General features: G+C 40.2%; 3 protein-coding genes across 6 annotated transcripts; 2 read left to right on the forward strand and 1 right to left on the reverse strand.

Moving 5' to 3' along the window:
* Positions 1–676: 676 nt before the first annotated feature.
* On the reverse strand, positions 677–144,766 carry KIF16B (kinesin family member 16B). 4 transcript variants are annotated; one of them, XM_068395220.1, is made up of 27 exons: positions 144,663–144,766; positions 127,898–127,967; positions 126,776–126,889; positions 122,301–122,417; positions 117,980–118,077; positions 117,380–117,489; positions 116,609–116,751; positions 115,082–115,250; positions 114,759–114,890; positions 111,732–111,907; positions 109,774–109,839; positions 106,510–106,569; positions 78,553–78,672; positions 77,936–77,987; positions 76,531–76,668; positions 72,204–72,286; positions 71,917–72,005; positions 64,036–64,068; positions 63,639–63,692; positions 60,687–62,042; positions 57,089–57,259; positions 56,144–56,249; positions 55,557–55,607; positions 48,175–48,297; positions 40,902–40,991; positions 18,574–18,657; positions 677–2,206 (listed from the first exon to the last, which is right to left on the reverse strand). In XM_068395220.1, the coding sequence occupies exons 1-27, from the start codon at positions 144,707–144,709 to the stop codon at positions 2,048–2,050; spliced, it is 4,011 nt and encodes a 1,336-aa protein (XP_068251321.1). In that variant the 5' UTR covers positions 144,710–144,766; the 3' UTR covers positions 677–2,047. The 4 variants fall into 4 exon arrangements, with proteins under 4 accessions (XP_068251321.1, XP_068251336.1, XP_068251328.1 ...); XM_068395235.1 differs by lacking the exon at positions 64,036–64,068 and having other exon boundaries at positions 57,089–57,247; XM_068395227.1 differs by lacking the exon at positions 64,036–64,068.
* A 27,299-nt stretch (positions 144,767–172,065) lies between these two features.
* Positions 172,066–180,645, forward strand: SNRPB2 (small nuclear ribonucleoprotein polypeptide B2). Its single transcript, XM_068401536.1, has 7 exons — positions 172,066–172,136; positions 172,489–172,576; positions 174,997–175,169; positions 176,857–176,997; positions 178,028–178,081; positions 179,662–179,750; positions 180,274–180,645. Exons 2-7 carry the CDS (start codon positions 172,513–172,515, stop codon positions 180,431–180,433), a joined length of 681 nt encoding a protein of 226 aa, XP_068257637.1. The 5' UTR covers positions 172,066–172,136; positions 172,489–172,512; the 3' UTR covers positions 180,434–180,645.
* Positions 180,646–183,706: 3,061 nt separating this feature from the next.
* OTOR (otoraplin) lies at positions 183,707–187,877 on the forward strand. The gene is made up of 4 exons (XM_068414770.1): positions 183,707–183,830; positions 184,303–184,442; positions 185,022–185,132; positions 187,854–187,877. The coding sequence occupies exons 1-4, from the start codon at positions 183,707–183,709 to the stop codon at positions 187,875–187,877; spliced, it is 399 nt and encodes a 132-aa protein (XP_068270871.1).
* Positions 187,878–288,358: the final 100,481 nt, after the last annotated feature.

Consider the following 288,358-nt stretch of genomic DNA (forward strand, 5'->3'; position numbering starts at 1 on the left):
AGCAATACCATGCCCAGTTTCTGCCTCTGAAGTATACATGTGGGTCACAAGGGTAAATACAGCCAAGTGAAGTTACCCATATTCCATTAATGTGTGCAGCAACATCAAACTCCAGTAACTCAGCGCACCGTAGGAACCCAGCAAGCACCAAACCTCGACTTTCTGATTCGAGAAGCATGAGGAAAGCTAAATGGCGGGGTGAAGAAGGAAGGGAGGACACAGCCTCGTGGTCAGGAGGATGATACGTGCACAGAAAGGCCCTGGGAGAGATTGGAGAGGTGCAACACGAGCACATGGCATGGGTAAGGATCACGAGGTCAGGTCCCTGTGGGTGATGAAGCGCAGATGAAGTTAGCACTCCAGTGCAGAAGTGCATGAGGGAGACTGAGAACGGCTGGGACGCAGTGCAAAACCACTTTGGGAATCAACACGTTTGATTGGAATGCTTAGCTTAAAAACCTGGCTCCCAATTGAAGGTATTAAGACACCTGAGTCAGATATAGTCAGACATACCCAAAGGCATTAAAGTTTACCCCGCTGATAATAGGGCTCCAGTGGTTTAGAAATTTTACCCTAACTTTTGTTTTCACTGAAATGAATCGAAATAATAAAAATACTCTCAAAATTTAAATGAACCATTCTAGTAATTTTTTTTTTTTTTATTAAAAATGCTTATTGTAGCAGGCTAGACTCAGTAATAGAACCCAATTATCTTTATACATCATATTAAATGTAAAACATTACTGTTCCTATAATTTAGGTCACGAAATAAAAATGTCACCAGTGTTGTTATGTTAGGTTTTAATAATCATTTCCTACCATACGAAATAGTTTCAACTACCAAGACATACTGGCAGTCAGAGATGGCAACTCACAAATACTGCTTCACACTCCGAACAAAAGGCACACAAAACTTACCTTTCATTATGCGTTTTAATAACTGGAAGTAGTTCGATTCTCTTTTTTATACAACCAACTATACATTAACATGTACACACACTCAATTCCAGTCACAGTGCATATATATTTCTGGATCCGCAGCAATATAAAACGAGTTCTAACTGTATATAATATACATGTGCAAGTCTGAATGAGTCCTGAGTAGCTTTAAAATACTATTAGTCAAATCCTGTAAATTTAACCGATGCAAATAAAACTCAGGTTTTACAGTGTTATGCTATTGTGAAGAAGTTATTTTTCAAAAAAAGAAATACAGCACTTTGCATCAGCTTTACGCAGAGCTCTGAGCTCTGTACGGTGGCACAGTATTCACTTACAGTCTGGGTAATAAGAAAATCTGAAAAGATGCTGATCGCATTCTTCGGTAACTATTGCTTCCTCTGCTTCTTAATTAATGGCAAGTGATTCGTTTTGCTTCAAAACAACGGAGTGTGGAAGACTTATACAGGGTTTAAACTATATTCTTTCTGCTGCATATATTTTTGTAAACATTCAAGTTACCCCGGCCCTTTAATTTTTCTCAGGACAACTATACAATTATACAGTCAAATAGTTAAAATGCGTGTCTGGGAGAGAAAAAAAGAAACAACAGTGGAGTATGAGCACTACCTTAAACACCACAGTATGCTATAAGGAAACAAAAGAGGAAGTGTTCTTTAAGGAACAGCTTGGACAGAAACCGAAAGAAACCTTCTGTCAGCATGACACACAGCCACGGTAAACACGAGATGCTCCTGCACCACCAGAACAAATTGTCTGAGCAAACGGGAAGGAAGCACTCCCGCTAAGGAGCGGATCCAAACACTGCAAGAGAGTCAGAATCTTTGTACAGTATTAACAGAGCAACTTACACAAAAATGTCTGTATACCCCACGCCAGGAAAATGCAGGCACTAATATGAGAGCTGGTAAAGGACACAGGCTAGTGTTGGGGTGTAGCTGTCTTTAACTGGAGTTGTTTTGATGCAACTTTCCAGGTATGGAGGAAGAAGCCTTTTTTTTTTTTTTTCCTTCATTTCTCCTGCAGCACAAAAGCGAAGGCACGACTCTGACTGTGCTCCTCTGGCATAAGGGTCCCGGCCCAAAAGTTAGCTGGTCCCATGGCTGCTATAGTCAAAAACACCTTTCCTGAAGAAGGGTGAGAATTCGCAGATGGTGTGTTTTGACAGAGTTAGCCCCACTTTATCAATGTGCAGCGGAGACGATGGAGATTTCAGCATCGCAGAGAAAAAGCTCCTGAGGTATTTCTGTGGAACGAAATGCAAAATGTCATAAGGTTTAGTTGATCAAATTGATTATGACCACTTTGAAGAATTAAATGAACAGTGGTATAAAAAAAAGAAACAAGATCTCCATGGACTGTGAGAAGTCCTTTTAATAACCATCAGCATTTAAATCCATCCATAAAATATGTCTACTGAAATGTCTGTATTAAGCTCAGGAAAAGCAGAAAGGAAGAATTTTCCACTTTTTTCCCCTGCCAAGCTTAGTAACTGTTTTATTCTGTGCTCGTCTGATGCTTTCTGGTTTTATTCTGTAGTCATGCAATGCTTTCTGCTAATCATGACCTGCTAATACTGCCGTCTAGCATTACCAAACACTATAGCAGGTGCAACCTCAAATCCATTCTGCAGGAATTTCACTACATATGGACACAAAAGGCCTTCAGAAGTCTTTCCCTCATCAAGCCTCCACAATCCTTGCATCGACAAGGATTTGTTTTGATCAGGGCCATCTGCACAAAGATTGAACGACTTCTGTATTATCTCAGAACCCACCAGCATCTTTTCACTGAACTGCCATCTAAAATTTTTAAGTCTAACCCATGAGAAGCATTCCCCTTCCCAGAAGTTAATATTCACCAACGACTGTGCAACTTGCATCCATTTGTACCTAGAGAAATTGTGACAGATGTACATTAACACAAAGTTAGTTTTTTTACAAACCTGATGGGGTTTCATACGCATATTGGTTGAATTATTACAATCATTTAGCATGATTTAATAAGTCATATTTATAATTTTTGAGTGAAACACAGTAAGCAAAATGTTCCTCAGACAGGTGCTAAAAAAGTACCCGTTGTCACCCAAATAGTTGTAAGACAGATCTCATATGGAGCACAGGGATAAAATCCTTTGCTCTGCTATGGACTGACCACACAAAAAGATAACTCGAGAAATTATTCACTAATCTTGGATGCAGTGGGAAATATATCTGCAAGACAGAACAGCACAATCTCCTACTAAGACCACAAGGTTTAGTTATTTGAATGCAACAGCTTTTGTGTCATGACAGTGGCTCCATGTCTTGTAAGAAGTCTTAATTATTCACTCTCTTCTCAAGGAGAATTCCTCCGCAGTATAAAGACCTGTTACCTCTTTAAGTGCCTTGGAAACCAGCTCTATTAATATCACAGAAAGCAGGATAACAAAAAACAACCAAAAAAAAAGCAGCTGGCACATAAGCTATTCTCTTGGCAGGACTGGTGAATATTCTTTTTATTCAGATCTCCCACAGGTTGTATTAATGTTCATGAAAAAAAATTTCATTACAAAAATGCCTTCAAGATGAATTCCAACAGACTAAGAGGTAATTTAAAGTGAGCAACAGATGTCATATCAACATTTGTCATAATTAGGTTCACAAATAGGGCCCCTTAAAAAAAGTCCCAATCCAGTAATGCCTGAAGGATGAATATGGTAGAAAATCAAACATAAAACATGGCATCCTGTTAAGAGTTTTAGCACTGTGCTGAAAAGTTACTGCAGTAATTCCAGTTTATGGCTACCAAAGGCTCAAAGGTACCCAAATATCTCGCCGGAGACATTACAAGACCTATTGCATTCACCTTGGTACGTATGGCCACATAATCGACGGTCATGCCTCTCCTACAGAGCCATTATTCATTGTTTTGGCATGACAGCTCTAATGGCAGAGCAAAAAATCCCTCTGCTATAAGTATATACTTATCTGACGGGGAAACACTAGAAACAGCAGCTATACTTATTTTCCCAGATCTGCACACAGGAGTAATCACAGATTCTTTGAACATGAGAAAGATCCTTGGGAAAATGGCAACAAGCAGACCCTACCAGATTATGATGGAATTCAATTTGTATGAAAGTTTCCAGCCATATGGCTTGACATTATGTGCTCTTCAACAACCACCTCTGAGCAAATTAGCCCTCTTTTAAATCCCATATCTGCATTTGCCCTTGTTTGCAATGCTGATGTGTTAGCATAGCACAGAGCTGATGTGCCCTTGACACAAAGAAGCTGTTGCTTCAATGAAATAATGGCTGCTTTGCCCAGATATACCGGCTGGGAGTTAAGTCCCATAGTGAGGGCAACAGTGATCCATGGCAGAAGCTCACACCACAAGCATATGCCAATGGCTGTGGCTTAGGCAGTAAGGCGGAAGGTTGCTCTGTCCTGTTGGCTGTAATGTGGACAATGAAGTGGAAGAAAACAGTAGGAGAAAAGGAAGAGCACTCCTTACCAGTGCGTGGAAAGATGCTTCCCAAATTCAGGTGGCACTGGGAGAGGACAAGGGTCACAGCAAGCTGGGAGAGGGGCAGGAGCACATCAACACCAAGTGCCAGAGATGACCAAAAGAAAACTTTCTTGGAGATCCAGAAGGGACTCGGCATGGATTTTGTTGCAATCCAGGAAGCCACTGCAAACTGCTGGAGTGGGAGCAAGGCTAGATGAAAGGATCTCCTCTCTCAGGACTCAGTGGCCAGGGGGAGCATTGTTTTCAAAGCTTTCATATCACATCCATTACCAGCAGCAGATACGATTTTTCTCTGTTTACAGAATAACATTATTTGTGCTGATTTAAAACTAGGTGGGAAGCACTCTGTTATCTTTTGATGTGCTTCCTTAAAAAAAAAAATTTCTTACTAGACACTGGCAAGCTCAGGGTACCTTCATAGAAACACATCCAAATTTTATACAAGTCAGTGCTGTGACTTCTTACCAGCATTTCACTGATAGCATCTAAATCATTGCCCCTAGTATGCAAAACACTACATTATAGCAAACCTACTTTTGCTAGGTTTGCGTGATTACTTTGGAAAGAAAAAACTAGATAACTGCTACAAATATTGCAAAAGGCTTGGGTTTATTACTTTGCAGTTAGCCTTTGTTTGTTAGCCTTTCAAAATTCTAGCCATTTGTTCTGGATTATTTAGTCAGGTAATCAGTGTTCTTCCAAATGCACTTAGGAGTTTCATTTCACTAATAGTGTTCAGCTTGCAACATTGCTGGTTTGCTGGTAAAGATCCTAATTATAAATTTGTCAACATCTCAATGTGAGGGCACAGGACCCTGGCACTGTAACAGGGATGTAAAATGGGTAACTTACACACTGATCCTGTTGCTCAGTCTAAACACACATTCAGGAACGCCGGTTCAAAGAATGGAAATACTCTTGGCATATACAAAACTCTTAAAGACTGAAAGCCAGGTTAAAAAAAAAAATCTGAAATAGGAAAAGCAGTGGGTTTGCCCTCTTGGCACGCATTACAACCTTCATGGCCTTTAACTTGAAATTTATGACAGCCATACCTGCAAGTTTTAACTTTGTATTCTACAGAATCAATCGGGTTGGAAGAGACCTCTGGGATCATCGAGTCCAACCACTGCCCCTACACCACCCTGTCAACTAGACCATGGCACTAAGTGCCATGTCCAGTCTTTTCTTAAACACATCCAGAGATGGTGACTCCACCACCTCCCTGGGCAGCCCCTTCCAATGGCTAATGACCCTTTCTGAGAAGAAATGCTTCCTAATGTCCAACCTGAACCTCCCCTGGCAAAGTTTGAGGCTGTGTCCTCTTGTCCTATCACTAGTTGCCTGGGAGAAGAGGTCGATTCCCACTTCACTACAACCTCCCTTTAGGTAGTTGTAGACTGCAATAAGGTCACCTCTGAGCCTCCTCTTCTCCAGGCTAAACAACCCCAGCTCCCTCAGTTGTTCCTCATAGGTCAGACCCTCCAGACCCTTCACCACCTTGGTCGCCCTCCTCTGGACTCGCTCCAACACCTCAACATCTTTCTTGAAGTGCGGGGCCCACAACTGGACACAGTATTCAAGGTGCAACCTCACCAGTGCTGAGTACAGAGGGACGATCACTTCCCTAGACCAGCTGGCTACACTATTCCTAATAGAGGCCAGGATGCCACTGGCCTTCTTGGCCACCTGGGCACACTGCTGGCTCATGTTTAGCCGGCTGTCGATCAGCACCCCCAGGTCTCTTTCCGCCAGGCCGCTTTCTAACCACTCTTCCCCCAGCCTGTAGCTGTTGTGGCCGAAGTGTAAGACCTGGCACTTGTTCTTGTTGAAAACAAGTGTTTGCAAAGGAACTAAGACTGGAGAAAGTGTTGTGAGGCCCGAAGGTTCTTCTTTACTTACTAGTTTGAGAAGCTTTCCCTCCCTTTTAATTATGTGAATAGCAAAATGGCACCCATTTTAAAAGCTCATTAAAAATCATTTTAATAGGGTTCACCTTTATTAGCAGTAGGCCAGCGTTCATCTCATGCTCAATCCATCAGCACAGCAAAGTCATTCTAATGATTTTTGCACTACTTTGTGATGTGGGGACCTCGTAATTTTATACATTTTAATATAAATCCGTAACTTAATTTAAAGTTATTAAAAGTTATTACAATCCAAAAGCTTTCTGGAATGTGAAAGTGTTCTTATCATCCTTTCAATTGTGGCATATTAAAGAGGAATTCAGTTCAATGACATTGTTCTCACAATCCATTACAAACAGCGACAGCCTCAGAGACCAATAGCAGAGCTTAGCAAGAATCGGATTTTTCATTAAACTTTGGTGTGTTTAAAAACTCATCAACTCTGGTACTTTCAGAAAGTGAAGAAATTTTGAGCTTTCTCTCTCCAATTGCTGTTTCTAGCAACTTCCTCAAAAAAGTCAGCATTTTATATTTTTTCAATACAACACTGTACAATTAGCATAATAAATATCACCTGCTAATATTTGACAGAGCTGAAAGCACCACAAACTTTAATAAGATAAACCTCACAAGGCTTTGGGGATTTTTGAAACAATAGCTTCTTGTCTTTGAAACAATACCCCCCTTTCAACACCTACGCATCAATGTGACAGTCAAAAGCTTTACCACAAGGTCACAGAAGGTCACTGGTGGCAGAGGCAGGACTAATTAACTTGCTCATCTAAGTTCTAGCATTGGCTCCTCTCTCCCTTTAACATAGATGCTAGTTCCTCCCAGCACCCATCACATAATTATTCTGTTGACTAGTGTTAAGTGCAGCAAGCTTTAAATCAAATCTTGATTTGAATTATTCATAGAGCAAAGCATATGCAGGTATCAAACAGCTGTTTTCTATAGGATAGTAATCTGATTACAAAAAGAGACAGATTGAAGCATATTCCCTGACTCTGAAAAACCACATTGTGCTGCAATTAGATATTCGCAATGTAAGAGCTTCCCAAGGAAGACTCCAGCCCAAATCAAGAAGACAGGAACATGCTTCACTTCCAATCTGTGATAACAAAAAATAAGGTTCTGCTTAGAAGGCAATGCATGCAAAGGGAGCCTGCTGTAACGCAGAAATGGGAGTGCATCTCCTGCCTTTGTCTCCTAGAAAGAAATTGTTGGGCACATGCAAAGTAAAATGTGCATTTGGGGATCCTTTCCCAAATTAACCAAGTTTCTCTATTTTGGACCTTTCCATTGGTGTCTTGATGAGAAAAATAATTACTTCCAGGGTGGTTTTTAAAATACAAAACACTGCAGAAACACCAGAGATCATCACTAACTACAGTCTCGACTACAAAAAACAAAAGCCTGGCTTAAATGGCACTGACAGAAGATGGTGTCCCACAGAGACTTCAGGCTGGCAAAGGGTCCTGACTGGGGTAATGCCATATACAGAACCTGAAGAAAAGAGATTCAAACTTCTCATTGGATCTGCTTCTTCCATGGCTTGGTTTTCTTTTTTTCTTTGCTGGTAAAAGTCAGAGATAATTAACATGCTGGGGCTGGAGCCTGTGATACCACTAGGAGAGCACAGAAGACAGGAACCCTTAGGAAAAGGGCTGTAAACTAAGTCAGCTCTGCCTCATCTGGGACACAGACCACATCTCAAACACTGCACAGGACTGGATTATCTGAGTCAGGTGTGGAGGACAAGGAAAGCCACTAGCCAGAATATAAGAAGTTTCTTTATGAACTGATTCCCAAGAGATCAGGTTCTCTTATGCCAAACGCCCCAACATTACACAGCAAAGGGTATTCAAGCTGTCCAAACCGAGGTGTTTTATCCAAGCAGTGGTCCCAGCAGGCTGCTCCTGTGGTCTGCAAGGATAGCTCAGCCCTCCAGGTCACAATTTGGTTCACCACAGTTAAGCTTCTACTCTGTTTCTGCCACTCAAACCATTTCCCCTTCCCTTGGGGACCACCTGAGGCTAAACTGGCTAATTAGGAGTAATTGCCAGCATAATGCTCCGATAGCTCTCTGGAAGTAGTTTCAGATCCACTTCTGGATCTGATAAATATGAGCAAGCAGGGAAAGAATTGGCAGATAACAAGAATATAAAATAGGAGGTTGCATTGCTTTGGAGTACAGCAGCTCAAAAGGATGGGGGACTATACAGAGACTATGACTAAGATCTTCACCTCCAGCAATTCAAGATTCAGATCAGCTCTCCACTCACCATATATAACTAGCTCAGAAACATTTTGGTCTTCTGTGGGTTTTTGGTGGGTTTTTTTGGGTTTTTTTTTGGTTTGTTTGTTTGGTTGGGTTTTTTTAAATAAAGAAAACATGAGGCTTAAATTCTTTTCCCCAACACCTTGACACATATTGCAAGATATCATAGAGCAGATCTGAGTAAAATATGTAAGCAGGACAGTATGTGATATTCAATATCTCAAGTGATATTTCAGGCCCTTCAGGAAGCACCTAATGTCACCTCTGGATGCGTACACATTTATCTCCTGCACACACCCTTAGGTCATTACGTGCAGCTGTGATTTCATAGCGATGAGAAAAAGACTTACTGCCTGGGAGAATACCTTGTGTCTGAAGGATCTTACTTCTGTGAAAAATTTGGAGAGAAAGCTTCTAAAATTATGACATGATGTCCTAGGCCGCTATCTTTTGCGGAAAGACCAGGAGGGCTGGGTTCTCCTTACAAAAACTACAGTATTAGACACTGCCAGTTTGTGCAAAGCTTCCCTGAGGAGTCAGAGGTAACAAATGCCTCCAGAACACATCTGTCTCATAGGTACTTGAGACCTTGCTCTAGGCACACACAACTTGTGTGAGCACAGAGAGACTTCTCAAGAGAATAAAGACAGATTCACACGTGTTTGAAAATGACAAGTTACCACCACATTAGTGGTAATATTAAAGGGGGAGAGTTATTTGCTTCAGATTGGCAGACGTTAATTAGGCTCATGGCTGGATTAACTGGCTTCACATTACACAAGCCAAGAATAAAGGACTGACTCGTTTTAATCAAGCCTTTCCTGTTCACTTTGATTAGGCCTAATCAGAAGTGAGGCTGTTTACAGATAACACCTAGTAGGCACTGGGGAAAAAAAAAAAAAAAGAGTTAAATAAATAAATCAAGAACTTCCCAATCAGTATCACCTTTCCCTGTGTTTGCATGTCTTATACCTCTACATACAACCCCACCCCACACACCAAGGATTTCCATCCAAAACAAATCCAACATACAGATTCTACATATAATTCCACAGCTGCGCACAACCCCATCACCGGCTCTCCCGAAGCACACAGATATTAAACTTCCAGCTGTCTTATTGACAGACTTTGCCTGCACGAACATCCTCTTAGCAATGGAGGAAAGCAAGCCTGGCACCACAGGAACCAGTACTGCTAGGGATGCAGCAGCCAGGCACACCTTCAGGGGGAGCAGAGCATTTGCTGTAGGGTCCGGCTTTTCCTAAGAAACCAGGATTAACCGGTCTCCCTTAACAGAAATAATACAAGTAAGGCAAATTATGCTAGGCTAGGTGTTTTTAATTTACTAGCAAATATCTTGACAATTTGGCTGTGATACACATATGTAAACTCCTAACTTGTTAGACTGAACTTGTTTGCTAAGGAGCTAGATAGGAGGAGATGAGTTTGAAAGCTCCTACCAAAATGTAATGTAGCTCTTCTGTTAGTGAACAGATTTACACATATAGCTCCCAAATGTTAACATGGCTGTAAACACTGGATCATAAAAACAGAATTTTACTTTGATAGAAAAGAAGTCAGCCTTTGCTTTTGTTCGAGCCTCAAAACCGAACTGTGGAGACTTGTGTTCTTGCCACTGCAGTGGCACTAACTGCAGCAGTCTGTGTTGGTGGTGGACTTAACCCAAAGCAGAGAGAGAAGCAGCAATACCATAAACACCACTCCTTTGGGCATGTTTAGAGATACCCAAATGACTTTAGAACTAAGCGGGTGAGAATCAAGCACCTAAATTCCATTTTAAAAATCCAGCACTTACATTTTTAGCCCCTTGGGAAACTCTCCCCATGTTTTTTATGCACAGCGTAATGCAGATTCCTTGAATCAGAGTTAGTTTCCTCCACAGCTATACAGGTGAAAGCAGATTTTACCACTACATCTCCAGAAGTGTTTGAGTGCCACTAAAATTTAATTTTACCCAGGGTAGTACTGAAATTTACTTGAATTCATACACCTTTTTGAATATTTGTAATGTACAAGCATTCTGAGATGCCAGTTATGATTCAAGGTGAAATTGCTCTCCAAGGTTTTCAAAATCCAAACTATTCATTATAGCTATTTAGAGCGTTTTTCTGTGCAAGTCTAATGGCATAAGCACATTATGTTGAATTACTCTTATGCCACATCAATTGAATTAAGTTCTGAAGTCAGTCTACATCCCAAATTACAATCTTATTCTGCCTGAAATTCATTTAAAATCCACAGGACTTAATATTTCTTACAATGCCTGCATGCTAAAAGCTTATATTCATTGGCTTGAAGTAGCTCCAATGAAAATGGAATTGTAGGCTGGCAGGGGAAAAAAAAATGCAGCAAGGGCTATGATTTACAGGTGCTCTATCAGTGTAAGTCTTCTCTTGGAAGTGAATGGCTGTATTAAAAAAGATCAAGAGACCTTACTAGTGAAGGAAACCAATCTTTTCTCTGGAGCACAAGCCAAAACAAGTCCTGTCAAAATCTATTCCAGAAAGAACAACAGGATTGAATTCACTACAGATCCCTGGGCCAGCAGCGACAGCATGTTGTCTGCTGGAGTGGCCTTGGCAAACAGCTACCAAAGCACTTGACATGCATCACTCTCTACTTCCACTGATGACATCAGATGCTGGAGGATGACTGACACAGTTGCTTTGAAAAGGGATAGCACCGAGCTCAACTCCGTGTCCTTGGTTGAGTGCTCCCTTTATTCATCTGCTCACATCTGAATGTGGAAAGCCATCATTGGAGACAGATAAAGGTACACAACTTCAAAACTTGATTTGTAGGAGGACGCTGGGAAATTTATTCTGAACTGACAGCAAAACACATTAGGATGTGGAGCTAAGCTGGAGTTCAAAGAATGTTGTCACATTCTGAATTTACTAAATCATGATAAACATACCTCCTTATTTTCTGATACTCTGAAATCTCTAAAAATGAAAGAAAAAAAAGGCCTCTGAATTACACATCTTATTTAATTTTTGGTTGTAATGGAGATAAACATTTTATCACAAAAGATCCAATTTTTGAGGTAGCGATCTGAAGTTATACACTTAAAGAAAGCAACACCAAAATTACTGTAAAGGGGTATGTATATTATGTCAAGTTACCTCTAGCCAACTCTGCAAAACAGGGTTTCAGACCTGATCTTGAATAAGGCATTGAGTTTCAGCAAATGAGACCAAGAGGCTGCTGTTCCTTTTGCTTCCAGTAGCCTGTTGGACCAGAGCTTAAAATTAACTCATCCAGAAAATAACTCCAGGCTTTTGCTCCTTCTGAACGACCATCTTTCTCTTCTATTGCTATTATAAGAATAATGTCTTGCATTTGCTGTGGGCCTGGCTGAGAGTCTATAGTATTTAATCAAAGTAACATTTTATTGGTATGTGATCAACTGCTGATGTACGCAAAGTCCTAATTACTACTTATTTGTATCTAGTGACTGTAATCAATAAGTAAAATTAATTTTATTTATTCACTTTTTGAAGCCAACAGGGCTTCACACGAGAAGCAGCACCACACAAAAAAAAAGATGAAATGCTTCACTGCTGAGAGCTGCTACTACTCCTCTTTGAGAGCTGCTGTTTCAAAAAAAGAAAAGTCAGGTGCCTTGGGCAGCCCCAATGATGCACTGAAGGCTGGGAACCTGATGTGTGAAATTGCTCTCAGATGGCTAACTGCAAAGTCTTACTGTCTGCAGGCAAGGCAAGACTTCAGTGTTGTTGCTGAAAAGCAGTTATTTTTGTTCTTAAATTTTTTAAACAGTTACTAGAGCTTATGAAAGGCACTTGGTGCAGACTAACTATACCTAATCTACAAAACGATCCGTGACATGGTCTTCATATAATTGACATTCATAATATGGCCCAACCACACACGCTCTTCTCCTGTCTTTGTGGATGTGTCTATGCTCTTTCCTTTGGTGCTCCTGTTGCATCCCTGTTCCTCTAGTGGGAAATGAAAACCATCACTCCAAGACGCTGCATTCTGTAATTCAGACTACTGGTATGAAACAACCTTCTCTAGGATTATTAAACACTAACAGTCACAGCGGTTTGCTTTTGCACTAGCAGCCATATCTGGTGTGCATTCATGTCTCTAACAAAAGGAAAAGCTTCCTTTTATTTTTCAATGATTATCAAAAGTATTCTGAATGCTTTCTGAAGTCCATCTCACTGAGACGCTTCTAGGAACAGTATTTACAACTGCACTGTCTGAGGCAAACATTCAATCTGCAAGAGCCAGGCTGGTAAACAGCTGGCTTTAAAGCTCTTCTTAAAAAGCTTTGGTATTAGGGATGTTGTTGTAAGCTGATACTGGAGTCTAATAATTTCCTTTTCATAATCACTTTGAACTGACATATAGTCAGTAGCTTTGAAAGGTCTTTGTGACTGGAGACACAGTCAGGAAAAATCAAACAGAAATGGTAATTCTGACCCCACTTGACAGGTTTTTTGCAATAGAAACATCAATTCACCTGTAACTAGCATGAAGCAGGTTGTCTCCGTCAAACAGATTAAGGGATGGGGCTGTGAAACAAATGCCAGTGGGATGTACTCATGAAGTTCATATTGAATATTCAGATGATGAATCATCTAAAATATCGTTAAAGTGTTTCTGCCCTCATGAAGGGAAACCTCAAGAAATGAGGTCTCAGACTCAAACATTCTGTTTGCCCAATTTTTTCAATAAATATTTTGAGATTTTCTTTTCTCAGATGTTTCTTTTGCTGGTCAGCAAGGTGTTAATTCTGAAGCTAATAATATATTTAAATAACAAGAATGAATTCAAATTCAAGGAAAGGTGCTATTTCCATTATTTCATGCTTTCCTTAAGAACCAGATTCCTGGAGTCATGCAAAACCAGCAGAATCTCACTTTTAAAGGTGAAAGTCTGAGTGGTTAGAGCTTTAGAGCCCTACAAAAAACAACCCTAGAAATTATCATCTTCATGGGAGCTCAAGTGAGAACACAAACTAAAACCAAAACAAAGCATTTGGCTTCTAAGTTAAAGAATCTTATTTTGGAAGCTTAATTTTGACTGTAGGGAACAGCAATATTTCAGTCAGTTCAGTGTCTATGATGCTTTCCCCAGCCAGTTCTACAGATTCGAGAGCAAAATTGAATTATGCAGTTCATACAAGATTTATTTCTGCCTCTTGCATTAACACCTATCATTGAAAACCTCATCAGACGACACCAGGAAGTGAGGAGGTTAAGGACAATTGTATTATTAATTTTAAATAAATTGAGCGTGTCTATCTTTTAAAGAGGTCCAAAGTACCATGGAAAAAAAAGCAGAGACAATGCCAGGAAGATGTATGTGCTCCTACAAAACCTGAAGTAGGCTCACTTTAGCATACTGTTACAGGTTGACTTACTTCCATCCCCTGAGCTCTGTAAGTGGCAGCAAAAGGGAACACATGACTCCTACCAACCATTGAGCTGTCTGTCGGTGCATCCCCGATCTGGGATTTTGCTTCTTCCCCTTTGCTGCCCACAAACAAACCTGAGGAAATGCAGCAGTGGGAACAGGGATGGGAAACAGGGAACAGAGACAAGGAGACAGGCTGAGGCCGGGGGGAGTTTATGTTTTCCTTTAAAACAACAAACTGTTGGGATTTCGTCAGCGTAACCATTGTTTTTTCCTAAGTACACTGGTGACAGCAAGAGTGGAAAAGAAAGCCTAGTGGGTCCGTGACTGCAACGCTTCTGACCCAGGAGTCAAGAAACACAACTCAATCTGCTACGTCAGCTCAAACAGTTACTCCTGTCCAGTTTTTCTGGCTGCAGAATGGGAAAATGGGGCTAATAATAATCTTCATTACTACAATAAAGCACGAGTCCAAGAGAAGAAAAATAATCAGAGGAGTGACATGATACAGAAATGCAGCATCCAAAGAAGCTGAGATTTCAGGAAAACTTCATTTTACTGTCATCCACAGATCTAGCAACTCACCAAGGAATAAAAGATATTCTGCAGTTAAAACAGGAACAGATACATGATTCAGTGAATGTATCTCTTGTGACATGTGTTTCCTTTACAAAGTTTTTGCTTAAAAATAAAAAAAGGAATATACATCACCTGATTTCATTAAAAAGGGATCCTTCCTATACCCTTATCTACTGATTTCTAATTGCATGAAAAGATAGATACACACTAACTTCTGTTCATTAACTTTAATCAAAAGAATTCTTGGTTGTTTCATTTAAGGCGGATTTAATCAAGCAAGGTTGGCTCTGAAGTGAAATTACAGTCTTTAGACTGCGGAACAATTAATTTAGAGTTTTGCCCAGCAACAGGTCCCTGATGAAATACTACATTAATGGATTGCAATAGGGCATTTCAGATAGGTAATTTTAAATACTATTTAGGTGTTTTCTCTTAAGATGTATAGGCAAAATCTTTGTGCAAACTTGCATGTTAATGGAAATGCAAGATATCAGTCAAAATATTTGTATTATACGAACAAACACCAAAGCAGAAGTGTTTACATTGCAACTATGTATCATGCTAGAGATCAAAGACTTCTCAGGTTCATCTCACACAAAAATAGTACACATCATGTGCTTTCCTACCAACAAAGTACTGTGAAGCTTTTGGTTATTAACCATTCGTACCACCTAGGATCAATAAAAGAACTTAATGTTTTACATAAACTCTGCATTTATTGTGATTTTAAATCACAATCCTCATGACTTGGGGCTCTCTGGAGTCTTTTACTCCAAGTAGTTTCATCTCCATTATGATGAAATATGCCCACTTCTAATTTCAAGCTGAAATAAAGTAACTCTACATGACAATATTAGAACAAAGCAAACCCTACAGCCAGCCCTGCTGATTCTAATTGCCTTGAAAGGTACCACAAACCCCCTCTGCTCTCCTCAGCACTTCTGCTACTGTGGCAAGAACCCAAGAGGTGATGTGTAGGAAAAAACAAACTCTTCCCAAACTGTCCCACAAAGGATGTTTTGGACAAATCTTTTTATAATTAGGCACAAGGAAGATTTCCCTGACTAAAGCCAAAGTGAGTCAATTAAAATAACAGTTCAAATATCTGCATTAGAGCCAGCACTCAGACTGTTGCATGTTTAGTTAATTGGAAGAGTAGTTTTGCTCCTACAATGGCTCCCAGTCTGTCTGCTTCATTTTCCCAGATCAGACTGAGCACTGCAATTTAGTTTCGATATAAAGAAAAAGAACCTGCAAGGCCATTTCCATAAACAACTGCTAATTCCAACAAATACTCTAGTCAGGCTGTTTGACTGATACGACAGCTTAAGTTGCCTTATCTCTCAAACAGGTGTACATTGGAGTTTGAATGTTAATTTGTTATGTGCATACTTAAAAAAAATGTAAATTAAAAAAAGAAACTGCTGTTGCTCAGAGATGACCTGTGAAAAGCACTGGACTAGCCAAAGCTCTACTATCCCACTTCAATACAAAAAGTTCAGGAAAAACAACATGAACTCACAGCCTATTCAAGATGTATAAATACCTAATATAAAAACTGGAGGAGCAGAGTAATTTCTTTGCCATCCACCACTGGGATGACAGCTCTACTAATGATCTTACAATATCGAATATTTGTTCAGAAGACAGACTGATATTTGTCAGGCTGTCATCTATTTTTAGTCAATTAAGTCAGCTCAGATGTCGGATAAGAATATACATTTTTGTTGGCCTGGAAGCTGTGCTTTGCTTTTTCTGAAAATGCTGTATTAGCTCATTAGCTCTTGACTAACCACGTGGAACAATCAAACAAGCTTTCATACCACACTACAGCTATAACAACACATCACCTGCGAGGTTTTAAAGAGATTGCAAAGGGTTTTCAGCAAATCAAGGTACAGGGTCAGGTATGAAAGTCAACTATACAAGCCACGTTTCTGCTTGTTACCACCAAGGTCTAATGCCCTCACCTTCTACCCGATCGAATTCCCACATGAGAAACACACTATGGTCAAAAGGCCTAGAAACCACATCCCTTACAGAAGCAATCCATCCATTTACTACTTTCCAGTAAGCCCACTAAAGTGTGCTCAAGGCTCATACCAGATTGAAAGCCACGAGGCACTAACAGCCAGTATTTTAAATAGAACTGGTGCCTGTGCCATCTTCCTCTATCACACTTTCTCTGCCTGCCAAAAACTTTCCCAGTATAACTCAAGATGTGCTTTGAGCCTTCAAAGCATTACTTGACTTTGGAAACCATCACTACTTAGGTGGTTTCTCTCACTCTTCACCAAGGAGGCTGCAGCTATGTTAGCTGAAGCTCTCCAGCTGTTGGCAATGCCAGAGCAAACCACTGCAAAATAAATATATTCGGAAAAGAAAATACCATGATCAGAGATTCAGACATAGTGGGGTTTTGATCAGCTTGTTGCATCAAATTCCCCATGGCAAGGATGGTAGCATTTGCTTGGCTCCTTGTCATCTTTATCTAACTTTCCCTTACCCTTGTGGGATCTTCAGTTTCTCCAACACTGAGTGATTTGTCAGGATTTTTGAGTGGCATGGCCGAGTGTACTATCTGGCACATGACAAAACATTCATGTGAACAGTGGTCATGTTTTATTATTATGATGTTTGCAAAATATATAGGCAATAAAGTTTTAATGATTTAATTTAGTTAAAATAGATACAATTTAATTTTAAGCTAAGAAGTGGCTATATAGACAGCTATAAGTACTATATGACCATGATCAAAGCATTGCTATACACAGCAGTTTTAACATTTAGAAACATTATAATAAAATCTGTTAGTAAATCAATGAAAGGTTAGAAAGATTAAGGTATTAAATTTCTTACTGGTACAAAAATATGCAAATTGAGTACTAGACTGGAATGTGGCCATGCCTTTATGCCCTCTATAGAGGACATGAAACAAAAAAAAAAAATAGATTACATTTTGTGCTACATGTAAGACAGCCTCACATCAAAAGTCAATGGGAGGATGTTTTGTTGGTAGACCAAAGAAAAGGTGAACTACGTAGAGAAAAAAATCAAAACATGCAAGAACAGATTCCAGTTGGAAGCAATCTACTTTTATATTAATTTCTCTAAAGCTCTACTTAATACTACTTTATCTCTACAAAGAATATAATTCCTAATGACTTGCTTGATCAGGTAATCCCCATGTGGCTACAATACAGTTGCAGGGTGTATGGTTTAGTCTGTGTTCACACCTCCTCTTCTTTCTCAAAACCCCACCCTCCTGCCCCTGGGCTGCAATAACATATGCATTAACATAGAAATATTAAGACCTAATGCGTGATAGGAGTCAAAATTCTGCCATCCACACAACACTGCAGAAAAAGCAAAAAAAAAACCCAAACCCTCATAAACTCAGTAACATTGTCTACAATGAAATTAATTTTTAAAACTAATTGAAATAAAATATACATTCAGAAAGCTGGTTTACAAAATAAAGCTCAAGGTTGCCTAAATATTGCTTTGCTTCTGTCATGAGATACCTGTATATAATAACTATGATAAAATAGTAAATCTTCAGCTAACAAATTGCATTTAAAGTAGCAATATTTTTTTTTAATCTTGTCTTGCACAGAGACCATCTGTCTATAGTGAACACTTACCTCACCCACAACCTTTCCCCTTAAATAAATGTACCTCCTATGAATATCTCTAAAGAGAAGCATTTTTTCCTAGACTGGGATTAATTTTTTTTTTTTTAAGGCATGTTTCATTACTTTGCAATCTACTGCTGCCATCTCCTGTGTTAAATGAGGCAGCAAGTAACTCCGTACTTACAAGCAGGCTATTTAACTTCGACCATATGGGAATGGTTTCTGTTGGTCAAGCAGAGAGTACACCACCTAAATACACTGCAGAAGCCTGTTAAAAAGTTGGCATTACCTCTAAGTGACTCCGTCGTTCTGCAATTACTCGTTCATCCTTGTTTCCGAAGAGCTTCTTTGGAGGGAATTCTAAAGTGGCAAGCTGGAAGACATTAAAGGATGAATCGGTATCAGAAGTGACAAGCTCAAATGAGAAAATTCTCTTTGAACTATGAAGTAACTGGGAAGAAGAACATGCCAAATATTCATGAGCTCCACTATACACTATTAGCAAATATCACATTATACATTTCTAATGATGTTATTACGATCTGCTCTGTAGTACTGCTAAGATAACAACGCATTTTGTCGTAAGTGAGCAACAGAAAGCGAATTTAGGAATTAGACTGCCACCATTTGCCCACATAACATTACAAATTTGCAGCTAAGAAGACGGGAAGTAGGACTTCTTGAGCTGTAACTCAGCTGTAGCTCAGTCACATTCAAATGTGTGTCCACACTGGAAGCAGATAGCTTTAATTTCTGAAGAGAATCCACATGAACAGGCAAAATCCCACTTATCACACTGAAAATGCAAACAAGGCAGCAGCACAACTCCTCAAAACAACTATTCAGATCTGTCCTTTTAGGAGTTCTTCCACAGAGGTGTTCAAAGCTATCTACTAATTTCTTTTTCATCCTCTAGGAACTATGCCAAAGCTACACTGGTAAGCGAGAGAACGAGGGAACCATCTTCCTTTCTTGTACACCAACAAATAAAATCCTTGAACAAATTCCAGCCAGCTATATCTGGAAAACACACAAAAGGCTCAAGAGTTGGTAACAAATACCAATGAACTTGGTCTGCTAAGCCGCTGCTGCTGGGAACGATGCACAAGAAAGCAAGTCCTCTCCACGCAGTTTGTGTTTGCACTTGAAGGCACATCAAAACCAACTTCTTCCTAGCTCTCACTGTACGAGACAGAGATATGCAACCTCCCATTGGCATTACTTGTTGTTTTGCAGGTGAAAGCCCTGTGTGAAAATGCCTCTTGCATGAATTCCCCTTGCTATTTGATGATATTGAACTAATAAACAAGATACTTGACTTTTTAGTATATCAACACGTACAGGACTGTAGAGAATTTATCGCTGGTTACAAGGAGCAGCAATATACTGAATAAAATAAGGAGCTTCATTATTAACATTGAATGCAAACATCTTAAAAATACAGAGGAATTCTGCAATACAGATAATTTATTCCCATTCACTGGCTCAACTCCAACTTGGATAATTTTAAAGAAATGCCTAGACATCTTCAAATGAGAGATAGAAAGTTATGTGGGGCATCAGAAGAGACTGAAGAGATGTCTGCTCCACACCAGTCTCTCCAGCACGCCCCAATTATATTCCTCAAATTTCTCCAATCACATTCTTCTCAGTGTGCCTGCTTCTTCATTTTGGCAGGACAAGCAGTACACAACCAAACAGTATCCTAAAATTATGGCCTTGGGACTTATTTTCACTGCATCACTCACTCCTTAACATATACAGGACTGTAAGTGCTAATATTTTCAAGGACTTCAAAATCCCACCCCTGCAGAAATTGTATTTTATTAAACAGTACTGCATCATGTAACTGCCAGAAACAAGCAAGGTAAGACAACTACCACCACAATCCCATCCTGGCCCTAAGGAGATTATTTTTGTATTTGTTTACTAATAAATACTTCCATTATATAATTTTAAAATAGTGTCTGTTAAAAAAACAATTTGCACTAATAAAAAAAAGCTACTGCTACAGTGTCCTCAGACATACTATGTAGAGTCAAAGCAAGGTATTACAGTTAAAATTAGAAATGATTTCTTTATCTAAATTAAGTTTGATTTTAACAGGCATTTGGAGACTGATTCTACAAAATTTTGGGATGGGCAAGTTGTTTTCCATATCTGTTAGCTTTCTGGATACATCTTAGGAGAAAAACAGTTGTGTTTTTTAAAGCCATAAAGTTTTGTTAAACTCATTCAAACCAAAGTAGCTACTCACACAGTTTTAACATTTCTTAACTCCCAAATCACTACGATACACAAATCTTTGAAACCAACCCAACAAGAGTCCATTATTACAGTCATGAATTTAATACACAAGAGAAAGACCTGACAGTAAATTTGGCTCTGAAATGTTCAAAGCTGCAACATGTGCCTAAATGAAAATCATAATTTCATTGCTGGTCAAGACGTGGACCTGAATACTTTAGACTTAGGGAACTATACATAATAAAAACCTCCATCCAGATGAGAATGCTGATGTGCTGAACGATACTTGGCACACATATACACTTTACTTGTGTTTGTAATACGCTTGTGTGTACAGGATACATCTACGCATACATATAGGTAACTTGGAAGGATTTTGCATCCTCCAGAGTGTACGTTACAAAGGACCGATCACCTGCTGCAGTCACCATCTCTACGGGGCCAGATGCAGAAGGGGCACAACCTCGTGCCTCCTGGAACATTTCTGTGTCCCATTATTTCCCAAGGGTCCTCTGGTTCCTCCAAATGATTGGCAGATGTCCATCTCACAAATAAAAAAATGGAGACTATTTCTGTCACACAACAAATGACCACCCAACCACATGATAGAAAAACCTCCAGCCATAGATTTTATCATCATTTCAGCAACTCTTGGAAACACTGAATTATTCCAACACGTTCTACTCCACTACATGCCAAGAGTCTAATCCCGACTAAAATGAAAGAGACAGTCAAAACTCTCCAGGCTTGAGTTTTAGGCTGTCTGAATGCTCTCGCAGACATCACAGCACCCAGTTCACAGTCAGAAAATTATCTTTGCAACATGAGAACTAGAACCACTCATGCAGCAGTATTAATTATGCAGTCGTCTATGTGACTCTGTAATTTCACTGTAATACGAAGCTGGTCCACTGTAGTACATTTATATAAAAATACAACATTAATATATTTACCAGAGGTGGTGTGCTTATAGATACACACCATTGATCTCTATCAGTCTGACTTACAAAGTTACTCCTTCAGTGTGGAGAAAAATATGTTGGTGCAAGAGTCCCACAAACATGCAGAGTGATGATAAAATGTTCTCATCATAATTTTCGTTTATAAAAAGAAAACAAAAGCAGCCCAGTAACATGAATATATTGAAGTAATGATAAATGTTGCCATAATTTTCTGTAAAGATCCTCTGTCCTGATGTATCATTTGACATACAGACTCTCAGTGTAATTGTGTGTGATTCAGAAATGCAACAATTCAAGGGAATTTTGAAGTTTATTTAAAATACCATTTAAGACAAATTGCAGTAGCAAATATTTCAACAAACTCATTAAATTTTGTTATTAGTAGTGCTACAATGCCTTTAAGAAACTGCACAGTAACTTCAGATGAGATTACCACTGCTACAGGTTAATGCACACAGCACAGTATGTGGCTGAGCCACGTTTGTTCTGTCACTTAAATATGTAAGAGATCTGCAGGTGTAGATTTTGCATCGAGATGTTTGCCTTGGCTCAAACTATAAGAGAATTTCACACTATCCCGATTCAAGAGTATAAATTATTCTTTTAGAATTAAATGGCTGTGTACCCTCTGGCTCAAATTAATTCTTCAAGGGTCACACCCTGACTACGAGATGGACGTTTTGCGGCAATACAAGGCATAACAGTGGGACTCTACAGGTAGCAAGGTAAATTATTCTGCTTCCCTGAAATTTCTGAAGCACAGCCCTCCTCTCCCTGTCTCCCTTGCTGCAGTGGCAGGGAAAGCGTTTGGCAGTCAGTCTTTTTCGGCGGGGATGTTTTGTCATTTTTCAGGGCTGCTGATGAGGTGATACGTTTTCTGTCAGGGGAAATTAAGAGACATATTCCCCAGCCTGAGAGGAAGACAGAGCTCGAATGATTTCCTGAAAAGCTTCTGCATGTAGTGTGCAAGATTTCTAATTTTTATTTTGGCTGCAGAAACATTTCCTTACTATACATGATTATAGCATCACTGCAATACAAATTCTATTATATACATACACGTGTGCACACATATGCATACGCATACCACAGGAAGGCTGGGACTACTCTTAGACCGAAAATGCAAAGCCAGATAATATTTTAAAATAGTACGGAGACACCTCAAGACTTCATATCAGCACTCCTACTGTCTTTTAGACATTAAACTTTTTACAGTTAATGATGTTTATCCTATCTGGCAATCGTTGCTAGGCAGTAGCAGTCTTAGGGAGAGGCAAACAGTCATTTGCAATTTACTCCCTAATTTCTTTATGATAAATAAAGGCTGTGTTTTATTTCTGGGTCTTGTATTACTTGGAGGCATGTTATTTCTCTGCATCTCAGCAACCTTATCTGTAAGAAACGATACTTACCTACCATGATACAGTATTAGTGAGATTAGTATGATCAATTTTGGCCAGTACTAGGTCCATTCCTCAAGGGGAAGGTGCTTCATACCGAGCAAGTATTATTCTAGTAAATTTTTAACGGCTTAATGGATTCCTATACTTCTCTCACATTTCAAACAGGACGCTGGTTTTAACAAGGTTATCGGCAGGCGTTTAATGCTGGTAAGAGTAGATGACAGAACAGTAAGTGACTCTTTTTTTAGTCACCTATTTTATCTTATATGCAACTCTTTGACCTTAAGATTCACCTACTTCTGGAAACAGCATATACCTAACAACATCTGTATGGAAGCATACTCTTTTAAAGTGAAACAATACATCTGCATATCCTTCAACTACTGAGCCCCAGGAAGAGATGCAAATTTGGATACTGGCCTTTTGGAAGCCAAGAGAGTGCAAATGAAGGTTCCGATACCAGGGAAGGCTCTGCCTGGAACAGGGTGCACTCTCATCTCAGCACCTTCAGAAAATGAAACCATCAGCATTTGAAGGGTGTCCTTTAATTTCTATTATATTCCATTGGAGACTCTTCACTGACATTAACTGAAGTTTGCTGGGGACCTGCTGGATTTAATTCAGTTCAGGCATTTTATGGTACAGTGAAGCATAATGTGTTCATAAAAAGTCTTGCACAGTACTTTGCAGATATTTCAATATATAGTGGACCAAAGTAAAATACCACATAATACAGTCATGTAGGCTTGTCACTTCTGAAGCGTAAAATTGTTCGAAGTGTTATGCTCCCTAAACATTAAAAAAGTACCATTTTCCAACATCAAGCAAAAATCTACAGGATTGAAACATCTCATTATTTCTGGCGGCTAAACTCTATGTTTTAGTGCCTACAATATGGTAGAAGATTTTTTTTTTTTAAGAATAAAAACAGGGCAGACATTGATGGAAGCTGAGTCATCTTTAATCTTTCATCCTAAATTCTCTTTGTACTTCAATGTTTTGATATATTTAAATGGGGGGAAAAAGGGGGTAAAAAAAGAAAATTAAGGAAATGCTAACTATTAAATTAGTCAGTCTTCTTTAACTCTCATGTTACTTTTACAACTCTGAATTTTCTCATTTTTCAAAGGGCATGTCTGACTTTTGATCCTTTGTACCAGAAATCTCTGTCACAGACGAGAAAAATCAAAGAGAAGAATGTGGCACGGTTTTGCAGGCGGTGTGGCTGCACCTGACTTGATTTTGCAGTGAGTAATGAAAGAAAAAACTGTCCTACTTTTAGTTTTTGAAGTTTAAACAAAGTAACTTAAGCCTCAACTTCTCAAGATGTACTAAGACCTCCAGACTCTAAAGAAATCGGACAAAAGCTGTATTCTTAACTAGGAACTTGCACAAAATATTTAGGGATTTGACAACAAGGTATAAAAAAAAAAAGCTTAACTTTTTATTTTTACTAGTATTTTGTCTGAAATAAACCACCTATTCTACGCAATTTCATAGGAGAGCCTTAGGCAAAGGGAGAAAGTTAACACTTCATTAACAGATTAAGAGTAATTTATAAATTCTGCATAAAAAAAAAATCAAATCGAGATCAAAGATAAAATCACCTGAACATATACTATCCACTAAAAAAGAAACCAACAAAATAACTTTAAAAATTACCTAAGTCCCATTTTCAGGTGATATAGCTCAAACTATTTAAAGTTCAAATGATGTTTTCCCAAATATGAGTGAATAAAACTCTAAACTTATTCTCCTTTAAAAAAAAAAAACAAACCAACCAAAAAGCATAGTCCTCCATCATGTAAACTCTACAGTGCTTCCCCGATACGTATGCTATAGGTAAGTGATGCCCTCAGAGGACAGGAAGATTAAAGACAGTATTTACCATTATCAACTAATCAAGGAGAAAGAATATCCAGGGGATTATTTTCTGGATACTCAGGTTTGTCACCTACTTTTCCTCTTCAATCTCTAATATTCTCTCTTTACTTCTTTTTCCATCTCTTCCAACATGTTCTCTCCCACTTCCCAGCTTGTCTCTATTTTATTGCTATGCTTTCCCTACCCCCCTCCTTGACCTACCTAATTCTTTTCCTTACTCCATTGTCCATTTGCCATATCAAATTTCCTGTTTCCACACCATCATCCCTACTATCTGCCCGAAGGGGAGAGCAATCCGATATTCTCAGAGGCAGGATATCCAAACAACTAAGGATCAGCCAAAGCTCTGAGGTGGACTCATCAAACTTCTGATGCAGTGAACTCCTTGGAGAAGACTGAACAGCTTTTAAACAGCAACAAAAGCCACAATTTATTATAACAAACAAGGATAATTAACGTCCTAACCCAAAGAAAACTCACGTGACCAGGAAACAGAACTGGAAAAAGGTTGTACGCAACCTTCCTCCTATGCACAGGGTCCCTGCAGAGGAGTCCCCGCAGAAGGTCCCTGATACCAGCCTAACACAGTCAGTCTTTCACTGGCTTTGAGGGAAGTGAACTCTGCTCCAGCCCTCTGCTCCCCAGGTCTTTGCAGTGTTTCTAAGACCCGAGGAGCTGCTCTAGGCTCATCCTTGCTGTCTCTCAGCTCCTCCATTAGAGCTGCAGGCTTCCAGCTTTCTGTTGTTCTCTCTTCTCACTGCTACAGGCTGCAACGTCTGGATCTCACTCAAACATGCACAAGGGAACGAGCATCCCCCTCCTTCCTTGAGGAAGTCTAATCTGAAAAATCCTAAATAAATCAGTCAGCAACTATCTCCCTTCTGACAAATACCAGACAGACCTTATTGCAGCGTGATGTACTGGAGTTTTTTTTTTTTAGAGCAGCTTTTTTCTGGTACCTCCTGAACACAATTTATGCCACAACTTGGTTTCCTGTCCCTTTACAGCACAGCCTTTTCCCAAAGAGGAAGCTGTTTTGCCCCATGTGCACGAGGATACTCTTTTATTCCTGCTCTCCATCCTTTTTGCTCTGTGCCAAAGGTTTATCTGCCCACAGAACTGGTCTAACCTTTGCGTTTCCAGCTGGCGGGAGCAACTCCTGGTTTGCATGTTGCTTTTTGCCTGGCACCCAGTGCAGGCAGCCTGGTGAGCCAGGTCTACTTTATCCCCTCCAGAACCCATCCCATTGAGGCCAGAGTGTATTGGAGACCCTGCTAGGGTTAACCTGCCAGGCAAGCAATTCTGCTACTTCCCCACTGTACTTAGACTGGCTACAATTCCTTGCCTTTTTCCTACTTCTCTCTCTGGACCATCATCCATACATAAATAGGTACCTCCTCTACATCATTCCCCTGCAATACTGGCACTAAGACATACCAAGAAGCACAAGCACTTAAGTCTCCTCCCATAAATCTATGCAGTTCTGTTGAGAGTCCTCTCAAAGTCTGGATGCTGTGACTAACCCTCACGGATCATCTTCTCTGGATTCACCAATACACAAGAATCTTCTCAGAATGCACAGGTTCTCACAGCTCTGCTGTCTCTAATTCTGGGTAACTAACTTTTAAGATCTTCCTGACATGCTTGCCAGTTGCCTTCCTCAGACAGGCATAACTGTTTCTCCAAAGAACATTTCAACTCCATCTGTCACTGAAGAGGGACAAGGACACAAAAAAGAAATTCACCTCCTGTGAACCTCCCTGAAACCTCCCTCTGAGAATGCAAAACTACCAGGTAGGATTGCACACCAAAGATTTCTCTTTTGCATTTCACTAACTGTGCCTCCCTGTCTTCAAATCGTGCCCACCTGCCTATCAAACAATCATCTCTAATTATCAAAAAGGTTCGATAGTTCTCATATCCAACTTTCTCCTTTAAACAAGCAGGCTGACCTAGACTCATTATGCAATTTTAGAGCTATGGTGAGATGTGGAGGTCACTGTTTATCGCATTATTTTAACTCCATTTAGTCTGCCCCCTGCTACTGAGAAAAATCAAATTAACTGCAGCCAAAGAAGTTACCTTGCATTACAGGGGTGTTTTTCTTTTCCTTAAAGCAATTTCTAGACTAGTCGGAATAATAACGTACCGAAATAGAGCCATAAACGATGGTCAATGTAATATTTGACAAATTACTTCATTGTTTTGTTCATTATAAGCAGTATTTAAATACAGAGTAACTATAAAAATGAGCGATAGGATGTATCAAAGTTCATGCAAACCTTTCACAGTTCTATAAAATTATGCAGCTTTAGCATTTCAATCTCTCTTATGAAAATCGGAAACTAATATAGCCAGGGCATCTTTCTAAATATAAAACACTACCTGCATAGCTCAGGATTATCAAACAAGGAAAGATGGACAAAAATTGGCCCAAATGGCAAAGAAAATACATTAAGTTCTCTATGCAGGCTGTAGAAAGGCAGAATAAAGACAGTGCAGAAACAGCATGCACCAAGCCAAAGGATATAATTACCTTACATGTAAACCAGTCAAAAAGAAATAAAAAATAACGAAATATGATTCGTAGATGTATTTGGAAAATAAGCATGAAAAAATTGTAACGTGCCATGTCCTCGCAACCTTGATTTTGCTCCCTTGTTCGTCTATCCCTTGCCCCAAGATAGAATTCTCTAGGGTAAAAATACCAGTGCCGCGTGGCAGACCATGGTCTAAGACAAGGGTACATGCTGACCTAGAGAGTCTATGGACAAGTTCAACACATACTCTCTATGCTTTTAGCTCACAATTTTGCAAACTAAGCAGTTATTTTTTTCATGTAGTCTCAGGTCATGGCGCTTGGTTATTTTGTTAAAGAAATGGCAACAACTGCTGGGTTTGCAAGGTCATGTCTTCAAAGCTCAACACATTCATCAATCTGCATCAATGCGTGGCTCAAATCCCACTTCTCAAAAAGAAGGTAAAAAAGGAATTTTCTGGTGCTCTCTGTGAGGCTTATTTTCCTTTCAAAAATGACTTGGGATTTGATTCCTTATCTTCCCACTGGGATTTCTAGCAAGGTTAAGGAAGCATCCCTGCAATAGTACAAAGTGGGCCACGCAGCAGACACCATCTTCGCTGTGGCTATGTACAGCCTCACCCCACTCTGCACCACGTTCCTGCCAATGCCACGTTGGCTATCGGGCAATTTCAATTGCACACCAAGAAGTAACGATACCATTTGACTTAAGCAACAGCAATAGGTTCAGAGAGGAGAATTCACCGTAGCAGTTTTAACAGCTCTTCCCAAAAGGATTTGCTTGTTGCATACGAGCTCATCTCAGGGACATCTGGCAGCATTTATGAAACATTCCCATCTCATGTGGCCAACTGATGCCATAAATTTCAGTCACCCTTGCCTTTGAGAAATGCTAATAATGAAAACTCATCAACGAGCAGCGATAAATTCTACTGCTGACTAGGTGGATGCCTTTCTGACTACTCAAAATTAATGGCAGATCTTGGGGTCTTAAAGAACAGCTGTCACAGAGAAATACACCTGCAAACAAATATGCAGTATGCTCCTAAGTCTGATTTGTTATAGATACAAAGCAACAACTCTCAGGACAAATTGGACTGATTACAAGAAGTTATCCCGCCTTCTGCATCATTTAATATGACAAAACTAGAGAAAATGCAGTGCAAGTATGAAAATGGGAAGCTTAAAACGAACTACTTAGTAATTTACAGTCACATAGGTTATACATAAATTTTCACTTATGTCTAGTTTTACGGACATTATAGAACTAGCTGCTTTATCACAGGATTAAGAAGTAGTCGTAAACGTCATACAAATTGGGACTCTCCCCCACTATCAATGCTATCACTAAGTAAAGCTTAAAATGACAGATAACTCACTAAATGAAATAAACTTAACAGATACATTTTTCAGGAGTTTGCTTGGCAAAGGATTTTGAATCTCCAGGACAGAAAAATCAACTATGGGGACCAGAAAAATCACTGTTACTATCAGTTTCACGCGCAATCCCCTATTTAGTACTGCTCTTGAGATCCTACAGGCACGGTGGTGGGTGAGAATAGATATTTGTTTCCAAGTATAATAACATTTCTTGATCAAGCACTTGAAGATAAATGCTTAGCAAGCAAGACCCACGTATATACCTCATATACATGGAAAACTCAAAGACACACTTGATTAAAATGCCATGGTATTGAAGTCAAGATCATTATTCAGGGTGGGGGAGAAACAGGGACGTGGTTAACTATGACAAGTATTTGTGTTTGGATTATGTCAGTAATTTCACAATTACTGTCAGATGCTTTCTAGAATGCTATAATATTTCTGTCCCCAACGAACACTACATCACTGAGTCTGTGTATGAGTGATGCTGCCCCGCCTACAAAAGTTTTAGTAATCCAGGAAAGAACACTTTTTTTTTTTTTTTTTTTTTTTTTTACAGCATCCTTAACAATGAGTTATAGCACATAAGAGCCTTCAGGTAGAATCAGAATAGAAATTATGCTACTCTATATATGTAAATAAAACCCTGCAATACCACAGTTTGCAATTACTTTAACAACACTGGTACTATTCAAAAACTGAGCTCAATTTAAAATATATTATTTACCCCCTGATTTAAAAACAAAAAAAAATTCGAGTTAGAATTGAATGTACAATGAGTAATTTAAGGACTTAAAATACTGCTAAAGTGTTGCTGTATTTTTTTCCAAAACCAGACACAACAAGACTAGGACATGCAACGTTCAGATGCAGTTTGAAAGAAATTCAAAGTATTTCACAGAAAATACAGAGTGTACACTCATTGCCAACAGCACTGTACAACACAAATCATTAAAGTATCATTAATACCCAGCAGTACATAGAACTAAGTATAATAGAAAATAATAGATTAAATTCAGAAGAAACTGGCCAAACAGAATTGTAGCTTTGATTCTTTTTATCATTCACAGCATCATAACCATTTACAGACAGCCATGAACTAACTGAATATTTTAACACTGGTTCCCCAAGTTTTGCACCCATGGAAAGTGTCCTTTTTCATCTCCCTGGCACTCACATCACGGACATCCCTATAATAGATTTGGTTTTTCAGACTTGGCCAGACAGCTTGCCCCCCGCACTATTATTTCTGGCTTTGGTTCTGAAATACACCCTACAGTAAACTGGACAGCATCCTCCCCTTTCAGTCTTCTCCTCTTGGCATTTTCAATTCTATATCTGCAGCTCAATATTTTTCTTGAAAGCCACTGATTCTATATGTTTATTTTCATATTAAACCACAAGAGATTGTATTTTATTGATTTTTGTCATGCAGGGATGTCTAATAAATTTTACTGCTTGGGCTTTCTTGCTTTGGGCTCTGTGCTAGGATAGACAATTCTCCCTTGTAAGATGGAGCCTTCTGTATATTCTGTGTTGCAGAGACAGATGGTAAAAGACACTTCCAGATTTTTTTTTTTAAATGTATTTACATTACAGCAGTCAAGAAAATATCCTGAGTGTCTTACAGGAAGATCTCATTGTGAATACAAAACTAAAGGCTTTTAGAAACTCATTTAGAAACTATACTATCAGCTGCACAGGTCTAAGTAATTGGTTTTCTTCCTTTCTTGTGAAGTCAACCCATTTTTAATTAAGAAACCAAGTATTATTTTCACTGTATAGAGTCTGAAAGCTCATTAGCAGGAACATGATAAACTAATATTTATAAAAGACCCTTAGATAAAAACTGTCTCTTGTATATTGTAACAATACTACCCATAAGGCTGGGGGTGGGTGTGGGGTTTTTTTTGTTTGTTTTGGGTTTTTTTTAAGCAAATTCATCATTTAACCAACCTAACATATTAAAAAGTGGGATATTTACAACAGAACGCTGTAGTTACAATTAGTGGCTCTTGATGTTTCACTAGTAACTGGACTCTCTTGAATGGACCCTGCACCTGACTTATCACCTCACCTTGCCAGCTGATCCCTGACTGTCAACAGGAACAGTTACTATCACCGTCCTGGCCCTCCTCAGGTACTCTTGGACTGTGTCCTGGTCACCACAGTCCCCTGAGATCTGTGCTGCAGCCACCCTCAGCTCCCAGCTTGGCTTCCTTTGTGGAACAATCCTGACCTCGCTGCTCCCTGGCAACTGTGTAGGATCCCCCAGTGGGAAGTTCAGGGCAGGAGACTCACCTTGGATGCTGTGAAATAGCACATGAAGTCATTGACCCCTCTATAGTGAATGTAAATGAGGCCTACAGAGACAAGGAATCATGCTTCAATTTCACCTTTACACCCCAACAACTGTTGTCAGAGGCAGAAAACTCTTTTTCAGGAGCTTTTCTTTCTTGCAGACTACATCAATCTTATCTCAATGGCACCTCCACCAGTTAAGTCACCTGTATCTCAATCCTGTTTAGATAAGAAGTCACTTATTTGCTTAATACAGCAATGCCAAAATAAACAGTTAAATATTCTTACTGTACTGCAAAATCTGCAACCTGTATTTTCCTGTTCGTTCTCCCAGTGGTTCCAAATGAACATAGAGAGGACAACTCTGTAATACCCTGCTCAAAAGCTGCCATGTGAAGCTCAAGAGAAGCTTGATATAATCCTCCAGATTAGGCAGTGAATGAAGTTTATCATAACAGCTTCACATCTGCAGTTGTGTCAGTAACACCATCTATACATGTAAGGAAAAAATGCAACAGGCAGCACAGCTGGAACTAGACAGTTTTTGCTACTATCTACACTATTTGTCCAAAATTAACCTGGGTATTTTCACAAAAACTAGAGATACAGCTGGGTCATTGTATCCTAAATCAACCAAAACCAAAGGATTCTACTTGAAAAGTCTACTTAATCTAGCAGCATATCCCTGACCAACACAGTGAGAACAAATTGTTCTTCACAAAACCCTTAGAAGACAGTGAGACTGTCAATAACAGCTAATGATTAATGGAGCACAAGTCTTAAAGTCCTCCAAAGCAAGGCAATCATAAAAAAAAAAAAAAAAAAAAGAAAAGAAACAGCAAAAACTCCAATCCTCCTCTCTGCCTTTCACTAAGCCGAAAGAAAAGAGAGACACAGGGTTGCAGCCTAAGGCGTTCCCCAAGCCTACGGGCAGTCAGGAGCAGCTAAGAAACAGCTGAATCCCAGTGAGCACCTAAACCTCAAGTTACATTGTCCAGGAATTTTTCTTCTCAGAGGCATTCTAGTCTCACAGATAGCTGTTATCCATCTGAAACTATTTTACTGATAAAACAACATGCATTTTTTGATACCACTTATACATCTAGCAAACTCATAAGATAATTGAGTAGAGCCTTGAAAATCCGATTACCAAATAATCAAAGCAATTATTCTGTCAAATGGTTCATGAATTATGAGATGAAGGACTCACCCCACTCCAAATGCTTCTTTTTTTTTTCGATTTCTAAATTACTGACATGTAAGACTTTTGCACAGCACAATCAGTGAAACCTGACATTTGATGTCTGCCTGCCAGTTAATCTTGTCTCATGCTGTATTTATCAGAAGACCTATAAAGCTAATGGTAGTTTCCCAGAGAACTGTTTGGAAACTCACAGGTTTCATTAGCTACTCAGGACACACCAAAACACACAGGTCTCATCATCGGCCACAACACAGGAGGGAGGAAGTGGAAGAAGGAGAGAGAGAAAAACTGTCTTTCTGCAGAATTGCCCATACCAAGCCAAGAAAACTTTGCTGCACAAAACCAGCCCACAAAACAACAATAATCAGAAATTAATCCCAAAGACAGACTTTCTCAAGGCTCTTACACATTCAGATTCAGTTTTACAGTGAGAAATTCACACACTGAATTAATTCTCCCCACTAGAAACAGACTGGGAATTGTGTATTATGCTGGAAGCAAATACGCTGGGGGGGTTTGCTGTGTCTCAGATGCTCAAGTCCTGGTTAGCAACTATGAACTCAGAGGGACCACATGGAATAAACACACTTCCCCATAATCGAACTTGCACTGAACTACAATATGGTTAGCAGCGATGTTTTTCACACTTTACTTATGGGAACAAATTCTCCTGCTCATTTGTAGGCTTATGTAATGAGCAAAGTCCTAAAATTTCTTTGAAAACTATAAGCAGCCAAAAGTCTCGTGCTGCAGAAAGAAAGGGCAGATGAAGTATTTCGGGATCTTAAATCACTTCTGTAGCTAGTGGCAAACTAAAGCTGATATGGAAGTACTATATATATAAACCTGCAGGCTTTCAGATTGCTCTGAATATAATATAATTAGGAATGGGAGCTGGAAACATGTATGTGACAAAATATGCTTCCTGGGTGTGTACATCCTGGCTGTCAGAGGTGACAAGAATATGAATGTTAAAATTATCTATACCGTAATTACTGTAATTTGTACTGAATAAAGGTGAGGGTTATAATCACACGCTTGTATAATAGTATTATAAGGTTTACACACAGATATGGATTCTAAAAATTACTACTTGATTTTTCTTTCAATATTTATGGAAAGATACATCACTAAGACCAACAAAGTTCCAGGCTAGAAAGTAAAAATTAAGGTCTGCCTTTAGTTTAGGATTTATATTTCAAAAACTATTTTCTAAATGTTTTTCTATATACTTATAATTCTGCCAGAGGTATTATTTTAATACACATGATGGCATTTGCTATTTACAAGCACATCAATGTTGCAAACAACTTTAATTTCAATCTGTGCCCAAATGAACAGTTTCTGTAAAAAAAAAAAAAAAAGCTTTTAGACTGTTTATGCATTCTTGGTGTTTGTCCTAAGGTTGTCATATTCAATTTGTTACTCCTGTTATGTTTTTCCATTGTATAAAAACAAAACTACAGTACATATTCTTGATTATTTAAAAAAATACCAAAATTTGCTAGTTCATATCCAGAAACATCCTTCCAGTTCAGGCAGAACACATCAACAAGTTTATTTCTTCACTGGATCGAATTTTCAAACACAGAAACAGATCTTAAAAATATTGTCATAGACTATGCTCACTAAGGGTCATGGAGTTCCTAGAGGCTAAAAAAACCCCAAATGAATTAAGAACCCATATACAGAGAAACCTAAACTTTCTAAAATAATGAGATAGCATTTGTAGCAAGATTTGTACCACCATGTTCATTACTATATGCTACACCCTGCTCTCCCTAGCACATGTAACCCTTGATTTAAATTGCATCTTGGTCACAAGAGTTTCTAAACATCAATCTCAACAATCACTGAACTTGTGAATGTGATTAGGACTTTGGTCACCACAGGATCAAGGCTTTGACATAAGCACTGAAGGTTTCAGAACAAACTCGTTTTAAATGCAGTCTTAGAAGTTTTTAGTTACAGTTACTTACAGCTATAGTGCTTTACACTACTTACAAACGAACACTAGAAGCATCCAAATGTCCAAAGTTTGCATTTTAAATCTTAAACATTAATTAAATATACAGTTACTGGTGCCAGTAAATGAGAAAATCCAATGGTAAAACCAGCAGAGCTTCAGGCTGGCCAGCTCTGATGCAACAAGCTTTCGACTTCTGCTGCCAAAGCAGCTCCTAAGCTCCAGGAGCCCACTAGTTACACAGCAACTGGCTCGCCAGCCCTGCAAGCCAAGTACCTCAAAGTTATTGCTTCCTCATCCTTTTCAAAGTCATCCCAGGAGATTAACACAAACTTTACATTTAATGAAATGCTACAGCTGCACAGCTACAAACCAGAATCAGAGCAGCCAGACAGCTGAGATCCCAGCTGAAAAGCTGCCCTAAGTGCTCTGCACAAGTCTGCTGCCTTACTGCTCCCTTCTTAGTTTAATTTTTCTGTTCACATTCTTCCTTAGGAGGGAAAACTCTGCACCTCTGGTAACACTGTTAAAAATAATTTAATAATTACATAAATACACAGAAATTACCTAATTATCCTTGAGATTATTGGGCGGGGGGGGTATGTGTAAAAATCCCCAAACCCCCACCAACCACGTCTTAAAAGTTAGTCAAAAATTGCATTTCTCCGTCTCTGATCCTGTAGAGAATCTCTTCCAGAATCCAAGGATCCCCTCCTAAAATTAATGGCTTTGCCTCAAACTCATCCCTTCACCATTATCTGTGCCAGCATTTCGTGTTGAAGACTTCTTCCACGTATTACTGATCAAGAGCACCAGATGTATGGACCACTTTAAAAGAAAATGGAGATCCTTCCCAGAAGTCACCCAAAAGAGGAGTATGGGGGCAAAAGGAAAGGACAGTGAGGTCAGTCAGTGGTGGTTAAATGAACTGTTCACGCCTCTTCATTCATCATTACAGAGCTGAATTACTCCTAAACAGTGCTACTAGAAAAGAACCTAAAAAATCTTAAGAAAGGATTACAAAACTGCTGTCTTTTATATTTTCATAGCAAAAGTTGGTTGGTTGTGGGCAGTATGGATGGATGAAACAGGAACTGGCTTCACTGAGATAGAACACATTTCTTTGATCTCTAAGATACAAAACACTTCCAGTAGAAAACGGACAAACTACTTTGAGTTTTGAAAAATCTGAAATATTGAAAAATGTTTTTAAAATAAGCTTGCAACTATTATTCTGAATTCAATAGATATTCAAAAAAACATTCACATACTATTTCTGACAGACTTGAGAAATATTTTCTGCTCTTTCGAGTTTCATGCAACTCTTAAGGGTATGCAAAGCAAAGAGCAGCCTGTTAACTCCTCCAGTTGCCAAGAGCCTTGAGTTCACTCAAACAGAATGATACTCTGTCAACGAGATTTCTGATAAGCAGAGGATATTATCTTCAGAAATAAAAAGTAGGAAAATATGACTCTCATCGACACTACTGATGAGTCTTTCCTCCAGAATGCCAGCCAAAAAAAAAATGGAAACCAGACAGCATTTTTTTTCTAACGGTTATAAAATCCAATCTTTACTGTCCAATACTTAATGTACCTGAAAAACCCTGTCATCCAAGCAACAGTCTCTAATCCTAACCTTCAAGATACATGATATTGATGTGTTACTGCAATATATCGTGCACACTCATTTCCCTGGTGGGAACAGCAGACGGAGGTAGAGGCAGATCACCTGGTAACTTTGGCTTGAGGTTTAAGATTATGTAGATGTTCCTGCTGTTTCAGATATGGATATTATGCATCCATTCAGATGATAAAAACCAGACCAGTGGAAGGGGAAGCTGGCTCAATTACGACCTAAAATTCCTTAATAATTATAAACAGTCCTTTTGTGCTTTAGACTGTGAAAGATACAAATATGTATTTATATATAGAACTCATGTATCAAATACAAATACACAAATTACTACATTCTGTTATATAAGCCAGAAGTCGAGAGCTTTAGCACTCCTGCAGAAATCTTACACACACATGTCCTTATCTCCATAAATTAATCTATAAATGCAAGCATACTTTTTAGCTTCTCTTTGGCAGCTCTCTACGGATTTACTAATATTTTAAGTAGAGAATCACTATTAGTAATAAAAATGTCTCAATAGTAGGTGCTTCCCTTAACACCATGTAGAGATTTTTATGCACATGGAAAGAGGTTTCAAGAAAACTGACAGGCAACTCCATAGGCAAAGCCTACAGTGAAAGCCCCACAAAACCTGGCCTAGATACCTGGATGCAAGTAGAAATTAAGGACATCCACACCGATGAGGGACTTCATAAACTTTGGATTCAGGTAGGGAAAGACAAATAGACAATTGTTCCTCTGTTCTCCTTTGAAAGAGGGAAGAGACAAAAAAAAGCAGTAAGAAAAAGAGAGCACTGGCCATCACCACAGTGCATCACTCAAACTTGCTCAACTAAGAAGGGAGAGCGAGTTTTCCCTCAGAGCAAGACAGGGATCAGGAAGGGAAGGTTTTCTGCAGAAACCAGCACCCTGGTAATATTTCAAAACCATGAACTGATAGGAAAAGATGAAGAAGGAGGAAAAAAAAAAGAATCTTACTCTGAATGTTCTTACTTGTCTAGTAAAGAGCCTATTCGCTCCTGTTTCTGACTAATGACAAACAAAAAGTATATTCATTACAGAGCCTACTGCAAGTAATAGCCAAGTATGGTCTTAATTAAAATTCCAAAAATAAGAAGAGAGTCATTAACAACCTAGCAGCGTAAGAAAGATGAAGCTAGGCAAATGACAATCATGCAGCCCTAAAAAAAATAGGCACTGTTAAAATGCTGGTACTTATCTCCCTCTGGCACAATCTTGCCCTCCTCCAGCTTCTTCAGTCTTTCAAAATTTGCATGTAACACATTTCAATTAGATATCCAGTTGTCAGCAGCCACTTAATTACATTAGAAGAAATGTGCAGGTATATAAAATATATGGCATATTGTAAGACTGGAAGACATTAGACAGTTTCTGCTTCTGAAAAAGATACTTTTTTTTTTTTTTAAACCTTCCCAATAAATCAGCTTGCCAATACATCCCTTTGGGAATTCAGTGGCAGCAACATGAAATGCAAGATCAGCAAATTATTAAAATACTGATGTAGTACCTCAGAGCTGAGCAACTAATGAGCTGTAAAGTTCACTTCTAAAAGCGGGACACTCATACATTAAACACGTCCACGGTATTTTCGCTGTTCATTATAAATATTAATTTAGAGTTGGAAGGTGAACTATGCAAAATAAAATTCAACTCTGATGGATTCTGATAGCATTGCTTTTAAGGATCAAGTTTCTCTGGAATAATATACAGTAACTAAGGACGCAACTTTGCCAAGTTTGGTACTAAAATGCATTTAGCGTCATGATGAATCCCAAATTAGGTCAATGACAGATAAGCAGAAGCAGACAGATGATTTTCAATTTACCAGACCAACTGAACTCCTACTCACATTGCAAAAGTAATCCAAAATTACCATAAATTAAGGCTATTTTAAATACAGGTAAAAATATGGGAAGCCATTGATCATTAACATGTAACATCGATAATGAAATTCCTTCAGAGAAAACAAACACCAAATCTTTATTACACCGCACGATACCACGTGTTTCATCCATCACAACGTACTCATACCCTCTGATAAACAAGGACACAGTAGTTTGTAGAAATGCTGACGAGCAGAAGAAACCAACTCTGTGTTAGCTAGGTTTCTTCTGCCCGCAAACTTGCCATTTACTTGTGGTGCCCTAAGTCTCAAAGCAGAAGTGGACACAACACAACAGCCTGTACTGTGTAAAACAGAGAAGACAGCATCAGTGCTGCAAGGGTTTCCAAAACAGGTACTTAAGTGACAGTACCTATCTAAAAGCAGTAGATGACATGATCAAATGCTTATCTCGCTTCTCCTGAATTTTAGTGTGCTTTGTACTTAGCAAAGATACGCATACTTGAACCTCACTGATAATTTATTGAAGGTTGTTGTGAAGCAGAGGCTCAATAAAGGCTGGAAGAAAATGCTACTAAAGCTATACATTTATTGTTTCACAAAGTAACACGACTGAACATTTCTTTCAAGTCTATTAGAAGCCAAAACACATCACTATGCTTCTCCAAAAAGTATCATATTCTAGGGAAAGTTATACTGGCGAACTTGTAAGACTTGGTATTTGCCCCAACTTACAAAAATTGTTGAGAAGGGAACAGATAACCTAATAAAACACACTATAATGCGGTTCCTATGTGGAAATTAGAAATTTATTCATCTGCAGAGTTAAACCAATAATTCCATTAATGTACTAGATGTGAATCTCAGTGAGTTTACCTAAGACACAGACATACAGCAACACAGAAGTGTCAATAAGAAACACACTGGCACATTAAACTAGAGGATGTCTTGACCTTGCAAGCATGACCACAAGCAGAAGGAAGAAGCTAAAAAAAAAAAGGCAGCAAAAGAAAATTGCCTATATAAGATACCTATAAAGTGAGTGGTGTAGAGAACAGAAAATACAAATAAAATCCACTATTTTATTGAACTATTAATTACAACGCAAACAACTTTAGCTGGGAAGACTCCAAGATAAAGAAAACTATGTACCTTTGCTCTAGGCTGTTTTTTTTTCTCAGTTGTATGCTCTTGGGTGCTGGACTTTATTTTGACCTAGTAATAGCACTCCTGTGTTCTCACATTTCTTCAAAATAAACAAACAAGAAAAAAAACCCTCCCTCCTGTAACACCAAAAAAAGCCTGAATTTGTACACTGAGTCACAAATGCTTGATTCAAAAAGGTGACATTAACATGATGCAGCACACAGCATATTTTAATAGTGGCTTTAAGAACAATAGATTCCTCCTGAATCTGTTTTTACATACAAGAAAGAAGTTGATCTCCCTCTGACATAACTGTAAAAGCCAAACTCAATTGTTCCTCAATGTATTGTCAGGACAGACTCTGCAAAAGACTACTCAAACTTATTTTCCTAAATGGGGAAGATCAGTCTGCAAAGGGATTCAGGCAGCCCTTTTCTGTTTCAACTGGATGACTGCCTAGCTGTTTTTTCAAGACTTAGATGCAATTAGGATATTACTGTTGACAGACTTTTAACATCCAAGAGGAAATGGCAATTCACTCGAATCAAAAATATGATTCCTAAGTAATATTTTTAAAAGCGTCTGTCGACAGAGAACATTTCATTTTTCCATGCAAAACTCATTTTTCCTTTAAAAATTTTCCGACAATCAGAAAAGGATGACCTAGTTTTCTTTTTCTTTTCTCTCTCCCCTTTTTTTTTGTTTCAACTTTGTCTACATTTAGCCCACACCCAGGGCTAAACAATAAGCAGTTGTTCTATTACCCAAGACCCTTCCTCAGCTGAGAAGGGGAATTGGGAAAAGGAGGGAGACTCGTGGGTTGAAATTTAAACACATTTAATAAAGTAAGAAAATATCAATACTAATACAAAAGACACAAAAATAAACTTAGCTCATGGAATGGTGGCAAATCCCTCCAGGGATAGTAACCATTGAGGAGAGAGGAGAAGGAGAAAGAGGGAGAGGAGAGCAGAGCAAAGAGCCCCCCATCCCCTGCAAGCTTTCTCATTTATGATGAACCTGATGTTAATGTTATAGAATACACCTCGGGGCCAGCCTGGCTCAGCTGCCCTGGCTTTAACTGCTAATGGCCTTGATCACCATACCATGGCTGGCCACAAACTGAAACAAAATAGAACAGAAAAGTAATTCTGTAAATTTTATCCCTGCAAAACCAGGACAAACTTTTCCTTACATATTTGGTGCATGGTAGTTTCAATTTATAGTTTTCTTACTGTTTTGGAATGGGAATGATCTTAAGTCCCAGAATCTCCACAAAACATAGATCTATATATTTTACTCTTTAAAACTCAAGGTCCATCCATGCTCAATTAGTTTTTAGCATAAAGAATATGTCAATGAAGACCAAGAAAGCATTTGCACACTATTGCATCTTTCTCTTTCTTGAAGATATTAATGCTTTTTAATATATTGCCCATGGATATTATGACCCAGGCTTCTTTACTTGTGCTAACTCTCAAATCAGGATCACTTCCATTGCTTGAATGATTTATTTCTTCTAATATCCAAGGGAACAAGTAGAAAGGAAGCAAAATGTTAATAATTAAAAGTTAGATGAGGAAACCAAGAACTGTAATTCTACAAATGCTCACTCCAATGAACTAAAGCTCTGTTAGGCACAGCTCCTCATATCCTGAATGCCCAGAGTCTCCGAGGTGGTCAGAAAGATCAATTTTCCATTTTGCAGAAACCTGGAAGCCACTATTACAAAAGGGTATCTGTGGAACAACGCTCCTCTTTTCAGTGAGGAGTTGTCAGAATGACATGATCTGACTGCAAGTACCTTGCAATGAACAAAACAGCAGCCTCCAGGGAACGACACCAGTCAGCAGTAAAGAGAATTAATGGCTAGAGGCAACACACAGAGTCACAGTTTCACTGCAACATCCATCCTGCATCTAGCAGCCTTGGAGCTTTAAACTGCTGAAGGGCTTGCCAATCTTACTAGAAGCATATGGCTGAGAGGAATATTGGTTTTGAGTAAACACCTTTCAAAAAACTTATTTTCAAGTCTCTACCTCTGCTCTATTCTGCAAAAGAAGTTTTACCAAAACTTACCTCTGGGTATTTCAGTTTTAAAGTTTTATGCATTTGTCGAAAACGACTGTACCGCCTGAATACTGTCCATGTCTCATCCAGGACTGTTATCTATATCAGACAATATAAAAAGAAGAAACAGAAGTAAAACCACACAACGCACAACACTAAAACCTATGCAGTATACAAGGTTATCAGATTAAAACAGGCAATTCTTAGTTCCCTTAAATCCATAAGCTTTTATACATTTACTTAATTTTTCTTTCATCACAGTGACAGGACTGCATTTAATGAAGAGCACTGACTGCAAAGCAAAAAAACTGAACGCATTTATCCCTTATTCCAGAGTGGTTTGACAAGGCTGTAAACACATTAAAATATCCCAAATCATTCCTTGGTGCAGGTAGGCAGCTCTCAGCATTACAATCAGTGGGTGTCCCATTAATGAATGAATAACATCCAGCACAAGTGTACCGTAGCCTCTCTATACATTCACAGAAATGTATATGCTCCTATACACACATACACACAGATATAAACAATTAATAAATACACATTCCTCGGACACACAGAGTTCATTACCACATAGAATGGGATTCCAATTTGTAGGGTAAAAAATTATGTACACCAGCTTTCAGTAGAAGATATTCCTTTAAAACCCCTTGGTCTGCGTCATCAATATGTTGACGAACATCCCATTTATAGAGGAAGTTTCATTAAAATCAACAGAATTACTCCGGTGAATAAAGCGCGTAGCAACAGGAGTGAAGGTGCGGGGGCAAGCGAACCTTACTATCAGTTATTCGCAAAATCCTCACTGGAACTGAGAAACCAACAAAAATTTCAGGGAAAGAAAATTTTTCACTGTCTGAAATTAGGTGAAATGAAAGAAATTTGTAAGTGGGCCATATAAGTGCTGCGACTGGAGTCTTTGATTTTACAACTAAGTCCTTCTGTAGTGATCTCTGGTGATCCAAGGCTAACAAAAAGCAATGCTGCAGGGAGAGGTGGGCATTTTTCTACACCAACTACTAGAGCTGGAGAAAGCCAATTGGCATTGCTCAAACCTGAAGAGACTGTTGCTTTTTTAATCTAACAGGTCTAATATGCAATATTACCTCCGCCCAGCTATGATTTTGTGCACGAAGATCGAAAATAAGCATTTTCATAAAACACATTTCACAAAGACACGGGCTTTTTAACTTTAAAGTGACTCCTAAAATTAACAAGTAGTTCCCTCACTACTGAGCACATCAGAAAGTTACTGAGGTAAAGAAAGTTGCAATGCAGCTGGATAACCGAGTAGGACAAAAAGAAACCAAAGCATTAAAGCCAGAGGAAACCAGCATCCGAGCACCGCTGCTAACAACTGCTACCTCATGCTCACAACAAACTCATCTCTGGTCCACCCTTCTCCATCCTCGCTGCCTTTGCTGCTGTATACAGAACAGAGGAAGTATTTTGGAAACCAAAAATTATTGTGTCTTATGACATCAAGCACCAGGTTTTGGGGTTGTGGTTTGGTTTTTTTTTTTTTCCCCATTTTTACCTCTATTTTTAACTTTTCATTTTAAAAGATGTAAATAAACAAAACTGGCCTTCTCAAAACTTTTCACAAATATTAAAACATAGGTTCTTCTAGCACATCTCCACGATGCAAATTCATTATTTCTGATAAAATCCATCTTTCATGTCACCAGTAAGCTTGACTGCTACTAGGACTCCTGCATGATGGATTATATTCCCCTATATATTGTTAACAGTGACTCAAACTCTACAAACCAGGTGAATGGATTTAACATGCATAGGCAGGTTTAACTAAAAAAAAAAGTAACAATTCAGGAATATGCATGTTAAATTGATCTCAATTGACCAATTAACCATTTTGTTCTGAATAATTTAAGGTAAAAGGCTTTGTGATTTCAATGTGCAAGTAAACATTAGAGTGCAATGGATAACCATAAAATAAAGATGTTACTCATTCTTGCTTTCTTTTTGCTTTAATTTTGTATTTTAGTATTTCTGAGTTGTGAAATTTTGCTGTGATAATTTCATTTGTACATGAACTTTATTCAAAAGTGACCTCTCTTTCCCCTAGGGTTTTCACAGAGTCATGCCTTTAGGGTAGCAATCTAGCACAAAGCATCCAGGACTCTTCCAGCTACATAGCCTGGGGAAGAGCGGGTATGTCAGCTTGCCAATGAAGTTGTTAGCTGTGCAACTGACAGCTCTCCAGGTGACAAGGTGGTACCAAACTTACCCAAATTAAATTGCCTGCAGCTGATTATTTATTAGCTTTCTTACAAAGTTTAATAAACAACTTGTTAGAGATGGACAGGAAGGAAAACAGCAAAGCCATATATCTGTGCTGCCTAAGAACTGAAGGATTTTCTCTAGAGTGCTCCTTGGTGGCTTAGCTTGCCCTGACTTGGTCGCTGTCATCCTCTTCGTTTACTTTCCTAATTCTTGTAATGAGACTAGCAGGCAATGCATTGCAAAAATTTATTGTTGTCACTACCAATTCTGTTGGAAAACGAATTTCAAAGCTGAACAAAATCTTAACTGGTCCCCAAAGCTCAACAAAAATGTTCTTAGCATCAACAGGAGAATTACAGCACACCTGGCAATGCAATAGCATTTTCAGAACAGGGCCTTTTACTTCTACAGCTGATCCAACCAGTTTGGGCTGGGATTCTCTTCATCCATTTAAAAAAGCTGTATGACAGATTACATAGGCTCTGAATGTATGTGACTGAGATATATGCAGATCTTTTGAACAGTGGCAAGTAAAGCAAATTTGAAAAGCCCTTTACTTTTGATGTGTAAATTGCTAATATAGTAGTTAAAATATTTTCTTAATTAAAAAAATGTACAGTTGAGTAATTCTGTAAGACACATTTTCACATTCTTATCTGAGCACTTCTGTGATCCTAGACTTGCCTCAGAATTGGGACTTTTTTATTATTCAAGAACACCATTTCTTATGTAAAACTTATAAATTTGAAAGGAGATACTACAGTTCTGTCTCGTTAACTTTTCTTCTGCTTGATGACTGACAGAAAATAACCCAACAGACATTTTCAACTTATTTCACTGTAAAGCATGTCACAGAATTTGTTCCCCTTCTGACCCGTAGAAACAGAAGTAAAACCATAGAGGGGAAGAAAAAAAAAAAAAAAGTACTATTCCACCTGATTCTGATGCAATCAGAAAGAACAGAACATGCCCACCTTACTTATTTGGGCTGGTCAAAGTACCTGCAGTAATTGTGATAATTCATATTTCTCCAAATGGACCTTGCTGAAACTGTTCCCCACACTGTCTATGAATACAGCATCCGAAAAGCTAAAATTTGCAAGATATTAAGGGATTTATGCAAATCTATTTCTGGAAACTTTTTTTTATTAATTATTGAGGGTATTAAACCAATAGAGTTGAGGGAAGATTGGGCTTTTTCTTTTTTCTAATTTAGGTAGATATGGTGCATGCATCATTTTCTTGAAGAACTACGTATCAATGAGCACTGCCTCTGCTTTACTCCAATTATGCAACAGTTTGCTGAGCTCGGAAAGAAACTTTGACTAGAAACACGGACATTTTGGGCAGACCCACCACAGCATTTGGCTCAACAGAACTGTGACCAGACCTGGAGAACAGCACTGCTTTGGGGTGCACCTGCCTGGATCTTCTCCTACAGAGAACTCACCAAAGACAAACAAAAGTCTTTGAAACACAAGAAAAAGCCACTTTTGAAAGAATATCAAACTGGCTAAATAAAATGAGAGAACTCAGAACAACGAGGGAAAGCTGAATAAAAATGGGAAGGCTTATCTACAACTTCCTCTCTTGTCAGAGGATCCCCTGCAGGGCTGTGCTTGATTCCAGGCTTTGCTTCCATCACCTGCTCTCGGGAGACCCTGCGTGCCTTTATGTGAGCTGGTCCCTGCTGCCTCGCTGCTCCTTCTGCCATCCACAGGTACTGTCTACAGCCACAGGCACTGTCTGGAACAGACGCCAATGGTCTCATCGATGCAAAAGCTCTTCCCACACACTGTTTCTAGCACAGCCTTGTCTGAGTATTCTGCATATCACAACAACATGAAAGGAAAGGGAGAATACAAGAATAGTTTCTGGTACTGTAAATTCAGCTCTAACATAAATATGTTCAGACCTGATTAAGTTACTACTGTTTCATCATGTCTTTAAAGACAACATATAGAACTATCACTCAAATGGAAGTTTTTTTTGGAAATGTATGTATTCATACTGAATACTTCATAGCAGACCCACATAAACAGCTCCGTGACATCTCTTGCTGCAAAAGGAGAAGGAGCTATCTTAATTCTAATATTAAAGTATGGGTTTTGTTTCTATTTTGAACTTCCTCCAAAAGGTTCTCATGGGAGTCACTCAACATCTTAAAGAAGAATCTGTATCCAGTGGAAGAACCTGAGTGGACAGACCATCTTGCTGGCCCATTCCCAAACGTTATATATGTCTAGATGGACAAGATGCTGAACCTGCCCTAAAACAAAATATTTTTGGATAATGTGTTAGAGTTGAAAGACTTATGAACTGACCGTGATGCTGCCAAGAAAAGTGGAACTCACGCTCTCCCTCTTTTGGCACATAAAGGAAATAATCTTTAATATTGCATGTCACAAAAAGAAATTTATATATTTGTTAGATATAGAAATTTGTTACATTTGTTCCTCTATGCAGCAATATGCCAGGATTTAACTACTAACACAATGACTAGAAACATCTGCTGAAGAAAATACTTCTGAAATACCTAGGATTCAAAGGTTTACAATTCAATTCAATCATCCCTTGTCAGATTTCAAAGTGCTGTTACATGCAAATAGGTCAGCTACCCATTTCCCCAAGAGCAAAAGGAACCATGGTGAAGAAAGCTTATTTGGGAGCTGGCAAAGGAAATGAGATTAACAACACCCCAGCCCTTCCCCAAGACTGACACATACTCTGGTATGAGATAGCCTGAAAATAAACTTGAACAGAGTAAAGTAAGGCTGAAATAAGGAATTATTTCAACAACTGACATTGTATCCTGACCCATCAAGAAGGGATGAAATAAACAGGCACACACGTTCTCTCCTCCCTGCCCTGTCTTCCTGCTTTCCCGATTTTTAAGGCAAAAAAATCACTACACCATGTATTCTGATTTCCCATAGAACAAAAGTAACAGCAGCTGAAGATTAATACAGATCACATTAGAGCTGGGAGCTCTGCAGGAGAAAGGTTTAAAATAGAAAAGTTCGTGGATTGTAGCTTGGAGCCAAATCCTGACCACAGCAAAAGCAACCCACTGTGACATACAGAGACCTGGAGGCAAAGGAAAAAGCATAAACAGTTGATCGATTTGTGTAAGGGAATGACTAAGAAACATGCCAACAACAGCCAACTAAGGTCCATAGGAGCTTCAAAAAAAAATATTTAGTGCTCTAAGGAAGCTGACAGCAATGGAATACAATTATTAAAGTGATAGTCCATTCCCTGCCCCATATGTCATCCCTTTCTTTGCTTTGAACTTCATCAAAGCATCTATTTAAGCAGAAGTTTCTTTTAGAGGCAGCCTAGAAATGGCACAGGAGAGACAGAAAAAATGGTACTGCCAAGTACAACAGAAGAGAATAGCCATTCCACATACATCACTCTTCGCCAGAGCATCTGCTCATTCTATGCCATTACTGAGGGTAGGTTGCAAGCCTTGCTTCTCACAGAAACAAAATACAAGCAACAGAACTGCTGGAGCCTATTGTCACACGCATTTGTATCTCTCCTTGATATATCCTCCTGTTCTTTCCTGGTAACGAATCCCACCCCTTTCCAACATTTTTCTTCTATTACATTTCCTTCCAGGTAAGTCCAAGTCTTCCTGCAAATACTCTTTAACTGTCCCTTCATCCCATGGGTTTTGGGAATAAAGGGAAAATGCTTGGAAAAGAAATCCACCAACTTACGAAAAAGAGAAAATGCCTTTTTACTGTATTTACCTTCACTAACCATTACCCAGTTTAGTAAATCCCATGTGCTGAAAATAGTTGGTGGCTAGAACAGTCCTTGGGGAAGTTTTGTATGTGCTTACTCTTCTCTCAGCGTCTCTATGGCTCTGGGCTTTCGCTGACCCCAGGAAATTCAAAGTTCAAAAGGCAAAAGGAAGTATTCCAGCCACAAATTGTGCAACGTGTTTTGAGACCAAAATTTAATCAGCTCAAACAGAGCTAGGATTGCCGATGTTAACAAAAGCCTTTGTAAAAGAGAATGGGAGCATAGTTCAAAAATGGTCCTGCACACTGTGAGGGCAGCTCACTCCTCCAACTTACAGCAGCTAAAGAAGCATCTGGCAGTACATTCAGTGAAGAAGCTGCCAATTCTGTCTCTGATGCCATGTACATCAGTTATGCTACATGTCCACATGCACTGAGCGCACATTTCCAATTACACTTCACATCTTGCTTTGATAAAACACTGGATTAGTACCAGAGGAAACATAATGAATATGCATTTTTTCCAGCATTTCTGCACAGAAGCTCAACCGAGGAAGCCACTAGAATGGAGAGGAAGCAGATAACAGTTTGGAGACACCAGACCTCGGAAAAGCAGGGTGGGAAGAATCAGAACAACAAAGAGAGCCCAAAAGGAATCAAGCCTTTGCTGTGGATATGTGCAAAATACTTTAATTAAGCTTTCATTACTACAGGTAAATATTTCAAGTCTAATCATTTTCTATACCTGACACTCGCATCTCAATAAAGGGCTTTCTTACAACCAATATGCATTTAATCCTCACCTCTGCAACTGAATTATTTGATATTGGATCTGGAACTGCACACTCCAAGAGTCTGACCACCAGCCTCCTGTGTACTATCGATCCACTTGGAAAATACCTGTCTCTCTAGTGTCCTGTATTGTGCATGCCTTCTCACAACGCCTCTTATTTAGCAGTACTGAGGCTACTTAGACAACGGAAAGAGACAGAACCAAAAGTTGCACTTAATGGAATAAAAACTACATTTCATTGGGGTTAGTAAGGTGATTTCTTCAATCTGCAGATTTTCAGGTGCGTTTCAAGCTGCTGTTTTCATCTTTGCTACCTGTGATGCTGTCACAGTGAACACTGACAGCTGGACAGAGCAAACTAGGAACAATTTGGTTTTAAACAAAAGCCATTTTTCTATTATTATTGCTACTACAATGCTACTGTTGTACAAATGCAAGCAATATGTGTACAGAGACCCCAAACATTAAGGAGAAGCAACTGAAAAGCACTTACCTTTATTTCAAACTCATAGTGTTCATCCTTTCCCTGCCCACACAGGACATAGCGTGGAATACTAATTTTAATTGGGTCCTTTAGGTCGTCTGGATTTGCTCCCAGAGAACGACAGACCATCCGCTTTCATGTGCGTACCAAATGGGGAGAACAAAGGAAAACCAAAATCACTACATAAGGAAAAAAAGAAAAGAACTTCACTAAAAATGAGAAACTGTTCTTGGACAGAAGAGCAGGGAAAGAGAGCACGGAGGAGGCAGAAGTTATTTCAAAAATTAAGGAATTGCTTGAAAGCAAAGTGGATTGCCTTTTATAAGCAAGCCCCAGCATTTTCTTATGCATGAAAAAAATGAGGTGAAGTGTCTTCAAAAATATTGCTTATTCCTTGAAACGTCATTTTCAGCTTAGATATCAAAAACAAGGGCAAGCAAAAGACTTTTTATTAACCCTCTTTGAAAAAAATAAATATATGAATCAAGCCTTTGCAGTCAGCCATATTTTCTATATGTCTTTATCTTTATATAAAAAACCTGTTTACAATATCATGTAAAGCTGCAAGGGATTAAGGTAAATCAGAAATTGCCTAGATCTTAGACTTTTAAATCCGAAGACATAATTAAATAAGGTATAGATAACATTAATCGACTGTCAGAACACTTTCCTATTATTTTCTTTAAATCACATCTAATTAACAGAAAATTCAACTATCATAAATTTTCATGGTCTTGACAAAAAAGTCTAAAAAGGTATTTGCAGTGAGGGCACATTCCTCTGACTAACAGCCAGATGGAATCTGTAACTCTGAGGTTATGTCGAAAATAAAATATTCTCTCAACTGAAAAGATTAATGCTTTGCAGTGACCGTGTCCAAAAGCAGCATAAGCATTTACAGTGAATAAGTACAGAAACTGCCTTTTAGGAAGTCTTCCACTTGCTCGATTGAGCATATTTGGTCTGAAAAGCTCCATGAACTTGTACTTAAATAACAACACCACGACAAATATAAGTTAACAATAAAAAAGATTGAAAAATTATCACTTGGAAGTTATGACCATGTTATATATTTGTATTTAGTGATGCTATCCATCACTTAAACAGACACCATATCCTCAACATTCATTTTCAATCCCTTAGCAACTACCACAAGACATGTTGCTTGGTCAAAATTCTTCAGTCTTGACCAACACTATCCCCACATGTGAACATGGCTCATGCCTCTGCTCACTGACACTTGGTCCCTCTGCAGCAACTCTTGGTGACTCCCAGTACACGTGATACTGTGTAGGAGCTGGAGAGAAGTTTGAAACTCACTCTCTGCACGCTGTCTGTTACAGACAGCTTTTTGGCATCTTCACCTGGCTCTCGAAAGGGGAGGCTGTTATCACTAGCGAATTATAAATGCCAATGCCATTTCCCTTAATGTTAGCATTAAGAGTAGTGAAAAAGAAAATACAATGAAAATGAATTTTAGTTCCAATTAACTGACTTTATCTAGAAAGTGTTTTTCACAAACGTTTTTTTGGTGAAAATATAAAAAAGTTTGTTTTGAATGGAAAAATACTTTTAGTGACCTTTGTTTACACAATAAATATTTTCTCCTCTCCGTTTTGCCCTTCTTTCACTTCTCCCCACATTACTGGCTTTTCAACTAAAACTCATTTCTGGAGTGTAGAAATGTAAGCAATTCTTTCCTCGGGGGAAAGAGGAGTTTATTGCCTTGACAACAATATCATCTGTTTTAAAACAACAATAAAACCATAAAGTCACTCTTAAAGCCACCTCTGTCAACACGTAATTTATTGGTAGTCATTTTCAGGGAACTATTACAAACAGCTAATATTCAGAGAGGAAAATAATCTCAAACACAAAGTACTGTAAAACACATACCCTGATACATTAAGTAATGCTTTGATAGTCATAAACATCGATCATTACATTATGTTTCATTTACAGTAGAATAAAAGATATTGCTGTGAAGTCATTTTTTCATATAAGTGCAGAATATTCATCGAGTTAGATTTGAAAACAAACACAAAAGAGAAAAGCCATGTTATCTGGAACGCAACATGCGCAAACATTTAACTTTGGGGTATAACCTGAAAAGGAATTATTTGCAGAAATTGCTGTCATTTCATAGCCTTGGTTAAGACAGTTCTCCCAGACAGTGCCACTCAATGTTAACTTTTCAGAAATACCTGACTGCTGTCAACGAGGGAGCCACTCTTGAACTGGACAGAAACGCGGTTACGCTCCAACTCATAACTACTCTGTCTACTCCATGTTCTGAGAGGTATTTGTGTATACTTTTTGTTAAAAACAAAAACTATACCTCAGAAAAATGTGACACATTTTGTTTATCTTTGGACTTCCTTAAGGTAGTAGAAAGTTTTGTTACAATTAAAAAAAACCCTTAATTCTCTATCCAAACCAGCGTTCATCCTTCCAGACACAACTTCCCCATCCAATTCAAGTTATTTCTGTCTAAGACCCACGTGAATTACATTATCCTGTCTTAACATATGGTAAGAACAAATGGGAAATGTTCTTATAGTAGTAGAGAGACTGAAGTCTAACTCTGTCTACCATAAGATTGCACCTCTACTGGCAATATGCTTACAGAATTTAGAATTTCAGATCAAATACCACTGTTTTTTCTGCCAAGGACCATCTTCCTCAAACAAGGCAGATGGCACATTCAAGCAACAGGATTCAAAGGTATTTAGCACCCTTTAAAAGGCAAGAAGCAAAAGATGGGAGACAACAGCTTATTTATTATTCGAACACCTGACAGAGGTAACAGGTAAAGAATAACCTTGTACTAAGCTAAAGGGAAGCCTCAACTAATGGAAATCTTTTACTAATGTTCAATAGTTTCATTATTTCTTGGAATGTACTACTAAAGAGATTGTAAGAGATGCAATCTCACAGCATCCACAACCCCATTAGTAAGCAAGCAGAAGAAGAGAAAAGTCAAGCCAGCCACATCACGTGGAGAGAACTCTAGAGCTAAACTTACTCCATCCTTCAGGCAGTATCCCCAGTTGCTAACTATCCATTTAACAGCATGAGAAACACATACGCAGATCATAAACCCCAAAACGTTTGTCTTACCACAGGTATAGTAGCATGACCAAAGGTTGAAATGTTATTTAAAGCACAAAAAATGCCTGTTTACACCCTTTAACCAGGTTGATTTTCACATCCCATTTTCCTTATACACTCACATTAAGGGAATATAAAGACTTATTCTATTGTGGAGGACTACAAATTAACTATTTAGACAAAACAAATAGGAATGACTTAACAAAGCCATGCATTGCTTCCCTGCAAGAAAAGGACAGGAGGAGGAAATCTAAAGAGAGTATTGGATGTTCTCTGTTTTTTTTCTTGTTCTGTTTCACTGGTCCCATGTAGCCTCCACTCTCTTGGCTCTAGGCAAAAGGGGTAAATCCAGGGGAAGAGAGATCCATCAACCCAGGAGAAAAGGCAAATCCTTCAGTTCCTGGTAACTCAGCCAACATGCACAGAATAAGCTAAACACAACTCCTTTTGCACTTGTGACAAACTTTAATGCAGGAGTGCAATAATCCTTAACGCAAAACTCCAAAGCAGAAGAGAATTGTCAATGCTATTCTTCCCAAAATTGTAAGTATAAAAGCTATAAACATCCTTACTATTAATAGCATAGCGTGAATGGTACCATAGGAACCTAAAAAATCTTACAGTTCAGACAAAAAAAAAGTATTGCAGATGTGTTGCAATATTAAGATCAAGGGCATGAAATAAATGAGAAGCATGAAAAACAAAGATACTCAGAAAGATTAAGGAAAAGGCAATCAAGAAGGAACTGAGAAGACATTAATGAAGACAGATAGTAGATGGAGGGAGCCAGAAAACACAGCCAAAATGGAAATCAGAAGGCACAGCTGTAATTATAGTTTTGATCCACCTACCACATAAGATAGAAACAATTAATTTCCTCACTTTCCCAAGGAAATGTACATACAGCATATCAGAGACCCACAAAAAGCAAGCACTCAAGTAATAATGTTTTTTGCCAAGATGTGTGTGTGTACACACCTTACGGTATTCCCTTACAGGCTCAAAGGATTCTTTTGCTTATTGATATTAAGAAAAAAAAAAAAAAAGGATTTTATCAATATTCATTAGCCTCTTATTTTGAATGTATCTAAACATATTTGGATTTCAACACCTAGTCAGATGCATAATTAGCCAAATGGCTTCTTCACTTGAACTGAATGTTAATTTCCAGATTTCCGAAGGGATATGCAAACTGCTTTGAAGAATTGATGGGATGACTGTCAGTTGGGTATTTATTTCTTTTTCACAGTATTTGGAAAAACCAATTCCTGAATCAGATCCAACCTTACTTCTTCTAGAAAACACAATCTCAATTTTTGTGCAATTCTCTTTGTCTGGCAAAACTACACATCGGATATCACTCAAACTGTACAACTGAAGGCTGTCAAATTGTGATTGCTGGCATGAAGCATCCAAAAAGTTCAGTGAAGGATAAAAGACATTCTTTTCCCTTAAGAGACCTATATGAGTAGTTGTAAGAACAAGAGCTCTATACACAGTCTGCTTAGCACAGTCTACCTTCACTGAAGTATACAGCAGCACACGAATGTCACCTAATGAAGGTTTAGTACTTCCCATATTTTCATGGAGCAAGTAAACCAGATCAGCTAATTCAGTTCTAAATTTACAGGACAATCGTACTCCATTTGAAAACACTAAGTCATTTACTTCTGATGTCCAGTCAAGCGAAATCTGCATCAAATCTTCTTTGAGGAGCTGGTGATTTAAATAAACAGCATCATCCATTGTTGAAATCAAAATGCCCATTATGTCACAGCAAATTCTTTGAGTCAAGTGTTTGTTATAGGTAAACATCATGAGTAAACCCTCTTCAGCAGAACACAGAAGACTAATATTCTGTCCAGCAAAGCCAACTTGAATCTCCTTTATCGTGACAATGGGAACCTCATGAAATATTGCCAAGGAACTCTGGCAAACATCTTGTTCGACTGACGAAACAACATACAGAACAGAGCTCAACAAAAGCAAGCAAGCAGGTTCTGGATCAGGTTTTTTGCAATTGCCAACAGCGAGCCAATATATACCTTTCAACTCCTCCATTCTAATACAAATTTGAGGTAAGGCACAGGTCAAATATTCCAGCACTTTTTCCAGAGAACAGACCTGAAGCTTCAAAAAGACATCAGGAAAATGCATAAATTTCTGTCTTAACACAAGACTCTTTTCCAGCTCTTCATTTTGACAACAGCATGCAAATCCTCCAGAGAGCTTTCTTGCACAGGCATCAGAGGTTTCTGTGCTTACACACATCATGATAGCCTCTTGGACAGGGGATTCAGGCTGAACAACATTTTCAGTATGAGCTTTGACATCATCAGTAGTGTGGGACATGTCTTGATTCAAATCTGACTTGAAGAATACATTTACTTGCAAGTTTCTTATGAATGGCAGATTTTTTATTAATGATACCGCTTGTGCACATCTTTCGCTTCTGTCACACAAACTTCCCAACTCCTTAATTTGTTTAGAAACCACCGTACTATTGAGCAGCTGACTACTGGTATCTTTGTAAAGGCAGGAAAGCTTACTGAAAAGATACCCCAGACCATAGCTGTGCTCTTGGCTCACATCAAAATGAGAAGCCATTGACTTAAAAGAAATCAAATCAGAGGCTTTTTGTGTTGGAAGCTGAGAATTACTAGACTGGTCTTCGATTTTTGGGTGCACTGTCTTAAATGGGCTGTTTTCTTTAGAAGTTACTATTTCAGAATGCACACTAGACTGAGAAAAGAGAAGGCATGATATGCTCTTTAAGTCAGCCTGCTCATTAGCACCCATTAAGGATCCTACAGGAGACAGATGTTTCAAGTGGGAACAATCAGATTCAGTTCTTGAGCTGTCACAATTCAGAGAAGTAATTACTTTATCATCAAAATGATTGAAATTTTCAACCTTGCAGAGCGAATAAGCCACATTATTTAAGTCATGACTTCGTAAAGAAGTAGATAAAACATTCTGATAAGAAACATTCTTACTCTTTAAATTATTAATATTTTTAGAGTGAATTAAACTACTTTCAACATCACAACAAGAAGCAAAGCTCTCCTGTTCTGAATGACTCCTTTCATTCTCAAATGCCTTTTCTGATGTAAAAGGGGAGGAGATTCTTCCAGAACTAGAAAATAAATCCCACATCTCTTTATATTCCTTCTGTCTTTTACAGTCTCTTACTCCTGCGTTTTCTCCACACAACTCAGAAGCACAATCTTTAGACATAAATGGAAAGCCATAATGTGGCTGCCACTGTTGACTTTTCTGTTAAAAATTTCAAAAGAAGAAAATAGAAACGTCTTTATAAAAACCTTCTGATTTGAACATTTCTTAAATTGAGGATTGATTTTGATTAGGTTTGTACAATCATTCAAAACTGGTACAATCATTGCACAATCTCTCAAAATTAGAGAGAGAAAATCCAACAGAAGTGATTGAGGTCTGATTCAGGAATGGTTGATCTTCCTAGCCCACCACTGCGTTTCCTTTGTACAGTATCCATTTCACTTCATTTATATTTGTTTTACTCGAAAACCACAGGGAAGTCAAAGGGCAATGCAGAAATTTATAAGCCCTTTATTATTTTTCCACACATGCACACGAAAAAGTAATCCTATACTATCCAAGGTAGCGTAAAAAGTCCCACACAGTTAAGAAATAACAGTGTGAAAGTCCAAAAAAGTCCAAATTACAGGTGTTGCAGCCCTCCTAGTATTAACATTTAAATTTGTAAAGTATTTAGGATTTACTCACCAAGACAAGTAATTAACCATGGTTCAAGCAAAAGTTAAGCAACCAAATACTGTGGGAGGGGTCTAAGCCTCAGTTTAAAAATACATCTATGAATCCTTCACGACAGGCAAATTTGCCTGATGCTACTTGCTAACATTATAGACATCCTTACAGTAGTGAGTTCATTGTGAGTCAAAAATGTAAAGTGGTATTCTGAATTCAGACAATCTCTCCTCATTAAATGCTTTTATTCTCTAAAAATCAGGAAAGGGATACTGTTTCAAATTAAGAATCATGACAAAAAAAAGGAAGAAACATCCACAGTAACACCACACCTTTCAAGTAAGGAAAAAGCTACGCCCAATCTGAAAAAAATCACTTTAATTCCAGCTGGTAAAATATATTGCTGTCTCCATTAGCCATTAATCTTGCCGTGAATTCAAAGTTCTAATTATGCAGCTAAACATTAAGAAATTTAATTACAGGGCATGCCATAATTTAAGACAACCATTTCATTCTGACAAATTATGACCTACCTCATACTTCAGCTTGCGTTGAACAGTGCCATTATTAAGCCTCTCATTATCCTAAGAACAAAAAAGGTACAGGTGATTATTAAAAAGAATGCCTTTCTTGTGTAAGTTCATTTAAATGTATTTATAGGAAGAGACATTCTTTCTGATAGCCAAAAATAACTACTTTCTTATTGATATTTATTAAACCCCTGGCTTAGAAGCCACTCAATCCAGTCTTTGGATGAATCAGATCACCAGATTTTAAATGAGCATTTGTTTGCAAGTATAAGCAATTACTGTTCTTCTGGACAGAATTTTAACAATGTACTTTACAGATATAAAATGAAGATTTTTATTTTATCTCCAAACTTCCTATTGCCATTTACACTCTTCCCTGCACAAAAAATGGAATACAACATAAAACAGTCACTGGGAAAAAAAAAGACATGCAAAATCTAGAACTGATATCCCTGATGTGCTATTTACTTTTTTGGTAAATTAAAATTAAGTAAACATAGGAAAGCATGAAAATTATTGAACAACAAAACTAAATCAGTGGTTACACATGATGCACTGAAGGTCAGGATTTCCTACCCATCCCTGCTTACCTTTAAACTTTCTGTAGACCAGGATAGGCTAACATCATTATCCTCAGCTTTATGATGAATATTCTGGAGCCTTCTCTGCACTTCTTGTTCAATAAAAGCATTTATCCTTCAAGATACAGAAAAGTTAAAAAAAGTGTACTCTTAGATAAAAATCAAGACAGGCTAAAGGGCTCTTTGAAACACTTATAAACTCTTAAGTACTGCACAACTATCAATTGGCATGCTTAATGTTAGACCAGAGTTATCCCTTATTAAGGAACTTGGGACTTTTGAGCAGGTGTTCATTTAACAGGCAAAGGTTAACAGTTTGTTATCACAATTAGACAATTTAATGGACCACAGGTTAAGCCACTGCTATGCGTACAATGACATAGAAGTGGCATGGAGGGTAAGAGAGATGAAGAAGAAATAGAAGCCTGGGGTTGCATTTTTAGTTACTTAGTGGTTTGCTTTTATCACTTTTGCAATATCGGCAACTCAGACTACCAAAGGTTTGGTCTTCAAGCAGAAGGAATATTCCAAGAGTTGATGCTAACTACTGCATGTGTAAGAGTAAAAAGAACAGAGAGGAAATAGATTTGAAGTGATACCAGGCAGCTACCCTATTAAAACAGGCTTAAGAATTTCATTTACTTTGTTGTTTTAAGTGTATATAAAGCAATACCATACAGACAAGTAACTGTAAACATAAAAACAAGTTAAATACATTTAAGCCTACAGTTTCACAAACCTCTATTCTAAAACAAACTGCACGGGAGCAACAGATTAGCCTGTTGGTTATTTAAAGTAAAATAGAGCAAACTAATTTTATTTCCAGACTAGTCTTTAAGCTCAATTTCAGTACTTAATTACAACCCGACCCTGGCACGATCTTTCAAAATATTTCTTTTCTAAATCTATTGCTTGCATTCGTATCAAAATACTGCAGAAACGCACGTTACCTACCTATCATCGACTAGGGGAGCAGTGGGTGGCTGTGGCTTTGTTGGGCTGGTAGGGGAAGTGGTATGGGACAGTCTCTCTTCTAATGTTCCATGATTTCCTTTCTGACCACCATCACCCTCGTATATTTTTTGCTTCAGCTGCTGAATTTCCTGGTCCAGGCTATAAAGAGATCTTAAAATGTAATTGCTTTGTTTTAGAGTTGATTCCCATAGTTCTTATGGGAAGCACTGTACTTACACTGGGATACATGTACGTAAGTTTGTAGGTATTAACATTTATGAAGATATAAAAACTGCAACTGTTCTTGAAGTATACTTAGACAGGAAAACAGACAGCTCAAAACACATTACAACAGTATTAAGTTAAATAAAACAACTACAATAACTTCCAATGCAAAAGGTATCTAACTCAGCACATTAAGTACTAATTCATAAGCCATAACCTATCTATTAGGATCACTTGAATAAACTTTCCTTAATACAGAACTCTATCAATTACCTCAGTTACTACCTTCCAGTGTGAAGTAAATGAATAAACGGGGGAAAAAAAAATTAAAAACTCAAAATACAGCACTAATCCAAAAAAACAAAGACAACCTAAAACAATGATGTGGCAAAACATCTCCATAAAAAAAACTTTAAATTGTGTACTATACATATAAATCTTATTTTACAGTTATTCCTTCTGTCTGTATATATATTTTTGAAAATTTACTTACAAAATAAAGCATCTAGTATGTATTTTACATATACCTAATAAATCACCCTTTGAAATAGAAACCTCCTCACTTTCTTTAACAAATAAATTTCATACCAGCCAGATTTACGCACAGAATAGAATATGTAAAATTGGATATCATATTTTTGACTGAAAATGCCTGTGGCATCTAGTATAAAATAAGCAGCACTTCTTGCAATATTTATCACTTACTCAAATTAAACTACATTATAACAAAGTAATCTGCAGAACAACTTTTCACTTGTAATGCAGCTGAGATTAGATTAGTAACACAGTAATAATCTTCCCCATTTCCATTACAATTTTTGTCTCTAAAGGTAATTGTTTTTCTAGAGGATATTTGAAAATTAAAGAATAAAAGAAAAGTTCCTGCAAAAGCAGAAACTATGCGAAGTGGGGATTCTGCCACTTATCCTACAATTGCATATATCTAATTTAAAGTACAACGCTACAACTACTTTATTCCATCCTGGAGGTTAAACCAGAAAATTAAAGAGATGAAGAATGCTCAGGCTTAGGCTGGAGTAAAGCAGACTGAATTGTTACTTCATTTTTAGTGTACTTTTTGCAGCACTGCCAGAAACCACCCATTTCTTTTGATTAGCAGCAAAACAATCTTGCATCCTGAGGGAAACTGGATGGGAGATGGCTGATGGATATAGTGTTTGCATCTATGGAAAATCAATTTAACCACAAAAATCAGAATTACATTAAAGGAACAAAGCTTATCTATTGATTTGTAAACATCCTACTACCAAAAGATATCAATTCCTATAGCTGAAAACTAATCCACCTGTGTGATGCATCCAGGAGTAAGTACACTAAACTGCACCTTGCCACTTGCGAGCGACACATCCCGGTGTCACAAAGATGACTCTAAAATTGCTTTATCTTCATTCTATTGCCACAAACCTCTGCTAGAAAAAGACAAAATGTGTATGCATTATTCCAGTATAAGTTAACTTTAAATTTTCATTTTGGGGGTCATCCCTGCACATGAAAGAATTGAAGCTGTGATATTATTCAAACTGGAAAAAAAACATTTTATCCAGTTATGATGGACTTACACTCAGAGCATTTGAAATGAGTATTGCATTTACACGTTTTCAGAGAGTTAACACTGATCTGAACCAGAGCACATAATCACATAACAGTATCTAGAAAAACAATAAGCAACATATACAATTCATATGCTTACTATATAGCGCCCAAGACATTGCGTACTGTGAAGTGTAAACTCAAACACAAGAGCGGTAAGTAGCCTGAAACATTTAACATACTATCACGTATCTTAAGATTTTCTTCTGCCTCAACATTCATAAAAACATTCTGAATTGAATTATTCAGGCCCCTGGGAGACTCACTGAATCAAAGTTTTATTTAGTTTGTGCAAGAGGACTTTAAAGTAAACACCAAAAAAAAAACCCAAGAAAAAGGAAAAGAGACCTTTTCTATTCCTTGGTATCTTTTCCAAACATCAGTCTTGTAGCTGACAACGTATTTTTTTCACTTATCACACAATGCAGCAATCTCTTGAGGGCTAAGAAAGCTGTCTATTTTTGTGGAACCTCCAGTTGTTTATAGCTGACTTTAGTCAAGCGCGATGCTTAGTGTAGAAAATCAGATTTTATGTTGAAGAGAATAGCAGTATCCACAACGAAATGATAAACCAGTATCGAAAATGCTTAACTAAAATCCACACAATGTAACTCTGTTGAAAAAGTGACCTCTATACAGGGTGTAGAAAGGTACTATTATCTTTTGATAATGGTTTAAAAGGAAAAGGATACAGAAGAGCTCTTCAATTTGGCTATAGGCTGTTTCTTTTTTTAAGTGTTTTTTCTAATCAAGCATCTGTTTGAAGGGCTTATGAACAAACAGTCAGATAACTAGTGGAATATTAAAAACCCAAATGACAAATGCTACCTCAAGAAAAACAAACTTCTTTGTTTCACCAATAATCACAGGTTTTAAAGCTCTAGTATGAGCAAATCAGATATCACCTTCAAAAATGGCAGTTCTGCCCTTTTTCCATACTGCACAGATTAAATGTATTAATCCCAGTGGATTTTTGCTCAGGCGAAAAATAAAACAAAAGATTTCTTCCTCTCCTTCCACACAGAATGATCTTTCCTTACCCGAATCACTTTCTCTGAGCCTCCCATACTTAGGTTGAATGTTATGCTACCAGATACCATATCTATAACTGATTACATTGCTTCTGCACCTAAAAGGGTTTGTCATCACATCAGGCTGTATTAAAGCCTCTGTGTATTTTCCAATAAGCTTAAAAACCACCAAATTTTACATGGATATATGGCGAGTCTATTTTACTTAGCCCTGAAATCTATAACAAAAAATTAAACATTACACCTGTTTGCTTTGAATACAAGTGTTCAGTACATCATCAGCTGAGAGAGACAGTTGGCAGGCTACTGCAACTATCAGTCTCCAAGTCTTGAACAAACATCGAGCTTGTTACTAATAGAGAAACAAAATGTTATAAGTTAATATTTTAAGGGAAAAAAGTTGTTAGATGGTACACGTTTTTCTAAGGGCAGAACATAAGGTTGGCTGAGCTTTCTAAATATGTAAAACAATTTATTTAAGTACTGTGATGGCTAATGCAAATACTATACTGCTGAGGATGGCGTAAGTATCCAAACACAACAGAAATTAATGAGTGAGCAAGAATCCTTTCAAAAGCAATACAGAGTTTCAGTTCTGGATAAACGACTTGAAACTCATAAAGAAACTCAAATACTGGGACACAAGAAGTCGCTCTCTCAACATCTAAGGTATAAAATGATTCACTTTTTGTGCATAAGTTCTAATAAACAAAAGCTACCACAACACTTACCGCTCTCGGTCTTGTTCGAGGGCTTTCTGCTCAGCTTCTAGACTAGCCTGCAGACCTGCCTGTTCGCTGCAGCTGTTGTTCAAGGTGGCAAGCTTCTGTTTCTGCTCTTCAATTTCAAAGTCTATTGTCGAACGACGTTGCAAAGCAGAGTGCCTCCTTTCTAACTTAGCAACAGCTTGCTCCAGCGCCTCTCTCTGCTGTTTTTCCCTCGATTCAAGGATTTCTTTTTCCTTTTTCCGAACCTTTTCTTCCTGACGAGCTACATTGGCTGTGAATTCAAAGGTTTCTTGAAGCTGCTGCAGCTGATTAGTGCTAGCTCTATACTGGGCAAGCTGATCATCTTTTTCTTCTATTTCTTTCTCTATTTGATAGAGAGTATTATCTAACCCTAACAAGCCCCTATCAAGGACTTCAGAAGCTCTTTGTTTTTCTTCCAGCAGAGCTGGCAAATGATTACTCTTCAGGTACTCAAGCTGGCGTACTTTAGATTGGAGCCTGTACTCCGTTGGCTTTATCTTGTCAACTTCTTCAGCCTTGAGTACAGCGTCCACAAAGTTTTCATCATCTCTCTTGAGATTCACACGTTCTTCATGGGCAAATTTTAAGTGTTCCAGAGCTTTTTTTTCATCTGCTATTTCCTTTTCTAGGTGATCCATTTGTTGAACTAAATCTTTTTCCAAAATAGTCAACTGTTCCAGTTGTTTCCTTTTAAACTCTATGAAATCATGCTGTGCTTTTTCTAACTCTTCACGGTTTTCATCACCTTCAGATCGGGCTTCCTTAACTTTCAAAAGAGATTCTCTAATATCTTCAAGATCTCTTTTGTCTTCTTCAACTCTTTGTACATCCCCCCTCTTCAGGAGCTCTATCATGACCTGCTTCTCTCGAAGCTGTTCTTCTAGATGAGCCACCAGCATCACCTGCTCCCTTTCTTGTTCTTCAAGCCTCTTTTTTTCTGATTCCAGCTTAATATACTGTTCATCTTTTTCCTTTTTAAGTTTTTCTAGCTCACGGAAAATCTGCATCTTCTCTGCTTTTTCATTATGATTAAGTTCTTGTAGTCGCTGCAACTCCTCTTTGACCCGGGCAAAAATTTCTTCCTGCTGCTTTTTCTTTTGAAGCTCTATCTCCTGTTGTTCCCGTAATCTCTCTTCTTCAAATTTTTCTTTTTCAGCCAGCAAATCCTTTAACCTGCTCTCAATGTGAACACTTCTCCGTTTCAGACTCTCTTCCTGTTTTCGAATTTGCAGCTGTACTATTTCTGTTTCTTTGCGCTGTGACTCTACTTCTTGCTGCATTCTTACAAGTTCTGCTTTGTCAGATCTTTGTTTTTCTTCCATCTCTTCTATTTGTTTCCTACAGTAAAATATTTACATGCAATATTTCAAACTTTTCTTTTTTTCCAAAAGACAACCTATCCCTTAGAAGTTAAAAAGATCTGGACAAGGATTTTGCAGTATATATAATGGTTTCTTTTTTAAATAGTTTTGTTTTGCCACAAATTAAGATCTTACATTCTTTGAAGTGACTCAGTGTGAAAGACAAATGGCAAAGCTATTCATATAGTTTATTTCAACATAAAAAGTTTTGGATAAATGAAAATATAGGAATACATCTTATATAGCATTTACGTTAGTAGAAAATTAGCCTGTATTAGTTGTGTGAAATCCAATAAAAATACTGATAGAACACATCAGTGCACACAGTGAAGAGTAAATATATATATTTTTCATACATTCATACATTATACATACATTCTCATATACACAAACTTGTATAAAAGGACTTGATTAGAAATTTGCCTCACCAAATTTAGGCCAGCAGATGAATTAAAACAATGTCTTCTCTTTAGGTGAGCCCAACTGAATTACTGATAAACCGGATTATAAGATTAGGAATAGATGTACTTGAGAGAGACATTAAGACAAATTATTATGTCCCATGCAATCTCTCTTTTAAAGGTTCTAGGGAATTCCAGATGTGGACAAAGACATGAAGGTTACCATTATCCCCATAATACAATCATCTGAATACATGTAGAGGCAACCTGCAAGTCGGATGGTTATTTTGCAAGAAGTTAAAGTCAGATAAAGCACAAGCCAAGCAACTTGAGCGCAATCTGAATTCAAATCCTATCAACATAACAAAGAGGATAAATATCAGTGATTCTGTTGCATTATTTTCTGAATAACATCTTCTAATGCTTCAGAGTTTCGGGATTTTTCTGAGTTGACTTAACTTAGTCCAACTATATAAACAGCTCTGTCAAAATGGAGCAAGGAGTCTAAAGCTGAGATGGCAGAAAGTGTCTTTCAGTTTATGAATTTAATCAATGCTGTGATTTGCAACAAGGTGAGAGCTATTACTTCTAAAATCTTGGCAGGTATGATGTGCTAGAACAGTCAGCTCAGTTTGCCAGCCGACAACAATACTTTCTTTTGTACTTCAAACTGATTTCAAAATAATGCTCTGATAAGCATGATCGGTATGCCCATACCAGCACCACAGTTTTATTCAAGAGAAGCAGAGTTCATAACGTGAGTTTTTCCAATCGAGATTGAATCCAAAGGCAATTAAACAATAAAAAAGATCTGAATAAAAAAATGTAATTTGCTACCTTTTAAAATAATACCATGAAAATTTAGAGCAAGAGTAACATATTAGATTTGTATAATCTATCCTACTCGTACCTTTGTGTTTGGTATTTTCTTTGCTAAAGATCACAGTTAGCTACAATTCAGTTTGTCTATCTGTTACTAACCAATAAGAACGAACAGTTCAAGAAAATAACTAAAATCTTCATAGAAGACAAAACAAAATAAAATTGTTTATATCAGATACTCTGCTTGCTGAGTACCAACGTGATTCCAAATTCATGATTTAAATGAGTCCACAACATGTATATATGTTGTATATACAGATACACATAAAGACCACAGAGAATAATGTTACCTTTTACTTTCTAATTTTTCAAGCTCCTCTCGTTGTTGCCTCTCAAATTCTAGCCTGATTTTAAAAAAAAAAAAAAAGGTTATTTCCTGAATATCACAAAAAATAGGAAGATACAATGCAGTTCAGTGTCTGTTTAGAAGATTATAACAATGGTACAAATCAAAAACTTTTATGAAACTATTTCTACAATAACAGAAAATATATCCTTCATTAGGATTACAAATTAGATATCATGCTGTCTGATACAAGTACAAACAGAAAAGTAAATGAATTTCTGGGGGAAAAAAAACTATTTAAAAAGTGAAGTTAAACAAGACAGATAAATGATTAGCATAGTCTTTGCAAGTTAACTACATGCAGACATGGCAATCAATACATAGAAATTGAATTTCTCTACCTTAGACAGATCGGTCCTTTTACAGGGAAAAGACTGCCATGGGAGGCAGGGGGAGACAGAGCAATCAATTAAGAAAGGAATTGATAGAAAAAACATATTAGCGGTACAGCATATTTTAAAGTCAACAACAATTTGTTTTATTAGAGGTTAAATTGGTTAGATTCATAGAACATTCATCACATTACTACTCAAAAGTAAAATTTAAATAATTGTTCTTTCTAAACATGTTTTTCATATGCCAATGATAGCTAATCAATGCTCATCAACCTATGGTTTATTAACTTGGCCACTTCAGAAAAGGGAAAGAGATACAAAACTCTGCTACGGCATGCTCGTAGTTCTTCCTTTTCCTCCCAAGAAAAAAAAAACACCACACAAAACAAACGCAGGATTAAAAAACCTCAAATTCCTGGTAACATTCAAGAACAGAACACAATTCAAACTAATTTATCTAAAATATTTTGAGATTTTAATCTATTTAGTTTGATAAGATTCTGAATAATTACAGGAGAGTATTTTATGTCATTTTTAATATCAGCTCTTATTACAGTTTTACAGAACTGTAACTTCCTTCAAAGACTTACGTTTTTTAAGGAACTTTTTCAAAATAAAGTTTTTCTAGGCTTATTTAAAGCATAGAGAACCTATATATGGACTGAAATATTCAACCAAATACACAGTTATTTCAGGTCTGCTACAGCTTAATGAGTTTGCAGGTTAGCCAGATAGTTCATAAACACTGAAAAAATGCAAGACTGCATCACAAGTTAACTTCAAGTATGTGCAGTTTAAGATGTCACAACTGCAATTATATAGAAAGTTTTTTTAAAAATAAAGTACATCTAATATTTCTTTCTAAAATCATACAAATGTCTCTGACAAAAAGGAATTGTCCTCGGAAACATGCACAAAATATACCAATAATCTAACCTTTCTAAAGTAGTTTAAAAGAACTTTGATTCCTGCACACTCAAGAAGCAACTTTCTAACCACTGCAATACTGAAAAAAGACTAGTTTATCAAATTCAATATTTCCCTATTCCTCTCAAATTCATTTTAAAAAAATACCTTCTACAATGCCTAAGAGATTAGCAAATATAGATTTTTCTACACGACTCCAGACATTTGGAGCCTTCATGTAAATATCTCACCAAGAGCCCCTTCACATGTGTATTAAGATTATGTCTAGGACGGGCAGTTCTGGACACTATCTCAACATTACAGCACAAGGAGAGATGACAACAACTTAGTATTTTTATCATAATTTCTGTGGCAGCAACACAAAATCCACAACATTATGCAAAGAGAATAAAAAGCAATCTTAAGGGACCTTCAGAAAGCAAAAGCTTAATTTAATGTTTACCATGCACCTTCCCCCCACCCCCCTTTTTTTTTTTTAAAGCTATACCTCAAAAGCTCTTGCTTTGGCTATGGTCTACCTCTGTAATTCATAGCTCTTAGTTATCACTCCTTACGTAGGGCTTGGCTGACAAATGCCACTATATTTATCATTACTTCAGTCCAAAGTAATACAGTCGCTAGGGAATATAGCTCTGGTCTGTGGAAATGCAGACGTCTGTTGGGCGCTGTCAGATGTGGACCATCTTTGCTTAGACAGCTGGCAAAGATGATTTACAAGTATTCCCATGCTTGGTTAAGCCATAATGAAGTCAAATGTTTCAGATCAGCTAACATAATGTGCAAAAACCCAGAGCAAAAATCTTTTGATATTTTGACTGTCCTATAAAACACATAATTTGGCAAACATATTTTATATATGCATAAAAATGGTAACTAGCTTTTGATTGAGATCTGATACAAGGAAAATGAGCCATCATAGCAATCAGTCTCATATAAAAACAGGTCAGTGGTGAAAACTGTGCTTTTCTCTGAGGAAGTGTCTCTAATACCTTCAACAGTGGTGTCAGGACAATCAGTTTACACTGAAATGAAGCTGGTAGTGCTTAAAAGGTTGTTCAGGAAGGGAGAATGAACTGTGCAGAAGTGGTTCTTTCTTCAGTGAAATATTTCTCAAAGCCAAATATGGATCAACATCAACACCCCAATCAACAGCTTCCAAACGCTACACCTAACTGTTTTCAAAAAGCACATTTAATGCATTTTAGACAAGTAAATACTCCTGTGAAGAGGAGAGCTAACGCAGCCCGGTGTTTTGCTGCTACATAGATTCAGTAGTGCCTAAGAAGGTCTGAGCTCCACTGCAAGCTCTCCTACCATGGGGTTATGCACAATGCCTCTGTTCTCTATCAAAGGTGCTCACACTGCAGCATTTCTTTCTGCAGGGGTAATAATGACACCTGTTTTCCTTAGCTGGCTGCCCATTTTCTCAATATATTTAGGAATTCACCACTTTTGAAACCATTACCTCAGCAGTATTTTCCTCAAACTGGTCAGGAGTTCAAAGTTATTTCAGGACAGGAGAGCATCTGGGGAGGCAGGACAGGCTATCAATGACTGCAGAAACCTTGTTTCTTTAAGAAGCTAGTCAAAAAAAATCTCAGCATCACGAAAAAAAACACTGGCTATAACAAATCACTGCCAGTTTTACAAAGCACAGATGCAAGGCTGTTGTTTTCAGTTTAGTCTATCTATAATAAAAATCTTTTTCACATAACCTCTAGTCTCTTTATTAATGTGAGCACTATTGTGAATAGGAAAAAATATTAGCTTGAAATTAAAAAGAAAGAAACACACAGATATTAAAGACCAGAATCCACTCTTACTTCTTTTGTAAATCTACCACAAAGGAACTTAATCTGATCAGTATTGAATTAAATAGTCACCATTTTCCTGGAAAATGTGGCAAATCTAGTGATAAGAGCAGCGTAGATAAGCTGCAGAGAAAGGAAGTCAGTTCTACTAGCACAGTACTACAATAGCTTCATTTACACAGTACAAAAGTGCGATCTGGTACTACATCTATTAGGAAAGACTGAGCACTGTCAGGACTACAAAGATGTCACAATGCCACTCAGTAGCCCAATTTATGAGATTAATCTTAAACAAAAAAAAAAAAGCACAAAAAACAAAAACGCCCATGCTAAATCCATGACAAGACCAAGGTTTCTCATGAGTGGGTTTAGAGTCACAGTATAATGTAGCTTACAAAAGGTCCACAAATGAAATCTTCAGCATAGATCTATGTGCAAAATTCTATTTTATCCAAAGCTTATTATCTGAAGCAGTGTTGCATGACAACAGATTAAAGACAAAGACTGGGAACAAGCAGAACAAAGAATTTTGCATGTTAAGCCAAAATTTTATGCAACTATCTCCGCATACGGGAAATCAACAGCCAAACAAAAACCATGCACACAACAAAAGCCACACACAAAGACCACCCATCTGAAAACACAATTAAAGATAACACTGATTTTCACATGGGAAAGATACAGATACAGTAAGCAAGACCCATCATTTATCTGCTTTCACAACAACTGAAGGTAATACCCCACAGGCTCTTCTGCCATTGATTGCTAAAGATGCTAGATCTTACAAGCTGTTTATTGCAGCCTACAGAAATTGCAAGCTTAGCTGCCAGCCTTTAGGTTATCAATACTGAAACTGGAAGAAAAGGTGGTCTTGAAAGTGCTAAATTAACGATAGACAGAATGCTAGTAAGCTACAGAAGTTGCATAAAAAACCCCAGAGGGCCAGCTACTGAATCTAGGTCTACACTGTTGGTGGGCAGTATACCATTATGTTACGAGAAACTGATACTACAATCTCTTGTAATAAAGGGTCATACCAAAGGACCACATCCTACATTGTTCCTGATGGGAAAAAAAAAAAATCCAAACCACATTTAGTGTAGGACATTCTTCTCCATCTGCACTTTTCCAGGAAGCAAGATGCTTGCCCCCACCTAACGCCTTGGGTACAACTACCCTGCCTTTGACACCCAGAGATCAGATTTATTGAATGTTTTACCCAGGCTGAACACAATCACCACTCAGAAGAATAACCACTGCAGCACTCTACTTGCTAAGCAGCATTCCTAGCTGGAAGTACAGAGCTCAAGCATTCTGCAAGCCGTCCAACTCTTTACAAATACCACGTCATTGGCTTCAAATTGTTACTAAGGCCTAAATGCTTGGGCTCTGCTTTATTCAAAACATATTCTTTTCTTTAATTTGCATTTACCCCAGTCCCCTGTTCCCCTTAAAGTAACACTGTCTGCAGAATTACCTCTTTGGGACAAGCTCAACACATGATCAGAAAAACCCCAGTGCTGTCATGAAGGAGGAGATGGAAAGAAAACAGTGTTAGCATCAACATAAATAAATTTGAAATTGTCATGGAACCACAGTCTAAGCTGAAAAGCTGCTGTTGCCAAATTGCTTTCCATAAAGATGCATCAATTATGGAAGATGCTTTCTTCTACTGATTTGTGAGACCTAGGCTCAGTTAGACTGCAGTGCAAACTTCAAAGCCAACCTTGTCTTTGCAGCAGTCATAAAAGCAGTAAAACCAGTTATATTTCAGGGTTTTGTTTCATTTTTTGGGGGGTGTTTTGTTGGGGTTTTGTTTGTTTGTTTGTTTGGGTTTTTTTAAATTGCTGATCTATTAGGTCAACACCTACCTCTGCACTGTGTGTGCAACACACAGTATTATGTGGTATTATTAGGTATTATTAGGTACAGCATCTATTGTTTTAAACATAGGTAAAGCATCTAAAGATAGACCACAGAGACGGTCTCCCACAGCATCCTCGCAGCTAAACTGGGGAAGTGTGGTCTGGATGATCGGGTAGTGAGGTGGATTGTGAACTGGCTGAAGGAAAGAAGCCAGAGAGTAGTGGTCAGTGGGACAGAGTCCAGTTGGAGGTCTGTGTCTAGCGGAGTCCCTCAAGGGTTGGTTCTGGGACCAGTTCTATTCAATATATTCATTAATGACTTGGATGAGGGATTAGAGTGCGCTGTCAGCAAGTTCGCTGATGACACAAAACTGGGAGGAGTGGCTGACGCGCCGGAAGGCTGCGCAGCCATTCAGAGAGACCTGGACAGGCTGGAGAGTTGGGCGGGGAGAAATTTAATGAAATATAACAAGGGCAAGTGTAGAGTCCTGCATCTGGGCAAGAACAACCCCATGTATCAGTACAAGTTGGGGGCAGACCTGTTGGAGACCAGCGTAGGGGAAAGGGACCTGGGGATCCTAGTGGACAACAAGATGACCATGAGCCAGCAGTGTGCCCTTGTGGCCAAGAAGGCCAATGGCATCCTGGGGTGTATTAGAAGGGGTGTGGTCAGCAGGTCGAGAGAGGTTCTCCTCCCCCTCTACTCTGCCCTGGTGAGGCCGCATCTGGAATATTGTGTCCAGTTCTGGGCCCCTCAGTTCAAGAAGGACAGGGAACTGCTAGAGAGAGTCCAGCGCAGAGCCACGAAGATGATTAAGGGGGTGGAACATCTCCCTTATGAGGAGAGGCTGAGGGAGCTGGGTCTCTTTAGCTTAGAGAAGAGGAGACTGAGGGGTGACCTCATTAATGTTTATAAATATGTAAAGGGCAAGTGTCAAGAGGATGGAGCCAGGCTCTTCTCAGTGACATCCCTTGACAGGACAAGGGGCAATGGGTGCAAGCTGGAACACAGGAGGTTCCACTTAAATTTGAGGAAAAACTTCTTTACGGTGAGGGTGACTGAACACTGGAACAGGCTGCCCAGAGAGGTTGTGGAGTCTCCTTCTCTGGAGACATTCAAAACCCGCCTGGACGCGTTCCTGTGTGATATGGTCTAGGTAATCCTGCTCCGGCAGGGGGATTGGACTAGATGATCTTTCGAGGTCCCTTCCAATCCCTAACATTCTGTGATTCTGTGATTCTGTGATAGGGGTAAGAATTAAAATTATGAATACGCAACCATGAGCTTCCTTGCTTAAAAAAACATATATGCATAACAGTGACTATGGAAGAACCTCAGATAGGTTTTATTGCTCAACAAACAAGTGACAGACATGCAGACCTGCATTCCTCCTGTAAGGTGAGCATTAAGCATAATCCTTTCTTGTGTTTACAAATTAAGCAGGACAAAATATCTATTCCTGCAAGCCAGTTCACAAAGATTAATTGAATGCAGACTAACAGGAGAATATCAATAATTAACCCTACGCTCATAGTTTATAGTCTAGTAAAACACAGGCATGAAAGCGTTCAGGAATATGAAGAGTATTTCACCTCATCTTATCCTCTATTTCAACAGCAACAGTGCTCTCATAATCACACCCAAGAAAGGAAAATAAAAGTTACAAGAAGTGTTAGATGGGAAAAATGGTAGTGTTTCTAAAAATCGTTGCATACATTGAAAACTTAATTATATTATTGACAGTGCTTCATTTTCAGGAAAGCAAGGCGAGATGTTTGAAGAACTGATAAGGAAAAAAAGAGCTATATTCCACAAAATATATTAGGGGAAAAAAGAAGAATTTGCTGCAGTCTACTTCATCATAGAGACAATCAAGTAACTCTCCAGACTTTTGGGGGGGTTTTTGGGGGTTGTGTTTGGTTTGGGTTTTGTTTGTAGTTTTTTGGTTTGTTTTTTTTTTTTTTTTACTAAGGGTCATGGGGAAAAATCCTCTCTATAAGACGCAATCTGGCATTATGTGAAGTCCGTATGAACTCCTTGGGCACGGAATCATTCTTAACCCTACCTTCAACTGGGTCTTGCCCATGTCATTATATTTTGCTGCAAATCTGAAATACTAAAAACCAGAGGTAACAAAGAACAGCCAGGAACTTTCCCCAGCCCACAACAAATACAATACTAGCAACTGTCACTAGAAGTTTTTAGATCAAACTATCTGAAAAGCTATAATAAAATATACATATACTTTTTTGACCTTCTCTTTCATCTCTGACAAAAAGATGTAATTTATGAGCAACTAGCTCACTATCTCGAGATGTCTGTAGGTAGCTCAGTAGCAGAAGAGTAACAGTCACATTTGAAGCAGTGCTATTACACATATTCACTGTATTTAAGGCATTGTTTAACTTGAAGTTATTATTACCTGTCCAATCTTCCCAATTTCTAATGGATAAAGAGCAACCCCACAGTAGAACTCAGGAATAAAGCTGCACTATCCAAGCTTGTAATTCAATTTACAGCCAATTTTTCAAAAGCACACAGGTGATTAAAATGCCTCATCTCACACTCAATTCAAAACACAGGCACTAGCTATTGAAAAATAAAAAAAAAAAATCAGAACAGAACACCATCAATTCTCTGTGTCATTTTAAGAACACTGCTAAAAACATTAAAAACAGCTTCTCTACAATAAGCAGTCTATGTCACTGTAACTGGAGAATAAAACTGTTTTCCACATCCTAACTTGGCCACCTACTAGGAGGTATATAGATGAGAACATAAGACATTCATTTCCCAGCCTTTTTATGCTTGTATTGGTATTATACGAAATCGAGAAACCTTAATTTTCAGTTTACAATGCACTCTTCTCAAGAAAAATGGTTAACTTGTAATTCTGAAGAAAGCATAAACGTAAAATCTGCCACGTTATTATTGTGCTGAACTGCCTTGGTTATAATGCAAATGTTGTCTCCCAGACTCCAGTTACTACAGCGTTCTTTGTATTAGGTCTATCAGTTGCATTTAAGTAGAGAAGTCCCAGGTAAAAGGAAGTTTTAAGCAGGATGGAAAGTTCCTCAGTGTCCCCTCACCCCATTTGCTAGCATGGACTAGTTCAAATAACATTTCTGAAAAGTTCTGGCTTCATTCAGAAGCCCATTAATTAACAAGCATATACTATTAACCTGAGAACAAAGTATTTTCTGTTACTGCCATTTGGAACATTCAATCTACTAAAATGAAGAACGGGTGCAACTTTAAGAACCGCATATTAGAATATACTCACCCTGGATTATAAAGCATAACCGCTGACAGGTTCTCACAAGATTTTGAAAGATCTGTCATAGACAAGCTGAAGGAAGATAGCAGCCCACTCTAACAACAGACCATAAAGAGAAATGTATTAGACACTGATGTGCTTACAAACTCTTACTTTGTTTCACTTGATGAAATATTAACTAATGTATGTGAAGCAAATAAAAAAAAACTATTCTACAACAATCAAGGTAAGTCTATAACAGCAAAAAAATTGTGAAAAGGTTTAAATTTCCCCAAACGCTGACTGAATCTCACCTTCCTTTTTTCCCTTAGCTTAGCAGCTTCTTTGGGGTGGTTAAAGCGAAACATATTGGTTCTTCCAAGTAATATAACAGCACCTGATGAGAAAAACACACACCTTTCACTGACAACACAGTGTACCTGAAAATGCCAAGTAATTTTTCAGACACACAATACGTAAGCAAAGATTTACATTAAGCAAGAACAAAATGAAAATGCATTTTGACAATTCAAGTGTATAACAATGCATAGTCACAACTACGTTAACTGATGTGTACAGTTTATTCCTTCTTCTTCCTACTTAAAAAAATCCCAACCACACACAAACACATTCACACACACAAAGGTCAATCATCTTCATGCAGTTCAGTTAAACAATAAATATAGGTAGAGGAAGCAGTGGAAGCAGCTGCCCCAATTTGATCTACACACTCTTCAACAGTTCTACTTTGGAAGCCACCAGTATGTACAATATTACAGGAACATCCATAAATATGACTAAGAACTTGTCCATCCCCTACTGTTCGCAGTCAGGCTTGAATCTACCTACACTGAAAGCTCCAGATCTCCATAATTTGTACTCCCACTTATCTTTTTCTTCGCTATGTGGAACAACACTGAAGTTTATCATCACTCAAAACGGGATTATTAGACCTTTATACCCAATAGTTATTTTCTGAGGGAAGAACCTTGAATAATTCATATTGCTCAATGCACATCCATTATTGTATTTTGTATTTGATCAGTTAAGGTACGGGTCACAAATAATGATATTCTGGGCAAGTCTTATCATATTTTAAAGACAATGGCACCAGGATTAATACTTTCCTACTAAGAAGTATATTGTCAGTGATGTCTCCTTACTGTCATAACATGGAAGTCTTCCAAGTTAACCACCACAGAATCAAGCATTTATCTGTCGGTCGGTATGAAGCATTTTAAAAAAATAAAAAGGACTCTGTTACACTTACAGTATGAAAAAATTGCACTTAGCCTCTTCACTACAAACAAATTCTTACCATCTGAAAATGAAATGCTGTCCTTAATAAGGAATGCTCCTCTTAAAATTAGCTTAATTAGGAATGTCAACCCAAATAAAGTAATCCAGTCTTGGCAGATAAATGGCAAAAAGCACTACAGTCACAAAATCACTTCTTGCTGTCTACACACCACCTCAATTTTGAACCATGAACAGTTTACCTCAGTCTGATCTTAAAAAGAATTACCTTTCATAAATCTGTATGTAGGTTTGTATTGCAAAGTCATTTTGATACCACCTCTAATTTACATGATGACTTTTCCTTCGAGAAGTACGCTGGGCATACTTTTTATGTAAGCATATTAAAAGGGATCCCTGATGGTCATGACTGCTGTAGGGAAAGGGCTAAAACTGGTTTTAGTCTACCACTGCTTCATATGCTCACAGTTGTCCCAAACATTTATCTGTTCCACTCTTGCTGACTGCCTGGAAGGCAATTTTGTGACAGTGAGAATTTCTATGACATTCCTTCAGTTACTTTCAAATGAAGACAAAAATAATTAATTGTAAACATTTTTGACCACTTTACTAGGTGGAAGCAACTTAAATAAATTAATTACAATTTCAGAATGAATACAGTTATAGATATGTGTTCCTAACTTCATTAATTTAAAAGAAAACAGGAGAGAGAGGCTTAAGAGCAAGCACATGACAGCCAAACCCAGATGACAGATCACATGAACAGCTCCTAGGTTTATCTTTTAGTACTTCTCTGATCCTACAATCATTTTTGTATTATTCTATTATGAAGGAAAAAGTCTACTCTTAATTCCCACTTGACAGAACTTAGATAAACATCAACATCAAAGCCTCTTTAGGGAAAAAAAGGTCTGGAGTAACTGTGCAGTCAAATATTTTCTGAGCACCAGGTTCGATAGTCCATTGTTGTACAATGCAGCTCCCCATCGGAATGCATGCGTAAATGTCATCATAGAAACCTAAGTGGATTTGCTATGGGGTTTGCTTTCCATTTATTTACTTTAAGCAACAATTCTTCTTCTCCTTGAATGTTAAATGGCAAAGAAAAAAGGTTTGTCAAATACATTGATAGTACTAAGAACAACAACAACAAAAAATAAGCAAAAAAGTCTTTATCATTTGTGGAGCTGTGATCTCACAATTTAACTGGTTGACTCCAACACATAAATGACCAGAGAGCATGGGGGGGGGGTGGGGAGGGGGGAATATATATATATATGTAAGAAGAAAGCCTGTTGATTGTCATCAACAATCTCTGACCTACACAGAGCAATAATTTGGAGCTATGCAAACAAATGTATCTATAATTAAGATCTTACAAATTTCTAAAAGTAACTTTTTCATTTTTAAAAGGTTTTTTTTAATTAACTATAAAAAACAAGCAGTGGGAGGTTACGTTAAGCACAAGAGGGTTGGCAGTTCGGCCTAAAAAACTGAAAGTTTGGTTTAAGTTGAGGATAAATTTAAGGTAAAGGACAAACTCTGATTGTGATTACTAATTCAGTTACCTTTAGAAATCCTACCATATGTTCTTAAGAGTAAAAAATATTGTAGTAAGTTACATTTGCACAAAAAGGCCACATTAGCCAGAATTCACAAATGCTAGAAACAATCTGTAGGAGGAAGTGGTAATTAATTACTATGCCTCTTTTTTTTTTTCCAAACTCCATGACAGTCTAAAAATTTAACACATTTTCAAATGAACGGTTAGAAATGATGAACAGAAACATTTAAATATATCAGCAGTTAATCAGCGTTACCTAAAGCAGATATTTAAGGAGGCTGGCGCTTCATGCTGTGAGACTAAATGCTAACACAGCTATGACACATGGATTGTGCACAAGTTGTTAAACTAGTTATTTCACCACTTTTGCCCACCTGATGTCATAGCTGCCACCTTTCTCTCAGACTCAGTCTGGTTACACAGCCTACAGGTCAGCTTATGCAGCTGTTTTTCACAATTTAGTAACTCTAAGCAACCCTTTCCCCTTCTTTTGAGTTGCAAATTTCTTTAGACAGAAATTTGGGAGGGAAAAAGTCATGTTTCCACTCTTTACAGTACAAAAATCAAGTTGTTACATATGCCTGGAAGAGGGAAATAGCATCCAAACTCCTACTTTCATCTGAGGCACATCAAATCTTTACTGCCTTTGAAACGCAGTAGGATAAAGTAAAGATGAGTCATTGCAACTGTAGTTCTTATTGTTTACAGTGTTATTTGCCATTAATGTCAACGTTTCTACTGCTGACAATTTATCAATGGGATTTACCCAGATATAAGACAAAGGGGGTGGGGCTTTCTTGCCCCCCCCATCCCAGTATCTGTAACAGAAACAAGTGCATACATTGTCTCATTTTACATGAAGAAACAGACACTACAAAATCAACATCCCCTCTCTACACCAAAACTCCTCACTTTCTGAAAGCAGACTTTTGAAGCACTTGTTTGAGTTCAGAAAAGATGCAAGACTTTCCTTGTTCAACACTGCATTCTTCCTTTGTTAGAATAGGCTTATTCTGAAAGCTTCTCTCCAGGAATGTAAAGTGACATTGCTTTTCAGCAGCTGAGCTGTGTCACAGCCCCACTCCTGAACAGGTCTTCGGCTCATTGCTAAATGGGATGATATTCTGGGTGCTCCTGGAAGACAGGACATCCCAAACCTCTGCTGCAGCACTCACCAGCTAACTTGTTAGCTAGTCTTTTTCAGGCCAACACAATACACCTTTGTTTCCAGCTGTCCCAGCTGCTTTTTCATTTCCAGATTTTAAAGCTTTTATATTAAAATTATAATTCTTTAAACTTCCTCCATAAGTTTTAGCCTCCCCTTTTTTGTCATTTCCCTACATCTGCAGTGAACAGATAGATACTCCAGCTGAATCTCCTGCTATACAAGAGGATTTGGCAATAGTGCTAAGTAGGACCGGCCTGAAGCTCAGGGAGGGGGGGAGGAGGTGTTTCTGACGTTATTTTAGTCCTATAGAGACCAATATTCTTTTTCTTAATATCACAGCAACCTAAGCAATCTGCCATGGAGTTCACTTTATGAATACACTTTGAACGAAATCAAACAGTAACTATTAATTCATACTCAGGATTATGAAGTGGCTTAAATGAGTAAAGAAATCTCTCTCTTTTCACCACATGGCAACTCTGACAGAACAAAACCTCCACAGCTCTCCTGATCATTTTCAGCTGCAGATGAGAAGAAACTGAATTAAAATTAATTAAACAATAACACCTTTATAAACACACAGATTTTTCAGTGCTGTTGCCAGAAAGAAATAAAGATGCTGTATCAAAAATTACATTATGCTGGGTAATACCTTGGTTTAGGTGTGTGGCCTCTGTAATCTGAATACCATTCACAGAACACTGCGCCCCATTCAGTGGTATCAGATTCACAGTACCATTGAGATTTTCAAAGATGCAATGCTCACTTTCCAAATCAAGGCCATGAAGAACTAAATACAAAGAAATAAAATAACATAATTAGTCTCTTAACAACTAGCAAGATTAGCATGATGATATTTATTTATTAAGGACATATTGCAGTACATATTTGAGAGTATCTTTTCTCTTCATTCCAGACAATGTTGTTTTTTCCTTCCTTCATCACATCCTGCATGCCTTAAATATCGACTGTTTATTGTTTTATTGTAGTGGAAAGAGAAGTGTGCTGGGTTGCTTCAGGTTTTTTTGGTGTAATGTCCTTTCCTCCTATGTTTTAGCACCAGATTAGTAAATGCTTCTTTCCTTCTGATAGCAAACAAGAAAGTAAAATTTACATATTTGTAGAGACAAGGGTGTTTAGACCAGTTTCTGGGAAATAACGAAAGTTTCTTGACCTTAAAGCAACATGCTTAAATCCAAAAAGACAAGATATAATCTGTGATTGTAGACTAACAAGAATGGCTGAAATAGGGTTCTTATGTCCTATCATATTCAGGCTTTTTATCAATCAGTTATGCTGCTTCCTGTGGCCTTTTATCATCAGTTATACCACCTTCTGTCTCTTCTTCAACAAATGTATGATTATCCCTACCTGTAGTATTGTTTAAGACCACAACATAACTCAAGTTTGCTAGTTTCAGGAAATTTACATAGAAATTTTAATCCAGGAATCTTTTGATCCACAAAAATATATCAAACTAAGCTATTTTACTCTCAGTCTCTCATCTGAGAATTAAAGGATGCAGTTTATTTAATTAAACTGTCTTCAAGCAACATGTGACAGGGCAGTCCAGGTCTGGCAGTTAGTTGCTTTGTTAAGAAGTTAATAAGAAAAATCAGTAGAAGCCGCCTACCTACTTTTTACCAACTTCCAGAATTTCCTTCAACTCAAATCTAAAGTCCAAAGACTGCTTTAGGTATAAAAATACTGTCATTATACAAAGGTTAAGAGAATGACTGTGCAGTAATTGTGACAGGTGCTGTATTAAAAAGGATGGTATTTTTACAGGATGCTATTTCATGGGAAGCAAGAAATAAATTAGTAACAAGTATATGAATATGAATAAATTTTAAGCCCACAAGCTATTCTAGAAGTCGTGCTCTCTGAAGCAAATCCCACATAATTCAGCTCTCAGATTTTCTAAAGATTAAAATATGCAAGCACATACAGACAGCTAACTGAAAAAGAAAAAATATGAAGCTTTGTTCACATATTGGGATGTTAGAAGAATGAAAAAGAACTGAAGAAAGAATGTAAAAAAATGCCAAATTCCATACCAATATCCTGTTCTGTCACAGCATCTTCTCTGCCAACGTATGTTTGGCCCTCCTAATCAAGAGAGAAACATACATTATCTTCAGTTGAAGTCTCCCTCCCCCACAAAGATATAAGTCATCCTTCCACTTTCTCAGAGTAACCTGAATGAAATATATGTTTAAACATACATGAAAAAAAATCAGGTAGCATTTTTAGAATGCTTTCACAGTCATTATTATACAATATTATTATCAAATTCAAGTCTCAACTGTCCTGTGTAGAACCACCTTCGTAGTTTTGAGGCAATTAATCTAGATTTGGATTTCAAGTAAGCTTTACAATGAGATGAATAAAAAAAAAATATACATGGGTAGGAATACTAAACAGCTATGTCTGGTTAACCAGTTGACCCTCAGAATAAACCAAAACAGTAAATTAACAGATATTTTAATCGAATCAGTTGCAATGTCTTAAAAGCTTTTCTTACTATAGCAGAGAAATGTAACGAGTTTTTCTTACTATGGTGGAGAAACGTAATGAGCGCTATATTTAGATAGCAAATTAATACTACAATTTTTCTACCAAAAAAAAAAAATCACATGGCATATAAAGGCTATAGAAACAGATGTGTATTTACCTTCAAGTGGTACAAGATGATACCAGTACTAAGCAGATCATCATCAATGCCAATGAGATGAGGCAGTTCAGAATCTAACACAACACCTATCCCTTCTTTCCTCAGGGCCAAGGTTTGTTCCTGTAAAGGACAAAAGTCTATTTATTAGTATATGTAAGAAATAGTGCTCTTCCTTCGCTTTCTAAACCACATTTAATGTGACATTCTCTGTAATATCACCAAAAAAAAAAGCGGGTTTTTCTGTGTTTTTACATTTTCAATGCGACTGTTGTATTTCCATTGAGTGTTCCAAGCTTGCTGTTCAGGCTGTGAAGGTGTTATTTGAAAGGAACCAGACAAACAGCTGAATTATACCAGATAAAGAAGAACAATCAAGAACATAACAAAGCAATGTTGTCTAAAAGCAAGCTATGTACCACCCTGCATAATGGTAAGAATTTAAAACTCCTCAGAATTCAATACAGCTAAAGAAATAGAAAACTAAAAACTCTTTGGCAATCCTTTAAATAAATTGAACCTTGCACAATAAAAACGCCAGACATCTGAAAACTCAGTAAGTCTAAGCAGTTAAAACATCATCTAATGTAAGAGAAGCACTAAAAAGAGTAAATAAATTTAGGAAATGTTTGCAGCATATAGTTTCCATCCTTCAAAATTCCTTTGGGCAACATTGTACAGCCACCTGTAGGATGAAGCATCATTTACAAGAGGGAGACTTCAACCTTGGATAAAATATCATGTGACGTAGTACTGATCAGTCAGCCTATGCAATAAATGAGAAATTAATTATACCTTTGAAATAAGCTTTAGTATTTATAAAGTTTACTTTTTAAGTTGAAACAAATTCTATTGGCTTCTAGGTATGGAATATAACATCAACAGAGACACTGAATGCGTACACACACCGCCTTTCAAAATTAATGTGTTTTTATACGTAAAACAGCTAAGCCCTTATGAGGCAAGGAAGACTGACAAACCAGGAAGGAGAGGCAACGTCAGCAAGTATATTATAAGGCATATACTTTTCTCCTGGTGCTAGTAAATACAGAAGATAGCTTTTCTGACAGCAGCGTGACTACTCCTTTTCCAAGTCACCAGTATGCCTTCTCCAGAGCCAACCAAGACACTGTTCATAAGAAAAACAGTTAGATTGTTATATGTATTTTCCCAAGTACAGCAACTTGACAAATCTGAAAGAAGAAAACGGATGCAGTATCTCATTTCCCTGCACAGTACAAAATGTCATCAATATTGATACTGTTTAAAAAATCCTAAGGTATGGATACACCTGGGCAAGACGAGACGATGACACAACATACGCACGACACTCCAAAACAAAACCAGGAAATTCCACTCTGGTCATAGATAAATTAAAAAGTTCTCCAGCATTCAGGAAGAAAGAAAAATGCTGTGATTCATGTTGCCCTGCAGCTCTCTGACACTCAAAATGCACCCAGCTATTCCTCGATATTATAAAAGTGTCACCTCATAAAACCAAAAAATACAGCTTAAATCATCCTTCGAGTGAAAAAGTAATTTCAGTCAAAACTACCTATCACATATTAAATATTTATTGAGTGGCATCTACTGTTATACATAATTTATAATGTTCCCACATGACGAGGTTGAAGACTTAAAACACTGAGGACCAGTAGCCGTTTACACAACTGCTGGCACCTTCGGCCTGATGGAACTGATAAAATATTAAGAGCTGAACATTTTTTCCCCAGCATAACAAAGCATTTGCCAACATCCCTGACTGTGTGAAAAATAGACATCCCAGGAGGCAAAGAAATTATCACTGGGTGAGAAAAATATCTCACAAATAATTAAGAAAAAAAATTATTATTCATTTTCCAGTCTTTTAATATTTAACACATTTTTACTATATTCAGAAATAAATCATGTGTAATTGTGAATTAAAATAGATGTGTTCCTTATTTATTCAGATCTAAAATTAAAGAACACAAATTAATTGAGTTTCTAAACGCTTATTTTGTAAATGACTACCATTCACACACAGAATGCAGCCTGTCGATGAAAGTATTATAATAAATGCAGCAGACAGTAGCTGTGATTAACTGTAATGTATTTTTGCTCTAATACTTTTTGTAAATTAGCTTTTATCTTCAGATACAATTTACTAAAAATCCTCAATCTTAATCAGGTATCTGGAGTAACTGCTAAACTTTAATCACTTGGCTTAAAATTTAATTTCAGATTCAAAAGCTTCTGCAAGGAAGCCTCCAAATGCCAAACTGTGCCCTTTTGCCCCATACCAAAATCACAGAAACCTCATCAACAATAGATCTTTATTACTCTGTTCTCCCACAGTGAGAGAAAGAGAAGAAAAAAGCCAGAAAGAAGCAGCCAAATTGTCCCTCTTACATCCTCGATGGCATAGGAAGGGTGTTTCTAAAGGAAGACAAACCTCTTTTGAAATAAACTAAGGTCAGTAAGCTATTATAAGGCAGAGAAATTATTAGGTTTAATCCATGATTTGATTCGCTTTCACACAATTGCAACACAATTTTAAAGAGCAGTGAATCCCTAAGTCAAATGACAAGAGCAGGAAAGGTCACTGTCCCGATTAAAAAAAATACTAATTCAGAAATCTATGAAAACCTCAAGGTACAGTTTAAGAAAGCTGAACGTACTGCATGCATCTTAGCTTGAATTATCCTTGAACAGAACATTGTACAGATACTCCCTCAGTATTTAAGATGCGTTCATAAACTGTGGAAAATAAAGCAAGACTATTATTACCCACAAAGGAGCACTTCAGTTAATATAAATGGCTACTGTGTGAGGAGGAAAAAAAAGGTTTTCTTCTTTAGGAGCTGCAAGATCAAATGGACTCATTTGAAGAGTAGAAACTCGGAAAATAATTCTGAGTCAGTACATAAGAACACACTTCCTTGAGTCAAAGTTAAAACAAGGGTATCATATTGTATATTTAAATGATGGTCTCTCTGAATTCAGCTCTGACTCAGCAGTCAGAAATATCCTGATACAGTAAATTCATTAACACTTCTGTGAGAGATGTAAGAGCTACTGCGAAATCTCATCCCTTCTCCATCAATGTATTATTGCTGTATTAATGGATACAGAGGCATTTCCAAGCTTGCAGCTAAGATATGTTCCAGTAGTTCAGGAACAAAATCTTTGTGTAAAGTACTTATTCGAGCCGTAGAGTTAATCTTCATCATATACAACTGTCCGTGATAAAAAAATATCTCTAAGATACATAGCATTTCTTTAAATGTGTTTCTTTAAAAGCACACACAAAAATGGAATCACACAAGTTTACTTTTTTAACAGCATATTGAATTAAAAAAGAAAATAAGCCCAAAAGACATTTCTAACATTCCTTGACCAACCTATCAGTAAAGTGAAACATACGCTGCTACTGGCCCAGCACATATTAAAGAGTACATATAATTAGTACACTGTCCTTTTAATGACCAGAACCTCTTGGAGGAGTTTAATCTCTGTTACACTTTTCAATACAAAAAATCAGTTCTTTTATTTAAATATTGAGCAGTTAGCTGCTGGCATACAGTCCTGAGAATATACCGTGCAGACACTTTCAGTAAAACATAACATTATGCTAAGTAAATTGTCCAGATGTCTATATTTAAATTATGCAAAAACGCATAATACCAAATTAAAGAAATTATGGGTAAAAATGTGCAACAGCAGAAGTCTTTGCATTAATATTTAACCAGACTATACTAGAGCAGATTCTTGCACTAACAGGTACTTTGGGTATATTTGATTTCATTGAAAATATGCTATTATATCCCGAGTTCACAAAAATGTCTGAAGATACTCAGTGGCCCGGCACTAACATTAAGCTCTCTATAAAATAAACAGATGTAAACTGTACACAAGGGAAGCTCTTGATTCTTAATTGATCTTCCTCCAGTTATGTATTCAGTACACTTTGCATTCCCTTTAAATCACTGGAAAAAATGCTTCATACCTACAGAAAAAATATATTCCATACTGCTCAGAATTCAAAGGCACCTGAAAATGTTGATTTCCAAATCCAGCAGATACATGGCATTAAAGAGGCTATACAAAGAGAGCAAGAAGGACATGGAGGTGTTGGAGTGAGTCCAGAGGAGGGCCATGAAGATGATCAGAGGGCTGGAGCACCCCTCCTATGAACACAGGCTGAGAGAGTTGGGGCTCTGCAGCCTGGAGAAGAGAAGGCTGCAGGGAGACCTCATAGCAACCTTCCAGTACCTGAGGGGGCCTCCAGGAAAGCGGGAGAGGGACTTTTTACAAGGGCAAGTAGTGACAGGACGAGGGGGAATGGTTTTAAACTGAAAGAGAGTAGATTTAGATTAGATATTAGGAAGATATTCTATACTGTGAGGGTGGTGAGACACTGGCCCAGGTTGCCCAGAGAAGCTGTGGCTGCCCCCTCCCTGGCAGTGTTCAAGGTCAGGTTGGATGGGGCTTTAAGCAATCTGGTCTAGAGGAAAGGTGTCCCTGCCTGTGGCAGGGGGGTTGGAACTGGATCATCTTTAAGGTCCCTTCCAACCAAAACCATTCTATGATTCTAAATATGGATGAAACAGTCTCAGCTGCTCAGTCCAAAATCAAGGTGGGTGAAAAACCCAGGACTTCACTCACTGAAGTCAGAAATTTATATATTCTCCATCCCAGAATGGCGAAAGATAGGCGACTTAAAATTACAGTTCCATCGCCAAGGTTTTGGACAAATCCAGGAAGCTGAAGGTTGTACTACTGAATTACAAGAAAAAATACGCCTATACCAGGCCAACCCACTTCATGTACGTGTGCTCTAACAGGGCTGCACTGCTCATGTTTCCAGAGTTAACCCTTTCAAAAAAGAGAAAACGAGGTGTAACTGCAGGGCAGGATCACGATGAATGTGTACAAAACCTCAGTGAGGGAATTCCCAAACAAGCAGTGCTCACTTGCTGTTTCTTATATGAGGGAGTACAAAAGAAAATTATTCAGTAGGAGTTCAAAACCAAAAAGCAACCCCTTGTTAAACTGAAGGACACTGCAGACACCATTAATTTACATAGACGCAAGAAATGAACTGGAGAAGTAGTGAGAAAAGGGAATTACTTGTGGACAAAGGCACAGGGTATCCATCGCCTGTGGTTCCATAACTCCACGAATTGCAGAGACAGAAAACATGGGAAGTTCTCTGGGGAAGGGTTGCTATCCGCTTGTCTCAGTTTATATCACAAAACTGGGTACTGTTGAACAAACCCTACTTCACTTACGAGGGTATTTAATCTTAGCCAGTATAATTTTTCTTTAAAAAGGGCACAAAGGACAAGAACATTTGAAGATTGATTTTAAATCAGATTTACTAGTGTCTTAACGTATATTACCAGTAAATATACCTTAGAAATTTGCGTTCAATACAAATTCTGAGTCTCTCTTGTCTCCTGCTAATTTTTTACTTTAAAAACATTCTTACAGCAATGAGTTATTTAGCTACTATGCATGAAAAATAACATAACACTTCTCATTCACATTTACTGCTTTTTTGATACAATGAAGTGTTTTTAATCTGTCTTCTGAGGAAGTATGGAAGGTCTTAACTTAAACGCAAATTTGCAGTAAGAATATATGATGATTTGTTATGCAGCATTTTCTTCTTTTGGTGAGTTATCTTATCATAGAATCATAGAATGGTTTGGGTTGGAAGGGACCTTAAAGATCACCTAGTTCCTACGCCCCTGCCATGGGCAGGGACACCTTCCTCTTGACCAGGTTGCTCAAAGCCCCATCCAACCTGGCCTTGAACACTGCCAGGGAGGGGGCAGCCACAGCTTCTCTGGGCAACCTGGGCCAGTGTCTCACCACCCTCACAGTAAAGAATTTCTTCCTAATATCTAATCTAAATCTACCCTCTTTCAGTTTAAAACCATTCCCCCTCGTCCTGTCAGTACTTGCCCTTGTAAAAAGTCCCTCTCCCGCTTTCCTGGAGGCCCTTGTAAAAAGTCCCTCTCCCGCTTTCCTGGAGGCCCCCTCAGGTACTGGAAGGTTGCTATGAGGTCTCCCTGCAGCCTTCTCTTCTCCAGGCTGCAGAGCCCCAACTCTCTCAGCCTGTCTTCATAGGAGAGGTGCTCCAGCCCTCTGATCATCTTCATGGCCCTCCTCTGGACTCACTCCAACAGCTCTTCCAAGAGATCTGTGCAGCGAAGGGGCAAACATGGAAGCGGCACTTCTGATTGAAGAGAAATGCCTCCTTTCCTGGCCACCTCCCCAACTTTTCAATTTGTGACACCTTCCATAATTCCTGACATTTGACAAAACAAGAGGAAAAATTCCCTGGTGGTTTATTTTTATTGCCCGTCTTTACCTACCTCTTTCTTCTTCGTAGTTTCTACAAGGTCTAGCCCAACAACCCTACAGACACTAAGTTTTCATTCAGATCATATCCCCTTTAATAATGTGTAGCTTTCTGATTCTTGGCATAAACAAAGTACAGCAATGCTACCAGTGTTATCTACATTCATAGCTTTATATTTTAATAACAACGTACGCCTCATGACTTATGAGGAGCAAAAATGGACACCACTTTATTTGAATTAAATAGTAAAAACCTGTGTAGATTCACTCGCAATCCCGACAACTAAAGAAACTACACTCCAATTTATCAGCACAAACAATTTTTCACTTAAACTTTGTTAACCTGTAAATCCTTTCTGTGTTTAGCTGAAGGTTGTCATCGCATTATAAAGCCAAACAAGCTAAATTATAGATCAGTGAGGTTTTATACAATAAAACCCAGGAACAGTTTAGCTGAATAAATTACTAGAGCTTCCAAACAATTGAAGTACACAAGCTAAATTATTCTGCAATTTTCCATATTAATATATTGCTTTGACACTGTAACTAAATTATCCAATAATCAGGAACTCAGCTCAACAAAATATTATCTTATTATTGTATGCACCATCTGTGCATTCCACAGAAGTCTAAGTTATCTTTAGAGACAAAATTTTCCAGACATGTCACTGGGGTATGTGATGCTTTTATTTTTCCTATATCACCCTCCATACATTTATGTATTTGTCTATGTTAACCAAATACTCTTGTCAAATATGAAAGCTTTCAGTGCAATTTAAAAAAATACTGTTTACCATCATGTTTCCCCCCCTCTTCTTTTTCTTTTTAAACAGGGTAATATTTTGCCTACTTATCTAAGACAGATGATCCTCCAGCATGCAATTCCCTTCTTATGTAAGCTTTAAAAGTGTTGTTTGCAACTATATTAAATTCCATACAGCGCTGGTAAACAATAACTGTCCTTTCATGAAAATGCCTCTCTAACTTTAGTCTTGGACTTCAACTTGCACACAATTCTGCACAGCTCCTGTAATCGCTAAGACCTCAACTCTGATGCAAAACCCGCGAAGCATTTCTGTTGCATGTTCTTTGGTGTTACAGCACATGCTTGCAAAGCACCAACCTGTTACTAAGTCAAAAGCGTACCTGAGAGCTCTGACAAAAGCCAGTCTCCAACTATACAACAGGATAACCACCCTTGTACAAAACAGCTGTACACCATGGCCCCGTTCCATCTCTACATTATTTCTTTTCCCTTCCAAATACAAGCTTTCTAACTGTTGTTTTCCACTCAAAGCTTCCCAATTATTTGGGAATTTAAGAGGAATACACTGCAGACAGACTTCTGTTTCTCTTTACAGAAATTATCTGAATAATTCTAGATTTAATTCTTCTGAAAGAAAAGTGCTACATAAACAGATGGATGACTACTCTGAATTTTAATTGCATTGTATGTCAATTATTATATTTACAAAGAAGACATGGCCAACTATTAAAGTTACGCTCACAATATTAAGAGGCAAGCATAGTAAAAATTTAGTAAAGTTGCCAGTAAGCCCTACAAAACACAAGAAAAATTACTTAATTAGTTCTGTAATTTAAGCAAAACTTCAGGAGTTTTACCTCTGTTTAAAACGCCAGCAATGTTTCTTGTACCTGAGGAGAAAGAACTGAAAGTGACCTCCTACGTTAACAAGGGCATTTCCCAAATACCATAATAAATCATTTTATAGATTACACTCAGGCTCTAAATTCCATATATAATGTAAATTGTTTTCAAATATTTGCTCTGAACTTACTAATAGTCAGTTCATACTGCTGTATTTTGCATCACTACTGACATTCAGCTGAAATAGTTATTTTCCTTTTCCAGCATTTATTCATTGATATAGTTACTGAGAGCAGTCATATCCACTCTCATTACTGTGGTTATACCAGGCCAAACCCCAAGCATCTGCTTTCATATGGCCAAGTTCACCATACCCTGGCACTTAACGTATCCTCTCGCAAGGCCATTTTCCTTGACCTTGATGACTTACACGCCACGTTCCCAGTGTATATGCAATTTTGCCAGCACCAATGTACAACGGTACCCCTATTTTCCACTCACTGCACAAAACATGTCTCTGATCCTTCCAAGATTTCATTTGTCTTTCTTGTGGATGTACCATCTCATGACAGTAAAGTCTCATGCCATCCTCCTCTCTTTCCAAGGTGTATTAAGTTCTTATTAGTCCCGATGCTTTTGCACTGCAAACTATTTACCATCAATCACCCTTGTATTATTCTAACCCTTAGAGTCATCCTGTCTTCTGAGAGATGCTCTGCTTGACAAATTATGTCTCCCAGCTTTAATATCAGCAAACTTCACCAGTTAACACATGTAAAGAAATTGTTAAACGTGATCAAGCCCAAAAATGAGCTCCAACACCACCTCCCCAAAAAACTTCAGTACTACCAACTTCCCTCCCCTCCCAGTACCACCCACCGCTTCCATCACACCCTCTGTAAAACCACTTTTATTGTATTTAAATTCTAGTCTCCACACTACATAAATAAGGAAATAGTTTCCTACGTGTCCCAGCATCAAATGCTTTACTGACATCCACAGAGATGAGAAGCAGTCCTACAGCTGTTCCTAGCAGGGATCACTGACAGACAGAACCAGATCCAGCACGTACTCAGCAGACAAACCAGGACCAGCTACCTCTAGAAATGAGAAACGATCACAGAGTACAGACATTATAAATATTAATTAAATTGAAAATGACTGTTTAAAAACCAACAGGTTTACAGGGAAGAAGGTAGTTATGATTGTTCCAATTTTTGAAAGACATATTGCAGAAATAAATATACCATTTTAAAGAAGCCTTCACAAGAAAAGCATTCCTTAAAATTGAAGTCTCACTAGTCCAGCAAACCTAAGGTGTTCACGAGGTAACATGAGTCAAGGTTTTGAGTCCTTCCACAATTTACTTCAGCATAGTGAACGTAGGTCAGAGTAGCAGTTCTGAATTTAACATTTGCATTTAGCTTTAAATGTTTAGTTCTGCTAGGTAGTATTTTAGCAGACTTATTTTTCTTTCATTTCAAGAAGGGAGTTTACAATGACTTTTATGGTAATTGATGAAGGTATATTCACCTTACTTTTTTCCCCAGAAATAATGTGCTAGGTTTTACTAGGTCAGTGACAGCAAATACAAGTTGTCACTTACGTGAAGTTTTTAATGCAAATTAAAGGACTATTAAAAGGTCAGAAATCGCAAAAAATATATTCCCTTTGATCTCAAGTCAAACATTTGAGGATGCTACAAAAAGACAGAATGAAGTGCCCTTTAAAAACTATCAGTTTTATTGTGTACCTAAAGCATAAAATAATTGGTGCTTTAAGCTGGCACAAATGGCATTAGCAACTGGTTGCACGTCATGAAGTGACCAGCTGGTAAAGCTGATAAACTCAGTTGGGGAAACTGAACTGTTCTTAGCAACTACATACATCTTCGCTTAATTCAAATTCCAGTGAAATAAACCATGTCTAAAAACAAACTCAAATTCTGTCATTAACAGTATACAAGATATGTATATGTACATATAAATATAAATGAAAACTGTATACATATACATAGTATACTGTCAATTAACTTGAATTCTCTAAATGGCAGCATTTACAGTACGATTGAAAGCCAGGGCAAGAGACACAGGAAATGCCCATGTCCTTTAATTACATTTAATAAAACTACACTTTATTTCACAATTTTAACAATGAAATAAAAACAAGCAAGTCATTCTAATTTGCAATAGCCCAATATAGTAATTTAACTGCTTTAAAAAACGGCATAAGGGGACACCACATGCTTGAACTGTAACTGTAATAGAAGGACCTCAATTTTAATTATAAACAATAATGAACCACATGTATAGATGCCAAGCAAGATGAAAACATCCACAAGGGGGAAAAAAAAAAAAAAGAATAGGTCAAACAAATAGAGGATAAACATACGTCAAATGGGGTGAAAGGGCAAGATGACATGAGTATAATCCCCAAAATGTACTCACAAGAAACACATACTGTTTGTACCAAAGAAAAGTGTCCTTTAAAAATTAATTAAATAAAAACAAGCTGTACTGTGAAGTCTATAACCTGGCATCAGTCCCTAACACCAAGGACAGAAGAAATATCATATCTAATGGAAGAAAAAAAGAAAAAAAAAAAGAACAAAAAAAACAACCAAAAACTTAAATCATATTTCATAGCCCAGACAGTCATTCCAAATATTGACTGAAGTATACAGCTCCCATCACATTTTTTGTAAGTTCAGCTAAAATTAAATGGCAAAAAAACAGAAGGGGAGACAACTCTTGCAATCTAGATAATCTAGACTACAGTATATTATGGCATTCTTGGCAAATTGCAGCTTTGCCAGATTTGAGTGTTTCTTAAATTTAGGGCCCATTTAGCCAATGAGAGTAACTTAGCACAGCTTTGCCAACTACTAACAGAAAATAACACTTCTTTTAAAGGTACAAACCTGGTGTATATTTTGGGATGAAACGCAAAGCAATCTACCCAAACCTCAAGAAGCAATCACTGACCTTTGCACTTTCCTGACTGATTTGAACCCTAACTCGGATAGTTATCATCTTTTTTGCATTCTCAGAAAAACCTTCAGAGGACTACTTTTTGCCAGCTAATACAAAATAATAAAAAAGCAATTCATGTTCACTAAAGGAGGTATGACATTTGTTATATCTACATACTGTAAAAAAATGAGGCAAATTATTCTTCAGCGGCAAAGCTTTATGTTATTTTTATAACCCTACCGAGATTTGAAAACATTAGTGCACAAATGCTGCGTATCACGGCAGCCTTGCCTCGCACCTGAATTCTCAGCATCTCCTGACAGGTACTACTGCACCTCAAAATTATAGATCTAGTGCAGGTAATTCATCCCACTATGTAAATGAACTCAAAATAAAAGATTAATGCACTGATATGGAGAACAATGTAGCATTTTTCAATGACTTCTAAGGACTAGCAAGCAAATATCACCAACCACAACAGATGGACAGCAAATCCACTCTTTCAATCCTAAGCCTTTGAGGCAGCCAAGACACTAATATCTAAAGAAGTTAAATAAGACCTCATAACGGGTCTAATTTTAACTATTTCAATAAAGAGCAGACTAGGTGTTTGAAATATTCATTTAAATGCTTCATTAACATAAACTGTCAGGAGCAGATTAAAAATATCTTTTAAAAATATTGCCAACCAGGACTACATGACATTGAAGTCAGCTTGAATTTAACATGTACAATGTCCTTTCTTAATGAAAACCAGCTGACAGGTGGATTAAGACCAAAAATATCACTGGTAAACAAAAGCTTACAACCTCTGAATACTACTTGTTGAGTTCAGGACAAACTTTGATATTGCTTTACCAAAAGCAATCTATGGCATTAAACATTTAAATGTTATTTTAAAAATAGAGAAAACTCTTAGATTTCCTATCTAAAACAGCTTATACTTGGACAAAACTACAGACATTTAAACATAAAGCCAAATATAACCAAATTCTCTCCCAGGCATATTTCAATTAAGTGTCTTAAAATTTAGCTAATCAATTTAGGTCTTCAGAGACTGGCAACTTTAAAGGAAAACGGCCAAAAGAAAATTCCTCAGGAAGAAACCCTCTCAGATTTCCCTGGGTTAGGGATACTATAAGATACAATTTCCCTGGGTTAAAGGAATCTTTAACCTTAAAATCTTCCTCTGCCTTTCTGCTATGCTCTGTGTTTACGACCCAACTCTGAAACCAATCAAGGTCCATCACCACAGCCTCCTTCCCTCCACATCTCAGAACTCCGTGCTGGATTTTGCAAACATCCCTCCATTGACTGAAACCAGAGAAAGAAATAATGAGAGACCATGATGTGATCACGTAATTAAAGACTGTGTAAATGCAGGGAAATGGCAGAGGGATTACTGTAATTCAGCTGGCCATTTTAAACATCTACATTTCAGCTGCCCAAAAGTGTGACTTTATATTTGCCACATTATCGGTTGCATTTCTCAATGGAAAAAGCTTTCCTTACAAACATTAAGTTGGTACATGTAACCAAAAAGACAAATGGATCTGTGCTTTCCTATAGGGGCCAATTAACAACTCAAATGAACACCAGAAAACTGAAACTATATGCTTCTCCTCTTTAATGCAGATAATTCTTAGTTATGTGATAGTCACTCTGCCTGAGTATAAGATTTATTGTTTTCCCCAAAATTCAGAGTGTCCCTGCAGCATGTAATTAGTAAATAAATGAATACTGCAGAGCAATTGCCATATTAATATTCCAAACCCTGATTTTCTCAGAGTTCCTATTAAAAAGCTGTCACCACAGAAGCTGCAGAAGCACATGACAGGTGGATCCCACTGGAAAAAACAACCAAACAACAGAGAAAATATCATTCCTTCATGCAAAACATAATCCACAACTAGGTATCCTGATTTTTTTTAAAAAAGCTTCTGGACAGCTTATCTTGCTCCTTAGAGCAATCAAGCTTCCCATAATGACTAGAGCATGGGATTTTGAATAGTTTCCCCTGACCAGAAATAATTCTTCAAAACAAACATCCCCACATTCAACTGAAAATAAGAAGAGCCAGGAGAAACCAGTCATTGCTTTTTCCCCAAGATTCAAAATATGGTATTTTCTTCAGTCATGTCAGTACCCTTCTTGGCCTACCATCACCTTGTCAAACCCTCGTGCTGACCATGCCACTATCCAAACAAAATTAGAGGTATGATATTGTAGCCTGAACTCAGGAACAGAAATGAAAGAGGATTTTAATAAGCTTTTAAGGGGAGGTAATAAGCCCATTTTGCTCCTTACAGCATCAGACTGCTTCTTCACATAATTAAGGACTGAGGACCTTTGGACTGCTACAAAATGTAAGTAGTTAAACCACTATTCCTTATGAAGAGTTCTGAAATGTAACTCATCTCCACATTTGTTTCCTTATGCTCTGTGAACACAGCCACAAAATGAAAGCTTTAGGGGAAATGAAAAGCAGTTGGAAACAAAATAAACTTCCAGCCTTTGACAATCAAAGATTTGGAGAAGTGCTCATGCAGGAAGATACTTTTTACCAGAAATTTTCCATACAGAAAATCCCAAGAATTGAATGAAACACATCCAGAACAAATCCTTCGGCAATAGTTTGTCCAGATGCTGCAAACCAGACTTTTAAATAAATTAAACGTAAATATTTAACAAAAAGCTGTACAGAAGTTGACATTTTGAAGACAGGTAAGTCTTTAACTGGCCTGTTGCGGACTAGTTGGTCTTAATTACATCTTCTGGATTTACCTAAGGGTAAAAACTCCAGATGTAGAAACAGTGATATTCATGGATGAACTAATACCAGGTCAGATGCTGTCTGAAATCTCAAATCTTTTGCTGAAAAAGCTCCTGCAGAACAATGAGACTTCTTTCACACAGAAGGAAGTTGCGATAGGCAAAAGAAAAAAAAAAAAAAATAATGTTCTACCCCATAGCATTCTGTCTAAACCCTGTATTTTTCAGATATTCATACAGCCAAATCCAACTCAAAACAAATGGGAATTACATACCTAAAATACTTTGAAGCGTGAACTGATCTTTCAGTACCTAAAATAGGGATAACCTGAAACACTGGCACATAACTCTCCAACAAATAAAACTGAACCTGCACTCTCTTTAACAAGACTCTATTGGATGAACCAATCGCTGCTGACAAGATTTTTTTATTTCCTTTTGGAAAGACTGAAGTGGAAAGAGAAGGATATTAAGTTATATTAGATTGGCAGTGCTGAGTACTCTCTATATGTCTCAATAACATCCTCATAGTCAGAGGGGAAAACATATAAGTGAACCAGAAAAAAAATATTCTGCATAATAAAGCAATCTTGCTATGGACCAACTGGAAAGACCTACCATAACAGTGGCAGAAAAATGATTTGGAAACAACACAGATATGTTCACAGAGCTTTTTGCATTTGCGTTGATAGGTTAAGCTCTCCATACTACACACTGAAGAGATGGAACAGACCCACTCATTACTTCTGAATGCTGCATTGCCTCCTGGAAGGCAAGCAGACATTTCATCAACAGTTTTCCAGACAACTAGCATATACATAGTCATCCTGCCAATATTAGGAAATATTGGAAATGTATGCCAGGAAACATTAGAAATGCCAGCATTAGGAAAGTTATAGATACGATGGTTTAGAATGTAAAAAGATTTCTCAAAGCATAATATTACTCAAAGAACTAAAAGAGGAACAAGGAACTTCCACTGCAAAGCACGAGAAAACATTTACTGTATGGATGAGAGGAACAAGAGGTAAAAGAGGAGGAAAAAAAAAAAGATTTCAAAAGATTGTGAAATCTGTTTTGGGCTTACTAGTAATAATTCCTTAAAAAATAAAGGGAGAAACAGCTGAGTATTTAGTTTGCTATGTTTTGGATGGGAACTGGTTACACAGACACCCTTCTTGCTCTGCAGGCTGGCTCCTTTACAAAATACTTATCACAAAGCCAAGACAAAACACTGAGCAGCAGCTGAAAGAAATTCAATTGTGTCTAATTGTGATTGACAAGACAATTCCAGGGTAAAAAAAAAAAAATCTGTTCCAAGAAAACAACTTTGAAATATTTGAGATTTCCATTAAAGTGACAGCCTACATATTAACTAGGAAAAGCTGGTTCGTTCCATATCTTATCAGTGAAGCTGCTCCTCTCCTTAGTGGGTGTCTGTTAAACAAGCTTTTTTTTGTATTCTGTAAAGCTGTATATACAATATCAAATTTCTGTCCTATGTTTTCCTATGTTAAGCTTGACACGAGTATGGTTTCTGGAATGACAAAATAAGTTTTGATTCACCTGCCACAGAAGTGGGTGCTATTTGGGAGGCAAGGGGAAATATGGAACACACCATCAGTGATGAGGCATATATTTTATAATTTGTGGACATGCCAAAGCTACGTCTTGTACTATCCTAGGACTTCAACAAAATGCTTTCAAAAATTAAAAAATATGCTCTTCCTTTATGAACAAATTATTTATTTAATCATTATGAAAGGGGATATTGATTCCCTCATGCATATATATGTTAGATAAGGCACAAATTCCTACTACGTCTTCTCCTTCTAGTCAATGGGACAAAGAAATAACACCATCTCTCCGGCTGCCAGAGTCAGTTTCAGTACAATTAAAACTAAAAGTTTAGTACAATTAAGACACTTTAGTTTTCCAAGGGGAAGAAACTTCTACTATCCAAAGCCACAAAGCAAACCACAACTGAGAACAAACTTCCTAATCAGATTTTTTGCTGTCTCCTAGAGCTTTAGGCCACACCACCCTCATCAATCAAGAAAAGCCATTAAAGAGTCTGCAACAACCAAGATCAGAAAATCGTAGTTTTGTTGTTAACAGCTTACTGTGAAAGTGCAGGTGCTCCAGCAGCAGCCCACACAGGCATCAATAGCTCTCTGAAATGAATGTCAATTAAAAAGGCAGATGCAGAATGCAGACTTGCTCATATGAGGAACTGCTAAGATAGTGAAGCTAAAATGATGGAAAATTAATGATGCTATTCCTTTAAAGAATAAGGGGATTACAGGAACCAGTTCTTAGTCTCATAAGGTCAGCTTACCTTTTCCATTTTTTATTGTTTCTTTTTCCCCCTCAAAACTGATTACCACATGCTCATTGCTGACATGCAGCTGTCTATTGATACACAGAAGCCCTATTACTGCATTTGCAGCCCAAAGCACCATTATACAGAATCACAGAATCATTTTAGTTGGAAAGGACCTTTAAGATCATCGAGTTCAACCATTAACCTAACACTACCATGTCAATCACTAAACAATATCCCTAAGCACCACATCTACTCGTCTTTTAAATACCTCCAGGGATGGTGACTCCACCACTTCCCTGGGCAGCCTGTTCCAATGTTTGACAACCCTTTCAGTGAAGAAATTTTTCCTGATATCCAATCTAAACCTCCCCTGGCGCAACTTGAGGCCTTTTCCTCTCATCCTATCACTTGTTACCTGGGAGAAGAGACCAACACCCACCTCACTACAACCTCCTTTCAGGCAATTGTAGAGTGCAATAAGGTCTCCCCTGAGCACCCTTTTCTCCAGACTAAACAACCCCAGTTCCCTCAGCTGCTCCTCATAAGACTTGTTCTCCAGACCCTTCACCAGCTTTGTTGCCCTTCTCTGGACTCACTCCAGCACCTCAATGTCTTTCTTATAGTGAGGGGCCCAAAGCTGAACACAGTATTCGAGGTGCAGCCTCACCAATGCCGAATACAGAGGGACAATCACTTCCCTTGCCCTGCTGGCCACACTATTTCTGATACAAGCCACGGTGCTGTTGGCCTTCTTGGGCACCCTGCTTATTTAACATGCTGCAAGGATTTCCATCAGAAGCCCTGGCAGATTCAAAGTAATTTTTCAGGAAACTTGGCCTTCATTCCTAGAATTACAAGGACAAACTTAACAAGTTGCAGTGCCTGGTCCTTGACACTTCAGACCTTTTACATACAGAACTACTACTGACATCTGAGAAAAATTCCCTGAATAGAACTGCAGGATCTGGCTAATTCTAAGTAGAGGTGCTTGTTTGGCTGTTCAAGCTTCCTGGACAGTAGCCTGCAAAATCCTGTTTTCCAGTGGCTTATAAAACTTAAGCCATCAAAGCTGCCATTTTCCATGCTGGAGCATCTGCTGCAGGTTGGCTTCTGCCCCCACCAGCATGGGCTTACGGGAAAACTATTCTTCTATTTCAAAAAACAAGGTGTGCAGAGCATTTTGCTGTGTCTCAAGTGGAACAGGCTTCACCTCTTCACAGCTTCCTGTGCATGACCACACTGAGCATACACTAGTCTCAAAGGAAAAATAAGTCTACGTATTGCAGCGCTGACATTCGGGGCAGAGAACAAGACTGTACTGTACCTTCTTCATGCTGGTACCTCAAAGGGGGAAAAAGGGCCTGGCTGGAAGGGAAAGAAACAGGCTATCTTAATTCATCACCTTCTCCCATATGCATTACAATACAGTCTTTAATTACATGATCATATATTTTCTACAGGACCTGTGAATAATTCATTCCATAGACTGTACTCTGGGAATGAATCAAGAAAATGCAGTGAACTAGACTATTATCTACAGAACTCCTACCTCATTTGTTGCTAAAGCTGGATGATGAATGAGTCACGGAATTGTAGAGGAAAAAAGACTAGTCTCACGGCTAATACATTTATTCATTTTAAAAGCTATTTCGTTTCTTGTGTGTTTCTTAGGGGATGGGAGAATCAAGAAGTGTTTCACTTATCTGGAATTCTGTTTTGGTTATTTACCTAGAAATTCATCTCTACTTCTACAGATTACTTTAAATCTATTAGTCCCTTTCACAGGACCAAAATGTGACCCTCACTATTGAAAGAAATTGAAGGAAGAAGTAGGACTATGCAGTACCCACCAAGGAGAAAACACAGACCTCAGGACTAGCAATGCAATAGCAAAGTCTTTTGCAGAGGAAGATGCATAGGCTTGGTTGCTGGCACATTCTTGTCCCTCACAGCACAACTACTGAGTGAATGAACCTAAAGAGACAAATGGCAGCCACAAACTGGACCTGCCCTCTGCTTTGTTCAGGAATACAGCCTGATTGCAACAGCAGCAGATTTGTGCTGCCATCTGTGTTTGAGACATCTCTTAGTGGATTTCATTAGAAATATGATCTCTGTAGTAGGGAAGAACAAAGCAGCAGCACATCACTCCAGTGGCATTTCTACTGCAGTACAGCTGTATGCATCAAGGCTACACTCAGTTGCCAACTAAGACATTAAGTCAGGTGCACAATGTACTCAAAGCTATCAGAATCATGCAGTAATAAACTCCTAAGTATACAGCTAAAACCACCAGCAGAATAAAATGGTTCTAGTATTTCATATCCAACACACATTGCCATTAGAAACAGTTCCTTTGTGAGAGACTCAAGATAAATTTATGTTTTTCATCTAAAATGTTGATGTTGGAATGCTTCTTTATCCTCCCATAACCAAGTCCAAGGAGGAATTTACATTCTGTCTTTTCTCTTTCTCACTACTTCTCTGCTGATCCTTTAGAAGAAACAGATTTCAGGGTATATTTCTTCTTCTTTTTCCTACAGGCTAAATCAGGAGCAGCCACTGCTTTCAGTTTAGCTCTCCTTCCTGCCACAAGAAAATTAATAGAAAAGCAGACCAAACGCCCAGGAGGAATTGTTGAACAAGTGGCATCTGAGCTGCAGAAAAGATTTCAAAAGCAACTCACTCTGTCTGACTCCCTCTCATTTGAAAACCGCCTACAAGCCCTAGGGATGGATTAAAGTTAAGCATGGCCTGGATAATCTACAAATGCAGGGCCCCAAGTTGTAAGGAGGATGGCAGTGAAATACTTGGGAGTATGGTTATTCCTAGAAACTGGAGGGCCCCTTTTAGAATGCACAGCCTGGATCAACCAAACTATTCAATCCTGCCTTAATCCATGGCTGGTGAGCTCAGAAACAGTGGCCCCCAACCGTGCTTCTCTGATGGTCCAGGTGGTTTCAAGTGGGAAAAACGGTTTAAAACTGAAATAAAAAACAATCAGTAGCATTAGGCATCTCTTGATTGCAACTTTCTAGCAGAAACTGAAAGTTAAAAGTGGTCAGACCACCACAGAGGCATGGCAAGCCACTAAAGAGGCTGCAAGAGAGAAAGGAGGTTTCTTAATAAGATGAACACAGGTGGCAGACAGACTTGAAATCAGACAACTATTTCTTTTGAAATCTACTTTTGACTGCTGCACTCAGCGTTCCCCAGGTGGCTGGGACCCTTTCAATAGTGTTTCTATTAGGAAAAGAGCTACAGTAGATCAGTAGCACCAGTTCCCAATTTAGTATTTTCTCTTCCTCTGACAACAGCAAGTCAATACTGAGAGTGGACAAAGCACTGAAAAAAAATCCTTGGTGAGTGAAGAGCAATGAGAGCTGCTCTCCTGAAGAAAAAGCAATGTGTATCTCAGGCCAATCATATAACCCCTTAAAAAGTTTGTTTGTTTGCTTTTATAGAAAATTCTCTCCACTGTATTTTCTTTCTTCTCAGTTTGCATTGACCTAGGCACACTTATCAGACTGAATCAAGGGGGATGATCAGGTAAAATAATCATTATCGTTTAATAATGGTATCTGTTCAGTAATATAGTACGAAAAAACAATGCCTATTTAAGGTAAAACAATTCATGTTTGGATGCTCTCTGTCCAAACCGAAATTCCAAAGCAGAAATCTGTGTGCTAGCCAATTGTATAAAGATCCTGGGATGTAAATACATCCATTTTATCTTAATGACCAAAATAAGAAATAAAAAAAAGGTGGGTGGGGGGAAGATATAATATTATGCTTTCATGTCCCTGATTCTGAACCAACTCCCAAAGAACAAAAAGTCCACCTGTAGAGGCTTTGGAGGAGGGAAGCTATGTGTCATTTAGTAATGACGATTTCTCCCAACTTTAAATCTTCTGACCTGAATAGATGACTTTATGGACTACAACCACTGCCAGTAACTGCTACACTTGGGAAATAAATGAATAATGCAGAAGGCCAGGTATAAGAAAACAAACACTAATAAAACCGAGAGCTAAACTAGATATTACTTGTCATTGGTCAGGAGGCAGGAGTTGTGGGTAAATACTGTACAAGGACTGAGAACAGTAAACACTCTCTTGTGTCAGACAACTTTCTCAGAAAAAGATGGGAAAAACCCAATAACCTTATTAAATTTTAATATACTGAAATTCAACTATAAATCTACAGAAGTGATTAATGAAGACAATGTTAAAAGAAACAGTTATAAATAGAAGCTGCATATCATTGCCACTGGCTTTTCAACTACAAGATCCATTAAAAGAGAAAGCAAATAGCAGAAGTGGCCCGGTGAAAGATCTGTATGTCCAAAAGCCTGTTTGCTTTCTTAACTATATTACCTCGTCAAATAGAAGATACTACCCTCTCTCAGAAACTGTTCTTTTATATTCCTAAAATATCAGAGCTACAACAGTTAAGAAAATAAATAAGTTTTAAAGGCTTTAATTAAAGTAATTTGTCAAACATTCTAGATAAACAGTCATTTGAAAGAGAGAGTTGAAAAATGTACTGACAAATAATTGCAATAATTTGGAAGGTACATAATCACTTTACAGTGCATCCCACCTGTGAATTGTTGTTCAGAAGCATTCCTGTCAAAACAGATACTCAAGTTCTTCAGGACTTGCTCCTAAACCAATGTATTTTCATTCTCATAACCTTATTTTAGTAGATCCGAAAAGCAATGAAAGTCAAGATAGCACAAATCATTTTGCCTTAAAATAATCTGAATTAAATCTGAATTAAGCATGCAGAAGAACCTGATTTTTGTATCTGCAGTGACATCTAGTGCAAGAAACCAAAACCACATTTAAACAGGCTTCTAGAGAAAGAAAAGCTGTTATCATTTATTGTGTGATTTCTGACCAAGACAGACAGGAATAACGTCAGCCCTTTTAAAACTTTCTTAGTATCTTCTCTTCTGCACAACATTCACAAGCCAGCTGAAAGGAATCCTATTAAGCATAATATGTTAATAAGAGACTATTTAATGCAAATGTGCATTTTTCCTTTCCCTACAAATTAAGTTTGATAAATGTACATATATTACACAATCGTTGGAGGGCAAACGATTGTTGAGAGAGCAAATATCCTTAGGAACAGAGCTGGTATTCTATTTATTCTGTCAACTTTTCTAAAAGAAAACAAATTCAGCAGCAACATCTGACTTAAATTCTTTCTGCCAGCTCCACAGATATGCAATCCTATTTTAATTTTGCAGTGATTTTTAAATCTCTTCCTTAAAAATTCAAGCAAAAGACATAACTTGTAGACAGGAAACAAGAACTGGAAGCACGCAACAAATGTTGTGTAATACAGATGACAAATAGAAGTTGTTATAAAATAACAAATAAAATTTGTTCAAATGAAAGTACAGATTTAAGTCTCTGGTTAAAAGTACAGTTATGCTTCAAACACAGCCAACAACAGACATTGTAACCAAAATGCAACACCAACATCTCTTAACTAGCAACAATTTTACAAAAATGATTCACTTACTGAAATGTGAAAAATCCTTAGAAACAAGTGTTATTCCTGCCAAACATACAAATAAACACATATGCCAAAGCTGAAACTGAACAGTTTAAATACAGTATCATGCATACATCATTTTGTATATAAATGCACACCATTCCTGTAACTACTTTTTTTTCATTGGACCTATAAATACAACCATTTTAGGACCTGTGTTCCAAAGGCATGTGTCCAGAAGTCTCAGGAAGTCACAGGTACTTTTTAAAGGCAGGATTAAAGCCTACATTGGTGTCTTTTGTAAAAACTTCATAATACGCAACTTTCTAATACCCAACTTGCCCAATGGTAAAATGACAGAAGTGATATAAATAATTACAAATATCAAGCTGTATTTTTTTGTTCATCACAATTTTATATATATATAAATAGTATATATATCTAAATTAAAAAAAAAATTATTCATTACTGCTCTAGGACATCTACATTATGCATTAGGTTCCTAATCTTACTATGGAATAGGCACAAAGCTCACAAGATGGTGTTGGCTGCTAAAGGCCTTTAATGGAGCAGTATCACAACTACTGGTTTTTGGACAGAAAGTGCATGCCATGACTAATGAACTATCATCATTACTAGTACTGTGATAAGTACTTTTTAAAAGTTCTAGTTCATTCTTCATGAACCCAAGAGCTTTGCACAACTCTTCTACTCCACAGCCATCAAAACTGGATTTAGTAGACAGAAGAATTTTATGTGAAAGTAGCAGGTGTTAACTGAGAGAACTTTTCACTGGAGGACTAAGCATGTTAAAACAAAGACATGAAAGAATGAAGTAAACAAATGCTCTTCAAAGGGCAAAGTATCAGGTAGAACACAAAACAAGTGAGAAGAGGGAAAATGAGCCAAGCCAGTCAAGGTCAATATGAAGTAACAAAAAAGCATAAAACAGGAAAACGGTGAAGTATGCCCAGCCTTACAGGCAGAAGAACTGAGATAAAGGTGTATAAATACCATCCAGCAATCGTGGTTTAAAAATGATCTGGAAATGCAAATAAATGTAGACTAATGCAGCATTTATGTAGAAAACAACAAACTGCTGTTGACAGAGTTCACCACAGTACACAAGCCAGCATGGAAAGGAAATTATTAAAATCAAAATCTATTAGCTTCTGCCACACTAATCAGCACCTCATAAAGAGCAACACAATTACTTTGAATTTTGGTCTCCTAGTGTCTTTGCTGGGTATAGCTAAGATGCATAAAGAAAGAAAATTCCCCTGTTTAGGTGAGTATGTCTACCAAAATAAGTCTTTGGTATTAGTCTGTATTTATTCATCACGGCAAGTTAAGAGTATTTTATCTCCCCCAAAAAGAGGCATGACATAAAAAAAAAAGGTAGATGTTAATGCCTGAAGACAGACCTACTACCAACAGTTTTCTTCCCCAGGTAGGAACAACCACTGTTAAGCCATAAAAATACACTATTAGCCAGTACTCAATCAAAGGGCACAAAAACAGATCAAGTAAATAGTGTTCAATAACATATTTACACAACATGTGGTCAAGTACTGCAGCAGAGTTAGTATTATCGATGAAAGTCACTAAATCCAACAGGACAAAGCCAGTTGAAGAGCTGAAGCAGCTACTAGTTAAACTATTGATCCTGAGAATTAGACACACACACAGAAAAGACCCTATCCTTTAACAGACTCTGTGAAGACAGATCTCTCTGCATCCTTTGACATCAGTTGAGCTCTGCCACACAAAGCTAATGACATGATTAGAACCAAACAATAGGATAACGAAATAAAAGGTAACTCTAAATCTACTTAAAACTGAAAAAAAAGAGAGCATCTAAATACCTTAACACTAGGTGCAAATGACATACACCAAAGAAGGCAAAAGCTAATAGCCAAACCAATTTCTACACAAACAGTAAAAGGGGAGAAGAAATTTAAAAGAAAGTTGGGAAGAAAAAAGAGCAGAGAATTATATAAAGGAGTACACATTTTAAAAAGATTAATATAAAAGCTGCTAAAGGTTAGAAAAAGCAATTGGAACGTGCACAAAAGATGACAAAAATAAGATGCCAGGAAAAGAAAAAAGATCTCTAGGAGAACGACAACACATGCAGTCAAATATAACAGCCACATCAAAAGAAGTTTTGTACCAATTAAAGCCTCAAAGAAAGGAAAAAATTGGAAGTTAGATAGGCTACCCTAACATCTTAGAAAGCATTCAAAGAAATTACAGACCTGAGGACTGATCTTTAACGGAACAATACAAAAAGGACTAAACTAAGGAAAAGAGCAAACAGTTTTTCTTCCCTCCTCCTCTGCTTTTCGGGGATGTGTATGGAAGAACATTAACAGAAGGGGAAAAAAAAATCCATAGAAAGATTCAATGAGAGTGAGATGAAAGCAACAGCCTAGAGTTAAATAAGTGCTGAGATTGCAAGACACCTGAAGATAGAGAAGCAATGTAAAGCAGAGCTGGTTTGTGAAGTGCAATTCTTTTGACAGCTGGTGACATTTGAGGAAATAACCCACAGCCTATGGGCTTCAAATCAAACAATGTTGCTTTGGTTTTCAATGCAGTATTTTACCTAATGCTGAAGCATCATTCCACATATTTAAGTTAATTAAGCATTAAAATATCCTCCCTTCGATTAAAAAGAAGAACAAGGCACAGATTGCAAAGCTAGGTTAGTAAGGTTAGAGTGTCATGTTGTATTACAGTGAGGAGGTCAAGGATGAAAACAAACATTACTGGAAACAACACTTGCCACTTCAGACAGATGAACAATGCCAAGCAGCTGCCATGTTATGCAGCAAAGGATACTTCACATGGAGTCAGAACAAATTTTAAAACCTGATGTGTGCAGTGTCCTAATCTCTGCATAACAAAAATGGGTGATTTGGGCTTTAGGTGTGAGCTGACAGTCATTCAGACTCCAGAGGAACCCATACAGTCACCCTGCAAAAGGGCTTCTTCCAGATGCATGAAAGAAAGCGTACTATCAATACCACCGTCACCAGTCCAAGACATGTCCAATCTGACAACAGCATATATAAAGGATTATACAAGATGTTCACAGCTGATAATGACATTCAGCCATACAGACTCCGCACCAAATCCAGGACTGAACATCTGAAGATAGGATAGTCCGACATATTCAGTCTAAAGATGCACACGGTGATGGGAAACCATAACTCAGGTGAACTACATAGAGACGAACATCAAAAGGGATAAAAGCTACAAGCAGAAATAAGGAAGAATACTGGGATGTACATGTCAGCTGCACACATGGCACTGTGCTGACTGAAATAACTGAATTTTAAGCTGCCAAATACTTTTTATCAAAAACTTGCCTTCACACAGTATTCTTTCTTCCTCAGTATTTTCTAGCTGGATAGTATTTTCCATTATCTTTGAATTATTTTCAAGGTAGCATTTAGATGTTGCTGGTCTAATTTAAAAAAAGGTCCAAAATAACTGACAAGGGTGAACAAGTTTGAGAAACAAACATCTTCCCTGCAAAACAGTATGCATCACTTTTTTGTCAGGCCTCATGAAAGCACTGTATTCAGCAAGAGCCAGGTAACTTTTTCCAGCAATATCTGTTGATCTAGTAGAAGACACCAGCATGCCCTATGAACCTTGCTTCCTGCATTGTAAAAGGCTTATGCAAAATCCTTTCAATTATTTTGGATTTATACATTAACAGATTTTCCCATCAGCCTGTGAGAATAATTCAAAACCATGTGAACTCTGATATTTAGAAGCTGGTATGAAAATGCATAACTACATATAACAGAGTAGGAAATCCCATTCAGCTACTAGTGAGTGCACTTGCATCTGGCAGGCATATATGAACAGGTAATAAGTTGCTGTTTACATGAATTTTCAAAATCAACTGCCTAAAAGACTGGAGCAAAAAGTGTTAGGGACTGAAAAGCAAAAGGTTTTTAATTCTCCGAGCCCGCTGCAGGGCAGGAACTGAAAGGCAGCAACTATGTCAGGACTCTAAGCCCAGGGGGAGGCAAGGAGAAGCAGGTTTTAAACATAAATACAAACGTGAAGTTCTAAGTACCTTAATGAAGAATGTCGTGAAAGTTACTGGATTATGGCATAGAAAAAGTTGCAGTTGTGACTGCAGTGAGGTGGACATACAAAGACAGTCTCATTTTGCAAAGGGTGCCAAGAAGTTTTAGTTTAGCAGATGAACAACGTGTACAGTCTCTGTGTGCAAGAGGGTGTACACCAATAAGTTCACTGGCTTTTTTGTTTCATTATAGGGAGTCCATTACAAGAAACACCGCTCCTCTATATAGTTTAAAATCTGCTTTCCAGCGACTCAGCCTGGCAAACTTCCAAAAAGCCCTTTTCCACTCGTATGCTTGCAGTGATTTCAGGAATCGTTAAACAACAAGTGAATAAAAATCTAGACAGCTTCAGTAAAACGGTGTAAAATAAAACAGTACAACCAAGAAATCTTCTGCAGATTTTCAGGTTTTTGGGGCCAAGAAAGTTTTATCAACTGCCTTTAACCCACAAGTGAAATATAAGCTATGTTCATGTACTCAAATAGCAGCATATCAGAGTGCAAAATACAGAAGCTGCATGAATTAAACTAACAAAAGCTCAGTACCAGAAAAGTAGAATTAGAGCTTCTGTGTTTAAGTCCTTTATATCCAGCTCTTTAAAAAATGCAGCTTTCCCTTGTTTATAAGAATTGCTCAGTTAACACTTCCTACAATTCTGTAATTTCTGTGCAACAATCAGTGCATTTCCAACATAAACCTTTAAAACCTTCCCATATGCTACATCACATTTGCTTTCACAATTGACCAAAATTCACAAATTCTCCATGTGACAATGAACTCCTCAATCCAGACATGAGTAAAGAGAGGATTAAAAAAGTTCTATGTACATATAGATGCTTCAAAATAACAAAATAACACAGAAATAACGTAAAATTTGACCCAAAACATCTCTGAGGAATATGCAAATGGTAATTCCCAGTTCAGTATCTGGACAGACATTAAACAGTCCATTCTGTCATGCCATCTGCTAGGCAGTTACCAGCCCTGCTCTGTTCTCTATGCTACTTGTGCTTTATTTTTATTTTTAAGCATGGAGCCATTCAACTTATTTGGAAGTCAGATAAAAGACATGGTGGCAAACTTAAAAAGAAAAAAAATTAAAGGAATCAAAAAGTGATACACAGCAAAAAATCAATCACAAAAATCAAGTTTCAGATCAGTGATAAAGAGAATTTAAAAATTACTTCTAAGTGCTTACTGGAATTGCACTCCAAACAAGTTTATGTTCAGCATATACAGCAAGTCATGAAAGCATAAGCGTTGTTTTCAAAATTTTTATTTAACAGAACAGTTAAAATATTTGACAAAAAAATGTTAGTACACGTTATGGAAAAGAAATTGTGGGAATTATTCCTCTGTGTGTGTATGCACATGCATACTTGTATGCGTGCGTGTATGGAATCATAAAGTAGCCCATTAAAATATCACCTCAGACTATGACCTTAATCACGAGCCAAATGCCAACATAAAATCTTACCAGTACAACTGGAGAGCAGGAAAGCAAAGGTACATGTAGAGAACACAAAAGCCTCCATCTACATCATGCAGAAAACACAGTACGGAAATCACCAAGTGTACTAAAACTACAAAACGCAAGAGAGCACTGTGTGGATTTAACTGCTCCAGAAGTAGTCTGGAGTCATCTAAAGAGCACAGTGCAGGCAGCTTAAGTGAAACAGTTGGAAAAATCCCTGTGCTTGGGACTCCAGACCACGCTTAGGTCAGATGCATCTGTTTGGTTTGATGAAGACCTAGTGGAGGAGATTCAACTGCAGAAATCCCATTGGAAGTTGTTTTTCAAGTTTACAAGCCATTTCTGACCAAAACGTGAATCTGAAGGCCAATGCAAAAATCTGTATCCACTATGCACCACACTCATGGAGATACCCAATGTAACATAAAAGGTGATTATTCACAGGTCTTGATACAACACAAACACCAAGGGGATGAGGGATCCACTTGTGCTTGCCCCAGGCTTGCTTTATTTGCAACTCAATAAAAATATGCAGCATTTTAAAGATTTGTAAGAGAAGCTCTTTTGCACAGAAGTTGCTATAGTGAAGAAAAGAAACTGTTGTGCTCATTTTTATTAATAATGATTTAAAAACTTATTCAAAAATACCACTGTGCCTGGATATTTGCTCTTAAAACCTCTCAAAAACCAATTCTTTGGAATAAGCTAAAACAAGACTGAGAAAATTTTGTGTTATTAAAAGAAGCCAAAGAATGTGACTTAGAACACAAACTTTTTTTGAAGAAAAAACTCTAAGGCTAGTTCAAATGACAACTTGAAAATTTATTTATTTTCCTTACTTTCAGAATGTCTTGGGTTTCATTCCACTTGTTTGTCCACTCTTTGGTCAGTTCTTGTACCTATAAAAGACAGCAAATATTGGAAAAAATCACATCTCTTCTAAAGTCCTTGATAACGCATTCTCAGAGAAGTACTAAGTATTTGTGCAATTCTTTGTGAAGTTTAATACTCAAACATTTAGAAGAGCACTGTTGCTCCTGCAATAAGTGGCTATACTTATAATTTCTCTCTCTCAAAAAGGAAAATCACAAAATTCTTATTTATAGTATAAAATTAAACAAAGGACAGGGATAGCCACTTGAAATAATGGCAGCCATTTTCAAAGAAATTAAATAATTCCAAAAAATGCTTCATCAGTCCTACAAAGTCTACTGCCACAGATTGATCCCTCAAGCTGTAACAAGACGACAGCTCCTTTCCTACAGTGCAGGTAGGCATGTTCAGGCTAAAACACCCTCCAGAAACTGCAGATGAAGAAGCAGACAGGCAGTAGCCTTCAGGAGACAATCAGAGCAAAGTTTGCTGCAACTTAGACATCACACACTTGGTTGAAATCGGCACAGAAGTGAGAAGCTGCTTCTAAAGGCGTTACATACAGCGAGAGCGTTGGGTATGAACGCTTAGGTTTTGTCCTGCCTTTCCTACTCATCCAGTTGTCCATCTCATAAGTTAACTTTCATAGCTTTCATATCAGTAAAGGCTCTTTTCACTCCAGAGCCTTTCAGACTTTTTAGAAAGCTGTGCATAGAGGGTGCTTCAGGTAGATCCACCTCAAAGCTCTGGCTGACTTGGAATCATAATCACATTAAACAGAATACATATATATATACACACACTCACACTTTCATTTTTTACATCACCAGATTTCTGTGCAGGAATTAAATACACAGACTTTTAAAAACATACAATCTTTTATTATTTGAATTAATTTCAGCTGCAGAAAGCTGAAAGAAAAAAAGAAACCCAGCTATACATTCCTTTATTACTTTACATATAAAACCACTGCAGAAAAGAAAAAAGGTCATTAATGCAGTTCCTCCAAACACCTCCACATTTGCTACCTGCAGCCTACTATCCTAGCTGCCTTTGCAGATCAGCTGCAAATTAATCATAGGAACTAAAGAAGCTTCTCTTGCCTCTACCTGTATCTCAAGATTTCAACAGAGAAAAGTAAACACATCTTTCAATGCATCGTATCAGTCCTAGTGCTGCTAATCAGAATGTTAAAACAGAAAACAATTGAAAAGATTAAAGAAAAACATGAAGGAGGTCCATCATAAGTCTATTCACCATACCAGAACAACTTCTATTCCTCAGAAATCATTTAAACATTGTTCTTTTATAAGGACAAACTCATTAAAGAAAGCTACCATATATTTGTCAGATAATTTAAATATGGTGATAAAGTCCCTAGATCTGTATAAACAAATTAATTATTGCACTCATTCAATTATTAAAAAAGCTATAACCACTGCAATATCTACTAAGAATTTTCAGTAATTATGTCTATTGTAATTATCATGAATAGTAATCACATAACCTTCTAATGAGGCTGACAAGAGATAATAAAATATGCTCGATATACTCCCCACACAGAGGGGCCAACACTTCTGAGTAGGACAAGCAGTGATTACTGGCAGAGCATGAATAACAGACTCTCATTAGCATACAGTCAGCGGTTTATATTACTCAGCTAATCGTAGATAAAAGCTTTATGTTTGTGCACAAAAATAAAAGCATAACACACACATTAACAATATTATCCTTCATCTCTGATTCAGCTGAAAACTTTTTAAAACCTATATATAAATTTAATATATTTAAAAATAAGAATAATAAATATAATATATATAAATAATATAAATATATATAAAATATCTAAATAATAACAGAAGAATAATAAATGACAAGAAGAATATAAAAAAAATTATTTGCAGCTGAAGGCTCATACTGCATATGTGCAGGTCCTACTTTAATGATTGAATACAACACAGTAAGGATTCCTGCATATACTACAGAGTTGTAAAATGCACTTCCCAGCAGAAACTTGGCTTATAGAAAAGCCCGGACTCTACTTTGCAGCTATGGTTCATACTAATACACATACTTTGTCCATTTTTGTCATGAAGTTTATTTTTAAAATATCATTTCACTGAAAAGTATTTCAATGTGTCTTCAAAATTGGTATCACCAATGGGAATCCTGAAAAGTGCAGACAGATACTGTACCGATTACTTAGGTCGAAACAGGATTCTCAAAGCAATGCATTCATTCTTTAACTGCAAAGGTCTAAGCAGCACCACTGTAAACCTTACAATTTAAACCAGCAAAGAAGCCCCTGGTTTTTTAAAGGCATCTTATCTACATTTGATTAGCATCCTATTGACAATATTCAGAACTAAATATTTGCTGCCATGTAGCTGAACGATTCCAAATACTCTCCTTTCTCCCATTCCAAAGTCTGAGTAATACTATTTTTTAAAATCAGTTTGCAGTAGCTTTAAAAACAGGCAAGCATATAGAAAAGAATTAACATAGAATGATAGAATAAAGAAAGGAAGGTTGCAAATTAAGGAAATGAGAGTAACATTAAATCTACATTCTTTTGGACCCTACGAGTCTAAACTATCTGGGAATTCTTCCCAGCCTCTACACTGGGCTGGATTATTAAGACAACTTGGTGTGAGGCACACTATGAAGTACACCTAGATCTTAACCTCTCACAAAAAAAACACCAGCTAATTAGGCATGAACATATTTGTACATACCAGATTTAAAGACTGCAATTTTCTGAAAACCTACCCCACAACAAGTTATTGATTACTTGAAAACATAAAAGAGTTGATCATTTTCTCCATAAATCTTTTACTGTATTTTCTACACACTGAATGCTGTGCTACTGTGATTTGTGGTTTTGATTACTCTGATTCAGTGGCTTTTCCCTCTCTATTCTATTTACAAACATACATTTTTAGTAAGGCAAGCTGGTCTGGGAACAAATATTTTCATTAAATAGAACTGTTATATAAATATCAAAGATATACTTTGTTCTTAGTTATAATGTTATCTTACATTAGTAGGATAACAAAATTACAAGTTCACACATAGGGTTTTTTTTTAAAAAGCACCAAGACAATGCTGTTTGGTGGAAGGAAATTTAGTTGTGTATCAAAAAAATCGTGAAGATCACCAACACTCTTGCATCCAGACCCCCCCCTTTCCTTTTTTTTGTTTAAAAACTGGTTTATGACATTATAACTCACCCTTGCTTCATTCTGCTGAAGCTTTTCTTCCATACTTAAAGCTGTTGGAGAATCCAAGAGTGCAATCTAAAATTGTAAAAAGTAAACGTCATCAAGTTAAAAAAAAGGAAGAAAAAAGTAACAATTTCTGGCAGAATCAAATGAAAGAAATGCAATTGATTATTCAGGATGAAGTATTTTAAACTCTAATATACAACATTTTACTTGAAATACTGTAAACAGAGTAATCAAAATCTTGTCAAAGTAGATATTTCAAATACAAATCATTGGTTTGAGAGTACTATTTTCATTCACTATGTATACACATGGTCACACACATGCAGACAGTGAAACTGGACACGAGTAATTCTTGATACATATATTTTATATTTCTGTTAAACATGAAAATTTATTATCCATCAATCACTAACCATTTTGCTATAATACATATGTATATTGCTTATCTTTAATAAATAAATATTAAGGAAACCGGCCTTAGAAAAGGAAAACTACTATACAACACGCACACACACAAGCAATACTCATTGTTATGTGACCTTCTACACTGAATCCAGCACTATATTTTGGTAACCAGTATCTTCAGTGATCTACAGAAGCATTTGCAATACAGTATTCTGGGAATATAAAGGAAAACCACAAAAGAAATTATACAGAGATTTATATTCTACTGTGCATACATAACACCACCTGCTGTTTTACCAACCATCACAAATTCAATTAACTTAAGCAAGTTCTCTATTGTCTCCCACACAGCCATCTATCACGTTCTACAACTAAACCAGATTTATTTTGTGATATCCACTGTTTTACAGCTTGGAAGTAGGTCAAAGCATTAGATCTTCAAAGGGGTCCAAGTTACATCTACTTTGCTAACTCTAACTCAAAGCACATTTTGAAAATAAATTAATTTTCCCCTCCTAAAGAATACAGGAGAAACACAAATATAATAGAGTAATTCAACCCCATAGCTTTCTAATTGTACGTAACAAAGCAGAGGTCTTCACTTTGATCATCTACAATACCTATTACTGCTTCCAACTGTGGTCCCATCCTCTTTTTCAGCACATGTTTTATAGCATAAAATCTAGCTGAAGTACTAGCCTTCTATTAAAAAAGTCTATGCTGAACTGACATTTCACATTGCACAGCCTATCTAAAATGAAATTAGATAGTTCTATAAATCTGAAGTATTATCTCAGATACTTCCAAATCGTATTTGCTCAAGTATGAAATCTAGCAGTCCCAAGTGACATTATTTAGAAGAGAGAACTGGCCTGAGCCAATTGCATATTCCTTATTGTTAGCTTGGTCCACCATCCTGGAAACAGAGGACAAATTAAGCCTAACTGAGTTTGTGCAGTAAATGTTTATAGTGGCTAATATTGACAGAATAACAATAAAGAGAATCATGCAACAGGGAAGTATAGCATGATACATGTGTTCTTACACCACCACTGAAAATACTTTTACATATTTAGCATGTTACATGCTTTCTAATGTACTGTGCAGCCAAACACAAATAAAATGTGTTGTTCAAACCCGTCCATACTCCTGCATTTTTATATTTATGCATCTAAAATACTTTATACCTTCTACTTCTTTTAAGATACTAGATTAAGTTCTTCTTCAGCCCATCAGACTAGACCCAGGAAACAGGTTACTGCTCAGTCTCCTTATGCTGTGGTGACTACCTGTTTCACTGCACACTGCAATCAAGCTCTCATTATATTAAGAAAAAGCTAAAAGCTTTGGGATGACAATTTTTCCCCCCTTACGTTAAAAGAGGTAATCTACTGGCCATATGGAAACTGATTCAATCAGAAAAATAATATTCATTCATAGCCTCATAGAGCTTGTTTACTCAAATCAATATAATGAAAGATAATTATCTCATTACGTTCTAGAAATAGATGTTATAACTCAATGAAAATTACATATAAATTTCAAGTAAAGCTAACCTGATTCCCTTGAGCAAGCAGGGCTTTTAATCGGGCTATTTCAGCTCTCAGCTCACGGATCAGTTTGACGTTAGGATCCTCATTAATAGTAGGCTTGTTGATGATGTTTTTGGCTCTATTTGCATAGCGGAGTGTACTTAAAGTTTCTCCATAATTGACATCAGCAGGTGAAATAGCTAAGGAAATGAAATCAGAAACAGTTTATCCAGCACCATATGTTTCATTTAGTAAAGTTAGTTTAGATTTTAAAAGTCAGATAAACTTAATGTGGATGAAGAGACAGAAATATATGATTAACCAGTACGGCTACAATTTGTTCCTATTCTTCGCCTCGCTCCACTGCTTTCATGTCACTATAACTTTGCTTAAGTCAACACTGTATTACAATAGTGTATAAGAATAATCAGGTCCAACAATCAAGCGTTGTGAAGAAGCCTTGCTGTCAATCTATTTAACACTTAAAATTCTCTGGTAAGCATAAACATCCTATACAAATACTTTACAGGCTTTCTTGCAAATTTTTTACAAGAACAGTGGGAAAAATGGTATTTTGTAAGTATCAATGTAATCATTGAACAGAAAAGTCATTTCAGGTAAAAACACAGTAGGTTCAGTTCAAGTTTTGAAGGGCAATTAAACAGCATTCAAGCAAAAAGCAGACATGAAAACCAAAACAAGAGAAAAGCTTCTATAATTTACAAACCTAGCTGTTCTACTGAGCTGCAGGTATCTGGCAGCACACAGAACTTACTTATCTGATGCATCAAGATAAACCAGTATTATTTTTACAGGCAGCTTAACCAGGAAAAACAATGGAGTTTAAATGAACATGCTAATGCTATCTTCCCCCTTCATTTTCCTAACAATATACAAGATGTTCCCCATTAAAAAGATAATTATTGCATCCAAATAGATGAGCAAAAACACAGAACACCATGAAGAAAAGATGAAGGACCAGCAGTCTTAATAATCAACCTGAAGAGACCCAGAGAATCAGATAATGAAAACACCTGAGAAAAAAAAAATCACGTAATCAAAATATTCTGCCCTTCCTCATTCTCTGAACAGTAATAAATACACTCTTTGTGGCAGAAACTTGCTGAATTAGGGGAGATGCACTTAGCAACAGACTATATTTCCCCTAGCTCACACTATCATTTCCCTACTTTATCTACTGTCTCCTCTCCACTACTCAATTATTCTCTTTCTGGAAGGATGTTACAATAGTTATAGAAATATGACAAATCAGAATTGGATGTATTTTTATAAGAGCCTTTCCTACAGTTTGAGACGATCTTGCTGCCTTTTTTTTTTGTTTAGTTACAGAAAAGGCAGGGCAAATGTACCCAGACAGCTTGTCAGGCTCTCTTAGGCAATTCAGCCACATTACCAGTAGAGTTACTGTTGGACAAAAGATCAACCATCAGGGCTCTGGCAAGCAGAAGCATCGTTAATAGATGAGGAAGTAGCTGAAAAAGCAGCTGTGCACTGTAATCATTAGTATAGGCACCGAAAGCTCACTGTGTTTCTAAAACTTCTCTTCCCAATCCCTCTATCAAAAAAAAAGCTCAAGTCACTCAACCATGTAACTGAAAGAAAGCATCAAGAAGAAAGATGCCAACACAATGTTACTTGAACAGTCAGAAAAACAAAGCAGAGTCTGGCCCAAGATCCTCTTTTGGTACTACTATGATCAGCCTAAGGAAAGAAAGTGGCATGGATTCCAAAAACATCTCCAAAATCATGCAACAGAGGAACTGCTATCCAGAGAATCTGACTATAGCAAAGCAACTGAAGAACCAGAATTTGATCCAATGCATTTTATTCCTTCGATTCCGCTCTCCCACCATTCCCAAGAGAGGACTGCAGCAGTTAGACTGCTTTTCATTTGAGCAGGAAAGAGTGAGAAAAATTTCAGAGCTGCTCTTCTCTTCATACCTTACATTTCCAACATCCAAACCTCCCCTCCCCTTAAACATCCTCCCAGCTTCTCCTCGGTTTTTTGGGGAACTGAATTCCCATTCCGATTTGTTGAAAAACCTGCAATACATATGCCATAGGTAGGTTTTTAAACCACGTGATCCTTACAGAGCTTCCTACGGATAAAAAGGAAGCTGTAAGAAAAGTCTGCAAGATGACTGATCATAAATAATTAAATTTAGACAAAAAGTTAAAACATCGTGTGCATTCAAAAGGTAGGTTAAATAAAAATGACAGTCTTACCCACTGAATGTCACAAGAGACCAGGTTGTTTCTGCTACTAATGCAACAAAAACAACACAGTTTTGGAAAAGCAAACTGATTCGCACATCAGTATTGACTAGATGCACAAAGCTGTAATATATTTTTACTGAAAATCAAAGTCCACAACCTGGGGAGAAGAGTCATAAGGGGAGAGAAGTACAAGACTTTACCCAGGTCCAGGTTTGAGCATTTACCATGAGTAACAGAGCTGTCTGGAATGCAAATAAACTTCAAGAATAAACAGGAACTATTACTTGAAGTTTAACTGGTCAGATTAGCTAACCATTACACTGCACATGTGTCAAAGAATCACAGCAGTGAGGTAGATGTCAGAGCAAATGCAAGTAATTATGCACATAGATTTGCATGATCCTTACTTATGCAAATAAATGTCTAATGACTGTATGTACACAACCTGGATGCCTTGTTACCTTTGCAACCAAATACTCAGCCAGTGATACATGCAGCCAAACAGATGATCTGCATGTGAAAATGAAGCTCTCAAATTCTGGAGGCATACCTGCTATTGTTCCATGACATCACTAAACAACTAGACTGTCCCCATATACACCATCAGACCCTATATAGTTCTACTGCTGGAAGAGATGTTCTGCAGAGTGCAGGTAAAGGCTCAGTGTTACTAGAAAACTCAGAAAGAAAGAAATCATTAATGTGTAAACAGTGTTCTGCCTTAACAAAGCATCTAGAATCTAATTATTTACAGCCAATTCTATTAAGCAGGAACTGTTCAGGATGCAAAAAAGTAATTTAAAAAACACTTACTGGCAATCATTATAGTTTTAGAGTTTCCTCCTAGGCTATCTTTTAAAAGCCAAGTCAACACAGAGTCCCTGTAAGGCACAAATACTTGCTTCTTCTTTGAAAGAGGGTTTGTTGCATCCTGAGATAAATCAGCTGTGATGTGGAGGTAGAAAAAAATAAAATACAACAATTATATATTTTCATTCATTTTCAAAAAATAATATGTGTTAGACCACTACTTGTGTAAAGTTAAAATTAACAGAAGTGTAAGTAAATAAACAGAAATGTATTTAATGATTTAAAAAAAAACACAAACCAGACAAGCACAAAACCCAGAGACTTACCTAAGGCAGAAATGACATTTCCCAGAGTAACTAAAGATTTGTTAATATTCCCTCCTTCCTTTAATCTAACCCCTGTGGCACCAGTGGCATCTGCTCTCTCACTTCCGGCAAGATCTACCAAATGAATCTTGCTAACAGTCTCACAAGGCATTTCAGAATCAAATTTAGCCTACAGAAAAAAAAAATACAAAGAAAAGTGTGTTAAGCTATCAATTCTGAAATTTTATTGAATCCAACTTAATGGCCTTGTTCATGTCATGATTGAATTTAACTTGTTTACAATAGCAGAGCTTCAGAAGACAGGCGTATGAGAGGTGCCACAGAAAAGCATTTGATCATGAATTGCTGCATAACTCCCACACAAGTAGTTACTGCTTCAAATTGGAGCATTTGCAACTTTCTAGCCACTTACGCACATGCCCTGACAACTGTGAATTGGTATTTACATGATGCACAGTGAATATGTGCTGCATTCATTTTATTAAGCTTTCAACATTTATATTATATTTATACTTAGCTTTCAACAAGTTACAGCATACACAGACACATTTAAACCCAATTTCTCCCCCTGCCTCCAAGTTCAAGTAAATCGCAATTGCAGTTTTATTCTATGATTTTAACTGAGGCTTCCTCCCAATTTTTATCTTAATTCATATAAATCAACTCAGGTTGCCCTGTTTCAAACTTCCTTCTACTTTTACAGCACAACAGGAGGACAAAACCTTTGCTGCCTGCCTCTCATCCTCTTCCAAAAGCTTTTCAATGAGCAATTCATCATTAGTGAACAGCTGGTGCACAGGATTTTGTGCATGGTTTTTGGGGGAGACATGCAAAGTTCTGTCAGTGGAGCAAACGACCTCTATGCTACCTTCTTTTCATCTAGCAGGTTATCTGTGGACTGTCTAAAAAGCCCTCCAAAAACAATGATGAAAAGCAGGAGTCATTAGAAAAGGAGTTAACTACATATAAACTAAAAGATCACTATGCTCTGAGAAGATGCATTAAATCTCTCCATTATTCCATCAGTAAATTGAGGAATATAAATAGGTTCCCAACAGTACGAGATGAAGAGTCAGCAAGAAAACACTCAGAAAATATTTCTACACTCTATGATTTGGGCCACAGAGACAGGTTTTTTTGTAAATCTTGGATAACACCAGAGCGTAAAAGGTAGCCGTCTCACACAACATGCTCCTCACCCACTCCTCCTGTCACAGCAGCATCGTGAAACACGCCGGCACTGGTTACTGTTATTCAGCCTGAACTCCCAATATTTATCTCCTCAAAATCTATTAAATACCATTTTAAGTAATCACATTACACTATAAATTTTAAAGATCATAATCACTGATAAGCATATTTATAATTCTCAAAAAAGTATTTGCACACTTTTAACTTTCCCTCTCACAAGACAGCAACATAGTCATTATCTACTCATACTTGCTTATTTGACAACCTTCTTTTTTAATTATCATATGAATCACTGAATGTAAATACATATTAAGACAGGGGGTTTGGTTTTGTTACCTGAGTGAAGTTGATCGTGAAAATGGCATGAGACCTGCTACTGACATCATTCATTCCGGTTGCAGCCGTTGTTCTATTTATATTTCCCGCGTCCATAAGTTCCTCTACATCAGTATAATTTTGCACTAAATGTTTAGACAAATCTAAAGAAAAGCAGAATGTTACGGGTATGCTCATACATGCACTTGATTTTCTTTACAAAACGATGAAAATTACCCTCACTACTGCAAAGTATTGCTGCAATTAGTGTTTATTGTCATACTTGCTTATCACTTAAGAAACAGAATGAGGCCTCGTGAACAACGGAGAACATTCACTTTTACAGTAAATTAAGGAAAAAATATGCAATCTTACTAAAGTATTTAGCGCAATAACATAAGCATAATCCCTCAAGAGACAAGAACCTTCCCTGGTAGAAGACAGATTAAGACAATTAGATCCTAATAGCTTCTTTCCATCTAAACATTAAAGATTTATAAACTATAGTCAACAAATTCTTAAAACCAATTGCATCCCTTAACATCATTTAAAAACATGTTACAAATTTATAGATAAAAACTGTATATGTATAATAATCTTAGAACTTGGAAAGCAAGTGGCGATACAAAATGAGAGGCTAGTCTCTTTTAATGCTTTTATATCAAAAGGAAGGCAGTGTGTCCATCATCATTTATATTTTAAAAGATAAAAATGCCCTGTGCAATTAGACATGACATTTTAGAATATAAAAAGGTTATAAAATATCCAGTGCAAAACACAAAGCGTTTTTACCCTCAACATAAGGCCCTTCTTTTGGATGTTCTCGTATTCGTAAATTATTAGTTTTTGATGACTTCCGTCTAAGAAGATCTCTCACACGTTCATTATAAATTTCCAGATAACTGAAAAAGATTAGAAAACCGCTGACGGATTCAAGAGTCTTTAAAAAAAGGAAAGCCATGTTAACACTGTGTTTGAAAGCAAGACGCCTGGAGAAGCAAATGGATCCAAAGTTGGCTTAAGATGGTATTGACAAGAGCATACTTGTATCATACGGAAAAAAGCAAGGAGCAAGTAGAAAGGAAGCAGACATTAGCAAGATCAGTATCTCCTAATGTCAGCCTGAAATAAAGGGTAAAAAATAAGGAAGATGCTGTCCAGTAGCAAAGGCATTTTCACTATCACTTAAATACAGCAAAACGCACAGCTGTTGGACTGAAGTTAGAAGCACTGAGCATTTTAACTACGACTGCCAACAAAAATCAATTATAGGACTGAGGCCAAGCATGGAAAGTTATTAGAAAAACACACTCTTTTCTCAGAGATAAAGTGAAACAGGGTGAACCGAAACAAGTTTGATGACCAGCAAACTATTAACACGCCAAGACCTACCTGACTTCTGTTCGAAAGGATGCCTCATTCCGCTTTGTTTTTTCACTTATTTTGCTGAATAATCCTTCACAAATTCGCGGTATTAAACCTGCATCACCCTGCAACAAAAACAATCCTTATTTCCAAGGCTATATATGCATGGACAATATATTCTGAGAAGTAAAACCCAAGATCGCTAGTTGAGAGTTCCAACATCTAGATAAAGGGGAAAAACCAAAACTTCTCGGCAAATACTCTCTTGCCCTTTATTTAACTGCAGTAACCTTGCCACTTTAATCCTTGTGTGTGCGTTGGGATGTATATACTAGCTCCAATTCTTTGCTATTCGGATATATTTTGCCCCTCATTTAGTTTGAATGATCCCAACTGCTTAAGGCAGAAACTGGCTCCTCAGAGCAACATATGAACTACCTTATCTCCACACTATCTTTTCTAACTTCTGTCTCATTTCACTATGGACTTGGCAACATCTGCAGAGAAAGGGTTAAGAGCCATATACACGCATCCATGAGCCATTCTCATTCAAACCTCCAATCCCCAGCTCACAGTCCTTCCTGTCTTGAAAGATATAGCAAGTCCTTTGGACAAATCGGCATGCAATAACAAAATCAAGGCTACATTCACTGTATCCCACAATGCTGCCAAATTAAATTTGGTATTTAACTTCTGAAAGCTCGACTCTGCAGTTAAAGATTTTTTATTCATAAAGTGCTCAGTCGGTTTAATAAAGCCAACTGAAAAAAACCACATTCCTTCTCACAGATCCCTACAGTCTACATGGTTTACTATCAGGGCTGCAACTATCCCTGCCAGGGTCCTTGCCACTTCAGCTAACACAGCAGCCAGCAGCAGCAGGATGTCATCTTCTCCGGTAAGCTGGCACTCAAGATTTGAGCCACATTCCAGTGAGGGTGCTGCTCCACCACTGATGTCAAACACGTGTCAGACAGCAAGGCAGCAGCTAACACCTCTGAGATATCCAGAAACTTAGCATGCAGCTCTCTCTCCTCTTCCCGTTGCTCCAGGGAGATCCCTTTACAGCCAAGCAGTGAGGCAGTAAATCAAAGCCAGGGTCTTCCCCAGCAGCAGAGAGGAGCAGGAAAGTGCTGTGCAGCTCTAGCCTTGCTTCACAAGGGGCTGCTTGCTCCCAGCTGCCACTGAGTTTGATTAGGTAGATGACCAACTACCTGCTGAGCACACCTCTTCCCCACCACTTCAGGAAGACAGCAGCTAACACTCCTTCAGAGCTGAAAGGAGTGAATGTGGCTCCCAGGAATAAAGGGAGAGGACATATACATACAGATGAGCTTTGGCCTCAGAGCTGCAAACTCAGAAGTAGCTTACAAAACAGTCTGTCAGCTACAATTTGCCTCCAGTCCAAAAATGCATAAGAGATTTGATGTGATGGACTAATTATAATTCTATGCACCGCTGAGGCAAGAAGTGTTCTTGCTTAGGGTTAGGGGCCTTGTAATTAAGCAGGAGGCAAATTAGGAAAAAACAAACCAAACACAGAGTTTGCCGGTGGGATTCTACAGACAACTGGCAGCAGGAAAACACAAAGACAGTGGACCAGACTCTGGCAGGGACAGTGCTCTGCAGGCAAAGATTTCTCTTCTAACTCAGACCCACACATAAAATCTGACCCTTTTTGCCCAAGCTCACTCCAGTCTGCTCCCATGCTGGTCCCCTCCATCCTCATTCTTCAGCTTCCCACTGCATTCTCTGTCCCAGCAATCTTCTTCCAGGTGCCACCTCTGAGCTCCTCTTCCACTTTCCACTGCCCAGATATAATTCTTGATTCATCATCCAGTCTCTTCTTTTTTTAATCATACTCTATCCCTCCATTTTGCCCTCTTCCAGCTTCTTTCTCCTCTTAATCAGCGCCTCTCTGTGCTTCTCAAACCAGGCTTCATTCTTTGAAATAATAATCTATTCTCTCCTTCTATCATACCTAGCTCTTCACCTGACTGCATCTTGGTTTAGAAAAAAAAGAATAGCCCCTAGATAAAGGGAGAAACTTGCTGTTTAATCAGATTTTTTTTTGAGACAGTTGCCTTTGGTAACAGAGGACCAGCCTTTCCCAATATGTATCCCTGTCTACCTCCAGGGTAGTTTCAGGGTTCAGTGATGAAGTTTCAGGGTTCAGTGTTGGATATTCCCACACACATTATTTTTTTTTTTTAACACAAGAGGAGGAAAAAGACTTTTCTTTCATCTTATACTTGGAAACACCTGAATAGTTTTAATTAAAGCTTAAGGAAAAACATGAAAGATCCATCACAAAGTTTTAGGCAAGCCATTAGTGTCGGACATAATTTAGCTACTGCAAAGAGAATCTTAAAACAGGAAATATTAGCTCTAATTGAGTAACTTCATCCATAGCAATATAGTGATGAGAAAGGAAGAACACACAGTTCCCAGCATATTTTATCAGTAAAATGTATATCTTACAGAATGTACACTCTTTATTAGAAACTATATTTAAACCTTCTCTCTCTTTTCACCCCCTACAGCTCCACGGGAGGGATCAACTACATCTTTGACAGTTTTTTTCTGGTTTACAGAGTTCCCAGTCATGGAAATCTGTAGAACCAAAATAGGTAATTCACTCCAGAGCTGAATTTTCTCATTAAAAGTCTGTTTTCCTTCTGTGCTATCTAATCAGAGAACTCCTTACTGCAATTCAAATGTACTGTTTCTTGCCCATCTACCTTGTACAAGGCGAACAAATCATTCCCTTCCTTTCTGCAGCAGCCTTTCACATCTTGGAAGATTTTTGTTCCTCCACAGCCTTCCTTTCTCTGCATACACAAGTCTGACTTTCTTGATAGATCGTATTTTATAGATCTCTAATCATTTCAGTATCTCTGCTCAAGACTTATTCTAACTGGTCCACATATTTCTTGAAATGATTGCTGCACACAGTATTGCAGAAGAAGCCTTCCAGAGCCAAGAATAGCAGATACTGAAAGCAAAATGAGAATAGAATTCATACTTTTTAAGGAGGAGAAGAGAAAAACTAAAATTTATTTCCAATTCAAGTTTTCTTATAGCACTGTAGTCTCTCTGACAGGGCCATCAATTTCAAGCATTTAACTTGGCGGCTGAGTATATTTTATACACACGCTGTACAAAGCCAGATTAAAGTATTTATGTATCATGGCAAGAAGATTAGACCTTTATTATTGAATAATGTCAAACAAACTTCAGCACCTATTCATTTGCAAAATGTCTTGATGATTACGGTCATTACATATAGCGAGGCAGACTCATAAAAATGTCACTTTTACAAATTTCTGAAATAGAAATCCACATCTAGGTCATAAGATCTTTTCTGGTTACAGAAGTCTATTCTGCTTACCATATTGAAGTTAAATACAAAGCTACTTATTCTGTGACAACTGAAAGAAAAAAATTTACAGCTAATTTACTCTCCTAAGCTAAAGAAGGTGTAAAGCAGCCAATCTTACTACTTTGCAAAAGAGTGATCTAAGGAAGGACAAGTGGCAATATTCCCCTTTTCAATTCTGCTGGGAGAAGACATGGTGTATTTTTTTCCCCAAGCGTTAAAGGAGAATGAAACCTGCAGAGGCTGCCTTGCAAACAGGCTTCCTCAGCTGGCCCCTTTAAATGGTCCACCCCCAACAGTTTAGTGGGTTCTTTCTGTCCTTGGGCAGTCATGGAGGCAACTGCAAGAAACTACTCCTGTCCTTCACTCACAAACTGACAAATGCCCCTCCTACCATACCTTCTTCTTCCAGGGTCTTCACTGCAATGCTCAACAGGACTTAATCCTGAAAATTAAAGTTACTGTATCTCCTAATGGTTTGCTGAAACTTCGATTTAGCAACTCTCATCCCCAGTTTCTACTCCTCACTTGACAGCCTTCTCTAAACAGGGGTCAAGGACCTATTTTAATATTCTGACCCTTCAAAAGAGGTCTAAAAACAGATCTCTTCAGAAAGAGCTGATCATTCACGTTCCAAAAATCAGTATCTTCTTTCTTGTCTCGAGTTGGGCATAGAAAATCAGCAGTAACATTTGAAATTTTTGGTTTTGTTCCTGACCAAAAATTATTGCTTTTTGTCCAACATAACAGAGTATCACTTCAAGACACTTCTTCCAACTGTAAATACCTACCTATAAAAGAAACAGCTTCTAAAACCTCTGATTACTACTAGAAGGTATGATACATGGGGGGTCAGTAGCACACAGACAGGATCAGCAATAATAATTCCATAAACACATGCTCTTGCAATACCATAATTTCAATGCATTGCTACAGAACAAAAATGCACATTTGCAAAATACAACATACCGCATTTCCCATCATGGTGTAGGACTTCCCAGATCCAGTCTGTCCATATGCAAAAACACAAGCATTATAACCTTCAAAAGCAGATTTAAGCACATCTGTACCAAGATTTTTGAAAACCTAAAAACAAAGATAGTTTAAGACAACAGCAACTTGGGGAAAAAAAGCTGTCATCAGTCCAGCACGGCAAATATTAAACAATAAGCTACCATAATATAAGCTATTGGCATCAACCAATTATATTTACTATAGGACAGGAAATCAGTACTTCAAATTAAATACTAAATTTTACTACCATATTTACTTTATAGCACTGCAACAGTATATTTTCTACTTCTTTTTCTGTCAAAGATCTACTGGACATGCAGAAGTATAAAAAAAATGCTCCCTTCTTTCTATAGCTTCAATTTCTTACAGCTCATCTCAGAAACTTCATTCAGTTTTCTTTACTGTTCATATCTACTCTTTGTGTCTCTGCCAGCTCTCCATGTTTTGCAAATATCCAGCCCCTCCTCAAAAGGAAACCTTTCAGTAATCCTGTCAGTTTCTTGGTTTCTGGTTTTGAAGGGTTTTGTTTGGTTGGTTTGGGTTTTTTGCTTTAACCAAGTGTAAGAAAACGGATCATTATTTTCTCCTTATTTTCTCCTTATTTCCTCCCTAACTGGCTTTTACATACCAATACTTTTTAGGCTGGCAAACATGGAAACATGCTGTCTATATGGTAAGTGACACTCTTTTCTCAGCTAGCCCCTTTTGCCATCAACATTTACCTCTGAAACTAGTAATGATCCCTCCTCCACATCCCATAACATGGAGGTTTGTTCTCACCTAGTAAGTTCAGCTCTCAGCAGATGCCTTCACCACCTTCCTCTGCAGGACCACCTCCAGTATCCCTTCCAGATTTCTGCCCTTTCAATATCATTACCCCTCATTTCCTTCCATACCCCCAACTGGTGCAGCTTCTCTCTCAATGGAACTATTCATCTGAGTCTCCCAATCCAAACATGATTTTCAAAGTCTCATAGATGCTTCATGTCATTTGGATACTAGTTCACAGTATGTGATTTAAATTAACCAAGGTGTACAAGTCCTTATTAATAGCAAATGGCACACACACAGTATAATCATGCCACTGCTACAAGGGAGGAGTGCTGGGTAATTTCTTTAATCATTAATGCTCAGTTGTAAGCATGCAATACTTTACTTGACCTTCCCTCGAGCAAAGGAGTTACAATGCTGTAATCTGTTATACTTCTCAAAGAGGAAGAGCATAAAGATCAGCCAAAGCAGAGTTTCCCTTTCGCTTGTCATTTGAAAAGAAGTATCTTAGTTGAATTCTCCCTCCTGAGTAACTGCTCCTTTATTTTTTTTCTCCCTCTTTTCCCTTTCTCTATGTCCAACTTTTTATCTCACCATCTGGACCAAGTCTTTATGCACTATTGTTTTAACTGCATTTTCTCTTTTAAAAATTTGTGTATACCTTGCGAAGTGATTTGAGGTAGTACATAGGACAGTTACAGTCGGTGTTGTCTGAACACAGAGTCTTAACACATAGGTTAGAAGAAAAGACACTGTCAGGATGGGACTTTGTCATAACCAAATGACTGGGACATGGGGTTACCACAAAAGGGCAGTAAACTCATCAAAATTCTCTTTGTTTCTCTTCCATAAATGCAGACTAAGTAGCTTGATGGTGAATTGCTACTCCCACTCTAATTTTTGAATACTAAAGCATATTTTGCATCTACAAGGCGTATTAATGGAGCATGTAGTATTAGACAGACTTCCATTTATTATTTTTCTGCCTTCCAAAAGGAAAAATATAACAATCATGAACAAAGCGCACTAGGCAACTGCACCACCAACAATCAAGATCAATTTTATTCCATGGCAAGATGAATGTGAATGAAAGATACCCTTCTTCTATGCCACTGGTGCAGTAAACCGGAAATTCTGCACCAACTTGATAAGAGCTTAACTACAAAGTCTTCCAATCAAATATGAAATGATTAACAAGCAAAACAATAGCTTGTGCAGCATTTGTTTAGAAATTACACTCCCATGGTTTGAAAACTCCTTTTGTTTTCAATGTGCTGCACCCATTGTAATTAAAACAACACTTGACACAGGGACAACAATATTTTTGTGGCCGAGCAAGAGAAGTTAGCATTCTTGCCAGTAAGGATGAAGGAGGCAGTCTGGGGTTGTGGGACACACTGTAATAGCAGAATCTTAAACATGGACATCTAAGCCATGTTTAGGATTTATTGTTAGCATCCTATTACTACAAACCATAAAGCTCACAGCTTTAAAAAAAATCATTGCTCAAGGCTGCTGCAGCGATCCCTATATGGGCATTTTAATATTTTTTTTTTTCTACAAGCTCCTGACACAGGCAAGTTATACTGATCTTGCCTCAACCTCACCTGCTCTGAAACAGAGGTAAAATAGCACCAATAAGGAAGAACTTTAAATAAGGAAAACTTAATTAATCACTTATATGTGGAAACTGGACATCAACACAGGCTGCAATTTGGATATCCACTTATATTAATTCAAGTTTCCTTTGCAAATGGCTGTTCTAACAAGAATTAACTTCATTATTTCACATCCAGATTCAGATTCTAGAAAAAACACGCATTGTAACAGCAACAGCTGAACTTCACAATGGACTCTCTTCCTGGGATTCTTCTAATGAAGTCCTGTCTAACATAGCTTTCCATAAGTATCTAAAGTCAGGTAAAGAAACAGCTACCTAAAGGATCCAAGAATTAACTAACCATAAACCTAAGCCACAATCGGTGCTTAAGAAGAATTTCTATCACTACTTTTATAGTACCTTTTGTAGACTTTTCCAATATACATTGATACATCATTAATATTGTTTTATTGAGATGTACTCATCTATATCAGGCAGAACTGAGAATGTGGTAATCAGTTATCACTGAGAATTATATGCATTTTCAAGAAACTAAATAATATTAAAGTGAGACCCTAATCGATTTATATGAGCAAACTTAAGGCAATCATTTGTTGCATCTACCTTTTTTTTGTGTCTTGCAGAACCACAACCAAAAATCTCAAGCTTCAGTTAGAACTGGAGCAGAAAAATACATTATCAAAGCTGCTTTCATTAAAATAAGTAACAACTCTCTACATGCTCAACTCAAAGCATTTGCTAAAGTTCCAGTAAAGTCACATGGCCTGAACCATCTGCTTAAAAACATCCACTAGGAAACTAGGGTTCCAATCATTGCGCTCCAACACACTACCTTCTTGAATTTGCCACAGTGCTAAAGTAATCAGGGTATTTCTACATCAATGCCCAAATAAATGTATACTTCAGAGAATATAGCAAAAACTGTGCTACTTAAAAGAATATCATCGAGAAAGTTTAAGAATCCAGAAAGTTTAAGAATATACAGGATCAAACTAATAACTCAGTGAAATAAAGAAAGAAGCTTGCAGAAAAAAAGAGGACCCATCGCTTACCCTGATGGTTAAATACAAATTTCAAGTATAAATTCCCTATCAAACAATTATAGTCATTATATATAATGGCAAAGCTTGTCCTTCTCATATTTAAAATTGGCTTCAACTTATTGTTTCTTATTAATAGTTTTGATTCTGAGGCTTTTTAGGACTAGCCATACCAACATCCCTGATTTTGGGGGTTACAGAATAGATGAGGTACATATCAAAAATGTACGTATCCAACTGGCTTGCAGTATATTCAGCAAACCCTTGCATGATTTTAAGGGGAAATAAATACTCTCACTTTGAGCTTAGAGCATTCCAAGATCCACAAAACCAAAAGAGAAGATAGCACTCAAAGAACACTTGAATTTTACTTAATAAACTTATTGGAGAATGTGAAATAGCAAAAAGGTTCAATGTTCACATGAAATGCGATGTCAGGGAGGGTCTATCTGTTCATCTAAATAATGCCTATAGCTCTGAGTTTGATCTTCTGTTCTGAGTGTGCAGGAAGAAAGGCAGTTTTGTCCTTTCCTAAGCTGAATACTCAAGGGAGGAGAAAGAAGAATCTTCTTTAATGTGTACCAAGACTTTTGGACAAAAAAAGCCCACTTCAACCAGATAAGAAGAATGTTTCTGTCTAAGTGAATTAAAAATAGATGCTTGTTTCTCAAAAGCGATTTTTTCAAAAAAGCTTTTCAAAAATAAATTTAGTGCTCAGAGAAGTTTTCTAACTTGACCTTACAAGACAAATCAGACAAAAGAACTAGAAACAAGGCATTTACCCTGCTGTATTAGAAAAAATAGCACTTAACCATGTTAGATAAGTTAAAAAAAAAAAAGAAAACAAAACAAAACTCAAATTCTCAGGTACCTAGGGAATTTAAATTACACAAGAAGTACTTTCAGTGGAAAGAAGTTTCAAAGAATGCTTTCAAGCCAAAGAAGAGGGAAAAGAAAAAAAAAGAAAAAAATCAATTATTAACATTCAGAAATCCTACCATTTCTTGACAAACAAAGCTGGGACTTTTACTGTCTGCTGAGAAATAGGAAAAATCATAGGTAAACGTCTTCGTTCTTTCTCGTCCTGTGTCTCCAGTACCACCCTCTGGTACCTATTTTAAAAAAAAAAAAAAAAGAGAGAGCTGGTACAATACATCCTGATGAAGTAATTAAAAACATTTTACAATAAATAATCAGTATACAAATTCAACACAAGGCTATACACATTTAGAAATTTATAATGACAGGTTAGCCTATTATTCCAACATCAGTGAAAAAATCAGCAACAGATATACCGTTCAGCAAGAAGGATAGTGATGTTACAAGACAGCACAGTAGGAATTATTTGCATTTTAGCTTACTGCTCCTAACACCACAGTACATTTTTGTCACAACACTTACATTCAGTTAAAATCAGTCTTGCATATGAAATTCAGATTATAATAAGGGATTATCCTACACATATAATTAACAGCAGCCAGAGAGACCTTTGCACTGTGAACAGTATTTCAATGTGGAGTCATAATTAAAATGGTGTTACACACCTGCTGCTTAAGGCTATCATCATGCTCAGGATATGCCAGCTAGTGCTATCCTTCAGCAATATTCACTGTCTGAATCAGCCTAAACAAACTACACACTGAAACTCTTTTTCATATATCTGTCATTGGAAACTACCTTGCAAAAACCTATTTGCTGTGCATGATTTCTCTTGCTGAGAGCAATGTTAAAATATACCATCAAAATATTGTAGCAAGTGATGGGTACTTTGGGTTTAGTTCATTTACCTGGGAATTCCAGAAGACTTCTACAGATGAAGCAAAGGTTTAATAGCTACCAGGCACTTACCTCTCTTCTATTGATGGCTTTCATCTTCCAGCTAAGTAATGACCAGAGTGATAAACCTTAGAAAAACCTAAGAGATACAGCCTATAGAGTGGTTTTCAGAAAACCGTGGTGCAGTAAGCAGTTTAACCTGCTTCCCCAAAGAATTACTTCAACACTGGTATTGTAAAAACTAAGGGTTCTTCTCCACAGTGCAGTGAGCACCACTGTTTTGTCCAGTCATATTTTGGCAGCTATTTAGTTAGGACTTCCTTTTCTAAATTGTGTTTACTCACCTTTAAGTTTGTGATTGTCGTTTTATTTTTTTCCATTGAAATAATAAACTTTGCATTAAGGTCTTTCTCCCTGAAAGAAAAACAAAACTTAAGTACGTTAAATAAAACATATCACAATAATCCACAGTCATATTTCCCCTCAATAGGTTGCTTGTCACAGTCAATTATCAAGTGAATTAATTTTTATTTAATTTTTTAATAGTTGTGACCAATGTTTATTTATTGCTATGGGATATATTTGAAGTAATTGGGCTTGCCTCCAAATCCCTTCATCTAGAAACACAGCAGCAGCTTGGAGAAAGCTGCTTCAGAAGTTTGACTCTGCAAGACAATTAAGTGTTTTATTCTTAATTTGAAGTACTCTGATCAAAAGCCCAGTGAAGTCAATTATATGGCTCTAAGGAACTGCAAAACAGAACGTTACAAGATAAGCCCCTGCTACTAGGATGGTGGCAAGAGGCTGTAGTCCCCATTTGCCCATATGGCCTAGGTAACAGGGACTAAATATTTAAACCACAAGAGCCCAGTATTTTAAAAATCTCTTAGAAATTAGGTACCCAACATATTTTTTGAGCTGTGATGCATTATGGCAGTGCAGAAGGAGGCTCTGCTATTAAGGGAGAGTTACACAGGTTTGTTGCTTCCAAGGGCACAATTCCAGGAAGAAAAAAAACTCCAGTTCTGCAGCAGTGTTTTCATGCAGCCACATCTATTCCACATCAGTTGTTTCTGTTTCCAAAACTATCATAAAAAATCATCAGCTTAGTGTCTAAAACCAGCACATATCAACCTGCTTGCTAGAGATTGTATTTCATTACAGTTAGTCATAAGGGTAACACAGGCTGCTCTTGAATGACAACCTTGAGCATAACACCTCCTGTGTTATTAAAAACATGCACATGAAAAAAAAAGAGCAATAAGAGGAAGACTGCTATACAGACCACACAAACCCTCGCTCCCCAAATGCTAACAGACACTCCTGTTCCAAAACCATCTGCTAAGTCACCTGAGAAACTGGTGTGCCCAACTGCTGCAAAGGAAAGCAGAGGGCTTTTAAAGCAATAAAGTGCTGCTTTACCATACTGCACTGTATCTCAGCAATTACTGCTTATCACCTTGCACCAATCAAAAATGAAAAAGAGAAACTTCTTCCTAGTAACAGGAGACCTGCAATCAGGATTTCAGTGTGGCGTTTTCTTCCTCGTGGTGCACCAGATCACCCAACTCTACATTCATCAGCTGACTGGGCAGCTACCCTCTGTCCACATTCAGTTTTCCAGTAGAAATTCCAAAGAAAAGCAAAAATTCATTTTAAAATCTACATTAATGAATAAAGATCAGGCAAATAAAAGTGCTTATTTAAATATCAACACATTAAGTTATTTTCTAAGCTAATAAAACATATAATTGTAATAATTACAGTATTAATTATACAACTGAATTTAGATCTACCATTGAAAAACATCAGGGGCATGCCTTAAGAGATGCTTCTTAGTCATTTCCCTGTCATCCTTCATCTACACTTAAGAGACTGAAATACAGCTATGAGTAATAAACAGGGAAACAGAGACATTTCCAATGGTATTTTTTAGTAGGAAAAAGATTCTGACATGGCAGTAATGCAGCCAACGCATGGCTACTGCTCACCCTGCTTCCTGAACAGTCCCTACCTGTAACTATTTGCTCAGCAAAGCTGTAAAAAGTAATGTGGCCCAATTAAATGGTATCTCTTACTATGAAAATTTGTTTCAAATATAATTTGTAACATGCTTCCTGTAGGAAGTTTGGAAGGACTCTAGATGGGACTACTTTAGAGTTTATTTATCTCTAGTTTGGGCCAGAATTATTGCTTCTTTGTCTGTTTTTCTTCATGCTTGAGGTGTACGAGGAGAAATAATAAAATAGGTTTGTGCTTTCCTCCCCAGACGTAGCCGTATTACAAAACTTGAAGCTACTCAACAATGGAAAACTGATACAAAATGTTTAAAGTCTAACACTCATATATGAACTACACAAAATTCTGAGAAGCCTATAGTCATTAATTCTTGTGATAACACTGGTAATAGCATTACTAAATATTATTAAAGAAAGAGGATTTCAATGTAAAAAAAAAGGTCTTGTAAAGCACTATCCAATAAAAAATTCATAAGTAGAATTTTTCATTTTTGTAAGGGAAGGGATAGGGAGAAGACAACCTGAAGTAGGAATTCTATGATCAGAATCAACAAGCCAACCTGAGAGAAGTGAAAAGAAGTAACAGGAATCAAATGCTAAAGCTTCATTTTAATGAGACAGTTGAGTATAATTTATTGTACAGATAAAGAGTTTGAGAGGATCCCATAAAAAACAATTGCTTGCATGATACCACTCATTTCCAGGCACTCATTTAATGCAGTTCAGCAGGGGCTGAGTCCCTTTCAAAAAGTTTTGATTACAAGTTCCACCTTAATTAAAAGGTTCAGGCTGTAAACAGCTGTATTGCAGTGCTGGGTGCCCTTCTGATAACCTTCAGAGCTAGGAGAACCCTAGTGCAAGCAGCTGCTCCTCCAGCATCCACCAGCCCTGTCTGAGCCCAGAGACAAGCCCCAGACACTACCCAAAGACGCTGCCCCCACAAACTCCATCCCCTTCATCACAGAGCAACGTAAAGGGGCCAGCTGCCAAAAACTAGTTCCCAAATAATGCTTTGATGATTTCAGAAAGCTTACTTGCCCCCAGGCCCAATCTGCTCACACAGCAGTGTTTAGGGCCAGCCTCTAGGCTGTTCTCACTGCTCTTTCATACACCACGTGGAGTTCCAGGATCACAAGGGAAGGAAATGTATAACCCGTGATCCTGTGGCCCCTAACCAAACTACAAAGTGATCAAGCAGGCAAGTTTCTTGGCACAGACACCAGGAAATACATCAGCCCAGTGCTGTTATTAACCCTCTACTATTGCTAAATTCAGCTAGTCACCTAGCAATTAATTGCAAGGAGGAGAAGGGAAAAAAAAAAAAAAAAAAAATCAGAAAAACTACTTCAAATAATACTGGCAATTTATTTTAATATAAGCAATACCAATATTAATACCAAGATCCACTTAAAAGAACTAATATACTTGTCTTGTAATGGGATAACTCGATAAACAGCTTGCTTGGGCAAAGTTTTAATAACTTCTCCTCATCCCAATGGGCACGTGGGTTATGAGGAACTGCCCCAAACTGAAGATGATTCAGCTGCTATATCAAAACACAGCAGCTTCATGGAAGAAGCTCCAACGTAAATAAATATCTCTATGTCAAGTTTCCTTCTCTCCTTCCCTTATATTCCCTCCTTATTTTCATGGCAAAGACTAGAGCAGTTTTTGCACCTCCAGGGGTATCTAGTTGAAATCATACTACAGGCAGCCAAATGTTAGCAGTATCTCCAGATTTCAAGGCAACTTTCAATGACCTCTGTTCATTATGTCACTTACCCAGTTCTCCACAAGACCTACTGAAGATCCTCCCACACAGAGAAGGGAGAAGACAATGGAAAAACACTGTTACCTCAAATACAAATCAACAAGGGAAGCTTTAGAAAAATCCCTATTATAGACATGCAAAATGTGTTTGGTCTTTTTCCAAGTTCATCTTTAAGTTCCTTCCTTTACGTTTTTTTCCACAATGGCTTTTTATTAATCTGCTCTGTATTATTCAGACACTAGAGCATTTATTAGCACTTATCCCATTAGAAAAATCATGACATCATGTTTTCCATTAAATTGATACTAAGGGAATCAGTTGTGATGACCATAATACCTGTCAGACATGACTCTGAGAAGAGAACAGAAAGAATGAGATGCTTTTCATGTGGCGGGTGGGATGGGCAAACAAAAAAGGACAGCACAGCAAGCGCAATCACAGTTTTCCCAAATAGTGTTTCAAAAGACCACTTCAGCAAACCTCCAAGGCTGCACAGACAAGGACACAGGCACTACCTGAACTGCCTGCAGAGCACCTCTGTGTCAACATAGAAAGAGGGTCTGTAAATATACTCTTGGAAATTCACCTAACTGTAGACATCTAACGGAATATCTGTTGGAAAAGGATTATATTGAAGAGCAGATGTGCGATTTTGGTTTTAAACTACTCAAAAACATAGTCTGAGCACTTGTAAAAGCAACTCAACCATGCTCAATGGCTTTTCTTTTCAGCAAAGTGCCTGCTACTTCTTACGTTCACGTATTAGGCACAATGTTACGGACTTCCAGTTTTATCGCTCCACTTGTTTGCTACCCAGCTGTATTTCAGGGGTCACAAAGTGAAAGCATAACAGTTGCTTAATGACCAGGAGAATTCAAGGTAGATTTAACTGAAAAACAAGCACAAAGTGCATCACAGAAAGAACGTGGCTTTTTCTTGTAGCTTGGTAACATACTAACTGTACATTTGCCCTGATGTCCCATCAAATTACACAGACCAAGAGCACCTTCCTTTGCTTGAATGACTCTTAAAAGGGGAACATTCAATTCAACCGTATGCTTTAAGAAGTCAAACAAAAGCCCTCCTACACAAGAAATTCTTTGTTACTTTATGTAACTACAGGAAAAGCAAAGTTGGTGCAATCTGAAATATCACACAATTTCTCTTTCCTATCCAGAGGTTTTTGTTTGGTTTTGTGGTTTTGGTTTTTAAATTTCTTCAATGCTTATCGAATCATTTTGTAGAAAGTACATTTTTTTAAATGTAATTCTGTATCTAGGTGCAGTTAAAAACATAAATCTGATGATCTGTATATAAAAATATCTTCATTACCCTTTGGGTTAAAGTCATTTTTTCCATAAACATCAATAACAAGTACTTTCAATATAATGTTGGCTAAGACCTAAAATCAGAACCAGTCAAGCAATCTGATTTAATCACAAGATTTTGGGAATCAGCCGTGGCTTGAGTCACCGGTACTACATGATTACACCATGTAAAAATCACAGTTGTCTCCATAGTAGGGCAATAGCCCAGCATATCCTGAGCTCAAAGTGACCCCATGCTGTTGACTGATATGGCTACAAGCCCATAATTAAATGGCTGAAGCCATGTTTACACTAACATAGCCTAAAAGTTAACAACTACACATTGTACATCAAGCTGCACGACTGCAATTAAATGTCCTTCGGATTCGGTTTGAGGGGAGGTTCCTTGTCAGATCCTCTGATAGCTGGGAAGGGCTGCAGCCTCCCCCTCATTCAGGAGGGCTCTGCAGACTCTTTTACAGCCACCCGTTTTCTCTGAACATCTTCATTATCTTCGAGACCTCTACCAAGCTGTCAAATCTGGCTGACATCGGCCAACAGACTCAAAAGCTGCTAGATGGGACTGGACGGGCTGACAGACGGGCAGTGCAATCTCTCAAGTTTAACCTCAAGAAGCCAGTCAAGAAAATAGCAGGAAAAAACTCCTGGGGACTGAAGTAAAAAGAAACAGCTTTCCATGGCCACGATTGAGACTGTGTCTCAGTAAGAGAAAGAAACTGTGCCCATACTAGAAGAGTTGTGTCATAAAGCACATTTTGTGTGGGCATCAGGTTTTCTGTGATCAACATCATAATTTGCTAGTGCAGACTGATAATTGTACCCATGTTCCCTTTTGTGATACCAGTTTTATAAAAAGCATTGGCAAACTTTGCAAACAGTTAAATGAGAGAGTTCTGCTACTCCCAGAACTTTCTTCACAGTGCAGCTGAAGCCAGAATAATAAACCCAGTGACAGAGAATGCAGAAACAGGGGAAATCTTGTACATCTCATCAAGCAGAAATATTCCCTTAGCTTACACACTAGTACACACATATCAGTTCTTGTATGAAGGACAACTTCGATTAAATGCCTTTAGCCATAAGAATAGATTTTTTGCCAACAATACTGGAAGGCAATAGTTTAATCTACACCAGTAAGGTTCTCCTGGAAAACAGAATCAACCAGGCTGGAAGAGACCTCTGGGATCATCGAGTCCAACCATTGCCCTGACACCACCCTGTCAACTAGACCATGGCACTATGGTCTAGTCAAAACGAACATACGGGTGTCCTTGTGCTGTCTTCTGTCAAATGATATCTCGCTTTTTTGGGAAAACTATGCACGCTCATGGTAACACATATAGACTGGTCACTACATTAAATCATGTACCTGACCTTCTTTTTAAATTTGTATTTTTAATAATATTATAGGTAGACTTCACCTCCCAACAATTCAGATCAGGTCTGGTGGGAAGCCACATAAGCAAATTTTTAAATCATCAGCAATAGCTAACTTAAAAAAAAGTTGCTGTATCCACACATGCCATGGTCAGCAATCGATCACATAATAACCTGAAAAATATTTAAGCTTCAAACAGCAGACTAGCTCAACAGTGACTTTTCTGCTCTGCCTGCATAGACAGTGTCAGACCAGGCTCAGTAATGGTCTTACCAGTAGGAACTGGTCCTGCATAGCTAAGTTTTAAGATATCCACACGTGAAACCCCTCCTGCACATTTCTGATGTCAGCCTTTAAGAAAATGTAGCAAATGCCTGTCTTTGGCACAAGCAACATAAAATATAACCTCAGAGACAATCAAGTTGATTTGAATGACATCCTGGAATTTTGTTGTAACTGCTATGACGCTATGAAGTTTCTCTAGGACTCTTGGATTTTAGTCCATGTGAAATTTTTTTTTTAATATCCTGTTTCTCCTGATTTGTTGTTTTACTCCTGCTATTCCAAGTCATAAAGACAGTACTGACTTAATCTCTTGTGTACAGCAAAATACAATTCAAAGAAATCACATTGTTTCCCTGCAGTGCCCTTGTCTTTTGGGGCAGAAGATCCTCAAATTAGAAATTTGAGGGAAAAAAAATATTGTGCCTGACCTCACGGATCTATTAGCCCCTCAAACAATCCATAAGGCTGTTGTTCTGCCATTCTTTTCCTCAACTGAGACACATACAAGCAATCTGGACTGAACAACAAACGACCTCAGTTATCTAAGTACAACTGTCTTGGAAACGTCTAAGCATACAGAAAAATGATGGGTGTACTCCAGGTTCTGTATCTCACTGTTGCTTTGTATTTACAATATAAACTCTTTGAAGAAGAGTCTTCATAAAGCCAATATTTGAAGTGTCTGAGTCTTCAACAACAAGAACTTCAGCCCTACAGCAATTAAGATGCCAAGTGCCACGTATGCCTCTTTCTGTTAGATAACTCTGAAAAACCCTCTCTCAATAAATAACCCTGGCTTTGTATTCACAGCTACTGCAAAATAGAGGACTTTGCTCTTCAACTCAGTCAGCTGTTCTCACCAACAATACCTGCCTTTCAGATACTCAGACTTCTAATAGTCTTCAAATCCAAGAGCTCAGTTAGGTTAAAACAGCTGAGTGCTAATCCCATTTATTTCAAAATTGGTCTTAATTTCAAATAAACAAAGCCTGAGAAACTGACAGACTCACCTTTCTCTCGCTTTGTTTCATCAGGAAAGCTACAACACAGAAAGACGCATTACCTTTTTCTCTGCTGGTCTCAGGGAGCTCTTAACAAAAAGCAAAGTTTGAAAGTATTTTATTGTTGGTTATTTTAGTGATGTAACATGTGCAGGTAACCTGGCAACACGTTTGATAACACTGAAATAAATGAACTAGGAAACACTATTCGAAAACTAGGTTTTTAAATCAAAATGATTACGATTGTAAAGTTTTGGGGATTAGAAATTGCAAATGAGGCCAGTTTAATTACATTGCCCCACATGTGCCCACGCTGGCACTGGAAGGTCTTTGTTCTTCAATGCTAGGGAAGGGGACAGACAGAACAAGGTAGCGATTGTGACAAATCCTACAGGCTTGAAAAACTTTTGAAGCATTTGCATCAAAGCACTAAAAAGGACAGAAAAATAAGCACGTGTAAACAGAGGCTATATGTGGGCTTCCCAGTCTCTGATGGTTTATGCAAGATGAACTGTCAGTCCCAGCCATTAACTCTTCAGTTAATGGGAACCCAGTGCTTTGAGAAACTCCTTAGAGCCCCTTCCGCAGCAGTCAAGCCTGCTCCGGTTTTGCTGCTCACCGACACAAGGACAAAGCTCTGCACTTGGGACTCTCCCTCCCTGATACATCTTGCTTGGTACATGCAAATGGCAAGATACCGTTTTAAAGACTGCATACCCCAGTTTTTCTCTCTCCTGTGTATAAAGCTGTGCAAAAACCACTGCAGAGGAGGTCAGAGGTAGAACAGCAAGTGCAGGAGCTACTTAAAATTGTCACCCAGGTCTAGTCTCACCTTCCCATTCAAGCAAGATGGTTTCCTGTAATGACTCTCTTCAAAGGAATTAGCTCTTCCCAGCTGCCTGGGCTTTCATTCCCCTCGGGAGACTCTTCCACAACCTGCACTATCTCATTAGCAGTAAATCCTTAGATACTGTTTAAGCTGATCCATTATTAACTTCATTCCATCACTCCCGAGATACTATGAAGGAGTCATAACTAAATATTTAATTCCTCTTTTCAACATTTAAGCCCTGCAAATATTTCTTGATTTGCATCTCCTAATCTATTCCAGTAGTCATAACACATAGAGTACACATTCAGCTTGATATTTTTTGAATCGATGATTCCCATCATTTTTGTTGATCTTTTCCACCATAATTCAGATAACGAGGTTCCAGAAACAGGACTTTACAAGATACTGACCCAGGGGCTTGCTGGGGGAAGCACCAACCACAGCTTCAGGGTTTGGCTCTGCCATATATTTGTAAACAAGAACTGCACTGTGATGGCAGCACAGTCCCAAGTTCAAGTTCATCGCTTCTAAGCAGAAAAACTTCAAAGATTAACCACAGAGGAAAAAGGCATAGAAACGAGAGGAAGACAAGCCACCAATGTTCAAAGACCATGTACTTCAGCACAGGTGAGAAACTCCAGAGAAACAAACCACTGTAGAGTGCTGGCATTCTCTACTGCTTGCACCCCTAAGTTTCAGCTTGCTTCAGCGCTGCTGACATTTGCTGCTGTGGAAAAGCCTAAGGAGAGTCCAACAAGTTTTTCTAGAATATCCTGACCTGTGGCATCCAAATTCCCAGCCAACTACCATCCTTGGTTTTGGTTTCTCTATTTGGCTTTAACTTCTCGTTTTAGCAAAGGCCATATTCTCATTAGACCATGCTCCTTAACACAGCTGTCCAATACTGCATTTTACCTCCCTTTAAGCAGCACATGGTCAGACCTTTTGCAACTTAAACTCTTGAGGAGAGGACTATTGTGCTTTATATTTGCAATGTTCTCCTTAAACTACTGAGTAAAATAATTTTGGCATTTTCCCCCCCACGTCATGGCTGTTGCTTCTTCCATTCCTACGTAACCAGGCCTGAACTATTTATCTACTACTTATCACTCTTATGCCAAAAATCCCTGAAAACTTAAACATCAACCATCTCCCATGCTACTATATTAAGATTTCTTATTCTTGCCATTGACAACCAAGACTTTTCTTTAAGCCCACGAGGCTCTTCTCTATTTTTTTTTCTTTTCTAGTCCTTACAAGTTTGAGCCAATGCTCTGCTGTGAGCAAGCTGTCGCTTCTACTTCATTCGCTTCAACAGCAAGTTCCCCAACCTTTCCTCAATTTTTAAATGCTCTGCTTGCAACCTTATAACACAGCTTACTACATCCCTTTCTCAAATATATGATCCGTGTAGACACCATTTAGAGGAGCCTCACAAACATAGCACCTATGTTTCCTAGCAAACACTGCTAGCTCAATTGCATCTTCATTCCAGAACTACCGTCTTTGAGGGCATTTTTACATAATTACAAACGTTTATGTCATAATTTATCATTGGTACCTGTGCTCGAAGAACACACTTTCTCACCACGTTTAACAAGCAGAGCCCTCCCTAGAACTGGTCAGATACCATCAACACCAGGGACCAACAGCCCCTTCAGAACAAGCACACCTCTGTGTCCTACCCACCCCTCCTCTCTTCTCCAAGTCCTACACCCAAACGCAGGGCCATACAATGATCATTTCATTTCATCTATAGGGAAACACAGATCAGATTTACACTTCTTTCTCACAACTGAATAAGTCCTAGATTTTTATGTTCTCTCATGTCTGGCAGCCTCACTTCACTGAGCTGCCAAGGCCAAATGAATGAAGCAGCCCACTTGCTCTTAACCCCACCCGAGAACCTGGCCATACCCACTGGGTATCACCAAACCAGTGCCAACCATAACCCATCTGTTAAGCACATCTTCCCTCAGCTCAGTTAAAAGGTAGTGATTATTAAGGAGAGATGATGTGTACATTGTCATGCTGATGCTCACTCCTCTAGTTCTCTCTGTGCTAGAGGACCTGTCCTGAGAAGGTGTGCATGACCATGTCGTAGAATAAAACTCTTCCTTCTGTTTGCTCCTTTTGAAGAGGTGGGAGATAAGAAATAGAAAAGAAAACAATTTCTTAACATACCTTACAAAACTAAAAACGCTTTTAATTTCAGACTTCAAGTTCTTTTGGTATTAACTTTACATGATCCAAGGACTCAGATCAGAGTCTACACCTTTATGCAATAGTCCAATGCTAACAACAGAAGTAGCACACTGATAAAGGTCCTTATCTATACATACACACATAGCTTACTTCAAGGGAGAGAAGGGTCTTACACTTCGGCCACAACAACCCCATGCAGCTCTACAGGCTGGGGGAAGAGCGGTTAGAAAGCGGCCCAGTGGAAAGAGACCTGGGCGTGCTGATCGACAGCCGGCTAAACATGAGCCAGCAGTGTGCCCAGGTGGCCAAGAAGGCCAATGGCATCCTGGCCTCTATTAGGAATAGTGTAGCCAGCCGGTCTAGGGAAGTGATCGTCCCTCTCTACTCGGCACTGGTGAGGCCGCACCTTGAGTACTGTGTTCAGTTCTGGGCCCCGCACTTCAAGAAAGATGTTGAGGTGTTGGAGCGAGTCCAGAGGAGGGCGACCAAGCTGGTGAAGGGTCTGGAGGGTCTGACCTACGAGGAACGGCTGAGGGAGCTGGGGTTGTTTAGCCTGGAGAAGCGGAGGCTCTGAGGTGACCTTATTGCAGTCTACAACTATCTGAAGGGAGGTTGTAGTGAAGTGGGAGTTGGCCTCTTCTCCCGGGCAACTAGCGATAGGACAAGAGGACATAGCCTCAAGCTTTGCCAGGGGAGGTTCAGGTTGGACATCAGGAATAATTTCTTTACAGAAAGGGTTATTAGACATTGGAATGGACTGCCCAGAGAGGTGGTGGAGTCACCATCTCTGGATGGGTTTAAGAAAAGACTGGACATGGCACTTAGTGCCATGGTCTAGTTGACAGGGTGGTGTAGTGGCAACGGTTGGACTCGATGATCCCAGAGGTCTCTTCCAACATGGTTGATTCTGTGATTCTGTGTATCTACTCGGAACACTTCTCCAAAGGGAAAAGTCTGCTGGAGGTCATTAAATGGCTTCAAGGTTTTGGACACAAAATATGGCAAGGTGAAAAAGTCACATTCAGAACTATCTTGCCAACTCAGCATCAAAGTATATTTTTATTGCATTCAGACTCACCCACCGATAAAGGCAGAGGCAAGAGAGAGGTGTACTCACCTCAGGCACACCAGAGCCTCACCTGTCCTCACAGATCTTTCAACTTCTTTTTATAGCAGAGAAAATGTACATGATTATAAATCAAATCACAAGTACCATTATTAAAACTGAAGTTCAAAGAGTTAACATAGGAAATAGCAAACTCAGCTTGCTGATAAATGGCTTATCCTCATCAGTACTGTAGTTCAGAAAGTGACAGTATTGTAACACTGGCCATATTTAAGCCCTGAGATACATTTCTGCTATCACTCTGGATGCCTCTTAAGAGCAACAACCAACAATCAGTACTGAGAAACATACGCAGCAAAAATTTCACCATGCACCTCAGAAAAATATGATATTTAATTATGGGTGTCCCTGCTTGTAATCACTTCATCTTTTCTCACTCTACCTGTGTTAAACTGATGTTATATATATTTTGTCAAAACTCTCTATCTTTATAAATTCATGAAAATGAAAAATATACCCAGTAACCTATATTTTAGACACAGCAACTCGTCATGAGACATCAAATCATTCCCCTCTTCCCTTTATTGGAAACTCTGTAATATATTCTCCATGTATTTCTTTTGCTTCTCTACTCAATTCTGAAAAGCATGGATAGATAATTATAACTTTCATACTCACAGTAAGCTCCAACCTAAATCACTTGTAAACATTCAGAATGAAAATTAAGATTTCAGCTACCTCTTCACTGTTTACTTGTTTATCTTTTTGCTGCTACAAAAACACTCTTGTCACATGTGCCTTGTAAAATGAAAGAGCTTATTTTATACCTCTGTCCTTTGCATTGCTATATTAATTTGAGCTGTTGAAAACTCTGCTGTTGATACTAAGGCTTGGATTGTGCAAGCAGTTATTTTTAAAGATAACATAATGTTGGTCCCTAAATTTCCCAAGGTACTCTGACTCCAGCTCTGCACACAGAGGAGTTACTTAGACTCACAAGCATAACTGAGAGGTGTAGTATGTTAAAACCAAGAGGGCCAGCCCTATGTCTAATGAACAATCGTGCAGAATGTATTTGTGGGTTAAAGTATCGGCATGGCTTTTAATCCAAACAAATCCCAGAGTCACACAAAAGCCTTCTCTAAGCAATAAAACATGTTTTCTCTGTCTCCCCACTATCAAGCATAAAAACTGTTAATCTTCATGCAGTAATTGTGAATGATTATAACCATGTAGAGCACTATAGCCACTGACACGCATTTCTGCCATCCCCATCGCTCACATCTGTTCACAGAACACATCTAAGGAGCGTATGCACGCAGGGTTAAAAATTGATCATTTAAAAATTAACTCAAACTGGAATTTCCATTTCATTATATTGGAAATAAGAACAGAGCTGTGGGAAAGTCTACACAGCACATTTAAATAAACATTTAAAAACACCGAGAGCACTGGATATGCCCAGGGAAGAACTTACTGCAGTGCACACCCACATTCTGCTATCAGCTGCATCTTCTGCAGGTAAGGACAGCATATGGCCCTCATTTAGTTTGCTCAACCAGTTAAATACAATAATTAGTTTATGCAAATGCAAGACACAGATGAAAAGGGTTAAAAATCAGAAAAAGCCTGTTTTCCTCTATTACTTCATGAATTAAAAGCCAAACAGAACAGAGCTATCAGGTGTAAGAAATTGAGGGGCACAAGAATTAGTGGTAGTATCTGAAAGAATCAAGTTGCTATTTACTTTATTAAATATCAAAACATTTTTTTCCTTATTTAGCATAATTCAGATGGTTTTGTTTAACTGACAAAAAAAGTATAAAAGTGGTTTTCCTGAACACTAACTGAATTCTAGTTTTCATGCAAAGAAAACGTGACATAAAATGGAAGTAAGAAGAGATTACCCCCTCGTTCTTAAAAGACACTGAACAGATAGCAATGTATTTACTTGAACTGTGCAGATGCAGTGCATAATATAAAACAGAGAGCCAGAATCAGGATAGGCTTAACAGGATCCCAAATATCCCACACGATGCAGAAGACAGTAACTAGTAACCAGTAACTTAAAGTTGTCTGTTCAGTAAATGAACAGAGAAGTGCCTTGAAGCCAATTACACTTCTCTATAATCCCATTATTTTGCCCAGGAAATGACCATTCTGAGCAACAACAGGATCTTGATGAGAAACTGCATTTTGTGGGAACAGATATGGGATTCTCCAGTCAAGTCTTCCAAATTATAAGACAATAAATGAATGCTTCTGTGTAGTGACTGTTTTGGAAAATGAACCTTAGAAATAATGGTGACCAAAACCATTAAGTTGCCAGAGCAAAATACATCAACCACCCAACCTCATCTCCCTGCAGATTTCTACTCGATGAAGAACGCCTAGTCTTCTGCCTGCTGGCAGGTTTTTAGCCACTCTACAGAAACATTAAAATATAAGCACAGACTGAAAGGCTGTCATTGCAATTCAGTATTGAATGAGGGAAACCAAAGGACAGATGGAGACTCACCAAGTAACTGAACTTGCTAAGCTCATGCTCACAACTGGTTTCAAAGCAGCAACTGTAAAGCCATTAGACATAATTTCTATTACATTATCCTGAGATATAGTCAAAAACCTCTCGTGTAACCTCTGCATAACACAATTTGGGATCTTAACTACTTTAAGAAGAATGGTCAAGGGCTTTGACAACAGCACTGAAATGAACAAATTCCTTCCACATCAAGACAGAGAATGAGAAGACTAAAAATAAATCACAGCAGCAGGAAAAAAAAAAAAAAAAAACAACTAAAGTTTGTCATCTAAGCAATGAAACAGCAAGTAATACTTAAACAACAACCCCCTCCCTATCACATGATTCATTCCAAGATCCATGTTCAAGACTTATTACGCAATTAGCAGTGCTATGACACCACACAGCGCAACTGCTCCATAATGCAGGAGTCTTACCAATAACCATTCATTAACTTTGTCTTCTCTAATTAAAAATGACTCATGAAACAAGCTGCATTATATGATTAAGCTTTGAACAAACCAAAGCAAATTTAGAGACACACAGGAAATTAAATTTAACTCTATACAGCCTCATGTTAAACACTTTGAAAACAAGTGCCACAGCATGAACATTCAACTGGGAAAGTTCCTTTGAACAGGCAGAAAGGTCCTTCCTCTGTAAAATGCTGCAGCAACACATAAAGAGGGAGCACAGCTGAGAGAAGACATATACAGGGGAAACTGACATAAGCAAAATATGATTACTGCTCCTGGCTTCTGGTTCACCATATCTTCACTATTGCAACAGAAAAAGCTACTGGATCCTCTAAGGCTTAGGATCTCAGTTTTACAATATACAGCACACAAGTCCAGCACTGACTGAAGGAGATGAGCAGCCTCAGCAGCATTCCCAGGCTGCAGTACTGGGTGCCACAGGGAACAGCAACGATGCCTCAAATCAAGACTTAGAAGCAACATCCCATGACATTGAATCCAACTTCCTGGTAACGTTTTATAAACATCAAGCACCATCCCATAAATAGCAAGGTTTTAACCACCTGAACTGGAAGGCTCTTCACAGTTTGCTCATTTCCATAGTCAGACACTTACTAGTTTCCAGAATAAGTCTATTCACAGCCTACTTATCGCCACTCAGTACACAGTGCCAAAGACAATGTTGATCACACCAGGCCTCTGCCTGCCCTGCTCTTAGGCTCGCTCTTTTCCACCATATCATAATTTTAATCATTTTCTAGGTACACTCTGATCTAGCCCCATCCAAGTTATCCTCCCATGTGTATTCTAGACATGAGGTCCAGAGTCATTTTCTGTAATATTCTTTTGCCACAATACTTGCAACTTCTACTTACACTTCATCAATTGGGATTTCTACTGCCTATCACAATTACCAGCCCTTTTCCCTTCTGCCATATGCTTTCCATTTCCCTCTCTCTTCTGCCTCTTAGCAGATCACGGTTCTAGTCTGCAAGCAAAATTTCTCTGTCCTATCAAAACACTACAATTAACAAGTCTTATCAATACTTTAAAGACCTATGCTACCTGTTGGCAGAGATTCTCAAAGGAAAAGTGAAGTGTATATATAAAATACTTCTAAAAATTTGTAAGAACCATATGGTTAAACTTGGGGGAGGAAACAGGAGGGTGTGACAAGATTATTCACCAACCCTGACCTCTAACTACTCGGCTCCATCAAACTGCCTAAACTACTGAAACCAACCTGCAACATTCCCCCCTTCCAACCTTCATCAACTTTATTTTCATAACGTTTGTTTTCCCCCCACTGAAAACGACAATATAGCAACTGACTTTCAGAACTTGGCAAATTATATTTTTTTTAAATTACTGAATCAGATGAAGTGAAAGGAAGGGTGGGAGCCTGAGTGGCTGCCTATGCTTGTAGAACACTTTCCTTTTTAACTGGCTACATCATCCCAGAAGAAATGAGAGCACTGCAAGTAGAATCTGATCATTTTCTACATGTGGTTCTCACATTATATCATTAAAAATTAACTCTACCGTGCACATTATGCACTTATTTCACCAAAGAACACAGTGTTTATTTCCCGGACATATCTCAGGAACTGGGTGACAAACTCTTGTCAATATAATAAATGGGGCGCCCTGCCTCTTTTATACTTCAAGCTTGAGTAGCCTACTAATAACCTTTACCGTAATGGCTCCTCCACAAAAGCTGGCGTTACAAGTGAACCAGACAACAACCTCTCTCTTTCAAGTAGGTAGAAGGGGGTTGCAGTTTCTAGATGAAGCAGCTTGCTTTCCCATTTCAGAAGCCTGGTGGTACACCCTTGGCAGGCCCCTGCCTGTCACAGGTTCCTATCTTCACCAAAGTAAAACTTTTCGTCATCATAAAAGGCACAGACGAACCAATGCTTAAGGCCACGGCAGACCGAACTTCCCAGGAGAGGCCCCACACCTCCCAGCACAACGGGGGAGCTACTCCCCAGCCTGCCGGGGAGAAGAAGCGCTCCGAGCCGCAGAGCGCCTAGAAACCCCCGCAGTCCCAGGCACAGCTTCCCCCTCAGCCTCCACCGCGGTGATGGCTGTCACCGCCTGCACAGGCGGCACACGGAGCTTCACGCACCCCCTGCGAACGGCGGCGGCTGAGGGGCTGCACCCCTGTGCCCGGGCCCGCGCAGCCCCTCAGCGAGGAGCGGGCAAGGCCAGGGCGGCCCCGCACTCACCTGCGGTTCATGGGCCGCACTCGCACGGCCACCTTCACCGAAGCCATGGCTCATCCCCGCCGGGCCGCTTGGGCCCGCATCTGCTCCACCCGCCAGCCCGGCCGCGCCGAGCCCCGCCCCGCCTGGCCCTCGCCGCCGCCGCGAGCCCCGCCCGCCCGCCAGGGCCGAGCGCAGGCCGCCCCCCGGCCTAGGCCATGGCGCTATGGCCCCCCCGCCCCAGGCGGCTATGAGGGCAGAGCAGGGACAAACAACCGCGCAAGGCGTTCTCCGCGCGGGCCCGCCCCCGGCCGGGTGGGGAGGGGGAGGAAGAGGAGGAGGAAGGCCAGGGGGGATTGGGGAGGAGGGGTATGGGGGTAGCGACAGGTACCGTGGGTGGGTGAGTGGAGGCTTCTTCACAGGGCCGTCCCCCGAGGTGTGTGTACATATATATATATATTTATGGGAGGATGTATATGCCTATACATATATATGTATGTATATATACACACACACCTCCCCATAAATGTATGTCTCCCCATTATATATAGGGAGATATATAGAGAGAGTTCTATGTAGGCGTGTCTATATATGAACACACCTATGTATATACACACCCCTATATACACTCCATATATATCTCTCCCTCTAGATAAACACACACACCTGTATATATACATGCCCCTATATATATACACACCTATATATGGGGGGATAGAGATGTCTACATAGTCTATGTAGAGAGAGATATATATGTCCATATATGTCTATATGTATCTACATATATATATCCTTCTTGTCCTTGGTTATATATACATACACACTGTCTTCGTTTAGCCCACACCCAGGGCTAAACAATAACAGTTTGTCTCTCACCCAATGTCCCTTTCCCAACTGAGGAAGGAAATTGGGAAAAAGAGGGAGACTCGTGGGTTAAAATTAAACAGATTTAATAAAATAAAGAAACCAATATAAATGCTAACACAAAACACACAAAAGTATACTTAGCTACTGGTTGCAGCAGGTTGTCCAGGAATAGCAGTTATCAGCAATGAGGAGAAAAAAAAAAAGTAAGGCAAGAAGAACAGAGAACAAAAACAGCCCCCATCTCCTTAGCAAGCCCTCTCTTTTATAGTGAACTTGATTGTTAATGCTATAGAACACACCTGTGGGCCAGCTGCCCTGCATTTAACTGCTAATGGCCCTGATCACCGTGGCTGGCCACAAACTGAAACAAAATCCCAATGAAACCAGGACACATATGTACATACATGTTTAACAGAAGGTGTTAAAACAAAGCTGTGAGCGCAGCCCCTGTTGCACACTGCCAGGCAGCCATCGGTGAGATGCCACCAAGGCCAGGCTGCCTCCACAGTGATACCACAGAGCCGGGGACAGGACCTGGACCCACCACCCCATCTCGTCGCACTGCACGGGGGGACGTGCTTGGCAAAGCACAGACGCAGACAGCACTGTCTCAGCGAAGGAAGGAAAATGCTTCCAGGAGATGGAAGCAGTGAAGCAGTGCGCATCACAGCCAAATAATAATATTTATGTCTATAAGGTGATAAATCTGGGTTATTATTTTTTACTGTTATAAACTATTATATATATAATGTATATATATATTATTTCTTACTGTCCTATTATAATACGGCACACAGCAGCCCTCCCAATACGTATCAGCACCGACTCCATCCTTTGCGTATAACAAAAAAAAGCTGATTGTTGTCAGCTTGGAGAAAAGTGGAAGAAAAAAAAGGGTACACTCAAATATACACTAAGGTGCGGTGTTGGATGGAGAGCCATGCCCTCATCTGCGTCTGCAGAAACCCAGCCCAGATATCCACCCGGGATGCCCAGGAGGTCACAAGGCCACGCAGCGGGGGTGAGCCCCCATCCCAGGGGATGCATCCTGCACGGGGAGCTGGAGACCTCACACCAAACCTATGCCAAAGCTGGTGGCAGGGCTCCCACAGGCAACCCTGCCAGCTCAACTGCCTTCGGAGAAGCAGCCGGAGCCTGGACCAGCCTGAGGCCGTCCTCAAGTAATGAGAAACCCTAAAGAGACCTCGGAAACGGCCGTAATCCCTGTGCCATAGGAGGGGATAACCACTCCACCAGCATCAGCCAGGCACGTCCTCCCCTGGGGAGCAGCCGGCCACAGCAGGACATCTGGCTCATAAGGAGTAACTGTGATGAAGACAACATAAAAAAGCAGGATAAGCGGTGTTATCACAAATAATAAATATTTTTGTTTGTTTGGAATTGTCAGTGCCTGGAAACTACACCCAGGATGGAGACACCATTTAAAATGCTGTACAAACCCATTTGCATTCAAGTCATTACGGTGTTACTGGCTTGAGAAGCCAAAAAAACAATGGCCAAAACACAAAAGAAGGTCTCAGACCTTCTCAAACCTCGTCTTCAGTGGTGAATCCTGCCAATAACTGTCTCCCAAAAGGGGAAGGAATGAAGAAGGGGAGGTGACAGTACAAACATCAGCTAGTGAGCAATTAGAATTGTAAATCAGGATCACACAGATGAATGAGATGACCTGGGAAAAGGAGGACAGCAGAGAAAGGAAAGTAAGAGACAGAAGAACCCCATGTTTACACCCCAAAGATTCAGGGGAAGCACTAGGAAGAGGTCAGAGGAACACAGCGAGCCAGGACAGAAGAGATTTGGAGGATGACTGACTGCTAGAGATGGGATTGAAGGGGATGGGATAGAAGCCCACCAGACATGGAAACACAGTGGAGAACCAGAGCAAAAAGAGATGCCATGGGGTGGAGATAGGAAAGGATGAAGAAAGAAGCCATAAAAGTTGTGTCCTTGGCAGTACATCAGATCAGCTGAGAGATGGAGGTGACGTTTGAGAGAGAGGTCAGGTCCAAGGGGTGGTTTTACAGCAAAAGAAAAACTATTATGTGTTCAATTTGCTCGAGGAAGAGAAGAGGAGGGATGAGAACAAGAGGGGCTCCGGGGTAAGGGGTTAGAAAGTCACTGGTGCAGTGGCTTAAAAGAGAAGAAGGGAGGAAGAAATATAGAGCTGGTAATAGGAAAGAGAGGAAGGAACAATATACACAGAGAGAGAGAAAAGCACATTGTTGGAGACCCAGGAGGCTTTGAACAGCCAGATGGGACCTCTAGCCTGAGAGTCGGAGATTAAAAACCGCATTGAAGGTCTGGAAATAGAAAAGTAAGTAATGGATTCAGAGAGTGGATTCTTCCTGAGGTTTTCAGCAATGTGAGATGATAAGCATGGGGGAAAGATGTAAGGAGAGAGCTGGAGTTTGTGGTGCTGAGACAAACTCCAAAGGTAAAAGAAAGGAGTTGAGAGATGTTTCAGCACCAGTGTCAGAGTATCACAGACTGGAGGTCACAGGCACACTAAAAAAGAAGGGAAGGGATTGACCGTGCTTTGCCAGAGAGGTGTTACAGTGGGAGAGAAAGAACTGGGGCATTGGGAAATCACGGAGGAGCAGTATTTGCTTAAAGATCAGCCAAGGAACGGGTCACCCTGGTGAACACAGGAGCTGACACCTTGCAGCAGCCAAACGTGCAGGGTGGGGGGACCCCCGCCAAGGCATTGGGCAAGTTGATAAAAGCATATTGCAAGCTTTAAAGAGGATCTGGAAGAAGTGCAACAAGCTGACAGGGAAGAGCACAAACACATTAGAAAGGTAAGAATAAGCTAAAAAAAGCATAAGAAAAAAATAGACGTGTACACGCATGCATAATGGGATAAAAGAATAAAAAAATACAATAAAATGTAATGATTTTCAGCACCACTTAGGGGTTCTAGAAAAGCCAACCAATATGTAGCCTAATTTGTAGAGCATCTACTAACTGCTCTCAGACAGTCGTGCTTCCCCTTTCTCAGATTAGCAAAGCTACTGAAGAAATAGGTCGGGTTCAGTATGTCTCTGCACCCTGCGGTTCAAGACATCCAGCCATTAGGGGATACAATGAGCTTCTCCACCTGCACAGATCCTCCCAGTGAAATGGAAAACACTTTTCCACTTCCGTAGCGAGTGCCCATGGCAGACGGGAGCTGGACCAGCTAACGCACCCCCAGCACGCCCGGCATGAAGCAGCAAAACGCACCCAGGCTCTCCCGTCCCCCTGCAATTCTTGGTGCCTTGCTATTTCAGAAATGTCTTCTCTTCACGGGGCCAGGACGCGAATGCTGCAGGCATGACCTGGTTTTGTCCAGCAGCGTTGATGAACCCTTGTCTGTGCACTGTAACCAGCATTCAGCGCTTGGGTGGCTGTGGCGTGACCCAGCAGCAGGGTCAGAAGGGCTGACTCCGCTCGGGTTGTAATTCAATACAACGCAAATTACAGCAAGGAAAGTGGGATAAATTAGTCCACTAAGTAAAACTAAGTGGAACAAAGTCAAATATTGCTCGAGTTAGACACATTCAGCATCAGCATTATTTGCCTGGCTTTAACATACACCCATAGGCAGCACAGTTTGCTCCTTTAACCCATTTCTGTCTCTAGGTACCTCTCTCTTCTGCCCCTTGGTTCAGCAACAAGTTAATATTTTGCTGAAAGTTCTTATTGGTTCAGCCACATTAAATTATTACACACCACATGTAATATCTCCTACAGTTTCAGTAAGGAACAAGTAAGTTTTACAAGAGGAGGATCCAGGAGGAAGGCTGCTTTCTTAGGGCTGCATCCTGTAATTAAGTTACTTGGCAGATATTTGAAGGATTGAGACTGTAGAAAAGTTGCTCTGTTCTCAGCCTGACTTCTGCAAAACTTGCCAGAAAGGGTTATTTTTGAGACTTCTATACATAGGCCACAGTTTGTAGACATCAACCCAAAAAAAAGCAAATATAAAGGTACATAAACATACATATCCACACCAAACAGTTCAGCCTCCTTTCCTTAAAAATCTGGTGGAAAATACAGCTGTCAGTTTCTAAATACTAAATATTTTACACTCAGAAACACCTGGCAAAGTTTGTAAACCCAAATTCAGACCAAACCCAAAGCACACACATTCCAAAATACTCCTCTGCTCCTTTGGTATAAAAGTCTTTAATAAACATATGATTCAGATATGGTTAATGAAGCATTTCCAAGGTTTTTCTTTGCATTATGATAAAGAGCCTCTCTGCTACCCTTCACTCAGAGCTGGGAAAGCCATTTCCACCTGCAGTAGAAATGATGCTGGGACTCAGAGGTGTCATTTCTGGAGCTTCTGCGAGTCTCCAGCCTACTGGCAAGGAGACAAGCGGCACTGAACCTGACCGACTCCTGATCACCATTCATCTGCACTTCCTTCTTGCTCCTAATTGACCTCTTGCAATGGACCTGCTCGGTCAGAAACACCTTCAGGCACATATCCTCATTTCCTGCGGTTGCAAAATAGGTCCCAAGCCCACGAGATGACAGGCTGGACCTCACTAATAACAAGTGGTGCACTGTCTTTCATTCAAGCCCTTCCATTGCACATTCCCCATGACAATGACTGGTTGCCTTTCCTTGTGTTCATACCCAAATAGCCTGGAAGGGCAGGAATTAACGACTCGGCCAATGGTTACATCTTACCTGCTATCATCCTCTTTTCCCATTGCATTTTGGAACACATTCCTGAGAAGGAGATAGAGACCAGGACTTCTACCTGAGCGTGCTGAGACACCCTTCCAGTTGGCAGATAATTGGAGGGGACAGATAGACAGGCATCTCCCCATCCCATGGGACTCACCATCAGGCTGGAGCTTGTCATCAGCCCCAGTTCAATTTGCTGATTAGCAAACCAGCGTTTGCTAATTTGATGCAGAAAGCTCAATACTCACTGCTAAAGAGATTGAGAGTTCTTCACAGACAATATTTGGGAGAAGGTATTATCTTGTGGCAGATCCATCCATCAAGAAGTTATCCTTCTCTCCACTCCTGGCAATCCTTTGGGTAAAACACTTGCTCAGTGTTGTCTTCCAGCCTGCTTCTGCAGGACTTTTCACCCCTGACATGCCACACAGAGTCAGACATCATTTCTGCTGTCCCCACCGAGACGTGTTGTGGACTCCTTTATCTCTGCCTGAGGAATTGTCCTCCTCCTCTGGCTGCTCTGATTTTCCAATCTGTCAAAATCCTAAGGAATGAACAGCATTGCCCATTCCCAGCCCCCTGTGGCACACAAACGCAGTCCTTTAAACCCATAAACACTGTTTGCTTTCCTGAGCTTGTTCCCAAGCCACGTTTTGGGTCTATATTCATACCCACTTTGCACAAAACACATCTGTACATCTCCGGTTTGAATTCACACTTGTATTCAGATGGAGGCACCTGCCATGGGTGACTTCAAAGAGACAAGTGCCCCTCTGCTAGCCCCAGCGAGTACCAGGGCTTCACTACAGCTTCTCGATGGAAGGTCCAAACAGAGCTGCCTGATGGCTGAAAAAATAAAAGATTTCACTCTATTAAGAATTAAACCAAGTGCTGCATGAATCCACACTAAACAAGGAGAATTATCCCATATCCAGCAGGTCTCAGCATGCAGTTTCAACTAAATAAGCATCAAGTTGTCAGCTTGAAATTCTCTGTGGGAGCTGTCCCATTTTAATGAGCTACCACTGGTGCCGTGTTTTGGTATTTCCCCCTTGCTCTTTCCTGCAGTTGCCCTTTTCTTTTTAATAAAACGCTGTGGACACGGAGCCAGTCCACCTGCCAGGGTGCTGCTGGCAGCTCAGGGTGGGAGTAGTGAATTTGGGGCAGCCCAGGAGGGTCACCTGGAGCTGGCACTGCCAGCACCATCCTCAGCAGCAGCAATTGCAGCAGAAGTGGCAGCACATGGTGCCACTGGCAGCAGCAGCGACCACCGCTGAGCCAGGCTACGTGCCAGCGCTCTGCTTGCCACAATTTGGGAAATTAGCTTAAACTAAATGTTAGCAGGTCCATTTTCATTTGCATCCAGCTCTCTTGTTAACCTTCACAGTTATAATGCTGATAATATAAACTAGAATGTGACCATTCCTCCCGTGCTTGGTAGAGGGACCATCAGCAGGTCATCCAGCAGCTGGATGTTGCAGCCGGTGAACGCTGCCCATCTTCCCAGGTGCATCCCTTCCTGGCGAGCCCTGTGCCCATCACAAACATTTGGAGGCTGCATCACAAGAGGTTTGTACAGGAGATGGTGGACGCGGAGCCTGTTTCCAGTGCAGATAGCACACATGCAGGGATCCTCCAAATTCCTGGTCAAAGGATACAGGCAAATGGCTAGCTGGGTTGAAGGGTGTCCTCACCAGCACCCCCTTACACACATCTTTGAGACACAAAGGAGGGTGCAAAGGGTTTACAGCCATACTGGCTCTCGCATTGGGATGGGGAAGGAGACACAGCTCCTTGCCCCGCCACAGAGGGAACCAAGAAGCCACCGCGGTGCAGCTGTGGCAGGATGGGGAAACACAGAAGTCCACCCTAAAAGTTTCCTGTGGTCTGCTGGACCACATAAAAGAAGAAACAATTTGTAAGTAGCTTTTGAGTTTGACCATCTGGGGAATTAATCAAGCAAAGGTTCAAACCACTGGATGCACATAATAATTTTCAAGTTATGTCACACTTGATCCAGAACTGAACCAGAACAGCTTCAGCCGAAGCTTAGTTAGAACTGAACCACAAAGTCACCGGCGTGACTCTCTGCTGCTTTGATCTACTGCTAATTGCTTAACTAATTCTTCTGTGAGCTGATTTCCTTTTGTTGTGCTTTCCATCTCCATTTAGCTTCAAAGCATTTTAAATATACTTTATGTGGGAATAAGCAAATAAGGTACATAACAGAAACAAATACACTGCTTATATTTGTATATATATTTTATAGGAGATTACTTTGTCCTTTGACATACAATTGTCACCTCAAACTCTAACCGTGAAAACACAGCCACTTAATTTCTATTTTAAAATATTAATGGGAGATAGCTTTGAACAATAGGAAAAGTTCGCCCTACACAGAAACTTTTCTCATTACAAAGAGCACTCATGAGTTTCAGAGAGTATGCTCCAGCATTTTAAACGTGTTGTTGGCTTCTTAGAAATGAGGCTGGTTTTGTCCCCTCTCCTGCTTCACTTTCAGTTAAGGAGCCTGACAAGAAAAAGTACAGTAGAGAAGTGGAAATGAAGAATAAGCGGTTGTAGTTGACATTTAATTTCTGCACAGTTGGAAAGAGAAATGAGATTGTCTATTGTTCAACTCATTATTTTTCCCCAACCATCCAAGAATGTAGCAATTTATTGTTTCTTTATTAAATATAATAGGGGGATGTTCTTATAATTTTTCCTTATCATGCTCTTATTATTTACAATTCATGGACGGTGACAGCCTCTGAGCTCTCTTGTTTGCTCTTTTTTTTTTTCTGGTGTATCATTCAATTAACACAGAGGCAATCTGTTATGTCCAAAAGGTAATATGACAGGGCTTGATAAGCAAGCAAGCCGCAGAAAGATCTAATAACTTTTAATGAATTATCACAGTGCCATGTTTGGAGACGTTCTCTTGGCAGCACCCTGGGATTTACACAACACATCAACATGGCACTCCTTGGGATCAAGAACAGCCATATATTTCAAGGCTAGGTCAGGGTCAAGTTCCTGGCTATGCCAGTGCAACGTTTTATCCATGAGGCCAAGGGAGTTCCTTGTATACAGCACTGCCATTTACTCCTGGCTTTTGAAAACACAGGCAGCGCATTCCTGCTTACTCCTCACTCCAGGACCTCTTTTATCACCTTTATTGGCATTAAAGATGGAGGAGGTTTGGGGCTACAAAGTCTCTTCCAGACTTTCCAGTGAGACACGAGATTGAGGACCTACCTGTTGCCATCTCGCATCCCCAGCCACGCCACACCTCAACAAGCCACGGTACTGGAGGGACCAAAAGAGTTTAGCAGCAAGAGCTGCTGCTTCACTCTGCATCCAGAGAAGCAAAATAGATGTTGCTGATGCCAACATCCTCATCAAGCAAGATATAAAGGCTGTGAAGAGCATCTGTCTGGCCTGTTAAACCCAGGAGCTCAGCTATGGTTGCTGTCAGAGTATCTAGGTTTAAGGCAGGAAAGTGTCCTTCAGGTATCCTCCTTGGAGGACATCAGACTGCAGACCGAGGCCATGAGTTGCATGAAAGAAATTAAAAAGCATGAGAAGCTTTCCTGGAGGCCAGGGAACGTTTGGTTGATGGCATACGGGAAAGGAATAATAATTAAGCTAGCTTTGTCTATTTCCAATGTTATTTCTATTTCTTCTCATGGCAAAGTCCCTCTTCCTTTGTCTAGAGAAGTTCAGGGTGGGAATTAGTGAGCGATTTATATGGTGGGTTTAGGGTAACTGATAATGAATGATCACTTGAGGCTGGACACTGGAAGGTTGTGGGCACAAAAAGTATCGCTGCGTGTATTTTACACTCAGTTTGTTCCCTGATCTTTAGCAGTTACCAGATTTCCAATGGAAATGAAGGTTAGTGTTATAGCCAAGCTCAGAATAAAATAAGAACAACCTGGGAAAATATAAATTGATGCAAAGGTGAAGGTAAAACACTGAAAGTCATTGAGAAATCTTGTACTGACTTCCGTGCAATTTGATCAATATCTACAGGGAAAAGCAGACAAATATATTCTCAGAATAATGTTCTCTGAGAAAACACTTAGAAGATTTGGATAAGCCAAAATTTGAGAGAAATAAAGACATTACTCTGAGTTAGTATAGAGCACATTTATGTCCTAATACACTGCTTCTATGTGAAATTTTGTTGTAGTTAACATTAAGATTAGGATCAGCTGAAAAACAGACTGGAGTATGGGTCAGCTTTCTTAATAAGATAAGGCTTTATCTGCAATCCCCAGGGAGAGAGACAGTGTAGGTCTGAGCTGCTGAATATGGTAATATCCATAATATAACTATTTTAGGAGGTACTTGAAAGGCAGCACGCACATCTTCAAAGGATCTACAGATTCCTCTCAACTGGAATGAAATATTTAGGCAGCCTGGAAAGCCATTTTCCTGATACTTGCTCATGAAAATAAACATAACTTGCTTTCTAATCAGGCTAGTAAGCCAAGTCTACCACCCAGCGTGCCAGCGCGCGAGTCCCGCTGAGAATTTCAAGGGGAAAAAGAAACGGTGAGAAAAGAAACAGCAAACAGAAGCAAGGGTGAGATGAGAGGTTGCTGCCTGAGGCTGGGGAGGGCAGGCGGGCTCCTGCTGAAGAAAGGAGCCCATGGGAAGCACCAGTGCAAGGAGAATAGATGACTGATGAATACCAGCTGTGTTTCTGCACAAGGTGGACAAGGGAGGATTCAGCTCATGGGGGGAACACTGCTTACCTCCATCCCTGCAGTTCCTGCCCATCGCCTGAAGATCTATTGAACTGACTCCACTTTTGTTGTCCACCAGACAAAATAAGCTTCATTAGCTTCAAAGGCCGGTTTTGCCTGAATAAGGAGTAAGAACTGCAGGACTTGGCCTCTTTTGAAAGGCAGCTGGATGGGTAGAGTTGGTGTGCTCTCCAAAATCGCCATCAGTGTCACTCCAGCTGCAGAGCAGTCTCCACGAAAAGGGCATCCCTTTACGGTGTGCCAGGGTACCAAGCCCATGAAACAACCCCCCAAACATGGCCCTTAGACAGCTTTAGATGACTACATTCAGTGATGAAAAATATACTGTCCATAAGCAGAAAAGGGACGTTCAGACAAGGTCATTGAACAGCGCCCCCCCCCCCCAAAAAAAAAAAAGATTTGGGGAGTGATGTATATTTTTAAAAGTGTTTTGGGGAGAATTTAGCAAGAAACGAAACACCATCAGAAAGATTTTTTCTTCCAAGCTGCCAGGGTTACCTTGTCCTCGTTCCTTTCAGAAATAACCCTTACTAATAAGAAATTACTAGTTTATTATTAAGTAATCTTTCAACTTGCAACATTATTTTTTTCTTAATAATATGTGCAAAGGTAATTAGGCAAAGCTCACTGCAATTTGCACTCAAATCATGCCAAGAGAAGTGTTTTAATAAAACTACAGTTCGTCATTCTTACTTCATTGTGTTTCTTCAGTGAGATAAAATTAGATTAGGATCACACAAACCAGAACAAGAAAAACAGGTTTTGTGTGTCAGGAACTGCATATAGAAGATGTATTTCACATGAATTAAAAGTATGCATGTCCAAAACAAATGTATAACCTATTCTCCCTCTAGTGGCCACTGCTTCTCCTTAAAAAAATCCCTGACATGGAAATAAATCTTACCATGCTGGAAAAGAAAGAAGGGTGAAGACGACCTGAAACTGCATTTCATTTCAAGTGTCTACTTTTCTGCTTAGCAAAGTCTCACTAACAGATCTAATGTTGCTGGTCAAAGGCAGCACACTGAGATCCTGCACATCCTCCTGCATGAGCTACAGGGAGAATCATCTGTTTTAAAAGCACAGTCAAAATGATTTTGTTGGAGAGGGGCCAGCTGCCTTTCAGTTGCTGAATTACTGATCCAGCAAAAAAGCACAAAACCCATTTCTGATCTGCTATATAATGATTACATTAAGAAGCTACTGCTCTTCGCTAGAGTTCAAAATAGAAGAAACACTAAGATACAAGCGCATTTTTGCTAAGTATTTCAATTTATACAGTTTCCCATATTTGATATGAGGTACAACCAGTATTTCAATTATTAAATAATATCACTTTCTTATTGGCAAAAAGTTGTGCATATAAACACATAAAGCACTAATACAGTATTTCAATGATACCTGACTGCATAAAAAAAATGACAGCATTTACATTGGCTTTGAGAAGCATCATTGCTGCTGTAATGATGATGGCATATTTAGAAAATTTACGTGGGATATTGTTGTACACATACTTTCAGATGATAAGCTTTGCTGGAGAGAATTTAGGTTTCCCATCCTTGCCTTGGGTTAAATATTTAATATTATTGGCAATAACAATTTATATGGCTATATAAAATGTCTGGAGTAGCCACTCAGTCAAGCCAGAAAGCCCATAGTAGCAGATATGCTGCAGCACAGCTCCTTCTGTGCCAGGAATGTGCAGCCTGAACAGGGAAGAGGTAAAAGAAGAGAAAGGAGATGCATGTGGTCACACAAGAAGTCAATGAGCACATACGAACAGAGGTTTTACAAACCACATGCTCACAGCACAACACCTGGGTCACACAGACTTGATGGAAAGGGCACAGCCAGAGCTCAGCGTACATCACGTTAGAAAACCAAGGAACAGCCCCCTGCACGGCCCCATCTAACCCTTCCACTGCTTAGAGAGGAGCAAAAGTCTAACAATATAACATCGTGCATGAGCTTTATCTCGTATACCAGCCCAATGTGGCATGCCCCAGAGAAACAGGCGCTGCCTCTAAACAAAACCCAACCTGCTCATGTATGAAATTGAGTCTAGTAAATCAATAAAGTCCTGAAATTTAAGTCAGTGCACTTTTAAGGTGTATTTACCATTCAAAAGCTGAAATGAAACACCTCATAACAGTGTATAGTGAGAAGACACATTGCTAATCCCATATGGAAAAGCAGCTGTAATCAGTGCGCTCCTGCATGCTGATAGCAAAGGAGAAGCAGCCCTGGACAGTGAAGGGTCTTGCAGGTCAAACATGGATCACAATTTTCAGCCATTACGTTTGTAATGTAGCCCTACATCATCTGTCAACTAACAGAGTCCCATAAGGCATCCCTTTGACTAAGGGTAGCTTGCTTGGTCACTCCATCACGGACATCTTCCAGGTGTCTACCCACCACCACGCCAGTGCAAAGGCAGCATTCATCTTGCTGAGGAAAGGCATCTTCCTAACAGCAGGTCAGTAGGCACTTGCCATTAGAGAGAAGCAGCCGTATCCATTACATCTGTTTCACAGGGCCATAGCTCTTCCAGGGAACCATCTCACTTCTCACACTCTCCCTGAATCCATTTAGAGGAGGACTCTAACACAAAGGCAAACACAGTGCTTTTGGGCTCTCCTTTGTTCTGCTTTGTCCTCTCCCAGAAGTTCCCCTCTGATGAACAAGCTCTGCCTCTTTAATCTCCCCATTTTCTCATCCCATCAGCTGGAAAGGTCAAAACAACAGGCACGTTTACCAAGGCTCCTTCCTTCAGAAGCTGGGTAATACCTTTCACAAGATTGTTTTTGCTTCTCTCAAGAGATATATTTACCAGAGGCTAGTGCACTTTTTTTTCCTTTGGAGATGATTGCTATCAGCACTGCAAGAGCTTCCCAAGATTGCTAAAAGGAAATGTCATATCACTGTATCTAATTTCCAAAGCAATGGTACAAACCAGCCTCTCCGCATGTGACCTCAGAGCAGCGCTCGGGAGTTCTGCATCACTTTCTGTCGTGGGAAGGTTTAAGTAAATATGAATGCAAATATTTCTCAAGAAGTGCTATTTGAATAATTAAGAACAAAATATAGCTTTGCTGCTTTCAGGATAATTGCAATTGAAGACACATAAATGGCAGTCCGGCTATTGGGACATGAGCAAGCTTTCCAGGATGATGAGCATTAATGGCAAGGAGACATCCAGCTGCTGCTAATGCCTACGTCCTTATCCCCAACACTGTTTCAGCTGAGTTATACCTTCCACTGAGCACTTATAAAACATATACAGAGTCATTTTAGAAGAGCCATACACACACAGATTGTTTTTCTTGAAGATTAAGGAAGAGAAGGACTAACAGCAGGCTTGGATTTTCATTATAACCAGCCCTCTGCCTTGAAAGGATTTTCCTGTATGAGAGTCCAGCAGAGCTCAAGACATTTTCCCTGCTATTTCATGGGGCTTTTCCCCACCTTGGAAATTCCGGTCTAATGACAAGTGATCAGTGTCTCTGTTTAGTCCACACCCAGGGATAAACAATAGCCAGTTGTTCTATCACCCAAGACCCCTCCCCAGCTGAGAAAGGGAATTGGGAAAAGGAGGGAGACTTATGGGTTGAAATTGAAACAGATTTAATAAAATAAGAAAGCCAATATCAATACTAATACAAAACCCACAATGTTATACTTAGTCCATATAGTGGTGGTAAAATGCTCCAAAAAAGGCAACCACTGAGGAGGCAATAAGAGAAGAGAAAAGAGAAGACAAGACCGAAGAAAGGAACAAGGTTCCCCTCCCACGCTTTCCAATTTATAGTGAACGTGACGTTTATGGTATAGAATACACCTGTGGGGCAGCCTGGGTCAGCTGCCCTGGCTTTTGCTTCTCATAGCTTTAGCACCTGGAAAGAGCTCCAGTGAAACCAGGACAATCAGTCAGAGTGAAAAATAGCTGTCACTTTAAAAAAAAAAAAAGATTCTCAACTTCTCTGAAGTCTTTGCTATAGTTCACTATATTCCTATTACACACATTTGAAGAAATTACTCTGAAGGAGTGGTAAAAACCAAAGGAGCAGAATCATAAAACTTTACAAGATTTCATTACGCTTAGTGGGAACTGGTACTAATCCCTTGAAAGGCAGCAGGACAACATAAAGTGCCCCGTACAGGACAAACCATTAAAAGACTACCATTTTATGAACACACAAATATGAACCTTACGTCTTTCCCACTGAGCAAACACTAGAAAATGTTCTACACAAGAAACAAACATAGAAGCCCTCAGATTTAGGTAAAATCTTGACCACTGTATCCCCACCCTTGGGACTTACTGAAGGTCTTGTCTTAATTCTGGTCACAGGGAAGACTATCTAAAAAAGCCCCATCTTAATTTACTAGGTTCTTTCTTTGCCTTTTGCAGTAAAAATATGAGCATCCCTCTGCTTATTAACTACCTACAACACTCAACGGTCCCTGGTCCTTTGCAGAGACGAGTCACCTTAGTTATACTCTCCTCACCTAAAAAGCAAACAGCACAAATACTTTATGCACGAGTATAACAGCCCATAAAACTGTATTCTACGGGGTAGAGGAGGTTTTTCAGAGCTCTAACGTGATGCTGTTGTTGGCTTAAGCTTTTCTAACATTCCACATTTCTACAAAACCATTAGCGAAACGACCTTCTGAAATTTCCGCCAGCCTGTGCAGGCATTCATGTTTGCAAATGATAGAGATCTCGAGTCTGCAAAGCACGGGATTAATGCCGCCGCCCTGTATCCCTATCATCAAGCTGGCATCCCTATACTTTCATTACCGTTTCCTGGCAACAAAGCGCTGAGGCACGTTCATGAATGCTAACAATCCGTATTCATCCAGCCGGCGGACCTTTCCGGAGAGCCCTGCCGAAATGAAGGAGTGGAGCAGTGGTATCTGCTCCTGCAATATCAGACTCAATCACAAAATCATTTTTTTTCTGCACGGGGAAAGCATTATTAACATGATTTTTTATCTAAAAATCATTTCTGTTTTTCTTTCTAAGCATTTCTTTTTGGAGTCATACCATATTATTTCACCCCAAAATACAACAATCCCATTTCGGTTCATTTTGCATAGAACAAACTTTATTTTATCAGCAGCTTTGACTTTATCAGCTGGGCAGTTTGATGCTTGGGGTATTTTTTTCCCAGTTTACAGTATCAATGTGTGGTAATGTGACAAAACTAATACTGGGCATATAACAGATCTTTATTTCAAATAGGAAAATAATTAGCATTTCCATTTTTAAACAGAGAGACTGTTTCATTAATACCAAGACTAAAAGGCAAAGAGCCACGTCAGGAGGATGTGAGGCTTTCTCCTATTTGAGTGATATTACTCTTGAGCTGCCTTAGCACTAAAGTAAGGCAGAAGCATCTAATGGCAGAAAAGCAGCTGGAGATGCTTTTTGTATCTTATACCATTGTGAATGCACAAGGAGAGAGGATTGGTGCCTCCAGGAGCAAGTTCTCCTTGAAGTCCAAGCAGGCAAGGGGTGAGACAGGTAGCAGAAAGAGCGACTCTCACAAGTGTTTTCAAATAAAAAATATCTCACTTTCTTTTCCCCTCCTCCCCATAGTTAGCTGCTGGTTTGGAGGCTCTGAACTGAACCAAAATCTTCACAGCCCGTAGGGGAAGAAAGGGAAGGGACACGATGCTCCCATACCAGTGCGATGGTACCCTGGGGGGCTGCACGCCAGACTCCTGCCTCTCTGCTGTGCTGGGGACTTTGCTGTCCACCAGAAGCTTTTCTCAGCTGCACTTGTCATCTGAAATGGTACCTGCTAGCAAGCATCTTTTTCAGTCCAGAGGAAAACTGGGCTGGTTAAAAAAAAAAACCAACCAAATAACCAAAAATACTTCTGCTGAGTTAGGATTAGGAGAGGTTTTGAAGTATAGAGAAAGAGAAAGGACAAGACTATTATTCCCTGTTCTTGGTTACAGAGAACTTCCACCGGTATTTTGATACCAGGCAGCATCTCTCATTTCCATTATGTTGGTTATATTAGATTATGCAGGGTATCTGCAGCCCTCTGGCCCCAGGTGAACATCTCATTTGACCCTCACTCCTAACAACCTCCCTCCTCAGCCTTGGTGAGGCGTTAGTTAATGTTACAAACAGACCCTCACGCACTCAGTCTGCCTTCCCCAAGGGCTTGCTCACGCCAAAACGCTGTCAGCTTCACCATGTGTGGATACAGAGGAGATATGTTGCATGGTCTTATCATCAAGAAAAAACACTTTATTGACAAAGAATCAATAATCAGGTTTGTACTGATGCTGCCAATATTGTTAATACTTTAATGTCCTAAAGCAAAAATTTGCTTGACTTGTGTCTTGGCTTTGCTGGGATATAATTATATAACCAATTTTCTGTTACATTTTGCTTTAGTTTGTGGCCAGCCATGGTATGTGGGTTTCCATGGTGATCAAGGCTGTTAGCAGTTTGGGTTAGCCAGGTGCTAAAGCTACGAGGAGCAAAAGCCAGGGCAGCTGACCCAGGGTGGCCCACAGGTGTGTTCTATACCATAAACATCACGTTCACTATAAATTGGAAAGTTTGCTACTTATGGTTGCATCTTTCCTCTCCTTTGCTTAATGGTTACCATCTCTGGAGGAACTTGCTATCCCTATGTGGGCTAAGTATGACTTTATGTCTTTTGTATTAGTGTTGATAGTGCTTTCCTTATTTTATTAAATCTGTTTAAATTTTAACTCATGAGTCTTTCTCTTTTTTCCAATTCCCTTTCTTGGCTGGGGAGGGGTCATTGGGTGATAGAACAACTGATTATTGTCTAGCCCTGGATGTGGGCTAAACAAAAACAGCTCAAAAAAAAAAATATCTGAGTGTACCCTGGAACAGTTAATTTTCTGGGTTTTTTTCCCTCTAGCAGCTGGCTCTTGTTTGAAGCCAGGGCAAAGAAATGTTTTGGATTATTAACATTGTTCTATGACCATCTGCATAGTGAGGTTTTTTTCCCCCAAAGATTGTTTTCTTGGATAAAACTGTCCAGGTAGTGAGAAAGTGAGTAATGTGTTTCAACCACACTTAACAGATCTAAAGGATTAGCTGCCCCTTTCTGTAATATACAGCTCTGGCTGTGTTAGCCTAAAATGAGTTTAAGATGGATTCCCAGAAGAAATGGTTCATGGCGTATAATCTGGCTGCTGAGCAGTATTTCTTAGGGTGACTGCATCCCCAGCTGACTCGCTCAAAGGCTGTGGCTTTTGAACAAAGTCAGCATGGGGATGTTCCCTGTGTATAAGCAGATGTCTCTCAAAAAAATTAATGCTTTTGAAGAATGCTCTGAAGAAGGGAAGTACAATCCCTGATGTATGAGCTGTGACACAATCCATGGCTGCAGGCATTTATACACACCTGTGGTCTCAGTACACAGGGGCAAGAAGTGACACCATTAGGGCCACAATGGACTGGGGAAAGTCACGCAGGGTGCAGAGACATGAGCACAGAGCACTGAGGAACAATATTCATCCTCTCCTTATTGGGAAAGTCACACAGGGTGCAGAGACATGAGGACAGAGCACTGAGGAACAATATTCATCCTCTCCTTATTGGTAGAGCCACTTAGGCTAAAGGATAGGCTACTCCCTCCCCAGGGCATGGATTTCTCCCTTTGAGTATCACCTGAAATTGAGAGTTCAAAGTTTGCTGAAGTCCAAATGGGCAAGGACAGTCCTAAGCCTTGTTTGCTGCCTTGAGCAGGCACGGATGCAGCATGATAAAGTCCAAATGAACCCGATTAGCTGACTTGCTCTCAGACATGTTTTGGATGCCAGTTCCCACTCGTGGTCCCTGATTTCGGGAGATGAGAGGCCAATTTGCCAGAGCTGAGAAGCTTTGGGCTGTCCCTTGCAGGGCTGTCTGCAGATCAGCAGCTGGTGCTTGGATGGAGACTGAGGCAGGAGTCTGTACTGGAACACCCAAATCCACTATAGGAGAATAGGATTAGAAATAGGTTTGTACCTTTATTTGATATTAATAATATTGCATAGGACAGACTATAGGAATTTCCTCTCTTTCACAGAAAACGCATTTTCAACAACCAAGTTTTGATTTGTTGTTACTTGTGAATGGCTAACACTGCTTTATTCCTAACACAGCATTAGGAAGGGCTGAATATTCACAGCGACTGATGGACTAGTTAAAACCTAGACAAAAAAAAGCCACAAACCCCAAAAGTGTTTTGCAATGGGCAAACAGAAAGAGACTACACCTTCTCTACATTGTTTAGCTGAGATTTTTATATAATGTGGGAAAGGTAGTATTATATTTCTAACACTTTATTGCAGGTTTGGGAGAGGGGAGTCTAGAAGGTGGCACTGTATTTTGAAGCAACCTACCTGGTAGCTGCATCTTCACTGACAAACTCATCTAAGCTGGCTCTGCCCTGCCCCGTGCTCTCGGATGGAGGAGAGGTGGGGAGATCACTTTTCTTGTCTGCTTGACAGCTGCACTTCTCCGTGCATTCTTAGATAGTTTCAAAACCTACCTGAATCACGCAGGGGAGGGAAGAGCGGTGAAATGCTGCCATCCAAGTACCTGAGATCACCAGTGGTTTTGCAGAAGTCATCCTTCTGTGTGTTTGTCACCTTGCTGTTACTGCTTCACAAGCTAGCTAAATTACTGCTAGAGCAGAAATGTCTCCCTGTGCTGGAAATCACACCTTTGGCAGCGATGTAAACTTGCCTTTGGATAGCAACCGCAAGATCACATTGTCACATTTATCTGAGAAACAACTAACCTCAAAGTAATGAAGTTGTATCGGTTGAATGGGATTCTCCAGGATAAACTATCACGTCACACAGAATTAAGGAGGCAGAAGGAGGAGTATGGGCAGACTTCATAGTTCCTTTGTCTTGCAAGGAAAGAACAAAATACCTTTTTTTTAATAAAACTCTTCAGTGCTTGAAAATGTTCAAGTGTTTTATCCATTTTATGAAGAACAAACCCCTTTTATAAAAATTTAATATAATTTATAAAAATACTCTTAAAAGAAAAGAGTATTTTTTGTCACTACTAGTTTTCTCTTGAAAAATTACAACCAGCTGCATGTGAAATAACTGCCTTTTGTGCTGAAAACAGGAAATTTTTATTTGATTTAGGATGTTGACTGTTTAATATTGTATAGCCTTACTTTGTAACCAGAAGTGCGGTGGAAAGGATTGTCTTAATCCACCTGTGCACTTAATTTTAAGCCAGCAGATTCATATGTTCATATATCCAAGCACCTGTTCTCATTTCACTCCTCAGAGGTGGGAAATTTATTCATTTGGAGGTAAGATCTCATCTCACAGAGCTGAGATTTATTTTTACATTACTGAAGGCAAGATGGTGTAAATCAAAGCCAAAGCACGCAGAGCTGCTCCGCATGGAATTCTGATGGAGAGGAGACTGAAGCTTCGTTTGATGTTGTTCTTGACCTACACTATTTGTTGATGTAGGGTTTTTTTTAAGGGGATGGCACAGGAGTACCCTAACACTTGGAAGGGGCTCTACCACACCGAGGCGAAATAAGCACCGAAAGGCTCTCTGACTCACAGCACGGCTGTAAACATAAGGCAGCACAACACATGCAGTCTCTTCCACAGCCAGCCAAGCTTTAGGAGCACTAAAAGAATTTATAGCCAGCTCGAGTCTACCAGATATGGTAAATTTAAAGCCAACTCAAGTACCAGAGATGATATGATTTACCATCAGCCCCCCAGTGTCTGCTGTGACTGAGAACTAAATGATTTGAATCAATAAATGTTTGAAGGAATGAGACAATCGGAATAACTCACGAGCTTTATTAGTATCCATATGGGGAACTGACAGAGCTTGTTAGAGGAGCTTACTACTGCTGTTTGCCCAAACTGCAGTAATTATTAACCATAAGACTAGTAATAAACAAGCTTATTTATGGCTTCATAGCTTGATGCTGGCATGGGTCTTAGCAATTTCAAGGCTGAGCTGGCTTGAGAAAGAAGGTTTGGAAATCCAAGAGCTTCTTTACAGGAACTTATAGTTGATGGAGCCCCACACTTGATGCTGATGGCAAGCTGCTGGTAAGTGCTGCGGAAACCCTCAGCTGGGCAGACCTCCCTCCTCAGGTAGGATTGGTGTATAACCAACTCTCTGCTCTTGAGGTCCTCCTGCACAAACCTGTCTCTGTTTCCCTGTTAATCTGTGTCTCCAAGGGCACATCTGCCCTTCCATCCAGGACATAGTCTATTCCCTCCCTATCTGGGGAGGGGGTTCCTAAGCTCCACAGTGGTGCCACCAGCTATTTCAGACCACCATGCCCACCCACTGCCCTGGCCTCCAGCCCAGCAATGCTGCTTAAAGCAAGCTAAGCTTCCTACTCCCCTCTGCCAGAGTTTATCTGGGCTGTTACAAATACCCCCTCTAGCCTCCTATTTCCCAGCTGCTTCGAGCTCAGATATACAGGTAACATTCCAGCACCCATCTCCACCTTCAGCAGCCCTTCATGTGTCTGTAGTTTGCACCAGGGCCCCTAGCCCATCCCTCCTGGGTGTCTGCCTGCCCCTCTTGTCTCCATTTCCCTGTTACCAGACAGTGATGCCGCCTTCAACTGTTTTACCAAACTCTGTTGGCTTCATGGATCACCCAGGCTTGTTCCTCTAGCAGGTCATGCAGTGCAGCCACTGCTGAGTTTCCTAGCTCTGCTCTGGACAGGGCTTCATGTCTCTCGCACCCAGTGCCCCCTGCGAGCATGTTGCACAGAGCACTGCTCCGCTTATTTTCCCGGCTTCGCAGCGAAGACACCCCCCGGTGTGCTGAGAACTTGTGCACTGGGGAAATGCAAGAGCTGTAGCCGAAACAGGATTGTGTTGATGTGGGTGAAGATGTTCACAATGGGGAACTGGCAGTTTGTGAGATTTAAAAAATAAGTGATGCTCACAACCAGGCAATTCTATACAACTAAGCAGGTAATTCTTGATTTCATTATACTCCCATGTAACACATGTATTGGGACTGAAAATATTCAATTTCAACTGCTCAATCTAAGTCACACCCCTTTTACACTACATTAGTATTCTGATTCCAGTAAAACTAAAAATTAACCCAGACTGAAAGAACAAGGGAAGGAATGCAGGTTTTCTTGCACAATAATAAATCAAACCAGTGCGCCGCTATTCCTCCTAGCGAAGCATTACAGTGTGGACAGATGGCACTGCCACCAAGCAGTACTAACAAAAGGACAACCCCAGCACCCTGAGCTAATTTGGAACCATCTGTATGACATTAAAAAAGCTACCCATATTTCATCTTTTTCACTACATCAGCACGCCCAAACTAATTGGGAATCACCATGACGACAAATATAGCAAATATGAGGAGCTGTCTGTTAAGGGCTGCGTTCAGCATACTTGCAATTTCAGATGATCTTCTGCCTCAGGGGACTGAAGTAGAAGTGTAACCTAAGAGACGCGAGGCCCTGCAAGTGTCAGCGGCAGCAACTGGTCTGAGAGGGAATATGATCCCACATAAAGGAGAGGCCAGTCTAGAAGCAGAGCATGACCACAGAGCAAACCGAACCAAGGGGCTGCTAAGGGTTGGGCACATTCTCTGGGGAGCAGACCCTTCCTTTCTGTGGATCTGGGTTTTTTGGGGGGTAGGGAGGTGGTCTCTTACTGGCTTCCAACAGCCCTGATGTTAACTGAAACTTTTAAGTATTAATGCAGCACGGATACTTGCTGTCATCTGGTGAGCCCTAAAATTGAAGAAACCTTACTGAGATGGAGAGTAATTCACTAGTGAACTCAGATGGCTTCTGTTAAACGAGTTTGTTGTGTGACCTGTTGAGTCCCTCTCCCAGTTCTAGTGGTTTTAAATTTTTTTTCCTAGCATACCTGTTAAAACACCAAGATGAAATACACTCATTTCACAGTTTATGCTGGATATAACTAATTAACTATGATTGTCAGGTATCTAAAATTTAATTCTGGTTCACTTAACAATGGTATTTTTTTTTAAACAATGCAACTGTTTTCTGTTGCCATAAACTAGAAGTGCATCCAAAGAAATAAAGTGCTGTGCTGTTTTTTCCTGTGGACTTGGTAAAGGAGAAAGGTGACTTGGTCAAGAGAACAAGCAAACAGCTGAATTAATCACGATAGAACGATTTTCCTCTGAAACTGTAGTCATAAATAATTGCTTGTGACGGTGTACCCTTCCCTTGGTTGGTGAAGCTCCCTTGACTAAATTACATCATCTACCTGAAAGGTCTGTCAAGACCAAGCTGGTGAAGGGTCTGGAGGGTCTGACCTACAAGGAACGGCTGAGGGAGCTGGGGTTGTTTAGCCTGGAGAAGAGGAGGCTCAGAGGTGACCTTATTGCAGTCTACAACTACCTGAAGGGAGGTTGTAGTGAAGTGGGAGTTGGCCTCTTCTCCCGGGCAACTAGCGATAGGACAAGAGGGCACAGCCTCAAGCTTCACCAGGGGAGGTTCAGGTTGGACATTAGGAAGAATTTCTTTACAGAAAGGGTTATTAGACATTGGAATGGGCTGCCCAGGGAGGTGGTGGAGTCACCATCTCTGGAGGTGTTTAAGAAAAGACTGGACATGGCACTTAGTGCCATGGTCTAGTTGACAGGGTGGTGTCAGGGCAACGGTTGGACTCGATGATCCCAGAGGTCTCTTCCAACCTGGTTGATTCTGTGATTCTGTAGTGTATTTAACAATTAAAAGTACAAATGGCCAATAATAAATGTCAGAGGAATGTATGGAGGGTTTTTTGGTTTAGATCAAGCAGTAATACATTCAAGCATTTTTTTAGGGATTATGAAACAGCCTTCTTAAAGGAACTGCAGTACGTATTTTCCCTTCCGCATGGTGCTTTTGTCTGCATCTCTCCCTATCACTGGGTGTTTTATTGTCCCCCAAAGGTGGTCAGCTGGGTCCTCCTCCTGAATGGTTACAGTTAATTCAGGTGGTTCAAATGATGCTTTTCCAAGTGCTTTGCCATGCATCTGTCAATACTAAATTTCTCCTGCCTTCATGTTGTCCGTTCACTTTGCTTTGTTAGTTTGCAGCCATCATGTATCCTGAACCTGCAAACAATAATCTGTAAGTTGCTGCAGCCTCCTCAGCTCCTTCTGGCAATTTACACTGGCGGATAGCAGCCAGCACAACTGCCCAGCGACCACCTATTCATAGGGCGCAATTCCTTCTCTTTTGCACCTTCCGATTGAATATAGATCCCTAAGTTGTTCACCCTTCAAAGAACCTTTTCTGCCTTAAATGTGAGGTTTCATGCCTACTGACTTTGCAAGTGCTCACACGACCGCTGTCTGTACTTGCTAGGGAATTTATTTCCTGTCATTTTTGTTCATTGTCTCTGTCCATGTTCCAATGTTTAGTGTTGTGTTATCACACTTCTTGATGCAACGGAACACATCAGTCAAAGGGTAGAACCAAAACACTGAAGACCAATCCAGGCCTATCACAAAGCATTCACACTTGTGTTTCTTTCTAGTATGTGGTTTTGACTACACACACAGAGGTGAGATGAAAATATTTCTGTACTGACACATTAAAGTAACTTCAGTTATCCCACAGTCTTCATCCAGGAACAAAACAACTGTGAGAAGTGTGAAACATCATTACATGTATGTGGAACAAATCAAAGCTGTGAGGATTCCACGACGTTGTGAAGCTTCCACTATACGCAGCTCTTGGTTATTGTTCTGCTTTAGTTCAGAGAATTGTACTGAATTTAGAAAAGGAAGATAAAGAAAAAAAACCCAAAACCAATTTTTATTACAGGTTTCATAACAAACAGCAGCAATAATAATGAAATGCTAAGTTTCCTTGACCTTGAGCAAAGGGCAGGAAGGGGGAAGAGCAGTGGCTACAAAGATTTCCAAGAACCTTGTGCTTTGTTTCTCCAAAGCTGTTTGACAATCTCTGACCAAGCAGCTACCTGTTCAAGCTGGAAGTTATATTTCCAGCCCGTTATGTTGGTGATGAATTATAATTGCTTACTAAGTTGCTACAGGCATTCTTGCTAAAAAACTTGAAACAATTTTTACAATACTTCAAGCTTTCAGAGACATTTAAACAAATGACCATTTTAGTGAGTATGAGAGCACTGTACCTCTCTGGGGATTAAGAAACCAAAAGTAATCCAATTACACCTTGGGGAGGAGTGGGGGGAAGCCAGCCTGAGGAATGAATGTCTCTTCTATTGAACTGGCAGGCAGACTGTGAAATCCCACCTGAGGAGCAAGAAAAGACACAGCTTTTCTGCTTTATTGCATTCAGATTCTGCAAGAATAAATCAGCTGTGCTTAAAGTGACTCTGAGCAAGTACGAGTGTGGCATGCTGCACTGGAAGAATTATACAAGCCATGAATTCTTCCTTACTTTGTGTCAGGTTGAGGCTTTTTGTGTGTTTGTTTTCTTTAGAGTCGCTTCTCTATGAATGGTTTAAAGGCTTTATTTGAAAAATAATTTATAACATGTCAGTATTTTTGATTCTACAAGATGAATTCTTTTAGCTGTGTTGACTCAGTAAGTAGTTTTGAACATTGTTACTAAATTATGAAGTTACAAGGACTATACTGCTGATCAACACATAAAATAGCACAGTCAGCCTTTCTGAAAAATAGTTTTAATGTATTGTTCATGCTTGGATTTCAAAGTTATGCTTTATCTTAACAACTATTTCTAAGACAATAAAGAAAGAAAAACAAATAGGAATCTCAAATTTCCCTGGAACTGCTGCCTATCATCTTCTGAATTTGTGGCATGGACACACGGCATGTGGCATCGAACTGGCACACCATTTCCCATACCATGCAATGCTATAAACAACTGAAGAACACACTGTTCTCTTCCACCAGTAGAACACAACCCATCTCAATCAACAGGTGGTGTTTTTTTTGCTTTTATATTCAGCTCACTTTAATCCATGTTGTTCTTTGTATGTTCTGGCTTCCTAAATACCAGATTTTCTTTTTACTCAAGCAAACTCCAGAAGCTGGAAGTAATGTTGGTGTTTTCCCTGAAACATAACTGACCCAAGAGCTCCCTAACATTCCTGCCTCTTTACAAAGAGATGGCCTGTCCAAACATAGTTCTTGCTTAAACTATAAATTATCTTATTGATTATATTCCCCCCCCCCCAAGAACTTCTTTTTTGATATGCAACCAGGTTAAACCTTCACAACTTAAAATTGCCTCTGAAAAAGCCTGCATAATTATTCACAGAAATGAAGGTATGCAAGCCTGCAAAATTATTCCAAAAATTCAAAGGCTGCGACCTCAATCTCTGCTCTGTTTATTTATCCTGAGCTACCACTACCGCAGGGATTTTCAAAGTACCTTCAAGAAATCACATGCTCATATACATTGCCTTTTCAATATCAAAACTAAAAACAAATGTTAGCTAATGAATATCTACAGGCATTTTTAAGTTACTGCTTCTCTTCATTCTCCACAAGTTGCTGTAGCAACTGTTAACTGCGAAGACACAAAAATCAGAGCTAGCTTTCACAGAATCACAGAATCACAGAATGTTAGGGATTGGAAGGGACCTCGAAAGATCATCTAGTCCAATCCCCCTGACGGAGCAGGATTGCCTAGACCATATCACACAGGAACGCGTCCAGGTGGGTTTTGAATGTCTCCAGAGAAGGAGACTCCACAACCTCTCTGGGCAGCCTGTTCCAGTGTTCGGTCACCCTCACCGTAAAGAAGTTTTTCCTCGTATTTATGTGGAACCTCCTGTGTTCCAGCTTGCACCCATTGCCCCTTGCCCCTTGTCCTGTCAAGGGATGTCACTGAGAAGAGCCTGGCTCCATCCTCATGACACTTGCCCTTTACATATTTATAAACATTAACGAGGTCACCCCTCAGTCTCCTCTTCTCTAAGCTAAAGAGACCCAGCTCCCTCAGCCTCTCCTCATAAGGGAGATGTTCCACTCCCTTAATCATCTTCGTGGCTCTGCGCTGGACTCTCTCTAGCAGTTCCCTGTCCTTCTTGAACTGAGGGGCCCAGAACTGGACACAATATTCCAGATGCGGCCTCACCAGGGCAGAGTAGAGGGGGAGGAGAACCTCTCTCGACCTGCTAACCACACCCCTTCTAATACACCCCAGGATGCCATTGGCCTTCTTGGCCACAAGGGCACACTGCTGGCTCATGGTCATCCTGTTGTCCACTAGGACCCCCAGGTCCCTTTCCCCTATGCTGCTCTCCAACAGGTCTGCCCCCAACTTGTACTGGTACATGGGGTTGTTCTTGCCCAGATGCAGGACTCTACACTTGCCCTTGTTATATTTCATTAAATTTCTCCCCGCCCAACTCTCCAGCCTGTCCAGGTCTCTCTGAATGGCTGCGCAGCCTTCCGTTGTGTCAGCCACTCCTCCCAGTTTTGTGTCATCAGCGAACTTGCTGACAGTGCACTCTATTCCCTCATCCAAGTCATTAATGAATATATTGAATAGTACTGGTCCCAGTACCGACCCTTGAGGGACTCCGCTAGACTTTGCTTATTACTGTATTGGCACAGAGCAGAGCTAAAACCTGGGGCAGGAAATCCCCATCTCGGTCAGTTTCAAGCCTCGCTGGGATTTCTGTGGAGCCTCGACTACGACCCTCTCTCACCCCGGCGCTGATTCAAAGACAGACTGCGCTCCCCGAAGCGTTTCTGCGGCCTTCGCCACACCTCGGAGCGGGCACACCGCTTCTCCAGCCCGGGCAGAGGCACCCGGCGGGACTGGGGCAGCAGGGGCGCCGGGCCTACCCGCAGGCTGCTTTGCCTCTGAGGTGAGGGCCAGGAACAAATAACCGACATAGTCTGCTAATCCGTGTCACTTAAATCGAGCTGGTTGTCGAACGGCTTTATGACCCGTTTCCCCTTTTATCTCGCTGCCTTTATGGTGCGGCCACACGCCTGCAGGAGCCGCAGGGCCTGAGGAGCCCTACCAACATGGCGCCAGCACGGTAACCCGGCGGTGGGCGGCACTGCGCAGGCGCCGCTCGGCATCGACGCGCCGGCGCTCGGCACATCGATTGCTGCGGGAGCGGCTCTGCCGCCTGCGCTGCGTCCCCGCGCACGCGGGGCGGGAGTGGCCGGCCGCTATCTCGGCGGGAGGAGGTGAGCCGGGCGGCGGTGTGGGGCCCGGCCCCGGGCGGGAGGAGGCGGAGGGATGGCGGGCTGAGGAGGGGCTGCCTTGGGGCTGTCATCCCGGGAGCGCTTGTCCCGCCGTGCTTGGGAGCCGCCCGGTCGGGGAGGGTGGGAGTGGGGCGTGCGTGCGGCCTGCGGGAGGGCGGGCAGCCCCCCGGGGCCCGTCCCCAGTCCCGCGGCGGGGGGAGCGGCGCCGGCCGGTGCCCGCAGCGTTGCCACTGCCGGGGGCTGGGGTGTTGCCGGCGCTGGCAGCTCCCCTCCCTGGAGGCTCGGACCGCGCCTCGGCCGCCGCTAACCGCTCCCGCGTGTGCTGTGCCCGCAGGCAGGTGTGCAGCCGCCCCCGAGGATGGACATCAGGCCGAACCACACCATCTACATCAACAACATCAACGACAAGATTAAGAAAGAAGGTATCGCCTGTCACGTCGGGCTGGCTTCCGCGCCTGGCCACGCACTCTCACACAGCCCTTGGCGGCTTGGCAGTGCCGTGGCTTCGGGGGCTGCCGGGGCTCCCTGCGGTGCCGTGCAGATGGTGGTCGTGATCCGAGTGCTCAGTGATACCAATTACCTAGTGCTCATTGCTGAGTTAAAAGTTAACCATGGCTTTTGCAGGTTGAGATAATTTTGAAAACAATAAAAATTTGCTAAGTTAAAGCCAAAAGATGAAGATTAGGAAGAGGACGTATAAACTGAGTCTGAACATGGAACATCAGGGTCCAGAACAAAGACATAAGAACTTAATTAAGATTCCTCGTGCATATGGCCAGCTTGGCAAAGAAAGCAGGGATTTAAGTGTCCTTAACTGAATTACCTTCATTATAGTACTAAGATATCCACCCCCAGGTCAGAAAGACCCTCGCGCAGGTGAGGACCCTTCCTCTGGACAGGTGCAGTAGTGTGAGAAATGACTAAGCAGATATTATCATATTCTAATGGCTAACCAGTCACTGTAACTGGCAGTGTATGATCCTGTAATGTGTGTGTATAAAAGATATTGCGGTGGTGATTTCTGGTGTGCGTGATTTGTGGGAAACCACGGAGCACCCAGGCTTGTGCAAACCTGAAATAAATAAGCGATGTCTCTCCTGAGTGGGTGACAGTTGGCTTATTGCACACCGGGCCACAAATCCGCTTTTCAGACAACATTGGCAAACGGCTGTTCGTAATGAAGAAGCAGCTAAAGTCAACACACGTAGTGTGGCGTTCAAGTCTCTGTGTAAAACAGGGCCCTTGTTTCTAGGGAAGCTTCCGATTGCCTCTCTGCTGTAGTTCTGTAGCTAACTGCATAGGTCAGTGTGCTCGGCAGTGGGTAACTGTAATGATAGCAGTAATCAGAATATCTGATGGACGCTCAGAGGTGTGTTGGTATAAGTTTCAGTGGTCAGCAGTCCCCTCTCACTGAAATGTGGGAGCATCTGTGTGCTCCTCCTTTGTTTTAGTGCTGTGCAAAAGCAGTGAGCGTGGCATGAGCTAGCCTGCTTTGCCTCATCGTGTCAGAGACACTGCCTTGCAGTTACTGCGGCCCTCTCTAGAGAGATGACTTCGTGCTGAGGAGTTTTAGCTCCTCGCAGTGTGGTAAGAAAACCAAAAACTCTTGCCCTTATCTGGCTGTATTTTCAAGGCCTGTATAGAACCATCCCCTTAGTACTCATGCTTACCTTGTAATCTAAAGTGATCACAGTAATTTGTTATTGTTTGTGAACTGAGTGGCTGGATCAGACTAGCACTACTTAAACGTTTTCCTCAGGGTGCTTCAGAGAGAGGTCTGAAAGTGGAAACAGCTTTGCTGAGAAATTATTTATTTACTTGTCAAGATGGTTCTACTGAATAAATTTAACTTGGGGCTTTGTTTGTAGCATGTTAAGTGCCCTATCAACTAGTAAGTCTCCATTATGAAATTGCGTGGTTATAGTTTTTAAATGTAGGATTTCAAATTACGTGTACGGCTTACAAATGTGATTTTTTTTTTTTTAATAGAGTTTTTGAAGTTATTTTTAAGGGAAGTGTTTTGATAAGAAAAGTTTTTTTTAAAAAAACCTGCTGTTGTTCAAGAGCAGCTGGAGAAAGTGACAGTGGGCTGGTATTACTAAGTCTCAACAGCAATAAACAAGAGGCAGTGCTCCTATGTTGCTGAAACATTGCAAATGTAAGATTTGTGAGTTAGAATAATCACACAATACAGAGGATTTATTGAGCTTGATTGGATAAGATTAAGGTTTAATTTGGCATGTAGTCAGGTGATTTTAAATAATGAAAATAAATCCATTGCAGCTATAAGGTACAGTGTGATCATACAAAAACACACTCGGATCCAGAATATGAAAAAATATTTCACGTGCATGAGAGAATTGATTAAACAGTTACAAAACTGCCAAATTTAATTAGCCTTTAAGTAGTTACTATTTTGCTGTATTATTTTTTTAAGTCATACCTCTTTACTATTGTGTGTTACAGTATTGATTTTCTGATCAGTCTCTGATGGCTGTCATATGTCGTACTTGAATGTGTGAGAGTGTGTGTGTATATATGGATATGAAAAAATGTAAATAAATACTCTTGTGTAATTGTTACTCTCCTAGAATGGTAGAATGGATGGTGGTACACTTTTTCCACTAGCTGAATAATTGAGATGTGAAACCAAGCATTATACGCCAACAAAAACTGAGCAAATAAATTTGTACTCTTGCAACAGTTTTGATTAAAGTCATGTCACGTATCACTGTGTGAGCTAAAGCTGGCAAAAAACACTGTCCCTGAAGGACAGCAAATGCTTTAGAAGTGGACATTTGCATGTAACCTGTTATAATCTATTTTTTTGTATGGTCAACAGAACTGAAGAGGTCCCTGTATGCATTATTCTCACAGTTTGGTCATGTGGTCGACATTGTGGCTTTAAAGACTATGAAGATGAGAGGACAGGCTTTTGTTATATTTAAAGAACTTGGATCGTCTACCAATGCTTTGAGACAACTACAAGGCTTTCCGTTTTATGGGAAACCAATGGTAAGTTATTTTGTTAGCTTTTTAAAGAAAAAAAAATTGCCATGGTACAATACAGTGTTTTGGTACTTGACCTTGTGAATTAACTATCACGTGTATTTGCAATTGTACTGTTATTCAATCACGTCATGCTGGAGAGACTGTAGTTAAAACACACACAGAGGCTGAACTTAGCATTCAGGTTTCTTAAGTGATGGCTTTATGTTTTTCAAGTTCTTAAATACTTCCATTTTACTCATGACGACTTCTGTTGAATCAATTAAATTCATTCTGTAATTGTTATTGAAATTAATTTCAATTAATTTATCTAGAGTAACCTTAATTACTATTATATTCATAATAAATAGCTAAAATATAGTGCTTCCTTTTTGAGGTAACAGTGAGTAGGGTGAAGATCTCTGCAGTTTTACTTTCCAGAAACCAATAGATGTGACCAGTGATTTATTCTTTAAATCGATGGCTAGTTCTGCTTGTGCATGCATCAGGTCACCAAACCAAGTAATAAATTTCACTATAATTTCAGCAAAGCAAATACGCTGCTGGTTGATAGAATGTGATTTAATAACATACTTGGCAACGTGCAGAGTAGCGCAACAATTGACACGTCGTTGCCTGCTTGGATAATTGGGCATCTGGTAATTCTGCAACTATTTGTGAGGCGTAATGATACATGCAAATGGCCCACTTGACTTCAGTGATGGATGGATATATTAATACTGCCTTTCAGCTCATGGCTTTGATCATTAAGGAGAGCACAAACAGTTGTGTTGCTGAGCCGCGAGCTTTCTTCAATAACACTTTCAGATTCTCTAGTGAAATCCTTAAAAAGGAATTGTGCAAGCTCAGTTCTGTCGTTTACCTTTGAAAGAGTTTTGTGCTCAGTAAAACTCAACAGGAAATAAAAAGATTAAGGCTTCATAAGCTTTCAGGTGTACTTCCCTCTTTGAATATTGCCTGCAGCATGCATACTCTATCTAAGCACTAAACAAAAGCATGGAAAAAAAAAAAGTCTTCAGCTGCTGTGTAACTCTGTATTGAGGTAGTCTCTTGACAGTAGAAGCAATAGGATTGTGTGCGTATATCATGTTGCACACCTGTACACTCATAGCTGCATCCGCTTACCCCCCTGACTAGTGCAGCGGGAGCCTTTGCCAGAAAGCCAGCACCCTTGTGCTGCTGACAGAACTCACAGAATCCAGTTTGGATTAAGGCAGGTACTTGCCTTTCTATTTAACGAGTCTGAGTTTTGCTGAACTCAATTTTCTACAGAGATCTGAGAAATCACTGTAAAATTTTAAGTCCCCTTAAAATGGGGTTAAAAAACCCATCCAGGTTTTTTAATAGAAGCTAGTGCCAATTTTGTCAAATGTCCTTGTATCGCTTTGTACATCTGTTACCTTGACAGATGTTAAAAAGATGCTGTTAGATGAATGGAGTTCCGATTTCAATGAGTTAAAATTAGTAAATTCCATGTTAGGTTTTTTTTAGAGTTCCATAGTTGTGTTCAGAATTAATTATGAGGGTTAGGTACTCTGTAAGCATACCGACAGTTTATAACAATATTTTTAATATAAGAAGTTCCTGCAAAAAAATGTGTAAATGCACAGTAGAACACAGTTAATGAAAGCAGTGCAAAATGTTCAGTATTATTAACTGCAGAATGTACTGTGTTTTTTTTCCTTCTAAAAAGCGTATTCAGTATGCAAAAACAGACTCTGATATCATCTCTAAAATGCGTGGTACTTTTGCTGATAAGGAAAAAAGGAAGGAAAAGAAGAAGGCCAAATCTCTGGAGCAGACAGCAAATGCAGCAAATAAAAAGGTTATCCAGGTAAGCTGCTCCTCTGTTTAAAAGAGAGAAAAAACAAACCCAAAAGCTATTTTAAATTCTTTTTTTAGGACTAGGTGTTGTCTTTTGGTACTTCTCAATTCCCTAAATTGTGGTCTATTGATATCTAGTGCTCTTGAGCACTCACTAGAAATTGAAGGAGAGGGAGCTGATTATATTAGTCCTTGCTGTTCCTTGCCCCCCAGCCCTCCTTTAATGCCAGCTTCAAGTGATCAACCAGCTTTTCCCTTTGGTGTTTTGATGCCCTGTTTGCTCTGTAAGCATTTAATGGTAAATGGGAACAAGATAATTAATTTACAGTGAGATGAAAAGGAGTTGGCCTGGAATGTATCTCCGCTAAGGGTTGGCCTGGCCTAAACTAACAACCTTTAGTAATTTGTGTGCTGAAGTATAGCAGAAAACATAAAGGCACAGACTTTGAAAATTGTGTCATTTAACTGCACTTCCTGCTAAGGCACAAATTGGTATCAAGGAGAAATAAGAGTGTTCATAGAAAGCAACACTTTCTAGGTAGAATATTCACATTTCTCAGGATTTATTAAAAAGTCATGCATTATATACAAATCTCTTAAGAAGAAATAGTTGCTACTAGCTATAATGGTAATAGCTTTAGTTATCCTTGCTAAACTGAAGTCCTCAGCAGAAACACCTATTTTTTTCCTATTAGGTATGTCCTGTCTAGACCTTCATTTTCAAAACTACTTCCTTCCTGTCCATTAAACCGAATTTTATAACGTGGAGAAATAGTGATTTGCTGTATCTGCTGACTCGGCCATGAGTCAGATCAGATACTACTGATGTTTTTTCTTTGATTGCCTGGGCTTGGAGTTCAGCAAAATTCACATGCTTTATGTTTCCCTTCAGGAAGTATCTCATAAGCAATAAACGCTCCTTGGATTGTAGCTTAAAAAAACCCTAACATACTTCTTGACTTGTACAGGAACATGGTGATGTGTGCTGATATATTTCTAACAGAACACCTTTGTAAAACTATTTTGTGCTTATTTACTAGGGAGCAACACAAAATTCAGCAAATGCCCCAGGGACTGCAGCACAGAATCAGCAGGTAATGGGTTTTTTTGTGACTGAAAGCACTAATGTTTAAAATTATTCTCTATGAATAATAGTTCGTTACACATGGAAACTTGAGGATATATTTTACAGCTTCCTTTTGTTCTGTGAGACACTTGTCTAACAGCTAAATCACATTAAACAAACAAAGGAAATCCTACTTTTACTGTATCTGGTAGACATGAAAATCTGCAGTTTCTCATTATTATACAGAAAACTGCACTATTAACAAATCCTACTTGATTCTTGAATTTGGACTGTGCCTAGTATCAGTTGAAGGATTCTTAATTTTTTTTTCATTGCTAATAAATTCCCCTTAACTTATTTTGTTTTAGTGGTAGAAAAGGAGAAAGAAGACTACACAGGGTGCCAGAATATCTGCCTGAAAGCTTTCTTTCAGGAGTTTGGGGGTCCTCTGCTCACTTTTTCTTTTTTCTCATAAGTGTCTTATTTTCCAAAGGAATGTGTGGGGATGCAGCAACAACTCCCTACACTTATCTTGTCTGCTCGGTGACCTTCTAAACGATTCATGTGTGGTAGAAGTGGAGGTACTAAAGAGCCAGGATTTGCAAGAGGGCAAATACTATAGAAGAATATCTTTGCCTGCCCTCCATCTCTTTATTGAGTACTATCTTTGGGAATTGCATACATAATCCACAGGGGAAAATATCTTGCTCCTGGTCTGGGTTTTCTTTCGGGCATCATTTATAACAAGGCACAATATGTGTATGTCAGTTTGCATCGGAGCACAACGCTGAGTGTTTAGGTATTTGAACTTCAGAAGTTTATTTTCTGATGGCACTGCCTGGCATATTTCCATCTTGTTCTGCTGAGGCATTAACTTACTTGGCACCATTTTTAGGACATTTGAAGTTGTGTTCAGTTATTTTTGTAATCTCCTTGATGACTTAGGGAGATGCCAGCCTTTCAGTGCAGTGTCAGCAAACTGACTACTCAGCCTTGTGTCTGGTGGGTTGCTACAAATTCATATTAGCAGGCAAATCTGTTAAAAGATTCTAAAGCTTTAAATCTAATGGGGTTTCTAATTAATACATTTGAATAGAGCACTGTAGGAAAACCATGTGGTTTTTGTGGGTTTCAGTTGCCCAAAGATATTTAGTATTTCAGTACTATTGCAGATGAACAGGGTATTTATCTTGGCCTCCCACTGCTCTTCTGGAAGGATGTGAGTCTTTCATAGGTTCTTCCGCTGCCATACAGGTGTCTTGGCCAGCACTACAGCCAGTACTTACTTAGGCACCTGGGGCCCAGCCCTGGCAGTGCTGAGAGTACTGCAGTATCAGCTGCTGAGTTGTGGAGTTTAAATATGGCATCTAAGACAACATGTTACTGTGATTTTTGTGGAAATAAGAGCCTCTCCAAATGAATATATACTTGTAAAAGAACCAAGGGGCTCTGTCTGTGTTTTGCATGAAGGTATACTGAAGTCCAGCTAGCAGTGTTATGAGCAGAGCTAAGGATATGCGAGTCTTGGTTCAAATAACCGTACAGGCAGATGCAGAGGGACAGATAGCTGGGTATAATCTTCTGTGCTTTGATCTTCTGTTGTTGCAGGTGCCTGATAACCCACCAAACTACATCCTTTTCCTTAATAACTTGCCTGAGGAAACAAATGAGATGATGCTGTCCATGTTATTCAATCAGTAAGTTTTGGATAAAAAGGACTTCTTTGAATTCTTCTGTTGCCTGTATGCTTTTTCTCAGTTAGCAACCTGACTTTTTAAAAATGAAGAGTTTCTTCTGAAGGTCTCTCAGTTCTTTGCCTTGCTGCCAAGATTACAGATGTCAGTTCTGATGACTCAGTGCAGAAAGCAAATCCGATTTTTTTTGTAGCTGGTTTTGATTGTGTAAGTTATCTACTATCAATCTCTACCGGATTTAAGCTGGTGACTGTAATATTAAAGACTTTACAACAGCAGGAGCAGTTTTAAAACTAGCTTTAGTTGCTTCCATATGTGTGCAAGACTGATTAAATTGCTTCCATGTAATGATTCTTAATTGAGGCTTGGTTCTAAGGACGGGATGTGTAAAACCCTTCAATTTAAATCTTTCATTAGTAGTAACTATTATACTATTAGATGCTTATGATAAGGTCTTATGGCTACTGAAGACAGATGTATTGTCAAAGTAGGAAATATTATCTGACCCTTTCACCTTATTTTAAAGGTTTCCTGGATTCAAGGAAGTACGCTTAGTGCCCGGGCGCCATGACATTGCATTTGTGGAGTTTGAAAATGAGAATCAAGCAGGAGCTGCTCGAGATGCTCTCCAAGGATTCAAGATCACTCCATCTCATGCCATGAAGATCACTTACGCGAAGAAATAACCGGATGCTCCTATAAAGGACTTCTGTGGATAGTTGTTTTTTTAATATGATGATACTTTGCTCAGCTAGCATGTTTGCTGTTCTCTGCAGAAAACTTAAGACTCATGTAATGGCCAGGACAGATGTAGGATTTCCACAGATCTACTGGATAGTCATTTTTTGTGTTGAAAAACTAATTTTTATAAAATAAATTCAGTTTATGCTGTTTTCAAGCCATGTTTTTCCTTGAATCTGTCTTATTATTGATCTGTTAGGCTTGCAGGGCTTATTCAGTATACTGGTTTAACTGCTTGTAAGGTGACACTCATTTCTCAGAAGTGAGTGCTGGAAAAATAGCTCTTTCCAGAGCAAAAAGCATGAGCAGGAATACTAAGTGCCAGCATATGCAGAACAAACGCAACACCAGCCTCATTATCAAGGCGACAGCTGATTTTCAGCAAGAATAATTTTGTCACTTACAAAAAACAAATTGTTGTTAGTGTTGTGGGTTTTTTTTCCAGATATGGGTAGAAATTGATTACAGTTTGACAGCACTGTTGTACACTTGGTTTTGTGCTTCTAATGATGCCTGGTAGTAGAAGCAGGTCCACAGAAGAAACATAAAAGCTTATCTGTTGTCTCCTCTTCTGCTCTTTCCAGCCCCCTATGACCAGTGATTTTAATAAATGGTTTAGGAAGAGTTTTCTGGGTCTTGAACAAAGACAATGCAGATGTGCCTGATGGTCTGGTTTTAGGTAGTTTTTTCCAAAATACATGTCCTAATGCTTCTGGGGTTTTCTTTGGTTGGTTGGTTTTTCCCATTTGTCAGAAGCCTTTACAAGTCTTATATGACATGAAATACACCAAATGCAGTGAAGTAATCAGATATAGTATTGTGAGTTGTAAGTGTTCTAAATATTTGGGTGCAAAAATCATTTCAAAAGCTGAAGTATTTTGTTCAGATGATGGAAGACCTAGAAAGATATTTTAGGTTAAGAGAATAATGAAATGTACTTAAAATATGATGATATTTTGTGAATCTTGCAGTAGCTGTTGCATGGTGTTGGCTAGGAGGATTACAATCATACCCTTGAAGCTTAATGTTTGAGAGGAAGTGGTCACACGGTGCTTGTCGTGTTGCACTGTTCCTTGCTTCTTGAGCACTTTCTCTGTGAGGCCTCTAACTACCCTTTCAGACAAAGAAGTAATGGGATATAGAGTTAGCATGATTACCTTTAGAAGACATTCAGGCAACTATTAGAGTACCTGGTGTTCCAAGGAAGAATGTTTTGCATTGTCGCTACGTTGCAAGTGTTGAGGGTTTTTCTGTTTCGAAAATCATTTGGTCAGTGGGGGCAGGAGGAAGGATCCTGGAGGCTGTAGCCTTTCCTCTGTGACCATGGCTTGGTGCAGCCCCTTCCTGTGTTATGTGGGCTCAGCTGTAGCTGCAGAGCATCTGTTACCCCCAGTCTGTGTTCTGAAACAATTGAAATATGACTTAAAACTGTTCCTTGGACCAAGTGCTGCACCTTCAGGAAAACATGATTGCATTTTAGAAAATCTTGGTATACTTCTTGGTTTGTTATATATGGTAGTTCTGGCACGTCCACTCAATTTCTGAGCAAGTGCTATGTTTCAGTGCATCTGTAAGCATAAAACTAGCTACATAAACCACCTTTTTTTGCAGAAGACCTGAAAAAATCTCATCTGCTCACAGAGTACACTGGGCAACAATGCCCCTTCCAGTGTCATCTCGATTATTGTCATATTGCCATACATGTATTTTTTTCATTCTTTTTAGTGATTTTTTTTTTGTGTGATTTCACAAGTATTCTAATACTTGCAAGTGAAAATCGTTTCAGTGTGCCTGTAAGGGAGCAAAAGTGACTGTGTTATTCCATCATGAACCTTATGTTTTTTCTCCTACAGTCATAATTTTATAGGTATTTATTATGCTGTCCTTGCATCCCACTAGTCTGTGTACGTGAGGCTTCTGCTGCACACCACTGCTCTTCACCTTTAGTCACTTAAAAGGGTTTGTGTGGAGCTGTCTGCAAAGGAAGTTAGACACAATGTACAGGAGGTTGGAGGAAGGAGTAATGGGCTGGAAGGTTAGAGGAGAATGTGGTGAAGTTAGCTGCAACAGGAGGGTGATGCTAGAAATTGCAAGATGCTCTTTCTTTAAAAGAGACTGGGATTTTTGATGACAGTTGACAGCTTCCTCTGTTCTGCTTCTGCTTGTGGACTGAAAGCTGGTAGAGCCAGCAGCTCTTCAGGCCTCCCTGTGAATCAGGAAGCGCTGGTTCTCTGGAGTGCCGTCTTGGCAATTCCCACACTTGCTCTTGGTCACTTCTAAGGATTGATCCAGACCAGCCTTCTGTAGTCCAGCAGCTGTGATGTGAATCGCTTACAGTGCAGTAACTCCAGTGGCTGTTTCATTTGTACATGTGTGTGCATCTATTTTAATTAAAATACTCCGTACAAGCCTTGCCTCATGTATGCTAGGGACAAGATTTTGGGAAGTTAGATGAATTCTAGATGTCCTCTCCAAGGCATAAACAGGACCTTTCAAGTCAGCCTGTGGCCTGTATGTTGTTCAGCATATTGTATCTGCAAACTCTCATGTGACTTCAGCTTTGTAAATAAAAGTGCTGTGGTTGCTGTCCTGGTGTAACCTGTGTGTTTTGCTCTCCACTGCCTCTCCCTGTGGAAAGGATCTTGCCTATACAAGTATGTGGTGCTTGAACTCTTAGATTTCAAATTTAAATTGCTGACCTGCAAAGCCTTTTTACTGGGTTTCAGCTCCCTAATGGTTTGTTTACATGTGCATCCATGCCTTAGGGTCCTAGTAGGTCCTTTCTGTAGATCCTAACCGAGGAATCTCTGCCACCGAGGGTTAACGGTCCAGTGATGATTACGCTTGTCAGCGAGCATTTGTGAAAATGAACTGGAGGATTTGGAAGGATGTAATTTCCTTTGCTGCTTATCTGACTTAATTTTCATTCTCAAGCTTGAGGTAAGATTAAGATTATAGACAACTACAGGAAGGCTTAAAACATTTAAATAATACAGTTGCTGATTGAAATGTTAATGCAGAATGGCTTTGGGATGGGATTCCGTTTGGTGAGTGGGCCCCGAGTACCTCCTCCCGCCTGCGGCTACTCTGGTGGGGTGGAATGTCGCCCCGACCCCTTCCCATTGGCCCAGCGTGTTTGTCCAGGTGTCTGCCTCTTCCACAAAAGACGGGGATCGCTGGACCCAGCGCGCATTCGGCAAGCGCTGCAGCAAAGAAAAATGACACAATGTGTTCATTTGGTAGTTCTACTTCTGTGTCTCGGATTAACATGTCCCCTTGTAACTGGAATTTTTATGGACAAGCTTGCCAGCAAGAAGCTGTGTGCTGATGACAACTGTGTCTGTAAGTAATTTTGCTTTAATTTTGAGGACAAAATTGTCTCAAAAATTACTGTGGAGTTTGGATGCGGTAGTGTGAGGGAAAACTACTCTGCTTATTTAGCTCTGTTGTATTTGCATTGGTTTGTCAACTTCAAAAGCAGAGTGGGAGGTTTATGTGGAATGTCACATGCGGTTTTACTACAAAAAAGGGTTTTGTAAGGCACGTTTTTCACTCGAGTGAAAGGTAAGTGTAGTGAGAAGGGTTGTAACTTCTACTATAATGAAATGGCACATTCTTAAGCCATTACTTTGCTTACTGGAGAATAGAAAAATGAGCCAGACAAATTCTTGCAGACTTTTATTAATTTCAGGAAACCTGCCTTTGTCTGTAGAAATAGTTTTATGTGTGTGCATCCACACACATATATTTCTCTCTATAAAAGTATATATGTATTTAAATTCTTCCATGTCATTCTTGGTTTTTTTTTTCCTAGACACCATTTCCCTTGCCAGAGCAGAAGAGGATTATAATGCTCCAGACTGCAGATTCATTAATATTAAAAAAGGGCAGTTGATTTATGTTTACTCAAAACTAGTGAAAGAAAAAGACTCTGGAGAATTCTGGGCTGGAAGTGTAAGAGGAGATTCTTGTGTATATGAGCAAACCAGAAGTAGATTAACATGCATTTCTGTCAAGAAATGGATGCTAACACTGAGCTGTTGTGGGTTTTAAAACAGCAATTTAGTTTTTAAAGTGAATGTTTAAACTTAAACTGATTGAGGAGTCTTGAGGGTTTTAATTTTTTTTTAATTAACTATCTTCAATAACTATATGGTAATTATAAACTGAACCTTAACAGAAGGACTCAACAGTTCTTTTCTGTGGCTGTTTGCTCGAACTACAGAGGAGAAAGCTTCTATCACAGTTGATCATAAAACTCTTTAAATTTAAGGGAAGCGGAGATAAATATTAGCTGCATTTATAAACAATTTCCAGATAAACTATAGGCGATATTAATTTACTCCAAAAAAGTATGCCTATCTCAGAACTTATGTTAATGGTTTGTTTCACGTGCCAGCTAATTGGAAACTAGGAAATCTAAAACCAAAATAAGAAACACTATTAGTAACTGCTTTTGACTGAATTATGAACTAGCTCAAACCAGATGAGGACTGTTTTAAGGTACCTAATTATACATCTCCTTGCTTGAAGGTTTATGGAGAACAGTATGAAGACCATATGGGGACAGTTGGTTATTTCCCTAGCAGTTTAGTCTCAGAACAACATGTCTATCAAGAAGCAAATAAGACTGTTCCTACAACGGTAAGGAATTTGCAAAAGCCCAGCTGGCTACATAATTATACTTGGCTGTGTAATGCTAATTTGCTGTAAAAACAAATCATAATGGTGGCAGTTGATTGTAGCATATCACAGATGCTTAGGGATCCAGTCTTTGGGCCTTTATACAGGCAAATAGCCTCAATCAAATCCCTAGCATAAGCTCTGATATTGCAGGCATTACAAATACTGCGTTAAGGGCTTGATGCTAGTAGAGTTCCTGTTAGTTTGAATAGTATTTCTTCAAGGCCACGTAAGTTTTACCTACACCATTTGCAATAGCTTGCCTTTCTTTTTTTAGGGTCTGGGTATTGTGCTGTGTACTTTTGCAACATGTACAAGCACACTTCCTAATAATTGTATACATAGATGGACGTTGTCATAGAGAACTTCTGATTTACTTTCTTCTTTTTATGAGAAGGCAAGCACGCTTTCAAAGTTATCGGTATGTCTATCAAAAAGCTGAATTAAAAAGCTATTGAAAACATGTTAGTGTTCTGTAAGTAGGCTGTATTTCTAAAAGGTTGATTGTCCCTGATTACGTACAGTAGTGTCTTGTACACCAGGCAACTCTTAATTTTACTCAAGAGCTGAAACACTTCACAGAGGAGTGGATGAGGAGGGTCCTTTCTCAGAGGCTGGTATGGTTCGGCTTACAGCTAACACTTACTGGTAGCTTATTTCTATGCCTAAAACAAATCAAGTTTCCAGTAATGATCTTCATCAATATTGAATATTTAGCTGTATGCTGTTTTGAAAGGTAATGGCAAAATACAATTAGTGCTTCAATCTTGAAATCGTATATGGAGTTTTTAAACCTAGGTCCAGATTACTAGATGGGTTTCGTTAACACAGAGGAACTAAGTGAAAGGAAGAACTTTGTTTCATGTTAATAGTTGCTAGGATTTGCTTTATAGTGTGTCAGACAAGCTTTATTTGAGGAAATGCGAATCTTGGATAAGTGATTGCATTTCTTGACAGTACATTAGGTTATTCTGAATTTGGCCCAGAAGCATCGCAGCAATTAATTAGTCAGAGAACATGAAAGAACAACTAAAATGTGTTTCTAAGCTCTTTTCTCAACAATATGACAGCCAGTCTGCTGCATGGCAAGCTGAACTGGAAGCAGAGGTAGGTTAAAGTGATGTCTTAGCCTGCAGGGTGATTCGGCGTCCAGAGTGGGCTGTGGTCAGGCTGCAATGCGGAACTTTAATTGGAAAGTAATTTTCTTTTGCAAAACTAGCAACACAGATTTTGACAGTCATTTCACCCTTACTTCACATTCTCACTACTCAGGAACTTCGCAAAGAAAACAAAGGGTGATACAGATACGTTCTTTTCCTTGTTCTACTGCTCTCAGTCATATGTTGCAAACGTGACCCCTTATTGCGAAGCCCAATATTGGAGTTGCAATGGGTTCTCTTGGGAAGGGGTTGCCAGTTATATGAGGGGACCTGATGATGCCCAAAACTTAATAATTAATCAGCATGCGGAACGAGCCCCTGATCAAAGCACTGGAGGAACAACTGATAGGGAATTCGATGGGGAAAAGTATTATGAGGGGGCACCTGCTGCACTGGAAAGAAGCCTGAAAGAGGACATCAGCCTGGTGGGGGCCTCTGTGTCTCTGACCCTCCTTTTATTTTATCTCCACCCCCCCCCAAAAGTAACTTTCACTGTTGGAGTCAATGTATGCCATTATCTACAGACCCTGCTAATAAACGTTTCTGCCTGTCAGCTTCCCTCAGCACCCTTTTGTGCAGCTCTGGGTAATCCATGCCTGTTGGTTGCTGTTTGAGCAATAAATCTTAGGAGATTTCTGCCCCCTCCCCCACCCCCAGTGCTGCTACTTCTGAACCATTGAATCACACTGAATACAATAGACTCAACACAACAGACTGTGTACTACAATGCGGTGTTGGATTGCCTGCCTTCCTTCCATCACTTAAAATTGGCCATTTGCTGGCTAAGATGAGAGTACTTTCATTACCAATAAGCATCTGTTCTGAAACAGCTCCCTGCCTTCTGTTTCCAGTGGACAGCTCTATGTGATACGATGGTCTAATGTAAATGTTGTACAGTTTGAGCACCACGGTGTGATAATTCCCTACAGCAGAATCAAGATCTACATAGCCATGTAAGATAATAGCAGGAAGTTAGATGAAAGCACTATGCTGTGGAAGTCTAGCCCATGCTGAAGTTTTCAGGCAAAATACTGGCATTTATTTTCTAGTCGCATTTCTCCACAGCAAGTGTATCGCATAGCCTCAGTCTGTTTAAGGCATCCTTTTCATGTGTGGTTAGGAACTGTTTAAGGATAAAGGGTTACATATGACTAATAAATACAGGTGTGGATGTGGGAATACAAAACAAAAAAGGGATATAAAGGAATCATTTGAAATGAAGAGAGAAGGTGGTATTGCCTAATTCACTTAAAAAATTTATGGCAGGAACAAATCATCCCAGCTACGCAAAAGGAGTCAAAAGACAAAGGACTTTCCTCTTTTCCAGAATTCTGTGAAGTTAGTTGATTTATAGAGAACATACTTTGAGTATATTATGGTGTACTTTGAGTATATTATAGTGTACTTTGAGTATATTATAGTGTATTCAGCGCTTGCATCTACTGATGTTCCTTTGGGGAATGACAAAGGAATGTTAATCCTTGAATCTCAAAACATCATTCCTTTTTACTCTCTTTTTCAGGACATTGATTTCTTCTGTGAATAGCGCTGAAAGCAGTCAGGTAATCTCTTGGTTGTTGCCAGAGAAATCTGACAGGAGAAAACCTGGACACCCTCCGTGAACACACAGCCCTTCCTGTAATAGATGTTTGTGAAACAAGTAATCCTTCTTCAGAACAAGAAAGTTTTCATTTAAAGGGAGTAATTTTGGACGGGGAAATAGTCCCACACAGGATTTGTCCTTTAGAAATTTTTTACCTACGTATACTTCGTTACTTGTTAATAAAGCTAATAGCCTTTGAATTGCTCTAGGTCTGTGTAGTATAACTATGCTATGTATGAGATTAGATGTGCAATCTTGACCTGCATTTTCCTGTCATAACCTTACACTATGTATTAGATATTAAAAATACTTTCCTTGGGTGACCCATCTGTGACTCACTGGAATAAATCATTTTTGCTGCAAGAGCTATCCAACAACTGAGAAATCACCAGTAACTAAATATGGGCCTTAGCAGCGTGTCAAAAAGAGTATCTCACCTGTCATGTGTGCTGGTATGGGGCATGTTCAAGCTAAAACCGTGTCTCAGAGCCACAGGCTGGAAACAGGAGAATGGGGTAAGGCTGGTGATGGTGCCTGCCAGGGCCTACCCGGGCTTGGAGAGAGCACCGTGCCCTGTTGCTCCTCTGAGAGTGGGTACAGAAGACGTTTAGCCTCTGCTGAATGTTCAAAGCATGAGACCTGGAGGAGGCATCCTGCTGCTCCCTCTCTGGCTCTAACAGTCGTCCTTCCAGCGCTGGGGTGCCGGCCATGTGGTGGAGAGCCTCACTCATGGACTCGGGTGAAGAAGTAGAAAATTTGGTTTAGTTTTTTACGAGCAAGCACGTTTCTGTAGCCACAGCGTAGAGGTGGGTGCTCTGCCCCAGGAGCTAAAGCATAAACGCGCCTCCGAGTGCCCTCTTGTGCAGCGCGGCGAGGGGTGCGGCTCCGCCCGCCCTCAGCGGCTCCCCGCGCCTCGGCCGGCGGCGAACCTGCCGGCAGGGCGGGACCGAGCGCCCGCCAGCGCGGCAGCCAATCGGCATCGCGCGTCCTCGCGCCCCCGTCTCGCGGGGTCAGTGGGGGGAAAGGGCGGGCTGAGGCGCGAGCGCGTGAGGGCCGTGAGGGTGTGATGGCCGTGAGGGCGCTGGTCCAGGGCCGCTCATTGCCTGCTCGGTCCTCTGCTGTCTCCGACCGGGATGCATGGGGTGTTGTTGGGCTGAGAGCGGGAGGTTGTGTCACTTAGTGTTAAACATGCCTGTGGCTGAAAGGGGTGGCGGTATTCAGCATCCCCGTGCTGTCAGTTTGGCCTCAAAAGGTGAGTTCTTCAGGTAAAATGTCATGATTTTGGGGAGGTTGAATGGCAAAACGTTTTAGGACTAGCAGTACTTGCCCTTGACAAAGACCTCTGGCAGGGTTGTGTGTGAGCAAACAGTCACTTTTTAACCAACAAAGTGTAATTTTTTTAGCTGGATCGTTCCCACTCAGCACAGCTTTCCAAAATGGGGTGTTTGCAAGCGCATGCATTCATTTTAGATAGGCTGGATGGAAATGCATCCTATACCCAGTCACACATCAGAAGCTGTGGCCACCAGAAAAGTATGCAGTAGGTGTTTGTAGACTACACACAAAATACATTAAATTGCAGTAGGTGTTTGTAGACTACACACAAAATACATTAAATTGCGCTGTGGAAATCATGAATGAAAATTGTGAGGTGAGGTTTAGCACTTGCTATTGGGAAATGCAAGTTTTTCCTCATATCATCATCTCAGATAATTGCATACAGTTATTAATATACCCAGTTCTACATGGATGTGTAAAAGGCAGATGTAAAAAGCTTTATATACATCTCTCCACAAAGATACTGTCCTTTCCTCTTCATTTATAATGCAGGAGCTCCAGGCCAGGAGAACTGGACTTTCTGTGGTGCAATGTAAGACCAGTGTTTTTAGTCCTTGACATCACACTTAATCCTTAACCCATGTCCTTGTAAAGAAACGCTTGCAGACATAAGTGGATTCAGCTCCTGTTAGCTCTTTAACCAGCTTGTATGAGCTATGGATACTTCAGGACAGTAAAGCAACAACTAAGAGGAGAATACTGTCCGTGCAGGATGCATACAACAGGGAGTAGGTATACATATATTGTCCTTTTTGAGCTTGCACAAAGGGCAGTGTTTGGAGTATCAGTGAAAAACAGCCTGCTATGACTTCTTTGGCAGTTGTAGCAAGTCTGGGGCCATCGTGGCAGAATGTGGGCAGTGCGTATTTATTTCTCTTTGCCTTTTCCCTGGCTGCCATCAGAGGCCCTGTTTCTGCAGTGATCTCTTCTGTGCAGAAAATAACTCAGCAGGCTTTCAAGGGGCATCAAAATCTGTCTTTGCTACTTGAAATTCTAATTCTGAGGAAAGTAAGATAATGGTTCACTTTGCGGAATTCATAAAGCATCTGGCTGTGAAGAAGCATTGTACTGGCAAAGCTACTTGTCTACTGAATTCAGTCTCTAATGTGCAGCTGTTGGATGGTTTCCAATCTAATGAAGCTTTATCGCACCTTTTGTCTGCACAATGTCATAGGTACTTGTTTTATACATCCACATTGTGTAAAACTCTCATCTCACAAGCACAGGTGACCTATGCTACAATCTGAACTCTGGTATGATAGACTAGATAAATTTATAGCTTCATTATGTGACATATTGGCAGGATCCTTGTTTTAGTTGTCCTTAGGAGAATTGTGACTTCATTCGCTAGTCACCAGGGACGTGACACAATGAATGCAGCTATTCCTGATCTTTATGGCCATTGCCTCTCTGAGGGCAATCTCTTTGCTGTAAATGCTACACTGAGAAGGCACGGTGGGTAGATTCACTTTGCAAGGGATGGTGTGTGTGCTCAGAAGACCGGAGATGTTGCTGCCTGATATGGTCTTCTCACACTAGAGAAGATGCACAATATGCCTCAATTGTCATTCATTCACTTGAATCAAATCAGTGCTTGGTTTTATTTTCAGTATGCCAATTTTCATTATTTTATCACAAATTTCATAATGTTTGAATAACTTAAAATTTCCATTGCTAAGGCCTGATTACTACAAGAGAAAAACAAGAGAATCTCCTGTTTTCAGAGGAAAATCTTAAATTTCTACCCTTTACAAATGTAGGGAAGCGTGACAACCTTAATCTTAACAGCACTAGCACTAAAAGTAAACAAAATGTTCGCAGACTTGTGTGATGAAATCTGGAGGAAGTGGGGAAGGGAGAAATGACAGGGGAGCACTGGATGTCTGTAGAAAACTTTTGAGTGCTTGCAGTTGGCAGCACTATTAATGTGAAGTTCATAGTTAAAGATCAATAGTTTTGACACTGAACACTGATCTGCTTTCTGCATTTCACATTCTTAGGTGAAGCTCGTTTCAGAACAACACAGCTTGCCATTCAGACCCTTCAGTGTTCATGCTGTAGTGTACCTGGCTGAAATAAACAGGAACTGACTTTCAGGAGGGGGAGAGGAGAATCAATATTATGCTAGCAGGCAGTGGAGGATCCTTTTGATTTTCTAGTTTCTTTCTTTTTCCCCTACAGCGATTACTGTCCTTGCAGTTTCTTTATGGAAATCACAGCAGTTTCACCATTACTGTTTTAGTAATATGTACACAATATCTTACATGCAGTGTGTGCTATTTATATGACACGATTTTGTAGTCGGTTTCTGTTCATTTTATCCCAGCATAGGGGAAATATACACACAGCTTGAGGTGTATTTGATTTTTGGGTTTGAATAAGGCTGTGTAGGACTCTTGATGTGGCCTCGAACTGCACTCTTAACTTGCGATCTCATTGTATCTGTTTGGCTGAAGTTAGCATTAAGTTTTCAACCTCAGGTAGGGACTCAGAAGCTTTTAAACCGTTGTGTATTTTTTCAGCAAGGTTGGCTTTGAAGAAGTGTAATACCCCTAAATCATTACCTGAAGTAAAAAGCTTGTAATTAAGAAAGCCTTCCCGCTGCAATAGGATTTGATCCTTTGTTTGCCGGTGGGAGCAGGGTTGTTCGGTGAGCGCCGGGTGACATCCAGCGGCTGGCTTCTGCCTGGCTGCGGGAAGGACTCTGTGCTCAGCTGGTTAGAAGCATCACAGGGACATCCTAGCCAGGAGGGCTCTCGGGGGTCTCCTGCCCAAAGCAGGGTCACACTGAATCCACATCAGAGTGCTCTTGGATTTGCCCAGTCTTGAAAACCTCCAAGGACTCTGGATAACTCATTCCTTAATTCTCATGATGAAAATTACATTTGTTATCTAAAACCTGCTGTTTTCAATTTACATCCATTGTCAGTTTTCCTCCACAGAACACCTCAATAAAGAGCCCAGATCCATCTTCTCAATAAACCCCTTGTAGCTTCTGGGGGGCTGCTTTTGTGTCCCCCTGAAACTGTTTCTTCCCCAGGCTGAACAAGTCCAGCTTGCACAGCCTCTCCTGTTGGGGTTGGTGGCCCCTGCCCATCTCAGCATCTCTCCACAGAACGTGCTCAACTTGCACAGCAGCAGGCCAGGTTTCTGATTTGACTTGTTGGTAACAACAGGGATGACTGAGTTTATGAAGGATTCACAAGTGCTTATCTAATTCTTACTTGAGATGGCACTAACATTTTACACTGGAGATTTTTTCCTAATTACATACACTGCTGTAAGCATCTTGTTATGTATTCTACTAAAAATAAACATGCCTCAGGGCTCATGAAAGATGACAGTTTACTCAGGGCTTTCCTGCAATGTGTTTTCTTCCACAGAAACCGTGTTCTTGCCACTACAACTTTGTCATGCCAATGCACTGACGAGAGCGCTGTGTGTTCCTGAAGCGCGCTGGCCCTGTGGCAAAGAGGCAGTGCACGAGGTGCCTGTACCCACAGTGGGGTGGTGTTGCCAGCACGTCAGCCAGCTCCATACAACAAACTCCAGTGACAGAAAACAGTGGGCAGATGGTAGGTGCTGAGTTCCTTTCCACACATGGGCTGCAGCATGAGGGCTTTGGAGAAGGGAAAACAACATCCCCAGCTGCCCTGGTGCAGGGCTAATGAAGGGCTAATTGCAGCCCTGACTGAGATCAAGGAGGGGAATGAGCAACAACTGCTATAAAAACCACCACCTCAGGAGGGAGAGGGGGAAATTGGGGGCTGCAAAGGTTGATGGAGGGAGGAGGCTGGGCTGGCAGGTGAGGCAGGAGAGGATGAGATGTGGTGGTCTGTGCTCTCCTGTTCTCTGTCACCCAGGGTACTTTATTTGAGCTGGCTGTTGCAAGAAGAAGAAGATATCTTTCTGATATGAATCTAAACCTGTCATGACCTTGAAATTTAAGAACTCTGGTTATGGAGTAGCCAGGCAAGGAAAAGAATAACTGGAGAATATTATTGCTAACCTTGGGGCCTGAGTTGATTCTTAAAATAATGCTTGCTGTTAAACTATTCCTAATTTATATTTATTTACTGGAAATAGTGGATTTAAGCTGAAAGAGAATTTGTTTGTCTCTGCTTTTGTCTGGTAAAGGAGAGATGCTTTATTTCCTGTTGGCTGACACTGACCTGTCTGCAGGGTGTTTTTTCTCTTACAGCCTCCCACTCCTGCTTGCTTTTCTTGAACTGGTGTGGTATGGCTCTGTCACCAGCCCTCAGAGGTGACTGATGGGTTTGTGGAACAAAATGGCTTTCAGGTTTAGAAATGACTGTTTTTTCAGGGGTGGGTGGAAAAAAAAACTACTTTGGGGTGGATGAATAGTGTTATGTCAATACAAATCACAAGGAACCAGTGTGAGGCTGATTGTTGTTCCTGCTCAGACTAAAATTACACTGCCAGCCTATGAAAAGCAGGAGCTCAAAAAAACCCATGGTATTGAGTAAAACTGCATCAGTGTTTAGTAAATAGCATTGAATGTATATACATATAATACTTGAATTTCTCAGCATCACTTTAACAAAGGTGTGAATGTCTTTGAAGAGTGTAAAATGCAAAAGAACATTTGAACAAGTACACAAACTGTAAAGCTTGTCTTACATGATAGTGCAGTGAGAATGCAGCTTAAAGTCAGCTCTCCTGTCTGTGTTTTAATGCTTGCTTTCATATATGCTATAGCAAAACACTGCCTATGGTCAGGCCCTCAAACATTGGCAGTGATGTTAAGATTTGTTAGAGGATTTTACCAAAGACTTTTTTTTTTCAGATGGGGGGAATTTCCATAGAAAGAGATTGGGCTCCACTACTGTGTTTTTGCCACAAGCATGGGTAAAATTGCTTAAGGGGTGGACTAAGTTTGGGGGTGTAATAACCAGCTCTACTGAGATTAGATTGTTTTACTTTTCCTCTGATATGGCATACCCTCTGAACAGCAGCATGGAAGAGAAGAGCTGATAGTGGCTGTGTTGGAGTACAGCCCACACCAGTCATTATTCTTTTCTGAATCTACCAGTTTCCGTGCTGTTTTGTTGGCTGAAGGTTGCTCAAGTCCCAGGCAGACTTTCTGGAAGCCAGAGGTGGAGAAATTCCTGTGCATGCATAAAACCTGAGAGGCCAGACACTCAGCTGTGATACAGGGAAATCCTATTTCTAATTACTGGTCGTTGAAACTGACTAGCTGCATCCTACTTGTCCTCATTTCTGAGGGTTACTGGGGCAGTTGTGGGTGACAGAAGGGGATGATTCCCAGTTCTGGTGCAGAATAGAGAAATTCATCAGTAAGGAAGTTTCGCAGGAGAAAAACTACTTCCTTCTGAGTTCTAGTGGGTTTTGAAAGTCTGTATTGAGTGAAATGTGTGTTAGCTGTTTCAATGAATGGCTTCTTATAGGTTCTATAATGCCAATGCACTCTTGTTTACTATTCTCTCTGGAAACAGTGACACAGCTCTGTGTAAACTAAATGCAGCTAGCTTGATGCCTAGGCTGTTTCCAGCACTTTGAGCTACAAAGGGTAAAATTGCTAGCAGTGGTCTGATGTAGAGTCAGGCTAGTTTAACATACTGTCCAGCATGTATTGATCATGATGCCAGCCAAAGCATTAAACTTCCTTGTATCTTCTTTGATATGCAAATGGCTCTCTGCCATATTCCACATGTTGTGCCTTGGTGTAATAGAGAAATGATAAGCTGACTGCTTAAAGGATATCTGTAAATGTCCTCATCATTTTATATTACCCCTTAAAAATAATAATTGCCAGTGATTCAAAAGGCAAGGCAGTTCTGAGAAGAGGGATGAAGTAACAATTCCTGGGGAAAGTTGAGAATAAAGGACTGTAGCAGTATGCAGAATAATAGGAAAAGCAGAAGATGCAAACTCACGATGAGGTCTTCAATGTGTCATCCCGCTACACTGTATAATGGGGAACTGTAGAGAGTTGGCAAAACTTCATTTGGGCTGTAGCTCCTTCTCAAGACTGCGAGTAGAGAGATTAAGCAATGCATGGAGGAGTAGACCTTACCCAAGTAGCTGAGATCTGCAGTTGTTTTCCAGTTCTGCTATAGACTTGTTTCTCATGTTTTTTGCTGTATAGTTAATCTGGCCCCTTTTTGTCATATCACCCTTTCTCCTGGGCATATAATTTGTCTTGCTAGAATTAGTATTTTAGCCTGGGTTTTGTGGGAGGAGAGAGTGAATGTTTGAACCTGGGCTTGGTTTTCAGGGGACATGGGACATTTGGTTGCAAAGGTGTGATAGTAAATGTTTAAAACAATTCACAGTCATGAGGGGTACTCTATACACTGTGGTCAGGGTCTGAGAAAAGCTCTCTGAGATCACTGCTGTAGCTCAAAGCAAGAACACTGTTGTAGACGTAGGAGCGTACTAACAAGTAAAGTCTCTTGGCTTGAATTATACCAATGGGGATGAAAGAACTGTGGACTGAAAGGAAGCAGTGAGAGACTGGGTAGAGGACTGGGGCAGAGAGATGCCTGGAACTTCACAAGAGCTGAGGGAGGCAGACCTGAGGTGGGAGGTGGAACAAGGCACAGATGTTGCAGCTTGTGCATTTAGGAATACAGCCATCCCGTGTTAGATGACGGATTCATCCCCACACCCTCTGGACCAGAGGTGATGTCTTTGCATTTAGTAACTCTGAGTGGATTCTTCTTTCACAACTTTGCTTGGTTGCTTTGTGAAGCTCATCCCAGTCACCGTAGCTTAATCTACATAGCGTACCTGCTCTGTTCCCCTTTCTGTGTTGCAAGGATACTCAGCGTGCACCAGGCTTAGTGACATCTACACAGTATAAAATCATGTTGTTCCAAGGTATGGATGTGACACTCGAAAGCTGCTTGGCCATGTGAGTGTGACATCATACCTGGTGTAAATTAGCTGTATCTTTCAACTCAATAAATAGCTTTTGCAGTGCACCACAGTGTTGTAACTACAATGCTTGCGGCTTGTTTTTAGCTAGCTCAAGGCTCTCCTCCTTGTGCTTCTTTTTGCAGTGTAGACAGACTTCTGGATCTTGCTGTTAACTCTGAAGAAAAGGTCAGAGTGTTGTGGCCCAACTGCCATGCTTTTCAACAGGAAAAGCTGTGTGTACAGAAAAAGCCTTATGTCATTAAACATAATCAATAGAGGGAAGACAGCAAAATCTCTGGCCCTAAGGCATTACTACCACCTCCTTCCCTAGCGGAGACATGGGTTTCTGCCAGAACAAGTTCAATATGCTTTCACTAGCTTGTGGTTTGTTTGTACTGTAGAATTGTAAGCAGATGCTACGTGTTCTTAAGGGTTTAAACTACCACCTTTTGTTCCAATTACAGACCTCGGTTCAAAACACTGTGCTGCCTTTTTTCTTTTGTTTTTAAGGGTGAGAGGAAAGTGCAGAAGGAAGTAACTATTCAAGGATGCTCAGAACAGCCATGGCAGAAAACTAATAATTCTGTGGTTCAGGCTGTTAAGATGGGTCATCCTTTGCTGTTTGTAGTATAAGTGTACGTAAAGTGTTCTTCGTGAAGTCATAAGATGTTGCTGAGCAAAATCATCTGTTCAGCTTGTGTTTTCATTTGTGTGGGTTAAACACACTTGGGCACTAGGAAAATGTTGAGTTCTTTGAAAGGTCATACAGTTTCTGAGTAAGTGTTAGTGTGTGGTGGCAGTTTCTGGAGTTACTCCAAATTGCCTGAATCTGACCAGTGAACACAGTCTTGCAGGCCAGCTCTGGAGCTTTCTCAGAACAGTAATGTTGCGCTAGTATCTAGCTAGTAGAGTTTACAGAGAGGAAAAAAGTGTAGTAGAAAAATGTGTATTCTGACTCTTTCTGCAAACATGCACACTGATTCTTTCCCACCCTCTGCCTATCAACTAAATACTACTGTAACTGTTTGTTTCACAATGAGTGGTGGACATGCTTCTTTAAGTATTCCTCATGCTGTGAATTCTGCCACTCTGCTCTGTTCTACCTTGAGCTGATTGTGGCACTTTGGCTCTAGCTGTGCTGAAATGCAAATCTGGCAGTAGCAAGGCCCCTGACTGCAGGGTGCAGGTGGTGGCTTTCCCATTCTGTTCAAATTGGTGGCTGCTGATGGCTGGTTGTGTGCAAAGAGCAGCTGGTGTGATTGGGAAGACTGGCAGCTCTTAAAGTGTTTCTCTTTGTGGGAGGCACAGTGCAGCATGGATTAGATGTCTCCATGATGTAATGGAGCTCACTGCTCTGGTTTTCAGTTGATATTGCAATGCAATTTAAAGCAGCAGAGTTCTGTGTACTTAATGCACAACACCATGGTCATCTCAGTGTGACCATGATGAGGTTCTCGCTCATAAGCCAGCCTTGTTGGTTTCTTCATCCACTTGCAGACACAGCCTGGTCTGTTTTCTCTGAAATTCTGAAGTTAGCTGCCTTGATTCTGCCTGACACGACGCCCCCCCTCCTTTTTCAGGTAACTTTTTATAAACAAGATGAAGTTACTTGCAGACATCCATTCCTATTGATAGCCTAGGGAACAAACATGCAAAAATAACCCCGTGCTGTTTTTGGCACAGCCTTCTAGGGGGCAGACATCACACCTTGCATCCACTCCTACATTGGGGTTGCCATGATGCACTGGGAACAAACAACTACTGCTACTCTGTCTCTACCAGTGTCCTGGTTTTGCAGTGATAAAACTTATAGAATCAATTTTCTGTTACATTTTGTTTGTTTGTGGCCAGCTGTGGTAGGGTTATCAAGGCCATTAGCAGTAAGCCAGGGCAGCTGACCCACAGGTATATTCTCTAATGTTAATGTCACGTTCACTATAAATGGGAAAGCTTGCTGGGGTGGGGGGCTTTTTTCCTCTGCTCTCCTCTCCCTCTTTCTCCTGTTACTCCCCTCTCTTCTCTTTTCAGTGGTTACTATCTCTGGAGGGACTTGCCACCACTCTATGAGCTAAGTATAATTTTGTGTCTTTTGTATTAGTACTGATATTGGTTTTCTTATTTTATTTGTTTAAGTTTCAACACACGAGTCTCCCTCCTTTTCCCGATTCCCAGTTTCTCGGTTGGGGAGGGGAAATTGGGTGATAGAACAACTGGTTATTTTTTAGCCCTGGGTGCAGGCTAAACAGAGACAACGAGGAAAAAAACATTTAAGATTCAACCACTAACATGAATGATGGTAACCCTAAATAGTTCTGCTACTTATGCTTTAAAGACTTTGACTTTGTACCCCTCTTATCATATTTGACACTGCCACTGAATTCCTTCTCCACTAATGTTAAAAAAAAAAATGATGTAAGTGAATCCCCTATTGTTGTAGGTTTTAAGAACATCTTGCATATTCAGAGATCTATAGACAAGGGGAGGCTGTTGGCCTCTTGTCATATCCCACAGCAGCAGCTTCACTGAAGCACTACTGAGATTCACAGAACCATCCTCAGTCCCCTTACCATGCAAAGAACTGGTTTTCTTCAAGGTATAGCTTTTTCCACACATACCATGAATGCTTTCCCTATCAACCCCTTCTTTGTCAGCATGGGTACCACTGGCATCATCCCACAGGAGTACAGACTGTAGAACCTACAAAAATAGACATGTTTTCTAACCCTCAGATCTATCCTTGAATAGATCTGTTTTAATTTTTCTACAGCTGACCCCTTCTCCAAACTAAAGTGCCAAGATGGATGTGTATGTAAGCTGACCTCTTTCACTTTTCTTATAAACCACTGCAGGGAAGAGATTCTAAGTGATTGTACCCTCAAACAGAAAACTAAATGCCTTTGCAGAGCTGGCTGCAAGCCCAAATGTTAGCAAGCTTTGACAGGTAGTGTCAGCCACCTCCTCTAATTTTTTAGGAGAATGCTTTTGTTTTAATCCTGCCAGGCACCTCTCTTTTAATAAATTGCTCCTTCTCTTGTTTCTGATCTTAACTGATGAAGGAGGAAGAACTGTTTGAAGGTAAAAGCTATTAATCCTTCAAGAAGAAAAAAGTCTGCTTCATCCATTTTTAAATGGTGCCATTTTCTATGTATCAGCCATCAAGCTGAATCAGAGAAGCTAGAAAATCAGCTCTGAGAAAGGTGTGGAATAGGTTGTTCTCCTGTGTGGAGGCATGGCTTACTCATGATCCTCTTAACTGAGACTGCACTGTGAACTGCTAATCCAGTCCTTCAGAGATTTAGCTGTAGTCTCTCTGTGTAGAGTACAGGATGTGCCTCTTGGGCCGGTGTTCCTCATCTCCTTTGAGGAAAATGGGTAGAGACCCCATCCTGCTCAGTTTCTCAGTTACCATGAGAGGTTGTGAGTAATACCCAACTAGGAGAAGGTTTTTGGTTGCTGGTAACTAAAATGGGTTGTTTTGGAGGCCTCTGTTTGGAGGAAATATCTTGTTAAAAAAATCTTGTCATCTGTTCTGTGACACATGCTGCCACTGCTGTGAACTAGCTTAAGGACTTCTTCAGGGCATAGAATTAGGCTGTTAGATCAATTGATAAGTTCTGTTTTGCACATCTCAGGTTATTGTCCTCCTTGTGCTCAGAAAATTTATTAAACAGGTTGTTTGTTTCTCTAAACTGTATGTGGTGTGAGGTGTCTTAAAGATGCATTTTGTGGGCTCCTTTTTATTTCTATGGCTCTTAATGTGGCCTTCAATGAATTTCTACCTTGCACTGCTGCTGTTGGTGGCTGCAGAGGCTGTTCTAGTAAAGCTTATGTAAGCCCATTTTTTTTGAGTACCAGAAGGTAGGAATGTTCTGGGTTTCCCACTGTCACAAGCTGCTTAGCTACAAAGATAATGCCTCTTTTTGTTCAGATAAATATAAGATGTCCAGCCAAGCTGCCTGCACTCTACAGAGTAATACTGTGTAACAACTTTAGAAGTCACATTTTGCTATCGGATCAGCTCTAATTAGAGTAGCTGGATTTAGTACTTGCCTTGCACTCTAGGTGTCCTTGCTGTTAAAGTTTAGAGGCTTAAATATCTTACCTGCTGCAAATGAAGGTCTGAGCCTTGTAGACTTACTGCAGGGGATAGCACAGTAACCATCACCTTAGTTTGAGTAACTGACTCAAATGCGTTTGGAAAATGCTGACAGCACACTGGTTTTGTTTTGGAAATCCAAGTGGTGTTTTACTGACTGAATTGCACTGTTGAGGCACTCCCATTTTAAATTCTTCAAGAGCCAGAATTGATTATGTGAACTTTTGAAACTACAGTTTATGAATTTGAGTAAGTATGTCCCAAGCATGGAGAAAGAGTGCACTGCAACCAGTGGTTCACTTGGATTGTTAACTTAGAGATTCCTGATTGCCAAGACTGGGAATCCGCAGATACAGGGCAACTGTTCCTATTTGGTCAGACCAACCCCACCTAAATGTTATCTGTTTTCATCATTCTTGCCATTCGTCTGACACTCCTGCTTCAAATATCTGTCAAAGGTTGGCGATGTTAAGGGTAACTGCAGATTTCCCGGATGTGCTGGCAAGAGCTGTACTAGGAAGGCCTGCAGCAGCATCACAGAGCTGTGTTGGTAACGTGAATCTCAGTGATTTGTTGGTATATGCAGCTTAAAATCTCTCCCTGGAGAACTCCCCATAACTTGCTTCCCACTAGGCTTCTATAGTTCCTAGGTTCAGTAGAATTTCATGGAGCTGAAGAGACAATTTTCTCTTGAGAAATCAGAAGTGGATGTAGCTGAAGCCTTTTGAGACAATGGAGCAGATTTCTGTTTGAACTGGTATTTGAGAACAGAAACAAGATGTCTTTGGACACAACACTCTACCAGCAAAGCAGTGTTGTTTGTTTTTTTTTTTTTTTTCCCTTACAGTAGACAGGCTGCTGAAGACTCATAGTTACTTTGCTTTAACCTGTGAGTGCTCAAGAAAGGCACTTTGCAGGCTATTGTAGTGTTAATGGATCCATAATTCTTTGCATCTGATGCACTAGTTTAGTGCTTGTAAAACTCAAAGTCTGAAGGAATTAGGCCTAGGGTATCTGCAACTTTCTTTTATATTCTGGCTGCACTTGCCTTGTGTGATTATTTTTTTTTTTTTTTTTTTTTTTCCTTTTCAGCCTATACTTTCCTTTAAGCCTGTGTCCATTATGTTATAGCATCAGTCTCAGCTGCAGTATTGATTTAATTCAAGGAGATTAATTTGGGCTCTGCAGTATTACAAGCCAATAAGCTTCTTACAGATGAAAAGATCTCTTAACAATCTTTCCATATAATACCTGATAAAGAGGAAGGGAAGCCTGTTGGATGATACAGTGAAATAATAGCTGGATCCATTTGGGCACCCTTTCATAAAACAGTGAACTTGCACATGACCAGCCCTGTGCAGCACCATTCCTGGCTCATCTAGGGGAGCGTGGGACTGACTAGGGTTAGGGTTAGACCTCTGTGAACTGGGACCTCTTTAGAACAAGGGAAGTAGCTGTTTAGACATAAAACAACAGATCATAGAACTGGATATTGGCCTCACTGCTCAGTTTCTTCTGTAAAGGGAATTAGGAGAGGGGAATGAAAACTATGAATGCTCCATTGATTGGTTGGAGCAGCTGGGGGTGCTGCTGGGCAGGGTGTAGGAGACTGGTAAATCCTGATGAAGGGCTCTGGTCTTCTAAGGCTTGAGTGAAGCCTTAGATATTTGTTTTGGTTTTATTATCCTAATATTTCACTTCTGTTTAGCTAGTCCAGACTCTCCTCTGCCTATATAACTATTGAGATTAAAGAAATTGTTATTAAGGGCTATTTGCATTTGCTTTAGCAAAACAAGAAATTATTGGAGGATGAAAAGCCAGCTGCTTTTTTGATAATATGCATCATCTTATTAAATCATTCTTTGCAATGTTCTGCATTTGTTGTGTCATGTTTTTATACAGTACTTTTTCTTCTGAGGTTTCTATCTGAGAGTTGGTAGTCGTGTATCAAAATAATTTTTTCATTTGTGGTTGTTTGAGATTCTGCAAACACAAGCAACATTATTTTTGTTGCTGTTGTTGCATGTCAGTTAAATGGAAATTGTTTTCCCAAAGGGATGGTCTGTAGATGCTGGGGAGCTAAAGTGAATGAGGAAAAACTGGTGAAGTAATTTTACAAATTGCTTGCACCCTGTTTTTAGAAGGCTCCAATTTAAAATTCAGTAAAGGATAGCTTATACTTAGAGATCTTCATATATACACACTTAATCCTAGATTAGGTTGTATTCAGATTTTTTTAAAAATCAAGATTTTAATGCATTATTGTATACCAGCTACAATGATTGAAAGAACTGTGTCTTTACCTGCCCTCCCTGTTTAAAATGAATCATGGTAATAGCAGATTTAAAAGTGCTCATTTAGCAATTTAGGGGGAAAAGAGATTGCTTGCAAGAGAGAGCGCAATCATTTAGCCTGGCTCAGGGGAAGATGCAGTGAAAGGGAAACACAGAAGCAAGTTTGTAGGGTCAGAGAAATGCAAGGAAACAAAACTGAAGATAACAAAAGGAGACCAACAAAGGGAAAAAGAATAGATTCTTCTGAATTAGCAGGTACCACGAAGGAAAATAAAAAGTTACAAAAGGAAACCCCCCCCTTTTATTAGTCATTAATAATTGGTTTGGGTTTTTAAGGCTGGAGCTTGAAATTCCTAAACAAGCTTTAAAGTTGTGCTTTTCAAAGCACATAGCAATTGCATCTGGAGGAGTAACACTGCACTGTAGTTCTGTAGAAAAACAGATTGATCTTGGTGTTGTCAAAGTCCTATGAATGTAGGCAGAGAAGACTATTTCTTTCATAGTAGTTCTAGAGTTGGCTGGTTTGTTTGTAATCTAAGCTATAATTTGGAGTAACACATTATTGAGAGGGTTGGGTTTTTTATTTTACTTAGTACAAAATATTTACAGTTAAATGAAGGGAAATAATACCAAGATTTGGGTTGATTGTATGCTTTTTCTGCTTTCCTGAGAACACACCGGCCCGATTATCCCACTATACTGAGAAGCAGTTGTGCTGCTGGAGGGTCTGAGCTCTTTAGGCAGCCGCGGTGGGCCCTCTAGTGCTGGGCATGGCGAGGTGAGGACGTTCTGGTCTGGCAAAGAATCACTGCAGGTAGAGCTGGCGCTTCAAGTCCCAAGTGTCACCGTCTGAAGTTACACTAGTCTCAAGCAGTGTAAGACTTACAAGGCATCGAGTGCCACAAAATGCAAATAATTCCTTAAGTAAGAATCACAAAAAGTCCTGGATGTCCTTGGCTTTATTAAAACTCTTGAGTTCTTCAGACTCTTTTCTTTTAACTTTATGTAGCAGTATCCCCAAGCAGCATTACTCCCTCTTAAATGCAAGTGTAATGGCATTATGATTTCCAAAAAGAACAGCAATTCTGTTAAAGACTTGTGTATAGAGGACTAATTCTATTATTATATGAGTGAAAATGGCAAATTTTTGGTTTTATGACACTGGAGAAACTCAAGTACACTGAGTTGCAGTGTGCTGAAGTTTGTTTACTTATTTTTAAGAGTATTCAAAGCAAGTTTAACAAACTCCTTAGGGTGGAGTGAAAGGGTTTTTTTTTCTTCTTTTGTTTTTCTTAATCTAAAGCTAGATTTTAGACTTGTTTTGCCTGACATCTATTCATAAGGCTTAGCAGCTGTGATAGTTAGGCAATGGTTTTCATGTGGGAACTGCTGTTGTGCACTCCTGCTACAAGTTGTGGTTTTCAATGGGCAGTCCATATGCTGCCTGCATGATTTGTAGATAACAAAATACAGTGAAAGGATGACTGCTATCTTGCAAGGCTTTCCAGTGCCTCTCATCCTTATTTGGTTCAACTTCAGAGCCTGAGGTACAGCTAATCTTCAGGCAGCTTTTATGTTGTTGCTTGACTGCCTTTATGGACTCCTTTGGGAGAAGTTTTGCTTGATTTATTTGTCAAATAAAAAGTCACTGTGAATGTGTAAGCATAGCATTTTGTGCTCACCACTTAAGGGGCACTGGGTGTAGTGCCTTTTATTTTACTGTTCTGTGCTTTTAAAAGCTTTTTTGTTAAGTTACTGGTTTCTGTTTTCTTCCACGAGTGGACTATGCACATTCCTATAAACGAGTCTCTCTTTTAGCCAAAGAAAATCCTGGGGATTCACCCAAAATGGGGAGAATGCAGCTGGACTGTCTGGCAACAGTAAATAGAAAAGCGAGTGCTTTGAATAGAAGGGCTGCAATACTCGCTGTGTGGAGTGCCTCCTTATACCCTATTTTCCTCCCTTCTCCATTTGAAAAAGGTTTGTTTGCACCTTCTCTCTTCCTTCCCTTCCAATATCTTGAAGATACTACCTCCAGGGAACAGCAGCAAAGGGGAGGAGATTAAAAGGGCAGGGATTTGGGGAGTTTTTGGGTTTGACTTTAGCACCTGGGAGAGAGAAAAGAGGCTGGACTCTGCCCCTATCCCTCCCCTGAGCAGAAGTGTGCACAGGGTTGTATGGAGAGAGGGTTCCTGGGGCTGTGCATTGGACATGTACTCTGTTACTGCCTGCTCGCATCCTGGTCACTTAACAAGGTTTTGCTGTCTGACTTTGACAGAATTAATTACTGTGTTTCTAGAATTCTGGACTCATTTTCAGGGAAGAGCTTGTTTTGCTCAGTCTAATTCATCACTTGTCAGTAGTGCACTAGATAGAAGAGGCCTTACAACAAACTCAAGTTTGTCTCTACAGTGACTCAGCTGAAATCAGTAATTGTGTCTGGGAGAAGAACTTTCTTCTGCAGCTGTGGACTATCTAATGTGGTATTGGAAGAGCTTCTTTGTCTTGTACCTCCACAGATATTTTCCATGTAACATTGCAAGCTGCTGCCCTTCAGTGTTGAAATACCTCAGCCATGTGCCCAGAAAGGGAGTGATTTATCTTGGACTTAATGTTCTACCAGTCACATGGATTTAAAAACAGGCAATGTCAACAGTTGTGAATAAAACCCCATAGACATTTGAGGGCAAAGGCAGTGTTGGACTGTCTCATTTTCTATGCAAACAGTTAAAATGTTCTTCTTGGGCGAAAACATGAAACTGAGGAGCTGAGGTGAAATGCTGCTGCTTAGTTTTGAGATTTTTTTTTTTTTTTCCCGAGTTGCCTCTTGCACGTAGGGGTGGAGGAAAGGGCTCCTGCCTCCAGGGCTGTCAAGGCTTGTTAGACAAGGCAATGCCATATACGTCAGCAATGTGGAGCTGAGTGGGTGGCTAGTTGCTTTCCATCCAGTGCTGATGGGGCTTGACAGCTTGTGCAGTCTTATGTAAACAAACCTGACAATTAAAGTGTGCTTATTGATCTAGTTGAAAGAAATGCAGTGTGGCTTTTCTGAAGTTTAGGTTTTCTGAAGTCTGAAACAACCAGTTTCCTTACATGATTTATTTTCCTGGAAATGGGTCTGTGCTCCAACCTCTTCTAAACAAGAGAGGCTAAAGCAGTAATTATGATACAGAGAATTCCTCCTTGCTTGACAATGTGCTTCATGGGTCAGTTCTTTTTTACTTCAGGATTGATTTTATTTTTTCTCTCACCTAAGTATGCACTCATTTTAAAGATGTAGGTGTGACTACAGATCCTAACTGAGCAGCGTTGTCTTAACTGTTCAACCAGTTGAACAGTTGGGAAGGGAGAAAGGGGAGAGTTACTTTGAACAGTGCTTGAAATTGGGTGTAATGTACAGTTTTCAGTTGACCAGGAGAAGACAAGATTAGGCTATAGAATGTCAGCAGCTTTCAGGGAAGATGCAAGATTCTTTGTACCTGCTTATACTTTACAGCTGAAAATTGAGAAGGCAAAGCAAGGCATGGCAAAATGCAGGACATACTACTTCAGTAGTTTGGGAACGGGCTGAGCACGGAGACCAGGTCACCCAGTAACTGTAACATATCATAAAATGGTTCACTGAGGCTTCAAAAGATGGTTCTTTAAGCATATACTGTAGCTACTCAAGATAAATTGCAGTCAGTAAAAATATCTGGTTTTAGTGACTTTGCTGTCCCCAAAATGAAACCCAGAGTCTCAAAGTAGATTTTCACTTACATCTTCTTAGTGGACCTTGGGGAGGTACAAGCAGTTCAATCAATATTAACCAAAAAAAAAAAAAAAAATCAATGTGTCATGAGTGGGAAGTACGAATTTGAAAATGGGGGGGCCAAGGAAGCCAGTGGAAGGGATTGCAAGATCAGTGTAACTAGAAGTAAAAATCCAAAAAAAGTCAGCATGGTTTGTGGGTTTTTTGTTTTGTTTTGGTTTGTTTTTTTTTTTAATTAAGGGAGGGAAATGGTTATTTGGAAACTGAGTGGAGAACTAACTGGATTTGGATTTTGTGGTAGGGATGGTAAGTTGAAATGTAGAGTGTTCAAATGTAGTGCTGTTCAATATCTTTATAGATGATCTAGACGTAGGGATTGAGTGCACCCTCAGTAAATTTGCAGATGACACCAAGCTGGGTGGGAGTGTTGATCTGCTGGAGGGTAGGAAGGCCCTACAGAGGGATCTGGACAGGTTAGATAGATGGGCCGAGACCAACGGCATGAGGTTCAACAAGAACAAGTGCCGGGTCTTACACTTCGGCCACAACAACCCCATGCAGCGCTACAGGCTGGGGGAAGAGTGGTTAGAAAGCGGCCCGGTGGGAAGAGACCTGGGCGTGCTGATCGACAGCCGGCTAAACATGAGCCAGCAGTGTGCCCAGGTGGCCAAGAAGGCGAATGGCATCCTGGCCTCTATTAGGAATAGTGTAGCCAGCCGGTCTAGGGAAGTGATCGTCCCTCTCTACTCGGCACTGGTAAGGCCGCATCTTGAGTGCTGTGTTCAGTTCTGGGCCCCGCACTTCAAGAAAGATGTTGAGGTGTTGGAGCGAGTCCAGAGGAGGGCGACCAAGCTGGTGAAGGGTCTGGAGGGTCTTACCTACGAGGAATGGCTGAGGGAGCTGGGGTTGTTTAGCCTGGAGAAGAGGAGGCTCAGAGGTGACCTTATTACAGTCTACACCTACCTGAAGGGAGGTTGTAGTGAAGTGGGAGTTGGCCTCTTCTCCCGGGCAACTAGCGATAGGACAAGAGGACACAGCCTCAAGCTTCGCCAGGGGAGGTTCAGGTTGGACGTCAGGAATAATTTCTTTACGGAAAGGGTTATTAGACATTGGAATGGGCTGCCCAGGGAGGTGGTGGAGTCACCATCTCTGGATGTCTTTAAGAAAAGACTGGACATGGCACTTAGTGCCATGGTCTAGTTGACAGGGTGGTGTAGGGGCAGCGGTTGGACTCGATGATCCCTGAGGTCTCTTCCAACCTGGTTGATTCTGTGATTCTGTGAAAATCTACTTTGAGATTCTGGGTTTCACAGAAAGGGATGAGAGGTGTTAGCAGGTGCGGCAAGGCATTAGTGTTGGTCATACTGAGTCAAAGGCTGTGAGGGGAAAAATGGCTGAAAATAGAAGTGGTCACAACAGGATGAAAGTGGGGGAAATTTTATTTGGACAGAGCTATCTGTATAGAATTTACCTACTGCAGTCTCTGTAGGAGCCACATTTAACTGATTACCAAGAAACAAATTTCACTGTGTGGCCTAAATGAGTGAGTTTAATTTCTTTTTTGCTGCTATGGACAGGTATTGGGGGGAACACATGAAGCCCTTTCAGAATTTGGAAGCATAGACGTTTGGGAGAATTGCCCTTGCTAGTCTGCAAAGATCTTCATTGTGTGTCATGGCATGGCCTGGAGAAGAGAGGAAGATAACTACTGAGCTCTGGCTCAACCTGTGAAGTGGGGAGGTTGTTGAAGATGTTAGCTCTGTCAGAAAGTGATCTCTGTCTCCTTTCATTGGGAGGGTGAATGTTAATCAAGGATGACATAAAACTATGTTTGCTCACCATGAGAAGGTGACCACATCAAAGAATGGAGCCTTTAGCAAAAAATGCTTCTGTTACAGACTAATTTCTGTTTTTAGTTCAGTGGCCATGAAAATCTTAATGGAATCAAAACTGTTCTCACTGTAAGAGAAATTGCAAGCTGCAGGCTTGATTTGATTAAACCTTGGACAAATAGCTTGGCTTTACTGCATTCGTATCAGTGTAGAGAAAGGTCAAGCCATGTCCCAATGGCAGAAGCGATTAAGCTATTCTTATTTCACAGTATTAAGCTTATTATTTTGGAGAAGAGACTGAGGCCTTCTGAAACATAGATCAGCTATGTCCATTATCACTAAATGCTTTGTCTTCATACAGTTTCTAATATATCCTGGATATATCCAGATACTATTTTGCTGATGCTTGGATGAGTTAAGAAAATAAGTCTTAAAACAGCACTCCCCAAAACAGTGTGTCTCTTCAGCACAATGGTAGCCATATTCTTGACCTTTAGTATTCTTGCTCTTGAAGCCAAGCTCTCTCTATTCAGTGCCAGTATCTTGCACCTTCTGAAAGTGACTAAAATTAGGAAGGGGAGGAGAAAGAAACATTCTCCTGCACTTTGCCATCAGAGTAACTATTGTTCCTGTAACCATGGGGGTGGGAACATTCCTACAGTCTTCTTTGTATTAAATTGAGCAATTGACCACACACTGAATTTGGACTATTTTCCAGTACCTGTACACGCTAAACTTCCCTGCTAAAGATGGGTACATGAATGACACACATGAAGAGCATAGTGTTAATGGGGTTGATATGTGTATAATATCTACTTTGTGCTCATGTAAGTTTCTTCTGTTGGAACTTGGCTTGTTTGCACAGCTAACTGATAAGTGCTAATTTGTGTATAACTGAGATGTGTATCTGCTTTGAAAAGACAGGCTTTAAAAACCACATGAAAAATTATAGAGTACCTGATAATTTTTTTCTGTGGGCTGTTTTAGAAAACCTAGTTTGCAGTAGAAAAGCAGCTGTTTATATATATAGTTAAAAAATTCACTAGCAGGCAGTGAACCTTGTTTCTAACTTGGGAGTTCATGCATATGGATTAGATGGTGGCAGATGACTTCATGTGCTAGCTCTTCTTCTCTGCCTCATTTATGAACTGCAGCAGCTCGTGTCACTTGCAGATCCAAGAGTCAGGGTAGTTTTTGCTCAACAAAATTACCAGCCGCTTAGCTCTCCCATGTCTCTTTGGTACTCATTAGGTTTTAGGTAGATTGGCTTTTCACCCATGAAGCAGTAATTTAAATTAGTGTTGCAAATTGACAGTAAGATTGAAATACATGTGTAGTGCTGAAAATTAGAGTGGTGCCTTTTCCCCTGTTTCCATTTTCAAGGACCCTGGAGGTCTGTTAAACTGTATTTGTATCTGTATGAATACAGCTACTTTATTACCATAAAGTATTTAGAATACAATGTGAAAGGTCAGGTATACAGGCTTTTCTGATAGCATTTCAAGAAGGGTGGGTTTTATTTGGAGGGGGAGTGAGAGAAAGGGATGGAATTTAAAGGAGTTTTTAAATGCTGAGTTTACAACCACAGTTGTAGAACATTTATGTAGAACAAGAATGTGTTGGATAGAGGGGCTGCTGTTACAATACATCTGTACAAAAGGTTACTGCAGTGCATTAAATGTACAGTCCTGTTTACTGTTTGCTGACAGAAGGCGTGCTCATCAAACAAGCTACTTCAGATCATCTGTACAGACAGTCCTAACAATGGGTTACTTAGAGCAGGAGTCTTTCTATTTGCAAAAGCACTTCCCTGACATAAGAGGCTTTGTCTGTTGTGATCTGAGAAAGGTCAAAGAACCCAATCAAATGAAAATAAAATTAATATGGTGCATATCTGTAGAGCCTTATTTTAAGATGGTCAGAATGCAGTATGAGTTAAGTCTGGGACAAAGGTGCTGCTTCAAGTACTGGTTGGGAATTTTCTGGTGGGGAATAACAACAATTTTCTTTCTAAGTCTTTGTCACTCAAATCTGACTGGTTTCAAGTCACCTTTGGATGTGAGTAATGCCTCTGAATGCTTTTGACAAAAGAAAAACCCAAACAAAACCCCAAACCCAAGTGTTTAAGACTTCTGTAGCTTGGGACTCTTGCCATGCTGTTTGGAAAACAGTAAGTCCTTGCTTTTCTTGCTTCAGGATTAAAACATATGGGTGAAACAGTCTTGGTGACTATGGTGAAGGCTATTCTTATTCCCTCAGATTTTAACCATAATTTTCATCTTGAATATGAGAGGAGTTTTCACTGGAACTTAATAGTTTTTTTTGTTTTGGGTGAAAGAACATCGGAAAATCCACAAACCTCCGAAAGTGCTTTTTGGCTTTATTTCAAGTGTGCTGAGAATACCAGGCTTTGGCTTTCTGGTGTCATTGAATTGACCCTAGTGTCTAGCAAAAATGTTTACTTTGCAGAGTTTAACTGAAGGAGAAGCCGAGCGTTACCAGGCTGCAGGACAGGCAGGAAGCCACTGGGTGGCAGAGGAGACTAAACCATGCAGCAGCTCAGCCAGTGGCATCGCTTGGTCTTATGTTCACAACAGGTACAGGGAAAGAGTTCAGATACAATGTGCCCAGGCTCCTCGCTGATATCTTCAAGTGGATTTGTCAGGATCTGGAAAAGCAGAGAGGAGGGAAAACCTTACTGTAGACCTAGTAATAGACCAATTATTCTGTGGTCCAGCTTGAATTGCTACACTAGAATTTCATTGAGAGTCAACATAATCTAATATACAGTTATCGGGTGGATTTTGAATACCATCTGTGTCCAAAAGCAGCACATGCTTTTAACTATTGTGCTTTTTCCTGTTTGCTTCTTACAAAAAAAGTAAATTATTGACTACTTTAAAGAAGGTGAAATGGGAAAATGATCTGATTATTCTCCCTTATCTGGTGTACTGAAAAACTAAATATTGTTGTTTTTTTTGTCAGTAAGGTAGTACCATATTCCTATTCCCTGTTGTGTGGGGGGTCTCTTATGCTCTGAACTCTGTCTCTCACCTCACTGTTATATCTGATAAAGTTATGTTGGCACTTCAGGATTATAGCTTTTAAAAAAAAGTGAAATTTTTCCAAGTTGCTGTGGGGTTTCCTCTGAGGGAACAGCTCTGCATCCACCTCATGCTGAGTTTGCTAGATTGGTTTCAATTAGGTTTTCCTTGATTTATAGTTAGTGACATTTGTGCTGCAGTTGATTCTGCAGTTCTTTACTTGAGGTCTCTGCATCCATCTAGTGCCAGTGAATTCCCAGCTAGCAGCTTAGTTGCCTGCGATGAAGCAGGGAGATGAGGTGAGATGTGTGACTGCAGCACTGTGGGGGACCTGGATGAGGGCCACATGTTAATGGAGGAGCAGTGTTGTCCCCTCTCTTTCTCTATTTGTGTATGGTGGGGTGGACTGGAGCACCTGGCATACCACTATTGAGTTGTGTTAAAGCTGCTCCTTTAACTTAAAATGAACCTGTTCAGCACATCCTCTGTGAATATGAAGTCCAGTTATTCTCTTCCTGGGATCAATGAATAATCTGATTTCCTGCTATATTGAGGAATACTGTTAATTGGCTGAAACTGAAAGTATGGGGACTGCATGGCTGGTTAACAACAGCTGCCTGGAGACTTGAGGCTTTGCAGGTTTGGCAGGAATAACACCTTTTTTAAGACCACATGGATTCCTAGACGACAGCATACAGAAATCAAATAGCAGGGGAAACATAGGCAGTGCTAGTCACTGAAAAAGGAAGATGTTACAAAAGAAATGTTTGCTTTGTATTTTGAAACTATTTCCAGTGCTAACTTCTTTTCTAAAGCAAGCGAGTGGGGGACAGGGTCAATGAGCCTATGTTCTCCTTTGCAGATAGAGCCTGGGACATGCATACATTCTTGTTCTGGAAATGTAATTTATGGCTGAGACTGTTCTCTGATTCATAAAGAGCATGGAAATCATTCACCTAGGGCCTGAATGCTTTGCCATGTGATTCCTTTCATGTTTAGAGTAAAGCTTATCTGCTGTGTGCTAAACCTTCTCTCCATGCTGCAAATTAAATTAGCAAACAAAAGCCAACTTGTAGACTTTCCATTGAAGCTGCAAAAGTACAAACAGACCAAGAAGCATCAAGGCACTTTTTCTTTCTTGTTTAAACATTACAAATGTCATTGATCATTTTACAGAAATAATCTTGGAAGGTTAAAAGAAAAAACTAATAGCAGAAAGTGTGAAAGGGGTAGGCAGTGAAAAACCATTAGGGTGAATGTTAATGCAAGTACTCTGGTTGTCACTCGTAGTGATTCAAGCAAACAAGACACTTAGTTGTAGCTTGGCTGAAGAATATTTCTATAATATAGAGAAATGAAATGTGTAGCACTCTGAAGAGCCATTTCCTGGAAGCCATTTTCATTTGTATCATAGCCCATCGTTAAACAAAGTGTGCCTGCCCCTCTCTGTGCTTTTATGCTGGGACTTTCCATTCTTTGCTGTGAGCTACAGCAATGTGGGGTTCCTGTTGGGAGAGGAAACTTTCCAGGAAGGTGTAGATGCTAAAGAAAGCAAAGGGTTGCTTCTTTGCTTATGCAGAGTTTTGCCTGAAATAGCAGCCCAGAAAACAGATTGTGGTTGCCCCTCCAGTGGTGATTTAGGTTCAGGTTTGTCTGGGAGAACAACTTGGTGACTGATTTCTCCCATAGGAGTTGAGGTTTGTGGATGGCTTTTGTGGTAGATCAAAATCTGTCAGGTTGTTTAAAGGTACTTCTCTTTCACAGTGACTTGTTTTGCTTGTTTTACTGTATTATGGGCAGCTGGACTGCTGTCTTTCATTTTCTATAATTTTTTTACTTATTTTATTTTAGTGCCTCTTGTTCTTGATTGGATTTAAACGCTCTGATGCTCAGCCGTGCTGAGCTCCGGCATCATGTTACAAAGAGCAGGTACTGCAAAACTTATGGGCTCCCTTTTTACCAGGAGCTGGCTAGACGTTCAGGAGCCTTAAGTGAGTTAGAGCTGTACTCTTTCTGTGTTGGTCAGTGCAGGCTGTAGGAAACGGAGCAAGGGAACAGGGTGTGCTGACCCCATGTGCTGTTATGCCCCTCTTGAATTCTCCTGTGTTATGCTGTAGAGATGGGTCTGTTTGAGGGCCCTGTTATTTGGCTCATGACAGGCTGACTCATGAGCCCCACAAGCCAGGATGAATGGCAAGATTCACAAATGTAAATCAATCATCAGTGGGCCTGAAGATTGGGTTTCCCTCAAGATAGTGTATTGCCATTTCCTTCAGTGCAAACAGTGCTGATTAAACTCTGAAAAACTGCGTGCGGGAAGAATACAGTACTAGTGCTTTCTCCACAAATAAAAATATGTTTTTATGTAACAACTGTTTTTATGCCTCAGCTGGGGTTGAACTTGTTTTTATAGGTCAGATTCTTAAAAATGTCACAAACAGAAATTGTGCACAATTTCTATATAACTACATAAATAACCTAATTACCAGTCCTGATTTTCCCACTTTCTTTTGGCATTAAAGCAGCTATGAAATGCAACTATTTTTCAGTGAATAAAAGTTATTACATTTGTACTTGATGTTAAATGAGTCATGCAGTCAGGCAGTGGATAAAGTTTGAGAGAAGGAGGCAAAACTATTTCTCTACAGTGTCATCCCTATCTTTGTTGTATGAGTCATGACACAAAAAAACCCCATGAAACCGACTCCAGCTCTGCAGCAGGGGTCCTTAGTCAGGAATGAAGATATAGAAAACAATCCTACCCCACTGAGTTACAATCCATATATTGCTGTGAGTGTAAACATCTTAAAATCAATCCTTTCTTGACCTGCAGCTCAAACAATCTGCTCTAGCAATGATTTTTCAAACTCATCTTTGAAATTTGCAGGGTTTTAGATCTACCTGACCTCTTGTTTGATGATGTTGTGTTGTGATTTTTTTGGTTACTGAGTTATTAGTATTTGATGGGAGATACTAAGGCAAAAGTGTTGACATAAAAAACAAAAGTGCAAACCAAAATATTCTTCAGGTAGTTGAAACTGATTTATCTCCCTCTCTTAAGGATTGCTTCAGAAACAGGGTACTTTCCTTCTTCTCTAATCCTTACAGTTGATCAGCAAAGGCTGCAGTGTTTTAGAGGCCAGGATGCATCAGGACAGTAAGAATTTGTGGAGGTTAAGAAGAGTTATAATTCTAACCTTGACTGTGAGGAAAAGGAAGACTTGTAATTAAAACTATTACAGGCAAAGTGGAAATAAAACTGCAATAAGATCAGTTTGGGGAGGGCAAAGGAAACAGCAGCAACAAAAAAGTCCTTTCTGAAATGCCTAAGGTAGCTTCATCTGACAGGGGAGCTCCCTTTAGAGTTGTACCTGAGGTGTCTCAGTGGTAGCTGGTCTGATCTTGCAGGGAAACTGTTCAGTTCAGCCTCTGCCCCTACTGTCATTCTCCCATCAGCTCTCCTGAGGCTATTTGCAGGGAAATGATGTATTCCTGTGCACTACAGGCTCCCAACTCATCATCTTCCCCACTTTGTCTTCCTTATGTACCTCTGGATACACTTGTTAGTGTATTGGAGTGTGCTGAAGAAGTGGCTTTGCTTTGGGATGTTGCTGCAGCCCTGGAAGTGGAATGCTGTTCCTGCCACCTGGTTCCAGCTCACCCTCAGTCCAAAAGAGAAATGCAAGAGGAAATCTGTTCTTGTATTCCTGTCTTTTAGCCTGGTAAATGTGATGCCCATACTTGGATTTCATAAAGGAAAACTGCGCTAGTCCCACTTGCACTGCCAGCTCCGAGTTATTTCTGTTTCTCTCTGTCTTGTTCAACTATTAAGGAGGTGTGAGGACATCCTTCAAACATAATTTCACACTAGGTGGAGTGTTAATAAGGTGGTCCTATTTTGGGATGCATATTTCCTGGCATACCCAGATGTTCTCTGAAATTCTGGTGTAGATTCAGATCTCCTTCTCCCTAGTGTTTCTTGTGACCCAAAACTTAATTAGGATGTTTGTTTTAGCATCTAAATTTTTAGAAATGTTAATTTCCCTTGGGCATGGTTTGTTGAAGCCATATCCTGTCTGGATGCTAAACAGAAGCGTTAATGAAGTGTTAATGATTGCTCTAGTATTTAACTTGGCGATAAACAAATAGCTCATTTTGAAATAAATGCTGCCTTTCCCTGAAGCAGAGTGTGAGAGGGCTTGGAAAGGGGGTAAAAGGATGATATGCAGCCCTTGCTCTGTAGGTTTTCATCTTACAGGACAGCTTTTTTTTGTACCTACTACACTCGATACTACATGTTGCAGATACAGACATAACTCATGTGCAGACTACATGTAACTCATTACTAGCTTGTAGGAAATACTGTCGCAATGAGAGCTAATTTGTCTGAGTTGATGGTGAGTTTGTGCTGCTGAGGTGGTATTTGGGGGATATTATGACAGCAGGATAATGCACAAATGGGAAATGGGGGTAAAAATATAGTCTGGATTAAGAAATGAGGTGGTTTCAGAAAACACTGCCACCTCTTTTATGCCTGAATTAAAGGTAGAACCTTTCCAATGGCATGATTTTATTCTATTGCTTTTTGTGACGTGTCCTCTTTGGAACAAAATCCCTGCGTGAGCTGCTTACTGCACCTGTCAGACTTGAATATAAATCTCATAACATCAGGTAAAAGCGCTAATGAATCGGAGACCATGAGCGAGTCCTGCATGGACTGTGAGTGGCTGGCTTTTAAAAAGCTCTGAGCTAATGCACAACAAAGTTAATCAAATACTATGATGGCAAATACATAAAACATTTTACAGCTTGGGGAGAAAACTGGCAACTGCATTTTGGCCTGAAGCTTTGAAGGGGTGAGGGACAGTGTTTTAAACAAGGTGTATTAACAGAATGGCAGATGGGGCAATTTAAACTCGTGTTGTTTTTGTCCTATAAGCATTTTCCTTGAAATATATTGTTCTCTATACCTGACTAATTAGAAATAGAAGCTGCTTAAACATGCCAGACTCCCAATAATCCTTAGTTTAGCCTGAGACTCACTCGACTAAATATGGATTAACTGCTCACCATGTTGGTGTCTATCTCTGTGCTAGTCACCTTTTTGCTTTTTAGTGGATAAAGTCAAGGGAGTCCAGAGCACAGGTTGTTTTGCTCATGTTCATCCTCTTGGTCAGGAGTTAAACTCCTCTGACCTGGTTGTGTGCATCTCTACTGGCTGCAAGCAAGTGGCAGGTGATTTGCAGGTGTGGTGGATGGATGTCTAAAGTTAGGACTTCTTGAGAGGGTCACCTTGCCTCTCTTTTCAGCATGGCCAGACAAAGGGTAATGATGTGAGCAATCTTTCTGCATTGTTTCTTAAACTCTAATTTTGGTAAAGTGTTTTAAATGAGACAAAAGGTGTCATGGTTTGGTATGCAAGAATGAACAGCTCTTCAAAAAGCCGCTAATTTCTAAGGATGGATAAAATACTTCTCTATAACTTACGTAGAGTTTCAGCCTTGGCACATATGGAGATTGTGCAACATCAGAAGGTAAATGAGTTTAAGATTTCCAGGTATATACTTGCGAGCTGGTGACCAACAATTTGCTTAGAGGTGCTGGTTTTCCATCAGAGACCAACAGAGCAGAAATACAGAATGGGTAAATGTTTACAGGAGGAAGGTCAACTTGTTTGTGATGAGTGCTTATCATGAGTTGGGTGACGAGGGCAGCTAGCATATGTCATAGAAAATATTATTTCTGTTCTCTCTGCAGGTTATGTATGTATCTTAGCTAAGTGCATCAGAGCCTTAATTCGCATACAGAAACTCTGTTTAGCATTGCTTCATGCTGGAAAATTAGACCTTTTCCAGTGAACTAGAATGAACAGATGCAGTTGCAAACAGCTAGCAGATGTTAGAAGTGAGTGAGCAGAAATCAGCTTGAGGGGCCTGTTTGGGGGGAGCCAGCTCTCCCTGGAGTCAGGAGACAGGGAAGGAGCTGAGGAGGCTTTCCCTGAAGAGATGGCAAACTGTTGGAATTACATTTTTAGCTTTGATAAACAAGGCCCCATTAAATTCCACAGATCTCATCTATTGCCCTTTTTAAAAAAGAATCTGATCATTTTGTCCATGTGTTTGGCAGCCCAGGTGAAATGGCTATCTTGGATATACATTTAGGGCATAAGAATGGCCAATAATTATTTTTCATAGTCTCCAGAAGCTGTCTGATATCTAAAAAGAAAGTAGTGGCTTTTCTGTCACCCCTTTGCAGAATTGGAGTGAATGGGAGAAGATGATAAATAGGAATAGGGCCACATGAAAAAGGCAGTGGCAAGAAAAACAGAATTAGTCCTAACGTCTTTCTCTGCAGCTCTGAAAGAGCTGATTGTTCCCACCCACCACTTTTGCAGAAGTTTTAAGCAATCTCTGTAAAGGGGTGGGCTACTGGATTAAAAGCTGAAAATTACTGTTGTGGGCAAGGTGCTTCCAATGATGCAGGTTACCTAGTTTGTTATTTTATATCGGGTTTTACGCATGGAGCATTAAGAAAATTAGTGATGTACAGAAATCTATTTTCAATCTGCTTGTGAGACCATGCTGTGCTGTTGTGCTGCTTTGTTTCTTGGAAACAAGATGTTATAAAGAATCAGGTGCTTTTTTTTTAAAAAAAAAAACAACATTAATTAGGAAAATCTGACTGTGTAAAGTGGACGTGCAAAATGGACTTTAGAGCAGGTAGTTTGCCTCTGTGCTGTTCAATACAGATGGATTGAGGAGTGGGTAGAAAAGGCATTGTGCCATTCAACCTGGGAGACAAGGCTCCTGATATTGTTAAAGAAGAATGTGGGTTAGAACATGGGACTTGTAACTCCCCATTGATTACAACAGGAACTACAGAACAGCTGAGGCTGGAAGGTACCTCTGGAGATGATATAGGGTGGGTGAAGGCTCTCCACACCACCAGATTCCTGCCCCAGCTTGGATGAGAGTGGTGCCTGAATGCTGTTTGGATCTCTGTGCAAGTATGAATGCCAGGTGAAGTGGACCTGGTTTTACAGCTACCAAAAAGGTGCATCCTCTCCAGAAAGAGATATTGGTTTTAGGGTACCTCATGTCATAGAGTTTTCTTACAGCCTGTGCCGACCTTCTCCAGAGTGTGCTGACTCTTGTGAAGCACCTGGCCTTCCATGCATGCTATATAGGAAGGGAACCTAACTGAGAGCTGAGTGCCCCTCTCTTGGGGCTTAGGTACCCCACACCTCTGTAGGGACAGGGACCCATCTTGGTTTGCGACCTTTCAAGAAGTGCAGTAGCACTTCTATATATCGCAGGGTTATTTTGAAGGTATGCTCATTAAATGAGCTCAGAGGAGAGAATAATGCCCACTGTGTAAGTATATATTAGAAAGGATAAAGGCCCAAATAAAGAACATGAAACAAGTTCAACCAGACATCCATGGCAGCCCTTGCTGGAGCTGAGCATCTTCTAGTGAGTGAGCACCATGATAAATGATAGCATGGTATTTGACTGGAGGTTAGTTATTGTAAATGGAGAGGGAAAGAGAGACTGATCAATGTTATGCTTGCCATCAGTTAAATCCAGTCAGTATAAATAGAGGAGAGTACTATCTAATGGCAGCATTATTTTTAAAATAGGAGAAGTGTTAAGCCTAGAGTATACTGATGGCATATTTTTATTAATGAAAAGGCAAGGGAAAACTATTCCTGCAGCAGGTTCTAACATGAGCCTAGCTTAGCGCTGGTGTTTCATTTACAGCCAAAAAGCCATTGTATGTCTTCTGAGTAATTGAAGTGACACGAACAGTCCTTACCACTGACAAAAAAATCCTGTGCAAACCTCTGGGGGAGAACATATTAACAGTTTGGCATTAAATCTATACTGAATCTAGCCCAGCTGCCCTGCTTTGACTTGTAGTTGTGGCTGATGTTAAGCTATTTAGCAGGGTTTTTACTGTCACTTTATTGTAGTTGATGTTACAGATTCCTGATCCCATGCTATTTAACACTGTCTGTAACGGTAGTTTGATCCAATATGATCTGTGAAGTCCAGATTATTTTTATGAGATTGTCCATTTTCTCTTAAAAGCAGAGAGTAGTTTCCAGAGCAAAATTAGATACAATCTAATCTCTTCTAGGAGTTATGCCTCTCAGCATGACCAGTTACTGGTAGATCAGGACTTTACAAGCTCTTAAGAATGTAGAGGTTGGGTTTGCCACACTGTCTGTACTCCACTGTAAAACTGTCCCTTGTGGGGTATAAGGAGGGGCATGGGAGATGCAGCCACTTCCTTTGAGTCACTGTTTTAAGACCCATGCAACTTTCTGAGAGAGCAATTTCTTCATTTAGGAGCAGACCTCTGCTCTGTTTCCCTACCATCAGTCTAGGACAGAAAACATCCCTGCTGTATACAGATAATACAGCACTTTTTGAGTGGAGCTTTCCTATGGCATTTACAATTTGAGCAGATAATTGTTTCCTTCCAGAGCTCTTACTTTCTGTAGCTAGCTTTGCAGGCTGCAGTGAAGTGGTATTTTGTAAAACGGTAACATCTTTATTTGGGGGATGATAGTTTTGTGAGTTTAGCTTTGCAACAACATAAAGAACTTGTTGTCTCTGGTACATAAGTGGCAAAGCAAATGGTACACAAAACCAGCTAATCCTGTTCAGACTGTCCTGCCCCCTCTTTTCCTAGTGCTCCTGAGGGATAATTTCTTTTAGTAAAGTTCGGTTCAAACATGTAACTCCTAAAGGTAGAAATTGTTGAATACATTGTCTCTGGAATACAAAATCAGCTGTCTGTTAGTCTAAGCAGAAGACTGTAGGCTGGCATATGGATAGTTTCCATATGTAACTTGATTTCAAAATGTATGAGCAGAAACTTGTAACCAAATGTTTTCAGAGTTCTGCAATGTATGTTCAGCTAAGAGTTGCATTGGGGCTCTGTGCTGTATTGGTTACCACAAGCTGTGGAGAGAGAGAATGATTTGATCATAGAATCATAGAATGATTTGGGTTGGTAGGGACCTTAAAGATCATCTAATTCCAACCCCCCTGCCATGGGCCGGGACATCTTCCACTTGACAAGGTTGCTCGAAGCCCCATCCGACCTGGCCTTGAACACTTCCAGAGAGGGTGCATCCACAACTTCTCTGGGCAATGTGTTCCAGTGTCTCACCACACTCACAATAAAGAACTTCTTCCTAATATCTAATCTAAATCTACCCTCTTTCAGTTTAAAACTGTTAGCCCTTGTCTTGTCACTACATGCCCTTGTAAAAAAGTCCTTCTCTAGCTTTCTTGTAGGCCCCTTCAGGTACTGGAAGGCTGCTGTAAGATCTCCCTGGAGCGTTCTATTCTCCAGGCTGAACCATCCCAACTCTCTCAGCCTGTCTTCATAGGAGAGGTGCTCCAGCCCTCTGATCATCTGTGTGGCCTTCCTCTGGAGTTGCTCCAACAGCTCCATGTCCTTCTTATGTTGGGAGCCCCAGAGCTGGACTCAGTACTCCAGGTGGGGTCTGACGAGAGCAGAGCAGAGGGGCAGAATCACCTCCCTCAGCCTGCTGGCCATGCTGCTTCTTATGCAGCCCAGGATATGATTGGCCTTCTGGGCTGCAAGCGCACATCGCCAGCTCGTGTTGAACTTCTCATCAACTGTCACCCCCAAGTCTTTCTCCACAGGGCTGCTCTCAACCTATTCTATGCCCAGCCTGTATTTGTGCTTGGGATTGCCCTGACCCATGTGCAGGACCTTGCCCTTGGCCTTGTTGAACTTCATGTGGTTCACATGGGCCCACCTCTCAAGCGTGTCAATGACACCACACAGCTTGGTGTCATTGCCAAATTTGCTGAGGGCACACTCAATCCCACTGTCCATGTTGCCGACAAAGTTGTTAAATAGGACTGGTCCCGATACCAACCCCTGAGGAATGCCACTTGTCACTGGTCTCCACTTAGACATCAAGCTGTTGACAGCAACTCTGAGTGTGACCATCCAGCCAATTCCTTATCCAGGAATGGTCCACCCATCAAGTCTGTGTCTCTCCAGTTTAGAGACAAGGATGTTGTACAGGACATTGTCAAATGCTTTGCACAAGTCCAGGTAGATGATGTCAGTTTCTCTTCCCTTATCCACCAACGCTGTAACCCCATTGTCGATCAATGATTGCATGTCGTAATAAACCAGACACTCCTGATAGCTCGGATTTGTCTTGTGTAAAACTGCCAAATCTTATTGTCAGCTTCTGTACTTCTGGACTTTGACAGAACACTTTTAAGGGGTCACAAACAAGTGAATTAAAATACACAGAAAATCTGGGTTTTGTACTTCTGTCCATGATCTTAACCATGTTATTGCAAGATTGGTGAACATGCTTGTACTATGTGTATCTGTTTAATTCTTGTCTCCAGCTGTTAAGATATACCCAAAATACTATTCTCACCTTTTCATTTTGTCTGATATCTATTGGTGACTCCTATTAGTACAGAAAATGTGTGACAGTGCTGTCATTGGTGTCTTGAGCAAAGATGAGCTATTACTGCAGCAACAACACATGTGAGAGTGATAAAGTATGCTTATTAAATGGCAGATGCTGTGAAACTGGGGAAGAAAACATTGTGTTTATATAGGATTGCTCTGTCCATAATAGATCTGAGTAATGCCTATCACTCATTCTCACAAAGGTTACCATTTCCTTGGTTACAGTGATTCAAATGTGAGCCCTTTCTGAAACATATCTTGTGAAATGATCAGGCTTAAAAAAAAAATATAAAAATCACTCCAAGCAAATGTTCCTCCCCTTATTCCAAAGAAAAACTATTCAAAGACAGTTTTGATTTGTTTTTTTGTTATATATAAGCTATATATATGTTCATATAAAAATCCACATATAAACAAGAATAGGTAGATATGGTTTAAAAATTAGCTATATACTTCTGATGGCAGATCTGCCAATGTGGTAACTCTTGGTAGGGCACAAGGACAATGCTGGGAGAAGAACTGTCAACTGATATTGGTGATAATTTACAGCAGTTCCACTGCTGACAAAACAATTCATGTGACCTATGCCGTTGGTATCAATAAGGCTGCATTTGGGAGATCTTTTGGATGCTTGGTACCCCAGGATCTTCAGGTGAATGAAGTCTTCCCATGTAGAAAAGAAAGGATTAAGGGTCATTGTAGTTAGTTAAACGTAGAACAATAAATGGGGTCCTCTAATCTTGTGCTGGTGCTAAAGTAGCTTTTAACAGTTTTGGGTCAGGAAACTATAGAAATTATTGCCTTTTGCATCTTCTTATTTTGGTCTCATGCTGAGGAGATAAGGCTGAAAGACTGAGTACTGGGGACAAAAATTTCTAATACAGGATGTGTTGTTAGGATTGGATTTTTTCATACAGATGTAGTAAGCTTGACTTTAGAGAGCACAGGATAATGTAGAAATATATGAAGAAACAATGAAAATAGATGTGTGCATAGCTAATCTGGCTTCGGGTTTATGCTTTAGTGCTAGTGCAAATCTGAAGCTCTTCTCCTTTTGGAGAAGAGAGGAAAAAAACCAGAGGTAGCCATTTGTCTATGTTTAGCCCATACTTGGAGCTAAACAATAACAGTTTTTCTCTCACCCAATGTCCCTTCCCCAGCTGAGGAAGGAAATTGGGAAAAAGAGGGAGACTTGTGGGTTAACATTTAACAGATTTAATAAAATCAAGACACCGCTATCAACAATAACACAAAACACACAAAAGTATACTTAGCTACAGAGTTGCAGCAGGTTGTTCCAGGAATACCAATTGCTGGAATGAGAAAAAGGGAGGCTAGGAGAGAGAAGAGCAAAAACAGCTCCCCCTCTCCCCACCAAGCCCTCCCTTTTATAGTGAGCTTGATGTTAATGATATAGAACACACCTGTGGGCCAGCCTGGGTCAGCTGCCCTGTATTTAACTGCTGATGGCCCTGATCACCATGGCTGGCCACAAACTGAAACAAAATCACAATGAAACCAGGACACCATTAGAGATCCTCCCTTCTGATTTTTGTTTAGGTTAGTTTAATCTCGCAATATACTAGTATTATGTTGCCTGGTATTTCTAGAGAAAATGAAACTTTATTATGTGCCCTCCTTACATCTCTCTGTATTTGCTGTAATTTTGGAAGTTGAAGAAAAATCAAAGTCCAAAGGAAATTGAGTTTGTGCTCCTACCAGGCAATTTTCTGGCCCTTATTTAATTTTAAATTATATACTATAGATAAAATAAATTGTGATTTGTGTTTATTCTTTCCTGTATAAGAACAAAAATCTGGTACTAGTACTCAAGCTGTAGCTATATTCTATGATTAAATATTGCCTGTCATTCTGCAATTAGGGAAGGTACCAAACACAAAAATACAAACTGAATTCGGAGACATGAAGGAAGATATTGGTGAAAACTGCAAGTATTTTAGAGATGAGTATTTTGATGCATTGTGAAACAAAGGCACCTTCCTGTGAACAAAACAGAAGGGTCAGGAAACTGGAGAGTAAATAAATCTTTGCAGTGAACTTCCAAAGAGACTTGACAGTTTATCTTATTTTTGCCTTTGTAAGTCTAAGATTGGTGGCCAGGAAGCAGTCAATTAGGATGATTAGATCCTGGGCTTAATATCTCTAGTAGCCTTTATCAGTGGCTGTAGCAGAGTCAAGATCATAACTGTGTTCTTACAGAGCTTTTCCGATGATGAGTTAAAATATATGGAGTGTGGATTATCACTAAAATAATACACTATCCAATCACTCTGGTTAACCTAGTTATTGATAAGCATTTCACTGAACCACAGTTACTGTTGTACAGTTGATAGTGCTTTTTGTGGTCTCATGGAGGTTCTGTATCATGCCATGTCTTACCATGAAGTCTAGGTAGGAATCCTGATTTTCTAGAAGGTATTGATCTTGGGTGGTAGCTTGGGAGATCTTGGACTAAACAAAGGCATTGAAACACTTAACCATAATTACTGTGTAGAATAAGGTTTTGTTGTCTGTTTACTGTAAGCAATAAAGTTTTATAAATTGCATATATGATGCCTTTTAAGAGTAGATGAGTTCAAATTACATTAATACTTCTTAAATATAAAAGTCCTGAGCAGGGAAATCACAGAATCACAGAATGTTAGGGATTGGAAGGGACCTTGAAAGATCATCTAGTCCAATCCCCCTGCCGGAGCAGGATTACCTAGATCATGTCACACAGGACCGCGTCCAGGTGGGTTTCAAATGTCTCCAGAGAAGGAGACTCCACAACCTCTCTGGACAGCCTGTTCCAGTGTTCAGTTACCCTCACTGTGAAGAAGTTTTTCACTGTATTTATGTGGAACCTCCTGTGTTCCAGCCTGCACCCATTGCCCCTTGTCCTGTCAAGGGATGTCACTGAGAAGAGCCTGGCTCCATCCTCATGACACTTGCCCTTTACATATTTGTAAACATTAATGAGGTCACCCCTCAGTCTCCTCTTCTCCAAGCTAAAGAGACCCAGCTCCCTCAGCCTCTCCTCATAAGGGAGATGTTCCACTCCCTTAATCATCTTCGTGGCTCTGCGCTGGACTCTCTCTAGCAGTTCCCTGTCCTTCTTGAACTGAGGGGCCCAGAACTGGACACAATATTCCAGATGCAGCCTCACAAGGGCAGAGTAGAGGGGGAGGAGAACCTCTCTCGACCTGCTAACCACACCCCTTCTAATACACCCCAGGATGCCACTGGCCTTCTTGGCCACAAGGGCACACTGCTGGCTCATGGTCATCCTGCTGTCCACTAGGACCTTCAGGTCCCTTTCCCCTATGCTAGTCTCCAATAGGTCTGTCCCCAACTTATACTGGTACGTGGGGTTGTTAACTAATCTAATGCTGCATGTTTCTCTGCTGTACAGACATGATGCTTGTTACAGAAATACAAAACTTCTTATCCTCAAAAGCTGTAAACAAACTTCTATAAGGGGAGTTCCAGTGTGTTTTGAAGAACAGTTTTTCAGCATTTTTAAGATTTGGAAAACTATTAAAAATAGCCATGTAACCTTACATATTTTGTACCCTTTAAAAACAACAGTGTCTACCTTCCTAAAGCTTCCTGGCTAGGTTGTCCGAGCATGCTCTGCATGCAGATGAGAAAGCGTAGTGAGTAATAGAGGGTATCTACCCACTTAAGTTTGGAGCTCCAAGAGAAACCCATCCACTTATTTTGGCCAAAATACCACCTGATGCCCTTGTTTAGCACTCTGAATGCAATCCAGCCAGACAAAGGATTGGATTGATGCTCCTGAGGAGCTTGAGTGCCAAAGTAAACTGGCAGTGTTTCTCAAGAGCAGGAAGGTAATGTACCGTGATTACAGATTTAGTCTTATTTTGTATTCTCAAAGCTATTAATACTGTAGAGCTGTGGCCAAGGGAAAAACTAATTCAGTGTGCTGCTGGTAGGTTTCTTTAACTGGTTATATTCTCACTTTCACAAAAGCTGTCTCCTCCTTGATGTGTTTTATCTTGTGCTTTTCTTTTTCCTTGTGGCTTCACTGAGACAAATTGGCACAATGCAAAAATACCCTTTGGATGTGATCAAGTTATTGTTTGGTGGAGATGAGTCTAAATCAGTAACACTGCAATTCTGTAGGTGTAGCCTTGCTTTCTCAAGCTTCAAGGAGTGCTGAAATTCAATGGCTTATTAAGAGCACTTTGATCTTGTTGTCTTATTAAATTTGTGGCAACATGTGAGCCTTTAAAAAGAGCCAAAAGAGCTTGTCTTTGCTACTTTGAGAGATGTCATTATTAGTCAAAGCTAAGAGTCTGCTTTTGAGTTGAACTTTTAGCGTTCATTCCATAAAAGAATTCCCCCAACACAGTAATTTCTGTAAAAATGGCTAACCAGAAGTGTAGATTTTTTTACTAGATGCAGCATATTTGTGCACAGTAGTAAACTACAGAAAGAGTAATATAATTTATTCATCATTACAGGAACACTTTTGGACAGTTATGATAACATTCAGCCCTTTGAACTGGAAAGTCTGATCTTAAGTTTCAGTACCAGAAGTTTCTGGCCTGCTGTCATGAGCAGCAAGCACCAGTAAGGGTAGAAACAACCAATAAGGAGCATGTTTTTGTTTTCTTGGCAACCAGTTTAAGACTCCTATGGATTTTTAAGAGATTCGTCAGATACAGCTTTGAGGCAAAACTGGAAATGGACAGTATTCAAGTTGAGATCTCAGCTGAGGACTACCTAACTTATAAGAAACCCTGGGTCAGAATCTGGTTATGGTCAGTATCAAATATAGCTGAAAATAAAAACAACAAATTAACTCCATGTGTGTTTCTACACATGGTCACCTGTAAAAGGGCACTGGAACAGAAAATGAGGAGGAGGTTCAGCAGAATACATGGGTCTAACTGCATTAGCTGTGGTTTCCTGGCCGGTTATGGAGGCATGTGGATCAATGCAGCAATGAAGAAATAGCAGGATGTTTCCTCAGAGCTTTGCTTCATTTAGATTAATTTTGGTTGACTGGGTAGTGTTAGGTTAATGGTTGGACTTGATGATCTTAAAGGTCCTTTCCAACCAAGACAATTCTGTGATTCTGTGAAAAGAGGTGAGAACTCATGTCATCTTACAGAAGTGCCAGAGAAAAAAGGTTCCCTAATACTTGCAGGATTTGGATTTCCAGTTCCAGGATTTGTTTTATACTACTAGATATTAATTTTTACAGTACAAGATGCAAGTTTGTTAGGATCTCTAGGCTAAAACTTATCTGCTTCCCTTGACCAGTAAAATAAGGCAGCTGGATTTTCAGGAGTGTATTTTAAGGCTTTACTCGTGGCCTTTTGCTTAGGTGCCTAGAGAGGAGCTGTGCTCTTCCAGTTGTACATACATAGAAGTCCTTGGCATCCCTATGGCTTATCCACAAATCCTTCCATTACAAATGGCAGTGTGATTACAATAGTCAAGAAAAAACGTAATTAGAAGTTTCAGTTGAGAGATGTAACTAATGTTTTTGCAACCCTGTGGCATTGCCAAAACACCTCCTTATATAAATTGCCTTGGTACACACTGTACACATCTCCTTGTGCTCTAGGTACGAGAGGCAGCCTGTGACTGTACTTTGTTAGCTAGCAGCACTGAATACTGACCTAAATTAAAGCTTCATATGCATAGGGACAGTGCCACATTCAGCTTTAGTTTATGTGACTATGTAGGATAATGGGTTGCTATGGTAAAAATTGTGATGACAGGCCATGTGACGTCAAGATAATATAAGATGGTTTTAGCAAAATGAAGAAAATACATTGAGAGAAATATTAGACAGATATTTTGGATGAATAATGCTCTTTATATTTAATGAAAGGAAATACTGTTCTACCTGCATTATTTCTCTTTGGCCAGTGCATCCAAACCAGATGAGGCTCATCTAAACATCTGGTCATTTGTTCTGATCAGTGTGCTCAGAAAAATGGGATCTAATTGACAGAGAAGCATTGTCATTTCATTTCATGCAGGCAATTTATAAATTTCCTAAGATTAAGCTGAATCACAGATGCTCCTGTGGGTAGAATAGCGTGTTTAGAAGAAAAACAAGTATGTCCAGGGAGATGTGTTGGTCCTCATTTTTGTTATTCAACTTTCCCAAATCTCCTATTGCTACTCTTTTGAGAAGTATAAGGTAGAATGTCCATCAGTTTTCAAGATTTGTAGAAGTTGGTGAAGTCTAGTGGATTCACACTAGGCTTTTTTAGGCATTAAGCTGTAAAGAAGGGGCAATGTGGGTCTTACATCTGTTTTTCAAGTGAGCTAAGATGAGCCTTATTTTTATTGTGGGATCTCTTGGTACCTGATTGTTCATGTAGTAGCAATTTCTTTTTAATGTCATCCTGTTCTCGATAGGTACCCTTCTCACTGCTCATTTCATCATGTTTACAAACTAAAGTTGTGTGAGTATTTTTTGTCTAATTTGTCTCTTTCAATACAGCTGTGAGTAAATGGCAAGAGAGGCACTGCACTAAATGAAAACAATTATTTTTAGTTGTGAGGAATTAAGATATTGTGAGATGTTATTATCAAATAATCAAGTCACAACATAAAACTGCTTAGCAATACACTAAGGAATTAGTAAAGTACCTGTTGAGAGGGCACCATGACACACACATTAGTTCTTTTATATTTAAATTTGACTTGAAGTTTTTGCTTGCAGGCATTAAGCCGTTTTCTATAAAGAGGATGCTAAACTGTTCTTCATGCCCTGGCAATGGTCAATTTATAAAGTAATAAATTAACAACCATAAAATAAGTATGTGGGCTGCCAAGCGCTAAATCTACTAGTTGTATAAGGTGAGGTTTCAGTATTTTTCCTATATTAAATACAGCACATTACTGCAAACGCTGTTTATCATGTGTAATAGTACAGTTTTTGAAGGCTGTGTTTGTTCCTTGTTTGTACTTTTAGGAAGACACTGTCTGTCAAAATATTAAGTTGACTTCTACTGTGACAGTTGGCGGGGGCAGGAACAAGTACTGATACAGAGCCCACTGTAGAGAAACTACACCTTCACTGTTGTGTAGGCCTCTGATTTTCAGAGGTTTGTTCAGTGCCATAAGTTGAATTACAGCACTACATGTAGTCACAGCAATTCTCACTCCATCTTCAGAAATGCTGTATGGCCACTTAGTAAGGATGGCTGACAAGTGCAGCAGTTTTCTGCCGTTGGGGATTTTCCCATAGTCAATGCATATGCTGATTTTCCATTCTAGGAGCTCAGTGCTTACAATGCCACAGAATTTGGATTTCACTGACGTGTATTTGTGGTTTTACAAACCCTTCTCATGTTGGTCTTACGCCTCCCTATGTCCTACCAATAACAAAAAATTGTGAGCCCAAACTGGGAAATAAATCTAGATGAGCTTACTGGCTTGGCTACCATGCTGTTGCTCAGCAGAAAATGCTGTGAAACTTGCTTGAGTCTGTAAGAATGAGAGAAGCTTATTGGTATAGATAAAATGGAGAAAGAGCAGTGTAGCAGTTCAGAGGTATTTATTATAATTTTCATTCACCTGATAATCCCATTTTTTCAAAGATAGCTACTCATAAGTTCAAAGTATGATGTCCTTCTTTCATTTTCTTTTTAAAAGGATGAAAAAACCTTGCACTTGACAGTTTGTTTACAGTCTGAGCTGAACTCTTAGACTGCTGGGCTGAGAGAAATGGCTGTGGGTTTCCTTTAACACTTGACCTTATGTCCTTCCATTCATCACATCTTATTGTTGGTGTCACTTTCATCCAGAAGTTATTTTCAAAGCTTCCTTTCAGCTGTTCTTCCTCTGGTTTCTAAACTTTTTTTCCCCAAATGGATTTTTCTCACCTCTGCTGCATGCTGGTTGAAGAATGGATCTTTTAAATCCGTAGTATATAGATGGCTGTTGCATTGCCTCTTTTCAAAGCAATATTGAAGCCCAAGAACACTGGTGGTGGTGTGGTTTAACAACTGCTAGGACCATCTCGCTGATACTTCCTATTGCCTACCCCTCCTCTGGTGTTATGCTTGCCCTTCCATAGTGTCTCTGGGTCCTGGGGTTGGCTCAGGTTAGAGTGAAGGGTTTACAGTGAATTGTGACTGTCACGAACCATCATCACTGGGAGGAACATGGTGTATTTTTTAAGGTTTTCTAACAAGCTTTTAGACTTGGATTTTTCTTGATTGTCTTGGATCTCCACATTACATCCAAATTTACTATATATATGGTGTGTATTTAATTTGTTGGATAACTGTTCTTTGTTTTCTGTTACCCTTAAAATGATTTTTACCCAGCTCCTGGCTTTGCATTTATTTTTAATCTGCACATTGGTGAGTTCTTTATAGCCTTGGGATCTCCAGTGTCAGCCATATCACCCCATGCCTGTATGCCTTATACTAGGGGATGTTTGTGTGGGTGGTTTTGCTTGGGGGTTTTTGCACATGTTTGTGGTGGTGTGGGTGGTTGTTTTTTGGTTTTTTGTTTGTTTGTTTGTGGTTTTTTGGTTGTTTTTTTTTTTGTGGGTTTTTTTTGTTTGTTTTTTGTGTTGTTTTGTGGTTTTTTTTGTTTTGGTGTGTGGGGGGTGTGTGGTTTGTGTGTTTTCTTCTTTTTTAAGAAAGAGTAGTCTCTTCTGGGATGTCTAAGATGTCCTCAGCTGAAGGGTGAAATGTGGCCTTTGCAGAGCAGCTGCTGGGATGAGCCAGCAAATCTAGTGCTTGGCCTTCCCAGCCCTGACCCCAGATGTTCCCAGTGGATGCCTGGAGACCCTTCTGAGTCACTCCATGTGGAAGAGACCCGATACCCCTTGGGGAAATCCTGTGGCAGTTACTACCACAATGGGGATAGCAAAGATCAGCTAGTACAAGTTAGGGAAGTCATAGTTTAAAAGTCTCTTTGACTACATAAAGAAACTTTATAATAGGCCAGAGGGCTGGATTTTTATTTCCTCTCTTCTAAGATATTAAGAAAACTGAGTAGCTGACAAAGGAAACTGTAGAATAATGGGGGCAAGGCACAAAATCTACTATCTACTTCTCTACTTGTGTTGCTATGATGGCAGCTTTAAAAACTTTTTAAAAAAGCTGTATCTATATTCTTTCCATGTCAAAACAAAACCATCCTGTTTCTCCCCAACTGCAACACCAAAAATACCTTCAGTAGAATTTTAACACAGAATTTAACAGAATTGAATTAGGGGAGAACTAGGCTATCAAGCAAACTGACAGATAGCTTTTTTTCTACAAATAAAGCAGTTAAGTACAGAATATTGTGCAAGCCTCCAGCTATTGAAATATAATTGATTGATTGGATTTCCCTCCCTTTCCTTCTCTACCTCCTCTCGTCCAACCCAGGCTGCCAGGTTAATTGCCTGGATACACACATCCTGGGTCGCTGCCTTCAAAGTCCGAGAAGCTGGTTGATGCCAGCTGGGGTTCAGTGCCCAGATGTGTAGGGACAAGTATGGCTTTTTCATTCATGACCTGGTGGAGATTTTGTAATTGCTGCAGTACCCTGGTCTGTGGGAGGGTATCTTTCTGCCAGCAGTGTTTGAAACCAGTGCAGTGCTCCATGCACCTTGCCCTGTTCTTGTCTCTTGGTTGTACTGCTGTCAGTCTGTTCCTGCCCCATCTTCCATCTTCACCACTTTCTGCCGTCAGCTGCTCTTTTGCTATCCCTCATAATCACTTTCTTATTCTCAGCCTATTCCAATCAAGTGACTTTATTTATAATGTGAGAAGAGCAAGAACAAATTGAGAAGAGGGGAAATATGAGAATGAAGACTAAACAATGTTTTCTTGATCAGGATTTAGATGCATCATTGGAAATACGACAAAAACCGTTAGTTGGACTATGTATTCTTTTCATGCAACCTTGCCTCCATTGTGCTGAGATGACTCAGTGGAAAAAACACAGGTTCTTTCTGCCCTCCAAAAACACTCAGTGAAGCAAAGTGCCTTAAGGAGGCTTGGAAGTAAAGGTGATTTTGGTTTATCTGTTTATTTCTCCTCTTCCATAAGCTTATGAGGAGCAGAGGTGCAGACTTCTGCAGCGGTAGGTGCTTTATCAAATAAAAATACTACAATCCAGTCTCCTTTTGGTGAGCAAAATAAATGGATTTCTCTGTTCAGACAGCATCATGTTGCATTTTGAGGACTTGGTAAACAGCGTTGTCTGCCAAGTCCCATGGCTTAAATTTGTTGGAAACTAGAATATTGCTCTTAAAAGTCAGAGTGAAATATGTGGTTTAGATATGTGCGTCATCCAAGTGTCTCATGGACAGCTGAATCCATTCTTGTTTGTAGACTGCAATGTTTTATAAATTTGTTTTCAGAATTTTTTTTGAAAGTTATTTAAGGTCAAGTACAAAAGTGTTTCTTTATCACGGCTGTGCTTCATGTAAGCTTCCAAGAGAGAACACCTCCTTAGCTTTTAGCTCTTCTGATCAGAAATGTGACCTGCTGTTCACACTTCCCAAGATGCAAGCTACTAGTTTTTAGCACCTTTCCTAGGAATCTCTTCAAATGGGCTCCCCTGGCAATGGTTTGGGGCCAATAGACAATTCTGGGTAAGTGGGTGTTATGGCAAGTATTAGCTCATGTGTGTCTTTATATTAAAAGAAAATAAAGGAGAGAAAATGAGAGCTGCTGAGTCTTGACTTTGTGTTGACAGACCCATGGTGAGTAACAGTATTTCAAAGCTGAATGTCACAGCCAATCAATTCTGGTTGCTTCAGAAGAGAAGACATGAGGGAGCAGCCTTGTAAAGAACAGTCTTATTTGCAGGGTTGGAGTAAGGTGTAAATGGCCCAGAAAACTTGTGAGGCAGTCCCTTAGGTGCTGCTTTGAAGGCTGCAAATAAAGATAGTTTCTGAAAAGCCAGTGTTTGCCAGCAAGAGAGTGAGAAAGCTCAGGTATATGCAGAGAAGAAAACACTTTCAAGTGGAGGTCAAAACTTGAACCTGGCTTTTGGTTTAGTTAATCTTTTTTCTGCTTGCTTCAGGAGCCCACATAGTCATTGTTTCCCAAGTGGAAGATGCATTTGAAGCCCGGAAGTAAATGATGCATGCCAATGATGGCAGATATCGTACTACCATGGTCATCATGATTGTAGGTCCAGCCTGGTGCCCAGTGAAATTGGTGGGCTCCCTTGGACTTCAGTGAGCTCTGCCTCATCGAGGCAGAAGGGAATACATCTTCCTGCCTCTGATTTGACTTGGGAAGTCTTATACTTTAAGTCACTAGCTATACTTCTGTGCACAGGCCTGTATTTATAAGTGCCCTTTCCAATGATAGCTTATATTTTTATATCCTTCTGTGCAAGTGCAAAATTGGAGTGAAAAGAAAGATTTAGGTTGAAAGTGGTTGCACGTATATGTAGTGTTGCACGTATATGTAGTGTTGCACGTATATGTAGTGTTGCACACTAAATTCTTTCAAACCACTGGAGATTTCTGAATTTTTTTCCCCTCAACATTTGTCCTCTGGATGTTTTTTTCCCTTTACTGAGTGTTTTGTGGTTTTTACTTCTGCTCCCCACCCCCTTTTATTTATTCTTATCGGATATTTTTTTTAGCATTACATTAAGTACTCTTTTGTCCTTGCTTAGAACTGGAAGACATTACCATAATCAGAATTCGCACTGGGAATAGATGCAGAGAATAGCTGTTTTAAGTGGATATTTTTGTTTTCTGTATGGAAGTCCCTCTTTCCCCATATGACCTGACGTGAGATTGAACGTTAGCATTCAAAATGATATGAACCAATGTCTGTGTAGGCTGAAATACAGAAATCTCATACTCCTTTTTTTTTTCTGTCCAGGGCCAATAATCTAGTTCTTGATTGCATTTATTTAATAAGACTTTTAAATTTTATTTTTTCCTTCTCTAATATTAAAAATAAACTACTTTCAGTAAAGCAAACAGACCAGGCGAAGCTTGTATGATTTGGTAATTTATCAAGTGTGGCTGCCTGGGAATGGGACCCAAGACTTTCATGAGCTGCTTTGGAAAATGTGTGTTTGCTTTCATAATGGAGCCGGAGTGTAGGTGAGCGCATGAGGTAGGGAGCTGGCTTATCTCTTTACACAGAAAATGTTCTTAAGAAAACATGCTGATATGTGCACAATCATAATTGTAATTATGCCAATTTTTGAGAGAGGGAAGAGTCAAATGTAACTGAAAGGACTGCAATTTTTTCCCCCTCCTTTAAAAGCACAACCTCAGACCTAAACGAGTTAGGAAGAACAAGAGAAAACTAGCAGAAACAGGAATATGAAATGAGTTGAGGCAGCAGATTTTGTTTAGCACCCTAAGTTATTTTCAGTTCTAGCATGAAAAAATGTTTGACCTTGGTCCATTGCTAATATAAATCGATTTAGCTCCTGTTCTGACCTTTGTGGACTGTGTCAGATTTTTACCACAGGAGAACTTGACTTAATTTAAAAAACTTGTGTTAGTATGCCATTAGGAGCTCTTGTGCCAGAGTCATCAAATTTCATGTAACTTAAGTTTAGCAAAATGCAATGCAAATTTGTAATGTGTAAGTGATTGAGGACACTCTAAATTTGTCATTCAAGCTATTGCAAGAAGTTATTTGCTGAAAATGCTAATTCTCAGACTGAAAGTTGGCATAGCAGGGTATATACTGCTCTGGGAAGGTCTGTGCTGGGCATTGGTAGAAGAGTTCCTAAATAGCAAATTAACAGGATAACACAATGCACAGTTATTGCACCTGCAGAGATTATTAATGCTTTTCTTGCTCCTATTCCTTCCCTGTAATTCATATCCCATCTTACATGGGGCTCTTATTTTGCAAATAGTTGTTTGTGGTGAAACTGCATGTAAGTAGCTCTCTTTTACACTACATTGCAGAAATTGGGGGCAAATAATAATGTTTGAGTCTTTTCTGAACTTGGCATTTACAGACACTGCTCTGTTCTCTGTATACTACTTGTGTCATGCCATGAAAAGCTGTGTAACAAGACGCATCATCTCTGCCTGAATGGTTGTCCCATTCAGTTGATGCTCCTTAGTGAAGGAGTGCACTCTGTGGTGCAAAGTTGCAGCCTTTTCCTGCAAGCTACTTGAAGCTTGCCTGTGTATTAAAGCCTGATATTCATACAGGGTTCTCTTGGTTGGGAAGCCTGTGTGTGTGTGGGAGGGGATTGAGGGGTGTGTAGATTTTTTTTGTTGTGGCAAGTGTGTTGTCTAGAAAAACTTCTTCCTGTTGAATACAAACATTTAATTTCTTTGGGTAAGTATCTTCAGAGAAATCTTGAATCTGAAAAGGTAGTAATAAGGATAGATAGCATTATTTATGAAAACTTTTTTGTCTATTTTTCATTTCAGTTTTTGATTGTACTGTAAAACTTTTGAAAAGCTAAAAGTGGAACTGAGGTGTTAAAAAAGCTGAACATTCTCTTCAATAAAAGTCTGTGTCTGCTTCGATTTACTTTTTTATTTCAGTGTAAATAGGCATGTTGTCCCTCTAGCCTTTAACTGAGACCTCTTAAACTTATTAATGCAACAAATATTCCTTTTACTTGAAAGAAAATGATAGACGAAGTTCATCTTTATAGCATTTAAGTTTCTATTTATGGTGGTTCTTTCGTAAGATTGAAGCTACAGGTCATTATGACACAGCATGCAAATACTGTGTCATTCTTACTGAAGTTAAGGAGATAGCAATGTTTTTGACATTTTCCAGAATAACTGTGGTTATGCTGTCTGAAAGAAAAAATCTGGATGGGAGATGCACTGCCATAAGATGAGTAGGAAGAAGTAAAATCACAGAGATTTTATGTTTTAATGATTTACAGAAACTTAGACATCTAATATGCTGATTTGGGAGTGGATACCCCTTTTTCCAATCCCAAACAAAACCTTTGTAGTTAATGATGAAATTACTCAGCATTATCTACCAATATAGATGATTATATACCAAAATCTGGTACCCAAGCTTTATGTCGGCTCAGGTACAGCTTGTGCTTGCAAGATGCATTGCTTTTATTTTGGAAGGCGAGTTTTTGAGATGAAGCAAGTCTTCAGTGACCATTGCACTGATTAATGCAACTTCTGTAATCTCCTGTACTATGGGAAGGTGGTGTGAGATTTTTATTGCTAGTCATTGACTCTAAGCTCAACACACAAAAGAAATTAGCTAACTTATTTGCTGTGGAAATAACTAGTATATTAACATTTGCTTTCAGCTGTGATTTGCTGTTGGTTATTTTGTTAGACTGTGGGTTTTCTGTCTCAAGAAAATATTTGTTACTGTGTGTTTATGTGTATAGGGCAGTCACCTTCCCTTTATTCCGCACTACAGCATCAGTATTCAGAGCTCAACACTGCAAGACTGGAAATTCAGAGTTGAAAGTGAATTCACTGTAAGCATGGCTGTGCCCCCTCCAGGGGTGTTGCTGCATGACACATGAGCTTTGCCAGACTTTCCCATTTTGTTGTGAGCGCTGGTATCCCCAGAAGCATGGCAAATGATGGCAGCAGCAGATGCCTCTGTATTGTGCTGCTGATCATGCTCATAGCTGGGTGCTGCATGATAGTGCCTCATGCTATGTAATCAAAGTCACTGAAACAGACTGTGCAGGAGTATTACTGCAGTTTCAATCTACCATCTACCACCTGTACACCCAAGCACCTTCTTCCCTTTAAAAATATAGGTATTCAAAAAAAGGTCTCGGTTATTCCTCGCATAACTAGAAATAAAGGCAAGAGAGTTGGGGAGGGAGCAGACCATGAGGTGCTTCTATTAGAAGACAGATGAGGGATTAAAGGGAGGAGAGCTATAGGAGGAAAGGGGACTCTGACGTAAACTTCGCTTGCCTGCAACTCAGTAGCAGCAAAGCAAAGACAATTTAAGAAATAGACTGCAACTTCATGCAGTAAAATGTGATAATGTCTTATTCACTGTACCCAGAGTTAGTTTCTGTTTGGGGTATGCATGCTCCTTATGTGAAAGCGAAGCATTACTTTGTACAAGTAGTGTTTGCAGAATGTTATGTGAAAGGCATCAGCTTTATAGTATTAGGATTATTTCCTTCAGTAGGTCTCAATGTACTTTGCAGAGGAGGGGTAGACCAAGTCTTTTCCTCCCCACACACCTGGTTTTTAGAAACAGAGTAACGATGTCATATCAGTAACTTGCAAAAGGTGTCATGACCCAGGAGCTACTCTGTGCATGTTGGACCCCAGGGCAGGGCTCTGTCCTCTTTTGCCTGTCCACACAGATCTACATGTAGAGACATGCACTACGTATGACAGCTTCAGGTACTTCACATAAAAACAGACACTGGAGGGTTTTTCTGTTTACCCCTTTTGCATAGCTGGAACTCCCTACTAATACAGAAAAAGAGGAATGAGAATTCAGGCACTAGAATGAGGGGAAAAAATGGCATGTGGAGATATGCTTTTAGATTGTCATAGCAATGATTGTATCTTGCTTTGAGTTTTGCTATATCGGTGGGACCTTAGCCTGGATATTAAGACCATTGTGATCTTGTATTGTGATAAGGTGTTTGAAGTTGGAACTGCTCACAGTTAAAATATCCCCATACTCTCAAGCCCACTGGGGCTTTCATCATCTAATTGTTCATTGTGTCTGAAAAATTCAGGCATGTCCCCAAAGGCCTCTCTGCCCTCCCAGGTACCCATGGGAATCCTGCAAGCAGAAGGAAGGCAGAAAGCTGTGCATGTCTAAGTACTCCTTTTGTGAGCGTGCTGATGAGCACAGGGAGAGATGCATGACTGGGATACGGGGCAGAGAGGAGCAGCGTGGATGAATTGAAAGCTCTTTTAAGATGAGTGTTGCCTTGGAAACCACAGCCTTTCCTCTGTGTGTGCAGAGGTATGTTGGACGCTTACCTCTTGTGAAGTCAAGCTCATATCTCAAATCTGTGATGCAGAAGTGCCTTGGAGGTCCCTGAGGCTGTGCCTGCAGGAAGTCAGCACTGCCCAGACAGGGCTGCTTCCATCTGTGCAGATGAGGAGCTGGCCCACAGTTTGGTAGTCTAATCAAGGTCTGCCTAAGCTCTCATGGTTTGTTGTGAGAGGGAGCAAGTGAGGTGCTTTGTCAGGCCTGCTCTGATCCTTGCTGAGGAAGAAAGCATGGCTGAGCCTCATGGGAACAGAGAATCTGTGTCCTGTTCTCAACCCTGTACCTCAGTTCCCTTTTGTGCCTTGTCACAGTTTAAGGCTGGGCTGGCTATTAAACCTGTGGCAGATGCCCTCTGTTAACCCTCCCCCCCGCCCCGAAGGGAAAGGGAAAAAGAGATTTACGGGTTGGAAAGTTAAAACAGTTTTAATAAACTATAATAATGAAAAAAGAGTATAATAATAATAATAGAAATAATCAAATATATACAAATATATATATATATATACAAACCCAAGATCGAGCTCCCCCGATGTCGGCCACGTCCCCACTGGCACTGCAGGGCAGGCCCAGGCCCGGCCCAGTGACGGTCGAGAGCTGGATTCAGGGATGCATGGATCGGGATCGGGGGCAGCAGGAAAATGGACAGAGTCCTCTTGGGACACCGGCCATAGCAGAAAGAGAGCGAGACCCTTGTGATCCCCCCGCTTTATACCGAGAATGACGTGTATGGGATGGAATACCCTCGTTGGTCAATTTTGGGTCACCTGCCCTGTCCGCTCCTCCCTGCAGGTGTGACCCCCCTTCGGCTCTTCACTCGTAAGCAGTGAGGAATTCAGCAGTGACCTTGGTTTCTCTAAGAAAAAGTACAGCAAAAGCCTTTCTGCATAACATCCTTACCAGTGCGTCAGTGATAACTACAAACTTTGAGCGTTATCAGTCCTGGAAGCAGACACTGTCTGCAAAACATGCAGTTAGTTTCAGAAAGTGCAGTTACTTAGAAGAGACTTAGCTGAAAGTAAGAATCACTGAAAGGAAAATTGGCCTGGTTTAGGCCAAACCAGGACATGCCTTCGTTATCCATCTGTAAAATAGCATAGATTTTTTTTTTTTTTTTTTACAAGTACAAAAAGATCAGGCCAACACCACTTGTGATCCAAACTGGTAAGAAACCCTCCGTAAAAAGCTCCAAGTTAATCAAAGAATGGGCATAACACCTGAAGTTGCTACATATGCTAAAGAAGAGGCATCTGGTACCTCCTTCTGTGTCCCAGTAGTCAAGGAAGGTTTGCATGGCAGGATTCCTCCTCATAATCCAGGTGCTAGCTTATTTGCCGAAGAAAACTGAAAATTCCTATTCACTCTCTGCAGATGTTTTAATTTCACTTTTTTGTTTTACAACTCTGGGACACAGGACACATGGCAGGAGAGGGGTGGTGGTGGTGTAAGTAGGCACTGGGTGGGTTGCCAGTGATAAACATCCCTCCTGGAGATGTCCAGGCCTTACGACAGGGCAAGTCAGTGTGGCATAGAGCTGGGCAGAGAGGACCTGTGCCCCATTTCACAGGGCAAGGAAGAGACAGGGACTTGAGTTCACATTGTGTGTCCCACAGGACACATACACTGAAGTGTAATTAATATTATATCTGTAGCTCTTTGGTCAGATTTCTAGCTTTTATGTTGTTAATTTTGTGGGTGCTGGAAGGTGATCTGTATTTATGAACTGATACCTGTCAGGTTCAGACACATAAATGTACCTGAAAAGTCTCTCAGTTTTTCTGGGGTTTGTTTGTTCTACCTACACAGTACCATATGCTGTCTTTGTATTTTGCTTTCTTATATTTGTTTTTGAATTTCTTTAAATGATTGATAATGTTTTGGTGTTGAGGTTTAAATCTTGTTCTTTCTTCTTCTTCTGTTAAAATATCAAAGTGACAGAATCAATGTTTCTGTCTACAAAGCTGGAATAGCGCTTGGACCTTTCTAATGTTGTGTGGCATGCCTCCTTCCTTTTAATCTGATGCATGTTAAAAAAAAAATTAGACTGAAAACATGATTAAGTGTTGTGATCATATTTTACTTTCTACGTTTACTGAGCCTTCAGAGTTCCCCCTCTAAAAGACTTTTATTCTGTAGAGAAAATGAAAGCTGGGAGTGTGAGAGAAGAATTGGACTCCAGGTCCTGGAATTCCAGGAGAAACTTTGATTGTTGGATGCATATCTTGTTAGTGTACTGGATCTACAAATCTTTACAACTTCTAGAGAATCACTCCTTTTAGAATGCATTTTTTGGTCTCTGCTCCCTGTGTTTATGAAATGGAGATCTTGTGCCTTTCTTTCATCACACTAGAGGCAGTCAGGCTCTTGGCAGGGTAAGGAAAGGGTGTTTCTAATGAGTGTTTCTTCATGCTGATGCTGCTTTCAGATGTTGCTAATCATACAGCAATAGTTTCAAACCATCCTTTTGGGGTTTTTTGTGACCTTGTGTGCTTCCTTATTGCCTTCTGCAGCTACTTTATTGCATTTAAAGATACAGGGAAAACAAGAGACCAGAATCCATTGATTTTAAAGACCCAGATTGCCCTGGGAACAGAGCAGAGCAGTTTGGTGACTGACATTTACAATAAGACCCAGTATGCAAGTCTTAAAGTTCTCCCAGCTCAGAGTAGGTGTAAATGAGGGAGGTGTGAAGACTGTGAGATAACTTAGTCTGTTGCCATCCTTCTGTGATCTACATGAAAACTCTTATGAAATCTTCTAGTTGAATTTATATGAAAAAGTGGGGCTGTGAATGAAAATTCGGAGAGTCTGTGTGCAGAAATTTAGGACCTCTGCATTCCTTTAATAGGCATTGTACTATTTATGGGTTGCCCTTGAGAAGAGTCTGAGAGTAATACTTGCTCACTGTTTCTATATAATAAAGGATGTTTAATCTCCTTTGTACACTGTATGTTATGTCATTGTAGAAAAGCTTGCAGAAAGCTAGTGTGTTAGATGGATTCATGGTAGTGAGGGTACAAAACCATAATTAGTATGTGACTTAATTCTTCTGGAGTGTGATAGGGGTTCAGATAGGAACTTCAGTCATTGCTGCTTGAAAGGAGGTTAAATAATTGTTCGTTATGAAAAAGTATAAAGCTTGCAAGATTGGATATTTAACACCAAGATTTTCATTGTCTGGGGAGAGATAAGGTTCTTATGTAAAAGTGAATCTGCCAAGGAGAATGAAGCAAGTAGTGTGCTGCCATTGTGAAACACAGATGTTTTTTAATGGAAGAAGCAGAAAACAACTAGTTTTTATCAGGGAGGAGGTTACTGAGAGTTGTGGACGATGGCAGAGGCAGTTTTTATTGTGTTCCAGCTTAATGATGCAGTGCAGGAAAGGTAGTGCTGAATCAGAGCTACTCTATAATCATTCATCAGGGTCAGGAGAAGGGTGTTCTCTGCAGTGGGAACATGCTGTGCCCAAGCTCCAGGGGGGATGTTACCAGCCAACAGATGAGTGTTCTTCCAGGATGATGCTGCATAAGAAATGGAAAGAAGGGATAAACAATTTGCTGTTCTTGGGGCTTGGGCTCCTGCTGAAAGGGATTTGAAAGAGACCATTTCATTGCACAAAGGTCTGTCTTCCCAGTGCAACTTGTTTACTTTAGCACACTAACAAACGCATATAAAAGATGCTGAAGCAATATGTAGGCTATTCCCTTTTCTTAAGAATCCCAGACAGTGCATAATTTTGAGGAAGCACCTTAGTTCTCAATAAATTTTGTGAATTGGAAATCTGGACACAAAAAAAACCTGGGCTGTGGTGTCACACCTGCCCTGCCACAGGCCCTTGGTGGTATTTGTTGCCATTAAGGAAAAAAAAAGAATGCAAATGATGTAAGTTCAAGTGTAGTAGCAATAGCTAAGAAATCTACTGGTCCAAATTATACATGGACGAAAGACAGAGGGCCAAAAAAATACTGTACTATTAGAAGTAACAAAGAGAAGTACTGAAGTTGGTACTTTGAAGTCTTTAGAGTAGAGGTCTAGAAAAAGCAAACCATACTGGCTCTGACAGTAAACTGTTCTGTGACCTCAACTGAGTTTCAGTGAACACAAAAAAATCGCAGACATCTGGATCACTGAGATTTTCAAAGAGATTGGATGGTTATACCTACCCTTAGAGATTCCTGCTGATCTCTCAACAGAGGAAAAACAGAGGATTTAGCACTCCTGGGTGTTGAGGAAATGTAACTTAAAATAATGCTAGAGCTTGGCTTTCAGAAGAATTGTCCATGAAGAATGACTAGATCAACCAAGTAAATGACATGGCAAATCAAGAGGCAAATGACTTGCTGCCATTTACAGAAGAAAGCATTCAGCAGTTGTCTTCTCCTTGGCAGAATTTCTTCTAAGTCAAGGAAGTTTTTCTGAGAGATGAAGTACTCACTCGTATCTGAATTCAAGGCTATGATCTGAAGGCTTATTCTAGTCCAGAACACAGCATTTGCCAGATGATTTTATGGGGTTATCTTCTTCATTTTCATCGCAGTAATGGAGCATGTGAGTAGGGTGAGCTGAATACAGTGAAGGGCCGTGGTATTTTGTGGAGAACCCCTTGCTTGTTGTACAGAGAGTGGGACTCAGGGAATGGTCTGCTTCTGTAAATTAACCTGGGTGCAGTGATTTTTAGCACTGCTGTACTGATTCTATGTTAGTCAAGAGGTAGGGCTGGGCATTTGTTCTTAAGAGAGTTGAATTTGTATTCCAGGGGAGAATAGGTGGTCACACAGAATATTTTTTGGAGTGAGGGACCACAACCTATTCCCTCTTTTAGGGAAGAAGACTAATAAAGTACAGTGGGTCACAGCTAAAAAGCAGCCTTCCATGCAACACGTAAAACTCTTAAAATCATTTAAAAAGCCTTTATAAGAACGTGTCCCATGTCAGAAGGGCTAAGCTGAAACCTGTCTGGAAGCAAGTTGTAGGGCTCTGAGTCAGATGCATCCAAGAAATAATAATAGCATTTAGGAACTCTAGGGAAATAAAGAACTAAGTAATTCAGCCTGCAGAGGAATACAAAAAAGGGAGGGGAAAGAAGAAAAAAGATGACATTTACTAGTAGTTTGTCATCCTTTGTCCTGAGGGGCAATTCTTCCAGGCAGTGTCATGCAGATAAATTTATGCTTTGCAAATTGTTCTGGAGACCATTGTCCCTCTAAAGAGGGATCCCATTCCAGGCATTTCCTTCCACATAAGTACAGCTTGTGCAAATGAGGAAATCTTCGCTTTTTTTTAGTGCAACCTGGGGAGCCTGTTTTTGTGATTGGAACAAATGCAGGAGGGAATCCCTAATGCTCACTACAACAGTTATTCAGTACAGGGCTTTCTCTGTTACCAAAATACCCATGTCTGACCTGTTCTGAATCTTGGGGAAGGGGCTGAGCATGTGCTCAGCAGAGGTGCGAAGAGAGATATCCGGAAGGTAAGGTCGTGTACAGTTGTGTCCGTCTAGAATGCAGTTCTGCTTCTGTGGTAGGTTTCTAATATGACTTGAGGCAGGTTAATTGGTGCTCTCTGATTGACTCACCCTAATGCCAACCAGCAGCAATAAAGCCACTTTCCTCACAAGGGTACTATAATGACTAATGCTTTCTGAAGTATTTAGATATGATAAAGGTGAGGAGTAGCAAAGAAAATAGATGCTTGCTGGTTTGAAATGCATTGCGTACAGTCTGTGCGTATTTAGCTGTGGTAAATGAGCTGTAGCATATAATAGAGAAGACCTGAAACTAGATCCTTTTCATTATTGAAGTTATGTATTTCTGGCATTTCCCGCCATCCTTCCAATATGCTGTTGTCATGGCAACAGTGTTTCTATCAAGAGATTCATATGAACTTCTAAACCCTCCTAGCACTCTTACCTGTTTCTGCACACTCAAGATACTTAAATGCATATGTTCTTGAGTTGCCTTTTTTTTAACCAGAGGAATTTAATCATAATTTTGAACAGAACTGCACTTGCTCAAAGAGGGCTTTGACAAAATGATCATATCAGCTGTTAAGTGTACTGGGTTTTTTAACATAACCTATATTAAAAAATGCAATGTTGTATTTCCTCTTCAATGTCCTAGAGTTGGACAAAGAGGCCTCCACAGCAACCTCCTTGCAACTTTTAATAGTCATGGATGAGTGGAATCAGTATCATCAAGTTCACACAAAGGATTGTATTTGATTTCACTTTTGCACACCTCATTTATGAGCTCCTGTGTTCCTCTAACAAGAGCATCTGGAGGGATGAGATGTCTCAGATATCACAGGATGTGTAGCTACACACATAGCAGAGTCAGAGCTAGCTGTTCATCCCCCATAATAAACAATAACAGCAAAGTGGCAGTCTGACAGGATGGTGAAATAGTCATGAGGAGTCCCAAAAGAACAGATGGCAGTAAAGTGTCACTGGGTCTCCTAACCAAAAGGAAAGGAGGTGTGTGATATTACAAGCTTCCAGATGGCAGAATATGGAAAAGACAGCTTCATGATCTGCTCTTATGAATCCTAACCACTGTGTGTCACTGATGAATGAAAGGTATAATTATTTAGAGGAGGAGGGTGTTTTTCATTTCTTTGAGTATTATTTCACTAGTTGGATGTGTTAACTCAAGTTGCCTTATGAAATATTTTCTGGGCAGATAGAGTAGAAACATGCACAGTTCTGTTGTTAAAGTGCTTGGTGTGTTCAGTTATTTTCCTTAATTGTGCTCAAACCTTAGTTTTTATTGCCCTGAACATACCAGCAACTTATCTCCTTCCTGTAAAAATGGCTAGAAAGCACTTCATGAACAAATATGAAATAAACCATGATCAAAATTTGACACATCTTTGTAAAACTTTATACTGAGATGTGCCTTTAACTTTCTGATGTATGTTTGGGGAGCATTCCTCAAGATGGATTTCTTTGAAACAACGTTTCAGATGTGACAATCCCAGAGGCTGTGACTGGAAACCCTAATCTTTATATTAATTGTTTACTATCATGAGTCTTGGGCCATATCTGCCTCTACAATATGAAAAGTATAAACTCCATCCTATGATGGATAAATATATTTATTTTTATGCTATTAGTATTAAAATAAATCTTAGTGAAAGGGTAATCTTGGGCTGCCTTTATTGCATGTCACTTGGAACACAGTTTGCAATTGTAGTGTTCTAGACGTGCCGAAATATTCATGTGTGTGTTTGGGGTTTGGAGGGGGAATTGGGGCATGTTGATGTTTGGTTTAATTAAAAAAATTTGCTACTACTCTAAGCAAATGCATCTGAAGATATTTACCTGCTCTTTGTTTCATGAGCTGTATAATTTTTAGTCTCTACATTGGCTTTTGCAGCTAGCAAGCTGCTACTAGCACTCATCTCAATAACCAGCTTCTATGTAACTTTTGTGTATAGTTTCAACCTGCAGGCAGCCCTCAGAACTCATTTTCTTTGCCTATTGCTCCTAGGCTGTATCTATATACACTAGTAATTTGGTGCACCAGTAGATGAAAACAGTTGGTGCTGCAGCCCTTACGTCTACATTGTGTGCTGCTTGTCAGGTTTGTTTGGGACTAGATTTAGCCCGGCCTTCTGGACTGAGTGTCACCATCAAATGGGCCTCAAAGCTGACTGAAGGGTCAGTTGTTGATTCAGACTCTTCTGTACTGGTGAGGCTTGGGAATGCAGTCACTGAGCACTTTTAGAGGTAGTGCTGTTATTGCTCTTATGCTTTGTAGGGTTCTGGGCAGTTCTGCAGGCCTGAGATGGGAGCAGCGACCTTCAAGGCAAAATTTGGTGCAAATACTCTCAACTTGTATTTATCAAATGTTCAGTATCTGTGGGTGATTGCTATGGGGGGAGATGAGAAGGGGATTAATCTTGACGGTGTTTCTAATTCACCTTTTTGTAAGGTGCTCTCAGGTACATTAAACATACAAATGGGGAAAGACAGGAACATGGAGAAAGAAAGAGGAGTTAGTTTTTCTCCTTCAATCACCATTGGGTTGCCTTCTGTATTGAAAGCCCACCATGAAAATTCCTTCTCTGCACAATGTCTTTTTTAAAATAGATATGAACAAGCTGCAACTGACTATAGTGAATTTTACCCAGCTTGCACAGCTTTTTTAACCACCTTTTCTAAGGTGTGTGTTTGTTTGTTGGTTAAGCTAATCCTTGTTTGTATAAAAGGAAATACAAAGATCATAACCTGCTCTGATGGTTTTTTTCCCCCTGTACTGGTCTTTTTACCAGTTTCACAGTGACATTAGAAAATCTTTATAGTGTACAATAAGCACTTACCAAAAAATAAGTTTTTTAAACCTATTACATACCCTTCTGTCATTAGCAGTGTTCATCACTTGTTGGCATTTGTTAGCTGACCAAGTTGGTTTGCATGGCAAATTAATTTTATTTTCCACGGATAGCTATAGATGTGTAACAAGCTATATTATTCATATGTAAATATTCTTTTGATTAAATCCATCTTCACTTGCTAATGCCCTGAAATGCTTTGATGTTTATTCTACAAGCTTATGGACCAGGATTTCAGCCATGATGCATTTTTTTCAGTGATTTATGTCTGCTCCCACAAAGTCTTATTTTTCTCTCATTAAAAGTTACTATTGTAAGATTTCATGTGACTAGCTAGGAAAATTGGTTCCCTGTATATCAGTGTTCATAGTCTGTTTGATCAAAGATTCTGTTTTAATGGATTTCTTAACACTAATTGGAACACTTTTTAAACGTTTTTTCCTAGTTTAAAACTGAGATGAACTTAAGAACTTCTGAATTCTGGCAAGAGAGCTTTTTCACATTCTTACGTGCTGTTCCCAAGCCTCTCATTAGTGGGCTGTCAGTTTTATAGCCAGAAGGTAGCCTCCTCCCAAAAGAAAACTGTGGGAATTCGGTTTGAAACTATGCTAGTTTTATTGCTACAGCTAGTGATTATAAAGATAAACTTTCATGTTAAGCAGTACAGATGACTTAGAGGCTAATTGCTATCAGTTTACAAAAGCCTTTTAATTTTCTACTGCCTTCTGGACCTAGTCTTTAAAAGCTGGCCTAAAGAATGCAAATCCTCATGAATAGGTGTCCTTACACAGCAGTGTTGCTGTGCATCATGTCACCTAAGGCCGAGCCATAGTTTAGATGCTAGTCATCGTGCTAGTGATTCAGGGACTGGACAAATCAGTTGTTGCTGTCAATGTCTATTGGATCTTGTCCTGTATCTTAAGGAGGCTGGTTCATCTTGGATCCTAGCAGCAACGTGCTACAGACAGAGAAGTGTCTCAGCTATCTACAGCAAAAGGGCATGCGTGCTTTTATGTAATAGACCACCAGAAGGCATAAAGGCTAAGAATATAATTCTTCTGATCTCAGAAGAAACTCATCCTGATTTACATCCATGTAGCTGAGAACAAAATCAGACTCCGAATGTCTTAGGAGACATTATCCAATTAGAGAAAAGGTCAGGTTTGCACATTTACTGTCTATAATAGTATTTCTCTTCCTCAGTTACTGTTGGTCAGACCTGTGTGTGAAATGCAAATGGGCGTGTGGGGGAGTGAGAGAGAATGTCATCTCATAGAGCAAATTTGAGCAGGAATAGAAAGTTTCCAAAGAGACTATATTCAGAGCCAATTTGTCCATTAGTCACTTACCCCTATTGCTTTTTCCAGCCGCCTTTCATCTCCTCACTTGCATCTCCTAAACATTTTTTCCTTATGTGTGTAATTGTAAAAAAGGATAAACGTAGGCTATCAGTAATGCCTTGTTGAGAAGAACAACACTTGATCAGAATTAATCCATGATTCCAAAAGAAGAGGAAGCAATAAATGTTCTATCTTCCTGTCTGAGAAATGGACATAACTATGCAGTAATGGATCCATAGTTAAGAGACACTTAACAAAACTGTGGTTTATCTTGTGAAGGCACAAGAGCACACTTTAGATACAATTAGCTCTCAAAGTCCTCTTTTATAGAGAAACAGGTAGAGCAATTTTTATCTTCCTGAAGACCTTTCCAGCTCAAGCTCTTCATAGGGAAAGAAATTAAGAAATTGGGTGTAGAGTCCTAGATACACCAATTAGTATTGTTTTTATATTATGTAATATGTGTTATGTTAGTACTAACTGGAACAGACTTGTAAGGAACTTGTATTTTCCAGCCCAAGAGACTGGGGAGAATAATGGCAAATGAAACTAGCATTTCCATGGCAGTGTAACTTAAGAGCTGTGACAAAGACTCCTGGGAGAAAGGGTGCAAAGCTAGCAGTGTCCCCTCTCCTGCTAGCACTACCCAATGCCTATGATTGCAGCCATGTGATGGAGAGAAACCTCCCTTCCCCCTGCCTATCCATGTTGCCTCCCTGACTATACAAATACTGTGGGAAGCCTGAGTAAGACAAGCCCTGCATATATGTGAGAGTCTAATCTGACTGGACAAAAAGTCTTGTATGTAATTAGGAATAGCTAAGTACAAGTCTAAAGAGGAAATTGTTGCTGGTAAAAATCATGTATGACTGGGATAATGCTGGAAAGCAGCTTGCTTTTTATGTATTAATCAAGGATGTATAGCTGGCACAGTGACATTAGATGGAGCCTTCTTTCTGGGCAGTTATGTCAGTTATGGTTCATTAAAGGAGTTTCTTGCTTTATTGTTTAAGTTCTCAGGTCAGAACTACAGTGCAGTGTGGGACTAGACAAAGTACTCAGCTGAAGTTCTATATTAGCTTGGATACCTGCTGCTCAGTGCAATGCAGTGCTGCTTTAGAAATCCCCTTAGCCTAGCTTTAGTCCTGGTATATTTACATGACAGAGTAATAACATCTCAAGTACCTAAACCAGTCTATTACCAAACTGCAAACTACACTGACATAGCTGTCCATTTCCTGAAGTCCCATGACCTGTGGTTTCACTCTGGCGTTCGTAGGGGTGTTGAGGTGGGTTGTTAGCATCTGGAGTCCTTCACCAGGAAGAACGGAATTTTCCTGTTGAAGGTTGTTTCTTCCTCACCCTCGGATATACTTGTTACCCTAGGATACACTTGGATTCCTTTTTATGTCTGCAACACAGTTGCACACCTTTGCTTTTTTTTTCATTGTTCTGCAGCTCTGTGTTACATTCAAATTTACTATGTATGGCCATTTTGTTAGATATTATTTCTTTGTTCCCTTTGTGTTACTCCTAAACCGAGTTTTTTCCAGGTTCATTCTGTGTTTATTTGACCATTGGTAAGTTGTTAATAACTGTAGACTTCCTAGTGCCAAGCCTGTGCCCCATCTCTTATCATCCCATGCCTGTGCCTCTATACTGTATCCTGTTGTCTACACTTCCCAGGGCCCCAAATGTCATATCAGGCTGCATTTCTCTGTACCACATCATGTTAGTCATAGAACCATGGTGGTACAATACAAAGATACACAGAAGCAAAACAAATTAGCCATAGACACCTAGTCAATTAGAAAAAGTCCTGTTACGGCTAAATGAAGCTAAAACTGAGTTGCAGGCAGGTCAAGATAAGTTCAGATAGAGCAAGCCTGGTAAGTTTCAAGTCCTGAGGCCCTGGACACTCAGTACAAAGCCTATGGGCCGTTACTAGCAATGGTAATACCATATCACAGGGCTAGTTGGTTACATACTACATCATGAATATATCCTGTGATGACTGGCTATGCTAAACTAGGACAGTTGCTCAAAGGCTATTTTGAGTAACGTTTGCTCTTACAAATGAAAACAGCTATGGGAGGATAACTTTTAGTATTTCCACAGTGATTCTATAACCTAGTAGTTTAAATCTGTAAAACATCAATTTCCACTGCGGTGTCATTGTTGATGATTACTCATCTGTTCACCATGGGTTCCTAAAACAGGTATGTTCCTAAGAAAAGTAATTTATCAAAGAAATTAAAGCAGTTTATGTAACACTTGGCAAGTGCTTATCCAGTATGCAGAATCTGAGGAGTTGCAGGCAGCTGACAAGGGGAGATGACATGTGTAGGTGTGGCAGCGTGCAGCTGGGCGTGTAGTTTGGGAATTTTGTGCTCTTGTACCAGCCTTCATTTGCTGCCAGGCCGCTCCTGAAAAGGCTTCTGCAGTGAAAAATGGGAGCAATATTTTAGCTATTCTGCTCGGCCCACTGAAATAGTGCAGAGCCAGGAGTGTTGATCTTATAATATTATGCAGTCACAGCAACTGATGCATTCTACCCTTATGGAACTGGTGTTAAAGTCTTAGACATGAGTAAAGGGGCAAGAGATACCTCAGTGGAACACTCCTGTCAACCTTAAGACTGGCTCCTTTTGGTTTGTTCTTTTGTGCCCCCTGCCCTCCATTTCTCTCGTGCTTTCTGTAAAAGTGAAGAGAATTTCTAAATAATCCCTTCCAAAAGCAGGCTAGGTAAAGGTTTACAGAGCTACTTCTCTTTTGGCCAGAGCTGGTAATGTTTTTTCCTAGGACTGCTTCTCTCTCTGCTGGCTGCTGCTGCACGTTGTTGGAAAGAACACTCCAAAAGCAGGCTTTTGTCTATAAATGTCGAAAGCAAATACTTCTAGATCAATTTCTTTGGAGAAACTCTGGAGTTTCCTCCACAAGCAATATCTAAAATATAGGATTATAGGAGAGGAAATATTCGGATGTGGTGTTGAAAAGTAGGCTTTCTTCAAACCTGGAGTTCCTGAAGTATCTTCCCTTATAGCCTGGTCTACCTGCTGAAGAAATGACTTATAGCTGCTCTGAAAGTAGGAAGTCTCTCAATCGGGCTATGTTTAGGAAACATACCAAAAGGAACAGGAAGACTCAGCCTGTTGAGAAGAAGAGAAAAAAAAAAAACACCAACACAAACTACTGCCTTCATGGGGATCAACTAGTATTACCATTTGGTTTGCCTGGGGCCAAAGTAGCAAAGTATAGAGTTGATCTGGATTTTGGGGCCTGCTAGATGGAAAACTCTCTGAAGAAGTTACTTTGTTTTTGGTTGCTTTTACAGCTGAATGTATATGACAAAATCTGACAGTATCCTAGATGTCTGTGCCCTGCAGTATTGTTGTAAGCGAGGACACATCTGTTTTATGTTGAGATGCTAGCTTCACTGACCTAAGATGTGAAAATGACCATTAGGATATCCTGTCAAAGGAGAGAAGATTCTTCAACTTACAATATTTGTGTGAAGCCTGAAATTGCCACTCTGATCATGAGAGCTCTTAAATGGCAAAGACTGTATTACAGACCATTCTGAGCAAGCTTTTCAGCTTATGGTAAACTCGTTTTCTGCAACCAGTTCTGCAATAACCACGTGTCAGGGGGAAAAATGAGGTTACTGTTCTGTCTTGCAGCATCCTAAATTTGTGGGAGCTCTCCCAAAGGATCCCATGTGGCATGGCTAAGCTTTTTTTGGAACAGCATGTAGGTCTTTCCCTACAGGTCTCTTACTATGGTTTCTGAAGGCACTTTGAATTTTTCTCTTCCTCTCAGGCTGGGCTGTATTCATGTGATCAGGAAAACATAGCAATGTGTGCAATGTAAGTAATTAGGAAGATTTCTTATTTTTGTTTTGGCTTACTGCAGCCAAAGACTAAATATATTAGTTTATTCTCCCTCTACTTATTTTCTCTCATATCATACACTGGAGTGAATATTTTTATATAACTTTTTGCCAACTCACTACCCCTAGTGACTGATGATTTTCTTTAGAAATATAAATGCCTGGAACTCTAGCTGATATTTCAAAACCTTTCACAGCACTTTTGAAATATTGGGAAGGGGGGAATGTTAGAACCTGCCATTTCAGCTCTGGGAAATGTTCAGTATTGAACTTCAAAATTATGTAAGTGCATTGAAGGAACATTATTTGTACCAAATGCCCTTAAGAGGGCGCTTATTCACCACCGCATTTGTTTTGGACATTGTCTGTTTATAATAACGTGATTTAAAAATAATATTCTGCTGTGCCAGGTTAACATTTGGCTGCAATGTGTCTGGGCCAGTTGTGGTTACTGACATCAGTAGATACAAAGTGTACAACAATACTGCATTAAGTAGGCTTAATTTGTATAATAGCTCTGTCAATTTACAGGAGTGCAATTTCCACCCAGAACAGCAGGTGCGATGCAGTTCCACACCTCTTAAAAGAAACAGCTTTCCCTTACACAACTGGATTCTGGTTTGATTTGGGGTTTTCTTTGGCTCTGCCTTTGCTTTTCTGTGACAGTCATCAGTTGTGATAAACTTCCACACTTCATCATCTGCAGTAGTCTTCCTTTGAGTAAACTATCACATAACTAGGGGTGCAGTAGGAGACTCTGAAGGACACAGAACAGCTCTGGTAACAACATTGGGCTATCAAATACCATTTTTTTCCTAAGTCAACTGCTGAGAAATTACATTCTGTTTTCTTAGAAAGGATCTTTCTGATAAGAAATTCTGCCATAAAGTGCTTGTTTGTAATGATCATGGCAGCTGGATGGATGTGCCAATGCTGTCATCTGATCATTTTCTGCCCTGTTTCCAGTGTCTTCATTTTTATTTTGGCTAAATTAGCTAAGTACCTTTTCATCTGTCTTGATACTGGTCCCATAGGGACAGCTGCCAACTATAACTTGGGGAAATTTCTCTTGGCAGAGAGCAATTCACCACCTACAGGCAATGCTGACCCCTTTCACATTATCTCTTACCCCTTTAACATAGCGTAAAGCAGTACTGCATAGATGGGCATGTGACAAATCTCCCTGCACTGAATTGCTGATGTGTGAATATGGCTCCATCTTTGTAGCCCCTCTCATCTTTGCAGTTCCTGTAGCTGTCTGTTGAGAGTGTGAAACAACTGAGAGGAGACAAGCTACAGAGTATGCTGCATGTCCAGTGTTTAGAAAGACAGGACTGACAGTGTGTATTAAGGCAAAGCTCTAGGGAATTAATCCCTGCTTTAGCTGTATCACTTATAAATTAATGCTTGTTCTCAAATAAAATAGGAAATGCCCAAAGATCTCCATTAGTCCGGACCTAGATCTCGGCGTCACCGTTTGCTTCGTTCCATATAGAACACTGAAAAATGGAAGTGGTTGGTATAACCTTGGCATCACTACAATTGGATGATGCCATGTAACACTAGCAGTAATTTCAAAGTAAATACATATGTAATGTTTCTATCACATAAATGAACACAAAGTCTACTTATGGCATTGTCTCTTTGGAATGAAAGGAGAGCTGATTTCCACACACTCCCTGCCCTCCTTTCAGATTTGGCATTTTTCTGTGGACTTGAAAGGCTGCTTAACTGGGGACAGCTAAACTATATCACCAGAGCTGAGCTCTTCTATGCTAGTTGAAGAGCTGACATTCCGCTTCAATTTTAAAGCCTTCATTTTCCATCTATAATTAATTCCTTTCATCTGAATCTGAAGGAGTCAGAATGTCTCAGTGACCTGTGCATAAACATTAAGATTGTGTGTAGACCACAGACTGAATAACCAGATAATCACCTTGCAGATTCAGTTCTGTAGCAACACGGGATCTTATGGTGATAGGTATCGAAACTTCACATCATGAATTTATAAAGGAATTGCTGGTTAACATTTCAAAACATGCTGAATGTGTGTGCTCTCATAAAGCTTTGTGGTCATACAGTTGTACAAGTAAAGGCAATTACCTTAGGTTACTTCTAGGCAGCAATGGAAGCTGATTTTTTTTTCTAAATACACCTTCATAAGTGAAATTCAGTCTGTACATTTGTTTCTCTCACAGATGTCTGTGTGGCATTCTTCAGCTGAAACCAGCTAATTTATTCCAGTGGTGTATAGGGGGATCTGGCTTTTTAATAGCTTTCCATATCTTGTTAGCCTTTGTTTAATATTCATCTAGACAGAGACCAGTGATATTAAGAAGTACGTATCTCTAAGATAACATTTAATTTTTATATCACTAGACAGGATATAGCTTCTGATATTGGAATAATGATAAGATCTTCTTTTTGGAGATTATGAAATACTGCTTTGCACCTATATCACCAGGTAAAACTGAATCTCATGAAATAAGAACTACCTCTTGTGCCTGAGGTTAATTGAGGAAGACATTTAATTACTTTTTCATAGACTTGTAAGACTGCTGTGCCTTTTTTAGGCCTTGACCAGCTTATTGAATACTTTGTTAACAAAGCTGATGAGAGCAATTCCTTTTTTCTTTCAATAAAATAAAAAAATGATCTGTTTTAATATAAAAAACAAATTTTATTATATCTATTCTGATTTGGTAAAGGGGGGGACTCTTAGGGGTTTACAAGCTTATGGAAATGCTTTGATTTCTGTGTTTTTCAGAAAAGGTGGTTCTAGAGGTTTTGGCACAAAGCAACTTCTGCATCCCTTGTCTTTGTATTTGGTTGCTAGTGCTGGGGAGATCTTGGGTCTTCAGGCATTGTGGGTGTCATTGTCCTATGTCCTTACAGGTGCCACTGGGTGGAACTAATGTAATAGGTCATTGGTGAGCAATAGTGACAAAGCTGTACCCTTCCTGCTGCATGGAAAAAAGTCAGTTTAGGAAACCACAGGTTTTCTTAGTCTGCTGAGCTGACACCACTTATTTAACAGCTGAGAAATTCCTTCACTGGCTAAGCAATTGCACTAGTGTCTTAGCTGAACATTTAAAGCTACTGCCTATGGGCCATAGCAGGCATGCAAAAACGAAAGAGCTGTTTCAATGGGTGGCAGTGGGGACACTTGCCCTGAAACCTCAGTTGTTTAGTAATTTTATTTTGTTATTTTTTTGGCTATGTTTTAACTGCTCACAGTGAAATTTCCTGTGTTGCTTTCAGTAGAGTTTTAGGGGAACTATTTCAGCCAAAAAGATCCTGCTGTTCACAGGTGGAATCCCTTCTAAAAGGAGAACAGGCTGGCTATATCATGTGGTCTCATAGACAGTATGAAATAGTCCAGGCAGAGATACTCCTGAAGAAAGCTGCCATAATTACCACTAGCAAGCATGAACTCCCATCACAATTCTACTGCTAGAATATTTTCTACCCATTTTAGCTGCTTTTGTTGTTAAAAGGCAAAACTGACATCTTCTTACACAGGCTGACTTAAACTCATGTCTGAACCTGACCTTCTAGATCTTGTGTCTTGCATGAGAGCTACTTCACTTGTACCAGAGGTTGTTTGCAAGACTCTGAAGTAATGTGTTTTGGCTTATGCAAATTTTGCCTTTGAAGACTGTTGATGGTGAAGAGTTTAGCAATACAGAGCATAAATAAATAACATAATGATACTAATAATGGAGTTGCTCAGACATTGATTACAGCTTCATTAAGTGAGATTACTCACTGTGATCTCTACACCACAAATTAGGTTTCGATAATTTGACCTATTCTCTATTTTAATTTTGTGAATTAGAAAAATAAGTTGCCAGGGCAGAACACTTAGAAAAGAAAAATATTTTTCTAACACTTTGTAAAACACTTATTTAAAATTATACAAATTACCCTCATGTCTATCTTTACTCAGGATAGGCAAGCTCATCTAAAATATTTTTAAAGGTAATATTTTTATTTTAAGAGCTTTGGGAACCTTTATTTATTTTCTTTTAATTCCCTAGTCATAAGAAATCTCTCCCAATCACAGTTTGGTTGTGTTTTTGTTTTGGTTTGGTTTGGTTTTTTTTTTACAATGGACATAAAAAACAATGTTTTGATGCAATAAATTTCTTGCTAATATTTCTTCTATACATGTCTTGGTGAGTTGCAAGCCAGTGTGGTAATCAGCTCTGGAATTATTTCTGAGGAACTCTATATGCGTTATAGAGATCTGTTTGCACACAGAATCAGAGATGCCAGATCTCTTGTATCAGCAAATGCAGAAGTGGAATTTGCCAGCATGTGAGGTAAATTAACTTCAGAATTAATTAAGGGCTTTTCTTTTAAACGTAAACCAAAATTTGAGCAACATGTTCCCAGTTTCTCAAAGTTTATGGTCTGCAGTATAATCCAGAAGTGTGACTAGAAAGTCAGCGTTAGTCAAATAATTCTGTTTGTTCTACAATGGGTGGAATGAAGGCTGTGTCCACCTTCCATGCAATTTTTGTGCTCAGGTGGTGTGAAGGAATTGAATTATAAGCATTATGCTTTTATGTTGTCATAACTGGGCCAGCACTCCACAGGGTTCAGCTTTCTAAAAGATACACCTCTTACTGCAAATGATGGAGCTAATTTTCAGGGTGCCTCTGAGAAAACTGCATTGGGGTGATGCATTTGTTTTGTGGCTTTTTTTTTCACTGTAATCCAAATGTTAACTTCTCTTGTGTAGTTCAGTTCCTTAAGGGCTTCATCTGAATAGCGTATTTTGACATGAGTCTGAAAGGTTTATCGTAATCATCTTTACAATGAATTAAAACATGTTGATTAATATGGTTACCATTAACTCTGAGGAGTGCTTAAAATGGATCTTGATTCATGGCTTGATTCATGGAAGGCTATTGTACAATTCAGAACTTAATATAATTCTCTCAAGTTGGAGTCCTAATTTTTAGGCTGTTCTGTATCTCATACTAGATAGTATCCCTTCCCTATCCTCCTTTCCCTATAAATAAGGAAATCTTTGGGATTACTACAGCAAATATTTACATGGGATTCTCCTCGTTCCAAATAGGATGTACATTTCTTAACATTTAAACATGAACTAGATTCCCAGTCTATTACTGTATAGTCAAAACTATCAATCTTCAATTATATAATTGACTGAATTATATTCGTATGACATTTGAAAGCTATTGAAAGAAAATGTGGCACAAGGTAGGATCTTGAATCTCAATTTTCTATTCCTCCCAGACCCAGTTATTAAATACATGGCCTTGAATAACTTGTAGAAATTTTAACTTATTTTCTGTATGATTAGTTCAACTTGTTTTAACATAGCTGTCTGCTGTTTTTCCAGAGAGCAGGCAGAAAAGCCATCCTTTCTCAGTAAGAGTAGATTCACAGTGTCAGTCAAATGCCCCCACTCTGAGTTGGTCTTTATTTATAGTATTCTGAGTGCTTTTCCATTGTATCAGCCCTCAGCGTGTCAGCTGGGTATCAAACTGCTGAATTAATAGAAAAACTGTAGTAAAAAAAATACTAGCACAAAGGTGATAAACACCTCCACACAAATTACCCTCAGCACTAATCACTTAGGCTTTGTGAGAAACAGCACACTGAAATGTTCCTGAAATAATCTTACTCTGCCTTCAGCTTTTTAAAAATAGCCCCCAAAACATGCATAAACATCAGATGCTGTGAAACAGACCTCCCCTGCTAACTGTTTGTAGCTCTAATTAACAGTTTTATACAGTTAGGGCATTTGAATGCCTGCTAGTATTATCTGTATTGTTTATAAATGTGTGTTGTCAGATGTATATTGATAAACCTTTTTATCATAGTATCAACATTTCTCCTTTTTCATCTGCTATGATAGAGGTGGAAGTTTTCATCATTATAACTATTAAATTCATTACAACAGACTGAGCTGGAAGGTTTCAGAGCAAATACATCACTTCTAACAACAACTGGTGGTGTCTCTGCTTACAAACACCAGAATGGCGCTCTTCTAGACTCAAGACAGTGGGAAATCCCTCAGCAAATTCATTTATCTTTTTCAAAGATGCGATCCACTGATCATGCAGAGCAGAGCAATGGCCTTTATCACGCCTCTGCCCTCTTGCAGAAGTACGTTTCACAAGAAGGTAGAGAGAGACTCCTGTGGTGTGTCTGTAAGCAAGTGGATGGGGCCTATGCACAGTGTCTAAAGGATGAAAGATGCTTGAGTCTCCCTGCCTTGAGCTTGACATTGGTGACCAGGCAAAGCTGGCTTTCTGTGTTATACTAGTAACAGTGACTTTCCTTCTAGAGAATATCTGAGCCAGAAGCATGGTACCAAGAGCAATGGAGTCTGGAGCATCCTTAATCCCAATACTGGTAGTCTGTCACCATAGTTTTTATGGTTCCTTTTATCTATCCTGCAGTGTTACAGGTGGTTCTTTTTGTTTGGGCTCACAAGTTACATTAGGGTTTTGCCCAAGTTTTGAGCTTTTCGTTGCAAGAAACAAATTGAAATTCTTATGCTGTCTCTTGTCTCCAAGAGCTTGATCTTCAAATTGCGCACCAAGTATTGCAAGATATACAGTGAAAACCCCAGTGCCTGCAGTGGCAAGTGAATAGCTTTTACATGTCCTTTCATATTTAGATCAGCTTTATGTTAACTGTAACCATTTGTCTCCTAGAATTCCTAATTTACATAAATACATTTTTTCCTTCTTCCCTTTTAACCCAAGTTCATACTTACTCAAGACCATTTTTTCCTTCTAAGATTTCCAGCCTTATACTCTTATGTGATGTTGTGGCTGGATACGGATTCATACATTTTGGTATGTGGTAGGATTCTCCAGCTTCCTTAACCTATGTACCATGACAAATCTGACCCTTGTGCTGAGTTTCTTCAGTGTTGTTAAATTCAGATCTGATCTGCTAATGGGTAGTTTAATGCACCCAGTGGTGCAGAAGATTTTTTGTTATTCAAGTCAAGCCAAACTAGCCCAGGATGCATTATTTAACAGCTTTTGGGAGTTTTTCACATCAGTCTGCAATACACAGACATCAGTCTGCCTGGTGTCACCTTGTTGTCCCAGAAGACAGATCAGCCAAGACCTTCTCTTATCTGAAGTAATGGCTGAAGGTTGCAAGCCTAGCCCAAGTGTGCTGTTCTCAGAGTGGTACTGCAGAAGCTGTGAGTGTGTGAGGAACCCAAAACTCTGGTCCTGTTGCATAATCATCACTCATTCCTTTGCTGTCATTCGGAGGCTGTCAGTCTCTTGCGCTGCTGATGTACACCCCCTGAGAGCCAGTGTCACACTGCGCAAACTCCTTCCCTTTTGCCTTGTCGCTGAGCAGCCAGCCCAGTAAAGGCTTTCGATCACTGTCACTTTGGCTTGGGTTTAGAGGTTGAAAGCCTCTGCTCTTTATTGATTTATTTGTATAATAGCAGCAGGGATGAAATAAGGACCGGTTTTTCCATTTGCCCTTCTCACAGCTTCTTGCAGCTCAGCAGGAGTTGGTGGGATGTGAACTACCTGTTGTCAGTCCAGCTCCTCCCCGGAGTAGTGCTGCAGTGAATGCTCTTCTTGCACTGTCCCTGCTACAGCCAGCCTTAACAGCAGTGAGTCCCTGACATGCTCAGCAAATCATGTCTTGAACCATTCCAAGCTGATGTAAAGAGCTGTCAAGAGGAAACCATTTTGCAGCATTCTGTCATGAGTTTTATTGGTCCAGCAAAGCCATAGGACTCCATCTTTGAAAGCCACCTAGTAGCGTTTACCTGTTTGCCTCTGAACTGCCATACCAGTCCCCCAGAACATTTACCAGAGGCAAGAGACAGCCCCTGCAACTACTAAACTAGACAAAAGTACTGTTGTTCTCCTCTAACACCTGACAAATCCATATGGGGAGAATAAGCTATTAATCCAGATGTTATACATCTGGGGGAACCAGAGCTCAAATACAGTTTTATTCTTTTTTGAGGTCCAGGCTAATGTCTACTAAAACATATACTCTCCTTTCTTTTTAGGTTATGTAATGGATTGCATGAACCCTCTTGCTGCCTTATTGAGAGGTGATGAATTAATAGGAATATCCCTCCAAAACCATTTATTTTGGTTAAGGTTTTAAATTGAGATATTACTGCCAGTAAAATACAGATTTCTTTTTTTTTTTAAACTTGCTTTCTACAAGTGGCTGCACCAGCCCCCAGCAGTTTAAGAGACAACCTGTATTTGTCTGTCACATAACAGGACTTCCCTCTAAGAACTGAAATGATGCTCATGTTTTGCTTACAAGCTAATCAGAACTGCGGCAGACAATGTTTAAAAATGACATTTATTATGACGTTTTGCTAAACAGCAGATGTGTTTTTGCTCAAGCATGTAAATGTCAAGGAGCAGAGCACCTAGCAACCAGTTTGCAAGATATTTTCAGCATGCAAAGAAGGTTCCTGGAGCCTGTTGGCAGATATACTTTGCTTAGTGCTCAGTAACTGTCCCAGCTGCAGCCTAAGGTAGATAGGCTGTCACAGAATCACAGAATCACAGAATGTTAGGGATTGGAAGGGACCTCGAAAGATCATCTAGTCCAATCCCCCTGCCGGAGCAGGATTGCCTAGACCATATCACACAGGAACGCGTCCAGGCGGGTTTTGAATGTCTCACCTTTTTTTTAATTAGCAATCTACCTAAGAAAGTAATATTGCAGCATGATAGATGTGCTCCAATCAGCTGTTTTCTAGCTAGCCCAGGTCTCTGAAACCAGTCCAGAGACCCTTTGTACAGGGAGGGTGGTGGGCTAACAACCTTTCAATATTAAATCCTCATATCATGAGATGAGAGAAGGCCTGGTGGTCATCCAGTCCATTCTTCTCTCCAAAGGCAGGATTTGTGTCACCCCTGACAAGAGTTTCTTTCTAAAAATGTCCTGTGATGATGGAGATCATGCCTTTTCTCTGAGCAGTCAGTCAGAAGAATCACTGTCCATATTGGTAGGGAGACATTTGGTTCTCCATTTTTTCATAACTAACTACAATTTTCCTTTGTGTAGATTTAAGCCCAATCGTTCTGTCTTCTACTTACCATGGGTGTAGAGAACATGTCGAATTGCAAGAGCTGCTCTTGTGGTCCAGAGCAAAGGTCTGACACTGCAGTCTGCCTCCAACAGCAGTCACAGCAGGATGCCTGAGGAGGAGTACAAACAGGATAAGCATATGTGATACTGTCATCTTACAAAAGCATAGCCAGATGCATTTTGGCTCACAGGGTTTTCTGAGCCTGTTGTGGCTTCTCTACTTAGAAGAGCAATCCACTGCAAGTTACTAAGTTCTCCATTTGATTTTCTCTCCTTCTGACAGTTTTTTTTTTGTATTTTTGAATGCTTTTACATCGCCCTTTTCCAGATGACTCCTCTTTAGACGGAACATTAATTTCATCTTCTCTCGTTAGTCATGTCTTCTAGACTGCTGATCATTTTTTAATTGACCTATGCCTTTCTTATAGCATAGTTTCTTACACTGCCCATATTATATCAGCCAAGCCTTCACCCATGCTGAAATATGTACCTTCTTTATATCCCACTTATATCTTACTGATCTTGTTATTGACATGCTCTGTTTTCTGGGAAGTGTGTTCTGTTACAGACAGCCTAATCAGGATTTTTGGCTGTGATTTAAACAGGATCTGTGACTTGCTTTTGAAGATGCCTCTGTTCTTATTGAACTAAATGTGACACAAAGGCACTCGCTCTTCAGATGTCTGTTTGAAATCTGTAACCATGGAGAATATGTATACATCTCCCTCTGCATCTGAGACCCATTCTCATTCTCACTGAAGTTACTGTTAGCAAGCTCTGACAATGCTTGCAGTAGTCTTAACTTATGCTGAAAATCACCTTTCTTTTGGACTAGGCAAAAGGTTTTTCTTAGCCACAAATTCTAGCCTATCCCTGCAAGTTTGGAAGGGGTGCTCTTCCCTTCTTATGTAAAAAGAAGAGCTTGTGCTCCCTGACCCTGCTGTCAACTAAGTAGTGTGTTCCCTGCAAGTTGGCATGTCCAACATGTGAGTGTCACTATATGATGGTACATTTAGTATTGTGGCTAAAATAGGAGAAGTTCATCTATAAAAACCCAACTTCTCTTCACATTTTTTCTATATTTTGATGTGAGGAACATTCTGTGAGTCTCCAGATGAGGAAATGGTTGTACACATAACAATACTTAAATGTCTAACTCCTGCTTAGTTCCCTAAGCTTCCATTGAGTAAATACCAGTTAGACTTCTGTGTTGTAATGGGTAGAGCCTTGAAAGTATATTTCAGATATGCTGCAATCGTATGAGGGCTAATGCTGAAAATTATACTTGCTCATGGACACTGGCAAATAAAGATTTAAAGGGGAAATTCAAATGACTGCAACATTCAAAGAAAGGTAAGTTGAGCTGAGTCCAAGGGAGTCCAAATATGTGTTTGGGTCTGTTTCCCCTTTCACCAAAGGAGCTCTGTTGTTCTTTGCAGGAGTGCTGAGAAGCAACACACAAAAGCCTGTGGCTCTCAGTGGTGCAATGGTGGGAAGGATGAAGTGACATAGCCAACAGAAAATGAGCTCAGTCCTGGATGTTGTGGTGTGCTCTTTCATTGAGAGTATGTGAGGTGTGAATGAGTCAATAGGATTACTCTGATCTGAGTGTTGTTCAGGATTGGGACAGTGTTCGGTATCTCAGGACAGGCATCTCACCGAATATCTGTGTGACTGGGAAAGCTTTGCCTCTGAGAAGAACGCAGTGAGGTGAAAGCAGTCGGAGCCAGGTGTCCTTGTTCTAAGTGGCTGCATAATTGAGTGGTTTGTTGCCTGTGCTGCTTTCTCAACAGCTGGCTGGTTTAAGGTGTGGTTTTTATCTAGAGCTGTGTACAGATTGTCCAGTTACATGTATCTCAAGAGATTTTTTTAAAGAAGGATTACATTTATGGAAGAAAAAAAAAAGTTGCTTCCTTTTCAACCGCTTCCTTGCTCAGCCCAAATGAAATCAGCAGTCAGAAAACTCTGACTTGGTATCTGTTAGAAAATATCAGCATGGTCCTGAATGCTGACAAAAATCTTGCTTCTCGGCAAGCTGAAGCATTGTCCTTCCCTGTTACAAATCAGTTGGCAGGAAGGAGGGTAATAGATCTGACAACTTTGTGGGTCCTGGTCCTCAGCAAGTATTCTATCCTGGCTCTTACAGCTATCCCAGCTGCTGAGAGTCTGTCCCTGACAGAGAAACTCTTTATCACTACTCCTTTCAATCCAGATCTTATTAGCTTTCATTTGCAGAGAGGGTGCCCTGACATGGCAAAGATCATGAGATGTATTTTTCAGTTGCCGTTACTGCATAGCAGCTGAGTTGGCCAATGTATCTTTAATTTCCTTTTGGCATCCAGCCCGAGGGAACATGCAATGAGCAATTTCCTCAAACATAGTATCAGTAGGAAATTCATCTTGTTCTGAGCCAGCTACGTGATCTAAGCAGAGGACAGCATGATTTTCAGCTTTGATATTCTGAAACAGAAATTGGAATATAAAATCAGCTTCAGTACTCGGATGTCTGTACTTCCCCAGGGGGCATTTCAAGTGATACAAATGATTCCTTACCCTGGCATTTTCTGAGAATTTCCTTATACTGTAACTATCAGTAAGTTGTTTACAAAGTACTGTATAATCTACCAAACCTGTGCAAATATTTTATTTCATGGTAAGGAGTGACAGTATAGAAAACAAAACCAGGCAGGGTGGTATTATATTTTCGAGTCTTTAGAATCAGCTCCTCCATTATTAATTGACCTCCTTACTTTCTAATCCTGATCTCTATAAAACCACACCTGTTTTTCTCAACATTTACTTCACCGTCACTAAATTTCCATGTTTTTATCTGATTCTTATCTTCCCTTCTCTTTATCTTCCCAGTTGCTAGATTGTTCAAATATCTCAGGTTTCAAAACCATTCGTTGCTCTTGATTCTTCCCATTGATCTTTTTCTAAGTGATGGAAAGCTGCATATGCAGCATATGGAATTTTTTTTGTCTGATAGCTGTTACTGTTGTATTGCCACACTATGTCAGTTCAAATATGGGGCCTACTTTACTGTAAGGAGTTTGCAGTAGCTGCTGCTGCAACTTAGCTGTTGTTCTCACCTTCTCCACCTATTTCTTTCTGTTCAGGTTGGATCTTTGGGGCTGAGACTTGCTGCCCAGGTGAATCCTTGAACCCATTATGTGTCAGGGACAGGAATGCAGGTCATTATGATAAAAAATGAATTATCACTTTGCTGGTTTCATCTGATTTCTGTTTGCATGACGGACAGGTGCTCAGTACATCAGTCCTCAGTCCCTGTCAGTTGAAGTATTTTGACTGTCCGTAATGCACAGGATGTTTGGGATACAGAGGCTTCAGTGTAGATTACTTGCCTCATCTACCTGCTCTCTTGATATTTCTTCCCCTGGTGGGTTCACCTCTGTGGTGGCATTTTCTTGGGGGTTTTCTGCTCCTTTGTAACTGCTTGGGCCACCCACCTAGCTTTGAGTTAAGAAAAGTTTCATTGTCTTGGCTTCCTTTGCATAAATGCACTTTGCTTTTCTTGATAATCAGCCTTGATCATTAAAGCCTCCCTCTTTCATGACTCCCTCTGCTCTGCTCTTACCTTATGTTAGTTCAGATGGTACCTTCAGTTCCCATTTTTTTAAACAATATTCTGAAGTCTTCTGTAGCTTCCCAAGGCATCTGGCATTTGCAGTCATACAGAGACTGTAAGTGCATGTAAATGTTGTAGTCTGTCCTCCCTTTTCCCTGATGATTTTTGACTCAGTCAACTTCAGCTACATTTGATGGAAATAGCTGAGAAGCTGGACATCTACAAAGAACATGTTGATGTATCTCCTGCAGAAAGGGAAACTGGCTCATGGCAGGTATTTTTGTTCCATCTTGATTCAGGAACAGAGATCATGCTTGCCTGTCTAGTGTTTATTATCTTTTGCCCTGCATTATTTTACTTTCAAGGAATGTATTAATGTCACTTTCTTGAAGGAGACACTGTTAGAGCACTCTCTTTGCTGCTTCCTTCATCTTTGCTCATAAATGGCTGACTTATATATTCTTCTCTATTTGCCAATGGATTACACACTTTGAAGATATTCACCAAGCCCACTTGTGCAAAGCCTTCATACAGAGAAAGTGAGCTTATAATTATTCTTCAGCCACCTTTAATCTGAATTAAATGGGACTTGTCACCATGCTAAAATCAATCCCTGACGAATGCAGGGATGTACACTAACTTGATGATCAGTCTGTTCAGGTTCACCTGCACTGTCCCTGGCCTCTACCAGATGTTTCAGATGTATTCTGATACAAAATTGCATATTCTTTTTAACCTGGTCTTTCTCATTCCAAAAGTTGTAAATGCGAATCTTTTCGTTCATGGAAAGTCTTAGTCCTCCCCCGAATTAAATTGTTTTTCTTGAGTAATTTTATGGTGACTTGTAAAATGAAGTACTATCAAGCCATATATAAATATAGTTGTACTTGTAGCAACTGTAAATATGTTGTCTTTAATTTTTCAACAATGAATTTCTACTGAAGGAAGGTATGTTTTTTGCTTTTTCCTTCTTCTTCTGAAGCAGCTGACTTGATTCTTCCATATCCATTTTATATTTTGTGCACATTTCCCAACCCAGAGGTAAATCCATGTCTTTTATACCTCTTTGTAAAATTTTTGCAAGATTCGAGTTATTCTTCATGATTATCTCTGAATGCCATATAGGTTTTTTGAGAAGAGATGTCTAAGTTAACCCAGAACTCAAGGTGGGGTAGGCAACTAACAGATTCATTCTCTTTCTCCCATCATAATAGTTTGAGGTTTTATATTTTGCTTTACGTTTTTCTCTCTACCATCAAGCCAGTTTTATTTGAGCAATTCAGCTACCCTTGCTTTGTTTTGTTCTCTTATTAGTTTGGAAATGGTGCCAGCTATTTTAGTTGTTAATGATTTTGCTTCTGCAAAAGAGAGCAGGAACTCAGTAAGCGTGGAGACAGGGCTTCTCTCCATCTAGGTTATGGTAGCTACTGACAATAAACGGCAGGCAGGGTGAAAACAAACACAAAAAAAACCCCAGTCTAACTGTTTGAGTTAGAGTAGCTGTGGCACCTCTTCAGGGCAAGAGAAAACCTACCTCCCAGCAGGACCATAATCATAAGCCAGGAGGGAGTGGGGAGAAATAAGGGGTTTTGTGCTGCTGACAGTTTCCTTTAAATTCAGCTACTATTTTAAGTGCAAATATAGAGAGTGGGAAGCATTCTGGTACGAATTCTCTGAGGAGTGCAGTAATTGTGTTTGCCTCCGCTCTTGCAACACGGTTTTGAGCAAACTTGTCAGAGTTTGCTTGATTCCCAAGCAGGAATATCACATTGCACGTATTTTTTTTTTTTTTTTACAGGACTACTTCTCATCTACAGAACTTTCTTGTCAAACGCAGCACATAATTCTTCCAATGCTTTTGCTATTAATATCATGCTAGATAGAGCATATGCCTCATCTCTTTTTCTCTCAGAATTTCTGGGGTTTGACTTGGACAAAAATACCAGAAGACATAAATACCACAAAAATCGTTCAGGAAGCAGAAAAGATAAGGCTTGGGAAGCTTTCAGTCCTTTTTCCAATAGCCCAAACTTTGGACACTTAATTCAGTCTTTTGACATTTGAGGTTTGCACATCTGCTTGAGCTTGCCAGTCGTCATTATGTCACCCTACACCATCTCTGTCTACATGAGTTTGCTTGATTCACTACTGCTGGTTTCATTTCTTCAGGAATATAGCAATACTCACTATGGGAGTAAACGATATTTCTTATAAACCTTGTGTGTTGTGACTTCCATTCAGCCCTCTTATCTGCGAGGTTTTTTTATCCTTCCCCCACTGGTGTATGATTTGCTTAACAACATTTTTATACTACTGTAATTTTGCTTCACAAATTTTATTGTCCTCCAGTCACTTCGTGAAAAAAGCCATTTGGCTTTTTAGCAAGGCCTTGTTTTGTGTGTTGATATTGCTCTTGTTTACTGGGTTCTGTTTGGCAGAATTATTGTCAACAAGCTTTCCTTGTCCTCTCTCTTGCCAAGTCGAGAACTGTTGCAGAAAAGCTCGAGCTCTGAGGAATGGTCGTCATCCTCCTGCTCCCTGGAGCACAGGCGTGGGGTGGTCTCCATACACTCTTCTGAATATTTACCTTCTTCATCCAGCTTGCATTAAACCCAGCTAATATTTGCCTTGAATGTCATTAGTTGTATTACTGCTTTTTATATTATTTGCCTTCTCTGTTCTTGATATTTGCCCATGCATTTTTTAGTGATTTTTTTCATAGTCTGTGCTTTTTCTACTATTCCTTTATGACTGTTTCTTATTTGCTTGTTTGCTGAATCAGAACAAGCCTGTCTGACTGTAGAGGAGAAAGTCTGTGCTATATGCACAGCTGCAGAAGAAACAAGCCATTCTTTCATTACTGTACTTTTCCTAGCAAAAAGTGAGCTTTGGAAAAAAAAAAAGAAAAATACTTAGTCTGAATTTTGTTTGAAAAGACAAATCAACTGACAAAAAAAGTCAAACTCTATTATTTAAAAATGGATTTTTTGCCACTCTATGGCAAAAGCTTTGCTTTTCTGGGACATACAGAAAGTATTTTCCATGTCAGATTGCTCTGGGGATTGGTTCCTCACCACATGGGGCACTGTCTGTGGGTGAATGGACAGGACGTTTTGTACTTTTCCTGAAAGGTTTGAAATTTTGCATAGTCTGTCTAACTGGGTGCTAAGGGCGGGCATGGGACTGTATTTCATAATGTGAGGTGGACTCTTAGCAGCTGCAGACCTGTTGATATGTGCTTCCAAGGGTGCCTGTTTCTGCTGTTTCCAGGGATAGTGACACAAGTCAAGCTCCCATTCAAGTCCTGAGCTGACGGAAATGGATGCATGTCAGCAGAGACAACATCTCTACCTGACCTGAGGATCTAGATTCATGCTTTTTGTCAATGTTTTGCGTTGAAGCAGAGTTATAAGATACACTAAACCCATGGTCTCTCATGTCAGATGCTGGCGATGGGTGATACTGCAGTACACAGCCTAATTCAAAAGCAGTTTGAGTTTTTTCCCCTTTGCAATTTGATGACACTTCCAGAAGTGCAGCACAAAAAATGCAATATCATAAGGAAAGACTGTTCCTACAACTGTAGCTCCTTATCTGCAATTCAGATAGCTGGCAGAAGGCAAATCTCAAAGGACTGCTAAAAAAGTGTGTAGCTCTACTGGGAGGTAAATGGAAAGAAGCTCACCCATTTCCTGGTGAAAGTTTTGGGTTTGCTGCTTCAGTGCAAACCTTGCAGCATTTCTGCACTGCATATGAATTTATGATAGATATTTGTCTTTACGTGCCCCATCTGCCTTCGTGTTTAATTTTGCTTTTCATTAGATCAGGAAAGACTGTTATGAAGGGTGGGATAACTTAAATGACCATATTTGTCCTGATTGCACTGTAAAAATATCTAGATATTTTCAGTGCAAACATCACAATTTTATTGAATTCCAGTTCACATTCTCTGTTCAAACTTTGGAAAACAAACAGAACTGGAATTATTTTATTGTTCTTAGTTCTTTTTTTATGTTAAAGGCATTATGTTTGCTATTGTGGATCAGTCCAGAAATTGATCTAGCCTAGTAAATAGTCTCAACCAGTGGCTACTTGAGGAAAAACTCACAAAAAGAGTATGTGAAACAATGTGTGCCTAAAATATCTTACCACATTTATTTCTTTTTAGCTCCTGGTAATCTCCTGGGTACTGCTTTCCAAACTGGGTGACTGTGGCTGGGCCATCCCGTTTAATATCCACCGAAGATGAATGAGTCTAATTTCTTGTTCAACCTATTTATAATTTGGCTTCCACAACATTCTGTTGTGGAGACTCTGGAATTAAACTAAGCATTGCATAGGAGAGAAAAAGATCTTGTTTGTTTTCAGCGTGCTGCCAAGTAATTTTGAGTCCAAGCACAAGAAATGTAAGCCTCTCATACCTCTCAAAAACCCATTTCACGCTTGGGCTGAACCTACCACTTTCCTAATGCTGGAGTTTTACATGTGGCTATAAAGGTCTCAAAGCTGGTGGTCTTTCAGTAGTACCAGTAATTGGCGATATCTAAACCTAGGGCCTGCATCCATGCTTTAAATATTGTATTTGGTTTTGCTAATTAGCTTTGACATTGTAAATATGCCTGCTCTTGTAAAGGAGAGTACTCTGTTATGGTGGCAGAGGGATCCTGTGCTCTGTTGTGGAGTTCTCGAGGGAGATCTTTAGGAGGGTGATTGTGTATCTGAAAATACTTGCACCAAATGGTAAAAAGCAATTAAAGATTTCTAACAAGTCACGCCATCCATTATGCAAGCATCACTGTTTAATTTTGCATCTTCTGCCAGTTTTGCTTTCCTTCCTCAGAAATGTCTGCTCTGGTTTAAATTAAAAAAACAAAAGGAGGGGAAATAAGTGAGGTCTCCTTTGGGTGCTGTTTGATAGATGGTACAGATTCTGTGTGTTTATCTCTAGGGAATGGTGGCTGATGATGAAAAACAAGAGCATATCTCAGGAAAAATTGCATGCAGTGGGTCATTGATGTATTCTTTGTACACAGCCATTTGATTACAGTTGCTGTAGTAGAGTATAATAAGACAGAGAACCCAATTAACGGTCCACCAGGAGCAGTGATGATGGTCTTTTTGTACTGCCGGGGTGAACTTATATCAGGATTTAGTTAGGCTGGAGGCAACTGCGTTTACTGAATATTTTCCCTTCGTGGCAGGAGATGCTGGCTTTGTTCCTTTAAGGGGAGGAAGCAACATGAAAACCAAAAGAAAGCATGACTGAAGGTTGCTAACAGCAGCAGAGGATGGATAGGCTTAATTCAGTTTAATTTTGCTTGGCAATTTACTTCATAATTATAGATCCTTTTTACCTAAACCCCAAATGACTCTATAGGAATAGAGCAAGTATGCTACTAATTAAAAAAAAAAAAAAATCAAAAACAAACCAACAAACTTCTCAGTAACTTGGGATGGCTCAGTTCTGTTGTTTCTAGATGCCCTTGAAGTCAGAAACCTCTAGTAAGGAACATGTTCTTTACAGAAAAGATACATTTACGTACTTACCTGAATTGAGGTCTTGATACAGTTAGTTCACACAGATGCAGATATTTACAGTGTTTGTTAATCTACTTGCTTACTGATATTTTTCAATCAACATAGTATTTGCTAAGCAAGAACTTATTTGGAGCATTGTCTTCCTAAAATGGCTTATTTGATTTCAAGAGAGATGGGCAGGTCTCAGCATGACTGAAGTACTTTTCAGCATGGTAGAGCTATATGTTTGGGAACAGTCATAGCAGTGATTATTTTGGAAAGTCATGCAGCTCTGTATTGCAAGGAGTAGGACAGTGTATCTTGTTACTGAGAAAATACAGCAGCAAGGTGTGTATGTTCTGAGCTGTGTTTCTTGCTATTTGTTACCCATCAGAGATGTGCTATTTTATGTCTACCATAATTAGGGGCTGTAACAACAACCAGTCCTAGCAGTCAAACTGGCTTTGGTAGCTTGTGACGTTGCCACTAACAGATTTCCATGAGTTCTTACGACCTTCTCGCTGGCTGCAGCATTGTCAAGAGTGTATAAAACACAAAGTTTTTGTTTCATGATAGGATGAGCTGTTCAATGCAGAAGGGACAATTTCATTGTCTTGAGCAGGACCTCAGTGTTCACTATGGAAGTACATCTATGGCTGACATGGCATTTCCCAAACCGCTGCCTGTTTCACCCCTGTCAGCTGTAGGGATTCACACCTTCACAAAGGGAGAAGCCAAAAATATCCGATTTTGATATAGGCAAAGACTGGTAAAGAATCATTATTGCCCCATTTTACCTTGGGAATGTGTGCAAGCCTGCTCCTCTCCCCCACACAGAACTGCATGAAAGTCCCGCTGTAGAATTAGGAATGAAACCTCGAATTAACTATAAACTTATCCTTCCCTTTGCATCTTCAGTTTGCTAACTTTACACTCTTAAGTGCAATTTTTCTCTGATAAACCCAAGCCCAGCCTTATCTTAGAAAATGCAGGTATTAAGGCTCGAAGTTGACAGTGTAAATTTTAAAATGCCATAATAAAGCTACTTTTGCAATTTTGATAGTTTGACAAGTTGTAAGCAACTGAAAATAGGATCTTATAATGGGAAATGTTGGTGAATTCTAGTCACATTAATTATAAACTGGATTGTATATGGTTCCTTGTAAGAATAACAGTAACAGGGGACTAAAGAACAAATCTACAATGGTCTCTTTTTATGGTGATAGAAAAATCCTGATGGCTTCATGACTTGTGTTAGCCCATGGAGTCCATGCAAGGACTAAAACACCAGAAATGGCGGTCTCATCCTTTTCTCATTTTCATGATTGTTACCTACAGCAATGTTTGATATAGCTGCTTTCTGACCCTCACCAGAGAGGCTCATTCTCTTTGCCATGCCTGGAGTTTTCAGCATTGCTCAACTTGAGATTTATTTAGTTACGCTTTTTTTTCTTTTTTGGCAGTCAGTTTTCCCTTGTTAAATCCTGAGCACTCTGGCACTCTCAATCATTTCAGTGTAGTTTATTTATGTTCACTTTGGTTTGCTTCCATGGAAAATTAAAAGATGCTCTCACTAACATGTCCAATACCCTCTGGAATTGTGTCCAATAAGCCTCTTCTCCCACTGAGACCTCTGGGACAGGCATGTCCAAGAGATATTTTCTTACTTTAGTTTTATTGCTCTCTTGTAAAGCTACTCTGTTCCTATTTTGTGTTTCTGCAGGTAGCGCACTCATTTGGGCTGCGGAAATATTGCCTGTGTTGTCCTTTTTGCTAAGTGTCTTTTGAAGGCATAGTGTTTAGCAAAGATTTCTCATCCTCTCTAGCAAAATGCAAGCTGGTGCTATTTTCACGCAATGGAGCTCCTCTTATTTTACACAGATTTATACAGTCAGATTGTTACAGGACTTCATTAGAGCTTCAACCTGTGTTGGATCTGGTCCTTTGTACATGAGCCTAATAGAGCAAGCCTCAGGTGTCCTTCCTGTGGGATTCGGGAGCTTTGCAGGTTCCCTCCAAAGTATGTAACTTCGTACAAATATCAAAAGGAGTTGCCTTGGTAACGAAACCGCCAAGCCTTCATTTAATTTCAGAGGAGCAGAAGGTCATATGCCCAGTCAGCAGAGCTGTGTGTCAGGTACCAATGGTGGGGGAAAATTAGTAAGGCCAAAGGTACTTTTGTTTTTAGATGTCAGGAAAAGTGAAAACCATGTGAAAAGCAAATGATAAATCTCCCTGTTGAAGATAATGGCTGAAGCTAGTGCTTTGCTTTCATGAGGAAAGAGGAGTCAGCTTGCTGTGAAACTACCCTGTCTGCACCTGCTTAATCATGCTGTTATCACAGATGACATTATCATCAGTGTGGTCATAGGGACATGCCCTCGTGTCCCCAACAACAAAACTGTAAGAGACATCCTCAGACACCACTAGCCCAGTGTAGCTCTGGAGAATTACATTGAGACCAAGGAACAGTCACAAAAATTGCACCAGACATTCAGCTGGTTTAAACACTGCTGTTCCACAAAACATGCTAAATCTACCCCAAGATTCAGCATGGAGAGGTGAAACCCCATTTCCATAACTTGTTTTCCTGCCTTTTAGTGACTTATTTTGTGTATCTGATAGCAAGTGAGACTTTAAAATCCTGCTCGGTTAAACACAGCTACTTAGAACCTGAGCATACTGTTACTGCATAGGGCAAATACAGAGATCACGTCAAGGAGAAGAGCCCTGATGGCTGACTGAGGCAGAGGTGGTCGGCTCTGTGGTGATGGTGTGATGAAGTGGGCATCTCTTGTTATGGCATGGGATCCTGATTGCAAGTGCCTCTGTATGCAGAGAAGCAGCAACCAAATGTGGCAGCGACAAGCACAAGTGGACGCTGTAACTGAGGTTGGTCCATAGGGGTTGAGAGCGCTCAGCCACACAGCAGCACTGTGCAGAGTGAAACGCCCAGCGCTCTGCCATCTTTTTTTAAGCATTTTTCTTAAGTTGCCTGCATTGTTCTTCAGAGGAGAATTAGTGAGAAGTTATTTGGAGACCATAACTAAGCTGTATATGCACAGATAAACCAGCAAACATTAGAGGAGAATGGTTGTAAGGGTGAGAGTGCTCTGAATGTCTCTTCTCAGTCTGCTGACCCATGCATACTTGTCTGGTCGAACTAGAGCATTGGCATTGCACTTGAATTATTGTTCTCCAAAATGACTGGACCAGAGAAATCAGGAGAAATAGAAAGAGAGGAAAGGACAGACTGACTTGGAGCCATCTGTGTATCAGTATACACAAATTTTGTTTGGCTGTCAACTTGTTATCGACATAGCCCTCAGCCCTTTGGCTCTGGTTCCTTGTGGTGTCTGTTGTCCTGCTTAACAAACAGAAGTGAGTGTGGTTACCATTTAATCTGCCACTGTTCATTTGACACATTTCTGATGATCATTTTCTCCCTCATAATTTTCTGACTACCCATATGGATTGCCAAGCATAAACGCAGATTTTGAAGAAGGCAAGCAAACTTGAAACCACCTTAAGAGCAGCCAGTGGAGCTGTGGATAACAGTCTGTGCTTAACAAAGTCCTCGGCAAATAGGACGCTGCTCACCACCTACCAACTCTGACACCATTACATCATGGGTTAATGGCGTTTGTTGAATCTGGGCAGAGCATTTTATTCAAAAATATTTTGCTATGAAACTGACAGTTTTCTAGGTCGTGTTATCCCTGAGGGCTAAATGGTGAGATGAGAAATGGTTTTGATGAGAGAACAGGCAGAGAGTATCTGTCAGTGCTAACTCTTCTACAGGTGACTGCATATTCATTCTCCTGACACTGGCTCTTGACTCAGCTGTGACATTTAAAATAGAGAACCGGAAAATCCTGAGACAGAGTGGCAGCCATAACCACTTCACATGCAATACAAAGAGGATTGGAAGAAGTCAGTATGTTGTTGTGTTACTCTCATGTTAGAGCTAATTAGAAGATGAGAGGATCAAGTGTTCGTGCTCACTCAAAGCCCTGGTTTACTGCCCTAGCAGCTGCTCTGCTCTGCCTCCCTTCTTTCTTAATATAACCATGATTGGAGAAGCAAATTTCACCCTTGGAGAATGTGTGCAAGTGGTCTGCTATGGTCATGAGGATCAAGGGAAGCTTTGCTGATTCTTAGTTCTTCTGTAACTGGGAATAAGTCTCTTGCGATTCTTGCACTGTGGCTTCAAGTTGTTTTGTGCAAATCCATGACATTCTTGACTGTCTGCAGCTCAGGACAATCCTGCCTGTCAGGGTAGGTTATGCTTTTTCCTCTACAGCCATTGTGTGATCACTGCTAGCAACCCTGCAAGTAAAACCCTTCCTGGCATGAACCACATGTGGCTTTGGGGAACTCACTCTGAATAGGCATGGGACTTACTGTAGCAATGTGAAAACTGGCGTGCTGGATACTTTCGCAGAGTCTTCGTAACATCACCTTGCCAACAGGGGAATTAAAAGGAGCCTCAGAGTAACTGTGTACTAGGTTCCCTTAACTGGGAAGTGAAAACCTGTTTGTACAGAGCAGGGTTTCAGGTCACCAAGGTTTGCAAAACCACCTCACATCCTCATAATCAGGTTCAGGTTAAGTGGGAGACATGTAAGAGCCATCTTCCTGGAGGTGATCATTATTTATAATCCCTTAGGTGCTGTTGTAAAAAGCAGTCACATTAGGCAGCTGTTGTGCAGAAGGGTCACTTTCTGCTGCTTTGACACCTTGAACTAGTTGCAGTGTTGCTGTGTTTGGGCATGAGAGACTTCTGCAAGGCCAGCCTGATGTCTTATTATTTCTTTTAAGTTCTGCTTTGGAGGTTCAAGATAAATGTACTGAATCCTGATTACACTTTCTTTCATTTATAACAACAAGGAATGTGAGAGTACAAACAGTCTGCCTGGTTCTCAAAAAGCAGTACCAGCACTATTTTAGTTCATAGTCACAAGGTGGTTTTTCTCCCCCTTTCCCAATTTTTAATGAGACAAGCTCATATAGCACACAATTATACTTGGAAAGCATTTTAATTCAGCTTGATTGGAGTATCGTGAAGATCTTAAGCTTATATATGTGGACAGAAGTGGAAGCAAGAATTATCCAGTAGTATTATCTTTTAATGGCTGTTTCTATTTTTGTCCTGAATTCATTTGCTTAGAATAATAGCTAGAGTCTTATGCAGTATATGGAGAAAGCATCACTGATGGTTCAGTTAGCAGACAAAAGGATAAATACATTTAATTTTATGGAAACTTTGTTAGATGAATTTGTTTAATGCCAAATCAACATTTTGTTTGCTTTTAGCTAGAAATAATTAAGCAGGATTGATGGCTAACAAGTTACCAATGGGCTAAAATGAACCATTGGCAGAATAGATGTGTTCACACTGAACAAAGCAGCGAGGTCACTGTTAAGTATCTTTATTATCTCAAGACATCTCTAGATAATCAGTTATTCATCTTCTGAGGTATTCTGCTTTTCAGAGCTTAAAACTCGTAGAGAGGGCAGCAATTTAGCCTGAATACTTATGGTAGTAAGGGCAAGGAACTGAAACCTCTTTTCTTCAGGATGCATTGAAAAGAGTGTTTTGTGTGGCATATGAAATATGTATACAGTTGGGGATATTGCCTTTTTATCAGATTTCAGTATATTTACAGTTTTCTGTTTTCTTCTTTTCTCTGCAGATAACTCTACATCTGATCTATGAAATTTGGGCAGTCTTTTAAAAGATTTTGGGCTAAATACCAGCTTCTAGAAACTACAAGTTAAGACCTGTCTTTTAGTGCTTTTGGGTGCGTTTACATTGTCTCATAAAACAAGTGATGTCTGTATGTGCAGCTACGACAAAATCTTCAGTTTGGATTTTAATTGGTCAGGTGTATTATTTGATGTTCTGAACATGAGCTGCAAAGATTAATTTCTTTCCATCTCCTGCATCTCACACAGAGATCCATTTTTTATTACTTATCCAGTACAGTCTTCAGGTTATTTGATAATGCAGCTGCTGGTATTTCCTCCATGAAACCAATTGTCTTCTTGAAGGTAAGTGCCATGAGGCCCTGTGCTGGTTGTTTTTATAAAGACAATTTTCCTGTGAAAATAGCAGCACACACACTCAGGTTCATAAATGCATGCTATTCAGAGCTTTATACTATACAGTCATTTGCAAACAAAAAAATAAAACCAGACCAGGCAAAGCTTTCCACAAGCAGTGGGTAGAGCTCATTCATGTAATGATTTCACTTTGAAATGGATGCTGCTGAAAAATGCATGGTGTGCAACTAGCTGCCATTTCCAAATGTCAGAGAATTCTTTGCCCTTAGAGAGGGACAGCAAAGCCTAGATCAGGTTAGCTTTAAATGTAATATAGCTTGCTCTTGTGGTATATCCAGGCTTAGAGTTGAGAGAGGGAATAGGTATTGATTCTGTAAGTCAGTTTACTTTATTCTTTCAAGATTGTTAATGATCTGGGTAAATTGTTTAATATATATATTTGCATATTTTTTAGCCCATGTCTTTTAGTAGGTCTTACTTAATAGATTAATAAATAGCTACTGAACCAACTGCAATAATATGGGCACTGAATTTTATCTAAAATGTATTGACTTGTCTTTTTGTGTCATGTCAAGAAATGAACCAGATTTAAAAGAGGAGGTATATTTTGTGAAAAGACATAAAAGGAGATATATTAAAAGCTGATAGGGCATGTCAAGCGTGGGGATGGGGTTGGCATGGGGTGGCCTGAGAATAAAAACAAGGGATTGGAGGAGGAAATGGAAATTAAACTAACCCTCTAAATTATCCTTCTCAGTTAATCTTTACACAAGGCCCCAATTCCATTGAAAATTAGTTCCTTCCCTCACTAAAATATAAAATGTAAATACCTTTATCTCATTGAACAAAAGCTATTTACAAATCAACTGGAGCTTGGCAGAGCTGAACCTTCCCACTGTTTCTGCAGCACAACACCAAAAAGTATCACAAGGCCTTTCTGTATGAGAAGTGCAGTTGCTTTGATGCTGTGTGTAACACAGATATGCTCCTGTGATTAACATTAAATTAAGATGTGCCACTTTCTCTTTGCATTGGCATTCTCAACAAACTAGTAAGAAGAACCAGTGGTGTATATTTTCAGATAGATACAAAGACACAGATATGGATACAGGTGCACGCCATAACCTCATGCATCTTTCCTGGTGTCTGCATAACAGAGGCCTTTTCTTAATGATTTACCCTATTCCAAGAGATTTCCAATGCCCATCTAAGGCAAACTGAGCAAAGTGTTCATCTTAGTTTATCAGTACTAGCAGACAATGTTATGTGATGTGTGGTTTTGGACAGTGAACTATTTCCTGGATAAAGGTTTTTATTAAATAAATGGGTCTGCTGGGCTCTATTTCCCCTTAGGGAACTTCAGGAGAGGGGCAAAGTGTTTCTAAATCTGTTTTGTGCTCACCTGAGTGACTGCAGATTGCTGCCTGCCTGCACTGGGCCTGCCTCAACAGACAATGTGAGGAGCTAGTTTTCTTTCCTTCTCTTCATTCCTTCCCCTTGTTGAGGCATTTCTGCCTGTATTGACAAAGAAATGAAAAATCCTAGTTAACGGAAGGATTTTTTGTTCTTATGTAGGCCTTATTTGGGGAACAACTTCCTAAGTGGATGTACTGGCTTTGCAGGGATAACATTTATAGAATCACTTTTCTGTTCCATTTTGTTTCAGTTTGTGGCCAGCCATGGTGATCAAGGCCATCAGCAGTGAAAGCCAGGGCAGCTGAGCCAGGCTGGCCCCCAGGTGTGTTCTATAGCCTTAACATCAGGTTCCCTATAAATGGGAAAGCTTGCTGGGGATGGGGGGCTCTTTGCTCTGCTCTCTTCTCCCTCCTTCTCTTCTGTTCTCAATGCTTACTATCCCTGGAGGGACTTGCCACCACTCTATGGGCTCAGTATAATTTTGTGTATTTTGTATTAGTATCGATATTGGGTTTCTTATTTTATTAAATCTGTTTAAATTTCAGCCCATGAGTCTCCGTCCTTCTCCCAATTCCCTTTCTCAGTAGGGGAGGGGAGACTGGGTGATAAAAACTGCTTATTGTTTAGCTCTGGGTGTGTGCTAAACAACGGACACAAGGGGCAATGGTTTTAAAGTGAAAGAGGGGAGATTTAGAATAGACAGTAGGAAGAAATTCTTGACAGTGAGGGTGGTGAGACACTGGCCCAGGCTGTCCAGAGAAGCTGTGGCTGCCCCCTCCCTGGCAGTGTTGAAGGCCAGGTTGGATGGGGCTTTGAGCAACCTGATCTAGTGGAAAGGTGTCCCTGCCTGTGGCAGTGGGGTTGGAACTAGATGATCTTTAAGGTCCCTTCCAACCCAAACCATTCTAGGATTCTATAACTTAAAAAACAATTATGGTAAGAGAAAGAAAAGCAACAAACAGGAAAGAGAGAGGAAAATAAAGCCCAAGGAAAACAAGTGATGCAAAAGCAAGCCATTGCTCACCAACAAGTGACTGATGCCCAGCCAGTCCCCGAGCAAATAAAAAGGACTGTGTTATATATATATTTATTTCTTAAAATATTGTGATTTTCAGGCCAGCTTCATGAATTTAAAGATGGGCATTCATGACCATGATGCATTGTGCGGGTATACACCTGCCAGAGGATGTGGAAGAGGACTGCAGAACGGCTTTTACCCAGAAGTATCAGCATGTCGAAAGGTCTTTCTGTGTGTCTTTTACATTGTTAGTGACTGCTGTTGGTCTTCATTCTCCCTGTCTCCTCACAAGAGGTGGCCTTCCCGTTCTGGAAACAGAAAAGAGGCACTTGTCATCCTCATGGCAGTGGTCCAGGGAGACCTGCAGAGAGAGGGTGGCTCTGCCTGTGGATGAGCCAGGCACAGGGAATGCAGGGAAAGTCACGCACCCCCCTGACCAAGGCACAGTGGTTTAGGGTCCTCCTTGCTAAGCAGGGGGCAACACCGCATAGCTGCTGCTTGGGAACCTTGGCCGCTGCTTCCCCGCTAAAATGGTGACAGAGGAGTGAAGCCCATGGCTGTAGAGCACCGTAAGGCAGGAGTGAGCACAGGACAAGGCAACACAAACAGTTGCGATGCCCCATTCCCCATGAGCACAAGACCTTCTCATATGGTCACAATTTTAGGGATTTCCTTTGCTCCATCTTAAAACTCTCCTGGTCTTCACTAGACCATGGCAGCACTTGAGGCTGTTCTGCCAAGCCTCCTGGGGCATGATGGTCCCAGCAAGAGCAGCCTTCAGCCATCCCAGGGGCTGCTGGGGAGTTGGAGGAAAGGCTGGAGCAAGGAAGAGGTCCCCTGAGTGCCAGAGGATGTGTTAGGATCAGGTGGCAGAAGAGGAGAGGAGGCAACAGTGAAGCAAAGTGGAAATGCACAAGGCCCTGATGGCTGCAGTGAGGTGCACCCTGCAGTGCTGAGGGAGCTGTGCCTGAGGGCTGGAAGAAAGCAGCCAGCACATGGGCTGATGAGCAGTGCAGGGGATGGGCAGGGGGCTGAGCAGCCAAGGCCAGAGGGTGGTGAGTAGTGGCCCCAAGTGTAGTCGGAGGCCAGGAAGCAGCGGTGAAGGCCAAGGCAAGGGGCAGTGGCAGCAGGAGGAGGGAGGTGGTCCTTCCCCTGTGCCATGTCCTGCTCTGGGCTCCCCAGTCCAAGACAGCCATAGCCATAGTGGAGAGAATGCCCAGCGTGTGCCCCCGCAGGCCCCGCCCACTTTCCGTTGGGCTTGGACTGTTGGTCAGTTGGAGCCACCAGCCACCAGAGACAGCAGGACGGAGCTGTGCTGGCACGGGGCAGCACCAGGAGGAGGCAGGGCCTGGCCGAGCAGCGCTGACCAGGCTCCAGCACCAGCACCCAGCTTCCCACCCCTGCTGTCGCCGCCTGGGACGTGTCCTTGGTCCCTGGCGAGGGCCCTCCTGTCCCAGGCGGGATGGGCCAGGCCAACTGCTGCTGCAGCTCCAGGTGGGCTCTCCCTGTGGCTCGGGGACACGCGGGCACAGCCGGGCCCTGCAGCAGCGGCCTTTCTCATTCCCGCCGCTCTGTGCTCTGCAGGGAGGCTCTCACCAACGTCGAGCCGGTGCTGAGCGCAGATGTGCGGCTGACGCAGGGCCGCAGGAGGAGCGAGAGGCGCCTCCTCCTCCTTCAAGATGAACTGGTGGTCGCCAAGTTGCAGTAAGACCCTCAGAGCCAGCTGCCTTTCCCCCATCCCCGGCCCTGGGCCCAGAGCAGGGACCCCCTGGCCCCAGCCCCCGGACCTTGGTGCTGGATGCAGCAATGTCCGTCCCAAGGGCGGGTGGGGGACAGGGCTCTGTGCCCGGGGACCCCAAGGAGGCCACCTCCTGCTCACTGCCTGCCTCTCCTCTTTGCAGCCGTGGCACCACCCTGCGCCCACAGCTCCACCTGGCCCTGGACCAGCTCTGGGTGCTGACCGGCGGGACGGAGGTGGCGGGGCAGGAAGAAGAGGAGGAGGGAGGCAGCGACGAGGACAGCACCTCCCTCATCTTCAGCTGGTCCAGCGGCTCCTGCACCACCAAATTCGGGTGAGTCGTGGTGCCCCATCCCACGCAGGGCAGGAGAGGTTCCCAGCCATGCCCACGCCACGATGTGAATGGCCTCTGCCCTGCGTGCAGAGCCTGGGCAGGGAGCGGGCAGCACGGCGGCAGGGAGGGATGGGGGGCATTTGCCCATCAGGCATCCCCTGGTGCCCTTTTGGTCCCCAGAAGGGAAGGGCAAAAGCAGCTGCTGTGGCAGGACAGAGGGAGCCAGGGCGTGGGCAGCGCCTCTGTCCTGCCCCTGTGTCCTTCCCCACGGCGCAGGGCTGTGCAGGCACCCGCCTCTGCCCACGGTCTGGGGGGCAGCGGGGCCCGACGCTGCTTCTCCTCTCTTCCTGCAGGTCCCGGGCGCTGAAGGAGCTGTGGCTGGGCACCCTGGTGGGGTAAGGCGGGGGGATGCTGCAGGCACAGCCGGACGGGGGAACACAGCTCCCAGCTGGGGAGAGGTGCCCCCGCGGCTGCAGGCAGCTCTCGGGCAGAGCTGCCTGGCAAGAGAGGCGAGGCGGCTTGGGGCTCAGCCAGCTCTCTCCCTGTCCCTTCCCGCTGCCCAGGACACCAGGAGGAGCCCCAAGAGCCCGGGTGACCCGCCTGCCATCGCTCAAGCTCCTGGAGAAGGAGCTGAGCCGCCGCCAGGCCGTGAGTGTCTCTCTGCTCTGAGCTCTGTCTCCCAGCACTGGTCCCGCAGCCCAGCAGCACCAGCATGGCTGCTCACCTTCTTCCTCTCCTTCTCTCTTGCTCAGTGGAGGACGGTCAACGCCAGGAGCCTGGAGAGGCTGCTGGAGGGCCAGGCAGAGGTGAGAATGGCTGCCTTCCACCCACCTCTGGCTGTGCTGGGGTGCCAGGGGTGAGGGGAGTGAGGTTGTGCGGGAGGGAGGCAGGGTCCCGTGGTGGCACTCAGGGAGTGGAGAGGGTTGGGGAAGGCACCAGGAACGCTGGCATATCCTGACTAGCAGCACTGGGAGGAAAGGCAACACGTGGGGCAGAGAGCCCGGGAGGGTAGAGGGTCCCAGCTGTGCTGCGCTCAGGCTGCTGGTGCTGGCTAGCAACTCGCTGGTGGCCCTTTCTGCTGTGGGGCTGCTCTCTAAGCACAGCCTGGTTCTTGTAGGATGATCCCAAGCAAGGGCCTGCGACGGCCTCATCTGGAAATGGAGGGGGACTTTTCCGCTCACCAGGTGAGTTCTGGAAGGAAAGGCAGCTTCCTGCAAGCGGTTGAACTGTGCTCAGCTGTCCCTTGAGTGTCTCCATGCAGGTTGGGCAGCCCAAGGGAGGGCATCAGCTGGAGGAGCAAGGACACCCGCTGGGCAGTGGCCTCTGGATGTGGTTCTGCGGGGACTCGGAGCCCGTGCTGCTGCCCACGGCTTGGAGGAGGGGACAGGGGATGGGACAGGCTGTCCTGGTGGCACGCCGGCTCTCCGGAGCCTCTGAGCCGGAGCTGCTGAGCCTCAGCCGCGGTTCCAGCTGCCGGCTCCCTGCCCGTCCTGCCACACCGCTCAGCACCGTGCTGCAGGCAGGGCAGGGCAGGGCAGGCTCCGGGAGCGCTGGCCTGGCCATCTCCATTGACAGGTTCTTGCTCTGTTTTCCTTTGCAGCACGAGGGAGCAGCAGCAGCAGGAGGAGGAGGGGGCTGCCCTGGTCCTTTGCTGTGCGGCGGAGCCCGGCCGCTGCCCCGGCGCCAGGGCAGGCGGGCTCCTGCAGTGGCAGGGCACTCTTTGGGCAGCCCCTGGCAGCCCTCTGTGGGGAGGAGGGCACGCTGCCCCGGCCCATCCAGGTGAGCCAGCCTGGACAGGGGGTCCCCAGCCCTCCCTCTGAGTGCTCCAGAGAGGTGGTGGGTGTCCCCAGGAGCTCTGGGGACAGGGGATTGGGGTCTTCACCCCCAGCAAGGAGCCAGGGCTGGGGCAGCGCTCTGGCCAGCGCTGTTGGAAGGCAGCTCCTCAGCCAAGCAAGTGTCCTGCTGCCTCTCCTGCAGGAGCTGCTGGCTGTCCTGCAGGGGGAAGGACCATCGACGGAGGGGATCTTCCTCCTGGCTGTGACCGGGACCGAGCCGTGGGAGGCCCTGGACTGCGGGACAGACGACGACCTGGGCAGCCAGTCTGCGCTGCTGCTGGCTGTCATCCTGAAGGTGAGCACTTCTGACCTGTAGCTGGAGGAGCTCCTGGCTGGGCTGGGGTGTTGAGAGGCTCATCTGGAGCCCTTGGCATTGCAGGACTTCCTGCAAAGCATCGCTGCCAAGCTCCTCATGACCAACCTGTACGAGGAGTGGATGGCAGCGATGGAGAGGCCCAGCGAGGAGGAGAAGATGGAAGAGCTGAAAGCGTAAGTGTGGGCAGCAGCCTGCCCGTTGAGCAGGAGCCCTGAGCGCTGGCTGGGAGCACCTGGGAAGCTGCGCAAGGCAGCCACTGGCTCCTGCCTGCCCTGGGCAAGCCTGGGAGATGGCCGTGGGCAGCATGTGCTTTGTTAACCTCGTGTTGCTGTTCCCTCAGGGTGGCCAAGAAGTTGCCTGCATCCGGCCTCCTCCTCCTGAAGCAGCTGCTGTCCCTCCTGAAGCAGCTGCTGTCCCTCCTGCAGCGCATTGGCCACAACATAGCCACCAGCAGGATGAGCTGCAGCAACCTGGCCATCTGCGTTGGGCCAAACTTGCTGAGCCCACCCAAGGAGGACCTTCCCTTTGAGGCCATGCTGGAGGCCACTGAGGAGGTAATGCTGTATTGAGCAGACGGCTGTAGCCTTGCCAGCCCATCAGAGCTTGGCTGCTCAGAGGTCTCTGGCTGCCTCCTCCCTTGAGCAAATGCTGGTGGGGTGGCTGCCTGGCAGAGCAGCCCCTCAGCCACAGCCTTGTGCGCAGAGGCAAGACTCAGGAGTGGAGAGGCTGCTTGGTCCATTTTCCGGCAGCTGGGTTGAGAGCAAGGCTTTGATGTGTGCAGGTGAAGGTGCTGGTGGAGTTCCTGATTGAGAACTGCAGGGAACTCTTTGAGAAGGAGGCAAGAGACCTTTGCAGCCCAGCACCTGAGGAGTGTGCAGCTTCAGCGGAGACATCCAGAGGTAAGAGGAGGGCCTGGGGCTTGTCACGGGCTGGGGCTGGGGACACCAGAAACGTCAGCGTGGTTTCTGGTGGGGCTGGGCATTGGGTGTTGTCTTCTCAGCCCCTCTTGTCCCGTGGCCTCTGTTTGACCACTGGCTCTCAGGGCAGGAAGGGTTTGCTGTGCAAGGTGAGCTGAAGCCTGCAGACAGGGCGTCAGAGGGCTGAAAGCGTCAGTGGTGTGGGGCTTCGTGTGGGTTTTGCATGGGCTGTTTTTTACTGCCCAGAAGTGGCTTTGCTGCACGTGCTTTTTCTTTCTAGATGTGCGTTTGGAAGAGCCGAGTGTCCCTGAAGACAGAGCCGACACCAAGCATCAGGCAGAGGCCTTGCCCCAGGCACCCTCTTCTCTGCTCAATGTCAACCAAGATGCTGGGGGAGATATGGTGGGAGAGGTATGTCAGGTCCCCAAGCACCGTGACAGCGTGTCTGGTGGAGGAGGAGGGGAGTTTGTGATGAGGCCAAGTGGCTGCTGTGCCTCTCCCTGGCCGTAGAGCTGGTGTGTGTCTGGGTTACTGCTCCACCCGCCAGGATGATACATGGTGAGGAAAAGTGGAGAGGTTGTTTCTGCAATGCACTAGGCACGTGCTTAATGAAACAGGATGTCCCCAACATGCTTACAAAGAGACGGAGGGGAGGAGCTGTCAACCCCAGAGGGGTTTTGCTCAGGTCACCTTCGTTAGAGCTTCACCAAGTCTATTTTGGGGGGGCGAGGGGACTGTGCGAAATGTGGCTGATGCAAAGCAGCCAAAGGGATCTCCTCTGGAGAGCTGAGGTAGCAATTTGGCAAAGAGTCACTTACAGCTCCAGGTGGTCGCTTGCCACCTGCCAACTCCAACATTTCTGTTGTAGGCACCTCCAGCTTTGCCTCCATGCACCCTGGGAGAGTGGCAGAGTGCCTGGGGTGTCCGGAAGAGCCGGCGAGCCTCTCGGAGGACAGAAGGTAACATGAGCTCGCTGGGGCTGAACTCGGAAGTGACTCCAGTGGGTGGTGGCTTTCCCTGACTAATCCCACTGTGGGATGGGAAGGTTTGCAGGCTTTCCGGAGGATGAGGAAGAGAGAAAAGAGAAGACAGCGGAAGAGAAAAGAAGAAGCCTCAGGAGAGAAGAATGAAAGTGACGTGGAGAAAGAAGAGGACGAAGAGAGGAAGAGCTTTTGGACATGGAGCAGTGAGAAGATGCAGGATGGTGCAGAGGGTCAGGAAGCCCAGGTGTGTAGCAGGCTCTGCTGCCCATCTCTCTCCATTCTCAATGCTGCTCTAAGGGAGTCCAGCTTGCTGGCAAGGGACGGCGAGGGCTGGTGCTGTGCAGGGTTAGGAGAGAACTCCATGGCAGCTCCCCAGGGGCTCCCCATTGGAGCCCTGCTGCTTGGCACAGGGGCACTGTGCATCTCTGTGCACGCACAGGTCTCTGAGGGCATTACCCATGGGGTCAAGGTGCCAGAGCCATCCCGTAGCCAATGCCAGCCATAGCTCTCTTTTCTGGGCCCTGAACAGTTCCCCATAAAGGGTGTTCCCCAAAGAAAGGGGAACAAAATCCTGCCTCTTCCTGCCTTGATGCATTTCTCAGAGCTTTCTGACTCTGTTGTTGCAGGTGCTGAAGCAGTTTTCACCAGCTGAAGCAGTGTGACTCCTGGGCCCCCCTCCACAGATGATGTCCACAATAAAATGCTGGTTTCTTTGTTCTGATTTTGTCTGCCATAGGCTGTTGTGGAGTGCGGAGCTGTTGTTTCAGGATGAATCCTTGGGGAAGAGTTTGGGGGATCATCCCTTGTCCCAGCATCCTTTCCAGCGGGCATCAGGGCTGAGTTGAGGTGCTTTAGGAAGGAAAGCAAAGCCCAGAGTGACATGGGAGGGTGGAGGTCGGAAGGGACCTGTGGAGGTCATGTGATCCAAGCCCTCTGCTCAAGCAGGCTCAGTTGGAGCAGGTTGCCCAGGCCCATGTCCTGGTGAGTTTTGGGTATGTGCTGGGAGCAGCAGCATGAGGTCAGAGCGAGGGCAAGATGTAGGCAGGGCACGGTGGCCAGGAAGGGCTCCAGGTCCTTATGCAGCTTGCCGTCCCCTGCAGCCTGCTGTCCCCTGCAGCCATCCTCCTTGCACACTGGTTGTCAGGCAGTTTCCTCAGCCCCCCCTAACTGCTGGCAATGGGAGAGGTTCACTTCCACGCTGGGCGGGATAAATGCCTCAGCTCACCCAAAAACCTTTTGGAGCAGCTCCACCAGCAGCCGGAGTGCTGAGGCTGTCGTGCGTCCTGGTGCGATAGAGGGGACGCTGCACCATGACAGAGGAGGAAGGATGAGCGCTGTCACTGTGGGTAGGTAACACTTTTGCTTCCAGGTGGTTGTGGTTTAACCCTGGCCAGCACTACACAGCTGCTGGCTCCCTCCTCCGCAGTGGGTTGCAGGGGGAGAAGGGGAAGGGGAAAAGGGAGAAAACTCAGGGGTTCAAGTAAAGCTGGTTTTCTAAGCGTGTTTGGTTGGAGTGAGCCCAGAGGAGGGCCAGGCAGATGATCAGAGGGCTGGAGGACCTCTCCTCTGAAGACAGTCTGAGAGAGATGGGGCTGTTCAGCCTGGGGAAGAGAAGGCTCCGGGGAGACCTTCTTAGCAGCCTTACAGTACCTGAGGGGGCCTCCAGGAAAGCTGGAGAGGGGCTTTTTACAAGGGCATGTAGTGACAGGACGAGGGGTGTCCTGGTTTCATGGGGATAACATTTATAGAATCACTTTTCTGTTCCCTTTTGTTTCAGTTTGTGGCCAGCTGTGGTATAGTGAACAAGGCCATCAGTGATATGGTGATCAAGGCCATCAGCAGTGAAAGCCAGGGCAGCTGAGCCAGGCTGGCCCCCAGGTGTGTTCTATAGCATTAACATCAGGTTCCCTATAAATGGGAGAGCTTGCTGGGGGTGGGGGAGCTTTTTGTTCTGTTTTCTTCTCATCCATGGTTACTCTCCCTGGAGGGACTTGCCACCACTCTATGAGCTAAGTATATTTTTGTATCTTTTGTATTAGTATCGATATTGGTTTCCTTATTTTATGAAATCTGTTTAAATTTCAACCCATGAGTCTCCCTCCTTTTCCCCAATTCCCTTTCTTGGGGAGGGGATATTGGCTGATAGAACTGGTTATTGTTTAGCCTTGGGTGTTGGCTAAACAGAGACAGTGGAAAACCTATTTGGAGATCTGCCCAGCCCTTCTCCTTCAGAAATTTCTCATAATATTGTTTGGAGAGACCCTTTTTTTTTGAAATAGTCCAAATCTGATGTTTGGATTGGATAGCTTGTGCAGGAATAGAATCTTTCATTTAGATTGAATGTTCTTTTAAGGGATATTTTATAGGTGACTGAGTCCTCAGTTTTATATAAAAGAAGGGTCCAAATTGTGAAATGGGCTTTGACCCTACTGCTCCTGATCCCCCCTCAGTCAGGTCTGCTTTGGCCAACACAGCAAGAAGGGAGACTACCTGTGGAATGGCTATTATTGTGGTTGGAATGGCGTCTCTGACCCACTGTGCAAAGTGGCCTCCCAAACAAACGTCATTTTGATAACATAATGCTTATTTATAGTGTGCTGCACTTCTTAGTCTTGTTCAGGATCAGGGTGCCAATTTGTAAGCACACAAAGTGATTTGATCTAAGTTGATAGAGCAGATAAAGGGATAGGAAAGGAAACAAGGAGGTAAAATGTCTCTTTCTCTGCATGGACAGAGACAGGAGTAAAATCCCATTGTCCTGAATCTCAGCCCTGTGTTCTGCCTCAAGACCTGCTCTGCTGGGATCAGCTCCCCTGAGATATCCCAGATGTCATAAATTTCAGGTCTGACCGACTTTCTGCTCATCCCCTCTCTCCTTTATTGGACTGGCTGAGGCACGCAGGCTGTAGGTTAATTATTTTGTTTTCCACAGTGGGAAACTGCACAAGATTCCCAAGTGCTAGCAGTTTCAGCAGCTTCCCAGATACTCATTCCTGCCTAATACCGATGTCACTGACTCTAGGGCTTTTCTGCTCATTCTCTATTTCTCTTTAAACGTATGGGACAGTGTGAGACAGCATTTGGCTTTTTGGTTTGTTCTTCTTGTTTAGCCTTTCATGTTTGATTCAGATATTTTGAAGTTATCAAAACATTTGAAGTCTCTGTGTGACTCTGAAAGAGAGTAAGACACACAATTAAGTGTAACAAACTCATTCCTGTGACAGAGGACCTTTTAGTTTGCCCAGCTAGGAACTGTAATTCAAGCAGCACAACAAATTAATATTTCATTGATGGCTTCTCTGGTCTGGGGGCGTATTAACTAAAAGCTGTTGTGCACGTCAACAGGAAAACAAGTATGTTTTCATCAAATGGCAGAGAGCTTGCAGAGTTGATGTTGGAGGCCGGTAATTGAAACGTCAACACTGAAGTACAGTCATCCACTCCTGGGAGGAATGTGTATAAGAAGGGAAACTCAAGTAGTTGTACTCTAACATAAGGACATTTCAGACTAGATTGGGAAAAGGCAGTAGAATGCTGCAGGAAGCCTGTAGAAATGGTACTGCTCAGCACCTTCCCCAGGGCAGAAACAAGGCACAAGAATGATGTTGATTATTTTTCTTTCCCAAGTAAAGGGAGATAATGCCTGTATTTAGGGTTTGTGAATTCTGGCTCTTTAGGGATGGTCCAGCAGCTGGGGAACTATGGGGTTAAAAGATAATACTTTCTAGATGTTCAGCTCCAGGACAGAGGAGCTCTTTCAGTCTCTCCCATTTCAGGAAAGAACTGCCAGTTCTGGAAGAGATTTGGCCCAAGGCTGAGGATCAAAATGTTCTGATATTTTCTGGTTGGGGAGAGTTCATCCATGTCAGTACTACTAATTGCCTATTAGAGAGTTGGGGACTCTGTGACCCCTAAGGAGCAGTTCTTCCTGAGGTCCTTCTGGGTGTTTCCTGTAGTTGCTCAGTATGCTGTTCAGTTTTCCTTTGTTTCAGGGACTATAGGCTCCTTTCAGAAATACTGCATCTTGGTATTTACAGGAGGGAACCCCAAAACCAAACTTCTTTGATCTTCCAATTTTTTGAGGAACTTTTCTTTTTTTATACTTCCGGCCAGCTGTAACCAAAACCTAGAGTTCAGCTTCTTCCCTCACCAATTACACACTCCTTTCATGGCTTGGGAGTTTTGATTTTTAATTCTAAATCAGTGCTACTGTCAAGGGAGTAAAAATGTAGTGTAGCTGATCGCAGGTGTCAGGTAGCTGGTATGTGAGGGGGTAATGCAAAAGCAAGGACGATTTCTAATTTACTGCAAATCACTGAGGGCTAACCATTTCGCTTGCATTGGCCCTTCAGAAACTGTTGCCTTCGGTTTCTTTATACTGTCTGACAAAAAGA

Source organism: Nyctibius grandis, chromosome 1, assembly GCF_013368605.1.
Source record: "Nyctibius grandis isolate bNycGra1 chromosome 1, bNycGra1.pri, whole genome shotgun sequence".
In the NCBI taxonomy this organism is placed as follows: Eukaryota; Metazoa; Chordata; class Aves; order Nyctibiiformes; family Nyctibiidae; genus Nyctibius; species Nyctibius grandis.

What these genes read in the sequence shown, in the direction of transcription:
- KIF16B (XM_068395220.1), bottom strand. Translation starts at nt 144,709, where the DNA reads ATGGCTTCGGTGAAGGTGGCCGTGCGAGTGCGGCCCATGAACCGCAG. An exon ending in TCACGATCAACTTCACTCAG is followed by an intron (nt 115,251 to 116,608) that starts GTAACAAAACCA and finishes TTTTTTCTGTAG; the next exon opens with GCTAAATTTGATTCTGAAAT. An exon ending in TGCTTGCTCAAGGGAATCAG is followed by an intron (nt 109,840 to 111,731) that starts GTTAGCTTTACT and finishes TTACAATTTTAG; the next exon opens with ATTGCACTCTTGGATTCTCC.
- SNRPB2 (XM_068401536.1), top strand. Translation starts at nt 172,513, where the DNA reads ATGGACATCAGGCCGAACCACACCATCTACATCAACAACATCAACGAC. An exon ending in CGACAAGATTAAGAAAGAAG is followed by an intron (nt 172,577 to 174,996) that starts GTATCGCCTGTC and finishes TATGGTCAACAG; the next exon opens with AACTGAAGAGGTCCCTGTAT. An exon ending in CGTTTTATGGGAAACCAATG is followed by an intron (nt 175,170 to 176,856) that starts GTAAGTTATTTT and finishes CCTTCTAAAAAG; the next exon opens with CGTATTCAGTATGCAAAAAC.
- OTOR (XM_068414770.1), top strand. Translation starts at nt 183,707, where the DNA reads ATGACACAATGTGTTCATTTGGTAGTTCTACTTCTGTGTCTCGGATTA. An exon ending in TGCTGATGACAACTGTGTCT is followed by an intron (nt 183,831 to 184,302) that starts GTAAGTAATTTT and finishes TTTTTTTCCTAG; the next exon opens with ACACCATTTCCCTTGCCAGA. An exon ending in GAGAATTCTGGGCTGGAAGT is followed by an intron (nt 184,443 to 185,021) that starts GTAAGAGGAGAT and finishes CCTTGCTTGAAG; the next exon opens with GTTTATGGAGAACAGTATGA.